Raw genomic sequence first — 252857 nt, forward strand, 5'->3', positions numbered from 1 at the left:
TACAGATAATGGGGACTCCCCTCTACCACCACCAATGTGCTGCCCCACCTGCAATGACAGCCACAGTGCACCAGTATTCTCACCACATCACCAACAGAGTGATGAAGCCAATTATTAGGAGCTCATGATTGGTAAAGGCCAGGAGGAAAATTGGCCAGGATGCCAAGTTAACACCCCTACTCTTTTCGAGAAACGCCCTGGGATTTTTAATGACCACAGAGAGTCAGGAATTACTCATATGATATAGCCAGCAGCCATATCACCCTGCAACTCACAACTGGTAACCCACTGAAGTTAAGCAGGTGTGAGCCTGGTCAATACCTGGATGGGTGACCTTCTGGGGAAAAACTAAGGTTGCTGATAGCTGATGTGTGGTGAGCGTTCTGGCACACTATGGCTACCGTCGAATCATCCAGGTGGATACGGCACATTGGTGGAGGGGATCCCCATTACCTGTAAAGTGCTTTGAGTGGAATGTCCAGAAAAGTGCTATATAAGTGTAAGCAATTATTATTACTCAGTATTACTTCTCATCCAAAAGACAGCATCTTTTTACAGTATAGTGTCCCCATCACTATAATGGGGCACTAGGACTCACACAGATCACAGGATGATTGTCCCCTTCTGGTCACTCCTACACTTAAGTCTCTAAATTGGTTGCTTATAAAGTCACTTATTCAGTGCAAGTTTCTATTACTGACTTTTAAGGTTTAAATAATCTGGCTCCTTCATACATCTTTGACCTCCTCCGTGTTTACATTTCCTCCCATAGGCTACATTCAGCTGAGACCGCTCCTTTGCGCACTGTACCCAGGGTTATATCTCATTCCTTTCCTGTTGCTGCTCCAGTGTTATGGAAAGTCCCTCCTCAGACTCATACCTTTTTACTAGAGACTGTGCCTGATAGCCTACTTACCAACAAGTTTGTTCTTGTTTATTTTTTTCTTCTACTCTTTATTTAATCATGATGTACATTGTCACTGAGTTTGTAATGGCTTTATAAATAAAGGTTGATATTATTATTATTGTTGTTGTTGTTGTTAATCCTGATATCTCACTTGCAGTCTGTTCCTGAAAGCTCATCCTGACATGACAACATTTCAGCAGGACAGCCCACATCCTCATGCTGCTCAAGTAACACCGAGACAGTTGTGCAGTGGATACCCTACTTGCCCGATTTGGGCCTCATTGAACGCTTGTGGGGTGAGAGGATGTGGATGTAGCACCTAGGGCACAAACTGGTGAACAGGCACATATTTGTCCAGGCTCTACAAGGGTAACTGGAGCAGAAGTTCACAAGCAACCTGGTGTAAATCGTGCCTCACAAATGTACAGCTTGGACTGTTTCCAACAGTGCCTAAACAGGCTTCTGACCATGACCTTTGACAGTTGACAGCCTGTTGGTAACAGAAGTTAATCAGTATAATCTGTGCAAGTGTCACATCTGTATAACAAAAATGGCCGTGATCCCGATATAAAGAAATCTTGTAAGTTTCCTGATAATAACCTTGTGAATCACTTATCAGCTACAATTTTTTTTTTTAAAAAAGCTAAGTATATTGTTTACTAACGCTTCTGTCGTGCTAAAAAATCTCCATTGTTCAGATTTACTGCGGGGTGCAGTATTGGTGTTGTAGATGTTTATATGCGCTTATTATGCAATCGTCGTGCGTCACTCCCAGTTTACAAATTCTATGGAACTTCTGCACAACAACACTCCACCCAAGGCTCGTCAGTCGTCAGGCAACAACCACAGCACTTCGTCATTCGGTTCCCTGCCTGGTTTGAACGCGTTGGAGCAAGAAAAGTGGACAATTCCCATTTGTGTTGGAACGGGGGGTAGAAAGTAAAAAGAATTGCAACGATGTCAGATAAAAATGCATTTAAATGGGAAATATAAGTTGAATATAATATAAATACTAAGCAACCCATGTTGTGCGTTTCTATGCAGTCCCAAACACGATCTTTAGGTGAGGCTTCAAATTATTCAGATTGGTAACCCCCCTTGACGTTATGTAATGGATTCGACGTAATAAAGACGACGCTGGGGGCAATGAAAGTATTACAAAAGTAGGGGGGATCCCTAGGTCATAAATTATTTAGTTTATAATAACGTTGCATATTTTCTCTGGGGAGATATGTACAATACAGCATATTTAAAACACACAATTTTAACATTGAAACAATCAATTATTTGGAGGTGTATTGAATTTAGTTCTGTAAGCTTTCATTTCCCACAGAAGAGAACAACCCCGCCATAGTGCGTCAGTCCGAGTGTTATTAGGCTGGCGCCGCCGCACACAGGTCTAATTTATTCTGGGTGATTTTTTTTGTTGGGGTTGAGCTTTTGAATCGTGTCGCAGTCTTTTCAGGTTCTCTAACTGTTTTTGATCTGCATTAATTTCGGTAAGTTAAATCAACCCAACTTTGGGTGACAGGGCGTACTATTAAAGATAGGGTGTAGAAGCGGGTGTTCTCTTTTATCTACTCAAGACGCGTATTTTTATCCCGTGTTTGTGTAGGGATATGTGATGATTTCACGGCCTAATTTATTTATGGCAGCGGAATTCATATTGAACGTGTAACCTGACTCCTGGGCGAACGGACCTTTTCGATAATGTTATGTTGATCGCTTCGTTTTCGTACTCGCCCGGAATACTTGTTGACGTTTTACATCGGTATTTTTAAATAAACTCTTTTGTTGGGGGGGGTGGGAGATCCCTAGGCCTAGTGTCAAATTCTACCTCGTTTATCGTAAAATGTAATCACGTTATTGCCTTTACCGGGGAAATACATCAACATAAAAAAACGGATCGGCATTTCTTTTCGTGTTTTTTTCCCCCGCAACGGTCACATATTAAATCCCTTGATGCCGAAAAGAGGAAAGGATCCAGCGTGGACGTGTTTCTTTTGTTGTGCGTGGGCTAATTCTCCGTGATCGACGAAAAAGAGCTGGTGGAGGATTTGATCCACGAGAAAGCCGGTTGCTTCTGCGATGGGGGCGACTCGGCATCACATCTGGGGGGGACTGTCTTCTCGCCGAAGAAAATAGCTCCGGTGCGGGCGGATCAGGACAATGTATCGAAAACAATGCCGATCGCCGGCCTTCAGCTAGAGCCTGCTCAGCCGGGATGATGGGGAAAATGTCTGGGCGGCCGGTTTTAGGATAAAGGATGTGTTGGGGAGGGTTTTTTTGGCTCGTTAGTCCACGAGTTTGGTAAACCCGAGATGGGGATTGAGGAGTCAAGTTGTATTGTTAGGCGTACTGGGCATTAGGGAGACCGGGAGAGTCTGGCACTTAAACCGGGATTTTTTTTTTCCTCCAGAATGGGGGAAGCATGACCGGAAGTGAAAAGTTTGATGGGAAACGTAGTTCGCTTTAAACTTTTTGGATAAAATATAGGTTTAAGCTCAACACCTCGTGTCTTTATTTGTGGTGACGTTTTAAAACCCAGGATGATGTGAACTATAAACCCCTCTTTGTGTTTTTTTTTTCCTTCCCAGGGTGTCTTTTATGAATAATCAAAAGCAGCAAAAGCCAACGCTAACAGGCCAGCGTTTTAAAACTAGGAAAAGAGGTGAGTTGTGGTGTTTCCTACTGTTTGTACAAACATCTCTTCAGTAATTTCCATTATTAATCTGCCCCCCCATTTTTTTTGTCTTCGTAGATGAAAAGGAGAGGTTTGACCCTACTCAGTTTCAGGAAAGTATTGTTCAAGGTCTGAATCAAACTGGCACCGATTTGGAAGCAGTAGCTAAATTCCTTGATGCTTCTGGTGCAAAACTTGACTATCGTCGCTATGCAGAGACACTCTTTGACATCCTGGTGGCTGGTGGAATGCTGGGTAAGGTTTTTACATTTGAACCTTTGTGTTGAGCTGTTAGACTAAGGCCATAACAATTCTCATCTTATGAACCTGGATTGCTCTCCGTCTGTATGAATAGGCATAGCAATGAATGTGCTCTTAGGGCTGTTTCTGATTGCCAGCTGGTCTGCTCTTTTACGAGAGAACTGTAAAACTGGTTTGTTTTAAATGTCGGGCTTTATTAGAATCTTTCAAGCTGTAACTTATAAACCCGAATGAAGCACCTGCATTTCTTAAAGTTGGATTGTATTCTTCGTAGAAAGGGCACTGAATTTCTCTCATTGGGTTGCAGCCCCAGGTGGTACTCTGTCCGATGACCTGACCCGCACGGAGTTCTGTGTCTTCACGGCACAGGAAGACCTTGAGACCATGCAGGCCTACGCTCAGGTGAGCCAGTGTTTGGGTCTGGTTGGAGGACAAAGCACATGGACCCCTTTTAATGTGAAAGAGGCACAATGTTTCAGCTGTGGAGCCTTCTTCAGGCACCTTCACAGCTGAAAAGGACTCCACAGACAAACCGTTCCTTTTTTTTAGCATGGAATAAATCTTCACTTGTTGTTTTGTGTGCTGATACAGCCACCTACTTGTGTTAATGTGGGCTCTTAATTGCTAGCTTGGTGTAGAAGATGATCCAGCTTTACCTTAAAAAAAAAAAAAAATCCAGCTTGTGAGTTTAGAGTGAAAGTCTTGGGCTTAGTAGCCAGCCCATATGAAAAGCCATCAAAGGTGGCTTAACTGCAGTATTTGGTTTGAATACAAGATCCTTACTGAGGTGATTTTAAAATAACCAAGTTCAACTTTTCTCTTCTAGGTTTTTAACAAACTAATCCGGCGTTACAAGTACCTGGAGAAAGGGTTTGAAGAGGAAATCAAGAAGGTAATTCCTTACTTTGACTTGATTCTTTCCATCCCTAAGGTACTCTACATGGAGTAGAGGACACTTTATTTACAGGTAGAGACAATGGTCTAGTTCAAGTAAAAGGTTTGTAAGATAAGGACTGATCTTTCAGAGTTGCACTTGGTCTGCTTTTGTTCTGATTTTTTTTTTAAAGTAACGTTCCTGTTGTGTGAGCAGATCAGTTGAGACTGCAGCAAAAGAAAAGGGTCGCTAATGCCTTTTATTGCACACAAACTGCGCAGCTAGTCTTTGAAATGGTCCAGGAGGCTGGATTCTTGAGTTTATGAACATATTGAAATTGAAGTTGTCATTGGCACTCTGTAAAAAAATTTGCCCTTGAAAGTCTTTTCCCTGAAGGTGCCAGATCATAATGTTAATACAAAGGATCATTTCTTTAACTTTGCAGAAAGGTAACACTACCTAAAGTGGTTATTTTGCCTTAATCAGTTCTACGAAGAGCTGTGCATGGTAAAACTGACACTGTTTTGCTTAGTTGAGCTCTGAATTTGTACAATCCTAAGAATGTGGACTTCTACATGGGTTTGGCTTGAGCCCCTGCTTGCACTTCCTGCATCTGACTCCCATCTGCTGATCGTGCGTAACTGGTGTCGGCAGATCAGGTTACCTGTTCTTTGAACGCCATTCTGTAAAAGTTCTCCGTGTTCTTTTTCTCTGCAGCTGCTGCTGTTTTTAAAGGGTTTCACCGAGTCGGAGCGCAACAAGCTGGCTATGATAACGGGTATCCTCCTGGGCAACGGAAACTTGTCCGCCTCCATTCTGAGCAGTCTTTTCAACGAGAACCTTGTCAAAGAAGGTGAGGTCCCTTCTGCCAAAATAGCGTGTTCTTCTGCACTTTTAATTGGACTTAAAAGCCCTGGCAGGGTTTATTACTGCCATGCAAGCAAACGTGTGAACTAATTGAAATCTTATTGTAAAGGCTAAATTACTTCTTGTTACACATTTTCCTAACAAACCCAGGAAAACCCACTTCTGAGATTGAATTGAACCCCGTTTCCCCACACTGGATATTCAGACAGAAGCAGGACTTGCTTCTTCAACTTTCAAGCTTTAATTCCTAAAGGTGTAAGATTCCCTCAACTCCATCCTCGAGTCGGATGGTGATGGTATTATTGTTGAGAAGCGTGGGGAATCGTCATGCAGCTCAGCGTTGAATTAGGTATACCAGCCCTGTTATCTTTTCTGCCTTTTAAAAGCAGAAGACATGGAGTTCCAGATGACAATGGAGAAAAAAGGGCACAAACCGCCCAACTTCCTTGGAGTTGTATTAAAACCTGGAAGTTTAATTTAGATTAAAAGATAAGATTTTTCCCTTTCCAACCACTCGCCTACTTGTGGAAAAGCATTGTTAGGCAGGTCAGAAGCTACCCTTTACCAACATGTGTACAGTTATGTGGTCTCTTATATTCTGCTTAATAAAATTAAGTAAATCTAATATAGTGTGATTTTAAATATACCGTACACAAATCTGTGCCTTCTAATGAATTCATTTATTAACCAAAACTTTTCTGTAAACAAAAGCCTAAGTGCTCTACTATGAACTTTATCTTGCAGTACAGGTTACTCCTATTTCCTGTGAAAAGCACGAGGGGTGATCACAGGTGCTTGAAAGCCTAGTTAATCCCGAGATTAAGTGGATTCAGGTGGAGACTACATTACGCTTACTTCGCATTCTTCACCCACAGGAGCAACATGCTATACTAATTGCTCTTTACCTGCCCAATGTAAACCGTTCTGGAATTGAAATTTCTTTATGGGCGTCTATGGCTTTTACATGCACAAGGTCTTGTGTAATGTGGGAAGAGGTATTTTCGATTTTCCACTTTCGATGTGGAATTTGTATTTTTAGGGCCTGCGTTCTTCGTGTTGCATCTGTTTTACTGAGATTCCTGAATAAAGCACTTGCACTTTAAGTTGATATCATCCTATTGCTTGTGCTTCTGGCCGGAGTTGCACTACTGCTTTAAATGACCATTTTAGCAGGTCAGTAGATATACCCCTACTTAGTACTTCCTTGGAGTAGACCTGCCTTAGATTTTTAGATCAGTCCTGTGTCAGCTGTTTAAACTACAAGCTAATTTAGTTGGTTAATAAGTTCATAGCTTCAGTGTGCATCTCCATGTTCCCTTGGATCCACCCTTTTGATTTTACAGAGGCTTTAAGTTTAAATTACACTCTGATTATAGTGTTGTATGTGCAGGTAAATACGTGATCTTGGAAGCAGACCTGTTGAAAAGATGATGGTAAATTGCAGTGGTGGTATTTTAATTAAAAACATGAAGTGGGCCAAAAGATTCACTTATTGTGATGGGAAGTTTTGTTTGTTATAAGAAATTTTAGTAAATAAGTATTTTGGTGATGGTTAAAGCTTAATATATAATGGCTAGCTCTGACTTTAGTCCCAGAATTACTGGAGTACATGGCAGTTTCTCACAAATGTTTTGCTTTTTTCAGGCGTGTCTGCAGCATTTGCTGTCAAACTGTTCAAATCGTGGATCAACGAGAAGGACATTAATTCAGTTGCAGGCAGTCTGCGCAAAGTTGGTATGGACAACAGACTCATGGTAAGTCCTCAGTCTAGCTTCGGGATGGTAAGAATATAGTCGGTAGTGATTTCATAATCTTCAGAACTGTGGTAAAAGCTTTCTATACCATGCTGACATGATCTACAAATACAAGTAAAGGCATTTGAGGATGTCTCCACAAATTATGAGTATGACCATGGTAACAATTATCAGGTGTCAAGATGGACATGATTACACTTGTATTTCTAGCAGTAGTCAGCATTTTAATTTTCTGACTGGCTTAGAGCTTTCTGTGAACTGTCTCCTTGAGATGACCACCTCAGCACTTTGCCATTCAGGGTAAGACCATTTTGTACAGACAAGTATGGAAGGGTGCTGGCATAGCTTTTTATAGAATCAGTGTCAACCATTTTCAAGGTGTGCTTTCTAGTTATTGCACGGTGCTCCATTATTGTACCTGCATGACCATTAAAGACCCAATTTGCTCAGAACTGTTCCATAAGCACACATTCAGTCTCGTTAACAAAAGCTTTCCTGTGGGATTGTGAGTGTAACATCTTGAAACGTGTTTACCTTGAGACTACAAGAAGTTTTTTTTTTAGGGGGATCCCACAAAGGCTACATTCGTGTCGAGTAACTGTCTTCAATTCGAATTTCTTCGTTGTGTAATGCAGTCCAAGATCAGTTTAATTCGCATGTACCTTAATTTTCTTAGTTTCAGAGTTGGGGATCTTTTAGTAACAAAAACTGCTTTATTTTGTACAAGTGACATAGTTATTCAGCAGACTATGGTAATAATGGGCTGTGAACTTTATGGGACACTTTATGATAGGAGTTGAGCTGTTGGAATCCTAGACATTTATAAACTTTTTGTTACAGGAGTTGTTTCCTGCCAACAAGAGGAGCTGCGAGCACTTCTCAAAGTACTTCACCGACGCAGGGTTGAAGGAACTGTCGGACTTTGCACGCAACCAGCAGTCCATCGGGGCACGAAAGGAGCTTCAGAAGGAGCTCCAGGAGCAGATGTCGCGTGGTGATCCATTTAAAGATGTAGGTGGCAGCTTTTCACAATCTAGTGCATGATAATGTAACTTCAGCCCCACCCCTCAGTTTTTGTCCCAGAATACTTGCGCACTATTTTGCAGGCTGTTATCGCAAAGAGTTGGCTTAGTTATGCCATTATCCTTCTGTTCTGTTTCAGAACAGATGAGGAATTTACAGATGGTATTTTTGGGTCGTGGTGTGTAAACTTTTTGTATTATTATTTTTAGATTATTGTTTATGTCAGGGAGGAGATGAAGAAAACCAACATCTCGGAGCAGACCATGATCGGTATTGTGTGGACAAGTGTGATGAGCTCTGTGGAGTGGAACAAAAAGGAAGAGCTGGTAACTGAACAAGCCATCAAACACTTGAAGGTAATGGTCTTCGGGACGCTGGGGAGACCTACTTTTTAAGTTGCCGCATTATTGCTGATCCTAGACAAAATGACCCCATTAGCCACAAGTTGCGGATATAGCTTTATTACAATTGCCGATACATGGCTGCTTTTGCGGGGAAGGAATTATGGGTCGCAAACTTTTAATGCTCTTCTTTGGCATCGGAATTTAATTCCAGTTCATTTGTGCATGCCAATTTGCTGCTGGTATCCCTACACCCTCTGGAAGGTATGCAAGATTAACTTCCTGGCCTGGAGAGTCATTAACTTTAATAGGGGAAGACTGATGGGATACAGTATCTGCAGAATGAAAATGTAGGTTTGAGGGCTGATGTCTTGTGGCAGTGGAATCTGAATGTGGGGGTCCTGCTATATCAATTTTTTCTTCCCCCCTCCCCCCCCCTCTCGTTTCAGCAATACAGCCCTCTCCTCAAAGCCTTCACCTCCCAAGGCCTCTCTGAGCTCACACTGCTGCTGAAGATTCAGGAGTACTGTTATGACAACATTCACTTCATGAAGGCCTTTCAGAAAATTGTGGTGCTTCTTTATAAAGGTATTGAATGTTTAATGAAAAACTGTAGCGGCTTAGATTTTCAGTTCTGAGGGGCTGTTACTGCTGCCTTTCTATACTTGGACCTCCCATTGGCTCATTTTATTCTTGGCGATGTTTCTCTGCTAGGATGAAACCTGGGTGACTTAGTGCCAGAATGGCTTAAAGAAGTCTCTGTAGCCTCTGCATAACTTGCCTTGCTAGGACCAGCTAAGGTAAAGATGAGCGGTTTCATCTTTTTTTCCTTTTGCAGCTGATGTGTTGAGCGAAGAAGCCATTCTGAAATGGTACACGGATGCCCATGTTGCTAAAGGAAAAAGTGTTTTCCTGGAGCAGATGAAGAAGTTCGTTGAATGGCTCAAGAACGCTGAGGAAGGTATGCATTTTTGTTATTGCTGCTTACCATGAAGATCAGCTGGAGTTCAGATGAATATACCAGTGTTGGGTAGGACTGACCAGGCAGATGAAGGGTTTTCAACTAAAACTTTGAAAACAAATGCAGATTCAACCCCCATCCTCCCCCAGATCTTAGAAAACGCCTTAAGGTCATCAGGAACAAAGTGAAAGTTTGATTTACTACACCAAAATGTCACATGGATATGGACTTTGAATTGATTTTGCATTTCATAAGTTGCAGAGAACATCTGAAATGCCACTAAATGTTACAGTCTAACATTTATTAGCCAAGGCTAATGAATTTCCTTGCAAAACCTCTAAAATCTGGCAGTGGTCTGCTTTCAGGGGGGTTTGGTGACTAGTTCCTTAGCACAGCTGAACATTAGTGTCTCGAGGGCATTGATCACAATGTTTTTTCTTTTTTTTTTTTTTCCAGAATCTGAGTCGGAGACGGAAGAAGGTGACTAAAACCTCAAGCCAAGACTCATGTTTTAAATAAAGTAGCAACAGGAGCTGTAGAATGTTTTGTTACAGAAGTGCTTGTCTTTCTAGTTCTTATTTTATTTTTTTCTATTCTACCTCCTGTAATTTTCAGCTGTAACGTTTAGATGTAATTGAAGGGCTTTAACAACCAGTTCATTTTAACTCCTTTTTTTTCTATATCCAAAATAAAGTTTACACTTCATTTAGCATCTTGGTGAATCCGTTTCCCTAATCGCTGTAAAATTGACTGACAGAAGTGTAAGTTGCTGCAATTGAGAATCGGGGAAAAATTGACCCTGATCCAGATTTATTTAATGTATTCTGACATTCCATTGAGCTTGAGCTTAAATGGGTCCCCCCTAGCATGTGCAGCTTTAAAACTAAGTTGGGACAAATTTGGGTATCAAAAGGCATTTCTAGGGTGCACATGAGCGCAACCTCCACAAATGGATGCGTAGTCTTTTACATATGAAGATGCTTCTTTATCTTTAATCAGATTTTGCCCTGTTTGATGTCTTTATTTTTGCCAAAGGAAGAAGCCCTGAATGTTTCATACGATTTTTAAGAATCTTGGTTATATTCAACTTTTCATTCAATCTTTTCACTTTCAATAAATTGTACAAAAAAAAGAATTAAGCAGCGGTACCTGGCAAGTACCACAGTTGAATTGATATGGATCTCCTGTAAAATACAGTGCCAGCTTTGGTTTAATATTGGTTACTTTTTTCTTTACCCTGATATAAATTGACTTTTTTTAAAAAATAAAGATGAATTAAAGGTCTGCGTGTGTTTTATCTTTAATCGTAGGGCTAGACCCTACTCTTAATTGCCAACCCAGCATTTGATATTTGTCATTGGGTAAGAGGCAGGTACACTACTTTAAGGATGGAAGTTGAGTTAGTGGATTGTTTTTTACTTGTGCACTGTGTGCAAAATGGATATTGGTAGGCTAGTTTATTGGGGGTTTGAGGTAGTTAATTTGCATGTCTTGTTAGGCTACAGCTCTGGAAGAGTGGTTCTACGGGTTTGATAGCCAGAGTGGTCTGTGAGCCGAGTTCTTTTAAGCAACTGATTGATTTGTGTTGCGGTTCCAGAAAGCCCCACCAAAAGGTAGTGGGTAATTCAGTATCCTGAGAATTGTGGAAAACATTAATTGGTAAATATATAGAGTATGAAAAAATCCATTCACTTATGATTAGAAGTATTATTGAGCTGGGTCTTAGTTTTGAAACAAAACTAATGCACATCAATGGTGTTTCTCTCCAGAGTCCTACATTGCCTAAAGTAGGACTCTGGAGAGATGGATAGAATGAAAAGTATGCTCCCAACCTGGTTTAATGAAATTTTATAGGGAGTGAACCTCAAAGCACCTCTTAAAGATTTATAGAAAATACATTTTTTTTTTCCTGAGGAATTGGAATTATGACTAAAACTGCACGAAGATGTGATTTAGTAAGTTTTGCTTTAACCCCTAACTCATCATTTACAACTGTTTATGTGAGATACCAATGTGTAAGTTATTTTAAAAAGCCTAAACTGCACACAAGTCTTTTAAGATAACCTGGATGAAGTGTAAATGTGTGCAATAGAAAAAGCAGTTAATAAAAATAAACTGGTTACTGATAGACAGTCTTAATAGGTGCCAGTAGATGTCCTGTATTGCGTTAGACATGTTAATCTTGAAGGCATAATGCATCCATGCATTTTCAAACCACTTCTTGTAATTCAGGGTTGGGGGAAGAGCCGAAACCTACCCCAGCAGTACAACCTGGATGGGATGCCAGGCTGTTGCAGGGCAGATGGATAAGCAGAATAATGCCCCACACTCAAACCAGGGCCACTTAAATTTCCAGTCTGGTTTTGGACTGAGGGAGAAAATAGGCACCAGAAGGAAATTCACACAAACTCCACACAGCACCCCAGGTCTGGGAGTGAACCCAGGACCCCAGTAATGCTACCTACTATGCCAATTGGGAACAATGTAGCACTTAAAATTGTTACAAAATTGTAGCAAAATCAGGAAGGGACTGTAAATGGTGGGTCAGTTTAAAACCACTGTACTTTGCACCTTCATTTAAATTGTGAACCATGTCAGTGGCAGTTGATGAAACACAGACGGTCCTTTGTGACTTCACTGAGAATTTTATAACTTCAGAAGTGTTCTGTAGAAGCTCTGCACAGCAGGAAGAGAGCTAGAAAGAACACGTGAGATTCCAAGACACAGAACAAGCGGTTTATTGATGTGGGAAAACAGCACTAAAAATGTTCTTTATGAGTACCCTTTTTGGGTATTGTCGCTTAAATGTAAAGATGAGGTATCCATACTGCATGGATGCAAAGGCTGCTTTAATTTGTTTTTCAGCTGTACAGTATGCATTATTTCAGGCATTCTATTAAATTACCATTAATAGGTAAATAGCAAATAAAACCCTGCACTAGGAGCACTGATCTGGGCAGGTCACTACTGACCGCACGCCCAGACATAATTTTTTTTTTTACTGTCCTCAGAGTCCATTTCACAAAACCCCTGCAGAATGTGTGGGTCCTAATGTGCCAGTAAAGTGATGGGGACAAGATACTGTAAATGGGTGCTTTCCTGTCGTAAAGAGTAGGTGTGTTACCCTGCCATCCTGGCCAAATTTCCCAATGGCCCTCACCAATCATTGCCTCCTAATAATCCCCATCTCTGAACTGGCTTCATCACTCTGTTCTCCTCTCCACTGATAGCTGGTGTGTGGTGAGTGTACTGGTGCATTATGGCTGCCGACATATCATCCAGGTGGGGCAGTACATTGGTGGTGGAGGAGGGGAGTCCCCATTACCTGTAAAGGGCTTTGAGTGGTGTGTCCAGAAAAGCTCTCTATAAGTACAAGGAATTAGATTCTAATTTAAGTTTCACTTAAGATGTCTGACATCCTATTTCAATGTCATCACATTTAAATGAGATGTACACTCCCAATCATGTCGGTAAAATACACGAGCCTTCCAGAATGTTTCCATGAGCAGTTGAATTAAACATAAAAGTATCAGTATAAATACATCAAACCCTGGTTTTAGAAGCCTGCCATTTTTTATTTTAACTTCAGAATGCATTAATCAAAAGTATTTTTGGTTAGAAAGGAAAACTTAACACTTCTGCTCAAAATAAAATGTTAAATCGGAAAAAATAAATGAAGCCCCTGAATTCTAGGTAATCCAAAATAGAAGAGCATTTCACATAACATGTTCCCTTTGTTTTTAAACGGATCAATAAGCTGAACTTCTTTACATTGCCTAAAGTATTCTTATAAAATTCGTTCATGTATCTCAAGACAGGTTAGGATGAGCCCTAGAATTATTTTGTTCTGCCTCAAGTTACTATATTGCATATATAGTGTGCGTGCACAATAAACATAACACATGTATATACGACGTAAAGCCACCATTACCTCTCAATACAAATGGTTTACAAACATGTACTTAAAAAATGCCTTCTGATGCAGAAGAATCACTTTCTTTGACCACTGTGGACTGCCTGTTTTCCATTTTGGCCAACATTGACTTAAAGCCACCTTTCTGCAACCAGGAGAAGTGACGCGAAGGGTCAGGGAAGTCAAAAATGCTACTGTTTCCACTGACCTTACATGACTTATTTCCCAGTGTTTCACTGAAACAGTCCTGCCTCTTAGTCCAGCTATGTTCAGTCTTCACACTGGCTCCTGGGCTAACAGTCTTTTCGAGTAAGGTATCAAAATTAGGGTCTTGGTCTTGGTCTTGGTCTTGGTCTTCATTGCTATTCTGCAGGACAAAGGGCCTATCTTTCCGAGTACTCTCGTTATAAATAATTCTGCTCCCTTCCAGAACATTTTTCGTCATTTTCTTTTTGCCTGTGCCTGTTTTGATCATCTTTCCATTTTTCTTTTGTGGTTTGAAGGTTGAATCTTCAGCTCTCCTCTTTTTGCCATGTCTGTTCTGGACAGGAGCCTCTTTACTTTTGCACTTTAATAAGTTCCTGAAATAAAGAAAAGGGTCTAAATGAGGAGAAAAGGATTTGGGCTCCAGATTGAACTGAATGCGGAGTGCGCAGGCTGGGTCTTGCAATTCTGAAATCCTTTGTTTGAACCTGAATTTCACACAAATGTAACCCTTCTAAATGTTTCACTTTGACTCACTGCAGCAGCGGTTAATGGTGCATCAACCAGACTCTTAAAAAGTGTTATCCATCTAGAAGTGTCTACTTGACACCTCTTTTCCCAGACAGCAGTGTAAAAAAAAATCAGCACACTCAATCTCTGTGCAGTAGCACAATGTACTAAGTAAGCACTTCTAATTGGACAACTGTAGTTTCTGACAAACATCTTATTTTTTCATTTGCCTATAGCTACAACAGTATTTAGACCTCTGAGTAGTTGACCAGCACTCTGTACTATCACTAACATGCTGCTTGAAGGACTGAGGTGAAAAAGCTATACAGATTCATAATGTAGGATTCTACAACCTTTGGGTGTATAAAACAAAATTAGTGGTACCAAATAAAAATATTGTTAAATAGGCAGCAATGTGGTTCGGTGGGTAACACTGCAAGGTCCTGGGTTTGAAAATGGCTTATATATGGAACTCACAGCTGTGGCTTTCTTGATTTTCTCCCACCATCCCAAGTCATGCAGTCACAAATAATTAGCATCTCTAAATTGCCCCCATAAACATGTCTTCTACCTGCAAAGGACAAACGTCCCATTTAGAGTAGTCCTTTCTTAAACTCTGTGCCCCTTGGGTTAGGCTTCCCTGTTTTTCTGTGACCCTCTAAAGTAGGTACTGAAAATGGAGGACATTAAGCTCATGTCATGTAGGCTTACATGCTAATGCATTAACTGTGCAAAAGGCTTGTTAATCATTCATGCTCAATAACAAGGATCCCATATTTAATACCTTAGTTGAAGGACACTGCATATTTGTTCGATGGGATCTTGTGACTGATGTGAGGAGTGAATTTCATGCATGCCATATGCAACTAATGAAGATAGACAACATTTACTCTAACATAGAAAGGCAAATCCTATCCATTTTTTCCAAATAAGTTACGATTACTGTAACAACTGGAAATGGAACCTAGGAGTCACCCTTTAGGCATCTCTAAGTCTTCTCACTCAGTTTTTTAAACTACTCAAAGGCAATACATATGTAATTAAGGTTTTGCATTTGAAATGTTTTATGTTTTTACCTACCTTTGTAAAAATACATGAAGCCTGGAACATGCACTGGGAGTTTTTCTTGGTTCACATGCGCAGTTCTTAGCATTCATTGTAATAGTTTTAATGGCAATCCACAGTTTTCTGAAAGTAATAAGAAAAGGCTAGATTACAATGCCAATAAAAGTGACAAAAATATATTTGCAGTACTTTCATCTAATTACATAGTGAGACAATTCTAAAAATGTTGCCACTGAGATGACGTAAGAATCACCCACTGTCAGTCAGGACCCACTTCATTTATAACTAAAACAAGATACAAATGTATAGTACATACAGCAATGTAAAGTGCTTTACAGGTAATGGGGACTCCCCTTCACCAGCACCAATGTTCAGCCCCACCTGGATGATGTGACGGCAGCCATAGTGCACCAGTACTCTCACCATACACCGGCTATCATTGGGGAGGAGAACAGAGTGATGAAGCCAATTCAGAGATGGGGATTATTAGGAGGCCATGAGTGCTAAAGGCCGGGGGGGAATTTGAGAAACACCCTGGGATTTATCATGACCACTGAGAGTCAGGATGTCAGTTTTACATCTCATCAAAAGACAGCGCCTTTCTAATGCCCCAGTATAGCGTCCCCGTCACTATACTGGGGTATTAGGACCCACAAAGACCGCGGGTTGAGCGCCCCCCTACTGGCCCCAATAAAACCTCTTCCAGCAGCAATCTTAGCTTTCCCAGGAGGTCTCCCATACAGGTACTAGCCAGGCTCACACCTGCTGAGCTTCAGCAAGCTGTGAGTTTTGAGTTGCAGGGTGATATAGCTTTTTGACCACTTAAGGCATTATTTAACAGTCAAACACATGGGAGAGCGCCTGATTAGCCCTATGAAACACCTTGTCTGTACATGCTGTAAGTATAGTAACCTGTGTGTTGTGTGCAGTGTGGTGTTTGTATTGTGACTGTTAATATTTGTTTAACCAAGTGTGCCTAAATTATTACTCTTTTCACCAAGACTGTACCAGAGAAAGATTTTACATGTCTTTAAATTATACCAACTGCTCAGCTAAATCACTTGGGGGTTATGAATATTTACCCATTGACTAAACCACTTGGTCACGTTCCGATATTCATCATTTTTGCAACAATATTCTGTAAGTATATTACTACTTTGAAACTGCGAAAAACAAACCCATGGAAGAATGAGACCAAAAGTGCCAAGTCAAGACAAAAAATGGTTCCTGTCGCCAGGGTATGACAAGTCAAAAATGACACACAAGAAAATGAACAGTTACAATTGTGCTAAATAACATCTGCTTGATTTCTGACAACATACCTTTCAGAATGTACAGTGAAACCTTAACCAAAGGACAAGTGGAAACTACACAGGCGTGCAGTACCTCCTGTTCTTGGTTATTTACCCAAAGAATTGTGGGAGTATGAAACAAGCTGCCTAATTATGTCCCTAGCTTTTATAAAGAAATGGATGATTGAGATCCTTGGAAAAGTTAACTACTAGCTACCAAACAGGCTACGAGGCCTCACTTCATTTGTAATCTTTACAATCTTTTTTAAAAACACTATAGTTATTTGAAAAGAAGGATATTTTGTCTTCCTTTCCCAAGTGTTATCTCATTACAATGAAACTGTAAAGTGCGAGTCACACAATAGAGTATAAGGAAGTGCCCGACAGCCCAATCTGAATGAGGTGTGAAAGTTAGCTGTCAATACTGGTCATGGGCTGGCAATCTGGCTGGTTTGTATTTACCCTCAGCATAACGTTTATACTGAGTGCGCAATGTTATTTTAGACTAACGCGTCTGAGTGAGTAGAGTTTCCACATATCAATAGAAATGGCTAACATTTCAATCTGAATTTTTTGTCCTTCTTGGCAGTCAAAGGCGGTAATTATAGAAAACAGACTTAAGTACTATGCAGGAAAAGGCTCTTACTCAAAAGTACCACACTGGAAAAAAAAAAGTAAAAATACCATAAACACTATAATATAGCTTCTGAAGAAGGGTGGGGGGCATTAAAGTAGCACAGTGGTTAGCATTGCTGCGTGGCAGCACTGGGGCACCGATTTCAATTCCTGGGGTGCTGTCTGTATGCAGTCTGCGTGTCTACATGGATTTTCTCTGGCTGCTCCAGTTTTCTCCCACAGTCCAGAGACATACTGGGAAACTGACCTGGGTGCAATTTCCCCAGAACGTTTGTGTCCTGCAATGGACTAGCGACCCATCCAGGGTGTATCCTATCTTGAACCTGTCCTTTGCCGGGCGGGATAGGCCCAAGTTCCCTTGCAACCCTTGTATTCAATAATTCAATTAGAAATGGATGGATGCAAGGAGGGTGGAGTCAACAGGCTAGAAGAGAGCCACAGCATATCCCACCTTCACAGTACTGATGGTATTTCATATCAGCACATGCCAGCTACAAAACCCCCATCTTCCGTTTCATTTGGTGCCTAACATCCCCCAGAATCCCTAAAGGGAAACTTTCTAAAATTTCAGCACTCAGGTGAAAGCAACTTCAAAAACACAGAAGAGAAAGCACGAGAGAAACTGCAAAGAACTTTACGAGGGCAGCTATCCTTGAATTAGCTAAGAGTACCTCAACCAAAAAAATATACTCAAATCATTTTACACTATCGCCACAGTTCTGTTTTTCATAGACCCGGTTTTTAATCGCCAGGAATTTAACAGCTTATTTCATCACTTGTACCCCAATACCAAGCATAACCAAGAACTAGAACCTATTCAAACACTCCCACTGGACCCGAATTCGACACTTGGGTGCTTATAGAAGAGTCAGCAGGAGTAGCAGTTTCTTTCATTGAAACACTGTAGGCTCTCAGGTGTCAGGAACCTGCACTCCCCCCCACTTTGCTTCATTGGTGGTACAGAGTAAATCAGGGAGAGACTAGCCAATTCACACCCGTTCAGACATGCCTGTATGTGGCCAAGCATGCGCCATTTCATTTGGAAAATCCCACTGACAGTCATTTAATGATAGAGCAGAAAAGAATTTGCATAGTAGTTCAGGTGGGTAGCTGCGTCAGCATGCGTAGGCTGCAAAGGAACAGGTAATAGGTTTATTCCATGCTGAAAAAAAGAAGAGAGCACAACGTTTCGGCCATGGAGCCTTCTTCAAGTGTCATTTGCATAGTCTGGATTATAACACCAGAACTGTGAGCTAGTACTTTTATTTGTGTAGTCACTGATGTGCATCTTTTCATCGTTTTTGTCTGAGACAGCAAAAACAATGTCATCCCTAAATTCTACTCCTATTCAAATAATGCTGTTGATTAGGGGACGAATATCAAGTCCATATTTGCAGTAAGAACACTTACCCTCTGCTGATTTGTTTGGTTCTACAAACCCTTCTTTTCTTCAGGATCCACTGGTCACATGACAAAGACATGGGATCTGCAGGTTGTTTTTTAAAAAAAAAGAAATGTTGCATCAAAAGAGAGACATGCAGAAGCGCAACAGTGAATATTCAGATAGTATTTTAAAGATAATTTGGGATTGCCTTGCATCCCATGTCATTAATATGCTGTTAATCTCTCATGTCAAAGGTCCACACAGGAAATCTGATCATAACCTTGTTGCATCAGTTTTTGTCCTGTACCAGCTTGTCCAGACATGAATATAGGATTATGGTTTCACTTTGAAAGCTAGTGGCAGTGAATTGTACTGAAGATAATCCCTTGATCTAACAATCCAGCAACTTTCTCAGGCGAATATTACAGTAGATTTGGTTTTGACAGTTCATTTATCCTCCCCTACCCCCATCTAGCATAAAAGTCTCAGAAGTGGCTGTCTTCATGTTTACTCTGATCAAAACATGTGGGGCCATAAAAGTTGCAAAATGACGACAAAAAAAATAAATATATAAAAGCCTTATCAAAGACTTCCTGACCTTAAATATAGCTTATCCAGTGATGCCTCCTTCAGGATGATCAAATAAAACCCAACAGATTTTACAGACAGCGGGGCCACTTCACAACAAGAGTGCCTCACTGTCACCCCACTGCAAGGAAACTTCCAACAGAACCAGAGCCCTGCCAACTCTCAAAATAAAAAGTAAAATATCCAAATATGATGAGTGAACCATCTGCGCCAATGCCCTGCATGATGACAAAACCAGGTGACCAGTTACAGAATAATTGCAGTCTGCTCCGATGTTCTCCATGATGCTACTGCAAAGTTATCAAGCCTATTTAATCCAAGACATTCCTTCCCCTGACGCGGGGGAAGTGTACTTGACAGGAAGTTATTTTTGTACCGTAAAAAGTACGAATTATCTTGGATGTAGTGGTAAAACAAATTCCAGAGAACGTGGGTGGAACATACTATAACGCATACGGCCACCATTGCAGGTTGTGAGAGCCGGCTTACCAGCACGGTGACATCACCGCCCTTCCCTGTGAATAGCAGGGACCGCAGTCTTCGGGCTGATGGGAGATTTCCCTTTAGCTCAACTGGCTGGGTCCCTGTTGAGTGACGCCGGAGGCCCGGGTTCGAGTCCCTGACAGTGGGGGGCCGACTTGAGGCGGCAGAGGCGAGGGCGCAAACCCATGTGAACCCGAGAGCGCTACAATGTGAACCTCGCTTCACTGCAATCATAACTGCTTTGCAAAGCAGAGCACTCTCGTCACCATGCCTCTTCCCCTGCAGCAAAATGTAACTTACTATAGTCAATCTTCTTCTTCTTCTTCATCTTCGTCTTCTTGGCGGAGTGCATTTTCTGGAAGAGCGCCACGCAGGCGTCACAGAGTCTCGCGGCATCATACTCCTCTCCGGACGCCCACGACAAGCCGTCCTCGGCGGCGGCGGCGGTGTCGTGGCCCTCGCTTTCCCCCCCCGCTTCCGGGAGGCGCACCACGTCGGCCCGGAACCCGAAGTCGTCGTCCTCCAGGATGCTCACTTCGTCGTGCGAAGGCTCGCCCTCGGCCTCCGACGGGCTGCGGGCAGCCTCCCCGTCTCTCGTCGGACGGAACGGGCCATCTGGCAAGCGAAGGGCGTCTGCGTCGGTTGCGCAGTCCGGCGGACGGGGGGTCAGGCGCTTATTGGCCAGCGTTTCGTTGACGTTCGGCACCTCTACCTCCTTGTTGCTGGAACACAAGGAGGCACCACCCTGCCACTGTGGCCTCTGCAAACACACAGGCGACCGGTCACTACACAGGAGCGTGCGAGTGGCTTTGAGTGACTGCCCAGAGGGATAACCCTTCTCCAAGATCTGCTTCTTGCCTGCGTTTAAAGGACTGAATTGCTTTGTCAGGAGATGCGTGGGGATGTGGTCTTCAGTCTGACTTTGACAGATGGATTGATACCTGCTGGAACAAAATCAAACTCACAATACCTTACGAAACAGAAGATCCCAGTAGCTCTAAATGTGCCAAGACAGCTATGCAAAATGACACCCACCTAACTATGGACTACGTTTGCCTTAGAGCAGCCCCATGTCAATAAATCACAAAACGGTGGACATCTAGGAAATCCACACAAACATTTACTACTTTCACCCATATCATATACCTGGTGGTTACTAATTGTGTCCTTCAAAACTCAGAATGATCAACTGCTTATAATTTATAATTCACACAGCATTATACACACTTCATTCCTGATGTAGATTGTATGCAGTTTTTGCAAGTGTCTCGAGTTTATGATTTTATCTTTCATTATCAGAGCAAAGGGCACACGAACCCTAAAAGATAAAGACAATGCCAACATTGTACAGTAAACGTCATATCCTCACAAAACTACCATTTTTCAAATTCTTTCCCCATATTAGACACAAATGTCTATTTTGTTTTTCAAACAAAATAGATCAAAAGCACGACTATTCCGTCACGCCGTAGCCTGGGAATAGCGTGCAGAACTGAGCTCTCAACCCTGACCAGACCTGAAGACACCCGTTTCGGACACGGATTCAGTGCCGTCATGGATCACAGGGTTTACCGATTTGCTATAGAAAAAAAAAGCTACAAAGCTAGCCTATTGTAAATTGTCACTGGCTGGATAAGAGACTCCTACAAAATACAGCAAATCGTATGACGTTCATAGGACAAACTCCTAACTTGGAATTGTTGCAAAGATGCACAAGGCGAATAGACTCTGCGTCGAAATCGCATTGTTTTAGCGCAGTCGTACCATATCTGGAATTTCAATTTTAAACCGTTTTTTTATGCGTAGCGCCTTACTTTACTGGCTACTGTGGGTTTCATAAAAAAACGCTTGTTTAATAAAAAAAACTACAAAGGAATCAAAAGTACATACAGTTGTTCAAATTCGTCATCGTCTATACTCGAACGTTTCCGCCTGTGAGATGTCATGCTGAGGACACCGTCGCCCGTTTCACATGATTTAAGTACTTTTCATTCTTCAAAGATGTTGTTTTCGTTTCTGAAAAGCCCGGCTTTTATCAAAGCTCTTCGATCTCGTGAGAGCGGAGATTTGGGCGAGACTTGAGCCACAGCCTTTGTTTCAGCCGTCAATCAAGAGGCAACTAATTCTCCGATTGGTCCACTGGTCCATCTAACTCCGTGCCTTTTTCTTCAGCATTTCCGCTCAAGGAGGGGTGGGACTTTCAGATGCAGAAAGGCGAGCGCTGGCTCTCTCCTAAGTAGTAGCGGCATGTAAATACTGTACGTGGGCTTATGTGAATTTCATTTCGTGAAGGCACGATGATAGACATAGAAATTATTGCTTTAATTTTAATGTATTTCAGTAAAACCTTAAATATTCCGATAAATATTGATGTCCAAAACGCTTTTGTGTTTTGTTTGCTTTAAAGCTTGCTCACAATTTGAAGTAGCAATCAATAACTGTTATATACACAACCTGCTCCACCAAATTCAAGGCAACAAATAAAAAGAAAACCGATAACACGAAAAAATGTAAAAAGTCACGATTGCCTAAGTATCCAGTCCCCTTGCTGTGGCACACATAAATGATCTTTTGTGTACAAAATCACTTTGACAACCCTCGTAATTATTTCAGTGGTATCTCTGACAGTAATGGTGGTTATGGTAATTTCAGAATACAACGCCTGTCCTTGTGGGATTGATTTTCATGTAAGAACACTCATGAGCTTTCAAAGCAAGGAAGGAAACCTTTTAGATCAGGAGAAGGGTGGAGGAAAAACTGAACCAACATTAAACAGGAGTGGCATCATACCACACAGATAAGGAAGAAACTAGGGAGAGATGTTCACAAGTGTAACATTACAGCTATTCTGTATGCACCCGTTAATACCATTCCCAGTGTCAAGCGTGGTGGTGACAAAGTCATGTTATGGTGATGCTTTTCGTCAGCGAGGACAGGGAAGCTTGTCAAGATTTGAGGGGGGAATAGATGGGACGATGTACAGGCAAATCTTAGAAGAAAGTCTACTTCAGTCTGCTAAAGACTTAAATTGGGGCAGGGCAACTATCAAAACCACATGCCCAGAGCCACACTGCAGTGACTTAAGAAGACGAAAAAATGTTCTTCAGTGGTCCAGTCAAAGTCCCGACTTGAATCCTGTTCAGAATCTACAAAAAGTTGAAAACTGCTGTCCATAAGCCGTCCTCAAACAAATTGATAGAGCATGAACAAATCTACCAAAAAGAAAGAGCAAAAAAAAAATTACATCAAGCCAGTGTCCAAAGTTGGTAGAGACTTACTCTTGGAAGCCTTTAACTTGAGCATTCAACTTTAGAACAGAATATTACATTTAAAATAACATGTATATATTATTTTGTATTTTAAACAAAATTGGATACCAATGGAATGGTATGAATACTTTTGCAAGGCACTGTATATACTATAGAAGCCAATCAGGAATTGATAGAAAATAGTGTTGTACTCAGCAAAAAGAAAATTGTGAAATTGTGAAAGATGGGCATTCGTTGCAAAATATAGTAATGCAAATGATAAAAGTACACTTGTAAATAACTAGAAATATTTTTCCACTTTCATTTTTAGCCCCATTCTGTTCCTATGGAGCAATCATTATAATAAAGTTTGTTATTGCTAATTGTAGACTAAAGGTGAAGATCATGTTAATACACAGAACAATAGTAGTAAAGATCAATAGATAAATGTTTTATATAATTTATTTGTCATGGTAAAGGAGCTTAATATAATATGTCTATTTTTTGCAATAGAGTATAGAGTACAGAATCGGAATGATGTTACACTAGGTAAGTATGTGAATCTTACTTGTCTTAATTTCTTATATTCTGGGAATATACATTTGTTCGGTAAAGAATTCTGTGATTTTCTTTTTCTCCCTGATTCTGGACATCCATTTTGTTACATAATATCCTGTGAATCTGCAGGGAAAAACCCTACCCTCACCAGTATCAGGACAAACATTTCCTTTCCCTATCTCTTTCTACCCTTCTGAAGAAGGCTTAATGGCCAAAACCTTTTTTTTCCATTTCTTTCTGTTTTTTAGCATGGAATTAGCCTTCACTTATTCCTATATCGCCGATTCATCTCATTTCAAAAGGGAAAGACTTCTGAACCACCACGTACAGAAGATGTTTGCCATTCCTCTTAATGTTTACCTTGGCATGTTTGAGTTACTGCTGGATATTGAATATGATATGGCACTGGCCATCACAGAATTCATTGACTTGGGGCTTGTGGGAATTGTTATGGATGGAGCCCTTGTTATGTGTGGAAAAAATCCACTCTATTTTCACAGTTGTAAAGGAAAGACATTCCAGCCTGCAACTGCTATAATGTATTTTCCACTCGCTGTTATTGGGCATGCCCCACTACAACTTTTCCTCTCAGGCCTTGTCATTGCTACATTCCACATTCCTCCTCTAGAGGACACTCCTACCCATTTCTGTTATTGGTTCAGTTCCATTATTTCCCAGTGTGTCTTGTGAGTGTTTTGGCTTTATAAGCCTAGCGTCTCTACTGTTCCGGGCTCAGCATTGGATGAAGGACGTCCGAAGGCCCGCCTATCACCAGGCCTGGAGTAGCCTGAGGGCATAGGCCTTCACCCCGGCGCCCTGACCTACTGAGTTCGGGGCTTGGAGAGCCTGGTCCCGTTTAGGTTTTAGTTTTCTGTGTTCCTGGTCTTGGTTCTGCTTCCCGGGGATTTTAACTGTCTTTGTCCCAGATGGATCTCCCGGTTTATGGAATATGGACTCTGCCGTGACATCCCCTTTTGGACCTCCCTGAACTTGGTTGCTTCCGATTTTCCTCCCGTGCACCGGATCACTGCACTCACTGCCCCCTGTCTGTCAACTCGTCCTAACCCTTCTGTATCTTCCCCTGATGTCCATCTCCAGACTCTTCCGGATTATACCGTCACGCATAGGGTCTTTAACAACACGCTTCACGGGAGTCAGAACCAGCTCCCATGTCAGTCATCTGGTTATAATAGACTTTGTTGAGCACACTCTTCACCAAATCATCCATCCATTTTCAAATGGCACACTTCATCCATGTCAAGGTCATGGGGGAGCCAGAGTCTATCCCAGCAAACAACTGGTACAAGGCAGGGTACACTCTGGACAGGACACCAGTCCACCACATGGCACACACAGACAAGGACATGCATACACTCTCACAAGGGCCAGTTTTCCCAGAAGGAAGTTAACCTGCCAGTATGTCCCTGTGGGAGGAATCCAGAGCACTGAGAGCGAACCCACTCAAATATGGGGATAACATACAAACTCCACACAGACAGTACCCTAGGCATGGAATCCAGGATTCCAGTGCTGTGATACAGTAATGCTAACCACTTGACCGCTGTGCTATCCTTCACAAATTGAATTAATTAAATTTGCACTTCCGCCCGGCCATGTAGATTCTGCTAGATTGGTGAATGAATTGCTTAATCTCTTTCAGTACTACCACTAAAATACTTTCCACAAGTGCAAATGCATTGAAATTTCAGTAAACTCATCTACTAGCAGTGAATACAATGTTCTGATGTCATAAAGCAGCAACTGTCTAAATACCATTCTATGAGTGAGTGCCAGCGTATTTAGTTGTTTGAATTCTAAAGACACCAAATTACAGAATTTCTCTCGATTTGTCAAAGTAATAGACAAATTGCTGACATAATTAAAACATTAAATTTATTGAAAAAACATAGGACACTGTCTTCTGCATAAATGTCAAGAAATAGCCCTGGATATAAGGTGTATATAAGGTGTAACCCCGGCGTCCTGGCCAAATTTCCCATTGGCCTTTACCAGTCATGGCCTCCTCCTAATCCCCATCTATGAACTGGCTTCATCACTCTGTTCTCCTCCACACTGATAGCTGGTGTGTGGTGAGTGTACTGGTGCACTATGGCTTCCATCGCATCATCCAGGTGGGGCTGCACATTGGTGGTGGTAGTGGAAGAGAGTCCCCATTACCTGTAAAGCGCTTTGAGTGGAGTGTCCAGAAAAGCGCTATATAAATGTAAGGAAGTATTATTATTATTATTTTAACCTTTTAAGAGAGAGCATGCTTTTCTGTTTTTTAGGGAACTTGGGTTTCCTGGGTAAAAGATACCTCAGTTAGAAATATCTTTCCTGATTAGGGTGCATTTTATGGATAGGGATATAGGCTCCCATTTATTTTGTGCCATCCAGGGTGCAGAGAGAGAAATTTAACTGCAGGTTGCTTTGTATTTGTGTGGCCTCTGTAGGCATTAAGACTTTAGTGCTTATTAGGAGTCTGGGGTTTTCTGGGTGACCAGAATGTTAGGCCTCTGAAACGCTGTGTCTGTAAATACTGTATCTAATGTAACTTTGTGTGTTGTATGTTTTCTGTAGTTTACTGTTATAAATATTTGCTTTAGCCACGTGTGCCTGGATTATTACTCCTCTCAACAAAGCTGTGCCAGAGAATAAAGAATTCACGTGCCTCTAGTTCTACCAGACACTCGGATATATTGTTAGAAATCATGTACATGTTAGGGGTTATGAATAATTATTTCACTGATTGACTAAACCGCTCAGTCAAATCCTGATTTTCACCAGTTTCGTAACACCCCATTTGTAACAATATCTATAGTGGTAGAATATAGAATATCTATAGTGGTAGAATATATATCTATAGTGGTAGAATGCTGTTTCCATACAAACTTTAACATATCATACAGTACCATTTTGATAGATCAAAACAGGTTTATATTTAATGAAATATACAGTATTATATTTCATTGGTTTATATTGGTCTTAACTTGCTTGATGTACAAATGTCAGTTTTTAAGCAGTAGATTGTCCCAGTCTGTTCCTGCCTAAACGTCTTCAAAGGTTAAATTGAACGTCTGAGGTTAAATTGCTCCCCCTAGTGGAAAGAGTTGAATAACAGCTGTAATTTGATTTTTGTTTGAAACTGAGGTTGCTGATCTTTTTTCTTGGTCCATGAAGAATGGCAAAAATGTTTCAGATATGAATCTCGTAATGTCCTTATGCCTTCAGAGGCCATGTTCAGTTTTAGCATTAGTTGCCATTACAATCGTTTTTCATCATAACCTAAGAATTGTTGTGGAAAAAAGGAGGCCCTCCAAACCATCTGCCACGGTAGGTTTCTAGGATGTCACCAAAAGAGCTCATTCAATTTTTTTGAAAGAAGTCAGGTATCACCTTCAACAATGTGGTTGGACAGATCATTACAGACTCCAACTACCCTACTACTTTACTCTGCTCTCCTCTACACTGATAGCTGATGTGTGGTGAGCATTCTGGCACACTATGGCTGCTGTCGCATCATCCAGGTGGGGGCTGCACATTGGTGGTGGTGGAGGGGAGTCCCCATTACCTGTAAAGCGCTTTGAGTGGAGTGTCCAGAAAAGCACTATATAAGTGTAAGCAATTATTATTAATCTTATTATTATTATTATTATTATTACCCTCTGTGTACAGAGGTGTCACCTCTTTAAATTGTTTTAAAAGCACTTTCCACTTAAGTCCGTATTTCTTAAAATAAGTAAATATATCTGGTTGCTCTTTTCTGGACTGAACCAAAGTGTTTTTATTATATTAGGACTAACATTGTAAACATTCGAAATGATCTCTATTACTGTACTATGTTCTTCTAATAGAATCCATGCATCCAGTTTCTAACCACTTTATCTAATTCAGGGTCACAGGGAGCTGGAGCTTATCCTAGAGAGCAATGGGCTCAAGGCAGGAAACACCCTGGATAGGACTCAAGTTAATTAGAGGGCATACACAGACATGAACATATACTGTACTCTCACCTGGGGCAATTTTCCTAGAAGCCAGTTAACCTAACTGCATGTTTTTGGACTGTGGGACAAAATTAGAGCACCTAATTTAACAGAATTCTTTAAATAATTTTACAGAATTCTTTAATACAAATTACACTTAACTATATAAGTGAACTACATTCTCTTTGCTTTTTATTGCTTCCTGTTGTATAGAAGATGTAAATGAGCTGACTCTGTGACAGACCCCATAATGCATATAAAAACTCACAATAATGGTCACTGGGGGAGGCTTTATAGCAGCAATTTTTATAACTCATCCCTTCAGCAGCCTCTCTTGCTGTAAGTTATCAAACACCCAACCAGCAACTACCATCCTTAAAGTCCTTTATAGCCAAAATATATCATGTCATGTACCAAACTACTTTATAAAATACAGAGTTGCGGGAGGCCGGAGCCTACCCGGCAAGCTATGAGCGCAAGTTAAGGTACACCTTGGACAAGGGCAAGTGCAAGCTAATCATACATGGGGACAATCTGGAGGCCACGGTAAAGGCTGAGGGGGGAAATTTGGCCTGGACACCGGGATAACTCCCTACTCTTATCGAGAAATGTCCTGGGATCTTTAATGACCACTGAGAGTTAGGACCTTGGTTTAACATCTCAGCCCACTACAGTATAGTGTCCCCGCCACTATACCAGGGCATTAGGACCCATACAGACCGCAGGGTGAGCGCCCCCCGCTGGTCTCACTTACACCACTTCCAGCAGTAACCATAGCTTCCCAGGAGGTCTCCCATCCAAGTACTGACCAGGCTCACACCTGGTGAGCTTTAGCAGATAGCCAGTTGAGAGCTGCAGGGTGATATGGCTGCTGGCATTAGCCACAACATTCCTATTAATTACATCCCTGTGAGAATGTGGACTTAACCACCATCAATAATCTCATTAATTAATTATCACCCAGTCTATCTAATTACAGATGACAGTTCCTTTCATAGCACCTAGTGGCAGTTGGGCTGTTATTACAGTAGCTTCTTCAAACCTTATGTTTCCCACTATAATCTGTAGTTTGTTTTTGATGTCTCCATGTAAGGCTCTGCACTTCTCTGCTTTAAATTAATCCCAGTCTCCAATTTCCTTCACAATATACTTATTATGTAATACTAAATATAATAATAATGGTCTAGTACACTCAGCCAGATGAAATGAGTCTTAAAACCATGTTTTTTTTTTATTTATTCTCCAACAAAACAGTATTCTGTGTAGGGAAGCCGTGAGTATGACTTGTCCAATGCTACTTTCCAATTTGCTTCATCCAGGGATGGAGCAGGATGTCCTCCATCGTAGGCCGGTTGCTAGGGCAGGAAGTCAAGCAGCGGCGAATCAGGTTACGGCATTCTGTCAGGTTGAAAATGAAGGGGACACTCAGGTCTACAGAGAAGTGTGGACTATGCTATGTTACTGAATGAACCAGGTGACAGAACATTCAATAAGAACTGTGTGGAATTTCAGGGAGGAATGTCTTCTTGTTTGTTTTTTATTATAATATGTTTTTCTCTCTTACATTTGAAGGAGATATAGTAAATATGTAATAAACGCAATTTAAACGTGCAGAGTTGGACGGAAAATCCATCGATGTTTACAATGTATCTCATCTCACCTCTGGAGATATCTCTGGGAAAGTGAAGTGTCCCTTTTACAATTTCATTGTCATCGGAGAAAGGCACATCGCCCCATACCATGTGAAAGAGCAGAATTCCCACTGACCAGACTGTGGCAGGAATTGCCTGATACTCTCCACGTAGGATTGTTTCAGGTGGAAAGTAATGCAGAGTACCTAGAGAGGAAAAGGCCAAGAAAAACTGAATTGCCTTGAACTGAATGCAGTTTTCATTCAGTGAAAAAGACACTTTGATTCCAAAAAAGGTCATAAAGAGTGACCAATTTTTTCGTAAGTTTGAAGTTGAACTTGATCTTTATTGCCATATGTGACCGGTACATGTACTGGTACAATGGAATTCTTACTTACAGAAAGTCTCTCGATTGTTAAAACAAGTGTAAAAACACGAAGTGCAAACAGTGTATCAAGACAATATACAAACAAACAGGTGACAATGTACAAGTACACAGGTAAACAGTTTGAATGAAAACAATACAGACGTGTAAACAATAACTGGAGATGTGCAATAAATAAGAAATCATAATGAGGTAGATGGTATAGGTGTGGTCCGAGGGGCATGGCTAAATGTTTTCGCATAAGCAATATTTGGTTGTGCTCCTCAGCTACTAGTGATTTTTATTACTGAAAATTCATACTGATGAAAAAAAACGCCTCAGTACTAAAGGATCACAGTGCTGGAATTTTGAAAGCAGAATAATGAAGCTTGGTTTGTTATACTGTATTATTGGTGTTGCAACATGTTACGCTAATGGCAATCCTAAAGCAATCAACTCAATCAACTAATGGCAATCAACTCAATCAACTGAGTGAAACAGTGTTTTCAAATCTGGATAGTATGTGAGTATAATCATGTGCTTTGGAAGAGTAAAGTAGAGTGGAGTTTATTGTTATATGCACAAGTGCAATTAAATGCTTATTTGCCTGTATGCTCCGATACAAAGACATCAAGGAAACACCAAAAACAAAAACACAGAACAGCGACAGCAGCAACAAGTTATATAACATACATCTTAGAGATGTCTGTCTAGAAATGACTGTCACAGAAACAGCGCGCGTGTGTCCGATAGTCCTGCCATACAAAACTCCCCAATAGAGCTGGCAGGATGCTCTTGTGTTCCCTGCCCCCTCCCTCACCAGCCAGGTCAGAATACAGCCCGTCCTGCAGTGGGCTTGCCGAGCCGAAGTCGATGAGCTTCAGGCGCTGGGTTCTGGCCTCCACCAGGAGGTTTTCGGGCTTGAGGTCCCGATGGACCACCCCCCGGGAAAGGCAGTGCAGCAGGGCCTCCACGGCCTGTCGCAGGAAGTCCCGGGCCAGCGGCTCCTCCAGGAAACCGCCCACGTCCTGCAGGAAGTTGAAGAGGTCCTGGCAGGGCTCGGGCCGCTCCAGGACCAGCAGGAAGCGGTCGGGCATCCTGAACCAGTCGAGCAGCATCACCACGCTGGCGCAGGCAGGGGGGGCACACACCTGCTGATGGAGCACAATCTCCAGGGGGACGGTGCCCTGCTGCTGAGGTGGAGAACAAGACAGCAGGCCCCGTCAGGCCAGGAGCCATCACACAAGTAATCCATAACATACGCCACCCTTCATTGCCAGCAAAGAAACGCTAATTAAAAAGGGCCATTCACATAAAAAAAACACTAAACAAACACGCACATAAAAATCATTAAGCCTGTTGATTTAAACAGGAACTCTAACCGAAGTGAGCAATGCAAAGGAAAAAAGTGAATGCAGATATAGCAATGTTTTGCTTAGTAATGGACCAATGACGGTCAGCGCCATGCTTTGTACTGGACCAATCGTTATTAACTTTCTATAGCGACAAAAATATTGACCTGAAGCTGGTCTGATGACCTCTCTGTAGTTATACAAAGACCTGGTAAATGAAGTAAAGCCCTAAACCAATCTATTGTCACCTCTTATGTATATAGCACTTTTCTGGACACTCCACTCAAAGGGCTTTACACGTAATGGGGACTCTCCTCCACCACCACCAATGTGAAGCCCCCACCTGGATGATGCGACAGCAGCCACAGTGCACCAGTACACTCACTACACACCAGCTATCAGTGGGGAGGAGAACAGATTGATGAAGCCAGTTCATAGATGGGGATTATTAGGAGGCCATGATTGGTAAGGGCCAATGAGAAATTTGGCCAGGCCCTAGTCATTTTGAGAAATGCCCTGGGATTTTTAATGACCACAGAGAGTCAGGACCTGGGTTTTACCTCACATCCCATGGAGGGCGCCTTTATACAGTATAGTGTCCCCGTCACTATACTGGGGCATTAGGACCCACACAACCTGCAGGGTGAGCGCCCCCTGTTGACCCCACTAACACATCTTCCAGCAGCAACCTTAGTCTTTTCCAGGAGCTTCAGTAGGTTGCCAATTGTGAGCTGCAGGGTAATATGGCTACGTAGGAGAATGATCTACAAACTGGGCACTTCGAAACAACCATCTGGAGACCTCTTATAGTGTATCTTGGGCTGAACTAGCCAATTGTATTCTTCAAAGTGTTGTCATTTTCTTAGCGTATGCTTTACTCGTGCTCTCATTTTCTGTGATTTATTTAATCATAAAGAATTAAAAATAGAAGGCACTTTCTTTTCGTATAAACTATTGGAAAACATAGATATTTTATTATTTTTTAAACTAAGTTCTGTTCTTATAGTTTGTTTCATTACTATGCGACTACAGTAGGATTTGCTAAACAGTGTGCATTTTCGATTCTGGATCTGGAAATAATTGTAAACGTAAGGTTATTAAAGCTATATTTAATTGTGTGCTGTTCTTTCTTGTCTCATGCATACTGTAGATGTTCTATGGATTAATTAAGCTATCATTTGTGAAACTAGAATGGAACGGAAATGTGAAAGTCCAGCAGTATCTTTTCATTATGCATTACATTTATACAATACATTTTCATTAAGCGCTCATTTCATTGGCTTCATACCATCTCCACATATTATAAGAACACCACAAAACATACTCACCAAATTTGCCCACTTCTTTATTGTTTTCCGATAGACACATTTAACTGCTACCTGGACAAAGGCATAATGGCATTATGAAAGAAAAAAACAACATTAAGCTAGCTTTCTTCATAAAACACTTTAATAACAGGTATATAATAACAGTAAGTTTAGTTTTTTGTTTCCTGATTCTTCATGATGACAATTTTAAATCAGAACATTCATTATCCTAGTCAGCTTATAGTAATATGGGATTACTTAAATAAAAGGAAAATAACCCAAAAGACATTATAGCTACTGTGAGATTATATATACTATACCAATAAAAGAGTATGGTATTTTGGCAACATCTGCAATTTGCAGTTACTGTATTTTATAGGAAAAACAAATGGAAAAGCAGGCAGCCAATAGGATGGTAGCTGGATGCACCAATAGAAAGGTAGCAAAGAGAAGCAGTGAGTCCAGAAGGATGATGATAATAATAATAATTGTTTACACTTATATAGCGCTTTTTCTAGACACTCCACTCAAAGCACTTTACAGGTAATGGGGACTCCCCTCCACCACCACCAATGTGCAGCATCCACCTGGATGATGCAACAGCAGCCATAGTGCACCAGAACCTCAGTGGGGAGGAGAGCATAGTGATGAAGCCAATTCATAGATGGGGATTATTAGGAGGCCACGATTTGCCAATGTATATTGGTGTATATTTTAACAGTCATAGTAACATATCAGAGACAGAAAGGGTGGCGGGGACTCTAGGCAGACACAGGAAAGAGGAGGCAGGAGGGAGCAGCATAAGGAAGAGAACTATAGAAGTCAGGGAGCTGTAGGTTTCTTGAGTTCAAGCCAAGCAGGGGTGCAGCAAGAACAAGATTTTGCCACATTTTGTCACATTTATGGATTAAATCGACAGTAAAATCTTGAATACAAACTTTTTAAACAGAACCGTGAGAAGAATGAGGATCCTTACCGGTATCCCATCAGTTTTCCGGTTTCCAGCATAGACACAACCATATCCCCCGTATCCTATCAAGTCCCCTTTCTCGTAAAGCTCTTGAAACACCTCTAAAACAGAAATGTTTGCTCAGAGTATAAACGAAAATGTCTCATGTCCCATGAACATTCTTAAGAAAAATGTACAGTAGTTACTGAACAAAATGTTAAATGGTTTGAAGGTTTTAGCTTCTCCTAACAAATGTAAATCTAAATTTCCAAAATATCCTCTTTGTGAAATATAAGGCTAAGGGAATAGAACTGACATAAAACTATAAATAACTATGTCTTTCTGTCTAATGTGAGACCTGTTTCTGTTTGAAAAATAGGACCTTAGTTAAACAAATAGTGGTAGTCCCTCACTCTGTCTGCTCACTTTGATTAAATCTCACTTTCATACGACATTGTCCACCATGTTTCATTGTCCTTTGGAAACAACAGGTTGCACGTAATTATTTTGGTAAGCCAGTAAAATCGTGCTTCTTTAGACACATCACTTTTTTATATTTTACAATGTTTTTTTTTTCCTGTGCACTAAAATCTTCTAATATGCTTCTGAAATATGAAGAGCAATTGAATCATAAGGAAGCAAACTTGTGAGAGTTTTTGCCTGAAATAAGATGGTATATAACTTAAAACTCTCCCAGCCTGGATCAGGCATTTCTGAGAACAAGTAACATTATGTGTTGCACTCAGTCTATAACAATTACATCATCAAGGCCCAATATTTCTGATTGATTAATTGATTGGTTGGTTGGTTGGTTGGTTGGTTGATTGATTGATTCCTGGAACTTAATCTTGGATTTATTTTCTTCCTGCCTAGCTAGCTGATCGCTAGCCTTTGTTTCTCTAACCACCTTGTTAAAAAAAAAACAGAAAATACAGAAAATCTCAGACCCTTAGAGTGTGACTTTAGCTCGGTAGTCTGCTCCCCCTCTATCTCTGGTTCCTCACACCAACCAGAGGTCTCCAGTGGGTCAGTGTCCAGTGAGTCAGTGTCCAGTGGGTGTTTTGAGGTCAATCTTGACCGACGGGCTGCTGCTCCTCTCGTTTTCCTTTTCCTTTTAACGGGAGGAGATGATGGGTCCTGCCCTCCACTTGCCGGAGCTTCCTCAGTTTCCAGAAAGGTCTCCGATTCGGAGTGAGAAATTGGGTCAAATCTCCTCCGTTTGTTTCTCCTGGCTTTTGGTTTCCCTGCCGCCCTCTCTCTACTCCTCCTGACTCCGCTGCTCTCACTCACGGACCTCTTCTCTGGCTTGCCTCTCCCTCCCAATCTCGCTTTCCTTCTTTGGCTTCTTTCCTCCGCCTCTTCCCCCTGGCTTCCATCCTCCCTAGCCGACTCCTCCTTGGTTGGGTCGATTTTCCCTGTTTTGCCTCGCCTTCTCACATTGTTGCCCCTGGTGCACCTTCTCTTCCTCTTCCTCTTCCCTCCTTTGTCCTCGTTTCTTATTCCCTCATGGACCATCCCATCACTCCCCAACACTGTGGAGGTGCCGGCCGAGGTTCCTTCTGAAAACCATAATAATTAATAATTTATAATCCCTTACACTTATATAGTGCTTTTCTGGACACTCCACTCAAAGCACTTTACAGGTAATGGGGACTCCCCTCCACCACCACCATGTGCAGCCCCACCTGGATGATGCAACGGCAGCCATAGTGCGCCAGAACGCTCACCCCACATCAGCTATTAGTGGGGAGGACAGCAGAGTGATGAAGCCAATTCATAGATGGAGATTATTAGGAGGCCATGATTGGTAAGGGCCAATGGGAAATTTGGCTAGGATGCCGGGGTTACACCAGTACTCTTTTCGAGAAACGCCCTGTGATTTTTAATGACCACAGAGAGTCAGGACCTTTGTCGTACATCCCCGTCACTATACTGGGGCATTAGAACCCACATGGACTGCAGGGTGAGCGCCCCCTGCTGGTCCCACTAACACCTCTTCCAGCAGCAACCTTAGCTTTTCCCAGGAGGTCTCCCATTCAGGTACTGACCGGGCTCATAACTGCTTAGGGTCAGTGGGTTGCCGGTTGTGAGTTGCAGGGTGATGTGGCTGCTGGCTGTATAAACGCAGATGTAGACACAGTTTATGATTCATAGTTTGTTGTTTTTTTCATTAACCTCTCTTTTTAACCACTTTATCCAATACAGGGGAGCCAGAGCTTATCTCCTGCAAGCAAAGAACGCAAGACAGGATACACCCTGGATAGGACACCAGTCCGTCACAGGGCAGATACAGACACAGACACTCACACACCAGGGCCAGTTTTCCAAGAAGCCAATTAACCTACAAATATGTCTTTTAACGAAGAAACTCCACACCAACAAACGGGAGAACATACAAACCCGAAGAGTATTGCAACTCACTGGGCCACAATATCACCCTCTTAGTTTTTTTTATCAAAATCTTATTTCCCAATTCTATGTTATTCATTTATTCATACTGTACAGTGCTTGCAAAAGCAATCAGCCTGTTCCTATGGTGCACCATTTTGTGAATTACCAAATGAGCTATTCACATTTATTTTTAACTTCAGATTTTATTCAAATCCGGAATAAACTGCACACTTGTAAGGGATAAGACCATTTACAGTAAATGTCAACAAAAATGAAAGAGAAAAATCAGAAAATGGCGATTGCTTAAGTCTCCGGATGTATGAACACAACAGTCTTTGGCAGAAATTACAAAGCCATTTTGTGTAGGTTTCTACGAATTTAGCACACCAGCTTGCTGCAATGTTTGCCCATTCTTCTTTGCATATTTGCTCGAGATCTATCAAGTTGCCATGGGATCACTTTTTTATATTCTCAATGGGATCTGGACTGCGCCACACAAGAACATTCAGTTTCTTATTCTTAAGCCACTCCAGTGTAGCTTTGGATCATTGTCCATCTATGTTCTCATCAGCACTGACAAGCTTCCCAGTCCTTACTGACGAGAAGCGGACCTATAAAATAATGCTGCCACCGCCATGCTTGACTGAGTGATTCACTGTGTTGAGTTTGCGTCAGATGTAGAGTTTTGCATTTGGACCGCAAAGTTTAGATTTGTTTTAACTAACCAGGAAACACTTTTGCTCAATACTGTAATAGCAGTTTCACTTTGTTGCAAACTATATGCAGAAGCAAAGGTGAGTTTTCCAATCTAACATTGTCACGGATGTCGGAAGGGAATGACACGGAGAGCATTAGAGACCCAATGCGTAGCAGCAAAGGGGCAACACAGCGGTTAATAATAATTACTAATAATTGCTTACACTTATATAGTGCTTTTCTGGACCCTCCACTCAAAGCACTTTACAGGTAATGGGGATCCCCTCCACCACCACAAATGTGCAGCATCCACCTGGATGATGTGACGGCAGCCATAGTGCACCAGAACGCTCACTACACATCAGCTATCAGTGGGGAGGAGAGCAGAGTATGCCAATTCATAGATGGGGATTATTAGGAAGCCATGATTGGTAAGGGCTAATGGGAAATTTGGCCAGGACATCAGGGTTACACCCCTACTCTTTTCGAGAAACGCCCTGGGATTTTTAATGACCACAGAGAGTCAGGACCTCAGTTTTATGTCTCATCCAAAGGACAGCGCCTGTTTACAGTATAGTGTCCCCGTCACTATACTGGGGCATTAGGACCCACATGGACTGCAAGGTGAGCACCCCCTGCTGGCCCCACTAACACCTCTTCCAGCAGCAACCTTAGTTTTTCACAGGAGGCCTCCCATCCAGGTACTGACCAGGCTCACACCTGCTGAGCTTCAGTGGATTGCCAGTTGTGAGTTGCAGGGTGATATGGCTGCTGGGTTAACCCAGGCTCAGGGGATCGGATGATGTAGAAACCTATGCCCTCAGGCCACGGATGAGGTACTGGTACTAGGTGGGTCTCAAGACATCCAAACCCTCAATGCTGAGCCAGGAGCAAAGGGTGACCCGGAAATATATAGCCCCACACAAAGGCACACCGGAAGGGCAAGAAAAGCACAGGAAAACTAGGAACAGTAGGGAGCGCCCTCTAGATGTAGAAGGCGTGACAACCATAGAGGCCATCTGGAATATTGTTGACTCATTTCATTTCAAAATCATTGGCCACATAGTTGCATGTCTAACCAGTTTTCCCCCTGCCTGGCTGCTCGGTTTTAAGAGACAGACAAATCTACACAGTGTCTGCGTGCCTTTTGCTCCTTGATGATCAACTTCACCACACTCAAAGAGAAATTAAAAGGCTTTGAAATGTTTTTGTACCCTTCTAAGGATCTGTGCCTTTCTACAACTTTATCCCTGACTTGTTTTGAAAGCTCCGTGGTCCTGAGTCTTTGTATGAATATTCACTTCCTTACAGAGAGGTGTATTTATTCTGAAATTATCTGAACCACTATTATTGCACACAGACAACGGTTACTCAACTAGCTGTTTTTGTGCACCTACGTTAATTCAGATGTGCCAGAGCACACCCACATCAAGAGTCTGAATGCTTGTGCAATGACTTTTCCACTTTTCTATCCTTCCTTTTGCTTTTACTTATTTGTTTCTTTGTCAACCTAATAAGTTACTACTATCAAGACCGCAAGCCCTAGAGCACAAAAACTGTGTGACTGAATATATTATATATATTATGTAGAATATATATTATGTTTTCTCTTTCTTTTAATATGATCTACAGTATGTAATCCAGCAGAACTTGTTGGTCCATAGTGCACTGATTGAAGTGATAAACTTCATGTGCTTTGGAGAACTGAGTTCAGTTTACTGGTGTACTGACTACTTTCGAATAGAACGATTAGTGAATGTGTATTGAGTATTTAAGTATAATTTCAGTTTTGGCTTAATCGTCTTGCCTGAAGGGCAGCCCCCTGGCTGTAGGATGAGGAGACTTGAACTCCATTCATAGAGGAGTTAACCTCATTGATCTAGAGCACAAAGAATCATAATATTCGAACTCTAGTTTAGGAATAACAAAGAAATTCTCACCTTCAGAGGAATTTGATGCTAATAAGAGGTCCTTGCAGTTATTCATAGTCACCAAAAATAACAGTGTCCATAAAGTAAAGAAAAGGGTGAAGTTTTTTTCATCTTTTGAGGCTCTGACATCATGGCCGCCACACTGATGATGTCACAAACCCAACAATCTGATGTAATGGCTCACTTCTGTGGGGCTATTAACCTACCAGTATGTCTGACTGTGGGACTGTAGTTGCCATAACTTATATAAGATTTAGATTGTAAGAAATACATTTTGCTCACTAAAACAAATGAGATAATAGTAAATAATACAAATACTGAAAACTATTCTTTCAAATACATTTGCTTTTACAGTATACAGCAGACAAACAGTTAAGTAAAGTATTCTTGCTCTATTACCCTGAAGTCTGGCACTTTCTGAGATATTTTTTTGTTTCCTTTTGATCAAAGGGAAATATCTTATAAATTTTAAGGAATCACTTTAGCATTTTCAGATTTTTTTTTCTTTTTGAAACCTTGTAGTTCTGCCTGTTAATTTTGTAGTTAGCTTCTCTGGTGAAATTGACTTTTTAGTGTTGTGAACTCCACATTTGCTAATAAATGGTATAATTATTAATACTTCAAATTTATTCTTTGAGACTAACACCACATACTCATGCATTCATGTTTGGTATAGTTAAATCTCTTATCAGTAGTATTCTGATGTTAATGTACCCAAAATGAGACTGGGTAACAGAAGAATCTTGGAACACAGGAAATAACAGATTATAGCATTTACAAATAACACCTCTTTTTTTCTGTTTTTGTGTAATGTTTTCTTAAACTGTAATTCCATGTCAGAAGGCAACAGATTTACCAAGATTTCCTCAAAAGAATACCCTGTTACATACAGAAGGATTCTACCAACAGAAATATCCTGAGCCTTTCAAACCCATAAAAATTCATTCTCCAGATGAGTTTCACTGTAGTCTGACAGATTCATTTCACGTTCATCATGAAAATGTTTGGCTGCTGTGCTGAGCACAGCTCCAGAGGTAAGCACTCACCTGATTGGGCAGAGCGGTGGCTCTGTGGCTAAGCATCTGCGCCTGTGGCTGGATGGTTGCTGGTTTGTATCCCATGGCCAGCAGAGGAATCCTACTCCATTGGGCCCCTCAGCAAGGTCCTTAACCCCAACTGCTCCAGGGTCACTGTATAAATGGCTTGCGCTCTGACCCCAAGCTTCTCTCTCCCTGTGTGTGTGCCTGTGAGTCTCATGGAGAGCAAGCTGGGGTATGCGAAAAGACAAGATCCTAAAGCAAGAAATGGTATATGGCCAATAAAGTGATCTTATCTTAGACTGTTCACTATAGGTATTAATGTTCCGAGGGCCTTGTATTGGCATTTAAGATCAGTGCCCCAAAACAATTTTATTTTTCCTTACATGATGTGCAGACGTTTTATCCAGGGCTAAAATTCCAGGGAAAAAGACTTTATCAAGGCACGGAGCTGAAGATCCCTGCCTGGAGTGGTGTGGCCTGGAAAGGTTAGTAGATATAGTTTATGTGGTTTCCATTTGGTTCTCCTGGCTTTTATTTGAGAGATTGCACAAATGAAAATAATCCAAACACATACACCAAGCTCCCACTGCTCTTTTGCCAGGACAAATACAAATATTTAAATCCAGGGGTGTTGATTGTTTAGAATCCATAAGTAAAGCTTCATTTACGATGTTGTGTGCAATTCTGGTTATAGAAAATAAATCGCCGCTCTGGAAACTGTCTAATGAAGGGAAACCAGACAGAGTGAGAAGTGTTTAGACAGTGAAGTGAAATATGTCATATTTGCTGTATACTAATGAATTTTCTATTTCAGATCAAAAGATAAATGAAACGTTTTAATGTAAATTTGTTCTGCCATGCAAGGAAAAAATATATATTCCCATTAAAAAAGTGATTAAAAATGTTTTCTTTTGGTCAAAACAAGGAATATTATGAAGATACAGATCTAGCTGGGCAGAGTGTCCTTCTCATTTCTGCGGACTTTTAAAAATCCTTTAGATAACTAGTACTAATGATTGAATGTATAAATATTGATGAATCTCAAAATACAATCTTAGATATTCGTTAAGAATAATAATTCCTATCTCCATCCAGACATCTAGGGTTGTCATCATTGGGTAATTTGTATGTTTTATATAAAGGTCTTTACCTCATGGAAACTAGACACCTCATCAAACAGAACCTCTACTTTGCTTATGTATTTATACACTTACATTTCTTTCTGCTCCTCCATTTCTTTACAGTTTGATTCACCTCTCTTATGTAGTCCAGGAAATGCTGATATTCACACTACACACCTGGTTACTTGTTTGACTCAATAGTGACCATTTTAGTTGAGATCATGGCCTGGTTTTGAGCCAAGAGGCTTTCTCCTATGGAGAACTCCCAGAGACATTCAGCACAAACTTTGCATTCAGGAATGTAGATTCCATCACAACAAAAAAAAGGAATTCGCAACACCCTGGCAGTACATCAACGAAATGTCTAACATCAAACAGAATTGTACAAATATTTGTATTTACTCTGTAGATTTTATTTTAACCCATTTCATCCCATTTTTGGTCATTTACTCTTGTTCCATATTGTAATGAATACTAAAATTGCAATAGAAGATCCTTTTTATTTAATCACACCATACAGATTTTTTTTTTTACTTTTATGCAGTTGAAATTAATGTACTATCCACACCCTGATGAAATACTTTATGGCAATAATTTATAATATGGATTTTCTTGTTTCTTTTTCAAAATGCATGTTTCCTATATACATCATATTCAGTAATTACAGTTGGTGGGATATAAATGTAAGTTAGCACAAAAAAAATAAGAACAGACAATTAAATTCATGAGACCAATACAGCTGTTGAGGCCAACATACAGCAGGAAAATACACTTGTTGTAAAAAAAGGTGTTCTCCATTAAAGAGTGGGGGACCCCTTTAGAAAAATATGCCCCCTGAAACTTCAACATAAAATTAAATTGAAAGTAATGCTGCTACTGATTATAAATACTAGATCTACAGGGCAGGGCAACACCACCAATTATGGATAGCACTATACCAGACTGAATACAATATATTAGTATCACTACTATCACTGGACTAAAAGCTTTTCTTTTGTTTCTTGAGACCTTTGGGTTAGACTACCCCAGGTAGTCCCAGAAGCACGTGTTGTGACCCGGTAGTTTAAGAGATTAATTTAGGGTTCTTCGATATGTAAACACTTTTAAGCAGAAAGATGATGTAATGTCTGAGAATTCCTGATGAAGGATCTAAATGAAAGTGAATAAAAATAAATAAGAATGGGAAATGGTCCAAAATGAAACATTTGTGGCCTACAGCCCACTGTCACCTTTAAATTATTCAGGAAGAGCACTGAATGTTTGAATATCCAAGATTGCAGGGACATCTTGTTAGAGCTCAGTGTTGAGTAACAGTCTCACCCTCTTCATGTTGTCATATACTGTAAAAAAAAAGATTGAAAATTAGTGTACATCCACTTTATCGAAAATCCACTTTATCCTTGCTGGTAAATGTCATGGCAATTAAACGTCCACTGAAAAATTGAGAGATGTCAGTGTAAAACCAACAAACAACTGTAAATATTCTGTTTTGTGATGTTCCACTCAAGCAAATGTTACATAGGTTTCCAGTTTTAGAGACATGGAAACTAAGTAAACTTTCTATAGAAAATTATACACTACAGATGAATACTTGACCTGACTGTCTATTTGAGCAAAGGGAAGGGGTTCCGGGCCTGAGCATGTGTGAAACACCTGAAATAAAAGGCATCCCTCTCGGGAATTTTTGCATTTTTGGCTCCAGTCAATTCTTCTTGTGGAAGGCTCTTTTCAGACGGAAGTTCTCGTTTGCTGAAGATTGACATGGCTACACTTTGTGCAAGCTATTAGGTCATCTTGTTGATGTGCTCGGGTACCTGTTTGTGTGCTGATTGCAGGTCTATATGAAGAAGCAGGTTCACCATGATTAGACCACATTGTCAAAGGGCGTCTTGCCTCCCGTAATGTGCCTCTTCTTCTCCATATTGTACAAGCAGATTGTACCACTTTGCATAATGGCCCATTTTTCCATTTTTTTCGTTTTTTTTCAGTTCTCGCTAACCTCACACTGGTGCCTACGCCCCCTCAGACGAGGTGTCCACTTTTACCACTTCTCACCCAGCCCCGCATTGTTACACCATTAATCGTCTTCAACACTGTTTATCACTTTGTGCTGATGATGTATTTGCGCATGTGGAGGTTTTTCATGATCCTTGGTAAAGATTTTCAGATATTTATATAGATATTTCAGGCTAATGTTATCGGTCCTTGTCTGTATTTCTGCCATTAAATGAGTTCAGAAAGGAGGCCTCCAACTAGTATGGGTCAAAGACTCAAGATACCTTATAGCTTTTCACATACCTTAACATGCCATCGCAGTAAGCAATTCTAGTACCATTTCTAGATAGTGTGGGCTTTGTATTGAACAGATTCACAACAGATTGAACAATTTTCCCAATTCTCTTCAAGTTCATCATAAAAAATTAAGAACTTCTTCAATTAAATGTTCTCTATTCTACAATTCCCTGTTATGCTACGTTATGATACATAAGCCATTATGATCTTGTTTTAACTTTTCAAAACTATAGCGTGAAGGGTTTGCTGGAGGATTGTCTTAAAATCAAAAGCACAATCAAAACCAAATTCAACATTTTCTACTTTGTTCATATACTTTTTGCTTTGTGCAGGCGTTCTGTTTGGTTAAGACCTGACGTTCCTGTATGTTGGCATCCACTTGAGTCCTGTTTGGTTTTCAGCTGCCTAATCACACAATTCTTTGGGACATGATTCAAAAGACATACCAAGTCTATTAATTTCATTGTCATAAATTTGTAACTCTCATTTTTCTTTTTCACACTCCATGTGTTCCCATAGCATTTCCTCCCTGGAGGTCAAAGCCATCAGTACGCTCCGTTTGAAAACACTAGCTCTTTCCCAACTTTCTCTGAGTCTGTATGCAGTCTAAAGCTCTGACTTTTGAGCTACTCTCTTACACTGACCCCGCAGAATGAGGGTAATTTGAATTGCCACGCAAATTCTCTTTTTATGTTTTCTCAGGTGGAGATTCCTGGAGAATAATCACAACCTCTAAAGGTGGAAATGGTACTTACAGGTTTGAATATCCTCAGGTGAGTAGGCATACTTGTACTTCTTACTTTTTCCAGTGATTTCTGTTCGAACTGTCAAAGATGGATCTAAAAAATTGGAGAGATGCACATTAATTAAACAGCGTTGTCACATCCTGTTGTAAGAGTCTGGTAGTGTCTTGTGTTCATACAGCATGCTAATTACATATAGACAGTGCTGCATCGATCTTTTTGTTGTGTTTCATACTAATATAAAAACATGTGTGCCTTATTTGCCAATCAGTCAATCAAAGTTTATTTATTAAATGCACAACAATGCAGTGAGCAGCAGAATAATCACGTGTTCTTTCAGATCTGATCCTCTATTCACTTATGCATAATAGCTGCGCAGTATAGGATGTGGTGAAAACTATGCACCAGAAGAGGCCAAACAACATTACCGATAAAGATAATTCGTGGCACGTAGTAGCCGTCAGGAGCAAGATTGGGGTCTTCTGTCTCATGCTGGTGATGTGAATGGAGGAAGACAAGAAAATGTCATTTTTTAGAGCAACAGAACGTCAAAAATGTAAGCTTGACAGCAGGTTGCTGCTCATAGTGTGAGTCAAGCACACAGGGAAGCGTTTAAGCTTTTTGTTTTGACATACGATATGACTGGATCCAACCCCTCTCAATTTGATCAAATGAAAGCATAAAAAGTACATTGCCTTCTTTTATAAAGGTACATTTACTTTATTTCCATCTTTCAAATGTGTTCATCAAATGTGGGCAAAAAAAGCTAGGAGAATTAACAAAAAATAGCTACAAAATCTGCCTATTTGCATTTACTGTATATAGCTCTTTACTACTCCCAAAAGACTGAATGTAGAAGGGAACCCACTTCATCTGCTACTTAAGTGCAGCTCCTGTTCTGCTCCTGCTCATACTGGAGTATTTATTTGTACATTAAGGTTCATGGAGATCACTTGCTACACTACTACACCACCAAGTGCAACATGGTTTTCCATGGAGGTCCCAGTACTGAAGAGGCACAATCTTGCTTAGATTCTCAAATCAAACAAGATCAGGCACCAGGGTGTTATTGCTGCTGCTGCCTCTGTCTTAGATCAGAGGAACTGAAAGCCTTTGCCTAGTAATTCAGACTTTAAAGGCTTTCAGAGAAGAGAGTTAAGAATATCCCAGAACCTTGTCAGTTTCTAAGCACAAGAATAAGCTCATCAAAAATCAGTAAGACAGCATCTTTATCCCAGCAAAGCCATTGGACTAAGAGGTGAGGTTTTAAAAATTGTGAAAATGGTCGTTTTTCTTTTTCAGCTACCACCTTAGGAAAACTGTCTGGTAACATTTTAAAATGGCAGACACCTGCAAGCAATATATTAGTTTTGTATGTCAGCTCTTAAAGTACTTCCTGAGCTGCTGGCTGGGTATTTATTAGCACTCCAAAAATGTTGGGGAATACCTGTTTTATGTACCTCCTACCTTAGGTGTCACAATCGTAATCTATCCTCTTAAGGGCGCTCCGGATCTTTCACATTTTAGTTGATTATGTGCACCTGCCTCCTATCCCGCCCCTCCTATTTTAAGCCAGACACTCTCACTCTTCTGGGCTCAGCATTGGAAGATGGACGCCAGGACGCCCGCCTACCAGCGGGTCCAGGAGTGACCCCACGGCATAGGCTTCACCACTGCATCCTGACCATCTGGGTCCAGGGCTTGGAGCGCCAGGCCTCGTTCACCCGTTTTTATTCCCCGTTCCTGCACTAGATCCAGTTCCGGTTTTTAAACCTTAGTCTAGTTTTTGTCTTGGATGGATCACCCGGTTCTGGACTTTTGGACTTCACCCTGGATTACCCCCTGGACTCCTCTGGACTTGTTTGCCATGGCCACACCCCCCCCCCACCCCAAGCACCAGTGCACAGTCGTCATGCCCCCCTGTTCGTCATCCTGCCCAGCTCCTCATTGTCTCCTCCCTGTGTCCATTTCCACTTACTTCTGGATTATACCGTCTGCATAGGGTCCTGTACAACACATCGTTACATTAGTTACCTTAGGTACCTCCTATTCTCAAGTGTTTTGTCCTCAAATGTTTTATCTACGTTTTGTATAAATGACTACATGACAGAAATTGGAATTAAAGCAAAAATATCAGACTTACCAACAGATTGAACATGACAAAGTTTTCCTTTGCCATTCTCTGGATTTCTTTATTGGCAGAAAACACTGTTTTTAAAGCTGGGTAAGTAAAAAAAAATGTATGAACATGTATTACACAGTTAGGCACTATTGGGGTTTAAAATGAACAGTTTGGACACAACCAAAAATAACATTTTACCAATGGTTAAAAAAAGTGTTTTTCTGTTTGCATCAATGCACAGATGTTTCTGTTCTAAAACCTGTAATTTTCTGATGATATGGATGTGCACTTCAGAAAGAGTTAAGCAAGAGTTTCAAATGCTCTTTCTATAAACATGTCTACTGTATGTTGAAAACATGTTTGGCATTATATTATTGAGACACTTTAAATACTTTATCATATTTATCTTCTTCTTTCAAGAGGCTAAGCATTTTACTAAAATTAATTTTGAAAAAAAGAGACTTTCTCTTGAAATCAGCTCTTTTATGGGTGGGATGCAATACTGGTTCTCATAAAATGTACCTACCTTTGCTCACAGGGCAATCTTCTAAATGATGAATCACCATAAGAGGTTTTTGACTGTTTAAAGTGAAGAAAAGGATACGTTGTTCATTTCTAAACAGAGCTGCCCTTGATTGAGGTTTCAAAGACGGGTATTTTTAGTGTTGATTTCTGTGCAGTACTACTGTAAGCTGTTTTACAAATTTGTAATTACTGATGAGTTACCACTCTACAAAGTAAAACTACATATAATTTATATTGCACTGGGCTTTAATGTGGAATTATCCATTCTATCCATTTTCTAACCACCTCCTCCAATTCAGAGTTAGAGAGAAGCCAGAGCCTATCCAGGCAAGCAACAGGCGCAAGACAGGGTACGCCCTGGACGTGTGGAAAGAGAAACTTCAGTATTCAGTCATTACTCAGTTGATCTATTTCTTAACTCTTCCCAACAACATTACTCTCCTGTAAGGATTCAAATAATGGAACAATATACTTTTGTGTACAGTACATAACAGATGCACACATACAGTATTGCACACTAATCAAAGTTCAGATTTTGATCATGAAAGTAAACTACATCGACAATAAAAGTTGTCCATAGTTGTTTTTATACTACTCTTTTCATCCAGAAGGATCCAAACAGCCACAGTAAATCTTTTGGAGTGGATCCAATTTATCCCCCATTGGAGTGTAGCATCCACCTTCACAACACTTACTGGATGATATATCTGAAAAAGCACTGGACTCCTGTTAGAATTACACTTACAACAGTTACAAATTTATAGTTACATTAAGCTCCATGAAATTACAAAACCAAACCCAGAAATATTTCTAGGTTGGTCCACACAAGACATAATACAGTAATTGTTAATAACTGTAGACAAGACAGTGCTTGTCAATTGCTGCCAACCTGACAGACAAGCCAAGATACAGGTTGTCCAGGGAAAAACAGAATTCAAATACTTCACCAGACTCCCTGGTGTATTGAGTTTATAAGAAAAAAGAGTTTTATTAAGTCCAGCCTAATCAAGTGGATGGTGCACGCTCACAAACTGAGAAATGAAATTATGGTTTATTTTGCTGCCTTATTTTAAAAACTAATTTTTAATTTCTATTTAGGGCATGAGTACAGAAAAAAGTTTCCTTTTTGTTTATCGTATGACCATTTCTGACCACTGATTTCTGCTAATTTTGTTTATTTTCACAACTGGGTGTTGAAACAGTGTTGAAAGATTTGTGAGAATGTCTTCATTCTCCATAGCTTGTCAGTTCAAGGCCAAAGATGCTGACTTAATTCATTACCTGGATCTGGACTTTAACAGTGCACCTTCATAGGTTTCAGACCAGTCAATTTCATCACCCCATCCTGAAAGCAAGAAAACAAAGTAATTTTTAACATGCACATTTATCGAATACAATTACTAGTTGGTATAATTGTCATGTGTATCTTCAGAATTTGCACATAAAATGTGATAAAAATCTATGAAAACTTAACTGGATTATATGAATACATATTGAATCTCATCTGCATACATATTACTGTTTCTATTTCAACAATGTACAACTAACAGCTGTGGTATTTTCATGTTTCTCAGGACCTAGGCCTATTGAGAATATCTCCTAAAAGTCAGTGAATGCAAAGTTCATGATAATTGTGTTTATATTATCATTATCATATTATCATGACAAAAGATGAGTCTGGTGGATTCTGCACATTGGTGGTGGTGGAGGGGAGTCCCCATTACCTGTAAAGCGCTTTGAGTGGAGTGTCCAGAAAAGTGCTATATAAGTGTAAGCAATTATTAATTATTATTATATATTTTTTAACAGAAGTCTCAAAGCCTGTAATCAAAATTTTAAATATAAGTATTTTATATATTTAATCGTATAAACCTCATGTTACATCTGCTTGTATTATTAACAGTGCCCTTTGAATGACAGCCATTCCTGCTTGGTGAGTTGGGTATTACACAATAATACCGTGTAGGGTGTTGTCAGGAATTCAGGAACTTTAAGTCATCAGGTTTCATCAAACATGCTCTGAACCAGATCTTTTAAGTCTTCGATATTTTCCCGTTAATAACTACTCCCATTTAGACCTCTACCGCTTCACATCTGATCGAAAGCCTTCAAAGAACAATGATAGCTAATGACTTTTGGGATAATTATTTGACAGCCTTACCTCGGGCAAGAGGGTGTGGTTGAGGTGTTTCAGTTACTGGTTGGACATGCTCATTTGGAAGTGGAGACGTTTTAGCTGCTGGCTGGAGGATGTCTTGTACTGCTTCATCTGCGCCCTTTGGAATCTCAGGCACTTTTCCTGGCTTCTCAGGAATATCTGCCTGTGCTTGAGGGATATTGTTTGGTGACCGAGAGCCTCGTTTTGAGGTCTTGTCCAGTGAAAGTGTTTCTTTTGGTGCCAGAAACACAACGGTTATATAGTAGGTCCCAACACAAACCAGACAAAAGATGAGGGCCTTTGCAATGGCTTTCATTTTAACAACTGGAGCCGCCTGAGAGACACAAAAAGGAACATTTCAGAATTGCTGAAGTTAAAGGTATTCTCCATGCTTGAGGTGAAATCATTTATAGGTTTTCATAGCCTTGATTATTCTTTAAAACCAAACCTATCAAACAACAGTGAAGAAGTGATTTGTCACTACTTGAACTGAAAAAGAGAACAAAGCTATCAGTCACAGTCTAACCAGAGATGCCAAACCCAAACAGGTTTGTATCTGAAAGGTAATGCAGGTGAGGGAGGCTAATATACAGCCATACTGTGTCTTAAAGCTGAATGCTGCATTTTAAATTGATTCACACCTTTCTTATGGATTCTTAAATATGAAAAAGTGTGCATTAAATTTCTATTTAACATTACAACGTTTTGTATTTGTTTCAATAAAAACTGCTGTTCCTTCTGTGTTTACACATAAATAAAGCATTATTTGAAACATAAATGTTCATGAATGCTGCAGGTCCAATGACACAGTGCTGTATGGAACTGTATACATCAATTCCCACAGACAATTTACTTCTTATTCAACTTTATTCCAGGAGACCAGGATAACTTGTTTGTAGCAGACAAATCACAATCAGTTTCAACTAGTTATGCTACTTCCAGGTGTCTTGGAATCACAATATATCATTATGTTATTTAAAAATGTATCTACAAATGGATAAGCATGCTAATATATTGTTATTAGAAGAGACACCAGCAATCATGGTTAAAGAAATAACCAAGATTAAGCACTGTGTAGAATCAAATCAGAGGAACTGAAAGCATTTATCACAGGATTTTACCATCCTTCGCTGTGTGAAAAAAATTATGAGTAGAACTAGCGTTGTTTTGTAAGAAACTGTCTTAGCAGAGAGCAGAATAGTAGTCGCACTCACCTTTCCTTGAATGAGTAGAAGACTGAAAAGGATTGCTGGCACAATCTGAACAAAAAAATTATTCACTGGGTGGAACTCAGAAGAACCTGTTTATCTGCTCTAGCTTGTCTGACAGAACCCTGTATCATCTTTGTTCTTAATAATACACAGCTTATAACTGAATTGTGTTCCAGGATCTTATGCTTGATAATATATACAATATACAGATTGTATTTAGGTTATATACAGTGCTGTACAAAGGCTTTCACCCCATACCAATGTCAAATTTGGATAAATTATAAACAATGTATGCAGTTGGACTTCAAATATCCTTTTTTAAAGTTGGAATTCAAGTGATCAAACTGGACATGTGGAGGAGGCTGAATGTCAGCCTAGCCCGAATAGAAAATATACAAAAGAGAAATTTGCGAATGTGTGTATGTATTCAGCCCCCTGAATCCAAACTGTTGACTTTTTGATTCCTGACTGACTCAAGCAGGTATTCCTCTGGGATTCACCTGTCCTTCACACATTAATTTTCCCCTCAGTCCGGACGGCGTCCCACTTGCCGCTGATGAGAAGATTCCCCATAACAGGCTGTCACTCCCATGCTGGGATGGTGGTGGCTTTGTTATATGCTGTGTTCAGCTTGTGCCAGACATAAGATCATTGAATTCAAATTATTTTTTGATTGGTCTGATCTCAAAACCTCCTGCCACATGTCTGCAGCCTCATTTACATGCTTTATCACAAACTTTTTTGCATTTATGTTTTTTTTTGCCAATATGCAAAAATAAAAAAGCTTTTGTGTAGGGGCTGGCATATTGTTGATTTATGAGCAGTGTCTCCCATTTCAGATGTGACAGAGTCACTGACGGCTTCACAGTGGCATCTTTAACCAGTTTCCGGCTTGGTTGCTTGCTGAATTTGAAAAGCCTGTCTCATCTGGATAGTATCTGGGTGGTATCACCACACTGCACTATGTAATGATGATCTTTACTTTTCCACCACTTTATCCCTGACTTAGTCCTTAAGGTTCGTTTGTCGTATCACTTTGTGAGTTGTGACTTCAAATTCAATATCTGTCTGTGGGAACCTGCAGAGAGAAGTGCTTGGCTCTAAAGTCAAATTAAACCTCTATAATTACACATTAGGACAGAGGCCATTACAATCATTTTATTTCTGATCTGATTTACACTTGCTATACCAGAAGATGATGGACTGCTCATGCAAGTGAGAATCTTTTAGGTTTCTCACTTATTTACATACTATTAGCATGTTGTAGTTAATCAGTTTTGAATAGATGATGCTGGCTCTAGATATAAAGTCCTATTTAAAAGAAGAACATAAAAATTGCAAAGTGAATTGCAATCGAAGAATTTAGAAGAGTTATCTTCTTTAAATAGTTTCAGAGACACAGGCCATACACTCACAGCCCACTCAGTATTGATGGAACGGAAGTGGAAACAGTCACCAGCTTTAGGTTTTTGGGAATTCACATCTCTAAAGATCTAACCTGGACTGTGAACACTGACTCTATCATGAAGAAGGCTCAGCAGCGGCCTTTATTTCTTGAGGTGGCTCCATCGAGAGCATCCTCACCAACGGGATCACCGTGTGGTATGGCAACACCTCTTCGCGAGAAAGAAAGGCACTGCAGAGAATGGTCAATATGGCCCAGAAGATCATCGGCTGCGGTCTCACCGAGATTAAACAGCTATATGAGGACCGATGCCGTGGTAGAATTCTGGCCATCACAGAGGACAGACACCACCCCGGGCATGAGCTCTTCACCCTACTGCCCTCAGGCAAGAGATATAAGAGCATACGGACACTTACCAGTAGGTTCTTCAATAGCTTCTATCCACAAGCAGTGAGACTGGCGAACACATTTAGCCATCCCCCTCGGACCACACCAACACCATCACCATCTACCTCTTTATGATTTCTTATCTATTGCACATCTCCAGTCATTGTTTACATGTCTGTATTGTTTACATTCAAACTGTCTGCATGTTTACTTGCAAAATTGTCTATTGTTTTACATTGTCTTGATGCACTGTTTGCACTTTGTTTTGTTTTTTACACTTGTTTTACAATCGAGAGACTTTCTGTAAGTAAGAATTCCATTGTACCAGTACCGGTTACATATGGCAATAAAGTTCAAGTTCAAGTTCAAGTTATTTTTAGACAGTACATTTTCATGTACATAACAGATTTCTGGATCGGGTCACTCTGTCTCTGTGTTTAAGTTCCCTTTAACTTAAAATTCTAAATGCTTAAATGCCTGGAAACTGTGATATTCTTGACATACTGTACACGCATCTCTAAGTAGCCCAGCTCACTCAATTCATGATTAATTGCAACAAACTTGTTGAATTTGGACAGAGCTGTGTGCTAAGCTCAGTAAGTACTAGCTAGCACTAGCTAGCTCTTGGTATTATCCCTAATTAGTACTCTGCATTTCTTTTGTTGCACTTGACCCTCAGAGATCAGGAAATATAAAGATAACAATAAGGACCCAGTATTGAATGTTACAGCACATGCTACCGTACTTCGAGGTCCCTCGTTCTCAAATCATATTACTTGTTACATCCTTCCATTAGCTGTTTTTTTTAATGGATCAACACAGAAAGCAACAGAGGAAAATAACATTTGCTTCCATCATTTTCATTTCCTTTTTAATTTGGTTTAACTTATTTATTAGTGGTACCCAGGTATTTTAAAGAGCCTGCCACTAGGTGGCTGTCTGAGCCTTCTTGAGCTCCTTTGGACGGTGAGAACAAAGCAAGATGCAAGAATTGGACTTCTGGGGGAAAAAAAGTAATCAACCAATTTCCAGAAAATTCTATGATGTAATGTAAGCATACTTAAATACATAAAAATATGACATTTTCCATTCTCTAATGATTACATTTAGGGTATCTCTGAAAGGCAAGTTACAATAACATACCCCTCTAATACACATACCCAAAAAATATTGTAACGCATACGGCCACCATTGGTTGTGAGAGCTGGCTTACAAGCACGGTGACATCACCCCCCTTCCCTGTGAATAGCAGGGACCGCAGCCACCGGGCTGAAGGGAGATTTCCTGTTGAGTGGTGCCAGAGGCCTGAGTTTGAGTCCCCAATGGTGGGGGGCCGACCTGAGGTGGCAGAGGTGAGGGTGCATACCCATGTGAACCCTGGAGTGCTACAATATTTTTTCTTCAATATTTCCTTTAGTTTTGTTCTTATTGATAGAAATTTCTCTGAAATTTTCATTAAGGGTATTGTTACCTCATATTGTGGTAATAATGTTGCATTAACTATTAGATTGATTACGGCACTATTATATTAACTAGAATGACTTAAAACCAACTAGAATGATTTTAAGATAGTCTTAACCTTCACCCCTAAATTAAACTGTAAAAAATTATCGAAATTCTTGTAGTGTAGACTTTGAATAAATAATTGATGAATACTGATGAATATACATGAATACTATATCATAGCTCCCGAATCTATATAAGATTTCTAAGACTTACACCATATTGCACAAACATAGGATTACAAACATATAAAAATATGTATTAAAATTGTTTGAGAAGCATATGGGGTTTCATCTACATGGGTGTTTGAGAGCAAATTTAAGGTGGTGCATGGAAGACATACTTGTTCACTTCCATGCAAATACTAACAGCAAATACGGTATTTTCTACTTAAGATACAAGTGGTTTCAATCAGAATAGTGAACTTTATACCTTTTCAAAGTAAATCCTTATCTGTTTTTCTGTTTGAGAATCTGTTAATACTGTACAAACTTCTAACTTTAGCTGAGCTGGCTTTGATGAGTCTGTTGTGCTCAGCTCAGGGTGATTTGTGCCTCTGTAGTAGCTGAAAAGAAAACTATGCAGCCTGCAGCTTCCAGTATTTGACCAAGCAGGAGATTAATAATCCAATGAGGAAGTAGCTCCTCCCTTCACCTTGTGCTGTTATTTCTTTCTGGAAATGAGAAAGATGGCTGTTACACAGACCCAGGGAAAGAGTCCTTTAATTCTGTTCCTAGCCCTTCTTGGTTTTTGCACTTTTGGTTCAGCCAGGTCTGGAAAACTTCTGGTAGTACCAGTAGATGGTAGTCGTTGGAACGGAATCAAGGCTGTTGCTGAGGAACTGAGCCAGAAAGGCCACATGGTGACCGTGGTGATTCCAGAGGTAAGCATGCAGATGGGGCCAAGCAATTTCTACACCACCAAGACGTATCCAGTACCCTACACAAAAGAGTATTTGAAGAGCCTCCAGGATGCTCAGGGTAAAAATATTTTTAGCCAGAAGCCCTTTCTGGAAAAAATTACCTCAGGACTGGAGAGGATCCAGAATATGTCACATTTTTTCAGGCTGACCTGCGAAAGCCTACTGTACAACAAAGAACTGATGAACTTCCTGAGAGAGCAAGAGTTTGATGCTATTTTGACAGATCCTGTATTACCCATTGGAGTCATCGTGGCTGAATATCTCTCTCTTCCATCAGTCTACCTGCTGCGGGGGATTCCCTGTGGCTTGGACTTCAAGGCCACCATGTGTCCCAGCCCACCTTCTTATGTTCCCCGTTTTTTCACCAAAAATACGGACCAGATGACTTTTCCCCAGCGAGTGCTGAACGTTTTCGTCAGTGTCGTGGAACCTGTGTTCTGTAAACTTTTGTATTTTTTGTATGACGACATCGCATCGGCGTTTCTTCAGAGGGGTGTCACAGTAGCAGAAATGATGAGCCGTGCCTCTGTGTGGCTCATGAGGTTCGACTTCACTTTGGAACATCCTAGGCCACTGATGCCCAATATGGTTCTAATAGGAGGAATCAACTGTGCTGTGAAGAAATTGCTTCCACTGGTATGCCCTGTTCAGTTTTTTATTTCATTACAATAAACAGATATAGAACAAGTTTAATTACTTTCTTAAATCTTAAAGGGGAACTGCAGTCCCAATTTTTCAGACCGGTTCTTAAATCTCGGTAGCAAAATAAGTTAATTGACTAGAGGGGAAAAAAATGGCAGATTTTGAATTAAGCTCAAAATCATGAACTTTGTGAAAGTACTGTCACCATGTTGTTGCAAACTACATGAATTGTGATGTGATGCTGCCCTTCCTGCTCATTAGTCACTGTAATGACTAATGTAATGTGATGTATGAGCAAATAAGTACAGGTTGTGCAGAAGACATTTCACAGCAGAAATGTTCCAGTGTGATCTGCATGCAGAGTTAACACGCAAGGTGTATTTGTTGGCAAAACCGTCTGGAAATTGAAAGCATTTCTATTGTATTAAAAGACATGTATTCACAAGTCTGCTTCTTTACTATGTCATAGGGGCACATATAGGGTCACCGGAAGTTTGTTGCCTTGTTCTGAATCGCAGACCGTGGTGTGGCATATACAGTACCTGGAATTTTAATCTTTTAACCTTGGAGGTTTTCCAAGTTACTATGTCCATTTCACTCCTAATGTGGTTTGAAATGCCTTCATCAGTGCTGATTCCTTCTAAGGAATAAATATATAATAGAAAAATATGAAAATAGCATCGCAGTTCCCCTTTAAGCTTTCATTGGCTGTTGATTCAATGGAAACAGTAATATTTCACATGTCTGTGAAAAAACATAAAAACAAATTGAGAGGAGGTTATTTGACCCGTCTAACCCATGTGGTAGCTCAAAAGGAATAACAGCATCCAAAATCAGATGCTTTGTGAGTGTTTATTGAGTATTTACTGTATACAGTACGTGCCTTGTTAAGGGGCAGCTTCATGGCCATAGTACAAGGAGGGTCAGAGCCCCATTCAGAGAGAGAAAGTAAGGAAGGGGTAGCTGCAAAGATGGAGATGGGGGTGGAGGTGGGACGAATGCAATGAAACTGAGAAGAGACGATATAAATAAAGCAAAAGCCAGCAATGACTGTGATTTAAAACATTTCGTCTGTCGTTAAGCCTCCTGATCATTAGTTAAAAAATTCTATTTAATGCTTGATTGAAGATTTGTTTTCTATCCGTTTCTTAAAAGAAGCCGGGGTTTCAACTTCAACACGGCTAGTTCCAAAGTCTTGCAACCTTTTGTGCAAAAAAGTGTCTCTTGCTCTCAAATTTAATTTCACTTCCACATAGTTTGTCTTAATTATAAACTTCATCTGCAAAGTATCGTATATTCATCGCTGATATTTGCTCCCACAGAGCAAAACCAAAAAATCAGGAAACGTGTAAATCTGAATTTCCAGCCTCTCTGTTTTATACACAGTTTTATGTGGACATTTTCCATTCCAAATCATCAATTACTTAATTTCTGAGAAATAACAGGCTGAATTTGTAATGAAGACTGTTAAGGAACAAATACATGTAAATTCCACACTGAAGAGTAAAAAGAAGAAACATAATGTTTGGGCTGTTGAAACCTTCTTCAGGACTGAGGAAGCTAGTAAGGATATAAAGCATAAGAGAAAGAGGGAAAAGGATAGAGCTCATGAGAATGAGCACAGAGCAGATGAGAAAAACAACATTTTATCACACAAAAGTATCAGGCAGTAAAAACTAAGAAAATCCTAAAAAGAAGGGGATTTTCTAGAAATTTCAAAGATTTATAATACAAACAATGCTGTGTAAAATACTGAGAAATAACTCCCAAAATTACATTTCACGTTCAATGTCGAGCTCATCAAAATATATGTGAATATTTGGGCATCCTTTTTCATTTTGAGAGCAGGGTGGTGTTTTTTTTTGCAGATTATTTTGTACATTCTTAGCCAAATAAACAGTGGCTTTTAAAAGCATTCAGACCCTTCCTGTTACCCTGCAGGCAGTGCTGTGTGATAGGCTGACAGGCCAGAATGTCCGGGAGATTCCAGAGAGCCGAGGAGGCAGCCAGGCCCAGGTGACTTAGTGTTGAGAGATGAGCAGGCAGGCAGGATATCAGGGTTTGATATTTGGCCATCGGTGGTGGAGAGAAGTCCCCATTAACTGTAAAGCACTCAGAAAAGCACTATATAATGCAAGTGTAATGAATTCAGATTATTAAGTTAATAATAATAATGTTATTATTATTAAGATGCAGATTGATGGGATGAATGGCTGCCTGATTGAAACGCAAGGCTGGCTGCAGACCTCTTGTGGCACGAGGAAGCCTAAAAGAAACAATTCCTAAATGTCCCATTTAGTGAAATTACAAAACGATGCATAGACTGTACATCTTTTTAAACTCAAGCATTTCTTTAAAACCCGGATGCTCAAAATGGCAAAAAACTAAAGAGAAAGAATTGAAATGTGTTGTTTGCATACATTTTCAACCCTCTGAACTCAATGTTCGGTGGAAGCACATTTAGAGGCAAGTCTTTTTGGGTAAATCTCTACCAACTTGCCACACTGGCTTCACACAATCTTTGCCTAATCTTCTTGGTAGATTTACTCAAGCTTCCTTAAGCTACTTATGCACAGCAGTTTTCAAGTCTTTCCATGAATTCTTAAAAGGATCTTTGACTCTCTTTCTTTCTCTTAAGTCCCTCTTATTCTTATTCTTAAGTAGTTCTGGCCTTGTGCTTTGGATCATTGTAAAGGTAAATTTCTGTCACTTTTGTCACATGTTGGCAGTATCACTTTAGTGCTTTCTTGCAAACCCTATGTGGGATGTGAGTGTAAATCTTTCAGTGCCAGTTCATGCCTCCTTTGCATATTGCCTGGAAATATTGCTGACCTCTGGACATGTTTCCCTATATCAACCACTGAAAATCTTTTCAAACTCACCGTTAGCCTCATGGTGGCTACCCTAACCAGTTTCCACTTCACTGCTTTAATTTACAGCTGCACAGTATGAATGGACAACCAGACCTTGTCAGTGTCTGGATGCCTTCCAATTCCTAATGACCATGACAGCACCATGACGGTACCATGCTGAAAGAGATTTTTCAAATGCTTTCATACACTTCTTCTGATCTGTGCTTTTAAAAATCTTATCCCTGAGTTGCATTGAAAGCTCTTTGTTCTTGGGTGAATCTTTGCTTGTAACTCACAATTTATAGAGACAGGAGTATCTATTCTGAAATCATGGGAGCCACTATTATTGCAACAGGACTTAAAGCTCTCTGCCAGTCCTTTCTTCTAAACCCAAACTGTCAACACAATTTTTAATTATGCTTTCTAAAAACAGTTTTACATTTCAAGAAAGGATTAGGAGGCAGTAAAGAAATGAAAACTGTAAGGGCTTTACTAAACTTTACATTTACTTTAATGATTCAGTAAATGTCTCTGGTGAGACTGAAAGAGTTTCTGTAGCTGCTGATTTATTGAAATGGCGTACAAAGGGAACTGTAAGAAAGGTTCCTTCTTACCAAAGTCTTTTGATAAAGCTGTATGTGAAACATGTGATCCTTCACCTAGTCCCAGCAATGACACATATCCCCTTTACTCTGTTAAGATGGAGTGTTTGGGGCTTGTAAACTGAAGGGATTAAGAATTAACTACCTTATCTATGAATTCAATGGGGAAGAGGTAATGTAGTGGGTTACCCAATTGTATGCACTTCACCTACTATACTGTAGCTTCTCTCTCACTCAAGACACCATAGAGTGTAAATGTAGTGTTGCTTTGGCCTATGGCATGGGACATACATACAGTAAAACCGAAAAATAATGAATAGATGAAGCATTTCTTTAATGGCCATATTCAGAGCAATACTGCTGGAGGAATTTCTCCAAGAAAAATATATTAATCTGTTCTCCCCGTGAAGAGTCTTTGAAAACGTCAAAACAGATATGAATTGACACATTTGCAGTAAATAGCAGAATGCTAGGACATATTTTTACATTAATTACCATGCCTGTGAAATAAACATAGACCCATTGATTCCCCCTTTAGGTAATGCAATTCAAAGTATTTTTATTTCACACAGTTTACCTTTAAGTGAAGTGGCAAAGACCAGAAATCTACAAGGAAAAAATGAAGACTGAGCTGTGCAAATAGTGAAATGTGTGTAGGGGTATTAAAACCTTACTATGATTCTCAAATACAAAGAATGTTCGCATCCATCTGCTGCTTCTCCTATGCCAGCCTTTCACAAGTACTTAGCTAAGTTAGTACTCAACAGGGCTGCCGTATTTTGAAAGGGAATGACTGAAGTAGGACAGCATGGTGACACAGTGGCTAGCATCGCCGCCTTGCAGAGCTGGGGTCCGGAGTTCAATTCTGACCCTCGGGGGCTATCTGTTTGCAGTGTGTGTGTTCTCCCCGTGTTTGTGTGGGTTTCCTGCAGGTCTCCAGATCAGTCCAAAGACATGCTGGTAGGCTAATTGGCTGTTGGAAGAATTGGCTCTGGTGTGAGTGTGAGTCTGTGTCTATGTGTGCCAAGCAATGGACTGGTGTCCTATTTATGGTGTACCCTGACTTGTGCCCATTGCTTGCAGAGATATGCTCTGGCTCCCAAATGACACTGTATTGGGTGAAGTGGTTATAAAATGGATAACTGAAGTATGAACTGAACATAAAAGACACTTTCAATCTCAAAAAACGCAAGTAGACAAACTGCCCCAGTAATTCCACATCCATTTTCCCATCTGGGCTTTTCCCCTCAAAGCCAAAATGGGGTGTTTTTCCTACCAGCAATGCTGCCAAACTACTGTATCAGGGATGTCCAGCGTTGTTCGCAATCGTCTGGATTGTGTATTAATGCTTTATTCTGTACACTGTCACCTCATTATGACCTCACCTGGTTTGAATCAAGCTGATCCTTCACCAAGCAATGAGAAAGATAATAATTGCTTACACTTATATAGCGCTTTTCTGGACACTCCACTCAAAGCACTTTACAGGGAAATGGGGACTCCCCTCCACCACCACCAATGTGCAGCATCAACCTGGATGATGCAAGGGCAGCTATTGTGCGCCAGTAAGCTCACCACACATCAGCTATCAGTGGGGACGAGAGCAGAGTAATAAAGCTTTCTATAGATGGGGGTTATTAGGAGGCCATGATAGGTAAGGGCCAATGGGAAGTTTGGCCAGGACGTCAGGGTTACACCCCTACTCTCTTTGAGAAATGGGTTGCCAGTGGGTTGCCAGTTGTGAGTTGCAGAGTGATATGGCTGCTGGCCATATACCCTTATATAAAGATAACTTTTCCCCTGCTTAGGAAACCAATGCAAACCTGCACGAAGGTTTATGAATTAACTGCTTTATCTCTGAGCTGAGTAGGGGAAGAGGTGATGCAGTTGGTTGTGTGGTTGTGTTGTTCACCCAGAGTTGCATTCAGTAAGTGGAACACCCAGGCATGGCAAATTTTAATGACTAATTGCTTTCAAAACAGTGATAAATGATCATGCTAAAGTTTTTATCTGATGCCAGTAGCAGCAAACACTATACATACAATAGCCTATAGCCTAATAGCCTAACATAGGTTGTATTGTTTGCAAAAATGGAATTGGATAAAGCAGACTTTCCTATCTCTTCTTCCAGATATGTCCAGTGAGGTATTGCTCAGGCTATTGGCTGTTGTTAGGAAGTGCTGAAGCATGTATCAGCAATCTAGAGAAGTGCCTGTAAATAAATAAAATAATATTTTATTGTTAGTGTTACAGTTTTTCTCTCCCTGCAGTTTTTTTTCCAAAGGCAAAACAGACCGGACTCAACTCACATGCATTTAAAATAAGCTTTTTATCCAATTCGAATTAGAATCAAAATCAAATAGTGAGCCGTTGGGACATTTTACAGCACCCTCTTTTTCTATGACGCCTGCACAATAAAAGTTGAAAATCAAAGTATTTGATTTCCCGTTTTAAATCGATACATAAATCCCATTTTAAATCAATAGGAAAATTAAAGCAAGGTCTGCATGCCTAACCTGGGTTTACAAATTAACTACCTTATCTGTAAACTCAGTGAAAGACAGATAACAAGGTAGCACACACTCCTTGTTCTGTGTCACAGGTACAGATTTAGTAGATGTTTATTTTTCTAAGAACAGCTCTCGCACAGGGACTGGTTTCTGAGCATTGGACTTTTAGCCTGCCTGTGCTTCCACACTGCTGATTCAGTGGAAGATGAGAAGCTTCTGGTAGTCCCAGCCGGTGGTAGTCAATCGCTGGACATGAGACTTGTGATGGAGGAATCAGGGCAAAGAAGACACACAGTGGTGGTTATTCCAGAGGTCAGTCTAACAACGGGGCCTTCTAGTCACTGTACAACCAAAGCTTTCAATGGGCGCCGTACATCCATGAATATGTGAAAGAAATACAGAAGAAACACACGAATTACATATTCCTTGGATACACTCAATTTACTCTAAAAGGTTAGCGACATTTTAACAGCTTTAAATGCAATCCAAAACATTACAAAATGACTCGTGAAAGTCTGCTGTATAGTCAGGAACTAATGCAGGATCTGAAAGAGGAGGATTTTGATGCCATTTTGACAGGCCCGTTATCCCCCCTTGGAGTCCTGGTGGCAGTTTTCCTTCCCTTCCATCTACATGTTGCGTGGAATGAGATCTGGCTTAGATTTTGAAGCTACCCAGTGTCCATGTCCTCCATCTTATGTCTCCTGGCAGGGAAGATGTTAACTATAACAAACTGTTTTAATAGTTTTAATACATGTTATACAGATTTAAGAAGATCCTGACAGATGTTGCTGAAAACCTATTTGTCATCTCCTAGTTTTGATAACTATGCTTTAAAGTTTGACATCCTGTCGCTATCCAAAGTGGTTTAAATGAACCGATGTTGGCAGAGAAAATGCTGGAAATGGAATCTGAAAAATCTGGTAGGGATATATTTTAGGTTTTATTCATATTTCTTGAGTGAGTTTGCTGAGGGCTGAGTGTCACTCACTAGCACTGCAGTAAGGTCTTTGCACTATCACACAGTAAGCCCCATCAGTTTCACCTTTATGCCACTCCTACAATTAAGTTCACCAATAATGACTTGACTTTAAATGAAGGATGGCCTTTGTATTTTCCTCTTTTGGAGAATCAGGCTCAGACAGTTTTCTGCCTCAGACAGCATGGCTCTCACACAAGCATTAAGGCAGCATTTTGCAATTGGGCTGCTGGCTGGCCTCTGTGTGTTCCTCCTGGATTCAGTACAGGGCGGAAAGCTCCTTGCAGTGCCAGTGGATGGGAGCCATTGGATCAGTATGAAACCAGTGCTAATTGAACTGGGGAAGAGAGGACACACAGTAGTGGTAGCTATTCCAGAAGTCAGTATGCAGATGGGGCCCTCCAGTCACTACACAACCAAGACCTTCCCTGTGCCCTACACCAAAGAGAAGATAAGAGAGATGAATCAGCTGCAAAGGAAGGTTTTTGAAGATGTTTCAACTCTGGGACAAATTAGGTTTATTGTGGGCTTTGTACATTTTTTTCAGAACTTCAGCAGATCAACATGTGAAAGTTTTTTTTATAACCAAGAATTAATGCAGGATCTGAAGGAGCAGGAGTTTGATGCCGTTTTGACAGACCCTGTACTTCCCTGCGGAGTAATTGTGGCTGAATATCTCTCTGTTCCCTCCATCTACATGTTAAGAGGGATTCCTTGTTCACTGGATTTCAGGGCCACTCAGTGCCCTCGACCTCCATCATTTGTTCCCACGTTTTTCACAAAGTTCAGTGACCAGATGACTTTTACGCAGCGGATCGTGAATTTCCTAATCAATCTCCTAGAACCGTTATTATGCAAATTTTTATTCTCTGCGTATGATGACATGGCTTCTTCTTTGCTCCAAAGAGACGTCACAGTGGAAGAAATCATGAGCCGTGCCTCAGTGTGGTTGATGAGGTTTGAATTTACTTTTGAATATCCAAGGCCACTGATGCCCAACATGGTCCTTATAGGAGGAATCAATTGTGCTCAGCGGAAAGCTCTGTCATTGGTAAGCTTAGCATTTTATTCGAAATGGTGACGGTGTGATGTTTGCTAGTCATTTCTTGATCACAGAAATTCTTCAGGATGCTTTTTGAAAGAATAGTCTTTATGTCCCATCAAAATTTGTTCATGCTTTCAAATTTCATTTGAGTGTTTTAATTTAGTTTTTTTTATGATGATGTTCTTCTCATAGGTAGGTGGCGCTGTTCATCTAAATTTACTTTCGCTCTTTATGTATGTAGTGTATGCTGAAAGCCTGATGTGTGCGTCTGTTAGCAAATTATTTTTCAATTGAAAATCCCTTAAAGAATATTTTTTTTACGTTTTCAATTAATGTAATCCCTTTTGTATTTAGTTCATTCTGAAGGATTGACAAATTAAAGTTAAAAAACGGATTTGGAGTGTTGTTCCTATTGTATTAGACTAAAATCTGTCCTTTTCATCTCTCATCCAGCACCTTCTGACATACAGTTTTATTTATCGCAAACATAGTCAAAGGCAAATATATTAAGGAATCACTAAAACATTTTAGCACAATTTTATTTCGTTTTGTAGGCTGTGCAACTTTTTTTTTGCAGCGCGTAGCATAACTGACATTTTCGCAACGGGAACTCCCCATTAAATAATGAATGTCGTGACTATTCCTTTTTTAGGTTTTAAAAAATCAAATGTTAATACGTTAGTTACAATAAAAACTCTTATCTGTAGCATTATGCAGTTATTGTAAAAAAAAATAACAGTTAAAACGCTTCTTGAGACCATAGTAATCGTACCTGGGTCACTGATACGATTATCTGTGGATATAAATCCAGACTGTAGAATATATTATCTAAGAATGATTAATAAAACCCGTAATAAACTCCCATTGAAAACTAGCCTTTCATGTGGTGTTGTATGATTAACTTGGCCGTAACCTGCTTGCTTGTTTAAGCAGTGGGAGGGCGCCCACATTCAGAGTACTGCCCCTTCTTTGCTGTCTACGTCTTCAGCGTTCCTCAAGGTTTTAATCTTTGAATAGCGCAGTTAAACTTCCTAGACAGGAGCCATGGCCAGAGAACACTGCATTGGTGTAGCGGGGGTTTTTGTCTTCCTCTCTCTTTCTGCCCTGGGGCCCGTTGAAGGAGGCAAACTGTTGGTCATGCCCGTGGATGGGAGTCACTGGCTCAGCATGCAGCTGCTGGTCAAGGAGCTGGCACACAGGGGACATGAGGTGGTAGTGCTGGTGCCAGAAGCTAGCATCTTCATCAAGGGTTCAGACGACTACAGATCTGAGCACTTTCCTGTGCCGCACAGCAAGGAGCAGCTCCAAGTGAACGGTGTGTTTGTCCACGAGTCTAATCTTGCGGGGATCCTCCTCGGCATCGAGAAGCTGCTGAACTTCACCAACATGCAGGTGAAAGGGTGCGAGAGCCTACTGTATAACCAGCCATTAATGCAGCGTCTTCGAGAGGGGGGATACGACCTCATGCTCACTGACCCCTTCCTGCCCTGCGGCGCCATCATCGCGGAGACACTGTCTCTGCCCACTGTGTTCTTCTTAAGTGGCATCCCATGTGGACTGGAAATGGCTGCTGCGCAGTGTCCGTCCCCTCCTTCCTTCGTGCCCCAGTTGTTCACAGAAAACACGGACCGCATGACCTTCCCGCAGCGAGTGAAGAACTTCATGATGCTACTCGTGCAGTCCTTCCTGTGCAAAAAACTGTATGCCAGTTTCGACGAGGTGGCTAGCAGGTTCTTAAAAACGGACGTCACTTACAAAGAGCTAATAGGACGTGGCTCTATCTGGCTGCTGAAATATGACTTCACTTTGGAGTTTCCTCGACCCCTCATGCCCAATATGGCCCTCATTGGGGGTATCAACTGTGCTAAACAAAGTGCGCTACCAGCGGTGAGTCTTGTTAGTCATACAGCAATAAGTTTAATTCCTCAGTGTCAGCAAATCAGTTCAGAATGCAGGCTAAAGGTATCTTAAAGTTCCCTATACAAATTTAGCATTTGAATTTAAAGTCAATAAAATAAGTCATTTCTAATTTATACCATTACGTCTTTCCACACATACTGTACTGTATATGTTTATCATTATCAGTTCATCATTAGGGATTGTAAGCACTTAGAAAGTAACATTCAATGAAATTATAGGTAGTGTCTTATCAATAAACAGATTTTAATGTTTTAGAAACATGACTCAAAAACAGCAAACTCAGTGATGTGGCCCAGGTTTCGAGAATGATTTGAGAATAATTTGAGAGAATGAATGGCTCATGAAAGTGATTTGCCACGATGATGGTACAGTAATTTTGCAGGCTTTAAGCATGACCTATCTGCATGGAAATGTAAAATCTACATGCAAAGGAGTTAAGTTACTGTAAAAAGGACCTAAAGAATAGGATATAAATACTATAAAAATCAACATTTTCTTAAATAAATTGCAAATTACTCATGAACACCCTGTGTCCTAACAAAACTTACACTGTATGCATAGAATTGCAGAACAAAAACAGTAAAGTTACAGTAGTTAGTTTTGGGGGAGTTGTGTTGGATTCACTTTTTCTAATCACATAAAAACTTAAACAAGTTTTCACAAATTATTTTTATGTAAAAAATTGCCCATTTCTTTTATTCAGAACTTCCATTGCCTATTGGTTGACTTTCACCTTTAAATATTTGCCGTTACTTCCAGGACATATTGAGCAGTATTTGTTCTCAATACATACAGCTTTTTAGGTGAACTTTTTTCGATTGAAAACATGATATTGCTTTCCTCAGTTGGAGTGCCGTGTATTACAACATTGTTGTTTAAAGGGTTGACGTTTTTTGTCTTCTTATTTCTAATACATTCTTTCTGGATTTCATTTTCAGTTAAAAGGGGCAATATTTTCAGGGAAACAGAGCTCCAAACCAACATCCAGCATGTAGTGATTTTTTTTTTACCTTAACTCTTGTGTACAGAGAAATGTGAGGAAACAGAACAACAAGGAGTTTGGCCTTATAACATTAAGGACATTTAATATAATTTTCATACCTTGTCAGAATGAGTGGCAAAACCTCTTAAATTAAAACAAAAGCGTTATGAGCTTTTGAACAGTTTAGAAGGTCTACGCTGCATGCAAGCTTTTCAGTTATTTCAATCCTGTGGGAGGATCTTATCAGAACATAATACTGTGATTAGTGTGGGTAAGCAGCCTGCCAACTGCATGTTTTAACCTGTCTGGAAGCATTTATTTATTATTTTTGTACACATTTTTATAGAAAGAAAGAATTCTGCTGATTATTGATGTAATAGTCCTTAAGGCAAATGCAGAAATGTGAGCCTAAGAAAGCTGTCTACTTTGCACTTTAAACTATGGAGGGATTGTATTAGACTTAATAACTTTTTAAGAGTGCTTATTACAAAAGACATGATGGTAATTGCACTTGATTTGCAGATATAATATCTTAAAAGTATTTTTTTGTCTCTGGTCACTTGGAGATATTTAAGACAATACTTATAACTGGTGTCAACATACATAATCTATGTTTCATGTTTAGGTGTTTTTATTACAGTCCTAGTTCATACAAGCCTTTTACATCACCCTATAAAGTAATGTATCAAAAATGGTTGCACACTATGACATCCTGTTCCAAAAAACAGATTCATCACGAGCAACAGATCTGTGGCATCTGTATGTTCTATGCTGGAGGCGGCGCTAAGTCAGTACACTGTTGATGCCCTGCTTGACAGACTTAAACTCCATTGAACATCAACTGAATTTGATATGTTAATACTTCTAATATAATATATATAATTCCTGTTCAATATAATGTTGGTGCACCAACTATAAAAGTCATTTTTTGATACTTTTGCAAATGTCTTGCATTTACAAGTTTCAATTATTGCTGAGCACAGAATCCCAAAAGATTTATGTGAATCTTTTACCACCTCATGACGTTTTTTCTCTTTGGGGAAAGAAAAATTGATTTTCCAGCATATTGATATGTTTTAATACGGACTGCTGATTTTCATTATCCATCTGCAAGACGTCCATCCGTCCATTTTCAAACTGTTTCATCCAATTTAGGGTCAGAGGGAGCCGGAGCCTATCCCAGCAAGCAACGGGTGCAAGGCAGGGTACACCCTGGATGGGACACCAGTCCATCATAGGGCACACACACTCACACCTAGAGCAAATTTTCCAGACGCCAATTAACCTGCTTGTATGTCTTTGGACTGTGGCAAGAAACAGCACCTGGAGGAAACCCACGTGAATACAAGGAGAACATACAAACTCCACTCAGATAGAACATCAGGTCCAGAATTGAACCCAGGGCCCCCATGCTATTTGGCAATAATGTCAACCATGATGTAACTCCCATCAGCATGCTGCCCTTGTTCTCCGAACCATCACTGTAAGTTAGTAACACTTGTCAATGGGGTCATCAGTTTTTTAAAGTTTTATTATTCCTCTAAAATACATTTGAAATTCAAAGCAAAATGGAGTAGTATAGCAGATGCAAGCACATCTGAAAGGCCAATGCTTATTACAGTGACAAAGACATATGGTGGTGAAACTGGACAATCCAATATTTAGGGAAGAAGCCACTTTTCATTTGGAAGGTCTTAGTAGTAAAATGATTAATTGCGCAATCGCAACTTTTGCAGTTGTCCACCTTCGTTTATTCTGCCTTGTCTTATTTTTTTGCAGGAGCTGGAGACATTCGTGAACAGCTCTGGGGAGCATGGCTTTGTGGTATTCACGCTAGGGTCCATGGTGTCCGAGATGCCGATGGAGAAAGTGAACGTGTTTGTCGAAGCTTTCCGGAGAATTCCTCAAAAGGTAACATGTTTTGCTGTAGTGCATGGGAAAACATTTCTGGGAATAAAATATGCGCTGCTGAAGTAACATTGTTAGTAACGCAATAATAATGTACCCCAGATGTTGTATTCAATGGTATTCAACTTTTCTTAAATCCTTTCTATCTTGTGTAGTAATGGAAGAATTGTACTATCCAAAAAGATGATTCTCAGGTTGTGTTTGCACTAGATTGTCTGCTTTCACAAACTGAGCTCTGCTTTGCACCTGAAGGCTTCTTTGATGATTGGTGACATCCCAAGATACACTCGAATTCTCAATTTACCAAATTAACATTATGATTCGTGAACAGTGTGATCTGGTATGCCTGTCTGTACAAGTCCCTTACATACAAGGCATACAAGTCCTATATATATGATTACTTAGAACAAATAACTACATTAAGATAAGAGTGTGGAGCATTGTCTGATTGTTTGAAAGATGAGTGAAGGGGACTTTTGTTGAGGGCAGACGCAGGGAGTTATCAGAGTGAGCTGAAAGTGCAAACAGTAAACAAATTCAAATTCAAAGAGCTTTATGAGCATGACTGATGAATTACAAAAAGCAAAAATAATCTGTAAGCATTATTTGGATTATCAAGGATTTTCTCTCAAAAAACAATGAAGGAAAAAGACAATGCACTTCACAATCATGACAAACAGGCCCTCCTTGTTTACAGACAAATAATATTATTTTATGAAGTTTACTCTCTGTTCATTGGGCTATAACAAGAGAACACATACTGGGCTGTGAGCTCTGGTGTATTTCTTGTCCCCTCCCCCAGCAAGATTAATAACTGGCAGATGTTGCAATTCTGAGCTTTGGTTTGTTATTTTTGGGATGAATGTTCCTATAACCATTGAATATTTCTTAAAACCAAGTTTCTTGCAGACAAGAGAAGTTGAGATAAACTCTGTATTTCAATAATGTTATCGTCACGGGAGCTATGGGAAAAACACAGTTAGGAAAGGAAGGGATGGCGAACAGGGGAGAGTGCAGACAGTAGTCAGGTCCAAGGGGGGAGCGCAGGTAAGCATGTCCAGGGAAGTCCAAAACGGGAAATCCGGGCGCAGTCCAAAATCCAAAAACCCGGGTGATCCATCCAAGATGAGACAGGGTTAAAATACGGAGCGGGATCCGAAACAGGAACAGGAGGTTAAAAACAGAACGACGAGGCCAGGCGCTTCGAGTTCCGGTCCCAGTTAGGTCAGGGCGCCATTCAGAAGCCTAGGCCCTCAAACCGCGGACATAGGGCAACTTGATCCTAGGCGTTTTCCACTGCAGAGCCCCGAGCTTTCGATGCACTGGGTTTAAATAAAGGACGGCGAACCCAGGGACAGGTGTACGTGATAATGTACAAGATGGTCGGAGCGCACTCTAGAGGAGGGATGACAAAGTGACAGCTTTGGAGGGAACAGGTATAGGAAGTACAGTAAAAGGGTGTTTAGGTAGGAAAGACACATGAAAGAAGACAATGGGGGTGTAAAATGGGGACTAAAAGCTGGATATCTGGATGACTGATTCCAGGGGAACTGTAGAAGTCAGCAATCTGTACATAAATGGGGAGAGGTAGTTATTAATTCTTCAAGCCTTGCTGTGCGAGTGTGCAAACTGGGTATCGGGATACTTTTAGAGGTCTTCCTGGAGAGATCAGATGCAAGGTGAGGTTAAACCTGGGGATCTCACCTGGCAGAGATCTTTGCTTTTCACTGCATTGACCCATTCAGTCACTGTGCTGTTTCACAAATGTGCTCGGCACATTGTTGGCACAACGTTATACAAATGGGGATGTACAAAACAGAACACCAACAAGGTGTGACTTTCAATGTTGTGACTGCCAGATAATACTGAAGGAGAAGATACATAGATTATTTAAGTTTGACAACAAAATCTTTTTAATTAAGAAAACAGGCTCAGCATTCCCCTACACTCTGTTGTCTGGAAAAAGAAGACAAAAGAAAAATCAGAACATATGTTGTCAACTGTGGGCTTTTGTTTTGTTTTTTTATGTTTTTTTTATTCTATGGATAAGGGGTGGAGAATTATTCTTTCTTTTCATTTAGCTTGCTTTCCTTTATGGATAATTGATACCAGTCTTTCTTGGTTGCTGAGTGCTTGTGGAGTACTGAGTTGACCCATGATTAAAGCTTACATTTTAAACATTTGCCTTTAAAGTTTTTTTTCTGACAGACCATTTATGCCGTAGAATCAGGAAAGCCTGTTTTTAGACTGAATGTTAGAAGCCAACGCAAAAGACTTTAACAAAAACAACTTTGAAATGATAAGATCACTTTATTAGCCCTATACAATTTATTGCATTAGGAATTTGTCTTTTCGCATACCCCAGCTTGCTCTCCAGGAGACACACAGACCGGTCTGAGAAATTAGAACTTTCACTTTAAAGTTGTTGTAGGTGCTTGAAGTCTGCCTAAAAGTGTTCATAAATGTATTTATTATTATCATTTAACATCTGAACTTAGTTAAACAATGACTTGAAATACAAAGATGAATTATTGTGAATCTCTTTAAGTTACAGTATATGTTCTCAAGAGCCCAAAACAAAGTAAGAACTTGTGTCTAGTGAAAACTGAGATGGCTCTGTGGTAACTCAAAAAATGCCAGGCCATATCACCCTGCAACTAACAACTGGCAACCCACTGAAGCTCAGCAGGTGTGAGCCTGGTCAGTACCTGGATGGGAGACCTCCTGGGAAAAAACCAAGGTTGCTGCTGGAAGAGGTGTTAGTGGTGCCAGCAGGGGGTGCTCACTCTGCAGTCCGTGTGGGTCCTAATGCCCCAGTATAGTGACGGGGACACTATACTGTAAACAGGTGCCGTCCTTCGGATGAGACGTAAAACCGAGGTCCTGGCTCTCTGTGGTCATTAAAAATCCCAGGGCATTTCTCGAAAAGAGTAGGAGTGTAACCCTGGCGTCCTGGCCACATTTCCCAATGACCCTTACCAATCATGGCCTCCTAATAATCCCCCTCTATGAATTGGCTTCATTACTCTGCTCTCCTCCCCACTGATCACTGATGTGTGGTGAGCGTTCTGGCGCAATATGGCTGCCTACAATCATCCAGGTGGATGCTGCACATTGGTGGTGGTGGAGGGGAGTCCCCATTACCTGTAAAGCGCTTTGAGTGGAGTGTCCAGAAAAGCGCTATATAAGTGTAAGCAATTATTGTTATACTTAAATAGAAAGCAGAAGCAGGAAAAGATTTGTTTTTAAACATTAAAAAACTAAAATAGTATATCTATTATAATAGTCATTGCAACACAGTTCAAGAATTAAGTGATGGGTAAAAAATTTGTTACACAAAAATAAAGGCAGAAATGTAGTGCATAAATCATAGTGGACAAAAAAATAATTTATTTCATAGCCTCTAGTGTCATAAGATTGCTAATTATAAAGCCACTTCGCCATTCTTGTTGAATGACCATGGATTAGTCATTATAAATGTGTATGGTTTCTTGTCGTTCCAGGTTTTATGGAGGTACACAGGACCCATCCCAGACAACCTTCCGGATAATATCAAGATCATGAAATGGCTGCCACAGAATGATCTATTGGGTTTGTTTGTGTTTTCTACACAGCTACACACTATATTCAATAGTTTGCTCAAATTCTATTTGAATTAAACAGGCTGTGGAATCTAAAGGAATAGGGTACAGTACTTAATACATAGAAGTTAGCTTGTGTAGCTGAGGAAATGACAGCAGCGGCCATAAGGCAGATTTGTCACAACCCCCTCACTTATGGGGAATGAACCAGGGAGGCAGCTGCTATGGTGAAGTTGCTGTGGAGGGAGGGGAGCTAGATAGGATGTGTACAGAAGTCATTGGGAGTCAGGGAGTATTTATACACAATAAAAGTGCAAGTTAGAATTTGACCCCCTTCCAAACTTCTGTTAAACAACTCCATTTGTTACACAGGTGACAGCAACAAGCTGGTAAGATCAGATCAGATCAGATCAGAGCACTTTATTGGCCAGATACAATTTCTTGTATTAGGAATTTGTCTTATGCATACCCCCAACTTGCTCTACGTGAGACACACAGACAGGGAGAGAAGCTGAAAAGGTACTGAAAATAAAACATGAGACTGATCACCAAAAAAACAAATGCACAGCATTTTGATTTAGATTTAGATTTTCAATTTCTTTCATAGTCATCATCGACAGCCATTAAATAAGTCGGAAATATAATGCAGTAGAAGCCAGCCACTGGCCAAGACAGGCTGACAACTATAGAACAAGGAACAATATATAGAACATAGAACCCTCCAGACTTGACTTTAAAGCCCTAGAGGGGAAACAAAGCCCCACATCAGGTGTACCTTCCTACAATGGTATTTTACTTACAGTATAATAAAAAAATGCATTGTATCACAAATGTTGTAATATTTCACAATGTTTCATCAGTAGAACCGGAGAATTACCTTGATAGAAACAAAGGCATGCCATTGTTTGTGCATTACAACAATGATGCTATACGTCTTTTTGACAGAAATAGCATAATTGCTGTAATTCACAAAACATTCAGATTGTTTTCTGCTATAACCTGATTTTTATTCTTTAAACACACCATATTTGCAATCAGAAACAATCTGGACAAAATCAGCGATTACAGTAAGTACCCCTGCTGTTTTTTGGCATTATTGATTGTTTGAGACATAGAAAGGGTTATTTTTAAAATGTTTAGAGTGGAAATTACTGATTAATTATTATTATAATTACTTACAATCTTATGATATGCAAAACAACACTGTTGATAAATTAATGCTTTAGGCATTTCTTACATAGTGCCCCAGTTACCAAACGATTTCCTTTCTTCCTGTCCTTGACAGGACACCCTAAAGCCAGGGCCTTCATCACCCATGGAGGGACTCATGGAATCTACGAAGGCATCTGCAATGGAGTTCCCATGGTGATGCTGCCTCTGTTTGGGGACCAGTCCGATAACGCTCATCGCATGGAGGCACGGGGTGTTGGTGTTGTCCTCAGCATCAATCAGATCACCACTGAGGTTCTGCTGGAGGCCGTCAACAAAGTCATTAATAACAAAAGGTGCGAAAATGTGTTTGAAAATAACCTCCATCTAAGCAGTTTCTTCTAGGCTTTGGAAATCTGCATCTGGGCAATGACTAGCATTACATGGAGCTAGGAATCCATTATCTGAAATCTGCTTAATTCAGTAAGTGCTGGAAAACCTGGAGTGTATCCTTGAGGCACAGAGCACTAGATGGGACCACATTTGAAATGTGTCCATCTCGAGGTACACAGAGAAAAACACAAGCACGCAGGCACAATTTAAAGACAGAAATTTGTGTGAAAACCCCTGCACAAAGAGAAATCCCTCCTGAACACAGGAATAAACATAGAGACTCCACACAGAACACGCCCCAGGACCCAAGACATGTGAGATACTGTAGAAATAGTAACCATAATGCTACAGTGCCACCTGAGGTAGTCACCAAAGAAAAAAAAAGTAAATTGAATGGAGTTAAACTTTATAATCTGAGATGATCAAAAATCAAGAGTGTTTCTCCAAAGACTTGCACCCTCAAAGCTAGGGAAGAAATTCTTTTGAGATTGATTTTAATTTTGATCCTGTTCCAATCATGAATTGATTAATCTAACCACCCAGTGCTTTTTTACAAGATCAGATTGTACCCATCACCTCTCCCAAAAGTATTTTAACCTTCGCCCTTACCTTGCTTTGCTGAATCCACATGTATATTTCTGGAATTACTTTATCTTTGACGACTATTACATGTAAATTTTGATTTACGATTAGGATTTATATGGTACAGGCAAGACATTAAGAACAACAGTTTAGCTCTACATTGCAACTATGAGCCTGGGCTGCTACAAGCTGTGACTAAGATTCCTGGGTGCCTGTGAACTTGCAAAATTCAGTAAGAGCAGCATCAGTGTTATTTCACTGTTAACTCTGATTTTTGTGCTGTGGAGCCTGAAATCTATAAGCTGTTGAGAGGCCTGACAGTCCTTGTTTGACAGGTAGGCATTGTCATTATACGTCCTCTGCTGGTATTAGGGTGGTAGGGATAAGGTGAATTAAATGAAAAATAGAGACTCCAAACTTGATATATCTCCACCACACAATGGTTCTGAACATTCACAGCTGTAAATGCTTTGAATTCACATTGGTTGTTGTATAAGGAAATTATTGAGTTTAAATAGCAAACCTCCCACTCATCAGGAATACCTAGCTAAGACATGTAGTTCTTTAAGTGAACAATCTAGTGGCTAAAAAGACAAGCAATAGTTTAAACAAACAAATGCAGTGTTAGACAAAATAATCAACACAATGTTGCTGTTTACAAACTACTGCATACAGTTGGAGATCATGATCTCAAACAACTCCTCAAATATTGAGACATTGAGCTAAGAGATTTATACACTCGAGAGTCAACACAAATATCTGCAAAAAGCTTCTTTTAATTAAATTCAGAATCTGATGAATAAGAACCAGTTAGAACAGATATCAACTGTTCATAAGGGTTTCAAGGGTTAAAGATCCCTGTTGGCTATAATGCTGAAATTCTTTCACTTATTTTCATGCATCTTCTTGGTTGCTTTTTTTCTCTGCATTCTTTGTAAATACTGTATTTCTCACTTCTGACTGGTCTGAGTACCTCATTATCAGAGTCCTTATTGGGCCAGATTAACACGATTGTTTTTTTGATCCAAACCACTAAGCTACTAAGATAAAAAAACCTCTTGTTTATCTTCAAAGGACATTTGAATACCTAGCCTGTCACAGTATTAAAAATAATATGAGTTTTTATATTTAAAAAAGGTCAAAATGAGATTGATGAAATAACATTGTAGCTAAAGATCATACTGTGAATCAGCTTATGTCTATTCAACAAGCCCAGCACCTTTAAAGACAGAGTTTATGTTGTAATCTCTGACATGAAGCTGACAGAAAACAAACGCCTGCTACCAGAATGGAACACTGGTCCATCTTAGGGCTACCCCACAGTAAAAGTGGAACCCATTCTTGCAGTTGGGTGGACTGCAGAAATTCAGAGAAAAAGACCTTGCTCAAGGACACAGACACCAGTGTCTGCTGAGAGGACTTGAACTCACAGCCTTCTGATCCAGGGAGTCTAGAATCTTAACTCGCACCCTGTGTTGTCCCTCATAATGAGTAATTAAAAGTGCAACAACAGAAACAGACCTTTCTCAGATAGTTTGTGCAACTTGTACAGTAGGTTTCTCTTTTGAATTCTGCAAGGTTCTGTAACAGGTTCATAACTGTTACATCAAACACAGCATTTTGGAATAACTCAGTACTTCTCGTGTTTTTCCTGTAGCTATAAAGAGAAGATGACAAAGCTTTCGGCTTTGCACAGAGACCGACCCGTTGAGCCAATGGACTTGGCAGTATTTTGGACAGAGTTTGTCATGAGACACAAAGGAGCACAACACTTAAGACCAGCGGCCCATGAACTGAACTGGATCCAGTATCACTCCCTGGATGTCATTGGGCTGCTGATAACCATTGTGGTGGTTCTTGTCATCGTGACAGTAAGAAGCTGTGCATTTTGCTTCAGGAAATGTTGCTGTAAGAAGCCATCTTTGAAGAACAAGTCAGACTGATTGTAGTCCAAAAGACCCGACTTAATGGAGAGCAGAAATGAAACACCCAGGGAAAGGGCATCTAAACCGAAAACAAAGATATTATTTTTAATCTATACTAAGATTTTTGCCAACTGTTCTATCTGTGCTGTGTGCAACAATAAAACTGTATCATAAAGATTTACAGATTTTATAACCCAGTGTAGCAGTACCAGGCTAAGTGATTTAAGTGTCACTGATTGTGGTGCACTGTGCTCTGTCTGCTTGGCAATGTGACACTGATTTCAGTTTGTAAACCTATTTTTGTCGAACGTAAGGCAACATCAGCCCACCTTCTTTTTATATTGTACTATTATCATGAAAAAGGAATCATAAACACGGATGAATATTACAGATTATTTAGCTTAAGCAAATGTGTTTTAGATTCAAGAACAGAAAAGGTGGCTCAATCATACAGGATACAAACGACAAATAGTAACACAATAGTAACACAAGATCTCTGTGACAAGATTTTAGTCACTCTAATAGTTGTATATATAAACTTTATGAAGTATCAAAACTATAATGCACCAGTCTAAGATGATGTAAGTAAAATATTAATATGCAAAGGAATGGTTATCTTGCTACATTATATGACATCACTTACAGTACAACACACATTTGTGCCCATACTGAATCACATTTTTATAGATTTAAAACCACTGAGAGTTTATTTTTTTCCATTATATTGTATTCTACAAATGCTTTCTTCACACGACCAGGAAAATGAAAGAACTGTACTGCCATGAATCTAGATGCTTAAAGGTGGGTTTTTTTTTAGCGAAAGAATAAAAAAAGTCATCCTTAAAAATGAAAACACAAGATGCGGTGTTAGAAAACAGAGCTTGTTTAACTAGTGATTTAATTTTCAAAATGTCAGATGTTTTTATTCCTGCTGTTAGTTGGTTGACATTCTGTATGCATCGCATGAAACCTAAGTGACATTGACCAGATTTAGCCACAACATTACACAATAAAAGCACCAGATTACCAGATAACCCCACTCAATAGATGTACATTTCATAAGGCTTTGTTTCTAAAAACCAATGTCAAACAATTTTCTGGAATATGGAAAGGCGTCAGTTGTATTAACTGCAGCTGTTGTAGAGGCAGCATAACTGACTTTTACCTCCAAAACTCTCTTTATCTGATCACTGATCAGTAGCCAGAAAACTACCTCCAATTCTGTTATAACGTGTTGGAGCTATCCGAATGTGATAGCTGCAGAGTACATTTTTTGCAGCTTTTATAGTGTAGTTTACTTGTCACATAGTTTTGGTCACAAAAGATATTATTGGTTCAGGTCCTTCAGAAAAACACTCAGTATACCATATGCCCATCTTGTTCATATCTTCCTCTTGGACCCATGAATACGCCCTGATTTAAGGTCTTAGTTTTTTTTTTACCTAACTTCCTAAATCTCCTAACATCAGTTGCACACATCAAATTGTATGTACCCTTGTGTGGGCCATCCTTATGTGCTACTTCAATTTTTCTTGCTGATTTTATTGCACAAAACTGTCTTTTTCACTTGTCAAATGCCAAAAGATTCATAAGTTTGTATTTTCAGATGTCTCTGTTCTAAAGCAATATTCACATTCATTATATTTTGAAAACAATGCTGTTAAAATAAAACAATATTTAAATCATTAAATAGCGGAAACCCATTTATTTGATCCATACTGCACAATTTGATTTTAAGTGTGGTATTGTTTTATTAAAGGTAAGTTGCTTTTAGGTTTCCAATCAGTAGAAAACTTTTTGTTTCCTTGTTATCCCACTTTTGTCATTTCGTCTTACTCGAAAAGGCAAAGCAAATAATGAATTATTCTCTTTGTACACAGAGAAATATAACGTTGTACGGTCTTCACCTCCCGTGATAAGTAGCTGTACTGGTTGTGGACCGGGGGATTGTGGGTTCAAATGCCCCCGTGAGGTGCTTCACTAAAAATTTACCGGCAAAACTTGTCCTATGTTATAACTGAGAACTTGTCTGTAAATTGGACGTTTTTGGTTGACGTAGCAGGTAAAATTAAAAACGTTTTAGAGTAAGAGAGTACTCGAGGTACAAACCTTTTCTTCACATCAGGAAATGAACTACATTTCCCATGCATACAGTATAAGACACACGGAAGTGTTGACGATTACGAAACATGAACAGTTTTGTTCGCTTTTTCAAAACTAATTAGTTCAATCAAATGGTGTATTTTAAGTTATTAAGTAACACATTATTTTCTTAGGGTTTTAAAATTAATTTAGTGTTGGTTTTTCTGCGTTTCCACAAAAAAGATTTTCTTTATTTGATCATAGCATTCGCGTACTTGCAAAAGTGTTTCTCTTACATGATTGTTTAAAAGAACAGTTAAAATATAACGTGGAATAAAAGTTTAGTTTTGACGAAGTAAATATTTCATACTTAAAGGAAAAAGTTCCAAAGGTGTTGTAAGATACAATTCACTTTACCCAAGTAATAACAACGAAGAAAGTACAGAACAACAGAGGTAAGTTCGAGAAATCTCAGTACGACTGTTTTAAAATTTTCTATTACAGTATTTATTAAGTTTGAATGTAATCCTGAATCGGAATACCAGGATAATCTTTTTGAGATATTTTACCTAGAAGCCCGTCAATTAAAGGGAAACAGTTTATTCGTGTAGTTGCATAAAAATGTGCTGTTATTGGAAAAGGAGGGCAATTCAAATTGCATGTGTTTAAATGTGGGTGTGAATATATAACACGATATTAAATATATATTTTTCATATTAATATAATTTTTACAGACGCATACAGGTCTTAAAAACCTTAATTTAGTTAAACTGCAATGCCTAATTTATATATTTGGGTGTCTTATTTCTCAGAAAATTGCTCATATTGTTCTACTTTAAAATGCATCTAGTTCAGTTTTTGTCTTGCAACTTTCTATATCAAGGATGTTCAGTTAAAAGTGATTGGGCTGAAAACAGTTTACATCGGCAGCTGTGTGTAACTTTTTTAATGCTCATTTGCATTACTGTTGAAATTTGCACGAAAGATAAGTTAGTAGCAAGGTTTACCAGATTGCGGTGATTGCTAGGGGTACTGATTGTGTACAGAGTTTTAGACGACATTTGAAATTTTATTTAATGCTACCGTCAAGAAAAGTGCTGCGGTATGTAGGTAAAGCTTTTTACTTCTCTCGATGAGAACTGCACATCAAATTCTGAGTGATAATGGAGGAAGTGGATGAAGACCTCAAGAAATGTCAGCCAGTTGAGGACTTCGTAGGCGTTGCTGATTTCTGTGCCACTGAAGACAATCAGGTTTGTAATGGTTGTGTTTCTAATGAGCAGTCTCGTGCCATACCTTTATAAATACATTGGCTTGCTATTGGAAAACAGTTTGTTATGGTGAGGTTCATCTCAAACCAGAGCTGATCCCCAAAGCATAGGGCACAAGGCAAGGCTAAGAGAACATCACTGTGTTTTGCCCTCGTTGGGTGACCAGTGTACCTCAAGCCTGATTCAGTGTAAGGACAATGGAGCTAGGTGACAGCTGTGTTAGCGGCCATGCCGCCCCCTATACTTTTTAATATATTTTAATAACATGGCTTTTTATGTGGAACAGATATTACTGTTGGTACAGACATTGAAAAAGATTGTTTTAATATTAATATTTAATGAGCATTGGCATTGAAAGGATGCATAAGCTAGTGACATCCATCCTAAATTGCACCTCAAAATTACCTTTTATTTAGGTGCATTTACACGTTAATGTGGCAACAAACACAGCAGGAGCTCAAAGCCTTTACTGGATAATGCCGTGTACAGTACACAGTACAATATTGAAGGGTTAACAGATAAAAAATGAAGTAAGAATTAACATGAAAAGATGAGCTTTGGAAATATTTTAAAAAATGAAACGGCACTTTCCTGTATTTAGCATTGCTTTCAACAAACACATTATATAATCATCACAGTGTGGCTGTAGGAACAGACAGTATTGAATTGTGGTGAACACTAGCCATTATTGCAGGGCTTGTTCCAGGAGCAGAATGGGACAACCTTGCACTATCTCTTTAAAATTAAGAGGAACAATACCATTCTGTACAATTCATATATAAAGGAACATCATTAAGTCCATTGGTTTGTTTTCAGACAGTTGACAGGTAACAAGACAATAGACACCCAAGAGTAAACCAACAAAGTTAATTACAGCAGTCAGCTATAGATGGTTCAAGAGCTGAAAGGTCATACTTTTAAAATAATAATTATAAAAATTGCTTACACTTATATAGTGCTTTTCTGGACACTCCACTCAAAATGCTTTACAGGTAATGGGGACTCCCATCCTTCACCACTAATGTGCAGCATCCAGCTGGATGAGGCGACGGCAGCCATAGTGCGCCAGAACGCTCACCACACATCGGCTATCAGTGGGGAGGAGAGCAGAGTAATGTAGCCAATTCATAGAGGGGGATTATTAGGAGACCATCATTGGTGAGGGCCATTTTGGACAGGATGCCGGGGTTACACCCCTACTCTTTTCGAAAGACGCCCTGCAATTTTTAATGACCACAGAGAGTCAGGACCTCAGTTTTACGTCTCATCCAAAGGACGGCGCCTGTTCACAGTATAGTGTCCCCATCACCATACTGGGGCATTAGGATCCACATGGACCGCAGGGTGAGCACCCCCTGCTGGCCACACTAACACCTCTTCCAGCAGCAACCTTAGTTTGTTAGTTAGTGACCAGGCTCACACCTGCTGAGCTTCAGTGGGCTGCCAGTGGTGAGTTGCAGAGTGATATGGCTGCTGGCTTGTCTTGTCTTTATTCTTCAGCTTAGCTTCACCACGGGAGACCGCCTGCGGGTTCATGATAGAACCTCACCAGAATGGTGGTGGGCAGAGCTGTATGGACTCTTTGGTTACATCCCCTCCAGTTACCTCCGGCCATGTATTGATGAAGAGGATGTGGATGATGCCTGGCAGGATGAAGAATACTTTGGCAGCTATGGAAGTTTGGTGAGATATTCAGATCATCATTACCACAATAGGGGCATGCTGATACCAGGATATTGTAATCTGTAATCAAAACCCTACCAACATTCTTAAGCTTACCCCTATGTAGCTAGACTTTGTAGTGTGGGATAAAGTGTTTAGAGATAAGATCACTTTATTAACCATATACAATTTATTGCATTAGGAATTTGTCTTATTATTTACCCCAGCTTGCTCTCCATGAGACTCACAGGCACACAGACGGGAAGAGAGACGCTTGGGGTCAGAGCGCAGGGTCAGCCATTTATATGGCACCCCTGGAGCAGCTGGGGTTAAGGGCCTTGCTGAGGGGCCCAACGGAGTAGGATTCCTCTGCCGGCTGTGGGATACGAACCGGCAACCTTCCAGCCACAGGCGCAGATCCTGAGCCACAGAGCCACTGCTCTGCCCTTTTTTTTTAAATAAGAATTTTGTTTTTGTTCCACAGTTCATTATATGATGAAAGACTGAAGGACACAGTTCTTTCTCAGACCAGGCTGTGGTTATATTTTTTCAGATGAAATAGACTATATTACAAGTACATAGTTGCTTTGCTTGCAATGTGTAGAATGAAGCCTTGGTCATCTTCATGTTAACTTAAAGCTTTTTGGCAAATGCACTGTAGATCTGGTACCATTATCAGTACAGTGCTGCCTCTAAATTCAATCCCTCCCATTATATCTCATATAACTGCCAATTTAATATAGTCAATAGATTTTACAGGCTAGGATCCCACAGTGGCACAGTAGTTAACATTGCTGCCTCGCAGTACTGGGGCCCTGGGTTCAATTCCTGGTGCGTTATTTCTGTGGAATTGAGGAGAACATACAGTGTTTGCTTGCATTCCCTGGTTTGCTCTGGATTCCTCCCACAGTCCAAAGCCATACTGGTAAGTTAATTGGATTATGGGAAAACTGGTCCTGGTGTGAGTTTGTAGTGTGTGTGCTCTGTGATGGACTGGCGTCCCAACCAGGGTGTATCCTGCCTTGCGCCTGTTGCTCCAGCTCTCCCGTAACCCTGTATTGGATAAAGCAGATGGAAGATGGATGGATATTATTAGACTACAAGCTCCTGGTGAGGATGCCTGTCAGAAGTGCCAGGTAGAGAAGGCATCTGTGGGTCAAGAATCAATGGATCTTTTCTCAGGCCTGCAAAGTGGTAGAACCATTGCTTCCTGAAGGAGCAGAATGACAGGGTGTGCTCCTCTCCGCAGAAACTGCACCTGGAGATGCTGTCAGACAAACCACGCACAGAGACGTACAGAGAAGTCGTCCTCAGCAACAGGCACTGCCTCGAGGGCCGTGTTGTGATGGACCTCGGCTGTGGAACGGGGATCATCAGCCTCTTCTGCGCTCGACTCGCCGAGCCTGCGGCGGTAACGTGCCAGCATCCTGCTAAAGCAGTCGATCCTTTCAGGATTGGCCTCTGACCTCCAGTCTTTTTTTCGAAGAACCTTTCAAGCAAGGCAGAGCGAATTGTACTTTTGTATTCAGACAATGAATTACAGATGTTTGAAAGAACGGGCTTCTCACTGGGATTTGTACACCTACAGCATGAGAGTTCGCACTGTAAGAGATCATCAGAAAATGTGAATATTAGAGTCAGCAATGTGGAGGACCGGTTAAGGTTCTGGAGCTGTAACCGGAAGGGATTGGGCTCAGATCCCAGTTAGGATACTGCTGTGGTACCATTCAGCCACACATTCAGCAGCACAGAGAGGGCTTTTGTAAAATTATTAAGCGCAGCATAATTAGGAATAATACTGCAAAACGTTGAAGCCGACCGAGGCATCTCTTCAGAATTTTTATTTCTTTCAATTCAATTTAAATGAAGTTTAAATTAAAATTAAAATGTTATGCTTTCAATTAAAATGGCCAAGATAGTGGCTGGTCATAGGATAATCCAAAATTTAACTGTTACTCCATGGATGTTATTTTGGTGCTGTTTTTAATTTGATCTTTTTTTTTTTATAAGATCCATTGGCACTGGCATAAATTCTCAGTTATGAAAGCCTTTTCTAGGACCAGGACATCCAAATGAGGTGCAGTATGGTGGGATTTCTCACCACTTATACTGGAGGACCCCAGTTTTATCCCAACTTTTATTCACAGAGGAAAAAAATGCGTGATCCCTTTATTTGAACCTCTTGCTTGCTGTTGCTGCACTTATGCTGCGGTTTAAAAAGAACTCCCTTGAGTATGTTGATAGAAGGAAATTCTATCAAATCCAAAGTTCAAGCGTTTTATTCCTCATCTATTCAAGTATTAAAAGGTATTTATCTAGTCAATCCTATCAATTTTTACACTACGAGGAAGTGCATTTAAAACTGAGCACAGCAGGCAGTTCTTTACAGACTGGGTTGTGGGAGTATGGAACAAGTTGTCTTGTCATGCTTTTGTAGATGATAAGATGGCACAGCTGGGTGAGATCACACTGCTCTTACATTTTTAAATTGGTTCAGGGATGGTAGTGATTAATAACATCATCCAAGATCTTACGAACCAGAAAAAGTCTTATCAACAGCAACAGTTTTTTTTAGAACAACGGCTGTAGGGGGAATAGTGGAGAAATCACCACTTTTTAGATAGCAGACATGATAGACATGAGATTAGCCTTTATTTCACTTTTTAATACTTCATTAGCATAGTGTGCTGCTGAAGGGAAGTTTCCAAAAGTCTGGCTTTTGCCCAAAAGCTCCGTCAACAGAAATTCATCATATTTAATTTAATTAAAAAATTTAATCCCAGCTCAAGTATTCCTCTTTCAATTTAACAGCCTCCAAGTAGAGGCAATTTGAAAGAAAATGTAATGTGAGCGATTTTTTATAAAATTACATATGCCTTAACAATATTAATACTGGTTGCATCAATATAAAAGAATAAACTAAACATTCCAAAAAAAATACAAGACAGTGGTACAAATATATAAAACAAAAAAATTTAGATTAAATTAATGCATGCGAAAATCCACTGCCTGACCTATTTTTTAAATAAAGTTTTCATTAATTAAAATATGATTTACAAATGCGATTGACAAATTCTTTGGATTTGTGTGTTGGGTTCCTCCTAGTGGCTGTTTGGAGTTATAGCAGACCCCCTTCTAGTTCTTTATCTGTGGTGCATTTATCAGTGTGCAACTGTAATCACAAATTAGCATTGTACACTAACAGATTCAGAAACCTTTTTGCAGAATAAATACAAACATGGACACAAAAATGCATGTTTTGTGCCACTAAACATTTACATTGTTGGGAATAATGAATTAATTTCTTTGCAGATACTTACAGTACAGTCTTTGTATTTTGTTTTGCTAGATGAGTACTATGGACACATATATCTGTATTAAGGAGACAATGACAATGGCTTGATATCCACTGTCATGTAGTGTCTTTAGTTCACTTAGGTTAAGTATTTCATTGCTGTTTGTTTCATTTCAGTGTTGGAACCCTTGAAAATAAGTTCACATAAGACACAGCCAGACAGCAATACACACACTTTTGTTCATACCGAACTTTACCTGCATTACTTTAATAGGCCAAATTAGCACTTAAGATCAGACTTCTTTGCAGCAGGAAAATGCAGTTAGAATAATTACTTTTAACCTACATTTATTCTTGAAATAATTACTTTTGATCAAATTCCCATGATTCTGTCTAGCTCTCATCTTCTTGCTCCGACAAGAAACTTAGTACTGGCTTGGTTTTTTCTCTCTCCTCTTTGTACATGTGCTCCTGAGGCTTTTTTTCTTAAGCAACACCTCCTAGTTCAGCCCATGGCCCTTTCTGGCTTGGATAACTGCAACACTGCTTAAGCAAAGTTATATCTTTATCTCACCCAAAACATTGCTTGTGATCTCTCCATTTTGTTTCTCCAGTACAGCTTCTCTACTTGACAGTCTTTTATTTGCTTCTTACCTGCAACTCTTCCCATCACTGCTAGCAGCTATATCACCCTGCAACTCACAACTGACACCCCACTGAAGCTCAGCAGGTGTGAGCCTGGTCAGTACCTGGATGGGAGACCTCCTGGGAAAGCTAAGGTTGCTCCTGGAAGAGGTCTTAGTGGGGCCAGCTGGGGGTGCTCACCCTGTGGACTTAGGACTTAGGACCTAATTCCCCTGTATAGTGACGGGGACACTATACTGTAAAAAGGAACCTTTGGCTGGTGTTACCCCGGTGTTACCCTGGCGTCCTGGCCAGGATTTCCCATTGGCCTTCACCAATCATGGCCTCCTAATAATCCCTATATCTTTACTGTCTTAATCACTCTGTTCTCCTCCCCGCTAATAGCTGATGTGTGGTGAGCATTCTGGTGCACTATGGCTGCCGTTGCATCATCCAGGTGGGGGCTGCACGTTGGTGGTGGTGGAGGGGAAGTACCTGTAAAGCGCTTTGAAATCACTTTATCCCTCCACCCACTACTGTCTGCCATTAACTCCACCTTTCCTCTGCGGCCGCTCATGTCCGCACTTCCCGATCCCTTACATGTCTGCGTTAGCACCTGTGGTGTCTGTCAGAGGACCCCCTCCATCCCTTATCCCCCTTTCTTCATCGTTTTTGCTTGGTATTCCTGTTGTGCTACTGGAATAGTCAGCTAATGGTTGTTCGCCCACAGTAGTAACAGGTCGATATCTCCTGGCAGGGAATCAGCCGAAAAAGGGATCTCTGCCTTTTTTATGGGGGTTTAAAAGGGCGGGAAGAGGGGAAAAAAGATAAGGCGCTTGCCTTTTCCGTTTCTTGTGAGAATCAGTTTACGCCTGTGTCCGAGGGTCGGAGGTGAGGTTCTGTACCGAACGCAGAAGGATTCGCATGAGCATGTTTTATAGGCATCGCTATCAAGAGGTGTAGCTGCTGATCATCTTGTTAAGATGGAGTTCCTGCGTGGTCCAAGTGCGGCCATTGGCCACTGTGCCCTCTAGTGGCAACTAGCAGATCTCCAGGTGGAAAAGGTGTCTGCTGGGACTGACTCTGGCGCGAGCACCAGGCTGCTTGGTTCCCGGGCAGGTGATGCGGAGCTCCTGTGTCCCCCCAGGTGTACGCGGTGGAGGCCAGCCCCATGGCCGACCAGACCCGAGAGCTGGTGACGCGCAACGGCTGCCAGAGCGTCGTGTCCGTGTTCAAGGGCCGCGTGGAAGAGCTGGCGCTGCCGGGGAAGGTGGACGTGCTCGTGTCCGAGTGGATGGGCAACTGCCTGCTCGTATGTACTGTTTTTGTAACGTCCTCCATTATTATTTTGCCTGAAGGTTGTACAGCTGTTGTGTCCCGAGCTGGGATCTGAGCCCATGACCCCCAAAGTCGGGAAACCAGAGCCCTATCCCCTACTCCACACTGCACCTTCAACGTTCGCTTTGCCTAGCTCAGTGCATAGCTTGGGATTATTTTTATTTAGTTTTGTTAACTTGTATATATATGTCTTTGATGATGTGTCATAATATGTAGTTAATATAAGAATTGATAACCACCCTGAAGAAGGGCAATCAGCTACGCAGGGCAGGTAATACTAAGATATTGTATTGTATAGATCTCTGTGACACTAAAAAGGTAACAGCCGTTGGGGCAAAATGGGGCAATTTTGTACTGAAATGGGACAGATCACTTTGTGTGAAATAGAAAATGACACAAGCAGTTGGTCCTATGAATCATACCGGTTCTAAAATATACAATAGTTGCTCTTACAAAATGGCAAATGTTTGTACCATGGGAACAGATGTGTTGTGGCGAAAATGGGCATTGCTGCATGTTTGCAGTTGGTGCTAATTGCAAAATGGGAGTACTCTACATGTGACTCTTGCTGCTGGGTGGTTCATGGAATCAAATTTAAGACAGGCATAAGGAAGTATTTACTCCATTGTTGACACCTTATAGCCATGTAGGAGTCAAATTTAAGGCATAAGGAAGTATTTCCACCATAATTAACAGCTTGTAGCCTGATCTGCTGTGCAAGAGAGTTGCCAAACCAGTGTCTTAATTTGGTGATCGGGAACACAGTGCTGTTGGCAGTGTCATCCTTCTGAAGAGACATCAGACCAAGGTCCTGACTACTTGGTCACTAAAGATCCCCTCGCACTTTTTGAAAGAGTAGGTTTGATGACATTGGTGTCCTGGCTTCATTCCATTCTTGGCTTTGACACTGACCTCCCTAATATTCCCCCTATTATTCAGTTTTTTTGTCCATCCCATCTGCTGTGTAATGAGGCTCCTGATGCTCCTGATGCGTAATGGGTCCATTCTTCACCCAGGTAATTGGGTCCCGTCCTATATATATATATGTTTTGGGATCCTTGGGATGAATAGTGCTACATGAATGCAATTTATTATTACTTGATTTTCAGGAGTTTGAGGTTTTCTTATTGTATGCCCTGTATTTTCCCTCATTCTCCTTAGAATTATATTTAATAGAAAAATACATACTAAAATGGAAAATGTGTGATATTAACATTTGCTTCACAATATTGTCTAAAGTGCTTTGGAATTCTGAAGTGATTTCAGCACTGTGGGTCTCATGTAACTGGTCTGAAAACAAAGAAACCTTCAGTGTTTCTATCTGGGTCCCTCAGAAGCAGAAAGGGGCCCTTTGGCTGAAACTCGTGTGCCTCAAACTCCTGGTCTGGACCAAGTGCTTGGAAAACAGGCAGAAGGTGTCAGTGCCCTCACCCCCCTGCCCCGTGATGATTTACTGTCGTGTTTGTGGGTTCCAGTTTGAGTTCATGGTGGAGTCGGTGCTGCTGGCTCGAGACCGCTGGCTGAAGGAGGGCGGGATGATGTGGCCGTCCTCTGCCGCGCTGAGCCTTGTTCCCTGCCAGGCCGAGGAGGAATACCGCCGCAAGATTGTCTTCTGGGAGAAGCCCTACGGTCTGGATTTCAGTTGTCTGAAGTAAGACCTGAAACGGTTTCTTATAAGCACAGTTCTCCAAATCGTGATTGTCCTGCTCCTCAGTTTATCAGACGACCTCTTCCTACAAACCAAAGAGAATCCCTCACAACTCCGGCCATGCTCGGTAACTTGGACAATCCTGATTACGGTTGAATTAAAATTTAGTTCTTAATGATGTTTTTTATTGTTGTTAACATACAGTATTTGGTTGCTTCTATCCATAGTGACTTACAGAGATTACACTAATATTCTTCTGTGCAAATTGTGAATATCATGGTTTGCTAGAGCAATCCGGGCAAAGTATTTTGTAAAGTGGCACAGTTACGGTGGCTCCAACCTGGGATTTGAACCCAAAAATCGCTGATCAGGATTCCAGTGCCACAATGTGGGGCTTCAGGAGGAGCTGTGAGTCGCCAGTTCAAATCAATATCTCTTTGGGGGAGATAGGCCAGTGTGAGGTCACCATGGTAGGTAGGTCCCTTTTCAGGCCATAAAGGCCCATGGGGGAATGGGTCACTATTTTTCTCAACCTTCAGACACTGGAGGTGGAGGTGATGTGGTCAGCATCACACTCCGGCGGGCCTATTACCCCCAGAAGGATTAACCCCCAGTACTCATTTGAAAAGCAGGCTGAGTGGACCTGGGAGCCATCTGGAAGGAATTAGAGCAAGCTACTGTAAATCACTTGCCCCTACCTGGGATTGAACCCAGGACCTTCTAGTCAGGAGATAGACGCCCTTACTGTCTGAGCTACCTTGGCTCCTGAGGTCACTTTGAAAGAATTTAATTCCCTTTCTGGGTGAGTTTAGCTGAGCTCGAGGGGAGGCTGTAATCCAACATCTCAGTACCATGCCAGCCATGTTCTTAAATCTCTTTCTGCAAGACGGGAGAAACATTCATGTGTCTAGGCTGGAGAGATGTGGACAAAGGTCTGTGATGAACCAGGAGACAGATGCATGGGTATCTTTTATCGCTGACCCTCTGAGTGGGAGCATTTGTTGGCAATGATCTTGTAATTGCATTCCCGTGCAGTTGTCAGGAAACTAGGGGTTCTTTCTAACGGAACTTCGTCTCTCTGTGTCACAACAGTCATACAGTACTTTGACAGGTTTCTAACAGAAATTATATGTTTCATTCTAGTTGTAACATTAAATATATAAAAAGTAAGCTTTAAAAGTAAATTCTGCAAGTAATGTTTTTTGGAAGAAGGTGTTGGGATATTTGATATACCGTAGGTATAAGAGCCTTTCTAAATGGCTGAAGTATAAATGGTAGTTCCTGCTGAGCCCTCACAGCTGCAGGAAGTACATATACACATTTCTAAACGAAGAGGTGGTATTGCCACACCTGTACATTTCAGTTCAGTACAATATTTAGATCATATTGATGTAGTGCATGTTCGACTGAAGACATGGACTAAAATAGTGGCAAAAAGAAAAAAAATGCTTACGTTCATATTATGTCAGTTTACATAAAGCAAGGCCTTTTTTTAGATGTAGTGCTGTAGTAATGTATTTTTCCCATGAGCATAGGCACTGTGGATTTAACCATAATGGCTGTAATTGTAATTGGGTTTCATTCATTGGTCCAGGTCCCTTGCTCAGAAAGAGTTCTTCTCCAAGCCCAAGTTCAGCCACGAGATGAAGCCTGAAGATTGTCTGTCTGCGCCCTGTGATGTCCTGACCCTGGATATGCACTCTCTGCAGATCCCCGATCTTGAGGTGAGGTTGGGGACCAAACTGGAATGGGTAGAATTCATGCCATGGAAGTAGGGTAGAATTAATTTAAGATACACAGTGAATTGTAATTGGTTTTTAATTATAACCTTAAACTGGGTTATGATGTATGATACCATCAAAACTAATACATCGAAAAAAAATGAATTTTTTTAGTAGTCTGCTGAGATATATTCTTGTGAAAGATACCTTTATATTGGCAAAGGAGAAGTTATTATATTCTATGCTAAATATTTTACATAATCCGGTCTTTGTAATAGACACTAATTCTAGAAAAACATAGATAGTTTTCAAATGTTGCTAGTGTACTATTTTCTGACTACATTCAAGTTTTTCCCTGTGAAATTTAGAGTGGATGTTTCTCTACATTTCAACTTTACACCTGCTCAGATGAAAGCCTCTGATTGGCCTTGCTTTAGGCTATATTAATATAGGATTTCTTCAAGAGTGCAATGCAACTCTAAATCTGACATTAACATATTCAGACTTTTCCCTAATAAAGACCAGGCTCCAAGCAATGGGTGGTGGATGGGTCTTCTGTCTTGCAAAACCACATCTGTGGAGCCTTGTGCTATTGTACAGCTCCTTGAGTGAATCTGTTGTAGAACTAAATGCATTTCTTTACATAGAGTCTTTGGTGTCCACATTTTCAAACTGGCATCCTCTAAGAAGATGCTAGACAAGATTGTGGGATGGGTTGTCTTTAAGGAGCCAAACAAGAAAGATAAGACGAATGGCCACCTCTTAGGTTTGTAGGTGTGTCTGACCATGATCAGAAAGTCACTTCATCTGGAAAGGGTCTTGTCAAACCAAAGTCTATCATGGAAGAACAGGCACCGTGTTGGGACCCTTGACCAAAAGCCAGTCACTCATTGGGCATAGCACATACACACAGTGGGGCAAATCAGCTATACACCTAAACTAGCCAGTATGTCTTTGGATGGGAACCAGAACTCCAGGAGAAGACTTAACACAGACACAGGGAAAAGAGGCAAGCACCTCACCAAAGACACCTCAGGGTAAACTCAAGGAGCATTGCTACATTGCTAATTGCCAAACTTCCGAGCCAACAATGTTCTTACATCTCTTTCTAAATCAGAATTGCACTAAAAATGAAAGTTTCCCGGGTGCACAAACAGGATTTTTCTAACAAGCATTGTATTTGTATTGCATTTTATACCAACACAGATATGAGCTGATTTTTTTAAACCGGTTTTATTGTCTTTGTTTCTTTTAGAAGCTGAAGGGGGAGTTTTGCTTCAGAGTGGAAAAATCAGGAACTTTTCATGGCTTTGCTGCTTGGTTTAGTGTTCAGTTCCATAGCCTAGACGAAGAGGGTCCTACGCTGGAGTTAAACACCGGACCACATCACCCGTAAGTCAGCTCTTCAAACACTAACAGCTGGAGGTCAGAGTCATTTTATCTTGTTTTAGCACTGTTCCTCAGGAACAGAACAGTGCATCTTCTTTTGTGTTGTTAGTTTTTCTTCTTCTGTCGTATCTCAATCACAGATTTAATTAACATTTTATTCACTTATTTAATTTGCCCTAACCCTTTTATCAGAAAGATATCTAAATATACCTTTAAAATATATATTATAATATATTTTGGTTTGCATGTATTTCAGTGCCTTTTCCCAGACTAATCAGTAAGTTAATCTCTTAATGTTTAAATATTGAATTTCTAATGCCCCTTTTAAGGATTCGTTCAGTTCTGACTGAACTATTATTATTTACTATCGTCCTTGAGGTACACAGCATTTAACAAAGCTTTATAGATTCAATTTCTGTGGAATTGTTTTCCATTTCAGACAGAGACTCCACCAGTAAAAGTGTTTGTAAGACAGCAGGTGGCACCTGTTGTTTTAACAGCAGCGGTTTGAATAAAGACTATTTCGTTAGCCGGATCTGGATAGATGGTGTGTCCTGCCAGCTCTGGGCGAGCCTGAAACAGCCTGAGCCTCCCTAGTGTGAAGACCACTGCAGCAGAGCTGAGATAAGCAAGTTTAGAGTGTATAGAAAAGAGCGGGGGAAGTCAAAAGATCCTGCTGGAAATCTGGTCCCTGTGTGTACTGTTATGAATAATATTGTTAGGAATAATTACCTTTGAAAATATTTTTGATTTACTAGAATATTCATCATTTCTAAGTAATATGTAATTACTTACATATTGCTTTATGTAAGTAATTAGTGTTATCTTGAATTTTCTTGAACAGAATTTACTAGAATGATTATGTAAATCGTTAAAAAAAAAGGTCTAGAGCTTTGGGGGGGAGTTTGAATTCACCAGAGAGAGTAACGGGCAGAGTTTGAGCAGAGAGGGATTCATTTTATACTTACGAACAGCATGTATATGATATATATTTGGATTTATTTTGGTTTATCGAGGGATGTTGGACTTTGCCTCTTGTTTATCTGTTTTGGTGGTCACACACAAATTGAAAGGGAAACAACAATTTCAGACCAGTGATGGCAGCACATTGACAGATAGGGACTCTTAGATAAGTGAACTTTTGTGTTTTTTCTTTGCCCATTATAAGTTATTGTAATTCTAATGCTTGTTTTGTTATTGTAAATACATTTGTAAATATAATATAAAAAAAATCGCTGACTGCTTTTATTTTTCTATATCGTAACACAATGTCTGTCCGGACTCTCTCTTCCCTGTGTTTTAGTCTGACCCATTGGAAGCAGACGCTGCTCATGCTGGACTCTCCCGTCTTCCTGCATCAAGGGGATTCTCTCTCTGGGATGATTCTGCTCCACCGGAACCCTGTCTGGCGGCGCCACATGACTCTTTCTCTGCACTGGACCATCAGGAGCACGCAGGACTCAGAAGCCTGCAAGGTGAAGATGTCTCTACACCATTAAAAGGATATGTCAATGTCAATGGGACTGTGTGCTTGGGAAGGCTTTCTGGGCGACTGCAATCCCTGTACAGCATGATGTTAAAGAGAAAAGAAGATACAGGCTAAATCTGACAAGGGAAAGATCAGATCAAGAGCGCCAGAAATTAAGTTTCTAAATGTAGAAATATTAGGATTAAAATCTTGGCTAACGGAGACAGAGGAGACAACTATCGTTTTAGTGGGTGTATATTAGAGGATTGAGCAAACACCGACAAGGCAGAAGTCATAGTTGGGTAGCTAATGTATATCAAAGTAGCTTATGAGAACAGGAGCTTGAGAAGCTCAAGAAGTCCCTCCTGTTATCAGTTCCAAATGCACTTTCCTCGTAGTTTTGTGTTCTGCATCCTCTGGTTCGTGTTTAACTTTATTCTGAAAAAGTGCAATGAGGTGACTTGGTCAGTGCCTTTTAAATTGGACCAACTTATGACCTTCTCTGTTCAACCCTGTATTGGATAAAGCAGTAAGAAAAATAGATGGATGGTTGAGCTTAAGCAGAAAGAAAACAGGGTGCGTGTCTGTTCATTTTAAATAGATCCTGCTTGAAGCACAGAAAAAAATAACCCAAGGGTGTGTAAATGAACATATAAAAAATGGTATTCTAAATAGTTCCACAAGTCAATGTAGAAAAATATAGGGGAAAAGTATGCACGTCATGAAATTATTTTTAAAAAACCCAAAAGGAATGGTTTAAAGACAATTAGTACAATACATTTCAAGTATAGGTATAAATAAATATTAGAAAGGCCAAGAGAGGAATTGAAAGTACTTGATATTGCTGTGGAGGCCTTTATAGCACTACTGCACCTACAGAACCGTCAAGGATGAAAAACAATACATCTGGGATAAGAATGGAGAACTCCTGGACAATGAATGATATACTAAATGCGTATTTCATTCAGGTGGTCACAAAGGAAGCAGTCAGCCACATGTCCCATGCACCAGAATGTCAAGACAATTTAAGAATTAATCCTTCATGGGGAGCTTTACCGAAAGCCTTCTGAGATTGTCATACCCAGCTTGTATCAATTCATGGTTTTACTTGTTAAAGAATACAAACAAGATGGTTAAGCAAACTCTTCCTACTGTAAATCGATGTTGTCTAGCCTCCAGAATAATTTCCATACAGAGGAACCTCTAGATAAGTTTCAATTATGGTTTCTATAGCCCTGCTTGTATTAAATGTAAGATTTATTTTCTGTCGTTCCTTGGTGCTGTTATGTCAATCCTTTTGATGGAGGGGCCTAAATGAACTCTGTTTTTTTTTCCTCCTTTTATAGACTGGACAGAAGAGTTTTCCGATGTGGAGGTAGCCCAGTGAAGCTGGGTTTTACAGGAAGCAGAAAATACTATAAATGCCAGAAGATAACTCCTCAAGGTGACACTTTTCCCGTCAAGAGTGTTCTGTGAACACGTCCCGGGAGAATTGCAGGTCTGCTGTTTCTTGGTTTGATTAGTTGTTTTTTGTTTTCTTTTGATATTTAGGTTGTTTTCACGCTGGAAGGTTTTCTTATTTGAGATTTGTCAAGTAGGATTTCCACACCAGCGTGTCTAAATTTGGAATCTGTACAGTACGCCTTTGTGAAAATTAAGCACCGAACATGGACAGATAAAATACAATCGCGATAACTTGAACTTTTGCAGACGTTACTATCAGTAGCAGTGTTAATAAAGAAATACTGTTCTACGCTTTTTTAAATGAACATTTGGAATTAATGTTATTGTTTTTTAGAATCAAACTTAAGATGTTGCTGGCTATAACATTTTATAGAATAAGATTATTTCCTTCTCTGTCGTATTTCAATCCTCAGAATCAAAACATTGGCACTGCAAATCCAAAATAAATCTGGTGCTTTTATATAAAATAATATTCCAGTCAGTCCCTTGCCATTACTGGTTCTTTTCTAGATGTGCCTCAAGACACTATCATTCAAAACAGATTCGAGAAATGGTCAAAAAACAAATAGTTTATGATACCTAAGTATTACCTAAGTGTAGTTAGGTTAAAATTTGTTTAATGTACGGAATAATGAAAAGGCTTCTCTTTTTATTTTGAAATTCTCTTCTGCTACCTCAATTAAACTGCATATAAAAGGTATTAGTAAATTTGTTTTGGTTTTAATTGTTTATTCATATGATTTAATAATGCAGGTCATTCTAAATGCAGGCAAAGTCCTTAAATTTAAAGTTTAATAAAATCAATTCAATGCTATAATTAAAATTAAAATAAGATAAGATCACTTTATTGGCCATATGCAATTACTACTGCTTTTTCTGATTTATATTGATGATCCATAGTCTGTTGTTATGATCAAGCTTACTGGTTATACTAAACTGGAAAGATTAGCAAACGCTATAGCACCAACAAAGTATATTCAAGCAGGCTTGACAAAGACCCAGACTGAGCAAACACCTGGCAGATTACATTTAGTTTACATTAGTCATGTGTGAGGATGAGATTTAATTATCTACTTGGAAATTGGCTAGATGGGCCAAATGCCCGCCTCTGTTTTGTAACATGTCTTATGTTGATCACTTTTGTCATGAACTGACATTCTGGAATCACAAACAACTAACAACTGAGACAAGCAAATAATGGGAGCCATCACTGGTATTTGTTAAAAGACAGTCTTCTTTAATTGTTAAGTATGCAGCAATCCATACAAAACAGGTACTGTAAGTGCAAAGCAGGTATTTATGTTTTATATAACACTTTTCTATACTTGGTTGACATTCGTCTGCAGCCAGTTTACTAAGTGCACGTTCAAATAAGCAAACTGTACAAATAATCTACAGTATATATTCTTTCATATTGTTCAATTGCACATCGTCATTGTTAGATTCTAATTCCTATTGACAATGCTGCATCCGTGACACTGTCCTTGTTACTGAACATACTGTAAACCAGTTCAATAAAAGAAGGAGTAACAATATATGATAGTCTTCTGCAACTCCTAAGAGTACCTAGGCAAGACACCCCAGAACTATAGTTCGTGTGTGCCACTCTTGCTTAACACATCACATACCCATTCAAGTACCAGTGACGCAAATCTATGAAAACCAGGAGGGCTACTCCCCACACTCTGTGTATGACACAATGTGCAGGTAAATAAGGACATGCTGTCAACCGACTCAGTAAGGAACGAGCTTATTACTGGTGCTGGCTATTAACACTTTAAACAGAAGGAAACATATCGGGGCACATCAGGAAAGGGATGAACTGCACAGAGAAACCTGTACTACAGTGGGCATTAAAGTAGACTACAGAAACGCCAACAAAGGAAACGTTTAGTTGGTGATTCCGATTAGTTGACTGTGATGGATCTATCTCTGGCACAGTGTAATAATTTCCATGCCCCTTCTCTCCTAAAGGACTGCGTGGTGTGATTTGACTAGTTTGAAACAAGATCCTGGCTGACAGTGTGACAGTTTTCAGTTGTAAACATACCTGGTCCCAACTTTTGATATAGAAGACCTAATCTTCTAAGACTTTTTATATCGTATAAGACTTATTAATGGATATCTTACATAGATAATAGATATCTGCCTCCCCACAGCAGTAACTCTGGAGATCATGCAGATACAAAGCGACCAAAGGTTTTGATTGTCTGCCAATCATCAGCATCGTCAAATTTAATTAACAGTCACCTCACCTGATATGCGACTTGAAGTTAACTTTACTTTTATTGATGCCTTACTCAATAATTCTTAAAAAAACAGAAATCAATGAAAAAGGAAATAAACAGGCATTTCTTGTAGCTCGATTCATGCAAACCGTTTGAGACGTTATGGAATGGATTTGTCTGGGTATTGTTGTTATACTTGGCAAAACCATTGTGTCTTAATAAATAATGATACCTTTAGGTTTAAACCTTCATATAAACAGAGCTCCTGTATATGGGTTTCCAAAACTAATCAGTAAATATATAAACACAGCTTGTCCCTTTTCCTATTTTAACACTGTAATCATATAAGCACATTATTTAAGCTGAATTTGGTAATTGAACATATTACTCCTCCATCTGGCAAAAAAAAGTTTACAGGGATTTAAAAGGAAAAACACCGACCCCCCATTTAGAAAGAAATATATTCTTAAATGACTACTTCTCATAAAAGAATGGGGGGAAAAACTGGCACAGGTGAAACTTCTTTATTGCATCAGTGAGAGATGAGAAGTCACTGATCCTTAAAACCACTGATTTCATTGAGTGTTTTGACTCCACATGAAAAGGTTGTTGAGAACATTAGCTTCAGTCTTCTTCGTACATAAAAAACAATAATGGCTTAAATTTAAGCCTACAGGTGGTGTGGCAGGTAGTACCACCCCCTCACAGCTCTAGGGTACTAGGTTCGAGCCCAGCTTGGAGCGCCTGGTGTGGCCCTTGCATCTACTTCCCATGTCCGTCTTGGTTTTCCCCAGGTGCTCCAGTTCAAAGACATGCTGGCTAGTTTAAACATTGTCTCCAGAGTGTCTCTTCTTGCTTGTGTGCCTGTCTGGTAATGGACTAGTGTCTCTTCCAGAGCGTAGTCCAGTCTGCATTCTCTGCCACAACCCTTACCAGGAATACTGGCTTTCTGATGATGGAATGATCTGCATCTACATGTTCAAAACAGACATAAGAGCTTTGGAAACTCCAAAAATGTATGTGGAAGTAGGTAGTTGCATCAGCATGCGCAGGCTGCAAACAAGGCTCTACAGCCGAAATATTTTGTCTCTTTTCTTTTCCTTTCAGCATGGAATAAACCTTTATCTCTTCCTATAAACATATATTGAAAGTGTGGTAGTTCAGTCTTGAAAGTTTGAAGACAGCAGCTTGCTGTCTGAAGATTGCTGCTTCCTTGTACATCACTTATAATTAGTGTTCACTGTCAGGCATCTGCGCATGTATACTAGATATCTGACTTTTAAGATGTGTTACCGTATTCATGTAGCTTATGCATAATAAGGTACTGAAGAGTGGTACGGTCTCAAATTAAAGGAATATCCAAAATAATATAATAATCCTGTCTCATTTGATATAGTCTATAATTGACAGTTCCTTCCTCAGTGTCTAAAATTAATTATTGACTTACTAGAAGTCTTCATATGCAGCTACCTAGTTTTCACTAGACAAGAATGCAGCACCAAATATTGAGCCCACAATTAGATCTAAGAGCTGACATTTTTACATCATTTCAGGTCCAGAAATCAAAGCATGATGAGAACAGAAGACTCTCATCTTTCATTCATCCTGAGCGCCTGATTGATGAGTTAGTCCACATCGGGTCATTTAATTGCTGACTCTTATGCTGCTGTTTGACAATTTGAAATGAAAGGCTTTGCTAAGTGCTGGTTTTGTTATTTGTGAAGGCTGGAAATGGATTTATAAATTGAACTTGTGAAGATGTTTCAGCAACAAAGCACTGCCAGTCCCTTGTTGTGTTCTAAATCTCCTTTTAAACTAGAATGGTGTCTGGACCTTTACTGACCCACGACCACTGAAAGTGGCCACCTGAAAACACTAGTCTTTTGTGTGACTAAAAAAAAACATTTTCAAATAAAAGGATGAATGTTATTGCACTAAAATAGATAACACGAGGATAGAATACTCTACCACCCAGACCAAGATGCTCGCTTCTTAGCAAAAGCACATTTCTTACGACATTTTGAATGCTTATGAGGTCTTTAGACCCCCTCAGGAATTGCAGCTATATTTATCCCGATATACATACGGTTTTTAGTACAATACAGTGCCAAATGGAAATCCGAATACAGTCAGAACCCTCAAGATGCTCTGGTACTCCCCAGATACCAGATCACAGAACAACTTTCAAAATTTCGCCTTGTAGAAGAACCATTTTTGTTTCTTGACTTGTTGAAAATAGGCACCGGTAATGTAAGAAATCGTGATTCACTACGCTACACGTCCTGGGTTTTAAACAGTCTGTTCCTGTTAATTTAGCTATAAGCTGTGTGTTTGTCTAAGAAGACGGAAGTAACCAAGTGGCCAGATGTGTTTATTACTTTCCCTTCTTGCCTTTTGCTTTGGCCCTCGTTTTGGCCCTGGTGTTGACCTCAGACGGCGGGGCAGGGGAGGGCTGCGGCTTGCGCTTAACCTCCACGTCCTCGTCCTCGTCATCGCCCACCGCCTCGTCCCCGTTCTCCTGCTGGTGCTGCCGGCAGTGGCGCTCGAAGGTGGCCATCTTGGCGTAGGTCTTGTTGCAGACCATGCAGTGGTAGGGCCGCTCGCCGCTGTGGGTGCGCATGTGCAGCTGCAGGTAGGAGGAGCGGGCGAAGGAGCGGTGGCACACGCCACATCGGTATGGCTCCCGGCTCTCGTGCGTCTTCTCGTGCTGCTTGAGGGAGGAGGCCGACTTGAAGGCCTTGTCACACTGGGCGCACCGGAAGTTGCGTTCCCCGGACTCCAGGGCTTGATGGGACATCAGGTGGGCCGAGGAACGGAAGGCCTTGCCGCATCTGTCGCACTTGAACGGTCGCTCGCCCGTGTGGAGCCTCTGGTGCATGATCAGCCCGGCCTTCTGGGTGAAGGCCTTGTCGCACTCGGAGCACTTGAAGGGCTTCTCGCCCGTGTGCAGGCGGCGGTGCGTCTTCAGGTGGGAAGCCCGGCCAAAGTTCTTCCCACATTCGGGGCATTTGAAGGGCTTCTCCCCCGTGTGGATGGCCTTGTGGCGCACGAGGTGGGAAGACTGCAGGAAGAGCTTCCCGCAGATACTGCACTTGTACTTGCGCTCGCCGGTGTGCGAGCGCAGGTGCAGGGCCAGGTGGGAGGAGGAGATGAAGGTCTTGGCGCACAGCGGGCAGCTGTGCGGCCGCTCGCCCGTGTGGATGCGCTTGTGCAGCACCAGGCCCGAGGAGAGGGCGAAGCACTTGTCGCACGCCGGGCACTTGTACGGCTTCTCCCCGGTGTGCACCCGCTGGTGCTTGGTGAGCGCGGAGGTCTGGGCGAACGTCTTGCCGCACAGATCGCAGGTGTACGGCCGCTCGGCGGCGTGGGACATCTCGTGGAGCTCCAGCTCCGTCAGCTGGGCGAAGGAGCGCCCACACTCAGAGCACTTGTAAGGCCGGCTCACGAGCACAGCCTGACCCTCTTCTCCGCCGGAAACCGGGGTGCTGCTGCCAATGGACATGGTGTCCAGCACTGAGCTGTTGGGAACCATGGTGGGCAGGGAGTAGCTGCTGTTGTTCATCGTTGTCATCGTTTCCGTTTTCTTTGCTCGCGTGCGTGCGTTTTGTTTAACGTAACGCTTTCATGGTTTTCACAACGATTTAATTCCGCCTCCGGACTCAGTCGGGGTTTCAGGGTAAGGGTCGAGGTTTAAACCGTTAAAAATGACTTGCATTCTTAACGGGATCCAAACATCAACTCTCCTTCCAATTCTGCAAGACATAAAACAAAGGGACTGTAAAGCTGCCAACCACAGCAAATGATTCATGATGAGCACTTTGCTCGTTGCTAGCATAGGTCTTAACCCATTAATACATTTTGGGTTAGGGTTTACATAAAAGATGCGAGAAATGGATTCTGGCCTTTTAAATCCACAATTATTGCTGTATGGTTTATGGAGTTAGCCGTTGTGTCATTACTGGAAAGGATCTGCCTCTTCTTCAAGAACACATTCTCATCACATTTTATCAACCATAGCTTCCAGTTTCTTATTAGATTTTAGCAATGAAACAACCAAGTTGTTCTGCCTCTTTAGTCCCAAATCAGTTAATGACAATTCCTTTGAGATTAGATCACTTTTTTTGGGCCATTACAATTGTCTTGTATTAGGAATTTGTCCTTTCACATACCCCAGCTTGCTCTCCACGAGACACAGAGACAGAAAGAGAAGTTTGGGGTCAGAGGGCAGGGTCAGCCATTTCTACGGCACCTCTGGAGCAGTTGGGGTTAAGGGCCTTGCTCAGGGGCCCAACGGAGTAGGATTCCTCTGCTGGCTGCAGGATTCAAACCAGTAAACTTCCAGCCACAGGCGTAGGTCCTTAGCTACAGAGCCACCACTCCTCCCCTTTAGTTGATGTATTGTCGTATCACCTTAGTTGAAATATAAACTGATGTCTTATATGCCTACTTTTCAGCACAGCGTTACAGATTATTTAAGCTCGGTTTTTAGTTATTTAAATTTTAACTATTACACAATTCTGCAAGAAGTGAGAAAGCTTGTATGATTTTGTTCCTGGAATAGCTAGATCATTTCTGTATTACAGTGAAATAAAGTTTCAAATCTTTAAGATTTTAATAATACACACATTTTATGATGATGAAATTCCCATAGGTAGATACCTGGATAGACGCACAGTTTTAATACTTTGAATACAGTTTGAATCCTGGATTCCTGAATGTCCCTGATGCTAAGCACTATACTATGGTGGATTAGGTCTCCTGCAGGAGAGCACCTGATTTAAGGAATTCTTTGATAAAAAAAAAAACATCAGATTTTTAAAATGAGTCTGTACTTTTTTATTTTACATCATCTGTGTTTGATTTTACAGGGGTTTAATCTCAGTTGTTCTTTGCCTCATAAAAATATGCTTTGCAGTGATTTCAACATGAAAGGAAAGTTGCTAAATACAGTAAATGATATTAAAAGCTTTTCAGAATTATTTTTCACTTCCTCACTACCAATTGTCTAGACAGGCTAAGTGTTTTAGTTCTGAACTTGTATAATTAGATTAACTGAAGTCTTTCTTGGACTATGTGCTAAACAGCTTTTGGGGAGAATCTAAGCAACACTTTCCATACAACAACAAATGAATTACCTGAAAGTTTCAAATCAATTTAAATGCATGCTTATTCATATGCATTTTCTCTTCATCTGCTATTGAACCTCTAGGAAACTATTTTACATTAACAAGGACACTGGAACCCAAAAAGGTACTTAATTTAGAATATGAAACAAACTGTTATGTAATTTGTATTTAATTCATAAATAATTATTGTTAATACTACTGAAGATTGAATTAATGAGTTGAGGAACATAAAATAACTAGTGCAATCAAAAAATGACAATTAAAATAAACAGTTTCAAATTAAAGCTCAAGAGACTATTTGCACTTCTTAAAGTGCACTTCTAAATTATTTTTAATAGCATGTTATTTTCTATACTATTGAGTTTTTAGTGTGCATTCTCTCTGAAACACAGTTGAGTGCTTTAGTCTTACTAAAACTGAGGAAGACGTTTTAATTTATTGCTACTTAAAACATTTTCACGTATGTGAAACACAAAAGTGTTCTGGTTACTAAGCCAACTATTTTATTAATTTGAATAGGCGAGTTTAAGGCCCTTGTTAAAACAGGACCAACATTTGCAAACATACTGTATAGGCTATTAATAATTCTGCAAGTGTTTAGTGGTAAGGATTGCAGGTAAGTAGCAAGGTAAATTTGGAATTATGAATCCGTTCTACAGGCAGATAATAATCAGATGTAAATGGTGAATTTAAGGCCATCTGAACAGCATGTGGTTTAAAAATAAAAAAAATTAAAATTTAAATCCCAATTTAAATTCTTTCCACATCTTTGGTAATCTCTTTTCTTTCTTTTTTTGCTCGTTTATTATCTTTAATTGAATTCTAGTTTTCTATCCTTTATTTTAACGTGCAAAGTTTTTTTTCCCCCGTTATATGTTTCGTTTTGGTAAGTATTTTTGTGTGGCGTGTTTTCAGTGAAAAGCTGAGACGACAGAGCGCTAAAGGTTCCAAGGCTGTTTAATATGGTTCAGCTAAAGTCTTCAACATGAATAAAAAAAAAAACATTGAGTAAGTTTTAGGAATCTGGTTACCACAACCGCAAAACTGCATCATACTATAGACCATAACAGCTTTGCTACATATGCTGCTTTGTTGCACAGCTTTTTTGTATTAAATGGGCTCATAAAGGCATACGGTATTATTGTTATGTATTCACCGTACAGTAATGGTAAAGATACTAATTATATAATATATTTAAATAATACTACAATTATATATTTGCACGTCTAATTTAGTTTTAATAGCTATTTTCCATGCTGTTCTATATAGTTGCGCGTTTTAGGCTCACTAAAACTGAGGAGGAAGTTTTAACTTTGATATGGTACTTGACAATAGTTCCTCCCCACACACACACGTTTGCAATATCAGGTTATCAATATCTTGGTAATATTCTGGTTACCAATAAAACTATTTTATGATTGCCTTTGCTCAACTACCAAATCTGTGGTACATGTCATGTTCGGGATTATTTTGCATGGAGAAAAGACGATGTGACAGCAATTACGGCTTCATCCTTTCACAATTTAATAACACCTCTTTAAGGTGCTGTGAAGGATGACCGCATTATACTCGGATTCCCCGCCGAGTACAAAGGCATTTCGCTGCAGAACTGGCCTGTTGTTCGCCTAAATATATTTCGGAAGCTCGTTTTCAGTGCGCCGGAATGCAGGAATACAGTATGTAACCCCACGAAGGGAATATGGCAGCCATCATGGCCGGAGCAGTCCTTTTCTGCTGAAGCACAAAACAGCTGTGCTTGTACACTTTTAACAGAAACACTGCTTTATGGCGTAACACACTTAAAAGTTTATGAAATGGCCCTGTCACTAAACCAAAGTAACGACCAGGCCCGTAGTCTTATCAGTCGCAATGCACTAGCGCTACTGGGCAGTGATGAAATGGCTGCTGTATTCCCTTTTATTACAACTCCCGTCTAGTTCGTGCACACAGACCTCCCTCACATCAGCGCGAAAAAGAAAATTAAAAACAGCTATTCAAACACAGACGAGTTACTTACTTCGTTATTTTTTTTTCTCTGTAACGAAAGCCAAAGGCAACTTTGACGTTTGAACACAGCGGGTCGGTAGTGGGGCTAGAAGGATAATAATTCAGACAAGGTGTTCTTTGGAAAAGGGAGATTGCAATAAAGAAGCAGTTATTCCTACATGACACTTGGAGCGTAGGTAGTTTTCCATACACTGTAGTTTATTTTCGACAACAAAAAGGCCTTTGTCATACATCGCTTAAGTCGTCCATGTCGGGAATCCAGTAATTGATGTAGTTTAATTTTGTTTAATTTGGCGTTGACTACGACACAGATGCGTCTTCCTCCGCCTACATGTAAATAATCTCTGCCCGGTCAGCGCAAACATCAATGCATGGCATTTCAGCCATCTTGAATAGAGGAAAAACTTTGCTACTGTCAGGTGATTAAATGATAAGCGTATTTTTTTATGCTATCTATGATTTCATTGTCTTAAGCCCACGTAGCCTTCTGTTCCGCACTATGTATAATAAAATACAGAACACTTCGTTGTCAGGGGAAAAAATTACCTTGCGATGGTTTGCGAGATTTAAGTTGGGTAGTTTTTGTTTGTTAAATGCGTTGTCAAAAACACGTTGTGGAATTGTTATTGATTTAATTTTTGAAAAACAGTGTCCGCTACACCTCTAAATTTAGAGATATAAACTTATTTTTACGCCAACACAATAAATGTCTCTACAAACAGATATACAAATACAGCAACCTTTACATTTAATCATACAGTACTCTAACATTTAATAAAGACTTTCCAAGCTGATTCACTCACTGCCTTAAACATTTATAACAATAGTATAAGGCAATATGGTAAGCATAAAATGTTGGGGGTTTTTTTATAACCTGCTCAGATTGGGACATTACTAGTTTAAAATAAATGACTTTTATTTTCAATTCCATCAAAGTTAGGTCAGCAGCAATTCACTTAAAGGACAATACAGGTGTGGGCCATGCATTTTGCAGTATCTACCCACTATTGGTTCAGCACAAATCATGGAAGTGGCAATTTGAATGCATTACCCTAGTGCTATGCTATCCTCTATTAAACCAATACTTAGCACATTACCCTGAAACCAACCCCATTTGGGTTCTATATCATGAATGAGTCTTTCTCATGCTACTCTGCTGTAGTAGGTGTTTGATGTCAGCCCAATACAGTAACCAGTATAGTGAACACCACAGGTGGACAAACAGAACATACTGTACAGTACTATTCTAACTTAAATAATTTATTTCCCAACAATCAAAAGTAGGTTAACATTTAACTGAGAAAATTCTGCATGTGCACTTTGGATGATAAAATTCATAACTCAAAAGAAATTATGCATTTAAAATTGAGCATTTTAAATAAATCAGACAAAACAATCCACTGAAGCCTGAGTTGATAATTTTGTAATTTATCAATAAAATAATGCTCCAGCTCTCAATTGCTTAGCTGAATCTTGATATGTGATTGATATAATAGTTTATGTAAATATATTAGGGATTTAGACATACTACTACTACTATTTTGAACTAATCAACTAATCAATTGTTTTTGATTTTTCTGACCTTTTCGTTCAAAGAACAGCTTTTCACCAGTTCTTCCAATTAAAATAAATTAATTAATTAAGGAGCTGGGTAATGGGACACACTGGATTGCCTGTACCTTGAGTAGCACTGCTTCAGAGTATGGAACCAATCTAGACCAGACATGCTGAACCAGCTGAGCTCTTAATAATAATAATAATAATAATAATAATAATAATGATAATAATAATAATGTAGCGTTTACAGGTTCTTTTCAGAACAAAGGACCAGTGGAGACGCAATTAACAAACCAAGCGCTAGCTTTATTCATTAACAACCACACAAAACCAAACACAGGATAGACACTCACATGAGGAGACTGACGGAACACGTACACATCTTTAGGGTGGTAATTACTTAACAACATGCTATACTTTTATAAGACTACACAGGGCACTAGAACTACTAGGACATTATTTACACAGGTAGGGTCAGCCGCTGGTCATCGTGCTGACCCTCAGGCTCTCCCCGGCTACCACTCCCAGCATGCCCAGCGGTACTATGAGCGCCTAGGGGCGCTTCCTCCTCACCACCAGGCAAGGGCGTTACACTGCCCCCACCTGAAGCGTCTCGCGTCTTGCCGACGTCGAACACCCCCCTCAGGCTGTACTCGTACTTGGCTAACTGCTGTGGAACCCTGTGTGAGCGGCCGCTGCGTCGCAGTGACGGCTGGTGACCCACGGACGCCCCACTATCGGCCGGCTCCAGCCCCGGCTGCTCCTCTAGAGCCTCCCCACACAGCTCCTCCTCCCGGGCCCAGTAGGGGGCCAGGCGGTCTCGGTGCAGGACCACCACTCTCCCCCATGTTCGCAACCAGACACAGTAGCAGACCTCGCCCACCACCCCGAGTACCTCAGCGGGCCCCTCCCACGACGGCGCCAGCTTAGGGTGCGGGTTGTACACCAAACCGAGTCCAGGGGCTGGAAGGCAGGCCCCCTGCAACGCAGGTCGTAGTGCCGCTTCTGCCTGACCCCCACCTGAGTCAGGTGGGTCCGTGCAAAGCTGTGCACCCGCCGCATCCGCTGCTGCAGGTCCCACTCGTAGTCCGGTCCAGCCGGCGGTGCCGACCCGTCTCCGGGCGACGGGCCGAAGACCAGGTCCACCGGGGTTCGCATTTCCCGGCCCAGCATGAGCGAGGCCGGGGTGCACCCAGTGGATTCCTGGACCGCGGTCCTATACGCCCAGAGCGCAAGGGGGAGGTGGCGGTCCCAGTCCCGTTGGTGCCGGGACACCAGGGTGGCCAGCTGGGTGGCGAGCGTCCGATTAAACCACTCCACCAACCCGTCGCTCTGGGGATGCAGCGGTGTGGTCCGCGTCTTAGTGATCCCCAGGCGCTGCACACTCTGGCGAAGACCTGGGACTCGAAGTTACGCCCCTGGTCACTGTGTAACTCCTCCGGCACCCCCAGCCTGGCAAACATCCCCTCCAGCAGTGCATCGGCCACCGTGGGGGCACTCTGGTCTGGGAGGGCGTAGGCCTCCGGCCACTTCATAAAATAGTCCATGGCCACCAAGACGTAGCGGTTTCCGGCCTCGGTGCACGGAAACGAGCCTAAAACGTCCACCCCCACCCGCTCCATAGGAGCCCCCACCTGGTGTTGTTGGAGGGGGGCCCAAAAGCGCTCGGGGGGACCCTTCTGCGCCACACACACCGCACACGTTCCTTTACCTCCAAGGCCTCCCACAGGGCGCAGAGGGCCTTGACGGACTTTGGGTGCGGGGCGAGCTCCTCTCGCGTAGGCCGCACTCCTGCTGCCCTCCAGCGGAGCACCGGCCCCACGTCAGGATCAGCTGCCTGACGCTGCGCCAGGTCTGACAGGCCCACCCCCAGCGGCCCCTCCCGGGCCGTGGCCGCGGTGCTCGCCTCCGCCATGGTGCGGACAGCCTCCTCACGCTGCTCCCGCCGGGCGCAGTGGTGGCAGTCCAAGGATGCGGATGGGCTGAGCGTCGCCAGTGTTGATTTCGTGTTGGACCAGGGCAGTGTGGGTGCAGTCCTCATCTCTCGCCGCAAAGAGATCCTCGTTCTGGGCAAGTAGCTCCTGGAGCCGCTGCCGCTGGTCCTGATCGAGGCCCTCGCAGCTCCGCTGGTAGAGATCCTCAACGGCGCGCCTCGCTTCCACGCAACACTCGGCCCCCGCCGCCGCCGCCTTGTCTGGTCCCCCAGCTGACTCGGGGGCAGGATCCGGCACGCTCGCTCCCAGGCTCGCAGGCCTGGTCTGCCCCGGCGACTGCTGCCGCCGCCGCCCCCGCCACTGCCTCTTTTTCCCCCGGCTCCGGCAAGCCCACGTCCCTCGGCCTTCGCCGTGCCTGCCCTCCACCAGGTGAAGTCGCTCCCCCTGCCACACCAACTCCTGCCGGTCCAAGTCCAAACTGGCCCCCACTCGCTGCAGTAGGTCCAGCCCCAGAATGCAGTCCTCTTGGATGGGTGCGAGGTAGCAGGGGTGCGAACCATCGCTGCACCTAGACGGAAGGCAAGCACCTGTTTACCCCGGACTGCAGCGAGCTGTCCCGTCACGGTCCTTAGCCACAGGCTGGAGGCCTCCCATCCTGGGGGGTTGGTGCCCTCGGTATCGGGGAGGACGCCCAGCCGGAGTAGGGTTACCGATGAACCGGTGTCGAGTAGGGCCAGGCAGGGTTGGTCCTCGATTTGGCAGTGGAGGTACAGGCCCCTGCTACAGCCGACTTGCCCACGGTGGCGTGAGGGGCGCCGGTCTTTACAGTGCTCTCTGGAGCGGGGGTTGAGCTGTTCAAGGGCGGCCTTCCCCGCGTTGAGCCAACCCGTTCCCGTTTCCCGACGCCGATCGAGGAGTGCGAGGTTCGGGTGCCCGGCAGAACCGGGCTCGGTGTCCTCTCTTCCCGCAGTGGTTGCAAATCAGCGTGCGGGGCTGTTCCGCAGGGGTCGCTGCATGGGCTGGCTCCTCTTCCCCCTCGCTGGATTTCTCCATCGCCGCCTCGGTCAGCCGGCAGGGTGCACTGCGTCTGCTGGCGCTTCCAGCCACCCCGAACACGGCCTCAGCCCGTGTAACAAGGGCCAAGGCCTGCTCCAGCGATGTTGGCGCGGCCAGCTGCACATGGCACCGCAGCTCCTCGGGTGAGAGGGCCTTGAGAAAGGCCTGGAGAGCCATCTCCCCCTGCGCCTCCCGGGGGAAAGTTGGGTATCCTCGGCGGGCGAGGAACATGACATCCGCGGCAACCGGGCCCAGTCGCTCTCCTGGTCGGCGCCGCCGCAGGGCCAGCCTCTCCCGCATCAAGTCCGGCACCTCCTCCACACCGAAGCGCAGCTGGAGAGCTGCTGCCAGCGCCGTGTATTCGCATCTGTCCTCCTCCGGGACGTCCAGGAGCACCTGACAGGCCGCTCCTTCCAGCGCTGCCGCCAGGTGGCCGGCCATCTCCGCCCGACTCCAGCCATTCGTCCGGGCCGCGAGCTGGAACTGCGCCTCGTAGGTTTCCCAAGGCGCTTCCCCATCGTAGCGACCTAGTCGCACCCGCGCCGATGGGTGTGGGAATCGCTGATCGGCTCCGGCAGGGAGGGTATCCTCTCTCTGGGGCAGCCGCTGACCAGGAGTAGCGGCCAGTCGCCCCAATTCTACCGGCGGGACCACTACTGGGCAGCCCTGGTAAGGGCTGTGGCCACCTGTCACACCCAGGAGTTGCTCAGGCTCCCTATGTGCGCTGCCGATGGGTTCTGTTTCTTTCAGCGTCAGCCGGCGCTTAACAGAATCGGGCAGTGTCTGACACAATTTGCTCATCCTGCCCGCTTCTGACACCAATGTAGCGTTTACAGGTTCTTTTCAGAACAAAGGACCAGTGGAGATGCAATTAACAAACCAAGCGCTAGCTTTATTCATTAACAACCACACAAAACCAAACACAGGATATACACGCACATGAGGAGACTGATGGAACACGTACACATCTTTAGTGTGGTAATTACTTAACAACATGCTATACTTTTATAAGACTACACAGGGCACTAGAACTACTAGGACATTATTTACACAGGTAGGGTCAGCCGCTGGTCATCGTGCTGACCCTCATCGTGCTGACCCGGCTACCACTTCCAGCATGCCCAGCGGTACTATGAGCGCCTAGGGGCGCTTCCTCCTCACCACCAGGCTAGTGCGTTACAATAATAATTGCTTACACTTATATAGCACTTTTCTGGACTCAAAGCGCTTTACAGGTAATGGGGACTCTCCTCCACCACCACCAATGTGCAGCATCCACCTGGATGATGTGACGGCAGCCATAGTGTGCCAGAACGCTCACCACACATCAGATATCAGTGGGGAGGAGAGCAGAGTGATGAAGCCAATTCATAGATGGGGATTATTAGGAGGCCATGATTGGTAAGGGCCAATGGGAAATTTGGCCAGGACGCCGGGGTTACACCCTTACTCTTTTCGAGAAACGCCCTGGGATTTTTTATGACCACAGAGAGTCAGGACCTCAGTTTTACGTCTCATCCGAAGGACGGCGCCTGTTTACAGTGTAGTGTCCCCGTCACTATACTGGGGCATTAGGACCCACACAGACCACAGGGTGAGCGCCCCCTGCTGGCCCCAATGGCCCCTGCTGGCCCTCTTGATCCTCTTGGTGAACTAATGATTAAATTGAATTATTTTCAGTTCCTGAATATTTTGGGAGTTGCATTTTAATTGTGTTCCATACTCTAAGTAACTGAAGATCTTCAGCTTTTGAACAAAAATATCTTCCCATCAAAGAGCTCGATATAATTGAGGACTCAGTAATGTAAAGAGCTCGGCTAGAATGAAAAGCAGCAACTATTTAGGCCACCAATAGTTCCTAGTCCTGGTAGCTGACTACCATGTCTGCTGGTTTTCCTTCCAGTGCTAATTGATGTGTGATTGATCCAGTTCAAATGTATTATTTCAGCACCTTCAACATATAGCACCTTAGGTTCAACCTGGGTACTCTTTTTTTCTGACTGAAAAGTTCTTAATACAGTATGTCATGAGTTTCTGATGATAGGACAGGTGCTGTATCAGACATTCTGAATGTTTTTCTTTTCCTTGTGAAGCAGTCATGGTTACATTACAGGCCACCAACCTGAATGAAAGGAGTTCTGTAACTGAATTTTATACAGGGTTAATACCAACCCCAAATCCCATTCACCATTCTAGTTGCTGAAAAATATTTTTTTATTTAAAAATAATTAGAATTGACATCGACTAGCCTCTGATGCAGTGGTCCATTAGGGCCAGAGACAGGAACAGCTGAATAAGGCTCACAAAACGTCTTTTTCGTTACTTTATTTTTAAAAAGGGTTACTTAGTTTTGCAAAAAAGGTGAATTGTGTGCGTTTGTTTTACAGCCTGTACACTTGACAGCTCAGATGATGGTTTGATGAATCAGTGGCTCATTTTGTGTTCACAATGAGTCTATGTAAACGACATAGGCACCGGCACCTGAAATTAATGAATGGCATCACGTGCCGTCACGTAAGTGTTCCTTGACAGCTCTTTAAAGACTGTCTTTAATGTAATTTCTGTTTCTGAATTCATGAATCAATGTTTCTGGTCATCAATTGCAGATGGTGCCATGGAATCTGTAAACCCAACCAGCATTACACTGGCTGCCTTCATGGCCCTGGCTGTGGTCATGAAGGTAGGAATGGCTGCAGGAAGAGGAAGGAAATGTGGGGCCTGTGCTCTGGTGGAAGATGGTGGGACCGAGGCAAAGGGGGTTAAACCTGGCTCGCTCTCGAGGACAATGAGATGTTTGACTTTTGGACTTGTTAAGAGACTGTCCCATTACTGGAGGGCACTAGGAACAAGGGCCTGCTGCTCTGGTGAACTTGTGGATGCCAGGTATGCTGCAAGCCATTAATAATTATAATCAATAATAATTCCTTACACTTATATAGTTCTTTTCTGGACACTCCATTCAAACCACTGTACAGATAATGGGGACTCTCCTCCACCACCACTAATGTGTAGCCCCCACCTGGATGATGCGATGGCAGTCATAGTGCGCCAGTACGCTCACCACACATCAGCTATTAGTGGAGAGGAGAACAGAGTGATGAAGCCAGTTCTGTGATGAGGATTTTTAGGAGGCCATGATTGTTAAAGGCTATTGGGAAATTTGGCCAGGATACTGGGGTAACACCCCTACTCTTTTTGAGAAACGCCCTAGGATTTTTGATGACAATGAATCAGGACCTTGGTTTTACATCACACCCGAAGGATGGAGCTTTTTTGCAGTATATTATCACTATAAAGGGGCATTAGGACCCACACAGACTGCAGGACGTTGAAGATGATGAGGAACAGCTGCAGAATAGCTCCTGGGGCAGCTATCCATGGACTCCCATAATGCAATAATATCCACTCTTGGAGACCACCACAGCACCTCACTGCTTTAGACTGTAGTATGGTGTGCTTGTGTATCTCCAGCAGGGATATCTGTGCTGTACCCAGGCCTCAGGTAACTGGCAGACTGTGTGACCAGTGTGTCTCATCCAGGTGTTCCATGTCTTTGAGCAGTTAGGTGCTCTTGTTTTCTCATTTAACCTTAAGGCGATTAGAGCTCGTCAGAGAAAAGCCTCTATTGCTATTTAAATCCTTTGGATCTCTGCCACACGCATTAAAAAAGTCTCCATATATTCAAATAATTCTTCCACTGCATATTTGTTTACAAATGCAGATGCTTGTTTATGATGATAAAATAGAAGGAAGCTTTGTATATTTTTTTTTATTTTTTTTTATGCCTGTGCTGCAGAAGTACGGGTACATTAGTTAGGGCTATGGATTCCTACAGTACCATTTAAGGGTTCAAACCGGGTAAGGCACTGCTCTTAAACAAGATGGTACGCTCAAATGTCTTTAGTACGTTGCCCAGCCGTGATATAGAGGCAAAGACTGGGTTGAGAAAGGTGAGAAAGTTAGTAAATCACATCGGCAAACGAATAGGACAGAAAGCGTGAAAAGGTTGCCGCATGTGGAAACAGACATCCTGAATATTGTCAAAATTTTTACGTCTTAACCCTGAAGCATAATCTGGGTGGATCTCAGTAGCTTGTCTGGCATTCTCCACAAAACAAATACGGCACAAAACACAATATTTACATTTCAAGGTTTCGATTCCGCGTAATCTAAGGTGAAAAACGAAACTGATGCCGTTTTAAAAGAGGAAGGCAAGGCTGCCGAGTCAATAAAACCCGGTGCGTCCAGGGTTGTAACTATTGTGTTGGTAAATTTGATGTGGAGCCCACTCCATGTTGAAAAAGAAAGGTATTTATTTTAATATCCACGTCTTAAAATCGAAGTCTTTAATTTATTTTCCATGTTAATGTTATTGTAGTTGATAAAGGCAATTCTTAAAGTATATGTTTTTACAGGTCATTTTCAGAACTCAAATTGTAGATTTGTACTTTGTATTTGGAAACGTTTAATGATTTGGATGGTTGCATAAAAATACTAAAAATAATTAACTTCTTCATTACTTTGAATAGTTGATATTTTCGCTTTACGTTTTACACTTATTAGATTAATAACGTTATAGTATGTTTATTTTTGGGACCATATGAAGAAAAATGAGTGATACTGCAAGCCGAAGGAAGAAAAGGCAGTAAGTAAAATAAATCTTTTTTACTTTTTTTAACTGGTTACGAACCCGCTCCCAACAAATGATGTAATAACGTCATAAACTATTTTATAAATTAATAAAGACGGACTGTAGTAAGTAGCCTGTTTGAAACGTCCACATGGTGGACTTTGTCCGCTTTGTTATAGGAATGTTATTATACTGTATTTATATCATACTGGATGTTTGGAAATTCCATGGCAAACGTTAAAAGCAAATGGGGGATAAACATACGTTTTGGTACAGTTCTTAAGTTTGCTTGTAGTACTTATTTCGGTTAATTACGTTCAATTAAAAAAAAGTCATAGTAAGATCTTGTTTTTTCTGGCTTGTCTTTGTAGGAAGAGGTTTGGGGGCACTTCGCCACCATTCCTTGACTACCTCAAAGATATTCTACGCAGGTATCCAGACGGCGGGCAGATACTGAAGGTGAGATCGACACATTAGCAACCCTTTCTTTTCAGTAAAGAATTTCTGCTTGTTTTTCGTGTAGCAATACTGCGTTAATGCGGCCTGCCATTAGTTCCTTTTGTCGTTATCGCACATATTTAGTGTTACTAATTCTCTAGGGTTTCTGTGTTGTCTTTTGCAGGAGACCGAGGAAAGGCATAACAGTATAAAAACGGTGATAGTGTAATCTAAGGTGTTCTTAAAGATGCCTATAGAGCTCCAGACCTACAAATTAAACAAACAAACAAACAAACAAATAATGACTATAAACTAAAAATATAAATATATAAATATAAATATAAAGTTACTGGAAAAATTCTTCTTGAAGGTAGGTGCTTTTGAAATTAAGGATTGAACGCAAAAGCAGGTAAACCGGCTTCAGGGTTTTAGACTTCAACTGGAATGAAAACGAGCACAGTGATCCTCATGGATCAAGTGCCAATTTTCATATCTCCTTTGTGTACTTTTACTATACTACTGTTTGAATAGACCAACTAACGTCATCATCAGCCAATACAAATATACTGAAGGCTTGCTTTATAAATCTTTAAAACGTTAATGGAAAAGCCATAAATCTAGCCACCACAAATCCTACTTGTTCAAACATGCTGGGGCACCCATGCCCGGTAGCTAACATTTAATAAAGGATAGTACAGATATATTTAAAGTGTTGCTAATAGGCAGAGTGCACTCATTGTAATAGAACCACCCACTTAATGTACTGAATGTCAGAAAACCCGTGGACAATGTGCTGGGTTTATTGACAAAGCAAATGGATGTGCCCACACGGTTACATGAAAAGTGGAGGTACTGTACTATACATAGTAGCTTCCAGGTGAAGGGAGCTCTCATATTTCAGAATGGTAAGAATGGGGCTTACCTGAGTAAAGTGAAAAGCAGTGTATCCTGGTTGTGCTGTAATTAAATTTCGAACTCTTTCATGTATGCTGACCGTCTTGGACTTGAACAGTGGTACCAGATAAGACCTTTCTGGCAGTGATAGTGAAGGTGGGGGAAAAGAGACCCAGGCTACCAGAACAGAGAATCTACCGTATGCATGCAGAGCACAAATTAACCAGGCAGAGACCAATATACAACACTTATCAGCTTTTACTTTCCTGAAATGCTGAGGGACCTCCCTGTCTCAGTCCCATCGGATAAAGGGTCCTTTCAGCAAGCCAAAAGAATAGAGAATGTTTTAACTCACGGATGAGTGCCTAAACACTGCTTCCCTGACAGAGAGAGAGGCTAAATCATTATTCAGGAAGGCAACAATTTCAGACTAGCCAAGCTACTAATGACTACTGTCATTGATTGTTGCAACTTGTTGTCTCGACTCTGTGAGACAACATGTGGAGCTGGGTCTACCTCTCTGGTCTTCTCTTCAATGGTCGGTTCTCTGTTGGCCAAAAAGAAGATAAACTTCTTCCTCCCTGGCCCGCTCCTAGCAACCTGCACAGAGAAGACGACAGATGGGCATCCCCCTTCACCTTAAGCAGGGCTGCACAATGTAGATAACAGAGACATTAGTGAGAACTGTTTTGTTAAAAGCCTTAACAAAATTTAACACCGTCAGTTGTCTGGCATATGCTAATAGCTCATTGTGCAAAAAGTTCAAAAAGAATGTGTATGCATCATTTTGTAATTTCACAAAATGGGACACCATTACAAAGGGTCTGAATACTTTTATATGGCACTGCATTGTATGGCATCTAAAGTCTAATTTGAAATCAGTGTGTAGTACACTCGAGTGATAGCAAAATGTGTAAGCTTTGCAGGCAGTTGCACACCATGTGTGAAAATAAAATTCATAATGCAGTTATCTGTTGATATAGTATGGTGCGATTGGCTGTCATGGGTAACATCCATCCATTCGTTTTCTAACCATTTCATCTAATTCAGGGTCGCAGGAGAGCCAAGTACATGCAGACATGCACACACTCACACTAGGGTTAATTTTCCCAGAAGCCAGTTAATCTGCCGGCAGGTCTTTGGACTGTGGTTGCAAACATACACAAACCCGGTGAGAACATACAAATGTCACACAGAAAGCACCCCAGGTCTGGAAGTGAACCCACAGCCCCAGCTTTGTGAGGCAGCAACTCTAAGCACTATGTCGCTGTGGCGACCATGGGTAACATTAACACTACATTTACAGCTAGGTAATTAAGACAGTCTCTTGTGGATCTCACACACTACCCACCAGTTCTGGTATCAAAAAGGGGGAGGCCTCTGAGACCATGTACTGCATTTGGAAGTTACTAATCCTAGGACCTCATCCACTTGAAGAAGCCAAGGTATCGGCTTCTACAATGTGACGTCTGGACAATTTGGGCCTAAACGTCTTCTCCCACCTACAGTATCAGATTTTCTAATGGAGTTTGCTTCATTATTTTAAACACAGCGGAAAGGAACTCAGCACAATTTTGTTCTGTTGAAGGTGAGAATCCTGGCCACAAGAATCTTCACATATCTCTTTTTATTGTGTCTGAAACAGGAGTTGATACAGAACGCAGATGATGCCTGTGCCACAGAGGTGCTGTTTATCTTTGATGAGAGAACATATGGGAATGAAGCCCTGTGGAGTGAGGACCTCAGAAAATACCAAGGTACAGTGGGAAATATAAATGAAAGGTGTGGCAAATAATGTGAGGCTGCTGTAACACTGGTACACTTTTTCTTGCCACGGTGTTCTTGTTGTATGGAGCGTTTCTAGTTTTTCATTGTCTTGAACCAGAATCTGAACAAATTTACTTGCTAAATTTGAATATTTAAAGCAACTTCAGAGATGCTAATCTGTTAGAAGTTTGACAATATACTGTACAGTATGAAACCTTTTTGACAATAGCCTTTTGTGTTCCTAATTATTATTCTCTTCTCTCAAGTTATTTTTGGACACCTGTTTTCATACGTAGTTGCAAATTCTGTGTTATGCCTGACAAAATATGTTCATGTGAAAGATTTGTAGATAACAATTCTCATGATTTGCTTATCATCAATACCACTCTAAAGATCTCTTCTGCTGTGGTTTAAATTATCTGCCTTGGGAGTCTCATTCATTTAGGAAATGCAAAGCAATAGACTATGAGAGTTTGATTTTTATTCAGAAGCAATATTAGGAATGTCAGCAGACATAGAAAACAAATGGTAGTTCTTAACAGTCTATCATCAGTGTTGCCATTAAACCTACTACCCAAACGTGTCCACACAGCTCATGGCTCATGATTTAAGTCTTAGTACTATCAATGTTCGAATACCTTCAATTTCAGTCTCTCTAAGTATCGTTTTTTCTTCTCATAGGTGCTGCTCTCTATACTTACAACAATGCTGTCTTCTCTGATGAGGACTGGCTAGGTATTCAATCAACTGGCAGGAGTATCAAACGTAATGATCCAAATAAAGTTGGCCGGTTTGGAATTGGATTCAACTCTGTCTATCATATTACAGGTAACAACCATTTAAATTAGGCTTACAGTGAATTACAGTGAATTTATAATGCCTCGTAATATACAGCAGAAGAACCTACCAAAGTACCCTTTTAAAGCAGATTGTCAAAAATGCTTAATCTGTAGGCTTTAATTATTTTTGTACAGAAATTATTTATTAATCTTTCAAAACTGAATGGGGACTCCATATCTCATAGAAGTATACCGTAAATATCCTGGTGAGGACTTCAGCAAACTGGAACATAACTAGGCACCATAGGGAACAAGGCAGGGGTGAAAACACTTGACTAGCCAACTAAGCTCTGTTAAAATAGTCAGTCTAACCCAGCCAGTCTTTAGGTGGTGGGAGGACTTTGGAACTTAAGCAACACCACCACACCTTCCCTGCAGTATCTGCTTTATTAAATACTAAACTGAGCATCAAAAGAAAGTTATCACTCTGTTTATACATGCATTTTGAATAGGATACTGATTTCAGATATTGAACCTCATTAGGGAAAAAGCTGATTGACAGGTTATTTAAGTTGTTAAATGTAAAGTCTACTTAAAATTAGGAGGAAGGAACTCCAATTGTAGAGATTCCTGTGACCTCACTCCCTACTCTTCCTATGTGCTCAACCTGATGTAACAGCATTCCAAACAGGGCACCTTACATCTTTATACAACAGCTTTCTTCCTAGATGAGAACATGACAGTTAATTTATAGTTGGTGTACCTGACTTACCACTGAACTTTTGTGGAATGAGTTGGGGCTATGTGTGGTAAATTGGGCTCAGACAGCAGAGAACAGACATGTGCCTGAGTAATCTCTACAAGAGAAATGGAATAAATTGCTGCTACAACCTGTCGTAAAGCACACATTGCAACTGTACATCTTGCAACAGTGGCTACACTGCAGGCTTTTATTAGCCTGTGATTTTTACAGTAGCTTTTACTATCAACCCAATAGCTGTCAGACATTACTCAGCATAACAATTATTAATATGTCAGTTCAGTAAAAAGTTAGTGTACATTTAGACCACACGTTGATCAACACTCTCCATAGCAAATGTTAATCAACAATAAACTTACTACAGTAATGTTTCTTCATTCTGTGTTCTCCTTGCGTTCGCATGAGCTTCTTCTGGGTGCTCCAGTTTCCTCCCATAGTCCAAAAACATACTGGTAGGTTAACTGGCTTCTAGGATAACTGGTGTGAGTGTGATTATAGCTGTGTGTCAGCCTTGCGACCCTGCACCATCCCTTCAGGGTGTACCTGCACACTGTCTTGCCCTTTGCTTGCTAGGATAGACTCCAGTTCCCCCGCGACCCTGAATTGGAGCAATTAGAAAACATCCGTCTAAGCGTCTGCAGCCTGTCCTTCCCCATGCTGAGGACACAGAACTGGGAGTGTTCGTTACAGTATAAAAACAAGAGCAAGTTGAGATGCAGATGCTGGGTAGTAGGTTCTTGGGCAGGTGGCAGGGAGAGGCTCACTCATTACATAGATTTGTCTGTTGTGCCACTAATTAAGAGTTAACAACCACCAACTCGGTTTCATCCTGTTCTGCTCTTCCTCCATACAAATTCCCATCGGCCTAACCAAATTGCAAATAAGTGAGTCCACGAATGTTAAATTCACAGATGTCAAGTCCCTGCTGTGTACAGAATTCTATAATATGCACAACTGAATCTGTATCAATCAAAAATGCTCTAACCCTTCTTGTTCCAGACTTGCCAACTATATTCAGTGCCGGACATCTTGGCATGCTGGACCCTCAGGAGACCATTTTTGGTGAAAGAGAAGGAGGGAACATATGGTCTCTTGATGACAGTGAGGACAGAGAAGAATTGCTGAGTTTGCACGATCAGTTCCAGCCACTCAAAGATGTGTTAGAACAAGTCTGCGGCCAGAGGTGGGAAGATGTCATCAGTAAAGACCAACACTTTTCTGGCACGCTGTTTCGATTTCCCTTGCGTGACAAGCCATCGGAGATCTCACCAAATTTGTACACCTCGGAAAAAATTACTCAGCTCTTTGATAGCTTCAGTGCCGATGCGGACATGAGTCTCCTTTTTTTGAGAAATGTCACTGCAGTCTCATTAATACACGTAAACAGCCAGGGCAGTGTCAACGTCCATCTCAAGGTAACTGCATCAAAGCCCCATATCAGTGAAATTTTGGAACCAAGAAATGATGTACAGGCAGAGGCTTCAACATGGTTGAAACATATTTCGTACCATTCTTCAAATGACAGAGAAACCCAAAAACAATGGCTTGTGACATCTTGTTGCATGAAGAAAGGACATGTGCAACAACTTGACTCACTTACAGAGAAGTTATGTTTTTCTCCTCAAGTAAGCCTAGCATTCCCCCTTGACAAAGAGGAAGGGTCGTTCAATGGACGACTGAGCTGTTTCCTGCCTCTGCCTAACAATGAACCCAACAAGACTGGATTTCCTCTTCATGTCAATGCCTGTTTTGGTCTCACGGACAATAGGAGGCACATTAAGTGGCAGGAAGAAGACCAGAAGTATGATGAATCAGCTCAGTGGAATGAGTTGTTAGTACAGATGGTTCTTCCTCTCGCCTACCTTCAGATCATCCTGGATGCCATTAACTTATCAACACACTCCCTTCTACCAGCCTCCACTGTGTATGAGCTGTGGCCAGACATCAGTCAAATGAAAGACAAAGAAAGGTGGACGGGAGTCACAATCGAAATCTTCCAACACCTCCTTCAGCTGAATGTTTTGTTTCTAGCAGGAGATGAAAAGCAGTGTGTAAAAGCAGCAGAGGCTGTGTTTTTGCCTCCAGATGACAAAGACACTTCTATGATGAAAGCCATTGCTGATCTTCTAATCAAGGAGGGACAACTCCTAGTCAAAATTCCATCCCACATATTAGGAGCAATCCAGTCTGTGTTTAAGAACCCGCAGTCACTGACATTCGTCACTCCTGATTTGATTCGAAGAGTCCTCCACAAAAGCAACCTGAGCGGACTGTCTAACGAAGACATACTGTTTCTTCTGGAGTATGTTCTGAGTGATGGGTGCTACCATGATCTCAGAGGGCTTCAGCTCATTCCTCTTAGTGACGGATCCTTCAGAACCTTTGGAGAAGAATTAGTAACTTTGATCGAAAATGAGGAGTTCCCAAGGTATGTAACTAACATTAACACAATCTGTTGATTATTTCTACTTGTAGTAAATAACACTAACAATTTGTCATACTAGATATTTGGCAAAGAAATGATTGATAACAAGCACTTTTAATGTCAAAAAGATATACTCAGTTTCTGTTATGTGACATTAGGACTCTAGGACTTTTCTTGGTAAGATGTATTTTTTAATGATAAACAAGGTTTATCATTGTTATCATCTTTTTCTTTTAGCATACCATGCTAAATACCATGAATACTATTTTTAATAAATCTGCTCCATTTCCTTATTTTGCAAAACCTATTCTTTTAGCTAATTGAAAATGGTTTTGTTCTGTTTACAGAGTTCTACTTCCTCAACTTGAACATTTATTTTTACCCAAGGATATTAGATCTGGCATTCTGCACCACTTGAAGAAAATTGCGGAAAACAGTAAGACTTTATTTGTGTTTATTTAGTAAAAATGGTAGAAATCAGATATATATAAGTATGATATATATTTTAGATGATTCTGTGATCTAAATAACCCTTCAAGATCATGAATATTAGAAGATGGGACCCAGAAACTAAATCTTGGGCTTTGTTTTCAGTTAATTATGATAATGAAATAAGGAACCCTAAAATATTAGCATCAAATTTGATAGTGGAAAACACTCCAATTAATGCATGTAATTACCCACTACATAAACACATACTTCATATGTACACTGCAAATACGGATATCCATCAAGCTGGAATGCAAAAAATTCCATTCTTGCTGAAGGGCATATCTGAGCCCCTGAAACGTAATTCGAGTTACTGATACCTGGAAACTGTCTCTTTAGAGCATCCCACAAAATATCTTGGGATTCAGTGATTCATTGGTCTATAGGGAACATACATTCATTTTCTACATACTGATCCACCTAACTGAGCCCTACATGGGTAAATATAATCATTTGCTGATCAGATTTCAGCCTGGAGACTTGAGACTGATTCTAGAAGATAATAATAATAAGTACCTTACAATTATGTAGTGCTTTTCTGGACATTCCACTCCAAGCACTTTACAGGTAATGGCGATTCTCCTCCACCATCTGGATGATATGACAGCAGCCAAAGTGTGCCAGTACTCTCGCCACACACCAGCTATCAGTGGGGAGGAAAACATAGTAATGAAGCCAGTACATAGATGGGGATTATTAGGAGGCCATGATTGGTAAAAGGGGAAATTTGGCCAGGAGGCCAGGGTTACACACTCTTTGTAAAAAGCACCATGTTATTTTTGATGGCCACATAAGAGTCTGGACCTCAGTTTTCTGTCTCAGACAAGGGCAGATCCCTTTTTATAGGCTAGTGTCCCTATCACTATACTGGATCATTAGGACCCACACAGACTGCAAGGTGAGCGCCCTCTACTGGCCCCATTATCAGCTCTTTGAGCAGCAACCTTAACTTTCCCAGGAGGTCTCCCATCCAGGTACTGACCACACTCATGCCTGCTTAGCTTCAGTGGGTTGCCAGTTGTGAGTTGCAGGGAGATATACTGTAGCTGTTGGCTATAGATATGGCGGAAGCAGTGAACTCATTTTCATCATGAACCATTACAGAGGTTGATGTGTCTTGAACAGGGCAGGTATCATCAACAGGCACTCAGAATGGCACATCTTCTACAGAAGAGAAAGCCTCCGACACCATGTCATTCCTTTCATGCATACTACTTCCCTTAATAAGATGCAGTATGCTTTATTCTGTTTGGTGCTGATTAATACTTAGAAAGTAAGACATAACCTTTAAACACATTTCTATGAAGCTCGACAGAGACAGTTTTCCAACCATGAGTGATATTAATTTATTCTGAACGAACAGTGCACATTTTGTACCTGTTTCAATTCATCATTCATGCTTTTTCAGTCTACTTGCCCTGTGCCATTGTCATGGTTGTGCTATGTAAATCTTTTTCATTTCAGATACTTTCAAGATATTCAATCTAAATACCCAGGTTGTGGCGAATCTTGCAAAGCAGTGTTTACCCAAAGACTGGAAAGAGTGTTCTGGTCATGTGATTTGGGAAATTGGAAATGAGCTGCATCCTCCCACTCAATGGTTGCAGGAGTTCTGGAAATTTCTCATCCGTCATTTTGAAGCCCTGGAGTACTTTGTTGGAATGCCCCTAATACCTCTCAATACTCTTCAAAATGATACACGTGCCATAACGTTAGCTAGGTTGATGCAGAACACAACTCTGGTCTTTCAGAACAGCAAACAGGCCAGCTTATCAGGAGAACTTGCTGCGGTTGTTAGTAAGGCAGGGGGGACTGTTATTTCTGAAAGGGACAAATGTCTGAAACACCAGGATCTTGACACATACATTCTGACACCATCTCCAAGAAACATTTTGCAGCTTTTTCTAAATTTAGGAGCTGATAGAGTGATACATGGCATCAGCTCATCATCATTCGAGGAACGAGAAAAACTATTAATTTATTTTTCAAGCTTGGAATCTTTTTCCAATGATGAAAAGCAACTTCTACTAAAATTGCCCTTGTTCCAACAAATGCCTTCAATCACAAGTACGTCTGGGGGCTTCATTGCTGCTGGATCAAAGACTGCTGTGATTCCGAATTCCACCCCTCCACTCCCTTTTGATCTTCTCATGCCAGACATCAGGATAAAGTGTGCAACTCAAGCAGAGGAGAGGATTCTATCATTAATGAAAATCACCCTCCTAAACACAGCTGAGACAGCCACTGTACTAGTAAATGGAATTGAAAAGGGCTTGTATGATAGACAAGAAACAGAGAAAATCATGGTTTGGATTTTAGAGTGTGGCATCTTTCTTTTCCCCCAGAAGCAAGATTTACACAGAAAATGCAGGAATCTGTGCTTCATTGTGACGAATGGAAGGGCCCCAGTGAAAGCATCCAGCCTGTTTGACCCTTGCAATGAGACATTTAAAGCTTTGTTTGAGCCAGAATTTTTTCCACCTGCCATGTTTTCTGGGAAACAAGAGATGCTGGATAGTCTACGTCTACTTGGGTTAAAGTCAAAAGAAGGGGACATTAGTCCTGGTGATGTTTTACATGTTGCCACTCAAATCAGTCAGCTGCATGCAGTTTGTGCGGAAAAAGCTCTCACAAAAGCCAGAGCACTGATAAAAGTTTTAAACTCCACAGCTGTACTTTCAAACTTTTCAGAACCACAAATTCAGCAGCTTTTGAATACACAGTGGTATCCTTGCAACAGTCCTGGAACTGGCACTGAAAACCACAGTTCACTACTGAAAAGTTTCTATAAGCCAAAGGATATGAGAGATTCAAAGTACACAAATGTTGTGGGCTTTGTCATGCCTCTTACTCATGAACTGACTGAGAAAGTAAGTTTGAAACTTGGTCTTCTTCGGACACCCCCAAGAGAAAAAGTATTTGAAAACTTGTCTGCTTTAATAACAATGGTAAATGAAATTAAAGATCCAAGAATGAATGAGAATTTGAATGTTATGCTACATGCCATGTACACATTTATGCAGAGCAAAATGGAACAGTTTAAGAACTTGATGCTGGACACAGACATGCCATGGATATTGATTAATGGTCAGTTTGTTTCCCCACAGGATGTAGTTTTATCCTATCCCCCTGATTTAGATCTTGGCTATTACATTCAAAGGGTGCCAGAAGAATTTTTGAGGTATAGAACTTTGCTAACAACATTTGGAGTGAAAGATGCATTGTCAAAGAAAGAAGTTGTTGACATACTTTATCACATAAAACATGCAATTGACCAAAGGCATCCAAAATTTGGTTCCTCCCCTGAACTGAAAGTGGCCATTTCAATTCTCAACTGGATGAGAAAGGATAATGCAGCATTTACAGAAGATCTTCCAGTACCCGTAAGGACTGGGAATGAAGGAAAATTCAATCTGCAGCCCCTGTCTTCCACTGTCTTTTGCGATATTACCAAGGATGGTTTGGAAGACCTTGCTAAAGATGAGGAGGTATTTCATGTCATTCATGAGGAAATACCTGGAGTGACAGCAAAGTGGCTGGGAGTTCCCCTCCTTAGTACTCGGATACTAAATCCAGAATTCATTGGAATAGAGCAGAGTGGCCAAACAGAACCAATAACATTAAGAATCAAAAACATTCTTAAGGAGTATGATGAAGAAGATGACATCTTCAAAGAACTCTTACAAAATGCTGAAGATGCTGGTGCTAAAGTCTGTGGCTTTATGGTGGACAACAGGCAAAATAGAGAATCTTCAAACAGCCTTATAGACCCAGGTATGTCCTCCTGTCATGGCCCATGTCTTTGGGCCTTCAATAATGCACTGTTCACAGAAGAAGACTGGGTAAACATCACAAGAGTTGGGTCTCCCTCCAAAGACAAACAAGTAGAGAAAATTGGAAAGTTTGGATTGGGATTTAATGCAGTCTATCACGTGACTGACATTCCTTCAATCCTGAGTGGCAAAAACATACTTATTTTTGACCCAAATATCACTCATTTGGAAAAGCACATTCTAAACAAAGGTAACCCTGGCATCAAACTTAACTTGTTCAATGAAAGGCTGTTTCATAGGTTCCCTGGGCAGTTCAGATGTTACCAAGGAGTTTATGGCTGTAATCTTGAAGTAGACAGCAACCAGCGGTTCTATCAGGGAACTCTCATTAAATTACCTTTTCGGACACAGGATGAGGCAGAGACCTCAGAAATCAGTAAAAAAGTCTATGGTGGAAACCAAGTCCATAACTTAGTGACACAGTTAATGGAAAGTTCCCAGAATTTTCTACTCTTTCTAAAGAATCTGGACAAAGTGTCGCTTGAGTTTCTCCCAAATACTGCTTCGGTTCCTCCTCAACATAAAGAGATAGACACTCGCATGACAGTTACAAAGCAGGTTGTGACCACCATGAATGCACCTGATGATTTTCCTCTGATTAAGATGCAGCTCAATTGTCTGCAGTGTTTAGCAAGTCTGAATACAAAATACAAAGAGGTTATCAACTGCTTTGAGATAAATATTGTCGAAGTAGCCAGGAAAACTGAAGAAAATGAGCTTGTGAAATACTGGCTTCTATATTCATGCTTTGGCATGGGCAGATCCTTGAAGATGGCATTAACTAAAAGAAGTGACCTTAGCTTTTCTCTACCAGTTGGAAGTGTTGCTGTACCTCTGAAGAAAGATCCAGCTGGAGTACATTGGGAACCTGACACAAGTCATTTTCAAGGCCAGATGTTTTGTTTCCTCCCACTCTCAATTTTTTCTGGCCTTCCAGTGCATGTCAATGGATCTTTTTCTGTAACATCAAATCGCAAGAACCTTTGGAAATCTGGAATAAAACATGTGTGGAATCAGGCTCTACTGGAAGACAGTGTGAGCAGTGCTTACATTACCGTGCTGGTAGTGTTGAAGAAAATGACACAGGAGGGGAAACTCAGAAATTACACTTGCTACACATTTTGGCCTGACTTTAAAAAAGTAAGGACATCTTTTCAAGCACTGGTCGTTGCTTTCTACTCTGCAGTTGCTCAGAACTTTATTGGCACCCCCGTTGAACTCTTTAGCAATGGGCAAAACTGGTGCTCAATAGAAAATGCCAGATTTTTGCACCCTGAAATAGAGAAACAAAAGGAAATTGGGGACATTGCATTAAAGGAGTTTTCAGACAAAGTGAAGAAACCTTGCTTAGCTGTTCCTCTTCCAGAGTGGGTGAGAAGCAGCTTTGAGTCAACTGGATTTGGCAAGGCAATTCAAGAGAACACATTTGACTGGTTTCAGTTTTACAGCAAAGTTGTGTTCAATAACCTACATGCCATGGATCCCAGAAACAGAAATGCTCTTGTCTTGCATGCGATTGACATGAATGATGAAGCAATCAATAATCTACTGAAAAGTCACCCTTGCATTCCAACACAAGGTGGCAGGCAGCTCCAGTACATTGGGAAACTTGTGAATCCTGCAGGGAAAGTTGCTCGCCTGTTCGAAAAGGAGGAAGGCCGTGTCCTTGAAGGAACCTCAAAAGACTTCTGTTCTCCTCAACGGATTTTTAGATTGCTGGAACTCGGAATGCTGAGTGACAGTCTATCCTTGACTGATTTAGTGGAAAGGGCAGAGACCATTGCCAGTGTATGGGAACGAGATAAAGAGAAAGCATACAAGCATGTTTCCTGCATTCTGGATCTAGCAAGTAAATTATTGAATGATACCTCCTCACCTGCCTGGAGAGCCCTGAGAAATATACCATTCATTCCAGCTTGCCTTCCTTTAATTGTCAGTAAGGGAAAAGAGGCTGTCACACTTAGGAAGCCCACAGAAGTTTACATTTCTAGTTTTTGGAATCTGGTGAACATGACACAGTTCACTGTACATCAAGAAATCCAGTATGCATACCCAGTGAATTCCCATGATGCTGTCCTAGTAGAACTGGGAGCTCTGAGTAAACCACCACTGAATACAGTGCTTCTTCAGCTGGAGATGGCAGGTGCTCTATATGAAGAACTGGATGAATCTCTGCTATCTGAAGTGGCCATTCAATGCTATAAGTATTTGGAAAATGTGTTGAAGGGAAATAACCAATCCCACATTTTTGTTAATAAAAAGGCACAACAATATCCCTTCATACTTATTGAAAAAAAGCTTGTAAGTGTGAATACTGTGGCAAAGAAAGTGTCCTTTGATGCAAGACCATACCTTTACGAGCTTCCAAACTCTTTTTCCAAATTCAAAAACCTCTGGGAATGTGTTGGCCTTAAACATGCGTTTACTTCACAAGACTACATGGCTGTGCTCCAAAGCTTGGCTGCAAAGTACAAGGCAGCCGCCCTACCCCCTTGCGACCTTGAGATCTGTCTCAGAATTGTTATAAATGGCTTGCACGAGGCCCATGACAGCAGATATACAGAGTATCTCTTGCCTGATAGCCGTGGTGTGTTACGTCTTTCCAGTCAGCTCTATTACAATGACAGTCCATGGCTGCCTGTTCCCGAAAGTCTCATTTTGTGCCATGAGCGCATTTCCCGTGCTACTGCCCTTCACTTGAAGGTACAAACAACTCGGCATCACATGCTACAGAATCATAAAGTCTCTGGATTTTCACCCTTTGCTACCAAGTTTGGACAGCATGAAAAACTGACTGTGCGGCTGAGGAACATCATTGCATCTTATCCTTCCAAGAAGGACATCCTGAAAGAGCTCATACAGAATTCCGACGATGCGCAGGCAACTGAAATTCACTTTGTTTGGGATGCCAGGATGCATAGCACAAGAAAAACGTTTGGAGAGAAATGGAATCAACTACAAGGACCAGCACTGTGTGTGTACAACAACAAGGTGTTCTCTGAGGTGGACATGCAGGGTATTCAGCAACTAGGTGAAGGAGGAAAGAACAGAGCACCAGGGAAAATTGGAAAATATGGAATTGGGTTTAATTCCGTTTACCATCTTACAGATTGCCCAGCAATCTTAACAGGAGACAAATGGCTTTGCATTTCTGATCCACATCTCAGCTATCTGGAGCCAGCAACAAAGGAACATCCAGGCTGCAAGTTCTCACTAGAAACAGAATTCAAAAATGCATTTGTGGATGTGTATGATACGTTCCTACCATCAGTCTTTAATCTTACCGAAGGTACCATGTTTAGGCTTCCAATAAGGACAGATGAGATGGCTGTGACGTCAGAAATATCTAACCATGCAGTCAACTCCAGTGACATTAAAGAACTTCTGGAAGCTCTTTCTGAAGACCCCGAAGGCTTGATTCTCTTTCTGCAGCACATCAGAAAAATTGAGTTCCATCAATTCAATAAAAGTACAAATCAGCTGCAGACACTGTTCACTGCTGAACTGAAGCTATCAGAAGACAGCCGCATAAAAAAGGAACCTTTTCAAAAGCATATGCAGAAGACTTTAGCTTCAGACTTTTCAGAAGGATCCATAAGTCCATACCAGATTATGTACACCATGGAAGTGTTATCTGATAAAAAAAACAGTCAATGGATCGTGGCAGAGCAGTTTGGGGTGCCTAGTCAACACCACTGCACAAAGAACACTGACTGTAAGAGATACGGAAGAATTCCATACGGGACTGTTGCTGCCTGTTTGAATGCTGAAATTGAAGGAAAAGCTTTTTGTTTCCTACCATTGCCGGGCCATACAGGCCTCCCAGTGCATGTTAATGGAAATTTTGAGGTGGACACATCCAGAAGGGTCCTGTGGAAGGAAGATGGCAAGAGTGAGAAGACTGACTGGAATGAGCTACTCAAACTGTGTGTCATTGCACCTTTGTACGCTGACCTGTTGGACTACATTCGAGCAAACAACATTAAAGGTCTAATGTCGCCTTTGGAACTTCTTTGTTATAGCCTGGAGCACTTCTACTTGAGATTTTTCCCCCATGTTTCAGATCATGTAGCACAAGAGTGGCAAGGAATGATCCATGAGCTTTACAAGTCAATCTGTAAAAAACAGCTGCCTGTAGTGCCTGTTTTATGTAAGTCAACTTGCCAAACTGTAAGAGAAACTTCAAAGCAATACACAGTCACCTGGTCTGCCTTTTCCAAGCCAGACCTAGCTGAAGCACCATATTTCACAAACAAAGAGAGTGAGAGCTTTCTTCAGCTTCTAATGGATGTTAGAATGAACCTGGTACCCAGTTCAAGGAGTATGGATGAACTATTGAAAAGTGTTAGGAAAGTAGGAGCTGAAGTCTTGGTACTCAACCCAGAGGCATTAAGAAACTATCTGAAGAAAAAGCTGCTGAATGTTTTGCCACTACCAGTCAGCCAGACGTTAATCAAGAACAAGTTAAGATGTAAAACCCTGTTGGATTACTGTCTGAAAGACATTAACGGGAATAATTCCAGTACTTTGGATGGATTGCCCCTTCTACTTACTCATGATGGAATGCTGAGGCCTTTTCAAAGCACGGCTGCAAAATTCCTCACAAGGTTTGTTAAGTTGTTTCAAGGGCTAGAACACGGGTTTGCAGACTACGGCATTAACCACAGCCATTTTGATGTTCTTCAAAATGCCAATCTTCTGAAAGAATTGACAATTCCTCTCTCAGCAGCCTTTCTAACAAATCAACTCCGCACCCTTGTTCAACAGTCTGAAGTTGATTCATGCTCTTCGCTGCACATTCTAAATGAGAGGCTGTCAAACTGGCTAAAACTTTTGTGGCAATACATTGAGGATCAAGTCCATTCTGCAGCTCAGAAGAATAGAAAAAACACCTTCAACAAAGCAAAAGAGCTGCTTTCTGATTCTTCTATTATCCCTGTCATTTGCCCCAAACAAAATAACAAGCAATTACTAACAACCATGAATTCATTACCAAGTGTTGTTTTTGACTCACCGGAGGTATTAATTGCTATTCTCTTTAAGCTGGGGTTTGTCAAAGTAGATCGCTCCTTCTTCTCCACTGAATTTCTACAGTGCTACATCGTGCCTGAGCTGCTAAATGTGGCTGATAGGAGTGCTGTTTTGGAGCAACTGTACTCACAACAAAATCTAGAATTTGATAAGCTTAGTGGCTGTGACTTGGACAGCCTCCTCTTGTATCTGCAGGCTGGGTTAAGTGCTTCCAGTAATTCAAACACTTACCTAAGTAAGCTGAAGTCATTGCCTCTGTTTGAAACAGTGCAAGGGAGGCGTCAAAGGATTGACAGGCACAGAAATGTGTTCATCTTAAACACTGAGCTCATACACACATTTTCTGACTTGTACCTAATCGATAACAACTCTATATTCCTCAAATATACTTCAACCAACCTCCACTTGTCCAGTTCCATGAAAATCGACATTCTCAATGATGTGGAGTTCTATGTACAGTTCATTTTGCCTTTCTTAAGCAGGCTGACTGAGTCTCAGATGCTAAGTGCTGTTCGAATGCTGCTAGAGATACAGAACAACTATGAAGACTACAGACAACACAAAGACTGCATCCTGTCCCATTTGAGAAATGCAAGGTTCATAAAAGATATCCATGGCAATCTTCAGGCAGCCTCCTATTTCTATGATGATGAGGTTGAACTTTATCAGCTCATGCTCCCAGATGTACGGTTCATCCCCACAGAGTTTTGGTACAACATGGGATGTAACCATAAAAGGGTAAAAAATCTGCTCAAGGATCTTGGGTTTAAGCATGCTGTATCAGAGGAAGAATTAATTGAATTCGCACAACAAATTGAAAAGGATGCCAAAAGGAACGTTTCTCTTGCACTGTTAAAGAGAAGGTCTACTAAAGTTCTGGAGACCCTTTTGAATACATCCCAAGGGGAACCACATGCTTACGTTTTGAGCAGGATATCAACAATTAAATTTGTTTTCCCCCAGGAAATGCAAGAAGAACTACGCAGATACCATGAACCTTTTGCAAGAGACGAGGAAGCCGTGTCAATCAGCGGGTCACTCATTAAAATGGACTCAAAGTCTGAACTTTTAATTTGGACCTCTATGCCAATACTACCATTAGTCAATACTACTATAAGGCATGTAAATATACTGAAAGAAGCTGGAGCTGTCTGTAAGCCACCTACTGAATGTGTAATTCAGAATCTGAAAACCATCTGTCAAGTACTGTGCCAGACTCCTGCTATGATCCAAACTAGAGCCAACGTTCTCCGTCATTCGTATGCATTTCTGCAGACAGTAGATTTTGACGCTCAGTCTTTGATTGACCTTCCACTTATTCTGGTTGAAGAAGATGCTGCACTGGTTAAACCAAGCTGTGTGGTTCTGAGTCTGAAGGATGATAAGGATTTCAGGCCATACTTATATAAAGTTCCTTTCAAGCTAGCAATATACATTGACTTCTTTCAGAGTGTGGGTGTTGCAGAAACCCCTTCTGCAAAGCACTACAGCAGCCTCCTTAGAGATGTTTATGAAGATTCATCTGACAAGCAAACACTAAATGCAAATCAGATAAAAACTGTTAAAAGAGCAGTGGAACATCTTTTTCATCTGTTGAAAGAAGAGCCTATGGAGCGCCAATTGGAGCATCTCAAACCCTTATACCTGCCAGCAACAAATGGCAAATTGTACAAGTCAGAATCACTGTATTTTAATGATACAGCTTTCCAGGTTAAAAGATGTGAAGAAGTCTTGGAGACGAAATTGAAATTTCTTGAAAAACTTAGCAAGTGTAACCTCAGTAGTGATTCCTATGAACAACAGAAGCTGCTTCAGATGCTGCCTAAGGAGATCTGTCCCAAAATGCTGTCCAAGGTCACAAAGGAAGACCTCATGGACGCCACTTTGAAAGTGTGTGAATATGGAGAACACTGTGAATTTTGGGGCTATTTTGATAACCATTTGTCTTCATCCTACTTTCAGCATGGACTTGTGTGTCTTATAAGAGGACAATTCAATGGTAGTGTGTCTGAAAGTGATGCTGTTAAAATGTGTGAACATATGTTTTCCAAAATTCAGATCATCTGCTGTGAGACACTCGAAACAGTACTTTTACTTAATAATGAACCCCTCAGCAATACTGAAGTTGAAAAGCAAGTATATGTGAAAAGGAATCAAAATGGCTGCACTTTTTACCTGCTACACAAGAATGACATGATCCTGAAGGTAATATCTAAAATAAATGGCTGCCTAGTAATGGAGATCAATGCCTTTTTAAGCAATGTGTTGAATCAGGAATCACTCTTGATTCTTGGGCAGCTGCTGGTGTGTGAAAACTTTGAAGACGTAAAGAACGTTTTAGAAGAGAGTGGTATACAGGACAGTAGAATGAAAGAGGATGGGCAAAGTGACCTGCCAGAGCCTGGCAGTATTATTCCCGATGAATGGATTGACTCCCTTGACATGGATTTCCTCAATAACTTTGAAAAAGGAGAGTATGTTGGCTACAAGAAGCCATCATCCGAGGACGAAATTTATTGCTATGCAGTTGTTGTGGAAGTTGTGAATACAACAGAAAACCAAGGAGGAGCAGCTTTTCACAGATATAAGATCAATATAGGGGAAGATGAGGTCGTTGAAGTAAGCTCCCTTGACCTTTATCAGTTTAAGAGGCCAAAGAGATCACCGTGTTCCACTAGAAACACCTGCAGAGCACTTGTTCTCTCTGAACGTCCATCAGAGGCTCCACCTTCACCTGATAGAACCCCAGGAAAATCGCTGGAGGAGATTAAAAGAGAAATTGACGAGTGCTTGAAAGACATCTGGTCTCTGCTGGAGGAAGAAAGACAAAAAGCAATCAGACGTCTCTACCTGAAGTGGCATCCAGACAAGAACCCAGAGTGTGTCGATCTTGCCACAAAGGTCTGTCAATACATACAACAGCGAATCAAAGAGATGGAAGAGGGCCAATCTGCAAATGGTGCCAGAGCCAACAACTCCCCTTTTAGGACCCAAAGAAATCAGAGCTATGGAGGTTTCTACCAGCGGTGGGACAGGGAAGCATCTCGACATAAAAAAGGGAGGACTAGGTTCCACCAACGCTATTCCTCATGGGAATATAACTTCTGGACTTTCCACGGACAGCAACAGGAGAGGTCTAACATTCCAGAAGCTCAGCGCTGGTTCAGGCAAGCACAGTGTGACCTTGCTGCTGCTTCAAATGACAGTGGAGACAAAGCTTCAGAATGGCTCTTCTTCAAGGTCCACCAAGCTGTTGAAAAGGCCCTGATAGCTGCACAGTACAGGAAAAATGGGAACCAACCAACACATAGCACAATTACTCATCTTGCCCAGCAGGTGTCTCAGTATAGCTCTAAACTCAGCATTTTACCTGGCTCAGTACACATGTTAAAAGGATTTGGTGTTGATGCCAAAAAGACTCAGTATCCCAGTAGTTATCCTTTACCACTTATTCCAAATGATAAGTACAGTTCTCAGAATGAAAAGCAGGTGCTAGAACTGGCAAATGAGGTTTTGACAAAGATACACGAATTTGTTTCTGAATGAAAACTCACTTAAAAAGGAAAGCTTTGTTTTTTAAAATAATGTTGCTGTTGTCCTTTTCCCTATAATATCACTTTCTAAAGGCATGGTCTAAGGCCTTTCTAAAGGCTCAAGAGTATGTATTATAAGCACATGGAAATTGTTTGCTTTATATCTTTAATTGAAAAAAAACATTCTGGTGCTAAACATTTATACTTATTTTTTTACCAGCAATCCTAGATGTCTAGCATTAGAACTGAATTTGAGTTACAGCAAAAAATGTTTTAAAAGCTGATAGATCATTTCTGTCATAAGGTTTTCATGCTGATGTAATTTATGAGCGCACTAAAATGAAAGTATGGTTTGAACTTTTGGGAAGGGTGTTCTAGTGAAAGTCTCTCTTATTTAAATGTGTGGCTTTGAAGAGTGAACTGGAGGGTGAAGGTCCATTACTTCACTTAAAAAGAAAACGTGTACCCCTTTGGCAAAAATTCACCCTAAAGATTTAGGATCAGTCACTTAAGTGTTAGCTTAAGTAAGCATTGTTATTTTTGTATTCTTTCTATATTAGTATAATTGCACTGTTGTCATATTTTATAAGAAAATTATAATACAGTATAAAATCCAATTATTTTTACCCTCTGCAAGCTTTGAAATTTTTCTACTAATACTTTGCTTTACAGAAACAAATGTATACTCTGTATATGATGGGATCCTGTTATTATTGTGTAATATTATAGTGATGTACCTCTTTTATGGCAGTGAAAAGGTTTCAAAGATGTAACTCCGATATCCTAAAATTACCCTAAACTTAATTACATTTATTTAGATGTGTGCTTACATTGTTTCAGTACATAAAAAGTACTGAAATCCATTGTACAGTAAATTGCCCATTCTTATATGTTTAGGTCAGGTCTCATTTGTACATGAGCTTGGTATCTTAATTCATGTTATACCTACACAAACCCAAAATGAATAGAGATATAACCTAATAAATTGTTTTTATCTATTTGTCAAAGCAGTGTGATTTTTTTGTGATTTCCTCCTTATCCTATTGCCAAGAGGCTGAGCCTCAGCCAAGCAGGTTAAGACCAATTTACTATGACTAAAACATTCAATAAACATTTTCCATACCCTTCATTCTAGGGTGTAGTTATTTAAAGTAAAACTATACATTATCAGAAAGGCACTTATCCTGGTCAGTGTCACAGCAGCCTGGAGTCTATCCCAGAAGATTAGGGTGCAAGGCTGGACTGACAGCACATGAATGACTGCTCTGTCTGGACTGGGTTACACACAGAGAAAGGAATACTTTAGAAACACATTGTTGCAGTGATTAGCATAGCTGCGTTTCAGGGTTTAATAATTGGGTAGCTATCTGTGTGGAGCTTGTAAGATCTCCTTGTGTGCAAGTGGGTTTCCTCCAGGTATTCTATTTTCTTACCACAGACCAAAGACATACTGGTAGGTTAACTGGCTTCTGGGAAAATTGCCTCTGGTTCGAGTGTCTGCTTTGTGAGGTACAATGTTTCTCAAATATGGTTGTTAACAAACTGATGTGTACATACACCAAAGGGATGTGGTTCTCTAAAAATGGGAATCCATTCTTGAGGCAAACCCTAACATTAATTTTAGTAGCTTTACTCACCTCTTTATCTTATTGACAGAATCCCATCAAACATAAAACAGATACAACCCCCCACTCTCAGAGCGCTGATATAGTGTTCTGTGTGTGGGGCATAGCCATACTGAAGAACCAGCAAAACCTGTAAGATCTCGTGTTGGTTCAGGAGAATAGAGATACACCATTCTAGTTTGGGAGTTGACCGCAAACAGGATCCAGCCGTTCTGGAACCAGTCTAGTGAAAGGGACCACATACATTTGCAGGCTTAAAGGAATACCCTACACTGAATCCATTTTCATATCCTACAATATGAAATTCTACAGTCCTGCATTTTAGTTGCGAACAAGCTACCTCTCCGTGATTCCAACACTGATGAAACCTTCTAAAAAACCTGAGACGTGGAAAACATTTTTATCAATTTCTGTAGCATTATAGCAATAGCCTTTTGCTCTTTTGTTTTTAATTCTTATTTTGCTTTCTTTTTCACCATGCCACAAGTCCTACTGTCCAGTTTTTCCAGTATAGAAAATATTACAAAACATTTTCTGTATATCTTTTCAGAGATATAAAACAAAACTAGGATATTTAAATTTAGCCTTTGTCACACTTCAGGGCTCGACGTGAATTCTAGTTGGAGAGCGTGTCAAATTTAACGACAGCAGTGGCTGAATCTCGCTGCCCTTTCTGTCCTAGAGGGTGTTGAATTATACGACTAGGAATCACAGGGGGTGACTAATCACACGATTCACGACTTTTTCGTCACGGTTCCGAATCTCGTGTTGCGCCGCGAAAGTACCGCAAGCCAATCAACGTGGAGCACACCGGAATAAGAAGAGGGGCACCGCGCGAAAGTAAAACAACAAACACGAAACATCGAACAGACGTCTGTGCTAGCTTCAAAGTTCGACGAGCCTTTCCTCCATTTGCACAGTCCAAAACACTCGCTTTCCTTCTTTCCTCGCAGCCACCGTTGTTCTTCACTGTTTGTGGGCAGTGTGTGCATTGTACTAACGGATAAGCATTCTGTCAAAGAAAAGTCTTCACTAAGGTTCGGTGTGGTCAAGCAGAGTCCTTTATTCATGTGCATGGGGAGATTATAATAATGCAGATCTGAGAGCAGCCTCTCATACAGATCTGTGAGTAACCACTCCCCCGAGATGGTAAATGAAATGAGTTTTCTACAGCAAATTCACACAGGAAAGCTCACTCTAAGTTTCCATATTAGGGGTTGTTTTTCTCTCTACAAACATTTCTTTGTAACTGACCACGTTCTTCTTATGAAGCGGTTTTACCTTGTATACAGACAAAAGGAAGTATATAAATAAAAGGCGGGAAATGAACTAGACATTCTGCGGTTGTAGCATTAATATCAAAAAGTAAAATAATATGCTTGCAATTGTTCTTTCATACTGTTGCTGGGTAAAAGGCATTTTTCAAAGCCAACTAGTCACTATCTTATACACTTTTAAAAAGGTAAATGTTAAAATTCTTCCTCAACTCATTGGCTGTTGACTGTTGCAGACCCAAGAGCCCACCTCTACGATTTGAGTTTGATATTATCGTAGTGAGCCGCAGAGAGTCGTAGGGGCTATTAAGAGCACTATAACCGAGTGTCTCACTACACAACTGACGGTTATGGAAATGAAGGCTAAGACTGAAAATCCTAGGAAACACCGTGTAATGTGTCCTACACAGTAGAAACTGTCCCATTTCCAACAGTATCTGCGAAACTAAGAGTTTTAAGGCCTCGTTTCAGATTTAAAAAATAACTGAAACAGAAAACGGAAAGAGCTAAAAAATATTAAAATCTGTGAATCATCATTCACAGTCAGCTTCAGGAAACTGATCGCTGGCTCGCTTGCAATTTACAGTACAATGCGCATGACACCTCTGAAGGAGCTGGCAATTTAACACATTTAAAAAAGCAGGGTGTAGAATAGCAGATTCTGTATAGTGTATGCCCCAGTGAATGCTTTGAACTCTGCATCCGTAAATATATTCTTCAGCCAATGGCATATCTCAATGGTGTCAGTAACAGGACCTTGTAATTACAATGCTTCTTTTACAAGATCACAATGTCTTCACCAAGGGAAGACAAACATTAAACTTGTCATTACCCAACACCTGAACAGATTTCCTTAAGTTTCATTCACGGCAAAAGTGACTGACACTGGTCATAGTTCACTTAGGTTTAATACAATATACATGTATATGATTATATGTAATAATACATGGCTGTATATGAATATAAACACATTTTACACATGCCCAGCATCTAAAAAACTAGAAACTTGATGCATTCAAACAACTCATATGATTTACTCTGATCTTAATCACACAGCACCAAAATGTGATAATTCGATGGAAATTCTTACTCCAACAAATTTTGTTTTCATGTCTAAAAGCACGATACATTAACCTAAGCAAAGAGAAAGCATTGTGTGTAGAGAGAGGGAAATAAAACTCTTACTGTCAAAGAAAATCTCGCACCATGAAGCAAAAACTCAAAGCTCAGCTGTGAGAAACGAGGTTCCTCAGAGAAACTTGGCCACTTCCACGGTGGAGAGCCGGGCGAAGAGGAGGGGAGGCTGAAACAACAGAGTATATTCAGTCCAACGGCAGGGCTGGATTCCCAGTGCAAATATTGCATCATGGCAACAATACTGACATTCATGGAAAAAAATAGCATTGCCTTCCTAAATAGTAGTATTCCCAGCTCCTAAAAAAAACGCAGTGTGCAAGATTAAAAAAAATAACTTGGTGTACAAATGCTACATCTACTGATAAAATACAAGAACTATGCATCCAGTAGGGAGGCTACCTCTTGTAGCATGGTCTTCTAGGTTCACTCTCCTCTTCTGTGAGTACGTCAGCACTTCCCTGACAAGTGGAAGGCCACACAGGTATCTTGCTGGCCGGCTAGAAAGCCGTCCCTAAGGTGTGCTGCCTCTACCCCCCCCCGGGAATTAACTGGGATGACGCCAGGGTCCACAAACACCACCAATTTGTCATATGCACAAGTGCAATGAAATGCTTATTTGCATGTATGATCTGAAACAAAGACACCAAAACATAAACACAGAATAGCAGCAACAAGTTCAATAGCATAGAACTTAATACAAAAAGAGAATAAGAAACCTCAGTGTGAGCCAGTGGTAGGGGTAGAGTTCACCAATCTCACAGCTTGTGGGAAGAAACTGGTTCTGAATCTGGAGGTTCGTGCCTTTATGCTCCTGTAACGGATACCAGTGGGAAGGGGGGAGAAAAGTGAGAAACCGGGATGACGGGTGTCCTTATTGATATTTCCAGCCTTCCTGAGATAGCGATTTGTAAAAATGTCCACAACAGAGGGGAGCAGTACTCCAATGATGGACTGGGATGACCTGATCACCCCCTGTAACGCCTTTCGGTCAGACAACGAGCTAATGCCAAACCGCACTGTAATACTACACATGGTTAATAATAAAGGCAATATAATTATTGGCTCCCTTGATAAAGATGAACGAAAAGCCGTATTACATAATACACAGCCCAGATAATGAGCTATAACAGGGGTTCCCAAATTTTTGGGTCCGTGCCTCCCTTCACCTGTCAAATTTTCCACAGGCCTCCCCTGTCTCAAAAATAAGTTCTATGGCAGTGCGATATTTTACAAAAGATTATAAATTTGAGAAGGAAACGATAGGTCACAATAAAAACAAAGTGATCCAATTTTTATTATTTTTAATCATTTTCAAAACCAAAATACTCGTAAAAGCTCAAAATAAAAATAGTAAAAATGCTTGACAAAACATTTTATTGAAATTATGTGAATGTGAAAAAAATAAAAAAAAGTCAACATCTTGGTAAAATGCAAATAAAATGACTTTTAGAAAAAGTACACATTTAACATTAATGTTTTAAAAGGGGGAGGAAATACAATGTCTTTTTGTTGGTGCCTCTTAATGGGTTGGGTGGGCTTGTTTTTCTTACATAATTCATCGAAGCTGGGTAGTGTTTCTGAAACGGCAACGCACATCTCCTTCTCAACCTTGATTCTTGATCTGATCTGTGCTTGGAATTGATGACCACAAGTGCTGAAAACCCAGCCTCACCAAGGTAGGAGGTTGCGACAGGAAGCAGAATTCACAGGGCTCTGTTGCTTATTTTTGGTACTCCTGCTTCACTAGGCTCCTGGGTTCTCCTAGGCTAGGAACATTGTCCACAATCGTGCACGTGAAACCGAAAAGCAAGTAACTGTCGTCATACTTCCTGTATTTGCATTTCCATTTCTCTGTAGAACTAGGCTCCGTGTCCTTCACTTCATGTTTTTTACTCATATTTAAAAACCTCTCCATTGCGCTCGTGTAACAAAAAACTCACAAAATGACCACCCATAGAAACACGTGAAACACCGAAGCTGCACGGGGAGCTGCGGTCAACTGGTATGCTGCTTACCAACTGCCAACTCTCGTGCCCCGTGTCATGTGACACATCCTTATTCCTACAAATCTGTAAGACAGGTCTTATTTTACTGAACATCATGCACAATGCTGAACAGGAGATTTCAGGAAACATCTAAAAAACATACCTGGCTGTTAAGGCTGAAAACAAAATTACCTTATTAATGCTGAAAGGTGAAAGTAATGAAAAACAGTATTTGATGGAACAGATCTATTGATTTAACTTTTGGAATGCACATAGTTATGACTAAAACAATAGCAGTAAAAATACAAAAATATGTATTCACAGTGTGATAGTGCAGTTAAGGCTTGGTTGAAGCCAATAAATCCAGGCCAATAAATGGGACACCTAATTAACCGATGTGCCTCCCTTGAAATGTAATTTCACACGCAGTTCATCCGATCGGGGCTGTGTGGAATTTGACATTCCTCGGGAGCTGAAGAAGTCGGGATATTAACAGTCATGAGCGACCAAGTGTCCAAGCTCTTCATCCACAAGACAGAAAGAGAGAGGTATGGAAGTTAGAAAGGGATAATGAATATAGTGGATACAGCATTTCTTCTTTTTTAAGTCACGTTCTTGGATTAATATGAATTCTCCAGGGTCTGTAGAGAGAAGTATTTTCTTCCCAATGCAGTGAAGACCGCATGGGTGCGTCCAGTTTAGTGCGCCCAGTGTACCAGATGGATAAGGACAAGTCATTTTGGTGAGAAAAGAAGTTTAAGGAGAACATGCCCATTCCTGCCCTCCTTTCATTTTTCTTTGAAAACCGAAGAGTAGTTTTGCAGGCTATGAAGAGGAAATGATTGGACACCTCCGTAAGAAGAAGTGGGGGGTTTTGGGACTAGTGAAGTTTTCTCTGAAAGGAGGCCAACAGTATTATACAGCATAGGAGCCCGGAAAGGTTCCGTAAGCCTGTAACAGTGACGGAACACCTACTGTAAATGCCCACAGGTAATCTGGTGATACGCTGTATCTGGGTTATATGCTGTGGTTCACCCCCTCAAATACCAGAAGGCTTTGTGAATGCAATTCCGTGTAGCTCCTCCGTATTCCATACATGTCTGCACACAGGACAGGTTTCACCCCATGCATGCATGCACACCTAGTGTTTTGAGACATTTTAACATGAAACATTAGTCTTCATTATCACATATTAACACTGCTGACAGAGCCAAACATACAGTACAAAGAAATACATTGAGACAAATACCAAACAAAAAGATGGCCTACTGAAGTTTACAAAAATACATGAAATTCCAGAAGTAAACATCTATTTATCCTTTAAAATGTCAGGCTGAATACACTCTTACTGGAGATGGAATCGAGTAGTAACATATCTTTCAACAATCCAATATTTTATAAGTAAGAAACACAGAGGAACACAGTATCTGGGCGCATGGAGAAATGTTAAATAATTTAGCAGAATTTGCAACTATGCAGCTATATTGTTTATTGAAGTCCAGTGTAGAATTGTAGATTAAAAAGACTAGTCAGAGCAAGACTTTTAAAACATCTGAAGTGTTCTTCTGCTTTTCATTTACAGGGTTATCATAACTGTCCAACAGGGTGACAGAAGATTTTACTGAAAATGAATTATGTGACCTAGTGGTGATGGCTGAATCCACTAGATGGTGCTGTCTCTTAGATAGCGGTGTCTCTTAGTTCCTGCCAGTTAATTAATGTGCATGTGCAGTAGGGACTACCATAGTAGCAGTGTGTGACAGGTGGAAAAAAAAACACAATTGCTGAAGAGAGTTGTGATGTTCTCAGTGAGCTGAGAGGTGACCTGCGAGCGGCCTATTTCTACACGCGTTGCGTGGAAGAGCCACTACCATATTTTGTGTAGCTACATATATCATTCTAGGTCATTTCTTTTGTTTATTCTTTCCAAACTAACAAAACAGATCAGACACCATACTTACCTGAAAATAAAGAACCCCACAAATATATTTGTGTCCTGTGCTGGTTATTCTTTGCCAGGCTACAATTATATTGCAGCAATGGTAAAAGGAAACGGAGCCTGTGAATTTCAGTCTCCGAACACAGGCCTTTCTTGCACATTTCCTTGCCAGAGTAGGAGCTGAAGATGGCTGACTGCTAGCAGCTGCAGAGACAACAAACTCCAAAAATGAGAGTACAAGGATGCGTGGATGGCTGGAATACACACTGGAGATGACACTGTTATCAAGCTTTGTGGACACGATTTCATCACACACCCAAGCTGTAACTCGAAGATCTGAAAGTGGACAAGCGTTTATGATTTATGGAATAATACCACAGAAGCACAACAATGTTTTTCAGGTGTCAAAAATGTAACAAAAATCCTTTGCCCCAAACAACTAACACAGAACAAATTAAGGCAATCAAGTGGAAGAAAATAAGTGATCAGGCTGAAATGTTTCAATTATTTAACCAATGCAGTGTCAGTTAAGTCATTTGTGTACTTTAAATGTTTAACAGAAGACTAAGAGAAGTGTAACAGATCAGGGAGGTGAAACCCTACGCTGCTGTTTTAGAAGATAAATGATGATATTTTATTAGACATCCTTCCCACTGCAGCTCTACATTATAGCAAACAAAAGTGAAGGTACAATATATCAATTACAAAATCAAGCAAAAAGACTTTTTAATCACATACAGTACTTGTGTATACAGTACAGTCTTAATTATCCGACCTTCGATAATCTGAAATTCCGTTTTATCCGACATAGCAATCAAATGCTATATACTGAACTGTATGCGTGTCTGTGCATAATATTTTGCCCAGTCCCATGCTGCTTTATCTCAGTGCATTACTGCCATTGACGTAGTTCACTTGCTCGTTAGAGCTTGTACAGATGCAGCCATTCAAAATGCACGGAGTAAGCTGCAGTAAAATGCAGTAGGCGTGGTGCGACACAACGGGTCATAACACGTCATACCACAGTTATGATAATAGTATCTGGAATCACCTTGTAAAACTACCAGGTGGAGCTAATAAAGCTTAACCTGTCATGTACAGCATTTGAGCTGTCGCCAGAAAACTCCTAGTTTCGAATCTCGGTCACTGCTGAGGGACAATCTTTATTCAATTAAGATTTTAAGTAGTATACTCTTTAGACTTTTAATTTAAAACTGTGTATTACAGCATGTTAATCATCATTCATTAAAAAGTTGGTATATTTTATAAAAGCAAGATTATTCAGTTGAACAAAAGTACACAACCTTCCACCTTCATCATATTTTAATTATGCAGAAGTATTTTATGCATCAAAGTCTCTACGGAAGATATTACTAATAGTATTAATAATGAATGACCTTGGACAGGCTATAAGCTCACAGTATGACTGTGATCCACTTTCTTTGTAACCATCTGCATCAGTTTAACTTGCAACACGAAAATACTTTATTTTTTCATTGACAAAAAGTAACACCACAGCATTTCGTTGATCCGATCACGTACTTGTTTCCAATCATACAAAGTAAGTCTTGAGAATCTCCGATTCACCATGCCTTTCACATGCTCATAAACGATATTGATTTAGGAACATAACATATTATGTAAACTGTATATGGCTGGTATTGGTAGTTTAAATAAAAAATACACACCAGTATTCCACTTTTGTCCTAAACAGTTTAAGCATCAAACTCTTTCATTCGGTTACATACTGTGGTTATTTTGGAAATGTTTTTACGTGCTCCTTCTGACTAAATCAAGTTTATATACTTTGTAAAAAGTTCTAATGTTTTAACCTTTTCTGCAAATACTAACACTAGTTATCGACGTAAAAAAAAACATTTTTATAATTCGATTAATAGGGAATATAATATGGAATCATGTATCTAAAGAAATTGATAATGATATAATTATGTTCATATACTGTAGTTCAAATCCTGCTAAACTAAAAATTAGACACAAGAAGAGTATTATTGGATAATGTTGTGATGATCTGGAGGAATGTCTCTGTGAACTGATGAATACACTTATAAAAAAGAACTTTCCAATGTTAATGCGCCACAGAAGATATTATTAATATTGTAGCATTTTCAGGCTCACGTGGGTATACGCCCTACACTGGTGGGGGATCAAACAAGGGCCTCCGGCATCACCCAACAGGGAACCAGCCAGTCGAGCTACAGTGAGATCTGCTATTCACAGGAAAGGCAATGACATCACCACGCTGGCAAGCCGGCTTGCACAAAACCTTTAATGTCGGCCATATTTATCACTGTGTATTTATTTTTGGCCTTTACATTTACTTTTATAATACAGAGTCCCCCATTTTGATTAAAATCGCAAACGCGTGTTTAATTAAATGCCTTTATTGATTCACAATCTGACAATGACACGTACAGGTACAGTAAATCAATATCTTTGTCTTCTAAGTCCCTTAATTAACTTTAAGCATTGCTTTCTCACCCTTTAGATTTATTTTTTATCCCATCGTTAAACAAACCAGGAGCAAATTGTACTTCCTCATGGGATCACATGTGGAAAGCTTAGATTGTAATTGTTTTTATTTTTTTTTATAAATTAAAAAAAAGTGCCATCTATAAAAAAAAGTTTTATTTATTTAATACCACTTGATAGTTATATTAATAGAGATAAGAATTTAAGTTGTATACTGCTTGGACTTAATCGTTTTAAACTGTATTACAGCATGTTAAACATTAAACATTAAAAAGTCTGTAAGTTTTATAAAAGTAAGATTGCTCAGTTAGACAAAAGTACACAGCCTTCCACCTTCATCATAAATATTTTAACTATGCATAAATACTGAGATGGATAGTTTTAGTAAATATGTTGACAAATATCTGAATTGTTATTGTATCCAGCTGTGAATCAGCTACGTGACCTTGCCCTTCGTGAAACTGTGGAAAAGAGGTTTAGTGGGCAGCATTACTCACAGTGTAGTGACCACAGAGTGTTTTAATACTCTACAGTATAACAGTATGAAGCAGATATGTTTTTTTAATGTTTGTAATCGATACTGTACATTTTGTTTTCAGTTTACTTCTGTGTTTTAGCTGGTGGGCAAACGTTCGAGGTGAAAATTAATCCAAGAGGAGTGTACCTTCAAAGCAGAGAAGACCGCACCAAACTTTTTCAGCTCTATATTTTGCTCAAGCCATTTCTCTTTGACACTTTCTTTAGTCAAAGAGGTGGGAAGATGCCTCCCCCTTCCCTCTGCCTGCCTCACCTGTTCCCATGTTTAACCATTCTGTGTCCACAGCAATCTACAGCAAAGGAGCCTCCTGTTCTATCTGCCCACACTACCCTGCCTGGCCACCAGCACTCACTCCCACCTTCACTGCTCACAAAGTGCTCTATTTTCTTGCCTTCAAAGTCTTCTGCTCTAACAGGAACCAATTCTAAATAACTGTCCATGTAATCTTTCCACAAATTAAACCACCACATTTTCCTAAATCCATCATATCTTATTTTAAAAATATAGTCCTGCCTACCTTGTTTCACTTTAAACACTGAGCCCTTGTACCACACCTTCCTGCCTCTCTCATCAAAAGGCTAACTCTCTCTCCTATCAAATATTCTGGTTTTGTTAACATTGAAATTCTTAACAGTTCCAAAGCAAAGTAGTCCAGCCTTAACATGCTGCTGTGTAATAGCCTCCTTTTAAAACTATGGCTTTTCTTCAACAATACGTTCTGACGGTGCCACATAATCTCTGTCTTCTCCTGATGTACTGTACCTGGTATTTTCTGTGGCCTGATGACAACACTTAAACTATAGCTGTCCTCATCTAAGTTTCTCAGCTGCACCTTTATTTCCTCCTCAGAAACTTCCCTATGCTCTTTAACAGACGCTCTAGCTAGAGAGAAACCGTCTGCCGTCGTTTGAGAATCTACTTTTGCAAGCCACTGCCAAGACCTGTTCACCTTGAACATGATCATACCCTCACTGCTCTTGTTGTGGTTCTGGTCTTAACAGGAAGTTGTCAAAGTTCCAAAGCCCCTCTCACAGCTTACACTTGACGGTGATGCAGATATCAGTTTTCTATACAGCTCCTCTGGCACTTCATCATACCCGCCATATTCCAAATGATCTGCTGCCATCCTACAACACACCTTTGCAAAACTAGCAAGGATCAGCTCCACAGCCTGCCTAGTCATGTCCTCAAACTCTGGGCTCCTCAGTTCTGGGAGCTTCTGCAGAACAGGTCCAGAATCTACCTCTATGTCTGTAAACAAGCGTACCTCACCTCTAACTTACAGCTGTCAGCCAACCATTCTGTCAGCTAACACACGAGCTCCCTCTACCTTGCATTCATTTATAAAACATGCTTTCTTCCCCAGAGCTTTCCAAAAAGGCACTGTCACTTAGATAATTCCCTGTGCTCTGCATCCCACAATAAACTGACATACACTCAAATTCCTAAACACTGCTTCTATTAGTTTGTTTTCATTACGAATATAAAGCACAAAATCCAGCAATTCGGCACGCAAAAATAAACTCTGCCTGCATTGTGGAATATTGCATTGATCCGGTTTCCATTAAAGGGAACCAGGGAGACCATCAGATTTTCTCTGGCTCAACAACACAGATCTAAGCCGTACAAATTAAACACTCCTCACCCACCCTCTTTCGTGGATGGCTAACTGGTCTAATCAATCTCACTGTACCACTCTCTCAAACTGTTCTGCGCATGTAATCTAGACTAACACTGTTCCCTTTTCTCCAACGAAAATCATTCATGTCTGAAACAGTAACAATGACCGGATGTGCCAGTCTATCAGTAAAATGCAACCCACAGGACATTGATAACTCTGATCCTAGCCTTGTCTACCTCACTGAGGGCATCAATCCCATCTACAATTTCAGACAAGAAATCAGTTCTGGAAAGAGATTCTTGCAGTTTCACATTTATGACCGTATTTAGTGGTCTCATCAATGGCAAGGGTAAATTATCCATTAGATGCTGCAAAGAAATGTGTCTCGCTTCTAACACAATATGCTGTACGTACCAAAACGCTGCCCTGGAAATCTGTCTAGCTGGATACCTACCAATCTACCCAAACTGTCGTGACTACTTGAGAAGCCATCCGTGCACTAACGCCCATGTAAAGTACTAAATCCATATAAGACTGTGCTATATTTTGCTTTTTCAACCTGTATGTGTTATTATTCTGACCCACTATTCTATTTCCAAAACTTCATATTCTACCACCCAGAACTGCACCTGCTTATTCAGCTCCCTCATCCAACACACTAAACCTGCATCCAAATCGTACTTCCTTTCATAATTCGCACCTGTCTGCACTTACTTTTTTTGGTATAGGTAAGCTTTTGCAACTATAAATGTAATTCATCTATACTGTTCTCTAGTTGTGCCTTTTTCTTTCCTGACTCACGTTTTTGCTGTTCAATCAAAACCACTGCCTGCTCGCATTTCTCAATTTTGCTCAAGAGTCTGAATTTTACCCTCTCTGTCAAATTCCTGTCCAATTTTATGTCCTACCTTTTCATTTAACCCCTTTAATTTTTTTGAGAGAGACTGAATTTCAGCTTCATTCAGACATAAGTTGCCTTGAACAGTCAGATGAAGGCCAGACGAGTAGACAGATGGTCCACCTGCCCTGAAAGGATCACACCCTGCCCCCAGGCACGCCCCTCCACCCACACAGACAGTGAACAAACAAAAAGACACTCAGACAGTGACAGTGCACCATGGAAACTCAAGACGAGCTGGACGCAGCTCTCGTGCAGCACTTGCAATAAATTTACAATAAGCAACAAGAGCTGAGATTCCCTTATTTCTACAACTAAAACCCTTAATGCATTTTGATTCAGAAATGTAGAAGATACCACCACAGGTTAGGAATGATTCCTGGGAACCTGACTCATTCACTTTCACATATCAAGCTTGTCCTTAAAAAAGATGTGTCTGCAGAGACTATACTTCAAAAATGAAGAGATCTCTACAGCCTGGTGTGACACATGGATTTTTGTATCTGTAAATATATAAAGGCAGACTTTAGTCAATTCTTCAATTCAACACGATACAGTATCTACCTCATGGACTTTCACTATTCCAGGACCAACATGCTTCTCTAATATTATTTAAAATTTAAATAATCTAATAATACTAAGCAAATTATAAGAAAAACATTGACAATACTTTCCTACGTATAACCATACGTTATGCTTTCACCAATACCCATCAACAGCTTTTTGGACTCTAATTTACAGTGTATCAGTAATATTACAGCCCTACAATAAGTGAAATGATACAATGAGAACAATAACTCAACCTGATGAACGTCACAGCCATACTTTTTCAATGTGATAGAAATTTCATAGATGTGCTCTAGAGAATGTTCCTTCCTTAAAACATATTACTAATCAACCTGAATTTAAAACAGAAAATGCGCAAGATTTACTAAAGGTGTAAAACTCTCAACATTTTCCCTCATTCGATGTTCATGAAATGGATAGAAAATAAAGAGAGTTCATCCTTTACAATCCCTTGGACCCTACATGCTGACAACAGTTGAGTCTGCAAGGAAACAAACTTGCAAACAAACTAAAACAACTCAATGCAATAATTCGAATGGACTCAGACATCATACATCACAATTAAGCCGCTGGCTTACCTGTCCAAGAACAAACACTGCCTGAAGACTGATGCTCTCGTGCTGGGTGAAAAACAGAAGAGTTTGCGCCCCCTGTAGGGAGAAAAATAAATCAGACTCTACTGAGAAAAAGGTTCAACAGATTCCTGGAAACTGAATGCTTTTTGAAATAAAAATTGACTCTGGATGTGTGTGGCACACCAACATAAGACGAGCTCTCTCAGCTGTATCCTTCTGCATTGATTGTAAAGTATCCTTGTACTCATACTCTTCATTTTAACATTTTTACCAAACATTTGAGCATTTTCAAATTATACTCCCCATTTAAGTCTAAAAACTGATAAGCCAAAAAATTCATCTTTGATAACATCTTGTTTCCAAAGAAACATGCTAATGGGTCTCATGCAACGGCAGACAGATGAAAAACAGTCCACAAACCTGCCTACAACATAATCCAACATTCACAGCTCTAATGACCAAGAGGTTGACTGATATTCATCCAGAACAATAGAAAAAGACAAAAGTTAAGACTAAACTCTTTGAGGGCGACCATGAGCTACTCTTTAGGGCCCTGACGAGACAAATATCTAGTATGTGTTGACAGAGATAGATTCTATGCAAAATATACTTCAGACTTTACTATATACAGTACTATATAGTACTATATCCAGGGACTGCAATGAAAGAATAAACTTGCAAACAAACTCAAACAACTCAATGTAATAATTTGAATGGACTCAGACATCATACATCACGATGAAGCCGCTGGCTTACCTGTCCAAGAACAAACACTGCCTGAAGACTGATGCTCTCGGGCTGGGTGAAAAGCAGAAGAGTTTGCGCCCCCTGTAGGGAGAAAAATAAATCAGCTGCTTTACTGAGAAAAAGGTTCAACAGATTCCTGGAAACAGAACACTTTTTGAAATATAAATGCATTCTGGAAGTGTGTGGCACACTGACATTAGAGAAGAGCAGAGAGAAAACAGTAGGGAGCCCAGGACAGAGGCCTAAGGGACTCCAGTGGAGAAAGAGTAAGGAGACGTCTTTCCAGGAGACATGGTGTCTGTATGAAGTGAGGGAAGAGGAGAACTGGGCAAGAGCAGTACCACAACTACCAAGATCTAAAGTACTGTATATAAATTACAAAAAGTCAGCAAAGGCATACTTATGTAAATATATGCAATTTACTAAAAACTTTCAGATCAAAGGCTTCCTACTGTATATACAGTCAGAATTGCAGCACTGTCAGATTTATTGCCAAATAATATCTCCAACTCCACAATACCAAACTACTGGACAGAATATAATACCACCACTACAGAAACATACACGTTCTAAAATATACAGAAATGTGTTTACATGAAAGAAAAGGTGGAAAAACACAAATAAGGCATAAGGGAAAGTTTGAAAAACTCATTACAATCTCTCCATTAAATGTTGGATCAAGATTTCTAAGCATGTGACATCACAGAAGACCGTGTTACCATGGCGCCGATGATGTCACTCAAAGAGTCTTGAAGACGACAGTTGTATTCATCTGCTTCTCAGTCTGAACATGGAGCTGCAATGGGAAACACACTGACCTGTTTGCAGTGTTGCCCTTGTCAATGTACAACATGGGACTGTCAGAGAAAAACAAACAAGGAGGCTGACCTCCTACATGACATCAGACAGAGGAGCAAGCCTGAGAGGAGGAGGAGAGAAAGAGAAGAAAGGAGAGGAAGGGCGAAAGCCACCAAAAGCCTGAGACAGAACAGAAACAGGAGGGCAGGAGGAGCCTGGGTCAAGAGGACTCCTGAAACAACACAGGGGGACAAAAGAGACTCTGCTGCCAACAGCCCAGCTTGGCTGAGTCACTGCCGAGCCTCAGAAATTAAGCCCACCTGTGGTGGAACGGATAACACAGATAAGATCCAGCAACAGGAGAAAGACAAAAACAATGACCAAGAACTTTCACCAACAAAGGAACAGGAACAAGAGATGCCGAACCTCACTGTGCCTCCAGAATCTCTGACAGAACTAAAGGACAGGCCTGGGCCGCTACAGGAACCTGGGCTAGAGGAAAACTCCCCCCCCTCTCAACTCTCACTGCACAGACTGCTCGGAGAACGACAGCCCAGGAATCAAACTGAGGACACAAAAGACAATCAGCAGGAAAATGAGCAACAGCTCATGGCTGACAATGACAGTAAATTAAAAGAAGAATGCACGATGAAGACTGAGGATAGGGATGAGGAAGAAACTCCTAAAGAAAATCTGGACAAGGGAAACAAAGCACTAAAGAAGGCAAAAGAGAAAGAGCTGGAAACTACGCATGACAATGAAACACAAAAAGAACAAGATAGGCTACAAACTGAAAATGCTACCAGGGACGAGGATGATATCACAAAGGACATAGTAACACCTTGTCCAGCCAAGGACAATTCAAAGTCTGAAGTTGAAAACAAGTTCAGCCTAACTCCTGTGCTAGACTACAATCTTGAAAGCAGAAGACAAATGAATGACTGGACACTTGAGTGCTTTTACCTATCGCCCACACAAACACATGGTACAAGGACAACAGTGGACAACATGAGAGGGGACTGTGAAAAGACAACACAAGCACTGCCAGAGCAAAACACAGAACACCCTAGAGACAGCTCTGAGGATGACATGAAGAGACATAAGACAGGACTGGAGAAGGAGGTGGAGAGAAGTGAGGCAGAACTCACTGTCATCAACCAAGAAAAAAAAGTCATAGACTCGGGAAAAAGAATTGCAATGCCAAACACAGAAGAGGACATAATTCAGGACGAACAACAAGAAACGTGTGCAGAATACACAAATAAAGCTTTGTGTGGAACAGACACTGAAAGAACAACATCAAGTCCATCTAAAGCCCACCAAGCAGATGAAAAACTGTGGATGGAAGAAGCACAAAGTCCACTAGACACTCAACATGAAGACATTAAAGAGGGCAAAGACTCAGAAAAACTAAACGAAGAACACGTCAAGTTTAAGATACAAGAGAAATCATTAGCGACACAACAGAACAATCTACACGTTGTTACACAATCAAAGTCTCCAGCAGAAGGCAAATTCAGCCAACTTGCTGTCTCAGACTACAGTCTTGGAAGGAGAAGCCTCATCTGTTGCAGAAGGCAAAGGATTGACTGGGGAGCTGAGGGCTTTTTCCTATTGCCTACAGAGACAGAAGGCAGAGGACTGACAGTGGAGCACACCACACAGGACTCTGAAATAAAGGACAGCGCTGAGGATGACATGAAGAAACACAAGACAGGAATGGAGAAGGAGGTGGGGAGAAGTGGGTCAGAACGAACTGGCATCAGCCAAAAGAAGACAGTGATAATTGTAATTCTAATGCAAAACACAGTGAAGGACATAGTAAAGGATGGGGTTCAAGAAGAAAATTCTGAAGTAAACACAAATTCAACTGAGTGTGAAACAGACACTCAAAGAAAGACACCAAGTCCATCTGAAGCCCCAGCTGTGCAGCAGCAATTCCTGACCACTGCAGAACCTCACAGCTCTGCACCTGACACAGAGGACCAAGCTCACCTGAGAGGACAGGAGGGCCACACAAATGGAGCCCCCTGTACACCTCCCACAGCCCTGAGAGACGAAGGGCTAAGAAATACAGAAACACAAAACAGACACGAGCCTGAAAAGGAAGAGCAGAAAAAGAAGACAGAGGAAGAAGAAGTGGAAGACATACACAACACTGAAACAGAAAAGGAAGAAAATAAGCAACATGATAAAAATGGTACCAGCGGAGTGGAGGAGACAGAAAAAACAAAGAGCCAGTCAACAGGAAAATATGACGGCTGTGACAAAAATGACAAAGGTGAGGAGAGTGTGTTAGCAGAATGTAAGGAAGTGACTCTCAACAGAACTGAGCCCATGATGTTGCCTGGAACACAGACACAGGGAACAGCCTGCACTCCTGGAACTTCACAGAGCCCCGTTCCTGCCAACCTGCACCTTCACCCACAAGAAATACAGAGCGGGGAGAAAACTGAGGACGACAGGATGGTCCAAACCCACCAAGTAGACAAACTGTGGACTGAAGATGCACAAAGTCCACCAGATACGCAACATGAAGACTTTAAAGAGGACAAAGACATAGAAAACAACAATGAAGAACATTTCAATTTAAAGATAAAAAAGAAATCATTAGTTATCCAAGACAACAATCTGAAGGAGAAATCGCAGCACGGAGAGAAGAGAGACTTCGTGGCAGAAATGCCACCTAATCTCCCCCCTGTCAAAACACCTCATGATGCAGCACAGGAGTCCGGCTTAAACACAGTTGTGATGAACTTTCCTCCTTCCCCTGAGCCCATTAAGCATCGCAGGAGGAGAAGAATCAGGGGCAGAAAGAAAAAGAAAAATATGGAGGCAGTAGGGAATGAAACTCCCCCAGCAGAGACAACGCAAAATAACTCCAAGGAGATGCAGTTCGATTACCGTGCCAAGACAGAGGGAGAAAGGAAAAGACAGACAACACAGACTGTCAAAGAGGAGAAAGTGTCACCTGAGCCACTCAGACAGACAACAGGCGTCCACACTGGGGCCCAACAGGTTCAGCCTCAGATCTTACAGTCAGGTCCACAGCCTGGCATGAGGAACAGGTGCAACACAGAGCACATGTCTTCCTCCTCAGAAAGCCACTCCAATGGATCAGCTCACAGGGGAATATCAATGAACAGGAACACAGTCACATTCAGAAACAAGAGAGAGCTCACATCCAGTGCCAGGCAGGGGTGTGGACCTCCACAACAATTCTCAACTCGGGGGCGGCTGCAAAGCTCAGACACAAAGTTGAGCCCCCCTGGCTTCTATCGGACTTTAGTTTTCTGGAACAGCCAGATGAAGGACAGACGAGTGGAGAGATGGTCCACCTGCCCTGAAAGGATCACGCCCTGCCCCCAGGCACGCCCCTCCACCCACAAGACAGCAATGGAGAAGGAGGTGGAGAGAAGTGAGGCAGAACTAGCAGTCATCAACAACATGAAAGACGTAATAGACTCTGGAAATACAATTACTATGCAAAAGACAGAAGAGCACATAGTAAAGGATAGGTTTCAGAAAGAAAATTCTGAAGACAACACAAATTCAGCTTTGTGTGGAACAGACACTCAAAGAAGAACACCAAGTCCATCTGAAGCCCCACCTGTGCAGCAGCAATTCCTGACCACTGCAGAACCTCACAGCTCTGCACCTGACACAGAGGACCAAGCTCACCTGAGAGGACAGGAGGGCCACACAAATGGAGCCCCCTGTACACCTCCCACAGCCCTGAGAGACGAAGGGCTAAGAAATACAGAAACACAAAACAGACATGAGCCTGAAAAGGAAGAGGAGAAAAAGAAGACAGAGGAGGAAGAAGTGGAAGACATACACAACACTGAAACAGAAAAGGAAGAAAATAAGCAACATGATAAAAATGGTACCAGCGGAGTGGAGGAGACAGAAAAAACAAAGAGCCAGTCAACAGGAAAATATGACGGCCGTGACAAAAATGACAAAGGTGAGGAGAGTGTGTTAGCAGAATGTAAGGAGGTGACTCTCAACAGAACTGAGCCCATGATGTTGCCTGGAACACAGATACAGGGAACAGCCTGCACTCCTGGAACTTCACAGAGCCCCGTTCCTGCCAACCTGCACCTTCACCCACAAGAAATACAGAGCGGGGAGAAAACTGAGGATGACAGGATGGTCCAAACCCACCAAGTAGACAAAAAACTGTGGACTGAAGATGCACAAAATCCACCAGATACGCAACATGAAGACTTTAAAGGGGACAAAGACATAGAAAACAACAATGAAGAACATTTCAATTTAAAGATAAAAAAGAAATCATTAGTTATACAAGACAACAATCTGAAGGAGAAACAGGGGTGTGGACCTCCACAACAATTCTCAACTCGGGGGCGGCTGCAAAGCTCAGACACAAAGTTGACCCCCCCTGGCTTCTATCGGACTTTAGTTTTCTGGAACAGTCAGATGAAGGACAGACGAGTGGAGAGATGGTCCACCTGCCCTGAAAGGATCACGCCCTGCCCCCAGGCACGCCCTTCCACCCACACAGACAGTGACCAAACAAAAAGACAGACAGACAGTGACAATGCACCACAGAAAGTCAGACAAGCTGAACGAAGCTCTAGTGCAGTATTTGCATGTACACAAGGAGGAAAATATAGAGCTCAAAACATACAGAACCAGACAAGCGGACCTAACACCTGTCAAGTCTTTAAACACAAGAGGACCGGAGCCCACCTGACCTACTCTGAGGTAGTGAGAAGACAGTCTGGGCCTGTTGGGAGAGCACTCCCGAATCAAACCCCCCCCACAGATCACAACGGGGGGAATCACTGAGGACCTGGACAACAGCCTGTGACCAAGAACACTGACTAAGCACCTAAAAAACTCACAACTTCATTTCTTCAAAAATAAATTTACAATATGCAATAATAGCTGTGTTTCTCTTCTTTCTACACTAAAAACCTAAGTCCATTTTGCTTCAGAATCTAGAAGATACCAGCACATATAAAGAATGATGGAGAGGCGTGTCCAGTCTGGTGCGACACATGAATTCTGTGTCTGTAAATAAATAAAGACAGACTTTATCTATTCAATCCTTCAACAAGCTTTTTAAAAAACTTATTTGTAATATATTAAGAAAACTATAAAGAAAATTACTGATATTACATTCCTACGTATAACCATACGTTATGGTTTGGTTTCACCAATACCCATCAACAGCTTTTTGGACTCTAATTTACAGTGTATTAGTAATATTACAGCCCTACAACACGTGAAATGATACAATAAGAACAATTGATGAACGTCACAGCCATACTTTTTCAATGTGATAGAAATTTCATAGATGTGCTCTAGAGAATGTTCCTTCCTTAAAACATATTACTAATCAACCTGAATTTAAAACAGAAAACGCGCAAGATTTATTAAAGGTGTAAAACTCTCAACATTTTCCCTCATTCGATGTTCATGCAATGGATAGAAAATAAAGAGAGTTCATCCTTTACAATCCCTTGGACCCTACATGCTGACAACAGTTGAGTCTGCAAGGAAACAAACTTGCAAACAAACTAAAACAACTCAATGCAATAATTCGAATGGACTCAGACATCATACATCACAATGAAGCCGCTGGCTTACCTGTCCAAGAACAAACACTGCCTGAAGACTGACGCTCTCGTGCTGGGTGAAAAACAGAAGAGTTTGCGCCCCCTGTAGGGAGAAAAATAAATCAGACTCTACTGAGAAAAAGGTTCAACAGATTCCTGGAAACTGAATGCTTTTTGAAATAAAAATTGACTTTGGATGTGTGTGGCACACCAACATAAGATGAGCTCTCTCAGCTGTAATCTTCTGCATTCATTGTAAAGTATCCTTGTACTCATACTCTTCATTTTAACATTTTTACCAAACATTTGAACATTTTCAAATTATACTCCCCATTTAAGTCTAAAAACTGATAAGCCAAAAAAATCATCTTTGATAACATCTTGTTTCCAAAGAAACATGCTAATGGGTCTCATGCAACGGCACACAGATGAAAAACAGTCCACAAACCTGCCTACAACATAATCCAACATTCACAGCTCTAATGACCAAGAGGTTGACTGATATTCATCCAGAACAATAGAAAAAGACAAAAGTTAAGACTAAACTCTTTGAGGGCGACCATGAGCTACTCTTTAGGGCCCTGATGAGACAAATATCTAGTATGTGTTGACAGAAATAGATTCTATGCAAAATATACTTCAGACTTTACTATATACAGTACTAGATAGTACTATATACAGGGTCTGCAATGAAAGAATAAACTTGCAAACAAACTCAAACAACTCAATGTAATAATTTGAATGGACTCAGACATCATACATCACGATGAAGCCGCTGGCTTACCCGTCCAAGAACAAACACTGCCTGAAGACTGATGCTCTCAGGCTGGGTGAAAAGCAGAAGAGTTTGCGCCCCCTGTAGGGAGAAAAATAAATCAGCTGCTTTACTGAGAAAAAGGTTCAACAGATTCCTGGAAACAGAACACTTTTTGAAATATAAATGCATTCTGGAAGTGTGTGGCACACTGACATTAGAGAAGAGCAGAGAGAAAACAGTAGGGAGCCCAGGACAGAGGCCTAAGGGACTCCAGTGGAGAGAGAGTAAGGAGACGTCTTTCCAGGAGACCTGGTGTCTGTATGAAGTGAGGGAAGAGGAGAACTGGGCAAGAGCAGTACCACAACTACCAAGATCTAAAGTACTGTATATAAATTATAAAAAGTCAGCAAAGGCATACTTATGTAAATATATGCAATTTACTAAAAACTTTCAGATCAAAGGCTTCCTACTGTATATACAGTCAGAATTGCAGCACTGTCAGATTTATTGCCAAATAATATCTCCAACTCCACAATACCAAACTACTGGACAGAATATAATACCACCACTACAGAAACATACACGTTCTAAAATATACAGAAATGTGTTTACATGAAAGAAAAGGTGGAAAAACACAAATAAGGCATAAGGGAAAGTTTGAAAAACTCATTACAATCTCTCCATTAAATGTTGGATCAAGATTTCTAAGCATGTGACATCACAGAAGACCGTGTTACCATGGCGCCGATGATGTCACTCAAAGAGTCTTGAAGACGACAGTTGTATTCATCTGCTTCTCAGTCTGAACATGGAGCTGCAATGGGAAACACACTGACCTGTTTGCAGTGTTGCCCTTGTCAATGTACAACATGGGACTGTCAGAGAAAAACAAACAAGGAGGCTGACCTCCTACATGACATCAGACAGAGGAGCAAGCCTGAGAGGAGGAGGAGAGAAAGAGAAGAAAGGAGAGGAAGGGCGAAAGCCACCAAAAGCCTGAGACAGAACAGAAACAGGAGGGCAGGAGGAGCCTGGGTCAAGAGGACTCCTGAAACAACACAGGGGGACAAAAGAGACTCTGCTGCCAACAGCCCAGCTTGGCTGAGTCACTGCCGAGCCTCAGAAATTAAGCCCACCTGTGGTGGAACGGATAACACAGATAAGATCCAGCAACAGGAGAAAGACAAAAACAATGACCAAGAACTTTCACCAACTAAGGAACAGGAACAAGAGATGCCGAACCTCACTGTGCCTCCAGAATCTCTGACAGAACTAAAGGACAGGCCTGGGCCGCTACAGGAACCTGGGCTAGAGGAAAACTCCCCCCCCTTTCAACTCTCACTGCACAGACTGCTCGGAGAACGACAGCCCAGGAATCAAACTGAGGACACAAAAGACAATCAGCAGGAAAATGAGCAACAGCTCATGGCTGACAATGACAGTAAATTAAAAGAAGAATGCACGATGAAGACTGAGGATAGGGATGAGGAAGAAACTCCTAAAGAAAATCTGGACAAGGGAAACAAAGCACTAAAGAAGGCAAAAGAGAAAGAGCTGGAAACTACGCATGACAATGAAACACAAAAAGAACAAGATAGGCTACAAACTGAAAATGCTACCAGGGACGAGGATGATATCACAAAGGACATAGTAACACCTTGTCCAGCCAAGGACAATTCAAAGTCTGAAGTTGAAAACAAGTTCAGCCTAACTCCTGTGCTAGACTACAATCTTGAAAGCAGAAGACAAATGAATGACTGGACACTTGAGTGCTTTTACCTATCGCCCACACAAACACATGGTACAAGGACAACAGTGGACAACATGAGAGGGGACTGTGAAAAGACAACACAAGCACTGCCAGAGCAAAACACAGAACACCCTAGAGACAGCTCTGAGGATGACATGAAGAGACATAAGACAGGACTGGAGAAGGAGGTGGAGAGAAGTGAGGCAGAACTCACTGTCATCAACCAAGAAAAAAAAGTCATAGACTCGGGAAAAAGAATTGCAATGCCAAACACAGAAGAGGACATAATTCAGGACGAACAACAAGAAACGTGTGCAGAATACACAAATAAAGCTTTGTGTGGAACAGACACTGAAAGAACAACATCAAGTCCATCTAAAGCCCACCAAGCAGATGAAAAACTGTGGATGGAAGAAGCACAAAGTCCACTAGACACTCAACATGAAGACATTAAAGAGGGCAAAGACTCAGAAAAACTAAACGAAGAACACGTCAAGTTTAAGATACAAGAGAAATCATTAGCGACACAACAGAACAATCTACACGTTGTTACACAATCAAAGTCTCCAGCAGAAGGCAAATTCAGCCAACTTGCTGTCTCAGACTACAGTCTTGGAAGGAGAAGCCTCATCTGTTGCAGAAGGCAAAGGATTGACTGGGGAGCTGAGGGCTTTTTCCTATTGCCTACAGAGACAGAAGGCAGAGGACTGACAGTGGAGCACACCACACAGGACTCTCAAATAAAGGACAGCGCTGAGGATGACATGAAGAAACACAAGACAGGAATGGAGAAGGAGGTGGGGAGAAGTGGGTCAGAACGAACTGGCATCAGCCAAAAGAAGACAGTGATAATTCTAATTCTAATGCAAAACACAGTGAAGGACATAGTAAAGGATGGGTTTCAAGAAGAAAATTCTGAAGTAAACACAAATTCAACTGAGTGTGAAACAGACACTCAAAGAAAGACACCAAGTCCATCTGAAGCCCCAGCTGTGCAGCAGCAATTCCTGACCACTGCAGAACCTCACAGCTCTGCACCTGACACAGAGGACCAAGCTCACCTGAGAGGACAGGAGGGCCACACAAATGGAGCCCCCTGTACACCTCCCACAGCCCTGAGAGACGAAGGGCTAAGAAATACAGAAACACAAAACAGACACGAGCCTGAAAAGGAAGAGCAGAAAAAGAAGACAGAGGAAGAAGAAGTGGAAGACATACACAACACTGAAACAGAAAAGGAAGAAAATAAGCAACATGATAAAAATGGTACCAGCGGAGTGGAGGAGACAGAAAAAACAAAGAGCCAGTCAACAGGAAAATATGACGGCTGTGACAAAAATGACAAAGGTGAGGAGAGTGTGTTAGCAGAATGTAAGGAAGTGACTCTCAACAGAACTGAGCCCATGATGTTGCCTGGAACACAGACACAGGGAACAGCCTGCACTCCTGGAACTTCACAGAGCCCCGTTCCTGCCAACCTGCACCTTCACCCACAAGAAATACAGAGCGGGGAGAAAACTGAGGACGACAGGATGGTCCAAACCCACCAAGTAGACAAACTGTGGACTGAAGATGCACAAAGTCCACCAGATACGCAACATGAAGACTTTAAAGAGGACAAAGACATAGAAAACAACAATGAAGAACATTTCAATTTAAAGATAAAAAAGAAATCATTAGTTATCCAAGACAACAATCTGAAGGAGAAATCGCAGCACGGAGAGAAGAGAGACTTCGTGGCAGAAATGCCACCTAATCTCCCCCCTGTCAAAACACCTCATGATGCAGCACAGGAGTCCGGCTTAAACACAGTTGTGATGAACTTTCCTCCTTCCCCTGAGCCCATTAAGCATCGCAGGAGGAGAAGAATCAGGGGCAGAAAGAAAAAGAAAAATATGGAGGCAGTAGGGAATGAAACTCCCCCAGCAGAGACAACGCAAAATAACTCCAAGGAGATGCAGTTCGATTACCGTGCCAAGACAGAGGGAGAAAGGAAAAGACAGACAACACAGACTGTCAAAGAGGAGAAAGTGTCACCTGAGCCACTCAGACAGACAACAGGCGTCCACACTGGGGCCCAACAGGTTCAGCCTCAGATCTTACAGTCAGGTCCACAGCCTGGCATGAGGAACAGGTGCAACACAGAGCACATGTCTTCCTCCTCAGAAAGCCACTCCAATGGATCAGCTCACAGGGGAATATCAATGAACAGGAACACAGTCACATTCAGAAACAAGAGAGAGCTCACATCCAGTGCCAGGCAGGGGTGTGGACCTCCACAACAATTCTCAACTCGGGGGCGGCTGCAAAGCTCAGACACAAAGTTGAGCCCCCCTGGCTTCTATCGGACTTTAGTTTTCTGGAACAGCCAGATGAAGGACAGACGAGTGGAGAGATGGTCCACCTGCCCTGAAAGGATCACGCCCTGCCCCCAGGCACGCCCCTCCACCCACAAGACAGCAATGGAGAAGGAGGTGGAGAGAAGTGAGGCAGAACTAGCAGTCATCAACAACATGAAAGACGTAATAGACTCTGGAAATACAATTACTATGCAAAAGACAGAAGAGCACATAGTAAAGGATAGGTTTCAGAAAGAAAATTCTGAAGACAACACAAATTCAGCTTTGTGTGGAACAGACACTCAAAGAAGAACACCAAGTCCATCTGAAGCCCCACCTGTGCAGCAGCAATTCCTGACCACTGCAGAACCTCACAGCTCTGCACCTGACACAGAGGACCAAGCTCACCTGAGAGGACAGGAGGGCCACACAAATGGAGCCCCCTGTACACCTCCCACAGCCCTGAGAGACGAAGGGCTAAGAAATACAGAAACACAAAACAGACATGAGCCTGAAAAGGAAGAGGAGAAAAAGAAGACAGAGGAGGAAGAAGTGGAAGACATACACAACACTGAAACAGAAAAGGAAGAAAATAAGCAACATGATAAAAATGGTACCAGCGGAGTGGAGGAGACAGAAAAAACAAAGAGCCAGTCAACAGGAAAATATGACGGCCGTGACAAAAATGACAAAGGTGAGGAGAGTGTGTTAGCAGAATGTAAGGAGGTGACTCTCAACAGAACTGAGCCCATGATGTTGCCTGGAACACAGATACAGGGAACAGCCTGCACTCCTGGAACTTCACAGAGCCCCGTTCCTGCCAACCTGCACCTTCACCCACAAGAAATACAGAGCGGGGAGAAAACTGAGGATGACAGGATGGTCCAAACCCACCAAGTAGACAAAAAACTGTGGACTGAAGATGCACAAAATCCACCAGATACGCAACATGAAGACTTTAAAGGGGACAAAGACATAGAAAACAACAATGAAGAACATTTCAATTTAAAGATAAAAAAGAAATCATTAGTTATACAAGACAACAATCTGAAGGAGAAACAGGGGTGTGGACCTCCACAACAATTCTCAACTCGGGGGCGGCTGCAAAGCTCAGACACAAAGTTGACCCCCCCTGGCTTCTATCGGACTTTAGTTTTCTGGAACAGTCAGATGAAGGACAGACGAGTGGAGAGATGGTCCACCTGCCCTGAAAGGATCACGCCCTGCCCCCAGGCACGCCCTTCCACCCACACAGACAGTGACCAAACAAAAAGACAGACAGACAGTGACAATGCACCACAGAAAGTCAGACAAGCTGAACGAAGCTCTAGTGCAGTATTTGCATGTACACAAGGAGGAAAATATAGAGCTCAAAACATACAGAACCAGACAAGCGGACCTAACACCTGTCAAGTCTTTAAACACAAGAGGACCGGAGCCCACCTGACCTACTCTGAGGTAGTGAGAAGACAGTCTGGGCCTGTTGGGAGAGCACTCCCGAATCAAACCCCCCCCACAGATCACAACGGGGGGAATCACTGAGGACCTGGACAACAGCCTGTGACCAAGAACACTGACTAAGCACCTAAAAAACTCACAACTTCATTTCTTCAAAAATAAATTTACAATATGCAATAATAGCTGTGTTTCTCTTCTTTCTACACTAAAAACCTGAGTCCATTTTGCTTCAGAATCTAGAAGATACCAGCACATATAAAGAATGATGGAGAGGCGTGTCCAGTCTGGTGCGACACATGAATTCTGTGTCTGTAAATAAATAAAGACAGACTTTATCTATTCAATCCTTCAACAAGCTTTTTAAAAAACTTATTTGTAATATATTAAGAAAACTATAAAGAAAATTACTGATATTACATTCCTACGTATAACCATACGTTATGGTTTGGTTTCACCAATACCCATCAACAGCTTTTTGGACTCTAATTTACAGTGTATTAGTAATATTACAGCCCTACAACACGTGAAATGATACAATAAGAACAATTGATGAACGTCACAGCCATACTTTTTCAATGTGATAGAAATTTCATAGATGTGCTCTAGAGAATGTTCCTTCCTTAAAACATATTACTAATCAACCTGAATTTAAAACAGAAAACGCGCAAGATTTATTAAAGGTGTAAAACTCTCAACATTTTCCCTCATTCGATGTTCATGCAATGGATAGAAAATAAAGAGAGTTCATCCTTTACAATCCCTTGGACCCTACATGCTGACAACAGTTGAGTCTGCAAGGAAACAAACTTGCAAACAAACTAAAACAACTCAATGCAATAATTCGAATGGACTCAGACATCATACATCACAATGAAGCCGCTGGCTTACCTGTCCAAGAACAAACACTGCCTGAAGACTGACGCTCTCGTGCTGGGTGAAAAACAGAAGAGTTTGCGCCCCCTGTAGGGAGAAAAATAAATCAGACTCTACTGAGAAAAAGGTTCAACAGATTCCTGGAAACTGAATGCTTTTTGAAATCAAAATTGACTTTGGATGTGTGTGGCACACCAACATAAGATGAGCTCTCTCAGCTGTAATCTTCTGCATTCATTGTAAAGTATCCTTGTACTCATACTCTTCATTTTAACATTTTTACCAAACATTTGAACATTTTCAAATTATACTCCCCATTTAAGTCTAAAAACTGATAAGCCAAAAAAATCATCTTTGATAACATCTTGTTTCCAAAGAAACATGCTAATGGGTCTCATGCAACGGCACACAGATGAAAAACAGTCCACAAACCTGCCTACAACATAATCCAACATTCACAGCTCTAATGACCAAGAGGTTGACTGATATTCATCCAGAACAATAGAAAAAGACAAAAGTTAAGACTAAACTCTTTGAGGGCGACCATGAGCTACTCTTTAGGGCCCTGACGAGACAAATATCTAGTATGTGTTGACAGAAATAGATTCTATGCAAAATATACTTCAGACTTTACTATATACAGTACTAGATAGTACTATATACAGGGTCTGCAATGAAAGAATAAACTTGCAAACAAACTCAAACAACTCAATGTAATAATTTGAATGGACTCAGACATCATACATCACGATGAAGCCGCTGGCTTACCCGTCCAAGAACAAACACTGCCTGAAGACTGATGCTCTCAGGCTGGGTGAAAAGCAGAAGAGTTTGCGCCCCCTGTAGGGAGAAAAATAAATCAGCTGCTTTACTGAGAAAAAGGTTCAACAGATTCCTGGAAACAGAACACTTTTTGAAATATAAATGCATTCTGGAAGTGTGTGGCACACTGACATTAGAGAAGAGCAGAGAGAAAACAGTAGGGAGCCCAGGACAGAGGCCTAAGGGACTCCAGTGGAGAGAGAGTAAGGAGACGTCTTTCCAGGAGACCTGGTGTCTGTATGAAGTGAGGGAAGAGGAGAACTGGGCAAGAGCAGTACCACAACTACCAAGATCTAAAGTACTGTATATAAATTACAAAAAGTCAGCAAAGGCATACTTATGTAAATATATGCAATTTACTAAAAACTTTCAGATCAAAGGCTTCCTACTGTATATACAGTCAGAATTGCAGCACTGTCAGATTTATTGCCAAATAATATCTCCAACTCCACAATACCAAACTACTGGACAGAATATAATACCACCACTACAGAAACATACACATGTTCTAAAATATACAGAAATGTGTTTACATGAAAGAAAAGGTGGAAAAACACAAATAAGGCATAAGGGAAAGTTTGAAAAACTCATTACAATCTCTCCATTAAATGTTGGATCAAGATTTCTAAGCATGTGACATCACAGAAGACCGTGTTACCATGGCGCCGATGATGTCACTCAAAGAGTCTTGAAGACGACAGTTGTATTCATCTGCTTCTCAGTCTGAACATGGAGCTGCAATGGGAAACACACTGACCTGTTTGCAGTGTTGCCCTTGTCAATGTACAACATGGGACTGTCAGAGAAAAACAAACAAGGAGGCTGACCTCCTACATGACATCAGACAGAGGAGCAAGCCTGAGAGGAGGAGGAGAGAAAGAGAAGAAAGGAGAGGAAGGGCGAAAGCCACCAAAAGCCTGAGACAGAACAGAAACAGGAGGGCAGGAGGAGCCTGGGTCAAGAGGACTCCTGAAACAACACAGGGGGACAAAAGAGACTCTGCTGCCAACAGCCCAGCTTGGCTGAGTCACTGCCGAGCCTCAGAAATTAAGCCCACCTGTGGTGGAACGGATAACACAGATAAGATCCAGCAACAGGAGAAAGACAAAAACAATGACCAAGAACTTTCACCAACTAAGGAACAGGAACAAGAGATGCCGAACCTCACTGTGCCTCCAGAATCTCTGACAGAACTAAAGGACAGGCCTGGGCCGCTACAGGAACCTGGGCTAGAGGAAAACTCCCCCCCCTCTCAACTCTCACTGCACAGACTGCTCGGAGAACGACAGCCCAGGAATCAAACTGAGGACACAAAAGACAATCAGCAGGAAAATGAGCAACAGCTCATGGCTGACAATGACAGTAAATTAAAAGAAGAATGCACGATGAAGACTGAGGATAGGGATGAGGAAGAAACTCCTAAAGAAAATCTGGACAAGGGAAACAAAGCACTAAAGAAGGCAAAAGAGAAAGAGCTGGAAACTACGCATGACAATGAAACACAAAAAGAACAAGATAGGCTACAAACTGAAAATGCTACCAGGGACGAGGATGATATCACAAAGGACATAGTAACACCTTGTCCAGCCAAGGACAATTCAAAGTCTGAAGTTGAAAACAAGTTCAGCCTAACTCCTGTGCTAGACTACAATCTTGAAAGCAGAAGACAAATGAATGACTGGACACTTGAGTGCTTTTACCTATCGCCCACACAAACACATGGTACAAGGACAACAGTGGACAACATGAGAGGGGACTGTGAAAAGACAACACAAGCACTGCCAGAGCAAAACACAGAACACCCTAGAGACAGCTCTGAGGATGACATGAAGAGACATAAGACAGGACTGGAGAAGGAGGTGGAGAGAAGTGAGGCAGAACTCACTGTCATCAACCAAGAAAAAAAAGTCATAGACTCGGGAAAAAGAATTGCAATGCCAAACACAGAAGAGGACATAATTCAGGACGAACAACAAGAAACGTGTGCAGAATACACAAATAAAGCTTTGTGTGGAACAGACACTGAAAGAACAACATCAAGTCCATCTAAAGCCCACCAAGCAGATGAAAAACTGTGGATGGAAGAAGCACAAAGTCCACTAGACACTCAACATGAAGACATTAAAGAGGGCAAAGACTCAGAAAAACTAAACGAAGAACACGTCAAGTTTAAGATACAAGAGAAATCATTAGCGACACAACAGAACAATCTACACGTTGTTACACAATCAAAGTCTCCAGCAGAAGGCAAATTCAGCCAACTTGCTGTCTCAGACTACAGTCTTGGAAGGAGAAGCCTCATCTGTTGCAGAAGGCAAAGGATTGACTGGGGAGCTGAGGGCTTTTTCCTATTGCCTACAGAGACAGAAGGCAGAGGACTGACAGTGGAGCACACCACACAGGACTCTCAAATAAAGGACAGCGCTGAGGATGACATGAAGAAACACAAGACAGGAATGGAGAAGGAGGTGGGGAGAAGTGGGTCAGAACGAACTGGCATCAGCCAAAAGAAGACAGTGATAATTCTAATTCTAATGCAAAACACAGTGAAGGACATAGTAAAGGATGGGTTTCAAGAAGAAAATTCTGAAGTAAACACAAATTCAACTGAGTGTGAAACAGACACTCAAAGAAAGACACCAAGTCCATCTGAAGCCCCAGCTGTGCAGCAGCAATTCCTGACCACTGCAGAACCTCACAGCTCTGCACCTGACACAGAGGACCAAGCTCACCTGAGAGGACAGGAGGGCCACACAAATGGAGCCCCCTGTACACCTCCCACAGCCCTGAGAGACGAAGGGCTAAGAAATACAGAAACACAAAACAGACACGAGCCTGAAAAGGAAGAGCAGAAAAAGAAGACAGAGGAAGAAGAAGTGGAAGACATACACAACACTGAAACAGAAAAGGAAGAAAATAAGCAACATGATAAAAATGGTACCAGCGGAGTGGAGGAGACAGAAAAAACAAAGAGCCAGTCAACAGGAAAATATGACGGCTGTGACAAAAATGACAAAGGTGAGGAGAGTGTGTTAGCAGAATGTAAGGAAGTGACTCTCAACAGAACTGAGCCCATGATGTTGCCTGGAACACAGACACAGGGAACAGCCTGCACTCCTGGAACTTCACAGAGCCCCGTTCCTGCCAACCTGCACCTTCACCCACAAGAAATACAGAGCGGGGAGAAAACTGAGGACGACAGGATGGTCCAAACCCACCAAGTAGACAAACTGTGGACTGAAGATGCACAAAGTCCACCAGATACGCAACATGAAGACTTTAAAGAGGACAAAGACATAGAAAACAACAATGAAGAACATTTCAATTTAAAGATAAAAAAGAAATCATTAGTTATCCAAGACAACAATCTGAAGGAGAAATCGCAGCACGGAGAGAAGAGAGACTTCGTGGCAGAAATGCCACCTAATCTCCCCCCTGTCAAAACACCTCATGATGCAGCACAGGAGTCCGGCTTAAACACAGTTGTGATGAACTTTCCTCCTTCCCCTGAGCCCATTAAGCATCGCAGGAGGAGAAGAATCAGGGGCAGAAAGAAAAAGAAAAATATGGAGGCAGTAGGGAATGAAACTCCCCCAGCAGAGACAACGCAAAATAACTCCAAGGAGATGCAGTTCGATTACCGTGCCAAGACAGAGGGAGAAAGGAAAAGACAGACAACACAGACTGTCAAAGAGGAGAAAGTGTCACCTGAGCCACTCAGACAGACAACAGGCGTCCACACTGGGGCCCAACAGGTTCAGCCTCAGATCTTACAGTCAGGTCCACAGCCTGGCATGAGGAACAGGTGCAACACAGAGCACATGTCTTCCTCCTCAGAAAGCCACTCCAATGGATCAGCTCACAGGGGAATATCAATGAACAGGAACACAGTCACATTCAGAAACAAGAGAGAGCTCACATCCAGTGCCAGGCAGGGGTGTGGACCTCCACAACAATTCTCAACTCGGGGGCGGCTGCAAAGCTCAGACACAAAGTTGAGCCCCCCTGGCTTCTATCGGACTTTAGTTTTCTGGAACAGCCAGATGAAGGACAGACGAGTGGAGAGATGGTCCACCTGCCCTGAAAGGATCACGCCCTGCCCCCAGGCACGCCCCTCCACCCACAAGACAGCAATGGAGAAGGAGGTGGAGAGAAGTGAGGCAGAACTAGCAGTCATCAACAACATGAAAGACGTAATAGACTCTGGAAATACAATTACTATGCAAAAGACAGAAGAGCACATAGTAAAGGATAGGTTTCAGAAAGAAAATTCTGAAGACAACACAAATTCAGCTTTGTGTGGAACAGACACTCAAAGAAGAACACCAAGTCCATCTGAAGCCCCACCTGTGCAGCAGCAATTCCTGACCACTGCAGAACCTCACAGCTCTGCACCTGACACAGAGGACCAAGCTCACCTGAGAGGACAGGAGGGCCACACAAATGGAGCCCCCTGTACACCTCCCACAGCCCTGAGAGACGAAGGGCTAAGAAATACAGAAACACAAAACAGACATGAGCCTGAAAAGGAAGAGGAGAAAAAGAAGACAGAGGAGGAAGAAGTGGAAGACATACACAACACTGAAACAGAAAAGGAAGAAAATAAGCAACATGATAAAAATGGTACCAGCGGAGTGGAGGAGACAGAAAAAACAAAGAGCCAGTCAACAGGAAAATATGACGGCCGTGACAAAAATGACAAAGGTGAGGAGAGTGTGTTAGCAGAATGTAAGGAGGTGACTCTCAACAGAACTGAGCCCATGATGTTGCCTGGAACACAGATACAGGGAACAGCCTGCACTCCTGGAACTTCACAGAGCCCCGTTCCTGCCAACCTGCACCTTCACCCACAAGAAATACAGAGCGGGGAGAAAACTGAGGATGACAGGATGGTCCAAACCCACCAAGTAGACAAAAAACTGTGGACTGAAGATGCACAAAATCCACCAGATACGCAACATGAAGACTTTAAAGGGGACAAAGACATAGAAAACAACAATGAAGAACATTTCAATTTAAAGATAAAAAAGAAATCATTAGTTATACAAGACAACAATCTGAAGGAGAAACAGGGGTGTGGACCTCCACAACAATTCTCAACTCGGGGGCGGCTGCAAAGCTCAGACACAAAGTTGACCCCCCCTGGCTTCTATCGGACTTTAGTTTTCTGGAACAGTCAGATGAAGGACAGACGAGTGGAGAGATGGTCCACCTGCCCTGAAAGGATCACGCCCTGCCCCCAGGCACGCCCTTCCACCCACACAGACAGTGACCAAACAAAAAGACAGACAGACAGTGACAATGCACCACAGAAAGTCAGACAAGCTGAACGAAGCTCTAGTGCAGTATTTGCATGTACACAAGGAGGAAAATATAGAGCTCAAAACATACAGAACCAGACAAGCGGACCTAACACCTGTCAAGTCTTTAAACACAAGAGGACCGGAGCCCACCTGACCTACTCTGAGGTAGTGAGAAGACAGTCTGGGCCTGTTGGGAGAGCACTCCCGAATCAAACCCCCCCCACAGATCACAACGGGGGGAATCACTGAGGACCTGGACAACAGCCTGTGACCAAGAACACTGACTAAGCACCTAAAAAACTCACAACTTCATTTCTTCAAAAATAAATTTACAATATGCAATAATAGCTGTGTTTCTCTTCTTTCTACACTAAAAACCTGAGTCCATTTTGCTTCAGAATCTAGAAGATACCAGCACATATAAAGAATGATGGAGAGGCGTGTCCAGTCTGGTGCGACACATGAATTCTGTGTCTGTAAATAAATAAAGACAGACTTTATCTATTCAATCCTTCAACAAGCTTTTTAAAAAACTTATTTGTAATATATTAAGAAAACTATAAAGAAAATTACTGATATTACATTCCTACGTATAACCATACGTTATGGTTTGGTTTCACCAATACCCATCAACAGCTTTTTGGACTCTAATTTACAGTGTATTAGTAATATTACAGCCCTACAACACGTGAAATGATACAATAAGAACAATTGATGAACGTCACAGCCATACTTTTTCAATGTGATAGAAATTTCATAGATGTGCTCTAGAGAATGTTCCTTCCTTAAAACATATTACTAATCAACCTGAATTTAAAACAGAAAACGCACAAGATTTATTAAAGGTGTAAAACTCTCAACATTTTCCCTCATTCGATGTTCATGCAATGGATAGAAAATAAAGAGAGTTCATCCTTTACAATCCCTTGGACCCTACATGGTGACAACAGTTGAGTCTGCAAGGAAACAAACTTGCAAACAAACTAAAACAACTCAATGCAATAATTCGAATGGACTCAGACATCATACATCACAATGAAGCCGCTGGCTTACCTGTCCAAGAACAAACACTGCCTGAAGACTGACGCTCTCGTGCTGGGTGAAAAACAGAAGAGTTTGCGCCCCCTGTAGGGAGAAAAATAAATCAGACTCTACTGAGAAAAAGGTTCAACAGATTCCTGGAAACTGAATGCTTTTTGAAATCAAAATTGACTTTGGATGTGTGTGGCACACCAACATAAGATGAGCTCTCTCAGCTGTAATCTTCTGCATTCATTGTAAAGTATCCTTGTACTCATACTCTTCATTTTAACATTTTTACCAAACATTTGAACATTTTCAAATTATACTCCCCATTTAAGTCTAAAAACTGATAAGCCAAAAAAATCATCTTTGATAACATCTTGTTTCCAAAGAAACATGCTAATGGGTCTCATGCAACGGCACACAGATGAAAAACAGTCCACAAACCTGCCTACAACATAATCCAACATTCACAGCTCTAATGACCAAGAGGTTGACTGATATTCATCCAGAACAATAGAAAAAGACAAAAGTTAAGACTAAACTCTTTGAGGGCGACCATGAGCTACTCTTTAGGGCCCTGACGAGACAAATATCTAGTATGTGTTGACAGAAATAGATTCTATGCAAAATATACTTCAGACTTTACTATATACAGTACTAGATAGTACTATATACAGGGTCTGCAATGAAAGAATAAACTTGCAAACAAACTCAAACAACTCAATGTAATAATTTGAATGGACTCAGACATCATACATCACGATGAAGCCGCTGGCTTACCCGTCCAAGAACAAACACTGCCTGAAGACTGATGCTCTCAGGCTGGGTGAAAAGCAGAAGAGTTTGCGCCCCCTGTAGGGAGAAAAATAAATCAGCTGCTTTACTGAGAAAAAGGTTCAACAGATTCCTGGAAACAGAACACTTTTTGAAATATAAATGCATTCTGGAAGTGTGTGGCACACTGACATTAGAGAAGAGCAGAGAGAAAACAGTAGGGAGCCCAGGACAGAGGCCTAAGGGACTCCAGTGGAGAGAGAGTAAGGAGACGTCTTTCCAGGAGACCTGGTGTCTGTATGAAGTGAGGGAAGAGGAGAACTGGGCAAGAGCAGTACCACAACTACCAAGATCTAAAGTACTGTATATAAATTACAAAAAGTCAGCAAAGGCATACTTATGTAAATATATGCAATTTACTAAAAACTTTCAGATCAAAGGCTTCCTACTGTATATACAGTCAGAATTGCAGCACTGTCAGATTTATTGCCAAATAATATCTCCAACTCCACAATACCAAACTACTGGACAGAATATAATACCACCACTACAGAAACATACACATGTTCTAAAATATACAGAAATGTGTTTACATGAAAGAAAAGGTGGAAAAACACAAATAAGGCATAAGTGAAAGTTTGAAAAACTCATTACAATCTCTCCATTAAATGTTGGATCAAGATTTCTAAGCATGTGACATCACAGAAGACCGTGTTACCATGGCGCCGATGATGTCACTCAAAGAGTCTTGAAGACGACAGTTGTATTCATCTGCTTCTCAGTCTGAACATGGAGCTGCAATGGGAAACACACTGACCTGTTTGCAGTGTTGCCCTTGTCAATGTACAACATGGGACTGTCAGAGAAAAACAAACAAGGAGGCTGACCTCCTACATGACATCAGACAGAGGAGCAAGCCTGAGAGGAGGAGGAGAGAAAGAGAAGAAAGGAGAGGAAGGGCGAAAGCCACCAAAAGCCTGAGACAGAACAGAAACAGGAGGGCAGGAGGAGCCTGGGTCAAGAGGACTCCTGAAACAACACAGGGGGACAAAAGAGACTCTGCTGCCAACAGCCCAGCTTGGCTGAGTCACTGCCGAGCCTCAGAAATTAAGCCCACCTGTGGTGGAACGGATAACACAGATAAGATCCAGCAACAGGAGAAAGACAAAAACAATGACCAAGAACTTTCACCAACTAAGGAACAGGAACAAGAGATGCCGAACCTCACTGTGCCTCCAGAATCTCTGACAGAACTAAAGGACAGGCCTGGGCCGCTACAGGAACCTGGGCTAGAGGAAAACTCCCCCCCCTCTCAACTCTCACTGCACAGACTGCTCGGAGAACGACAGCCCAGGAATCAAACTGAGGACACAAAAGACAATCAGCAGGAAAATGAGCAACAGCTCATGGCTGACAATGACAGTAAATTAAAAGAAGAATGCACGATGAAGACTGAGGATAGGGATGAGGAAGAAACTCCTAAAGAAAATCTGGACAAGGGAAACAAAGCACTAAAGAAGGCAAAAGAGAAAGAGCTGGAAACTACGCATGACAATGAAACACAAAAAGAACAAGATAGGCTACAAACTGAAAATGCTACCAGGGACGAGGATGATATCACAAAGGACATAGTAACACCTTGTCCAGCCAAGGACAATTCAAAGTCTGAAGTTGAAAACAAGTTCAGCCTAACTCCTGTGCTAGACTACAATCTTGAAAGCAGAAGACAAATGAATGACTGGACACTTGAGTGCTTTTACCTATCGCCCACACAAACACATGGTACAAGGACAACAGTGGACAACATGAGAGGGGACTGTGAAAAGACAACACAAGCACTGCCAGAGCAAAACACAGAACACCCTAGAGACAGCTCTGAGGATGACATGAAGAGACATAAGACAGGACTGGAGAAGGAGGTGGAGAGAAGTGAGGCAGAACTCACTGTCATCAACCAAGAAAAAAAAGTCATAGACTCGGGAAAAAGAATTGCAATGCCAAACACAGAAGAGGACATAATTCAGGACGAACAACAAGAAACGTGTGCAGAATACACAAATAAAGCTTTGTGTGGAACAGACACTGAAAGAACAACATCAAGTCCATCTAAAGCCCACCAAGCAGATGAAAAACTGTGGATGGAAGAAGCACAAAGTCCACTAGACACTCAACATGAAGACATTAAAGAGGGCAAAGACTCAGAAAAACTAAACGAAGAACACGTCAAGTTTAAGATACAAGAGAAATCATTAGCGACACAACAGAACAATCTACACGTTGTTACACAATCAAAGTCTCCAGCAGAAGGCAAATTCAGCCAACTTGCTGTCTCAGACTACAGTCTTGGAAGGAGAAGCCTCATCTGTTGCAGAAGGCAAAGGATTGACTGGGGAGCTGAGGGCTTTTTCCTATTGCCTACAGAGACAGAAGGCAGAGGACTGACAGTGGAGCACACCACACAGGACTCTGAAATAAAGGACAGCGCTGAGGATGACATGAAGAAACACAAGACAGGAATGGAGAAGGAGGTGGGGAGAAGTGGGTCAGAACGAACTGGCATCAGCCAAAAGAAGACAGTGATAATTCTAATTCTAATGCAAAACACAGTGAAGGACATAGTAAAGGATGGGTTTCAAGAAGAAAATTCTGAAGTAAACACAAATTCAACTGAGTGTGAAACAGACACTCAAAGAAAGACACCAAGTCCATCTGAAGCCCCAGCTGTGCAGCAGCAATTCCTGACCACTGCAGAACCTCACAGCTCTGCACCTGACACAGAGGACCAAGCTCACCTGAGAGGACAGGAGGGCCACACAAATGGAGCCCCCTGTACACCTCCCACAGCCCTGAGAGACGAAGGGCTAAGAAATACAGAAACACAAAACAGACACGAGCCTGAAAAGGAAGAGCAGAAAAAGAAGACAGAGGAAGAAGAAGTGGAAGACATACACAACACTGAAACAGAAAAGGAAGAAAATAAGCAACATGATAAAAATGGTACCAGCGGAGTGGAGGAGACAGAAAAAACAAAGAGCCAGTCAACAGGAAAATATGACGGCTGTGACAAAAATGACAAAGGTGAGGAGAGTGTGTTAGCAGAATGTAAGGAAGTGACTCTCAACAGAACTGAGCCCATGATGTTGCCTGGAACACAGACACAGGGAACAGTCTGCACTCCTGGAACTTCACAGAGCCCCGTTCCTGCCAACCTGCACCTTCACCCACAAGAAATACAGAGCGGGGAGAAAACTGAGGACGACAGGATGGTCCAAACCCACCAAGTAGACAAACTGTGGACTGAAGATGCACAAAGTCCACCAGATACGCAACATGAAGACTTTAAAGAGGACAAAGACATAGAAAACAACAATGAAGAACATTTCAATTTAAAGATAAAAAAGAAATCATTAGTTATCCAAGACAACAATCTGAAGGAGAAATCGCAGCACGGAGAGAAGAGAGACTTCGTGGCAGAAATGCCACCTAATCTCCCCCCTGTCAAAACACCTCATGATGCAGCACAGGAGTCCGGCTTAAACACAGTTGTGATGAACTTTCCTCCTTCCCCTGAGCCCATTAAGCATCGCAGGAGGAGAAGAATCAGGGGCAGAAAGAAAAAGAAAAATATGGAGGCAGTAGGGAATGAAACTCCCCCAGCAGAGACAACGCAAAATAACTCCAAGGAGATGCAGTTCGATTACCGTGCCAAGACAGAGGGAGAAAGGAAAAGACAGACAACACAGACTGTCAAAGAGGAGAAAGTGTCACCTGAGCCACTCAGACAGACAACAGGCGTCCACACTGGGGCCCAACAGGTTCAGCCTCAGATCTTACAGTCAGGTCCACAGCCTGGCATGAGGAACAGGTGCAACACAGAGCACATGTCTTCCTCCTCAGAAAGCCACTCCAATGGATCAGCTCACAGGGGAATATCAATGAACAGGAACACAGTCACATTCAGAAACAAGAGAGAGCTCACATCCAGTGCCAGGCAGGGGTGTGGACCTCCACAACAATTCTCAACTCGGGGGCGGCTGCAAAGCTCAGACACAAAGTTGAGCCCCCCTGGCTTCTATCGGACTTTAGTTTTCTGGAACAGCCAGATGAAGGACAGACGAGTGGAGAGATGGTCCACCTGCCCTGAAAGGATCACGCCCTGCCCCCAGGCACGCCCCTCCACCCACAAGACAGCAATGGAGAAGGAGGTGGAGAGAAGTGAGGCAGAACTAGCAGTCATCAACAACATGAAAGACGTAATAGACTCTGGAAATACAATTACTATGCAAAAGACAGAAGAGCACATAGTAAAGGATAGGTTTCAGAAAGAAAATTCTGAAGACAACACAAATTCAGCTTTGTGTGGAACAGACACTCAAAGAAGAACACCAAGTCCATCTGAAGCCCCACCTGTGCAGCAGCAATTCCTGACCACTGCAGAACCTCACAGCTCTGCACCTGACACAGAGGACCAAGCTCACCTGAGAGGACAGGAGGGCCACACAAATGGAGCCCCCTGTACACCTCCCACAGCCCTGAGAGACGAAGGGCTAAGAAATACAGAAACACAAAACAGACATGAGCCTGAAAAGGAAGAGGAGAAAAAGAAGACAGAGGAGGAAGAAGTGGAAGACATACACAACACTGAAACAGAAAAGGAAGAAAATAAGCAACATGATAAAAATGGTACCAGTGGAGTGGAGGAGACAGAAAAAACAAAGAGCCAGTCAACAGGAAAATATGACGGCCGTGACAAAAATGACAAAGGTGAGGAGAGTGTGTTAGCAGAATGTAAGGAGGTGACTCTCAACAGAACTGAGCCCATGATGTTGCCTGGAACACAGATACAGGGAACAGCCTGCACTCCTGGAACTTCACAGAGCCCCGTTCCTGCCAACCTGCACCTTCACCCACAAGAAATACAGAGCGGGGAGAAAACTGAGGATGACAGGATGGTCCAAACCCACCAAGTAGACAAAAAACTGTGGACTGAAGATGCACAAAATCCACCAGATACGCAACATGAAGACTTTAAAGGGGACAAAGACATAGAAAACAACAATGAAGAACATTTCAATTTAAAGATAAAAAAGAAATCATTAGTTATACAAGACAACAATCTGAAGGAGAAACAGGGGTGTGGACCTCCACAACAATTCTCAACTCGGGGGCGGCTGCAAAGCTCAGACACAAAGTTGACCCCCCCTGGCTTCTATCGGACTTTAGTTTTCTGGAACAGTCAGATGAAGGACAGACGAGTGGAGAGATGGTCCACCTGCCCTGAAAGGATCACGCCCTGCCCCCAGGCACGCCCTTCCACCCACACAGACAGTGACCAAACAAAAAGACAGACAGACAGTGACAATGCACCACAGAAAGTCAGACAAGCTGAACGAAGCTCTAGTGCAGTATTTGCATGTACACAAGGAGGAAAATATAGAGCTCAAAACATACAGAACCAGACAAGCGGACCTAACACCTGTCAAGTCTTTAAACACAAGAGGACCGGAGCCCACCTGACCTACTCTGAGGTAGTGAGAAGACAGTCTGGGCCTGTTGGGAGAGCACTCCCGAATCAAACCCCCCCCACAGATCACAACGGGGGGAATCACTGAGGACCTGGACAACAGCCTGTGACCAAGAACACTGACTAAGCACCTAAAAAACTCACAACTTCATTTCTTCAAAAATAAATTTACAATATGCAATAATAGCTGTGTTTCTCTTCTTTCTACACTAAAAACCTGAGTCCATTTTGCTTCAGAATCTAGAAGATACCAGCACATATAAAGAATGATGGAGAGGCGTGTCCAGTCTGGTGCGACACATGAATTCTGTGTCTGTAAATAAATAAAGACAGACTTTATCTATTCAATCCTTCAACAAGCTTTTTAAAAAACTTATTTGTAATATATTAAGAAAACTATAAAGAAAATTACTGATATTACATTCCTACGTATAACCATACGTTATGGTTTGGTTTCACCAATACCCATCAACAGCTTTTTGGACTCTAATTTACAGTGTATTAGTAATATTACAGCCCTACAACACGTGAAATGATACAATAAGAACAATTGATGAACGTCACAGCCATACTTTTTCAATGTGATAGAAATTTCATAGATGTGCTCTAGAGAATGTTCCTTCCTTAAAACATATTACTAATCAACCTGAATTTAAAACAGAAAACGCACAAGATTTATTAAAGGTGTAAAACTCTCAACATTTTCCCTCATTCGATGTTCATGCAATGGATAGAAAATAAAGAGAGTTCATCCTTTACAATCCCTTGGACCCTACATGGTGACAACAGTTGAGTCTGCAAGGAAACAAACTTGCAAACAAACTAAAACAACTCAATGCAATAATTCGAATGGACTCAGACATCATACATCACAATGAAGCCGCTGGCTTACCTGTCCAAGAACAAACACTGCCTGAAGACTGACGCTCTCGTGCTGGGTGAAAAACAGAAGAGTTTGCGCCCCCTGTAGGGAGAAAAATAAATCAGACTCTACTGAGAAAAAGGTTCAACAGATTCCTGGAAACTGAATGCTTTTTGAAATCAAAATTGACTTTGGATGTGTGTGGCACACCAACATAAGATGAGCTCTCTCAGCTGTAATCTTCTGCATTCATTGTAAAGTATCCTTGTACTCATACTCTTCATTTTAACATTTTTACCAAACATTTGAACATTTTCAAATTATACTCCCCATTTAAGTCTAAAAACTGATAAGCCAAAAAAATCATCTTTGATAACATCTTGTTTCCAAAGAAACATGCTAATGGGTCTCATGCAACGGCACACAGATGAAAAACAGTCCACAAACCTGCCTACAACATAATCCAACATTCACAGCTCTAATGACCAAGAGGTTGACTGATATTCATCCAGAACAATAGAAAAAGACAAAAGTTAAGACTAAACTCTTTGAGGGCGACCATGAGCTACTCTTTAGGGCCCTGACGAGACAAATATCTAGTATGTGTTGACAGAAATAGATTCTATGCAAAATATACTTCAGACTTTACTATATACAGTACTAGATAGTACTATATACAGGGTCTGCAATGAAAGAATAAACTTGCAAACAAACTCAAACAACTCAATGTAATAATTTGAATGGACTCAGACATCATACATCACGATGAAGCCGCTGGCTTACCCGTCCAAGAACAAACACTGCCTGAAGACTGATGCTCTCAGGCTGGGTGAAAAGCAGAAGAGTTTGCGCCCCCTGTAGGGAGAAAAATAAATCAGCTGCTTTACTGAGAAAAAGGTTCAACAGATTCCTGGAAACAGAACACTTTTTGAAATATAAATGCATTCTGGAAGTGTGTGGCACACTGACATTAGAGAAGAGCAGAGAGAAAACAGTAGGGAGCCCAGGACAGAGGCCTAAGGGACTCCAGTGGAGAGAGAGTAAGGAGACGTCTTTCCAGGAGACCTGGTGTCTGTATGAAGTGAGGGAAGAGGAGAACTGGGCAAGAGCAGTACCACAACTACCAAGATCTAAAGTACTGTATATAAATTACAAAAAGTCAGCAAAGGCATACTTATGTAAATATATGCAATTTACTAAAAACTTTCAGATCAAAGGCTTCCTACTGTATATACAGTCAGAATTGCAGCACTGTCAGATTTATTGCCAAATAATATCTCCAACTCCACAATACCAAACTACTGGACAGAATATAATACCACCACTACAGAAACATACACATGTTCTAAAATATACAGAAATGTGTTTACATGAAAGAAAAGGTGGAAAAACACAAATAAGGCATAAGGGAAAGTTTGAAAAACTCATTACAATCTCTCCATTAAATGTTGGATCAAGATTTCTAAGCATGTGACATCACAGAAGACCGTGTTACCATGGCGCCGATGATGTCACTCAAAGAGTCTTGAAGACGACAGTTGTATTCATCTGCTTCTCAGTCTGAACATGGAGCTGCAATGGGAAACACACTGACCTGTTTGCAGTGTTGCCCTTGTCAATGTACAACATGGGACTGTCAGAGAAAAACAAACAAGGAGGCTGACCTCCTACATGACATCAGACAGAGGAGCAAGCCTGAGAGGAGGAGGAGAGAAAGAGAAGAAAGGAGAGGAAGGGCGAAAGCCACCAAAAGCCTGAGACAGAACAGAAACAGGAGGGCAGGAGGAGCCTGGGTCAAGAGGACTCCTGAAACAACACAGGGGGACAAAAGAGACTCTGCTGCCAACAGCCCAGCTTGGCTGAGTCACTGCCGAGCCTCAGAAATTAAGCCCACCTGTGGTGGAACGGATAACACAGATAAGATCCAGCAACAGGAGAAAGACAAAAACAATGACCAAGAACTTTCACCAACTAAGGAACAGGAACAAGAGATGCCGAACCTCACTGTGCCTCCAGAATCTCTGACAGAACTAAAGGACAGGCCTGGGCCGCTACAGGAACCTGGGCTAGAGGAAAACTCCCCCCCCTCTCAACTCTCACTGCACAGACTGCTCGGAGAACGACAGCCCAGGAATCAAACTGAGGACACAAAAGACAATCAGCAGGAAAATGAGCAACAGCTCATGGCTGACAATGACAGTAAATTAAAAGAAGAATGCACGATGAAGACTGAGGATAGGGATGAGGAAGAAACTCCTAAAGAAAATCTGGACAAGGGAAACAAAGCACTAAAGAAGGCAAAAGAGAAAGAGCTGGAAACTACGCATGACAATGAAACACAAAAAGAACAAGATAGGCTACAAACTGAAAATGCTACCAGGGACGAGGATGATATCACAAAGGACATAGTAACACCTTGTCCAGCCAAGGACAATTCAAAGTCTGAAGTTGAAAACAAGTTCAGCCTAACTCCTGTGCTAGACTACAATCTTGAAAGCAGAAGACAAATGAATGACTGGACACTTGAGTGCTTTTACCTATCGCCCACACAAACACATGGTACAAGGACAACAGTGGACAACATGAGAGGGGACTGTGAAAAGACAACACAAGCACTGCCAGAGCAAAACACAGAACACCCTAGAGACAGCTCTGAGGATGACATGAAGAGACATAAGACAGGACTGGAGAAGGAGGTGGAGAGAAGTGAGGCAGAACTCACTGTCATCAACCAAGAAAAAAAAGTCATAGACTCGGGAAAAAGAATTGCAATGCCAAACACAGAAGAGGACATAATTCAGGACGAACAACAAGAAACGTGTGCAGAATACACAAATAAAGCTTTGTGTGGAACAGACACTGAAAGAACAACATCAAGTCCATCTAAAGCCCACCAAGCAGATGAAAAACTGTGGATGGAAGAAGCACAAAGTCCACTAGACACTCAACATGAAGACATTAAAGAGGGCAAAGACTCAGAAAAACTAAACGAAGAACACGTCAAGTTTAAGATACAAGAGAAATCATTAGCGACACAACAGAACAATCTACACGTTGTTACACAATCAAAGTCTCCAGCAGAAGGCAAATTCAGCCAACTTGCTGTCTCAGACTACAGTCTTGGAAGGAGAAGCCTCATCTGTTGCAGAAGGCAAAGGATTGACTGGGGAGCTGAGGGCTTTTTCCTATTGCCTACAGAGACAGAAGGCAGAGGACTGACAGTGGAGCACACCACACAGGACTCTGAAATAAAGGACAGCGCTGAGGATGACATGAAGAAACACAAGACAGGAATGGAGAAGGAGGTGGGGAGAAGTGGGTCAGAACGAACTGGCATCAGCCAAAAGAAGACAGTGATAATTCTAATTCTAATGCAAAACACAGTGAAGGACATAGTAAAGGATGGGTTTCAAGAAGAAAATTCTGAAGTAAACACAAATTCAACTGAGTGTGAAACAGACACTCAAAGAAAGACACCAAGTCCATCTGAAGCCCCAGCTGTGCAGCAGCAATTCCTGACCACTGCAGAACCTCACAGCTCTGCACCTGACACAGAGGACCAAGCTCACCTGAGAGGACAGGAGGGCCACACAAATGGAGCCCCCTGTACACCTCCCACAGCCCTGAGAGACGAAGGGCTAAGAAATACAGAAACACAAAACAGACACGAGCCTGAAAAGGAAGAGCAGAAAAAGAAGACAGAGGAAGAAGAAGTGGAAGACATACACAACACTGAAACAGAAAAGGAAGAAAATAAGCAACATGATAAAAATGGTACCAGCGGAGTGGAGGAGACAGAAAAAACAAAGAGCCAGTCAACAGGAAAATATGACGGCTGTGACAAAAATGACAAAGGTGAGGAGAGTGTGTTAGCAGAATGTAAGGAAGTGACTCTCAACAGAACTGAGCCCATGATGTTGCCTGGAACACAGACACAGGGAACAGCCTGCACTCCTGGAACTTCACAGAGCCCCGTTCCTGCCAACCTGCACCTTCACCCACAAGAAATACAGAGCGGGGAGAAAACTGAGGACGACAGGATGGTCCAAACCCACCAAGTAGACAAACTGTGGACTGAAGATGCACAAAGTCCACCAGATACGCAACATGAAGACTTTAAAGAGGACAAAGACATAGAAAACAACAATGAAGAACATTTCAATTTAAAGATAAAAAAGAAATCATTAGTTATCCAAGACAACAATCTGAAGGAGAAATCGCAGCACGGAGAGAAGAGAGACTTCGTGGCAGAAATGCCACCTAATCTCCCCCCTGTCAAAACACCTCATGATGCAGCACAGGAGTCCGGCTTAAACACAGTTGTGATGAACTTTCCTCCTTCCCCTGAGCCCATTAAGCATCGCAGGAGGAGAAGAATCAGGGGCAGAAAGAAAAAGAAAAATATGGAGGCAGTAGGGAATGAAACTCCCCCAGCAGAGACAACGCAAAATAACTCCAAGGAGATGCAGTTCGATTACCGTGCCAAGACAGAGGGAGAAAGGAAAAGACAGACAACACAGACTGTCAAAGAGGAGAAAGTGTCACCTGAGCCACTCAGACAGACAACAGGCGTCCACACTGGGGCCCAACAGGTTCAGCCTCAGATCTTACAGTCAGGTCCACAGCCTGGCATGAGGAACAGGTGCAACACAGAGCACATGTCTTCCTCCTCAGAAAGCCACTCCAATGGATCAGCTCACAGGGGAATATCAATGAACAGGAACACAGTCACATTCAGAAACAAGAGAGAGCTCACATCCAGTGCCAAGCAGGGGTGTGGACCTCCACAACAATTCTCAACTCGGGGGCGGCTGCAAAGCTCAGACACAAAGTTGAGCCCCCCTGGCTTCTATCGGACTTTAGTTTTCTGGAACAGCCAGATGAAGGACAGACGAGTGGAGAGATGGTCCACCTGCCCTGAAAGGATCACGCCCTGCCCCCAGGCACGCCCCTCCACCCACAAGACAGCAATGGAGAAGGAGGTGGAGAGAAGTGAGGCAGAACTAGCAGTCATCAACAACATGAAAGACGTAATAGACTCTGGAAATACAATTACTATGCAAAAGACAGAAGAGCACATAGTAAAGGATAGGTTTCAGAAAGAAAATTCTGAAGACAACACAAATTCAGCTTTGTGTGGAACAGACACTCAAAGAAGAACACCAAGTCCATCTGAAGCCCCACCTGTGCAGCAGCAATTCCTGACCACTGCAGAACCTCACAGCTCTGCACCTGACACAGAGGACCAAGCTCACCTGAGAGGACAGGAGGGCCACACAAATGGAGCCCCCTGTACACCTCCCACAGCCCTGAGAGACGAAGGGCTAAGAAATACAGAAACACAAAACAGACATGAGCCTGAAAAGGAAGAGGAGAAAAAGAAGACAGAGGAGGAAGAAGTGGAAGACATACACAACACTGAAACAGAAAAGGAAGAAAATAAGCAACATGATAAAAATGGTACCAGCGGAGTGGAGGAGACAGAAAAAACAAAGAGCCAGTCAACAGGAAAATATGACGGCCGTGACAAAAATGACAAAGGTGAGGAGAGTGTGTTAGCAGAATGTAAGGAGGTGACTCTCAACAGAACTGAGCCCATGATGTTGCCTGGAACACAGATACAGGGAACAGCCTGCACTCCTGGAACTTCACAGAGCCCCGTTCCTGCCAACCTGCACCTTCACCCACAAGAAATACAGAGCGGGGAGAAAACTGAGGATGACAGGATGGTCCAAACCCACCAAGTAGACAAAAAACTGTGGACTGAAGATGCACAAAATCCACCAGATACGCAACATGAAGACTTTAAAGGGGACAAAGACATAGAAAACAACAATGAAGAACATTTCAATTTAAAGATAAAAAAGAAATCATTAGTTATACAAGACAACAATCTGAAGGAGAAACAGGGGTGTGGACCTCCACAACAATTCTCAACTCGGGGGCGGCTGCAAAGCTCAGACACAAAGTTGACCCCCCCTGGCTTCTATCGGACTTTAGTTTTCTGGAACAGTCAGATGAAGGACAGACGAGTGGAGAGATGGTCCACCTGCCCTGAAAGGATCACGCCCTGCCCCCAGGCACGCCCTTCCACCCACACAGACAGTGACCAAACAAAAAGACAGACAGACAGTGACAATGCACCACAGAAAGTCAGACAAGCTGAACGAAGCTCTAGTGCAGTATTTGCATGTACACAAGGAGGAAAATATAGAGCTCAAAACATACAGAACCAGACAAGCGGACCTAACACCTGTCAAGTCTTTAAACACAAGAGGACCGGAGCCCACCTGACCTACTCTGAGGTAGTGAGAAGACAGTCTGGGCCTGTTGGGAGAGCACTCCCGAATCAAACCCCCCCCACAGATCACAACGGGGGGAATCACTGAGGACCTGGACAACAGCCTGTGACCAAGAACACTGACTAAGCACCTAAAAAACTCACAACTTCATTTCTTCAAAAATAAATTTACAATATGCAATAATAGCTGTGTTTCTCTTCTTTCTACACTAAAAACCTGAGTCCATTTTGCTTCAGAATCTAGAAGATACCAGCACATATAAAGAATGATGGAGAGGCGTGTCCAGTCTGGTGCGACACATGAATTCTGTGTCTGTAAATAAAGAAAGACAGACTTTATCTATTCAATCCTTCAACAAGCTTTTTAAAAAACTTATTTGTAATATATTAAGAAAACTATAAAGAAAATTACTGATATTACATTCCTACGTATAACCATACGTTATGGTTTGGTTTCACCAATACCCATCAACAGCTTTTTGGACTCTAATTTACAGTGTATTAGTAATATTACAGCCCTACAACACGTGAAATGATACAATAAGAACAATTGATGAACGTCACAGCCATACTTTTTCAATGTGATAGAAATTTCATAGATGTGCTCTAGAGAATGTTCCTTCCTTAAAACATATTACTAATCAACCTGAATTTAAAACAGAAAACGCACAAGATTTATTAAAGGTGTAAAACTCTCAACATTTTCCCTCATTCGATGTTCATGCAATGGATAGAAAATAAAGAGAGTTCATCCTTTACAATCCCTTGGACCCTACATGGTGACAACAGTTGAGTCTGCAAGGAAACAAACTTGCAAACAAACTAAAACAACTCAATGCAATAATTCGAATGGACTCAGACATCATACATCACAATGAAGCCGCTGGCTTACCTGTCCAAGAACAAACACTGCCTGAAGACTGACGCTCTCGTGCTGGGTGAAAAACAGAAGAGTTTGCGCCCCCTGTAGGGAGAAAAATAAATCAGACTCTACTGAGAAAAAGGTTCAACAGATTCCTGGAAACTGAATGCTTTTTGAAATCAAAATTGACTTTGGATGTGTGTGGCACACCAACATAAGATGAGCTCTCTCAGCTGTAATCTTCTGCATTCATTGTAAAGTATCCTTGTACTCATACTCTTCATTTTAACATTTTTACCAAACATTTGAACATTTTCAAATTATACTCCCCATTTAAGTCTAAAAACTGATAAGCCAAAAAAATCATCTTTGATAACATCTTGTTTCCAAAGAAACATGCTAATGGGTCTCATGCAACGGCACACAGATGAAAAACAGTCCACAAACCTGCCTACAACATAATCCAACATTCACAGCTCTAATGACCAAGAGGTTGACTGATATTCATCCAGAACAATAGAAAAAGACAAAAGTTAAGACTAAACTCTTTGAGGGCGACCATGAGCTACTCTTTAGGGCCCTGACGAGACAAATATCTAGTATGTGTTGACAGAAATAGATTCTATGCAAAATATACTTCAGACTTTACTATATACAGTACTAGATAGTACTATATACAGGGTCTGCAATGAAAGAATAAACTTGCAAACAAACTCAAACAACTCAATGTAATAATTTGAATGGACTCAGACATCATACATCACGATGAAGCCGCTGGCTTACCCGTCCAAGAACAAACACTGCCTGAAGACTGATGCTCTCAGGCTGGGTGAAAAGCAGAAGAGTTTGCGCCCCCTGTAGGGAGAAAAATAAATCAGCTGCTTTACTGAGAAAAAGGTTCAACAGATTCCTGGAAACAGAACACTTTTTGAAATATAAATGCATTCTGGAAGTGTGTGGCACACTGACATTAGAGAAGAGCAGAGAGAAAACAGTAGGGAGCCCAGGACAGAGGCCTAAGGGACTCCAGTGGAGAGAGAGTAAGGAGACGTCTTTCCAGGAGACCTGGTGTCTGTATGAAGTGAGGGAAGAGGAGAACTGGGCAAGAGCAGTACCACAACTACCAAGATCTAAAGTACTGTATATAAATTACAAAAAGTCAGCAAAGGCATACTTATGTAAATATATGCAATTTACTAAAAACTTTCAGATCAAAGGCTTCCTACTGTATATACAGTCAGAATTGCAGCACTGTCAGATTTATTGCCAAATAATATCTCCAACTCCACAATACCAAACTACTGGACAGAATATAATACCACCACTACAGAAACATACACGTTCTAAAATATACAGAAATGTGTTTACATGAAAGAAAAGGTGGAAAAACACAAATAAGGCATAAGGGAAAGTTTGAAAAACTCATTACAATCTCTCCATTAAATGTTGGATCAAGATTTCTAAGCATGTGACATCACAGAAGACCGTGTTACCATGGCGCCGATGATGTCACTCAAAGAGTCTTGAAGACGACAGTTGTATTCATCTGCTTCTCAGTCTGAACATGGAGCTGCAATGGGAAACACACTGACCTGTTTGCAGTGTTGCCCTTGTCAATGTACAACATGGGACTGTCAGAGAAAAACAAACAAGGAGGCTGACCTCCTACATGACATCAGACAGAGGAGCAAGCCTGAGAGGAGGAGGAGAGAAAGAGAAGAAAGGAGAGGAAGGGCGAAAGCCACCAAAAGCCTGAGACAGAACAGAAACAGGAGGGCAGGAGGAGCCTGGGTCAAGAGGACTCCTGAAACAACACAGGGGGACAAAAGAGACTCTGCTGCCAACAGCCCAGCTTGGCTGAGTCACTGCCGAGCCTCAGAAATTAAGCCCACCTGTGGTGGAACGGATAACACAGATAAGATCCAGCAACAGGAGAAAGACAAAAACAATGACCAAGAACTTTCACCAACTAAGGAACAGGAACAAGAGATGCCGAACCTCACTGTGCCTCCAGAATCTCTGACAGAACTAAAGGACAGGCCTGGGCCGCTACAGGAACCTGGGCTAGAGGAAAACTCCCCCCCCTCTCAACTCTCACTGCACAGACTGCTCGGAGAACGACAGCCCAGGAATCAAACTGAGGACACAAAAGACAATCAGCAGGAAAATGAGCAACAGCTCATGGCTGACAATGACAGTAAATTAAAAGAAGAATGCACGATGAAGACTGAGGATAGGGATGAGGAAGAAACTCCTAAAGAAAATCTGGACAAGGGAAACAAAGCACTAAAGAAGGCAAAAGAGAAAGAGCTGGAAACTACGCATGACAATGAAACACAAAAAGAACAAGATAGGCTACAAACTGAAAATGCTACCAGGGACGAGGATGATATCACAAAGGACATAGTAACACCTTGTCCAGCCAAGGACAATTCAAAGTCTGAAGTTGAAAACAAGTTCAGCCTAACTCCTGTGCTAGACTACAATCTTGAAAGCAGAAGACAAATGAATGACTGGACACTTGAGTGCTTTTACCTATCGCCCACACAAACACATGGTACAAGGACAACAGTGGACAACATGAGAGGGGACTGTGAAAAGACAACACAAGCACTGCCAGAGCAAAACACAGAACACCCTAGAGACAGCTCTGAGGATGACATGAAGAGACATAAGACAGGACTGGAGAAGGAGGTGGAGAGAAGTGAGGCAGAACTCACTGTCATCAACCAAGAAAAAAAAGTCATAGACTCGGGAAAAAGAATTGCAATGCCAAACACAGAAGAGGACATAATTCAGGACGAACAACAAGAAACGTGTGCAGAATACACAAATAAAGCTTTGTGTGGAACAGACACTGAAAGAACAACATCAAGTCCATCTAAAGCCCACCAAGCAGATGAAAAACTGTGGATGGAAGAAGCACAAAGTCCACTAGACACTCAACATGAAGACATTAAAGAGGGCAAAGACTCAGAAAAACTAAACGAAGAACACGTCAAGTTTAAGATACAAGAGAAATCATTAGCGACACAACAGAACAATCTACACGTTGTTACACAATCAAAGTCTCCAGCAGAAGGCAAATTCAGCCAACTTGCTGTCTCAGACTACAGTCTTGGAAGGAGAAGCCTCATCTGTTGCAGAAGGCAAAGGATTGACTGGGGAGCTGAGGGCTTTTTCCTATTGCCTACAGAGACAGAAGGCAGAGGACTGACAGTGGAGCACACCACACAGGACTCTGAAATAAAGGACAGCGCTGAGGATGACATGAAGAAACACAAGACAGGAATGGAGAAGGAGGTGGGGAGAAGTGGGTCAGAACGAACTGGCATCAGCCAAAAGAAGACAGTGATAATTCTAATTCTAATGCAAAACACAGTGAAGGACATAGTAAAGGATGGGTTTCAAGAAGAAAATTCTGAAGTAAACACAAATTCAACTGAGTGTGAAACAGACACTCAAAGAAAGACACCAAGTCCATCTGAAGCCCCAGCTGTGCAGCAGCAATTCCTGACCACTGCAGAACCTCACAGCTCTGCACCTGACACAGAGGACCAAGCTCACCTGAGAGGACAGGAGGGCCACACAAATGGAGCCCCCGGTACACCTCCCACAGCCCTGGGAGACGAAGGGCTAAGAAATACAGAAACACAAAACAGACACGAGCCTGAAAAGGAAGAGCAGAAAAAGAAGACAGAGGAAGAAGAAGTGGAAGACATACACAACACTGAAACAGAAAAGGAAGAAAATAAGCAACATGATAAAAATGGTACCAGCGGAGTGGAGGAGACAGAAAAAACAAAGAGCCAGTCAACAGGAAAATATGACGGCTGTGACAAAAATGACAAAGGTGAGGAGAGTGTGTTAGCAGAATGTAAGGAAGTGACTCTCAACAGAACTGAGCCCATGATGTTGCCTGGAACACAGACACAGGGAACAGCCTGCACTCCTGGAACTTCACAGAGCCCCGTTCCTGCCAACCTGCACCTTCACCCACAAGAAATACAGAGCGGGGAGAAAACTGAGGACGACAGGATGGTCCAAACCCACCAAGTAGACAAACTGTGGACTGAAGATGCACAAAGTCCACCAGATACGCAACATGAAGACTTTAAAGAGGACAAAGACATAGAAAACAACAATGAAGAACATTTCAATTTAAAGATAAAAAAGAAATCATTAGTTATCCAAGACAACAATCTGAAGGAGAAATCGCAGCACGGAGAGAAGAGAGACTTCGTGGCAGAAATGCCACCTAATCTCCCCCCTGTCAAAACACCTCATGATGCAGCACAGGAGTCCGGCTTAAACACAGTTGTGATGAACTTTCCTCCTTCCCCTGAGCCCATTAAGCATCGCAGGAGGAGAAGAATCAGGGGCAGAAAGAAAAAGAAAAATATGGAGGCAGTAGGGAATGAAACTCCCCCAGCAGAGACAACGCAAAATAACTCCAAGGAGATGCAGTTCGATTACCGTGCCAAGACAGAGGGAGAAAGGAAAAGACAGACAACACAGACTGTCAAAGAGGAGAAAGTGTCACCTGAGCCACTCAGACAGACAACAGGCGTCCACACTGGGGCCCAACAGGTTCAGCCTCAGATCTTACAGTCAGGTCCACAGCCTGGCATGAGGAACAGGTGCAACACAGAGCACATGTCTTCCTCCTCAGAAAGCCACTCCAATGGATCAGCTCACAGGGGAATATCAATGAACAGGAACACAGTCACATTCAGAAACAAGAGAGAGCTCACATCCAGTGCCAGGCAGGGGTGTGGACCTCCACAACAATTCTCAACTCGGGGGCGGCTGCAAAGCTCAGACACAAAGTTGAGCCCCCCTGGCTTCTATCGGACTTTAGTTTTCTGGAACAGCCAGATGAAGGACAGACGAGTGGAGAGATGGTCCACCTGCCCTGAAAGGATCACGCCCTGCCCCCAGGCACGCCCCTCCACCCACAAGACAGCAATGGAGAAGGAGGTGGAGAGAAGTGAGGCAGAACTAGCAGTCATCAACAACATGAAAGACGTAATAGACTCTGGAAATACAATTACTATGCAAAAGACAGAAGAGCACATAGTAAAGGATAGGTTTCAGAAAGAAAATTCTGAAGACAACACAAATTCAGCTTTGTGTGGAACAGACACTCAAAGAAGAACACCAAGTCCATCTGAAGCCCCACCTGTGCAGCAGCAATTCCTGACCACTGCAGAACCTCACAGCTCTGCACCTGACACAGAGGACCAAGCTCACCTGAGAGGACAGGAGGGCCACACAAATGGAGCCCCCTGTACACCTCCCACAGCCCTGAGAGACGAAGGGCTAAGAAATACAGAAACACAAAACAGACATGAGCCTGAAAAGGAAGAGGAGAAAAAGAAGACAGAGGAGGAAGAAGTGGAAGACATACACAACACTGAAACAGAAAAGGAAGAAAATAAGCAACATGATAAAAATGGTACCAGCGGAGTGGAGGAGACAGAAAAAACAAAGAGCCAGTCAACAGGAAAATATGACGGCCGTGACAAAAATGACAAAGGTGAGGAGAGTGTGTTAGCAGAATGTAAGGAGGTGACTCTCAACAGAACTGAGCCCATGATGTTGCCTGGAACACAGATACAGGGAACAGCCTGCACTCCTGGAACTTCACAGAGCCCCGTTCCTGCCAACCTGCACCTTCACCCACAAGAAATACAGAGCGGGGAGAAAACTGAGGATGACAGGATGGTCCAAACCCACCAAGTAGACAAAAAACTGTGGACTGAAGATGCACAAAATCCACCAGATACGCAACATGAAGACTTTAAAGGGGACAAAGACATAGAAAACAACAATGAAGAACATTTCAATTTAAAGATAAAAAAGAAATCATTAGTTATACAAGACAACAATCTGAAGGAGAAACAGGGGTGTGGACCTCCACAACAATTCTCAACTCGGGGGCGGCTGCAAAGCTCAGACACAAAGTTGACCCCCCCTGGCTTCTATCGGACTTTAGTTTTCTGGAACAGTCAGATGAAGGACAGACGAGTGGAGAGATGGTCCACCTGCCCTGAAAGGATCACGCCCTGCCCCCAGGCACGCCCTTCCACCCACACAGACAGTGACCAAACAAAAAGACAGACAGACAGTGACAATGCACCACAGAAAGTCAGACAAGCTGAACGAAGCTCTAGTGCAGTATTTGCATGTACACAAGGAGGAAAATATAGAGCTCAAAACATACAGAACCAGACAAGCGGACCTAACACCTGTCAAGTCTTTAAACACAAGAGGACCGGAGCCCACCTGACCTACTCTGAGGTAGTGAGAAGACAGTCTGGGCCTGTTGGGAGAGCACTCCCGAATCAAACCCCCCCCACAGATCACAACGGGGGGAATCACTGAGGACCTGGACAACAGCCTGTGACCAAGAACACTGACTAAGCACCTAAAAAACTCACAACTTCATTTCTTCAAAAATAAATTTACAATATGCAATAATAGCTGTGTTTCTCTTCTTTCTACACTAAAAACCTGAGTCCATTTTGCTTCAGAATCTAGAAGATACCAGCACATATAAAGAATGATGGAGAGGCGTGTCCAGTCTGGTGCGACACATGAATTCTGTGTCTGTAAATAAATAAAGACAGACTTTATCTATTCAATCCTTCAACAAGCTTTTTAAAAAACTTATTTGTAATATATTAAGAAAACTATAAAGAAAATTACTGATATTACATTCCTACGTATAACCATACGTTATGGTTTGGTTTCACCAATACCCATCAACAGCTTTTTGGACTCTAATTTACAGTGTATTAGTAATATTACAGCCCTACAACACGTGAAATGATACAATAAGAACAACTGATGAACGTCACAGCCATACTTTTTCAATGTGATAGAAATTTCATAGATGTGCTCTAGAGAATGTTCCTTCCTTAAAACATATTACTAATCAACCTGAATTTAAAACAGAAAACGCGCAAGATTTATTAAAGGTGTAAAACTCTCAACATTTTCCCTCATTCGATGTTCATGCAATGGATAGAAAATAAAGAGAGTTCATCCTTTACAATCCCTTGGACCCTACATGCTGACAACAGTTGAGTCTGCAAGGAAACAAACTTGCAAACAAACTAAAACAACTCAATGCAATAATTCGAATGGACTCAGACATCATACATCACAATGAAGCCGCTGGCTTACCTGTCCAAGAACAAACACTGCCTGAAGACTGACGCTCTCGTGCTGGGTGAAAAACAGAAGAGTTTGCGCCCCCTGTAGGGAGAAAAATAAATCAGACTCTACTGAGAAAAAGGTTCAACAGATTCCTGGAAACTGAATGCTTTTTGAAATAAAAATTGACTTTGGATGTGTGTGGCACACCAACATAAGATGAGCTCTCTCAGCTGTAATCTTCTGCATTCATTGTAAAGTATCCTTGTACTCATACTCTTCATTTTAACATTTTTACCAAACATTTGAACATTTTCAAATTATACTCCCCATTTAAGTCTAAAAACTGATAAGCCAAAAAAATCATCTTTGATAACATCTTGTTTCCAAAGAAACATGCTAATGGGTCTCATGCAACGGCACACAGATGAAAAACAGTCCACAAACCTGCCTACAACATAATCCAACATTCACAGCTCTAATGACCAAGAGGTTGACTGATATTCATCCAGAACAATAGAAAAAGACAAAAGTTAAGACTAAACTCTTTGAGGGCGACCATGAGCTACTCTTTAGGGCCCTGACGAGACAAATATCTAGTATGTGTTGACAGAAATAGATTCTATGCAAAATATACTTCAGACTTTACTATATACAGTACTAGATAGTACTATATACAGGGTCTGCAATGAAAGAATAAACTTGCAAACAAACTCAAACAACTCAATGTAATAATTTGAATGGACTCAGACATCATACATCACGATGAAGCCGCTGGCTTACCCGTCCAAGAACAAACACTGCCTGAAGACTGATGCTCTCAGGCTGGGTGAAAAGCAGAAGAGTTTGCGCCCCCTGTAGGGAGAAAAATAAATCAGCTGCTTTACTGAGAAAAAGGTTCAACAGATTCCTGGAAACAGAACACTTTTTGAAATATAAATGCATTCTGGAAGTGTGTGGCACACTGACATTAGAGAAGAGCAGAGAGAAAACAGTAAGGAGCCCAGGACAGAGGCCTAAGGGACTCCAGTGGAGAGAGAGTAAGGAGACGTCTTTCCAGGAGACCTGGTGTCTGTATGAAGTGAGGGAAGAGGAGAACTGGGCAAGAGCAGTACCACAACTACCAAGATCTAAAGTACTGTATATAAATTACAAAAAGTCAGCAAAGGCATACTTATGTAAATATATGCAATTTACTAAAAACTTTCAGATCAAAGGCTTCCTACTGTATATACAGTCAGAATTGCAGCACTGTCAGATTTATTGCCAAATAATATCTCCAACTCCACAATACCAAACTACTGGACAGAATATAATACCACCACTACAGAAACATACACATGTTCTAAAATATACAGAAATGTGTTTACATGAAAGAAAAGGTGGAAAAACACAAATAAGGCATAAGGGAAAGTTTGAAAAACTCATTACAATCTCTCCATTAAATGTTGGATCAAGATTTCTAAGCATGTGACATCACAGAAGACCGTGTTACCATGGCGCCGATGATGTCACTCAAAGAGTCTTGAAGACGACAGTTGTATTCATCTGCTTCTCAGTCTGAACATGGAGCTGCAATGGGAAACACACTGACCTGTTTGCAGTGTTGCCCTTGTCAATGTACAACATGGGACTGTCAGAGAAAAACAAACAAGGAGGCTGACCTCCTACATGACATCAGACAGAGGAGCAAGCCTGAGAGGAGGAGGAGAGAAAGAGAAGAAAGGAGAGGAAGGGCGAAAGCCACCAAAAGCCTGAGACAGAACAGAAACAGGAGGGCAGGAGGAGCCTGGGTCAAGAGGACTCCTGAAACAACACAGGGGGACAAAAGAGACTCTGCTGCCAACAGCCCAGCTTGGCTGAGTCACTGCCGAGCCTCAGAAATTAAGCCCACCTGTGGTGGAACGGATAACACAGATAAGATCCAGCAACAGGAGAAAGACAAAAACAATGACCAAGAACTTTCACCAACTAAGGAACAGGAACAAGAGATGCCGAACCTCACTGTGCCTCCAGAATCTCTGACAGAACTAAAGGACAGGCCTGGGCCGCTACAGGAACCTGGGCTAGAGGAAAACTCCCCCCCCTCTCAACTCTCACTGCACAGACTGCTCGGAGAACGACAGCCCAGGAATCAAACTGAGGACACAAAAGACAATCAGCAGGAAAATGAGCAACAGCTCATGGCTGACAATGACAGTAAATTAAAAGAAGAATGCACGATGAAGACTGAGGATAGGGATGAGGAAGAAACTCCTAAAGAAAATCTGGACAAGGGAAACAAAGCACTAAAGAAGGCAAAAGAGAAAGAGCTGGAAACTACGCATGACAATGAAACACAAAAAGAACAAGATAGGCTACAAACTGAAAATGCTACCAGGGACGAGGATGATATCACAAAGGACATAGTAACACCTTGTCCAGCCAAGGACAATTCAAAGTCTGAAGTTGAAAACAAGTTCAGCCTAACTCCTGTGCTAGACTACAATCTTGAAAGCAGAAGACAAATGAATGACTGGACACTTGAGTGCTTTTACCTATCGCCCACACAAACACATGGTACAAGGACAACAGTGGACAACATGAGAGGGGACTGTGAAAAGACAACACAAGCACTGCCAGAGCAAAACACAGAACACCCTAGAGACAGCTCTGAGGATGACATGAAGAGACATAAGACAGGACTGGAGAAGGAGGTGGAGAGAAGTGAGGCAGAACTCACTGTCATCAACCAAGAAAAAAAAGTCATAGACTCGGGAAAAAGAATTGCAATGCCAAACACAGAAGAGGACATAATTCAGGACGAACAACAAGAAACGTGTGCAGAATACACAAATAAAGCTTTGTGTGGAACAGACACTGAAAGAACAACATCAAGTCCATCTAAAGCCCACCAAGCAGATGAAAAACTGTGGATGGAAGAAGCACAAAGTCCACTAGACACTCAACATGAAGACATTAAAGAGGGCAAAGACTCAGAAAAACTAAACGAAGAACACGTCAAGTTTAAGATACAAGAGAAATCATTAGCGACACAACAGAACAATCTACACGTTGTTACACAATCAAAGTCTCCAGCAGAAGGCAAATTCAGCCAACTTGCTGTCTCAGACTACAGTCTTGGAAGGAGAAGCCTCATCTGTTGCAGAAGGCAAAGGATTGACTGGGGAGCTGAGGGCTTTTTCCTATTGCCTACAGAGACAGAAGGCAGAGGACTGACAGTGGAGCACACCACACAGGACTCTGAAATAAAGGACAGCGCTGAGGATGACATGAAGAAACACAAGACAGGAATGGAGAAGGAGGTGGGGAGAAGTGGGTCAGAACGAACTGGCATCAGCCAAAAGAAGACAGTGATAATTCTAATTCTAATGCAAAACACAGTGAAGGACATAGTAAAGGATGGGTTTCAAGAAGAAAATTCTGAAGTAAACACAAATTCAACTGAGTGTGAAACAGACACTCAAAGAAAGACACCAAGTCCATCTGAAGCCCCAGCTGTGCAGCAGCAATTCCTGACCACTGCAGAACCTCACAGCTCTGCACCTGACACAGAGGACCAAGCTCACCTGAGAGGACAGGAGGGCCACACAAATGGAGCCCCCTGTACACCTCCCACAGCCCTGAGAGACGAAGGGCTAAGAAATACAGAAACACAAAACAGACACGAGCCTGAAAAGGAAGAGCAGAAAAAGAAGACAGAGGAAGAAGAAGTGGAAGACATACACAACACTGAAACAGAAAAGGAAGAAAATAAGCAACATGATAAAAATGGTACCAGCGGAGTGGAGGAGACAGAAAAAACAAAGAGCCAGTCAACAGGAAAATATGACGGCTGTGACAAAAATGACAAAGGTGAGGAGAGTGTGTTAGCAGAATGTAAGGAAGTGACTCTCAACAGAACTGAGCCCATGATGTTGCCTGGAACACAGACACAGGGAACAGTCTGCACTCCTGGAACTTCACAGAGCCCCGTTCCTGCCAACCTGCACCTTCACCCACAAGAAATACAGAGCGGGGAGAAAACTGAGGACGACAGGATGGTCCAAACCCACCAAGTAGACAAACTGTGGACTGAAGATGCACAAAGTCCACCAGATACGCAACATGAAGACTTTAAAGAGGACAAAGACATAGAAAACAACAATGAAGAACATTTCAATTTAAAGATAAAAAAGAAATCATTAGTTATCCAAGACAACAATCTGAAGGAGAAATCGCAGCACGGAGAGAAGAGAGACTTCGTGGCAGAAATGCCACCTAATCTCCCCCCTGTCAAAACACCTCATGATGCAGCACAGGAGTCCGGCTTAAACACAGTTGTGATGAACTTTCCTCCTTCCCCTGAGCCCATTAAGCATCGCAGGAGGAGAAGAATCAGGGGCAGAAAGAAAAAGAAAAATATGGAGGCAGTAGGGAATGAAACTCCCCCAGCAGAGACAACGCAAAATAACTCCAAGGAGATGCAGTTCGATTACCGTGCCAAGACAGAGGGAGAAAGGAAAAGACAGACAACACAGACTGTCAAAGAGGAGAAAGTGTCACCTGAGCCACTCAGACAGACAACAGGCGTCCACACTGGGGCCCAACAGGTTCAGCCTCAGATCTTACAGTCAGGTCCACAGCCTGGCATGAGGAACAGGTGCAACACAGAGCACATGTCTTCCTCCTCAGAAAGCCACTCCAATGGATCAGCTCACAGGGGAATATCAATGAACAGGAACACAGTCACATTCAGAAACAAGAGAGAGCTCACATCCAGTGCCAGGCAGGGGTGTGGACCTCCACAACAATTCTCAACTCGGGGGCGGCTGCAAAGCTCAGACACAAAGTTGAGCCCCCCTGGCTTCTATCGGACTTTAGTTTTCTGGAACAGCCAGATGAAGGACAGACGAGTGGAGAGATGGTCCACCTGCCCTGAAAGGATCACGCCCTGCCCCCAGGCACGCCCCTCCACCCACAAGACAGCAATGGAGAAGGAGGTGGAGAGAAGTGAGGCAGAACTAGCAGTCATCAACAACATGAAAGACGTAATAGACTCTGGAAATACAATTACTATGCAAAAGACAGAAGAGCACATAGTAAAGGATAGGTTTCAGAAAGAAAATTCTGAAGACAACACAAATTCAGCTTTGTGTGGAACAGACACTCAAAGAAGAACACCAAGTCCATCTGAAGCCCCACCTGTGCAGCAGCAATTCCTGACCACTGCAGAACCTCACAGCTCTGCACCTGACACAGAGGACCAAGCTCACCTGAGAGGACAGGAGGGCCACACAAATGGAGCCCCCTGTACACCTCCCACAGCCCTGAGAGACGAAGGGCTAAGAAATACAGAAACACAAAACAGACATGAGCCTGAAAAGGAAGAGGAGAAAAAGAAGACAGAGGAGGAAGAAGTGGAAGACATACACAACACTGAAACAGAAAAGGAAGAAAATAAGCAACATGATAAAAATGGTACCAGCGGAGTGGAGGAGACAGAAAAAACAAAGAGCCAGTCAACAGGAAAATATGACGGCCGTGACAAAAATGACAAAGGTGAGGAGAGTGTGTTAGCAGAATGTAAGGAGGTGACTCTCAACAGAACTGAGCCCATGATGTTGCCTGGAACACAGATACAGGGAACAGCCTGCACTCCTGGAACTTCACAGAGCCCCGTTCCTGCCAACCTGCACCTTCACCCACAAGAAATACAGAGCGGGGAGAAAACTGAGGATGACAGGATGGTCCAAACCCACCAAGTAGACAAAAAACTGTGGACTGAAGATGCACAAAATCCACCAGATACGCAACATGAAGACTTTAAAGGGGACAAAGACATAGAAAACAACAATGAAGAACATTTCAATTTAAAGATAAAAAAGAAATCATTAGTTATACAAGACAACAATCTGAAGGAGAAACAGGGGTGTGGACCTCCACAACAATTCTCAACTCGGGGGCGGCTGCAAAGCTCAGACACAAAGTTGACCCCCCCTGGCTTCTATCGGACTTTAGTTTTCTGGAACAGTCAGATGAAGGACAGACGAGTGGAGAGATGGTCCACCTGCCCTGAAAGGATCACGCCCTGCCCCCAGGCACGCCCTTCCACCCACACAGACAGTGACCAAACAAAAAGACAGACAGACAGTGACAATGCACCACAGAAAGTCAGACAAGCTGAACGAAGCTCTAGTGCAGTATTTGCATGTACACAAGGAGGAAAATATAGAGCTCAAAACATACAGAACCAGACAAGCGGACCTAACACCTGTCAAGTCTTTAAACACAAGAGGACCGGAGCCCACCTGACCTACTCTGAGGTAGTGAGAAGACAGTCTGGGCCTGTTGGGAGAGCACTCCCGAATCAAACCCCCCCCACAGATCACAACGGGGGGAATCACTGAGGACCTGGACAACAGCCTGTGACCAAGAACACTGACTAAGCACCTAAAAAACTCACAACTTCATTTCTTCAAAAATAAATTTACAATATGCAATAATAGCTGTGTTTCTCTTCTTTCTACACTAAAAACCTGAGTCCATTTTGCTTCAGAATCTAGAAGATACCAGCACATATAAAGAATGATGGAGAGGCGTGTCCAGTCTGGTGCGACACATGAATTCTGTGTCTGTAAATAAATAAAGACAGACTTTATCTATTCAATCCTTCAACAAGCTTTTTAAAAAACTTATTTGTAATATATTAAGAAAACTATAAAGAAAATTACTGATATTACATTCCTACGTATAACCATACGTTATGGTTTGGTTTCACCAATACCCATCAACAGCTTTTTGGACTCTAATTTACAGTGTATTAGTAATATTACAGCCCTACAACACGTGAAATGATACAATAAGAACAACTGATGAACGTCACAGCCATACTTTTTCAATGTGATAGAAATTTCATAGATGTGCTCTAGAGAATGTTCCTTCCTTAAAACATATTACTAATCAACCTGAATTTAAAACAGAAAACGCGCAAGATTTATTAAAGGTGTAAAACTCTCAACATTTTCCCTCATTCGATGTTCATGCAATGGATAGAAAATAAAGAGAGTTCATCCTTTACAATCCCTTGGACCCTACATGCTGACAACAGTTGAGTCTGCAAGGAAACAAACTTGCAAACAAACTAAAACAACTCAATGCAATAATTCGAATGGACTCAGACATCATACATCACAATGAAGCCGCTGGCTTACCTGTCCAAGAACAAACACTGCCTGAAGACTGACGCTCTCGTGCTGGGTGAAAAACAGAAGAGTTTGCGCCCCCTGTAGGGAGAAAAATAAATCAGACTCTACTGAGAAAAAGGTTCAACAGATTCCTGGAAACTGAATGCTTTTTGAAATAAAAATTGACTTTGGATGTGTGTGGCACACCAACATAAGATGAGCTCTCTCAGCTGTAATCTTCTGCATTCATTGTAAAGTATCCTTGTACTCATACTCTTCATTTTAACATTTTTACCAAACATTTGAACATTTTCAAATTATACTCCCCATTTAAGTCTAAAAACTGATAAGCCAAAAAAATCATCTTTGATAACATCTTGTTTCCAAAGAAACATGCTAATGGGTCTCATGCAACGGCACACAGATGAAAAACAGTCCACAAACCTGCCTACAACATAATCCAACATTCACAGCTCTAATGACCAAGAGGTTGACTGATATTCATCCAGAACAATAGAAAAAGACAAAAGTTAAGACTAAACTCTTTGAGGGCGACCATGAGCTACTCTTTAGGGCCCTGACGAGACAAATATCTAGTATGTGTTGACAGAAATAGATTCTATGCAAAATATACTTCAGACTTTACTATATACAGTACTAGATAGTACTATATACAGGGTCTGCAATGAAAGAATAAACTTGCAAACAAACTCAAACAACTCAATGTAATAATTTGAATGGACTCAGACATCATACATCACGATGAAGCCGCTGGCTTACCCGTCCAAGAACAAACACTGCCTGAAGACTGATGCTCTCAGGCTGGGTGAAAAGCAGAAGAGTTTGCGCCCCCTGTAGGGAGAAAAATAAATCAGCTGCTTTACTGAGAAAAAGGTTCAACAGATTCCTGGAAACAGAACACTTTTTGAAATATAAATGCATTCTGGAAGTGTGTGGCACACTGACATTAGAGAAGAGCAGAGAGAAAACAGTAGGGAGCCCAGGACAGAGGCCTAAGGGACTCCAGTGGAGAGAGAGTAAGGAGACGTCTTTCCAGGAGACCTGGTGTCTGTATGAAGTGAGGGAAGAGGAGAACTGGGCAAGAGCAGTACCACAACTACCAAGATCTAAAGTACTGTATATAAATTACAAAAAGTCAGCAAAGGCATACTTATGTAAATATATGCAATTTACTAAAAACTTTCAGATCAAAGGCTTCCTACTGTATATACAGTCAGAATTGCAGCACTGTCAGATTTATTGCCAAATAATATCTCCAACTCCACAATACCAAACTACTGGACAGAATATAATACCACCACTACAGAAACATACACATGTTCTAAAATATACAGAAATGTGTTTACATGAAAGAAAAGGTGGAAAAACACAAATAAGGCATAAGGGAAAGTTTGAAAAACTCATTACAATCTCTCCATTAAATGTTGGATCAAGATTTCTAAGCATGTGACATCACAGAAGACCGTGTTACCATGGCGCCGATGATGTCACTCAAAGAGTCTTGAAGACGACAGTTGTATTCATCTGCTTCTCAGTCTGAACATGGAGCTGCAATGGGAAACACACTGACCTGTTTGCAGTGTTGCCCTTGTCAATGTACAACATGGGACTGTCAGAGAAAAACAAACAAGGAGGCTGACCTCCTACATGACATCAGACAGAGGAGCAAGCCTGAGAGGAGGAGGAGAGAAAGAGAAGAAAGGAGAGGAAGGGCGAAAGCCACCAAAAGCCTGAGACAGAACAGAAACAGGAGGGCAGGAGGAGCCTGGGTCAAGAGGACTCCTGAAACAACACAGGGGGACAAAAGAGACTCTGCTGCCAACAGCCCAGCTTGGCTGAGTCACTGCCGAGCCTCAGAAATTAAGCCCACCTGTGGTGGAACGGATAACACAGATAAGATCCAGCAACAGGAGAAAGACAAAAACAATGACCAAGAACTTTCACCAACTAAGGAACAGGAACAAGAGATGCCGAACCTCACTGTGCCTCCAGAATCTCTGACAGAACTAAAGGACAGGCCTGGGCCGCTACAGGAACCTGGGCTAGAGGAAAACTCCCCCCCCTCTCAACTCTCACTGCACAGACTGCTCGGAGAACGACAGCCCAGAAATCAAACTGAGGACACAAAAGACAATCAGCAGGAAAATGAGCAACAGCTCATGGCTGACAATGACAGTAAATTAAAAGAAGAATGCACGATGAAGACTGAGGATAGGGATGAGGAAGAAACTCCTAAAGAAAATCTGGACAAGGGAAACAAAGCACTAAAGAAGGCAAAAGAGAAAGAGCTGGAAACTACGCATGACAATGAAACACAAAAAGAACAAGATAGGCTACAAACTGAAAATGCTACCAGGGACGAGGATGATATCACAAAGGACATAGTAACACCTTGTCCAGCCAAGGACAATTCAAAGTCTGAACTTGAAAACAAGTTCAGCCTAACTCCTGTGCTAGACTACAATCTTGAAAGCAGAAGACAAATGAATGACTGGACACTTGAGTGCTTTTACCTATCGCCCACACAAACACATGGTACAAGGACAACAGTGGACAACATGAGAGGGGACTGTGAAAAGACAACACAAGCACTGCCAGAGCAAAACACAGAACACCCTAGAGACAGCTCTGAGGATGACATGAAGAGACATAAGACAGGACTGGAGAAGGAGGTGGAGAGAAGTGAGGCAGAACTCACTGTCATCAACCAAGAAAAAAAAGTCATAGACTCGGGAAAAAGAATTGCAATGCCAAACACAGAAGAGGACATAATTCAGGACGAACAACAAGAAACGTGTGCAGAATACACAAATAAAGCTTTGTGTGGAACAGACACTGAAAGAACAACATCAAGTCCATCTAAAGCCCACCAAGCAGATGAAAAACTGTGGATGGAAGAAGCACAAAGTCCACTAGACACTCAACATGAAGACATTAAAGAGGGCAAAGACTCAGAAAAACTAAACGAAGAACACGTCAAGTTTAAGATACAAGAGAAATCATTAGCGACACAACAGAACAATCTACACGTTGTTACACAATCAAAGTCTCCAGCAGAAGGCAAATTCAGCCAACTTGCTGTCTCAGACTACAGTCTTGGAAGGAGAAGCCTCATCTGTTGCAGAAGGCAAAGGATTGACTGGGGAGCTGAGGGCTTTTTCCTATTGCCTACAGAGACAGAAGGCAGAGGACTGACAGTGGAGCACACCACACAGGACTCTGAAATAAAGGACAGCGCTGAGGATGACATGAAGAAACACAAGACAGGAATGGAGAAGGAGGTGGGGAGAAGTGGGTCAGAACGAACTGGCATCAGCCAAAAGAAGACAGTGATAATTCTAATTCTAATGCAAAACACAGTGAAGGACATAGTAAAGGATGGGTTTCAAGAAGAAAATTCTGAAGTAAACACAAATTCAACTGAGTGTGAAACAGACACTCAAAGAAAGACACCAAGTCCATCTGAAGCCCCAGCTGTGCAGCAGCAATTCCTGACCACTGCAGAACCTCACAGCTCTGCACCTGACACAGAGGACCAAGCTCACCTGAGAGGACAGGAGGGCCACACAAATGGAGCCCCCTGTACACCTCCCACAGCCCTGAGAGACGAAGGGCTAAGAAATACAGAAACACAAAACAGACACGAGCCTGAAAAGGAAGAGCAGAAAAAGAAGACAGAGGAAGAAGAAGTGGAAGACATACACAACACTGAAACAGAAAAGGAAGAAAATAAGCAACATGATGGAAATGGTACCAGCGGAGTGGAGGAGACAGAAAAAACAAAGAGCCAGTCAACAGGAAAATATGACGGCTGTGACAAAAATGACAAAGGTGAGGAGAGTGTGTTAGCAGAATGTAAGGAAGTGACTCTCAACAGAACTGAGCCCATGATGTTGCCTGGAACACAGACACAGGGAACAGTCTGCACTCCTGGAACTTCACAGAGCCCCGTTCCTGCCAACCTGCACCTTCACCCACAAGAAATACAGAGCGGGGAGAAAACTGAGGACGACAGGATGGTCCAAACCCACCAAGTAGACAAACTGTGGACTGAAGATGCACAAAGTCCACCAGATACGCAACATGAAGACTTTAAAGAGGACAAAGACATAGAAAACAACAATGAAGAACATTTCAATTTAAAGATAAAAAAGAAATCATTAGTTATCCAAGACAACAATCTGAAGGAGAAATCGCAGCACGGAGAGAAGAGAGACTTCGTGGCAGAAATGCCACCTAATCTCCCCCCTGTCAAAACACCTCATGATGCAGCACAGGAGTCCGGCTTAAACACAGTTGTGATGAACTTTCCTCCTTCCCCTGAGCCCATTAAGCATCGCAGGAGGAGAAGAATCAGGGGCAGAAAGAAAAAGAAAAATATGGAGGCAGTAGGGAATGAAACTCCCCCAGCAGAGACAACGCAAAATAACTCCAAGGAGATGCAGTTCGATTACCGTGCCAAGACAGAGGGAGAAAGGAAAAGACAGACAACACAGACTGTCAAAGAGGAGAAAGTGTCACCTGAGCCACTCAGACAGACAACAGGCGTCCACACTGGGGCCCAACAGGTTCAGCCTCAGATCTTACAGTCAGGTCCACAGCCTGGCATGAGGAACAGGTGCAACACAGAGCACATGTCTTCCTCCTCAGAAAGCCACTCCAATGGATCAGCTCACAGGGGAATATCAATGAACAGGAACACAGTCACATTCAGAAACAAGAGAGAGCTCACATCCAGTGCCAGGCAGGGGTGTGGACCTCCACAACAATTCTCAACTCGGGGGCGGCTGCAAAGCTCAGACACAAAGTTGAGCCCCCCTGGCTTCTATCGGACTTTAGTTTTCTGGAACAGCCAGATGAAGGACAGACGAGTGGAGAGATGGTCCACCTGCCCTGAAAGGATCACGCCCTGCCCCCAGGCACGCCCCTCCACCCACAAGACAGCAATGGAGAAGGAGGTGGAGAGAAGTGAGGCAGAACTAGCAGTCATCAACAACATGAAAGACGTAATAGACTCTGGAAATACAATTACTATGCAAAAGACAGAAGAGCACATAGTAAAGGATAGGTTTCAGAAAGAAAATTCTGAAGACAACACAAATTCAGCTTTGTGTGGAACAGACACTCAAAGAAGAACACCAAGTCCATCTGAAGCCCCAGCTGTGCAGCAGCAATTCCTGACCACTGCAGAACCTCACAGCTCTGCACCTGACACAGAGGACCAAGCTCACCTGAGAGGACAGGAGGGCCACACAAATGGAGCCCCCTGTACACCTCCCACAGCCCTGAGAGACGAAGGGCTAAGAAATACAGAAACACAAAACAGACATGAGCCTGAAAAGGAAGAGGAGAAAAAGAAGACAGAGGAGGAAGAAGTGGAAGACATACACAACACTGAAACAGAAAAGGAAGAAAATAAGCAACATGATAAAAATGGTACCAGCGGAGTGGAGGAGACAGAAAAAACAAAGAGCCAGTCAACAGGAAAATATGACGGCCGTGACAAAAATGACAAAGGTGAGGAGAGTGTGTTAGCAGAATGTAAGGAGGTGACTCTCAACAGAACTGAGCCCATGATGTTGCCTGGAACACAGATACAGGGAACAGCCTGCACTCCTGGAACTTCACAGAGCCCCGTTCCTGCCAACCTGCACCTTCACCCACAAGAAATACAGAGCGGGGAGAAAACTGAGGATGACAGGATGGTCCAAACCCACCAAGTAGACAAAAAACTGTGGACTGAAGATGCACAAAATCCACCAGATACGCAACATGAAGACTTTAAAGGGGACAAAGACATAGAAAACAACAATGAAGAACATTTCAATTTAAAGATAAAAAAGAAATCATTAGTTATACAAGACAACAATCTGAAGGAGAAACAGGGGTGTGGACCTCCACAACAATTCTCAACTCGGGGGCGGCTGCAAAGCTCAGACACAAAGTTGACCCCCCCTGGCTTCTATCGGACTTTAGTTTTCTGGAACAGTCAGATGAAGGACAGACGAGTGGAGAGATGGTCCACCTGCCCTGAAAGGATCACGCCCTGCCCCCAGGCACGCCCTTCCACCCACACAGACAGTGACCAAACAAAAAGACAGACAGACAGTGACAATGCACCACAGAAAGTCAGACAAGCTGAACGAAGCTCTAGTGCAGTATTTGCATGTACACAAGGAGGAAAATATAGAGCTCAAAACATACAGAACCAGACAAGCGGACCTAACACCTGTCAAGTCTTTAAACACAAGAGGACCGGAGCCCACCTGACCTACTCTGAGGTAGTGAGAAGACAGTCTGGGCCTGTTGGGAGAGCACTCCCGAATCAAACCCCCCCCACAGATCACAACGGGGGGAATCACTGAGGACCTGGACAACAGCCTGTGACCAAGAACACTGACTAAGCACCTAAAAAACTCACAACTTCATTTCTTCAAAAATAAATTTACAATATGCAATAATAGCTGTGTTTCTCTTCTTTCTACACTAAAAACCTGAGTCCATTTTGCTTCAGAATCTAGAAGATACCAGCACATATAAAGAATGATGGAGAGGCGTGTCCAGTCTGGTGCGACACATGAATTCTGTGTCTGTAAATAAATAAAGACAGACTTTATCTATTCAATCCTTCAACAAGCTTTTTAAAAAACTTATTTGTAATATATTAAGAAAACTATAAAGAAAATTACTGATATTACATTCCTACGTATAACCATACGTTATGGTTTGGTTTCACCAATACCCATCAACAGCTTTTTGGACTCTAATTTACAGTGTATTAGTAATATTACAGCCCTACAACACGTGAAATGATACAATAAGAACAACTGATGAACGTCACAGCCATACTTTTTCAATGTGATAGAAATTTCATAGATGTGCTCTAGAGAATGTTCCTTCCTTAAAACATATTACTAATCAACCTGAATTTAAAACAGAAAACGCGCAAGATTTATTAAAGGTGTAAAACTCTCAACATTTTCCCTCATTCGATGTTCATGCAATGGATAGAAAATAAAGAGAGTTCATCCTTTACAATCCCTTGGACCCTACATGCTGACAACAGTTGAGTCTGCAAGGAAACAAACTTGCAAACAAACTAAAACAACTCAATGCAATAATTCGAATGGACTCAGACATCATACATCACAATGAAGCCGCTGGCTTACCTGTCCAAGAACAAACACTGCCTGAAGACTGACGCTCTCGTGCTGGGTGAAAAACAGAAGAGTTTGCGCCCCCTGTAGGGAGAAAAATAAATCAGTCTCTACTGAGAAAAAGGTTCAACAGATTCCTGGAAACTGAATGCTTTTTGAAATAAAAATTGACTTTGGATGTGTGTGGCACACCAACATAAGATGAGCTCTCTCAGCTGTAATCTTCTGCATTCATTGTAAAGTATCCTTGTACTCATACTCTTCATTTTAACATTTTTACCAAACATTTGAACATTTTCAAATTATACTCCCCATTTAAGTCTAAAAACTGATAAGCCAAAAAAATCATCTTTGATAACATCTTGTTTCCAAAGAAACATGCTAATGGGTCTCATGCAACGGCACACAGATGAAAAACAGTCCACAAACCTGCCTACAACATAATCCAACATTCACAGCTCTAATGACCAAGAGGTTGACTGATATTCATCCAGAACAATAGAAAAAGACAAAAGTTAAGACTAAACTCTTTGAGGGCGACCATGAGCTACTCTTTAGGGCCCTGACGAGACAAATATCTAGTATGTGTTGACAGAAATAGATTCTATGCAAAATATACTTCAGACTTTACTATATACAGTACTAGATAGTACTATATACAGGGTCTGCAATGAAAGAATAAACTTGCAAACAAACTCAAACAACTCAATGTAATAATTTGAATGGACTCAGACATCATACATCACGATGAAGCCGCTGGCTTACCCGTCCAAGAACAAACACTGCCTGAAGACTGATGCTCTCAGGCTGGGTGAAAAGCAGAAGAGTTTGCGCCCCCTGTAGGGAGAAAAATAAATCAGCTGCTTTACTGAGAAAAAGGTTCAACAGATTCCTGGAAACAGAACACTTTTTGAAATATAAATGCATTCTGGAAGTGTGTGGCACACTGACATTAGAGAAGAGCAGAGAGAAAACAGTAGGGAGCCCAGGACAGAGGCCTAAGGGACTCCAGTGGAGAGAGAGTAAGGAGACGTCTTTCCAGGAGACCTGGTGTCTGTATGAAGTGAGGGAAGAGGAGAACTGGGCAAGAGCAGTACCACAACTACCAAGATCTAAAGTACTGTATATAAATTACAAAAAGTCAGCAAAGGCATACTTATGTAAATATATGCAATTTACTAAAAACTTTCAGATCAAAGGCTTCCTACTGTATATACAGTCAGAATTGCAGCACTGTCAGATTTATTGCCAAATAATATCTCCAACTCCACAATACCAAACTACTGGACAGAATATAATACCACCACTACAGAAACATACACATGTTCTAAAATATACAGAAATGTGTTTACATGAAAGAAAAGGTGGAAAAACACAAATAAGGCATAAGGGAAAGTTTGAAAAACTCATTACAATCTCTCCATTAAATGTTGGATCAAGATTTCTAAGCATGTGACATCACAGAAGACCGTGTTACCATGGCGCCGATGATGTCACTCAAAGAGTCTTGAAGACGACAGTTGTATTCATCTGCTTCTCAGTCTGAACATGGAGCTGCAATGGGAAACACACTGACCTGTTTGCAGTGTTGCCCTTGTCAATGTACAACATGGGACTGTCAGAGAAAAACAAACAAGGAGGCTGACCTCCTACATGACATCAGACAGAGGAGCAAGCCTGAGAGGAGGAGGAGAGAAAGAGAAGAAAGGAGAGGAAGGGCGAAAGCCACCAAAAGCCTGAGACAGAACAGAAACAGGAGGGCAGGAGGAGCCTGGGTCAAGAGGACTCCTGAAACAACACAGGGGGACAAAAGAGACTCTGCTGCCAACAGCCCAGCTTGGCTGAGTCACTGCCGAGCCTCAGAAATTAAGCCCACCTGTGGTGGAACGGATAACACAGATAAGATCCAGCAACAGGAGAAAGACAAAAACAATGACCAAGAACTTTCACCAACTAAGGAACAGGAACAAGAGATGCCGAACCTCACTGTGCCTCCAGAATCTCTGACAGAACTAAAGGACAGGCCTGGGCCGCTACAGGAACCTGGGCTAGAGGAAAACTCCCCCCCCTCTCAACTCTCACTGCACAGACTGCTCGGAGAACGACAGCCCAGGAATCAAACTGAGGACACAAAAGACAATCAGCAGGAAAATGAGCAACAGCTCATGGCTGACAATGACAGTAAATTAAAAGAAGAATGCACGATGAAGACTGAGGATAGGGATGAGGAAGAAACTCCTAAAGAAAATCTGGACAAGGGAAACAAAGCACTAAAGAAGGCAAAAGAGAAAGAGCTGGAAACTACGCATGACAATGAAACACAAAAAGAACAAGATAGGCTACAAACTGAAAATGCTACCAGGGACGAGGATGATATCACAAAGGACATAGTAACACCTTGTCCAGCCAAGGACAATTCAAAGTCTGAAGTTGAAAACAAGTTCAGCCTAACTCCTGTGCTAGACTACAATCTTGAAAGCAGAAGACAAATGAATGACTGGACACTTGAGTGCTTTTACCTATCGCCCACACAAACACATGGTACAAGGACAACAGTGGACAACATGAGAGGGGACTGTGAAAAGACAACACAAGCACTGCCAGAGCAAAACACAGAACACCCTAGAGACAGCTCTGAGGATGACATGAAGAGACATAAGACAGGACTGGAGAAGGAGGTGGAGAGAAGTGAGGCAGAACTCACTGTCATCAACCAAGAAAAAAAAGTCATAGACTCGGGAAAAAGAATTGCAATGCCAAACACAGAAGAGGACATAATTCAGGACGAACAACAAGAAACGTGTGCAGAATACACAAATAAAGCTTTGTGTGGAACAGACACTGAAAGAACAACATCAAGTCCATCTAAAGCCCACCAAGCAGATGAAAAACTGTGGATGAAAGAAGCACAAAGTCCACTAGACACTCAACATGAAGACATTAAAGAGGGCAAAGACTCAGAAAAACTAAACGAAGAACACGTCAAGTTTAAGATACAAGAGAAATCATTAGCGACACAACAGAACAATCTACACGTTGTTACACAATCAAAGTCTCCAGCAGAAGGCAAATTCAGCCAACTTGCTGTCTCAGACTACAGTCTTGGAAGGAGAAGCCTCATCTGTTGCAGAAGGCAAAGGATTGACTGGGGAGCTGAGGGCTTTTTCCTATTGCCTACAGAGACAGAAGGCAGAGGACTGACAGTGGAGCACACCACACAGGACTCTGAAATAAAGGACAGCGCTGAGGATGACATGAAGAAACACAAGACAGGAATGGAGAAGGAGGTGGGGAGAAGTGGGTCAGAACGAACTGGCATCAGCCAAAAGAAGACAGTGATAATTCTAATTCTAATGCAAAACACAGTGAAGGACATAGTAAAGGATGGGTTTCAAGAAGAAAATTCTGAAGTAAACACAAATTCAACTGAGTGTGAAACAGACACTCAAAGAAAGACACCAAGTCCATCTGAAGCCCCAGCTGTGCAGCAGCAATTCCTGACCACTGCAGAACCTCACAGCTCTGCACCTGACACAGAGGACCAAGCTCACCTGAGAGGACAGGAGGGCCACACAAATGGAGCCCCCTGTACACCTCCCACAGCCCTGAGAGACGAAGGGCTAAGAAATACAGAAACACAAAACAGACACGAGCCTGAAAAGGAAGAGCAGAAAAAGAAGACAGAGGAAGAAGAAGTGGAAGACATACACAACACTGAAACAGAAAAGGAAGAAAATAAGCAACATGATAAAAATGGTACCAGCGGAGTGGAGGAGACAGAAAAAACAAAGAGCCAGTCAACAGGAAAATATGACGGCTGTGACAAAAATGACAAAGGTGAGGAGAGTGTGTTACCAGAATGTAAGGAAGTGACTCTCAACAGAACTGAGCCCATGATGTTGCCTGGAACACAGACACAGGGAACAGTCTGCACTCCTGGAACTTCACAGAGCCCCGTTCCTGCCAACCTGCACCTTCACCCACAAGAAATACAGAGCGGGGAGAAAACTGAGGACGACAGGATGGTCCAAACCCACCAAGTAGACAAACTGTGGACTGAAGATGCACAAAGTCCACCAGATACGCAACATGAAGACTTTAAAGAGGACAAAGACATAGAAAACAACAATGAAGAACATTTCAATTTAAAGATAAAAAAGAAATCATTAGTTATCCAAGACAACAATCTGAAGGAGAAATCGCAGCACGGAGAGAAGAGAGACTTCGTGGCAGAAATGCCACCTAATCTCCCCCCTGTCAAAACACCTCATGATGCAGCACAGGAGTCCGGCTTAAACACAGTTGTGATGAACTTTCCTCCTTCCCCTGAGCCCATTAAGCATCGCAGGAGGAGAAGAATCAGGGGCAGAAAGAAAAAGAAAAATATGGAGGCAGTAGGGAATGAAACTCCCCCAGCAGAGACAACGCAAAATAACTCCAAGGAGATGCAGTTCAATTACCGTGCCAAGACAGAGGGAGAAAGGAAAAGACAGACAACACAGACTGTCAAAGAGGAGAAAGTGTCACCTGAGCCACTCAGACAGACAACAGGCGTCCACACTGGGGCCCAACAGGTTCAGCCTCAGATCTTACAGTCAGGTCCACAGCCTGGCATGAGGAACAGGTGCAACACAGAGCACATGTCTTCCTCCTCAGAAAGCCACTCCAATGGATCAGCTCACAGGGGAATATCAATGAACAGGAACACAGTCACATTCAGAAACAAGAGAGAGCTCACATCCAGTGCCAGGCAGGGGTGTGGACCTCCACAACAATTCTCAACTCGGGGGCGGCTGCAAAGCTCAGACACAAAGTTGAGCCCCCCTGGCTTCTATCGGACTTTAGTTTTCTGGAACAGCCAGATGAAGGACAGACGAGTGGAGAGATGGTCCACCTGCCCTGAAAGGATCACGCCCTGCCCCCAGGCACGCCCCTCCACCCACAAGACAGCAATGGAGAAGGAGGTGGAGAGAAGTGAGGCAGAACTAGCAGTCATCAACAACATGAAAGACGTAATAGACTCTGGAAATACAATTACTATGCAAAAGACAGAAGAGCACATAGTAAAGGATAGGTTTCAGAAAGAAAATTCTGAAGACAACACAAATTCAGCTTTGTGTGGAACAGACACTCAAAGAAGAACACCAAGTCCATCTGAAGCCCCAGCTGTGCAGCAGCAATTCCTGACCACTGCAGAACCTCACAGCTCTGCACCTGACACAGAGGACCAAGCTCACCTGAGAGGACAGGAGGGCCACACAAATGGAGCCCCCTGTACACCTCCCACAGCCCTGAGAGACGAAGGGCTAAGAAATACAGAAACACAAAACAGACATGAGCCTGAAAAGGAAGAGGAGAAAAAGAAGACAGAGGAGGAAGAAGTGGAAGACATACACAACACTGAAACAGAAAAGGAAGAAAATAAGCAACATGATAAAAATGGTACCAGCGGAGTGGAGGAGACAGAAAAAACAAAGAGCCAGTCAACAGGAAAATATGACGGCCGTGACAAAAATGACAAAGGTGAGGAGAGTGTGTTAGCAGAATGTAAGGAGGTGACTCTCAACAGAACTGAGCCCATGATGTTGCCTGGAACACAGATACAGGGAACAGCCTGCACTCCTGGAACTTCACAGAGCCCCGTTCCTGCCAACCTGCACCTTCACCCACAAGAAATACAGAGCGGGGAGAAAACTGAGGATGACAGGATGGTCCAAACCCACCAAGTAGACAAAAAACTGTGGACTGAAGATGCACAAAATCCACCAGATACGCAACATGAAGACTTTAAAGGGGACAAAGACATAGAAAACAACAATGAAGAACATTTCAATTTAAAGATAAAAAAGAAATCATTAGTTATACAAGACAACAATCTGAAGGAGAAACAGGGGTGTGGACCTCCACAACAATTCTCAACTCGGGGGCGGCTGCAAAGCTCAGACACAAAGTTGACCCCCCCTGGCTTCTATCGGACTTTAGTTTTCTGGAACAGTCAGATGAAGGACAGACGAGTGGAGAGATGGTCCACCTGCCCTGAAAGGATCACGCCCTGCCCCCAGGCACGCCCTTCCACCCACACAGACAGTGACCAAACAAAAAGACAGACAGACAGTGACAATGCACCACAGAAAGTCAGACAAGCTGAACGAAGCTCTAGTGCAGTATTTGCATGTACACAAGGAGGAAAATATAGAGCTCAAAACATACAGAACCAGACAAGCGGACCTAACACCTGTCAAGTCTTTAAACACAAGAGGACCGGAGCCCACCTGACCTACTCTGAGGTAGTGAGAAGACAGTCTGGGCCTGTTGGGAGAGCACTCCCGAATCAAACCCCCCCCACAGATCACAACGGGGGGAATCACTGAGGACCTGGACAACAGCCTGTGACCAAGAACACTGACTAAGCACCTAAAAAACTCACAACTTCATTTCTTCAAAAATAAATTTACAATATGCAATAATAGCTGTGTTTCTCTTCTTTCTACACTAAAAACCTGAGTCCATTTTGCTTCAGAATCTAGAAGATACCAGCACATATAAAGAATGATGGAGAGGCGTGTCCAGTCTGGTGCGACACATGAATTCTGTGTCTGTAAATAAATAAAGACAGACTTTATCTATTCAATCCTTCAACAAGCTTTTTAAAAAACTTATTTGTAATATATTAAGAAAACTATAAAGAAAATTACTGATATTACATTCCTACGTATAACCATACGTTATGGTTTGGTTTCACCAATACCCATCAACAGCTTTTTGGACTCTAATTTACAGTGTATTAGTAATATTACAGCCCTACAACACGTGAAATGATACAATAAGAACAACTGATGAACGTCACAGCCATACTTTTTCAATGTGATAGAAATTTCATAGATGTGCTCTAGAGAATGTTCCTTCCTTAAAACATATTACTAATCAACCTGAATTTAAAACAGAAAACGCGCAAGATTTATTAAAGGTGTAAAACTCTCAACATTTTCCCTCATTCGATGTTCATGCAATGGATAGAAAATAAAGAGAGTTCATCCTTTACAATCCCTTGGACCCTACATGCTGACAACAGTTGAGTCTGCAAGGAAACAAACTTGCAAACAAACTAAAACAACTCAATGCAATAATTCGAATGGACTCAGACATCATACATCACAATGAAGCCGCTGGCTTACCTGTCCAAGAACAAACACTGCCTGAAGACTGACGCTCTCGTGCTGGGTGAAAAACAGAAGAGTTTGCGCCCCCTGTAGGGAGAAAAATAAATCAGACTCTACTGAGAAAAAGGTTCAACAGATTCCTGGAAACTGAATGCTTTTTGAAATAAAAATTGACTTTGGATGTGTGTGGCACACCAACATAAGATGAGCTCTCTCAGCTGTAATCTTCTGCATTCATTGTAAAGTATCCTTGTACTCATACTCTTCATTTTAACATTTTTACCAAACATTTGAACATTTTCAAATTATACTCCCCATTTAAGTCTAAAAACTGATAAGCCAAAAAAATCATCTTTGATAACATCTTGTTTCCAAAGAAACATGCTAATGGGTCTCATGCAACGGCACACAGATGAAAAACAGTCCACAAACCTGCCTACAACATAATCCAACATTCACAGCTCTAATGACCAAGAGGTTGACTGATATTCATCCAGAACAATAGAAAAAGACAAAAGTTAAGACTAAACTCTTTGAGGGCGACCATGAGCTACTCTTTAGGGCCCTGACGAGACAAATATCTAGTATGTGTTGACAGAAATAGATTCTATGCAAAATATACTTCAGACTTTACTATATACAGTACTAGATAGTACTATATACAGGGTCTGCAATGAAAGAATAAACTTGCAAACAAACTCAAACAACTCAATGTAATAATTTGAATGGACTCAGACATCATACATCACGATGAAGCCGCTGGCTTACCCGTCCAAGAACAAACACTGCCTGAAGACTGATGCTCTCAGGCTGGGTGAAAAGCAGAAGAGTTTGCGCCCCCTGTAGGGAGAAAAATAAATCAGCTGCTTTACTGAGAAAAAGGTTCAACAGATTCCTGGAAACAGAACACTTTTTGAAATATAAATGCATTCTGGAAGTGTGTGGCACACTGACATTAGAGAAGAGCAGAGAGAAAACAGTAGGGAGCCCAGGACAGAGGCCTAAGGGACTCCAGTGGAGAGAGAGTAAGGAGACGTCTTTCCAGGAGACCTGGTGTCTGTATGAAGTGAGGGAAGAGGAGAACTGGGCAAGAGCAGTACCACAACTACCAAGATCTAAAGTACTGTATATAAATTACAAAAAGTCAGCAAAGGCATACTTATGTAAATATATGCAATTTACTAAAAACTTTCAGATCAAAGGCTTCCTACTGTATATACAGTCAGAATTGCAGCACTGTCAGATTTATTGCCAAATAATATCTCCAACTCCACAATACCAAACTACTGGACAGAATATAATACCACCACTACAGAAACATACACATGTTCTAAAATATACAGAAATGTGTTTACATGAAAGAAAAGGTGGAAAAACACAAATAAGGCATAAGGGAAAGTTTGAAAAACTCATTACAATCTCTCCATTAAATGTTGGATCAAGATTTCTAAGCATGTGACATCACAGAAGACCGTGTTACCATGGCGCCGATGATGTCACTCAAAGAGTCTTGAAGACGACAGTTGTATTCATCTGCTTCTCAGTCTGAACATGGAGCTGCAATGGGAAACACACTGACCTGTTTGCAGTGTTGCCCTTGTCAATGTACAACATGGGACTGTCAGAGAAAAACAAACAAGGAGGCTGACCTCCTACATGACATCAGACAGAGGAGCAAGCCTGAGAGGAGGAGGAGAGAAAGAGAAGAAAGGAGAGGAAGGGCGAAAGCCACCAAAAGCCTGAGACAGAACAGAAACAGGAGGGCAGGAGGAGCCTGGGTCAAGAGGACTCCTGAAACAACACAGGGGGACAAAAGAGACTCTGCTGCCAACAGCCCAGCTTGGCTGAGTCACTGCCGAGCCTCAGAAATTAAGCCCACCTGTGGTGGAACGGATAACACAGATAAGATCCAGCAACAGGAGAAAGACAAAAACAATGACCAAGAACTTTCACCAACTAAGGAACAGGAACAAGAGATGCCGAACCTCACTGTGCCTCCAGAATCTCTGACAGAACTAAAGGACAGGCCTGGGCCGCTACAGGAACCTGGGCTAGAGGAAAACTCCCCCCCCTCTCAACTCTCACTGCACAGACTGCTCGGAGAACGACAGCCCAGGAATCAAACTGAGGACACAAAAGACAATCAGCAGGAAAATGAGCAACAGCTCATGGCTGACAATGACAGTAAATTAAAAGAAGAATGCACGATGAAGACTGAGGATAGGGATGAGGAAGAAACTCCTAAAGAAAATCTGGACAAGGGAAACAAAGCACTAAAGAAGGCAAAAGAGAAAGAGCTGGAAACTACGCATGACAATGAAACACAAAAAGAACAAGATAGGCTACAAACTGAAAATGCTACCAGGGACGAGGATGATATCACAAAGGACATAGTAACACCTTGTCCAGCCAAGGACAATTCAAAGTCTGAAGTTGAAAACAAGTTCAGCCTAACTCCTGTGCTAGACTACAATCTTGAAAGCAGAAGACAAATGAATGACTGGACACTTGAGTGCTTTTACCTATCGCCCACACAAACACATGGTACAAGGACAACAGTGGACAACATGAGAGGGGACTGTGAAAAGACAACACAAGCACTGCCAGAGCAAAACACAGAACACCCTAGAGACAGCTCTGAGGATGACATGAAGAGACATAAGACAGGACTGGAGAAGGAGGTGGAGAGAAGTGAGGCAGAACTCACTGTCATCAACCAAGAAAAAAAAGTCATAGACTCGGGAAAAAGAATTGCAATGCCAAACACAGAAGAGGACATAATTCAGGACGAACAACAAGAAACGTGTGCAGAATACACAAATAAAGCTTTGTGTGGAACAGACACTGAAAGAACAACATCAAGTCCATCTAAAGCCCACCAAGCAGATGAAAAACTGTGGATGAAAGAAGCACAAAGTCCACTAGACACTCAACATGAAGACATTAAAGAGGGCAAAGACTCAGAAAAACTAAACGAAGAACACGTCAAGTTTAAGATACAAGAGAAATCATTAGCGACACAACAGAACAATCTACACGTTGTTACACAATCAAAGTCTCCAGCAGAAGGCAAATTCAGCCAACTTGCTGTCTCAGACTACAGTCTTGGAAGGAGAAGCCTCATCTGTTGCAGAAGGCAAAGGATTGACTGGGGAGCTGAGGGCTTTTTCCTATTGCCTACAGAGACAGAAGGCAGAGGACTGACAGTGGAGCACACCACACAGGACTCTGAAATAAAGGACAGCGCTGAGGATGACATGAAGAAACACAAGACAGGAATGGAGAAGGAGGTGGGGAGAAGTGGGTCAGAATGAACTGGCATCAGCCAAAAGAAGACAGTGATAATTCTAATTCTAATGCAAAACACAGTGAAGGACATAGTAAAGGATGGGTTTCAAGAAGAAAATTCTGAAGTAAACACAAATTCAACTGAGTGTGAAAAAGACACTCAAAGAAAGACACCAAGTCCATCTGAAGCCCCAGCTGTGCAGCAGCAATTCCTGACCACTGCAGAACCTCACAGCTCTGCACCTGACACAGAGGACCAAGCTCACCTGAGAGGACAGGAGGGCCACACAAATGGAGCCCCCTGTACACCTCCCACAGCCCTGAGAGACGAAGGGCTAAGAAATACAGAAACACAAAACAGACACGAGCCTGAAAAGGAAGAGCAGAAAAAGAAGACAGAGGAAGAAGAAGTGGAAGACATACACAACACTGAAACAGAAAAGGAAGAAAATAAGCAACATGATAAAAATGGTACCAGCGGAGTGGAGGAGACAGAAAAAACAAAGAGCCAGTCAACAGGAAAATATGACGGCTGTGACAAAAATGACAAAGGTGAGGAGAGTGTGTTAGCAGAATGTAAGGAAGTGACTCTCAACAGAACTGAGCCCATGATGTTGCCTGGAACACAGACACAGGGAACAGTCTGCACTCCTGGAACTTCACAGAGCCCCGTTCCTGCCAACCTGCACCTTCACCCACAAGAAATACAGAGCGGGGAGAAAACTGAGGACGACAGGATGGTCCAAACCCACCAAGTAGACAAACTGTGGACTGAAGATGCACAAAGTCCACCAGATACGCAACATGAAGACTTTAAAGAGGACAAAGACATAGAAAACAACAATGAAGAACATTTCAATTTAAAGATAAAAAAGAAATCATTAGTTATACAAGACAACCATCTGAAGGAGAAATCGCAGCACGGAGAGAAGAGAGACTTCGTGGCAGAAATGCCACCTAATCTCCCCCCTGTCAAAACACCTCATGATGCAGCACAGGAGTCCGGCTTAAACACAGTTGTGATGAACTTTCCTCCTTCCCCTGAGCCCATTAAGCATCGCAGGAGGAGAAGAATCAGGGGCAGAAAGAAAAAGAAAAATATGGAGGCAGTAGGGAATGAAACTCCCCCAGCAGAGACAACGCAAAATAACTCCAAGGAGATGCAGTTCGATTACCGTGCCAAGACAGAGGGAGAAAGGAAAAGACAGACAACACAGACTGTCAAAGAGGAGAAAGTGTCACCTGAGCCACTCAGACAGACAACAGGCGTCCACACTGGGGCCCAACAGGTTCAGCCTCAGATCTTACAGTCAGGTCCACAGCCTGGCATGAGGAACAGGTGCAACACAGAGCACATGTCTTCCTCCTCAGAAAGCCACTCCAATGGATCAGCTCACAGGGGAATATCAATGAACAGGAACACAGTCACATTCAGAAACAAGAGAGAGCTCACATCCAGTGCCAGGCAGGGGTGTGGACCTCCACAACAATTCTCAACTCGGGGGCGGCTGCAAAGCTCAGACACAAAGTTGAGCCCCCCTGGCTTCTATCGGACTTTAGTTTTCTGGAACAGCCAGATGAAGGACAGACGAGTGGAGAGATGGTCCACCTGCCCTGAAAGGATCACGCCCTGCCCCCAGGCACGCCCCTCCACCCACAAGACAGCAATGGAGAAGGAGGTGGAGAGAAGTGAGGCAGAACTAGCAGTCATCAACAACATGAAAGACGTAATAGACTCTGGAAATACAATTACTATGCAAAAGACAGAAGAGCACATAGTAAAGGATAGGTTTCAGAAAGAAAATTCTGAAGACAACACAAATTCAGCTTTGTGTGGAACAGACACTCAAAGAAGAACACCAAGTCCATCTGAAGCCCCAGCTGTGCAGCAGCAATTCCTGACCACTGCAGAACCTCACAGCTCTGCACCTGACACAGAGGACCAAGCTCACCTGAGAGGACAGGAGGGCCACACAAATGGAGCCCCCTGTACACCTCCCACAGCCCTGAGAGACGAAGGGCTAAGAAATACAGAAACACAAAACAGACATGAGCCTGAAAAGGAAGAGGAGAAAAAGAAGACAGAGGAGGAAGAAGTGGAAGACATACACAACACTGAAACAGAAAAGGAAGAAAATAAGCAACATGATAAAAATGGTACCAGCGGAGTGGAGGAGACAGAAAAAACAAAGAGCCAGTCAACAGGAAAATATGACGGCCGTGACAAAAATGACAAAGGTGAGGAGAGTGTGTTAGCAGAATGTAAGGAGGTGACTCTCAACAGAACTGAGCCCATGATGTTGCCTGGAACACAGATACAGGGAACAGCCTGCACTCCTGGAACTTCACAGAGCCCCGTTCCTGCCAACCTGCACCTTCACCCACAAGAAATACAGAGCGGGGAGAAAACTGAGGATGACAGGATGGTCCAAACCCACCAAGTAGACAAAAAACTGTGGACTGAAGATGCACAAAATCCACCAGATACGCAACATGAAGACTTTAAAGGGGACAAAGACATAGAAAACAACAATGAAGAACATTTCAATTTAAAGATAAAAAAGAAATCATTAGTTATACAAGACAACAATCTGAAGGAGAAACAGGGGTGTGGACCTCCACAACAATTCTCAACTCGGGGGCGGCTGCAAAGCTCAGACACAAAGTTGACCCCCCCTGGCTTCTATCGGACTTTAGTTTTCTGGAACAGTCAGATGAAGGACAGACGAGTGGAGAGATGGTCCACCTGCCCTGAAAGGATCACGCCCTGCCCCCAGGCACGCCCTTCCACCCACACAGACAGTGACCAAACAAAAAGACAGACAGACAGTGACAATGCACCACAGAAAGTCAGACAAGCTGAACGAAGCTCTAGTGCAGTATTTGCATGTACACAAGGAGGAAAATATAGAGCTCAAAACATACAGAACCAGACAAGCGGACCTAACACCTGTCAAGTCTTTAAACACAAGAGGACCGGAGCCCACCTGACCTACTCTGAGGTAGTGAGAAGACAGTCTGGGCCTGTTGGGAGAGCACTCCCGAATCAAACCCCCCCCACAGATCACAACGGGGGGAATCACTGAGGACCTGGACAACAGCCTGTGACCAAGAACACTGACTAAGCACCTAAAAAACTCACAACTTCATTTCTTCAAAAATAAATTTACAATATGCAATAATAGCTGTGTTTCTCTTCTTTCTACACTAAAAACCTGAGTCCATTTTGCTTCAGAATCTAGAAGATACCAGCACATATAAAGAATGATGGAGAGGCGTGTCCAGTCTGGTGCGACACATGAATTCTGTGTCTGTAAATAAATAAAGACAGACTTTATCTATTCAATCCTTCAACAAGCTTTTTAAAAAACTTATTTGTAATATATTAAGAAAACTATAAAGAAAATTACTGATATTACATTCCTACGTATAACCATACGTTATGGTTTGGTTTCACCAATACCCATCAACAGCTTTTTGGACTCTAATTTACAGTGTATTAGTAATATTACAGCCCTACAACATGTGAAATGATACAATAAGAACAACTGATGAACGTCACAGCCATACTTTTTCAATGTGATAGAAATTTCATAGATGTGCTCTAGAGAATGTTCCTTCCTTAAAACATATTACTAATCAACCTGAATTTAAAACAGAAAACGCGCAAGATTTATTAAAGGTGTAAAACTCTCAACATTTTCCCTCATTCGATGTTCATGCAATGGATAGAAAATAAAGAGAGTTCATCCTTTACAATCCCTTGGACCCTACATGCTGACAACAGTTGAGTCTGCAAGGAAACAAACTTGCAAACAAACTAAAACAACTCAATGCAATAATTCGAATGGACTCAGACATCATACATCACAATGAAGCCGCTGGCTTACCTGTCCAAGAACAAACACTGCCTGAAGACTGACGCTCTCGTGCTGGGTGAAAAACAGAAGAGTTTGCGCCCCCTGTAGGGAGAAAAATAAATCAGACTCTACTGAGAAAAAGGTTCAACAGATTCCTGGAAACTGAATGCTTTTTGAAATAAAAATTGACTTTGGATGTGTGTGGCACACCAACATAAGATGAGCTCTCTCAGCTGTAATCTTCTGCATTCATTGTAAAGTATCCTTGTACTCATACTCTTCATTTTAACATTTTTACCAAACATTTGAACATTTTCAAATTATACTCCCCATTTAAGTCTAAAAACTGATAAGCCAAAAAAATCATCTTTGATAACATCTTGTTTCCAAAGAAACATGCTAATGGGTCTCATGCAACGGCACACAGATGAAAAACAGTCCACAAACCTGCCTACAACATAATCCAACATTCACAGCTCTAATGACCAAGAGGTTGACTGATATTCATCCAGAACAATAGAAAAAGACAAAAGTTAAGACTAAACTCTTTGAGGGCGACCATGAGCTACTCTTTAGGGCCCTGACGAGACAAATATCTAGTATGTGTTGACAGAAATAGATTCTATGCAAAATATACTTCAGACTTTACTATATACAGTACTAGATAGTACTATATACAGGGTCTGCAATGAAAGAATAAACTTGCAAACAAACTCAAACAACTCAATGTAATAATTTGAATGGACTCAGACATCATACATCACGATGAAGCCGCTGGCTTACCCGTCCAAGAACAAACACTGCCTGAAGACTGATGCTCTCAGGCTGGGTGAAAAGCAGAAGAGTTTGCGCCCCCTGTAGGGAGAAAAATAAATCAGCTGCTTTACTGAGAAAAAGGTTCAACAGATTCCTGGAAACAGAACACTTTTTGAAATATAAATGCATTCTGGAAGTGTGTGGCACACTGACATTAGAGAAGAGCAGAGAGAAAACAGTAGGGAGCCCAGGACAGAGGCCTAAGGGACTCCAGTGGAGAGAGAGTAAGGAGACGTCTTTCCAGGAGACCTGGTGTCTGTATGAAGTGAGGGAAGAGGAGAACTGGGCAAGAGCAGTACCACAACTACCAAGATCTAAAGTACTGTATATAAATTACAAAAAGTCAGCAAAGGCATACTTATGTAAATATATGCAATTTACTAAAAACTTTCAGATCAAAGGCTTCCTACTGTATATACAGTCAGAATTGCAGCACTGTCAGATTTATTGCCAAATAATATCTCCAACTCCACAATACCAAACTACTGGACAGAATATAATACCACCACTACAGAAACATACACATGTTCTAAAATATACAGAAATGTGTTTACATGAAAGAAAAGGTGGAAAAACACAAATAAGGCATAAGGGAAAGTTTGAAAAACTCATTACAATCTCTCCATTAAATGTTGGATCAAGATTTCTAAGCATGTGACATCACAGAAGACCGTGTTACCATGGCGCCGATGATGTCACTCAAAGAGTCTTGAAGACGACAGTTGTATTCATCTGCTTCTCAGTCTGAACATGGAGCTGCAATGGGAAACACACTGACCTGTTTGCAGTGTTGCCCTTGTCAATGTACAACATGGGACTGTCAGAGAAAAACAAACAAGGAGGCTGACCTCCTACATGACATCAGACAGAGGAGCAAGCCTGAGAGGAGGAGGAGAGAAAGAGAAGAAAGGAGAGGAAGGGCGAAAGCCACCAAAAGCCTGAGACAGAACAGAAACAGGAGGGCAGGAGGAGCCTGGGTCAAGAGGACTCCTGAAACAACACAGGGGGACAAAAGAGACTCTGCTGCCAACAGCCCAGCTTGGCTGAGTCACTGCCGAGCCTCAGAAATTAAGCCCACCTGTGGTGGAACGGATAACACAGATAAGATCCAGCAACAGGAGAAAGACAAAAACAATGACCAAGAACTTTCACCAACTAAGGAACAGGAACAAGAGATGCCGAACCTCACTGTGCCTCCAGAATCTCTGACAGAACTAAAGGACAGGCCTGGGCCGCTACAGGAACCTGGGCTAGAGGAAAACTCCCCCCCCTCTCAACTCTCACTGCACAGACTGCTCGGAGAACGACAGCCCAGGAATCAAACTGAGGACACAAAAGACAATCAGCAGGAAAATGAGCAACAGCTCATGGCTGACAATGACAGTAAATTAAAAGAAGAATGCACGATGAAGACTGAGGATAGGGATGAGGAAGAAACTCCTAAAGAAAATCTGGACAAGGGAAACAAAGCACTAAAGAAGGCAAAAGAGAAAGAGCTGGAAACTACGCATGACAATGAAACACAAAAAGAACAAGATAGGCTACAAACTGAAAATGCTACCAGGGACGAGGATGATATCACAAAGGACATAGTAACACCTTGTCCAGCCAAGGACAATTCAAAGTCTGAAGTTGAAAACAAGTTCAGCCTAACTCCTGTGCTAGACTACAATCTTGAAAGCAGAAGACAAATGAATGACTGGACACTTGAGTGCTTTTACCTATCGCCCACACAAACACATGGTACAAGGACAACAGTGGACAACATGAGAGGGGACTGTGAAAAGACAACACAAGCACTGCCAGAGCAAAACACAGAACACCCTAGAGACAGCTCTGAGGATGACATGAAGAGACATAAGACAGGACTGGAGAAGGAGGTGGAGAGAAGTGAGGCAGAACTCACTGTCATCAACCAAGAAAAAAAAGTCATAGACTCGGGAAAAAGAATTGCAATGCCAAACACAGAAGAGGACATAATTCAGGACGAACAACAAGAAACGTGTGCAGAATACACAAATAAAGCTTTGTGTGGAACAGACACTGAAAGAACAACATCAAGTCCATCTAAAGCCCACCAAGCAGATGAAAAACTGTGGATGAAAGAAGCACAAAGTCCACTAGACACTCAACATGAAGACATTAAAGAGGGCAAAGACTCAGAAAAACTAAACGAAGAACACGTCAAGTTTAAGATACAAGAGAAATCATTAGCGACACAACAGAACAATCTACACGTTGTTACACAATCAAAGTCTCCAGCAGAAGGCAAATTCAGCCAACTTGCTGTCTCAGACTACAGTCTTGGAAGGAGAAGCCTCATCTGTTGCAGAAGGCAAAGGATTGACTGGGGAGCTGAGGGCTTTTTCCTATTGCCTACAGAGACAGAAGGCAGAGGACTGACAGTGGAGCACACCACACAGGACTCTGAAATAAAGGACAGCGCTGAGGATGACATGAAGAAACACAAGACAGGAATGGAGAAGGAGGTGGGGAGAAGTGGGTCAGAACGAACTGGCATCAGCCAAAAGAAGACAGTGATAATTCTAATTCTAATGCAAAACACAGTGAAGGACATAGTAAAGGATGGGTTTCAAGAAGAAAATTCTGAAGTAAACACAAATTCAACTGAGTGTGAAACAGACACTCAAAGAAAGACACCAAGTCCATCTGAAGCCCCAGCTGTGCAGCAGCAATTCCTGACCACTGCAGAACCTCACAGCTCTGCACCTGACACAGAGGACCAAGCTCACCTGAGAGGACAGGAGGGCCACACAAATGGAGCCCCCTGTACACCTCCCACAGCCCTGAGAGACGAAGGGCTAAGAAATACAGAAACACAAAACAGACACGAGCCTGAAAAGGAAGAGCAGAAAAAGAAGACAGAGGAAGAAGAAGTGGAAGACATACACAACACTGAAACAGAAAAGGAAGAAAATAAGCAACATGATAAAAATGGTACCAGCGGAGTGGAGGAGACAGAAAAAACAAAGAGCCAGTCAACAGGAAAATATGACGGCTGTGACAAAAATGACAAAGGTGAGGAGAGTGTGTTAGCAGAATGTAAGGAAGTGACTCTCAACAGAACTGAGCCCATGATGTTGCCTGGAACACAGACACAGGGAACAGTCTGCACTCCTGGAACTTCACAGAGCCCCGTTCCTGCCAACCTGCACCTTCACCCACAAGAAATACAGAGCGGGGAGAAAACTGAGGACGACAGGATGGTCCAAACCCACCAAGTAGACAAACTGTGGACTGAAGATGCACAAAGTCCACCAGATACACAACATGAAGACTTTAAAGAGGACAAAGACATAGAAAACAACAATGAAGAACATTTCAATTTAAAGATAAAAAAGAAATCATTAGTTATCCAAGACAACAATCTGAAGGAGAAATCGCAGCACGGAGAGAAGAGAGACTTCGTGGCAGAAATGCCACCTAATCTCCCCCCTGTCAAAACACCTCATGATGCAGCACAGGAGTCCGGCTTAAACACAGTTGTGATGAACTTTCCTCCTTCCCCTGAGCCCATTAAGCATCGCAGGAGGAGAAGAATCAGGGGCAGAAAGAAAAAGAAAAATATGGAGGCAGTAGGGAATGAAACTCCCCCAGCAGAGACAACGCAAAATAACTCCAAGGAGATGCAGTTCGATTACCGTGCCAAGACAGAGGGAGAAAGGAAAAGACAGACAACACAGACTGTCAAAGAGGAGAAAGTGTCACCTGAGCCACTCAGACAGACAACAGGCGTCCACACTGGGGCCCAACAGGTTCAGCCTCAGATCTTACAGTCAGGTCCACAGCCTGGCATGAGGAACAGGTGCAACACAGAGCACATGTCTTCCTCCTCAGAAAGCCACTCCAATGGATCAGCTCACAGGGGAATATCAATGAACAGGAACACAGTCACATTCAGAAACAAGAGAGAGCTCACATCCAGTGCCAGGCAGGGGTGTGGACCTCCACAACAATTCTCAACTCGGGGGCGGCTGCAAAGCTCAGACACAAAGTTGAGCCCCCCTGGCTTCTATCGGACTTTAGTTTTCTGGAACAGCCAGATGAAGGACAGACGAGTGGAGAGATGGTCCACCTGCCCTGAAAGGATCACGCCCTGCCCCCAGGCACGCCCCTCCACCCACAAGACAGCAATGGAGAAGGAGGTGGAGAGAAGTGAGGCAGAACTAGCAGTCATCAACAACATGAAAGACGTAATAGACTCTGGAAATACAATTACTATGCAAAAGACAGAAGAGCACATAGTAAAGGATAGGTTTCAGAAAGAAAATTCTGAAGACAACACAAATTCAGCTTTGTGTGGAACAGACACTCAAAGAAGAACACCAAGTCCATCTGAAGCCCCAGCTGTGCAGCAGCAATTCCTGACCACTGCAGAACCTCACAGCTCTGCACCTGACACAGAGGACCAAGCTCACCTGAGAGGACAGGAGGGCCACACAAATGGAGCCCCCTGTACACCTCCCACAGCCCTGAGAGACGAAGGGCTAAGAAATACAGAAACACAAAACAGACATGAGCCTGAAAAGGAAGAGGAGAAAAAGAAGACAGAGGAGGAAGAAGTGGAAGACATACACAACACTGAAACAGAAAAGGAAGAAAATAAGCAACATGATAAAAATGGTACCAGCGGAGTGGAGGAGACAGAAAAAACAAAGAGCCAGTCAACAGGAAAATATGACGGCCGTGACAAAAATGACAAAGGTGAGGAGAGTGTGTTAGCAGAATGTAAGGAGGTGACTCTCAACAGAACTGAGCCCATGATGTTGCCTGGAACACAGATACAGGGAACAGCCTGCACTCCTGGAACTTCACAGAGCCCCGTTCCTGCCAACCTGCACCTTCACCCACAAGAAATACAGAGCGGGGAGAAAACTGAGGATGACAGGATGGTCCAAACCCACCAAGTAGACAAAAAACTGTGGACTGAAGATGCACAAAATCCACCAGATACGCAACATGAAGACTTTAAAGGGGACAAAGACATAGAAAACAACAATGAAGAACATTTCAATTTAAAGATAAAAAAGAAATCATTAGTTATACAAGACAACAATCTGAAGGAGAAACAGGGGTGTGGACCTCCACAACAATTCTCAACTCGGGGGCGGCTGCAAAGCTCAGACACAAAGTTGACCCCCCCTGGCTTCTATCGGACTTTAGTTTTCTGGAACAGTCAGATGAAGGACAGACGAGTGGAGAGATGGTCCACCTGCCCTGAAAGGATCACGCCCTGCCCCCAGGCACGCCCTTCCACCCACACAGACAGTGACCAAACAAAAAGACAGACAGACAGTGACAATGCACCACAGAAAGTCAGACAAGCTGAACGAAGCTCTAGTGCAGTATTTGCATGTACACAAGGAGGAAAATATAGAGCTCAAAACATACAGAACCAGACAAGCGGACCTAACACCTGTCAAGTCTTTAAACACAAGAGGACCGGAGCCCACCTGACCTACTCTGAGGTAGTGAGAAGACAGTCTGGGCCTGTTGGGAGAGCACTCCCGAATCAAACCCCCCCCACAGATCACAACGGGGGGAATCACTGAGGACCTGGACAACAGCCTGTGACCAAGAACACTGACTAAGCACCTAAAAAACTCACAACTTCATTTCTTCAAAAATAAATTTACAATATGCAATAATAGCTGTGTTTCTCTTCTTTCTACACTAAAAACCTGAGTCCATTTTGCTTCAGAATCTAGAAGATACCAGCACATATAAAGAATGATGGAGAGGCGTGTCCAGTCTGGTGCGACACATGAATTCTGTGTCTGTAAATAAATAAAGACAGACTTTATCTATTCAATCCTTCAACAAGCTTTTTAAAAAACTTATTTGTAATATATTAAGAAAACTATAAAGAAAATTACTGATATTACATTCCTACGTATAACCATACGTTATGGTTTGGTTTCACCAATACCCATCAACAGCTTTTTGGACTCTAATTTACAGTGTATTAGTAATATTACAGCCCTACAACACGTGAAATGATACAATAAGAACAACTGATGAACGTCACAGCCATACTTTTTCAATGTGATAGAAATTTCATAGATGTGCTCTAGAGAATGTTCCTTCCTTAAAACATATTACTAATCAACCTGAATTTAAAACAGAAAACGCGCAAGATTTATTAAAGGTGTAAAACTCTCAACATTTTCCCTCATTCGATGTTCATGCAATGGATAGAAAATAAAGAGAGTTCATCCTTTACAATCCCTTGGACCCTACATGCTGACAACAGTTGAGTCTGCAAGGAAACAAACTTGCAAACAAACTAAAACAACTCAATGCAATAATTCGAATGGACTCAGACATCATACATCACAATGAAGCCGCTGGCTTACCTGTCCAAGAACAAACACTGCCTGAAGACTGACGCTCTCGTGCTGGGTGAAAAACAGAAGAGTTTGCGCCCCCTGTAGGGAGAAAAATAAATCAGACTCTACTGAGAAAAAGGTTCAACAGATTCCTGGAAACTGAATGCTTTTTGAAATAAAAATTGACTTTGGATGTGTGTGGCACACCAACATAAGATGAGCTCTCTCAGCTGTAATCTTCTGCATTCATTGTAAAGTATCCTTGTACTCATACTCTTCATTTTAACATTTTTACCAAACATTTGAACATTTTCAAATTATACTCCCCATTTAAGTCTAAAAACTGATAAGCCAAAAAAATCATCTTTGATAACATCTTGTTTCCAAAGAAACATGCTAATGGGTCTCATGCAACGGCACACAGATGAAAAACAGTCCACAAACCTGCCTACAACATAATCCAACATTCACAGCTCTAATGACCAAGAGGTTGACTGATATTCATCCAGAACAATAGAAAAAGACAAAAGTTAAGACTAAACTCTTTGAGGGCGACCATGAGCTACTCTTTAGGGCCCTGACGAGACAAATATCTAGTATGTGTTGACAGAAATAGATTCTATGCAAAATATACTTCAGACTTTACTATATACAGTACTAGATAGTACTATATACAGGGTCTGCAATGAAAGAATAAACTTGCAAACAAACTCAAACAACTCAATGTAATAATTTGAATGGACTCAGACATCATACATCACGATGAAGCCGCTGGCTTACCCGTCCAAGAACAAACACTGCCTGAAGACTGATGCTCTCAGGCTGGGTGAAAAGCAGAAGAGTTTGCGCCCCCTGTAGGGAGAAAAATAAATCAGCTGCTTTACTGAGAAAAAGGTTCAACAGATTCCTGGAAACAGAACACTTTTTGAAATATAAATGCATTCTGGAAGTGTGTGGCACACTGACATTAGAGAAGAGCAGAGAGAAAACAGTAGGGAGCCCAGGACAGAGGCCTAAGGGACTCCAGTGGAGAGAGAGTAAGGAGACGTCTTTCCAGGAGACCTGGTGTCTGTATGAAGTGAGGGAAGAGGAGAACTGGGCAAGAGCAGTACCACAACTACCAAGATCTAAAGTACTGTATATAAATTACAAAAAGTCAGCAAAGGCATACTTATGTAAATATATGCAATTTACTAAAAACTTTCAGATCAAAGGCTTCCTACTGTATATACAGTCAGAATTGCAGCACTGTCAGATTTATTGCCAAATAATATCTCCAACTCCACAATACCAAACTACTGGACAGAATATAATACCACCACTACAGAAACATACACATGTTCTAAAATATACAGAAATGTGTTTACATGAAAGAAAAGGTGGAAAAACACAAATAAGGCATAAGGGAAAGTTTGAAAAACTCATTACAATCTCTCCATTAAATGTTGGATCAAGATTTCTAAGCATGTGACATCACAGAAGACCGTGTTACCATGGCGCCGATGATGTCACTCAAAGAGTCTTGAAGACGACAGTTGTATTCATCTGCTTCTCAGTCTGAACATGGAGCTGCAATGGGAAACACACTGACCTGTTTGCAGTGTTGCCCTTGTCAATGTACAACATGGGACTGTCAGAGAAAAACAAACAAGGAGGCTGACCTCCTACATGACATCAGACAGAGGAGCAAGCCTGAGAGGAGGAGGAGAGAAAGAGAAGAAAGGAGAGGAATGGCGAAAGCCACCAAAAGCCTGAGACAGAACAGAAACAGGAGGGCAGGAGGAGCCTGGGTCAAGAGGACTCCTGAAACAACACAGGGGGACAAAAGAGACTCTGCTGCCAACAGCCCAGCTTGGCTGAGTCACTGCCGAGCCTCAGAAATTAAGCCCACCTGTGGTGGAACGGATAACACAGATAAGATCCAGCAACAGGAGAAAGACAAAAACAATGACCAAGAACTTTCACCAACTAAGGAACAGGAACAAGAGATGCCGAACCTCACTGTGCCTCCAGAATCTCTGACAGAACTAAAGGACAGGCCTGGGCCGCTACAGGAACCTGGGCTAGAGGAAAACTCCCCCCCCTCTCAACTCTCACTGCACAGACTGCTCGGAGAACGACAGCCCAGGAATCAAACTGAGGACACAAAAGACAATCAGCAGGAAAATGAGCAACAGCTCATGGCTGACAATGACAGTAAATTAAAAGAAGAATGCACGATGAAGACTGAGGATAGGGATGAGGAAGAAACTCCTAAAGAAAATCTGGACAAGGGAAACAAAGCACTAAAGAAGGCAAAAGAGAAAGAGCTGGAAACTACGCATGACAATGAAACACAAAAAGAACAAGATAGGCTACAAACTGAAAATGCTACCAGGGACGAGGATGATATCACAAAGGACATAGTAACACCTTGTCCAGCCAAGGACAATTCAAAGTCTGAAGTTGAAAACAAGTTCAGCCTAACTCCTGTGCTAGACTACAATCTTGAAAGCAGAAGACAAATGAATGACTGGACACTTGAGTGCTTTTACCTATCGCCCACACAAACACATGGTACAAGGACAACAGTGGACAACATGAGAGGGGACTGTGAAAAGACAACACAAGCACTGCCAGAGCAAAACACAGAACACCCTAGAGACAGCTCTGAGGATGACATGAAGAGACATAAGACAGGACTGGAGAAGGAGGTGGAGAGAAGTGAGGCAGAACTCACTGTCATCAACCAAGAAAAAAAAGTCATAGACTCGGGAAAAAGAATTGCAATGCCAAACACAGAAGAGGACATAATTCAGGACGAACAACAAGAAACGTGTGCAGAATACACAAATAAAGCTTTGTGTGGAACAGACACTGAAAGAACAACATCAAGTCCATCTAAAGCCCACCAAGCAGATGAAAAACTGTGGATGGAAGAAGCACAAAGTCCACTAGACACTCAACATGAAGACATTAAAGAGGGCAAAGACTCAGAAAAACTAAACGAAGAACACGTCAAGTTTAAGATACAAGAGAAATCATTAGCGACACAACAGAACAATCTACACGTTGTTACACAATCAAAGTCTCCAGCAGAAGGCAAATTCAGCCAACTTGCTGTCTCAGACTACAGTCTTGGAAGGAGAAGCCTCATCTGTTGCAGAAGGCAAAGGATTGACTGGGGAGCTGAGGGCTTTTTCCTATTGCCTACAGAGACAGAAGGCAGAGGACTGACAGTGGAGCACACCACACAGGACTCTGAAATAAAGGACAGCGCTGAGGATGACATGAAGAAACACAAGACAGGAATGGAGAAGGAGGTGGGGAGAAGTGGGTCAGAACGAACTGGCATCAGCCAAAAGAAGACAGTGATAATTCTAATTCTAATGCAAAACACAGTGAAGGACATAGTAAAGGATGGGTTTCAAGAAGAAAATTCTGAAGTAAACACAAATTCAACTGAGTGTGAAACAGACACTCAAAGAAAGACACCAAGTCCATCTGAAGCCCCAGCTGTGCAGCAGCAATTCCTGACCACTGCAGAACCTCACAGCTCTGCACCTGACACAGAGGACCAAGCTCACCTGAGAGGACAGGAGGGCCACACAAATGGAGCCCCCTGTACACCTCCCACAGCCCTGAGAGACGAAGGGCTAAGAAATACAGAAACACAAAACAGACACGAGCCTGAAAAGGAAGAGCAGAAAAAGAAGACAGAGGAAGAAGAAGTGGAAGACATACACAACACTGAAACAGAAAAGGAAGAAAATAAGCAACATGATAAAAATGGTACCAGCGGAGTGGAGGAGACAGAAAAAACAAAGAGCCAGTCAACAGGAAAATATGACGGCTGTGACAAAAATGACAAAGGTGAGGAGAGTGTGTTAGCAGAATGTAAGGAAGTGACTCTCAACAGAACTGAGCCCATGATGTTGCCTGGAACACAGACACAGGGAACAGTCTGCACTCCTGGAACTTCACAGAGCCCCGTTCCTGCCAACCTGCACCTTCACCCACAAGAAATACAGAGCGGGGAGAAAACTGAGGACGACAGGATGGTCCAAACCCACCAAGTAGACAAACTGTGGACTGAAGATGCACAAAGTCCACCAGATACGCAACATGAAGACTTTAAAGAGGACAAAGACATAGAAAACAACAATGAAGAACATTTCAATTTAAAGATAAAAAAGAAATCATTAGTTATCCAAGACAACAATCTGAAGGAGAAATCGCAGCACGGAGAGAAGAGAGACTTCGTGGCAGAAATGCCACCTAATCTCCCCCCTGTCAAAACACCTCATGATGCAGCACAGGAGTCCGGCTTAAACACAGTTGTGATGAACTTTCCTCCTTCCCCTGAGCCCATTAAGCATCGCAGGAGGAGAAGAATCAGGGGCAGAAAGAAAAAGAAAAATATGGAGGCAGTAGGGAATGAAACTCCCCCAGCAGAGACAACGCAAAATAACTCCAAGGAGATGCAGTTCGATTACCGTGCCAAGACAGAGGGAGAAAGGAAAAGACAGACAACACAGACTGTCAAAGAGGAGAAAGTGTCACCTGAGCCACTCAGACAGACAACAGGCGTCCACACTGGGGCCCAACAGGTTCAGCCTCAGATCTTACAGTCAGGTCCACAGCCTGGCATGAGGAACAGGTGCAACACAGAGCACATGTCTTCCTCCTCAGAAAGCCACTCCAATGGATCAGCTCACAGGGGAATATCAATGAACAGGAACACAGTCACATTCAGAAACAAGAGAGAGCTCACATCCAGTGCCAGGCAGGGGTGTGGACCTCCACAACAATTCTCAACTCGGGGGCGGCTGCAAAGCTCAGACACAAAGTTGAGCCCCCCTGGCTTCTATCGGACTTTAGTTTTCTGGAACAGCCAGATGAAGGACAGACGAGTGGAGAGATGGTCCACCTGCCCTGAAAGGATCACGCCCTGCCCCCAGGCACGCCCCTCCACCCACAAGACAGCAATGGAGAAGGAGGTGGAGAGAAGTGAGGCAGAACTAGCAGTCATCAACAACATGAAAGACGTAATAGACTCTGGAAATACAATTACTATGCAAAAGACAGAAGAGCACATAGTAAAGGATAGGTTTCAGAAAGAAAATTCTGAAGACAACACAAATTCAGCTTTGTGTGGAACAGACACTCAAAGAAGAACACCAAGTCCATCTGAAGCCCCAGCTGTGCAGCAGCAATTCCTGACCACTGCAGAACCTCACAGCTCTGCACCTGACACAGAGGACCAAGCTCACCTGAGAGGACAGGAGGGCCACACAAATGGAGCCCCCTGTACACCTCCCACAGCCCTGAGAGACGAAGGGCTAAGAAATACAGAAACACAAAACAGACATGAGCCTGAAAAGGAAGAGGAGAAAAAGAAGACAGAGGAGGAAGAAGTGGAAGACATACACAACACTGAAACAGAAAAGGAAGAAAATAAGCAACATGATAAAAATGGTACCAGCGGAGTGGAGGAGACAGAAAAAACAAAGAGCCAGTCAACAGGAAAATATGACGGCCGTGACAAAAATGACAAAGGTGAGGAGAGTGTGTTAGCAGAATGTAAGGAGGTGACTCTCAACAGAACTGAGCCCATGATGTTGCCTGGAACACAGATACAGGGAACAGCCTGCACTCCTGGAACTTCACAGAGCCCCGTTCCTGCCAACCTGCACCTTCACCCACAAGAAATACAGAGCGGGGAGAAAACTGAGGATGACAGGATGGTCCAAACCCACCAAGTAGACAAAAAACTGTGGACTGAAGATGCACAAAATCCACCAGATACGCAACATGAAGACTTTAAAGGGGACAAAGACATAGAAAACAACAATGAAGAACATTTCAATTTAAAGATAAAAAAGAAATCATTAGTTATACAAGACAACAATCTGAAGGAGAAACAGGGGTGTGGACCTCCACAACAATTCTCAACTCGGGGGCGGCTGCAAAGCTCAGACACAAAGTTGACCCCCCCTGGCTTCTATCGGACTTTAGTTTTCTGGAACAGTCAGATGAAGGACAGACGAGTGGAGAGATGGTCCACCTGCCCTGAAAGGATCACGCCCTGCCCCCAGGCACGCCCTTCCACCCACACAGACAGTGACCAAACAAAAAGACAGACAGACAGTGACAATGCACCACAGAAAGTCAGACAAGCTGAACGAAGCTCTAGTGCAGTATTTGCATGTACACAAGGAGGAAAATATAGAGCTCAAAACATACAGAACCAGACAAGCGGACCTAACACCTGTCAAGTCTTTAAACACAAGAGGACCGGAGCCCACCTGACCTACTCTGAGGTAGTGAGAAGACAGTCTGGGCCTGTTGGGAGAGCACTCCCGAATCAAACCCCCCCCACAGATCACAACGGGGGGAATCACTGAGGACCTGGACAACAGCCTGTGACCAAGAACACTGACTAAGCACCTAAAAAACTCACAACTTCATTTCTTCAAAAATAAATTTACAATATGCAATAATAGCTGTGTTTCTCTTCTTTCTACACTAAAAACCTGAGTCCATTTTGCTTCAGAATCTAGAAGATACCAGCACATATAAAGAATGATGGAGAGGCGTGTCCAGTCTGGTGCGACACATGAATTCTGTGTCTGTAAATAAATAAAGACAGACTTTATCTATTCAATCCTTCAACAAGCTTTTTAAAAAACTTATTTGTAATATATTAAGAAAACTATAAAGAAAATTACTGATATTACATTCCTACGTATAACCATACGTTATGGTTTGGTTTCACCAATACCCATCAACAGCTTTTTGGACTCTAATTTACAGTGTATTAGTAATATTACAGCCCTACAACACGTGAAATGATACAATAAGAACAACTGATGAACGTCACAGCCATACTTTTTCAATGTGATAGAAATTTCATAGATGTGCTCTAGAGAATGTTCCTTCCTTAAAACATATTACTAATCAACCTGAATTTAAAACAGAAAACGCGCAAGATTTATTAAAGGTGTAAAACTCTCAACATTTTCCCTCATTCGATGTTCATGCAATGGATAGAAAATAAAGAGAGTTCATCCTTTACAATCCCTTGGACCCTACATGCTGACAACAGTTGAGTCTGCAAGGAAACAAACTTGCAAACAAACTAAAACAACTCAATGCAATAATTCGAATGGACTCAGACATCATACATCACAATGAAGCCGCTGGCTTACCTGTCCAAGAACAAACACTGCCTGAAGACTGACGCTCTCGTGCTGGGTGAAAAACAGAAGAGTTTGCGCCCCCTGTAGGGAGAAAAATAAATCAGACTCTACTGAGAAAAAGGTTCAACAGATTCCTGGAAACTGAATGCTTTTTGAAATAAAAATTGACTTTGGATGTGTGTGGCACACCAACATAAGATGAGCTCTCTCAGCTGTAATCTTCTGCATTCATTGTAAAGTATCCTTGTACTCATACTCTTCATTTTAACATTTTTACCAAACATTTGAACATTTTCAAATTATACTCCCCATTTAAGTCTAAAAACTGATAAGCCAAAAAAATCATCTTTGATAACATCTTGTTTCCAAAGAAACATGCTAATGGGTCTCATGCAACGGCACACAGATGAAAAACAGTCCACAAACCTGCCTACAACATAATCCAACATTCACAGCTCTAATGACCAAGAGGTTGACTGATATTCATCCAGAACAATAGAAAAAGACAAAAGTTAAGACTAAACTCTTTGAGGGCGACCATGAGCTACTCTTTAGGGCCCTGACGAGACAAATATCTAGTATGTGTTGACAGAAATAGATTCTATGCAAAATATACTTCAGACTTTACTATATACAGTACTAGATAGTACTATATACAGGGTCTGCAATGAAAGAATAAACTTGCAAACAAACTCAAACAACTCAATGTAATAATTTGAATGGACTCAGACATCATACATCACGATGAAGCCGCTGGCTTACCCGTCCAAGAACAAACACTGCCTGAAGACTGATGCTCTCAGGCTGGGTGAAAAGCAGAAGAGTTTGCGCCCCCTGTAGGGAGAAAAATAAATCAGCTGCTTTACTGAGAAAAAGGTTCAACAGATTCCTGGAAACAGAACACTTTTTGAAATATAAATGCATTCTGGAAGTGTGTGGCACACTGACATTAGAGAAGAGCAGAGAGAAAACAGTAGGGAGCCCAGGACAGAGGCCTAAGGGACTCCAGTGGAGAGAGAGTAAGGAGACGTCTTTCCAGGAGACCTGGTGTCTGTATGAAGTGAGGGAAGAGGAGAACTGGGCAAGAGCAGTACCACAACTACCAAGATCTAAAGTACTGTATATAAATTACAAAAAGTCAGCAAAGGCATACTTATGTAAATATATGCAATTTACTAAAAACTTTCAGATCAAAGGCTTCCTACTGTATATACAGTCAGAATTGCAGCACTGTCAGATTTATTGCCAAATAATATCTCCAACTCCACAATACCAAACTACTGGACAGAATATAATACCACCACTACAGAAACATACACATGTTCTAAAATATACAGAAATGTGTTTACATGAAAGAAAAGGTGGAAAAACACAAATAAGGCATAAGGGAAAGTTTGAAAAACTCATTACAATCTCTCCATTAAATGTTGGATCAAGATTTCTAAGCATGTGACATCACAGAAGACCGTGTTACCATGGCGCCGATGATGTCACTCAAAGAGTCTTGAAGACGACAGTTGTATTCATCTGCTTCTCAGTCTGAACATGGAGCTGCAATGGGAAACACACTGACCTGTTTGCAGTGTTGCCCTTGTCAATGTACAACATGGGACTGTCAGAGAAAAACAAACAAGGAGGCTGACCTCCTACATGACATCAGACAGAGGAGCAAGCCTGAGAGGAGGAGGAGAGAAAGAGAAGAAAGGAGAGGAAGGGCGAAAGCCACCAAAAGCCTGAGACAGAACAGAAACAGGAGGGCAGGAGGAGCCTGGGTCAAGAGGACTCCTGAAACAACACAGGGGGACAAAAGAGACTCTGCTGCCAACAGCCCAGCTTGGCTGAGTCACTGCCGAGCCTCAGAAATTAAGCCCACCTGTGGTGGAACGGATAACACAGATAAGATCCAGCAACAGGAGAAAGACAAAAACAATGACCAAGAACTTTCACCAACTAAGGAACAGGAACAAGAGATGCCGAACCTCACTGTGCCTCCAGAATCTCTGACAGAACTAAAGGACAGGCCTGGGCCGCTACAGGAACCTGGGCTAGAGGAAAACTCCCCCCCCTCTCAACTCTCACTGCACAGACTGCTCGGAGAACGACAGCCCAGGAATCAAACTGAGGACACAAAAGACAATCAGCAGGAAAATGAGCAACAGCTCATGGCTGACAATGACAGTAAATTAAAAGAAGAATGCACGATGAAGACTGAGGATAGGGATGAGGAAGAAACTCCTAAAGAAAATCTGGACAAGGGAAACAAAGCACTAAAGAAGGCAAAAGAGAAAGAGCTGGAAACTACGCATGACAATGAAACACAAAAAGAACAAGATAGGCTACAAACTGAAAATGCTACCAGGGACGAGGATGATATCACAAAGGACATAGTAACACCTTGTCCAGCCAAGGACAATTCAAAGTCTGAAGTTGAAAACAAGTTCAGCCTAACTCCTGTGCTAGACTACAATCTTGAAAGCAGAAGACAAATGAATGACTGGACACTTGAGTGCTTTTACCTATCGCCCACACAAACACATGGTACAAGGACAACAGTGGACAACATGAGAGGGGACTGTGAAAAGACAACACAAGCACTGCCAGAGCAAAACACAGAACACCCTAGAGACAGCTCTGAGGATGACATGAAGAGACATAAGACAGGACTGGAGAAGGAGGTGGAGAGAAGTGAGGCAGAACTCACTGTCATCAACCAAGAAAAAAAAGTCATAGACTCGGGAAAAAGAATTGCAATGCCAAACACAGAAGAGGACATAATTCAGGACGAACAACAAGAAACGTGTGCAGAATACACAAATAAAGCTTTGTGTGGAACAGACACTGAAAGAACAACATCAAGTCCATCTAAAGCCCACCAAGCAGATGAAAAACTGTGGATGGAAGAAGCACAAAGTCCACTAGACACTCAACATGAAGACATTAAAGAGGGCAAAGACTCAGAAAAACTAAACGAAGAACACGTCAAGTTTAAGATACAAGAGAAATCATTAGCGACACAACAGAACAATCTACACGTTGTTACACAATCAAAGTCTCCAGCAGAAGGCAAATTCAGCCAACTTGCTGTCTCAGACTACAGTCTTGGAAGGAGAAGCCTCATCTGTTGCAGAAGGCAAAGGATTGACTGGGGAGCTGAGGGCTTTTTCCTATTGCCTACAGAGACAGAAGGCAGAGGACTGACAGTGGAGCACACCACACAGGACTCTGAAATAAAGGACAGCGCTGAGGATGACATGAAGAAACACAAGACAGGAATGGAGAAGGAGGTGGGGAGAAGTGGGTCAGAACGAACTGGCATCAGCCAAAAGAAGACAGTGATAATTCTAATTCTAATGCAAAACACAGTGAAGGACATAGTAAAGGATGGGTTTCAAGAAGAAAATTCTGAAGTAAACACAAATTCAACTGAGTGTGAAACAGACACTCAAAGAAAGACACCAAGTCCATCTGAAGCCCCAGCTGTGCAGCAGCAATTCCTGACCACTGCAGAACCTCACAGCTCTGCACCTGACACAGAGGACCAAGCTCACCTGAGAGGACAGGAGGGCCACACAAATGGAGCCCCCTGTACACCTCCCACAGCCCTGAGAGACGAAGGGCTAAGAAATACAGAAACACAAAACAGACACGAGCCTGAAAAGGAAGAGCAGAAAAAGAAGACAGAGGAAGAAGAAGTGGAAGACATACACAACACTGAAACAGAAAAGGAAGAAAATAAGCAACATGATAAAAATGGTACCAGCGGCGTGGAGGAGACAGAAAAAACAAAGAGCCAGTCAACAGGAAAATATGACGGCTGTGACAAAAATGACAAAGGTGAGGAGAGTGTGTTAGCAGAATGTAAGGAAGTGACTCTCAACAGAACTGAGCCCATGATGTTGCCTGGAACACAGACACAGGGAACAGTCTGCACTCCTGGAACTTCACAGAGCCCCGTTCCTGCCAACCTGCACCTTCACCCACAAGAAATACAGAGCGGGGAGAAAACTGAGGACGACAGGATGGTCCAAACCCACCAAGTAGACAAACTGTGGACTGAAGATGCACAAAGTCCACCAGATACGCAACATGAAGACTTTAAAGAGGACAAAGACATAGAAAACAACAATGAAGAACATTTCAATTTAAAGATAAAAAAGAAATCATTAGTTATCCAAGACAACAATCTGAAGGAGAAATCGCAGCACGGAGAGAAGAGAGACTTCGTGGCAGAAATGCCACCTAATCTCCCCCCTGTCAAAACACCTCATGATGCAGCACAGGAGTCCGGCTTAAACACAGTTGTGATGAACTTTCCTCCTTCCCCTGAGCCCATTAAGCATCGCAGGAGGAGAAGAATCAGGGGCAGAAAGAAAAAGAAAAATATGGAGGCAGTAGGGAATGAAACTCCCCCAGCAGAGACAACGCAAAATAACTCCAAGGAGATGCAGTTCGATTACCGTGCCAAGACAGAGGGAGAAAGGAAAAGACAGACAACACAGACTGTCAAAGAGGAGAAAGTGTCACCTGAGCCACTCAGACAGACAACAGGCGTCCACACTGGGGCCCAACAGGTTCAGCCTCAGATCTTACAGTCAGGTCCACAGCCTGGCATGAGGAACAGGTGCAACACAGAGCACATGTCTTCCTCCTCAGAAAGCCACTCCAATGGATCAGCTCACAGGGGAATATCAATGAACAGGAACACAGTCACATTCAGAAACAAGAGAGAGCTCACATCCAGTGCCAGGCAGGGGTGTGGACCTCCACAACAATTCTCAACTCGGGGGCGGCTGCAAAGCTCAGACACAAAGTTGAGCCCCCCTGGCTTCTATCGGACTTTAGTTTTCTGGAACAGCCAGATGAAGGACAGACGAGTGGAGAGATGGTCCACCTGCCCTGAAAGGATCACGCCCTGCCCCCAGGCACGCCCCTCCACCCACAAGACAGCAATGGAGAAGGAGGTGGAGAGAAGTGAGGCAGAACTAGCAGTCATCAACAACATGAAAGACGTAATAGACTCTGGAAATACAATTACTATGCAAAAGACAGAAGAGCACATAGTAAAGGATAGGTTTCAGAAAGAAAATTCTGAAGACAACACAAATTCAGCTTTGTGTGGAACAGACACTCAAAGAAGAACACCAAGTCCATCTGAAGCCCCAGCTGTGCAGCAGCAATTCCTGACCACTGCAGAACCTCACAGCTCTGCACCTGACACAGAGGACCAAGCTCACCTGAGAGGACAGGAGGGCCACACAAATGGAGCCCCCTGTACACCTCCCACAGCCCTGAGAGACGAAGGGCTAAGAAATACAGAAACACAAAACAGACATGAGCCTGAAAAGGAAGAGGAGAAAAAGAAGACAGAGGAGGAAGAAGTGGAAGACATACACAACACTGAAACAGAAAAGGAAGAAAATAAGCAACATGATAAAAATGGTACCAGCGGAGTGGAGGAGACAGAAAAAACAAAGAGCCAGTCAACAGGAAAATATGACGGCCGTGACAAAAATGACAAAGGTGAGGAGAGTGTGTTAGCAGAATGTAAGGAGGTGACTCTCAACAGAACTGAGCCCATGATGTTGCCTGGAACACAGATACAGGGAACAGCCTGCACTCCTGGAACTTCACAGAGCCCCGTTCCTGCCAACCTGCACCTTCACCCACAAGAAATACAGAGCGGGGAGAAAACTGAGGATGACAGGATGGTCCAAACCCACCAAGTAGACAAAAAACTGTGGACTGAAGATGCACAAAATCCACCAGATACGCAACATGAAGACTTTAAAGGGGACAAAGACATAGAAAACAACAATGAAGAACATTTCAATTTAAAGATAAAAAAGAAATCATTAGTTATACAAGACAACAATCTGAAGGAGAAACAGGGGTGTGGACCTCCACAACAATTCTCAACTCGGGGGCGGCTGCAAAGCTCAGACACAAAGTTGACCCCCCCTGGCTTCTATCGGACTTTAGTTTTCTGGAACAGTCAGATGAAGGACAGACGAGTGGAGAGATGGTCCACCTGCCCTGAAAGGATCACGCCCTGCCCCCAGGCACGCCCTTCCACCCACACAGACAGTGACCAAACAAAAAGACAGACAGACAGTGACAATGCACCACAGAAAGTCAGACAAGCTGAACGAAGCTCTAGTGCAGTATTTGCATGTACACAAGGAGGAAAATATAGAGCTCAAAACATACAGAACCAGACAAGCGGACCTAACACCTGTCAAGTCTTTAAACACAAGAGGACCGGAGCCCACCTGACCTACTCTGAGGTAGTGAGAAGACAGTCTGGGCCTGTTGGGAGAGCACTCCCGAATCAAACCCCCCCCACAGATCACAACGGGGGGAATCACTGAGGACCTGGACAACAGCCTGTGACCAAGAACACTGACTAAGCACCTAAAAAACTCACAACTTCATTTCTTCAAAAATAAATTTACAATATGCAATAATAGCTGTGTTTCTCTTCTTTCTACACTAAAAACCTGAGTCCATTTTGCTTCAGAATCTAGAAGATACCAGCACATATAAAGAATGATGGAGAGGCGTGTCCAGTCTGGTGCGACACATGAATTCTGTGTCTGTAAATAAATAAAGACAGACTTTATCTATTCAATCCTTCAACAAGCTTTTTAAAAAACTTATTTGTAATATATTAAGAAAACTATAAAGAAAATTACTGATATTACATTCCTACGTATAACCATACGTTATGGTTTGGTTTCACCAATACCCATCAACAGCTTTTTGGACTCTAATTTACAGTGTATTAGTAATATTACAGCCCTACAACACGTGAAATGATACAATAAGAACAACTGATGAACGTCACAGCCATACTTTTTCAATGTGATAGAAATTTCATAGATGTGCTCTAGAGAATGTTCCTTCCTTAAAACATATTACTAATCAACCTGAATTTAAAACAGAAAACGCGCAAGATTTATTAAAGGTGTAAAACTCTCAACATTTTCCCTCATTCGATGTTCATGCAATGGATAGAAAATAAAGAGAGTTCATCCTTTACAATCCCTTGGACCCTACATGCTGACAACAGTTGAGTCTGCAAGGAAACAAACTTGCAAACAAACTAAAACAACTCAATGCAATAATTCGAATGGACTCAGACATCATACATCACAATGAAGCCGCTGGCTTACCTGTCCAAGAACAAACACTGCCTGAAGACTGACGCTCTCGTGCTGGGTGAAAAACAGAAGAGTTTGCGCCCCCTGTAGGGAGAAAAATAAATCAGACTCTACTGAGAAAAAGGTTCAACAGATTCCTGGAAACTGAATGCTTTTTGAAATAAAAATTGACTTTGGATGTGTGTGGCACACCAACATAAGATGAGCTCTCTCAGCTGTAATCTTCTGCATTCATTGTAAAGTATCCTTGTACTCATACTCTTCATTTTAACATTTTTACCAAACATTTGAACATTTTCAAATTATACTCCCCATTTAAGTCTAAAAACTGATAAGCCAAAAAAATCATCTTTGATAACATCTTGTTTCCAAAGAAACATGCTAATGGGTCTCATGCAACGGCACACAGATGAAAAACAGTCCACAAACCTGCCTACAACATAATCCAACATTCACAGCTCTAATGACCAAGAGGTTGACTGATATTCATCCAGAACAATAGAAAAAGACAAAAGTTAAGACTAAACTCTTTGAGGGCGACCATGAGCTACTCTTTAGGGCCCTGACGAGACAAATATCTAGTATGTGTTGACAGAAATAGATTCTATGCAAAATATACTTCAGACTTTACTATATACAGTACTAGATAGTACTATATACAGGGTCTGCAATGAAAGAATAAACTTGCAAACAAACTCAAACAACTCAATGTAATAATTTGAATGGACTCAGACATCATACATCACGATGAAGCCGCTGGCTTACCCGTCCAAGAACAAACACTGCCTGAAGACTGATGCTCTCAGGCTGGGTGAAAAGCAGAAGAGTTTGCGCCCCCTGTAGGGAGAAAAATAAATCAGCTGCTTTACTGAGAAAAAGGTTCAACAGATTCCTGGAAACAGAACACTTTTTGAAATATAAATGCATTCTGGAAGTGTGTGGCACACTGACATTAGAGAAGAGCAGAGAGAAAACAGTAGGGAGCCCAGGACAGAGGCCTAAGGGACTCCAGTGGAGAGAGAGTAAGGAGACGTCTTTCCAGGAGACCTGGTGTCTGTATGAAGTGAGGGAAGAGGAGAACTGGGCAAGAGCAGTACCACAACTACCAAGATCTAAAGTACTGTATATAAATTACAAAAAGTCAGCAAAGGCATACTTATGTAAATATATGCAATTTACTAAAAACTTTCAGATCAAAGGCTTCCTACTGTATATACAGTCAGAATTGCAGCACTGTCAGATTTATTGCCAAATAATATCTCCAACTCCACAATACCAAACTACTGGACAGAATATAATACCACCACTACAGAAACATACACATGTTCTAAAATATACAGAAATGTGTTTACATGAAAGAAAAGGTGGAAAAACACAAATAAGGCATAAGGGAAAGTTTGAAAAACTCATTACAATCTCTCCATTAAATGTTGGATCAAGATTTCTAAGCATGTGACATCACAGAAGACCGTGTTACCATGGCGCCGATGATGTCACTCAAAGAGTCTTGAAGACGACAGTTGTATTCATCTGCTTCTCAGTCTGAACATGGAGCTGCAATGGGAAACACACTGACCTGTTTGCAGTGTTGCCCTTGTCAATGTACAACATGGGACTGTCAGAGAAAAACAAACAAGGAGGCTGACCTCCTACATGACATCAGACAGAGGAGCAAGCCTGAGAGGAGGAGGAGAGAAAGAGAAGAAAGGAGAGGAAGGGCGAAAGCCACCAAAAGCCTGAGACAGAACAGAAACAGGAGGGCAGGAGGAGCCTGGGTCAAGAGGACTCCTGAAACAACACAGGGGGACAAAAGAGACTCTGCTGCCAACAGCCCAGCTTGGCTGAGTCACTGCCGAGCCTCAGAAATTAAGCCCACCTGTGGTGGAACGGATAACACAGATAAGATCCAGCAACAGGAGAAAGACAAAAACAATGACCAAGAACTTTCACCAACTAAGGAACAGGAACAAGAGATGCCGAACCTCACTGTGCCTCCAGAATCTCTGACAGAACTAAAGGACAGGCCTGGGCCGCTACAGGAACCTGGGCTAGAGGAAAACTCCCCCCCCTCTCAACTCTCACTGCACAGACTGCTCGGAGAACGACAGCCCAGGAATCAAACTGAGGACACAAAAGACAATCAGCAGGAAAATGAGCAACAGCTCATGGCTGACAATGACAGTAAATTAAAAGAAGAATGCACGATGAAGACTGAGGATAGGGATGAGGAAGAAACTCCTAAAGAAAATCTGGACAAGGGAAACAAAGCACTAAAGAAGGCAAAAGAGAAAGAGCTGGAAACTACGCATGACAATGAAACACAAAAAGAACAAGATAGGCTACAAACTGAAAATGCTACCAGGGACGAGGATGATATCACAAAGGACATAGTAACACCTTGTCCAGCCAAGGACAATTCAAAGTCTGAAGTTGAAAACAAGTTCAGCCTAACTCCTGTGCTAGACTACAATCTTGAAAGCAGAAGACAAATGAATGACTGGACACTTGAGTGCTTTTACCTATCGCCCACACAAACACATGGTACAAGGACAACAGTGGACAACATGAGAGGGGACTGTGAAAAGACAACACAAGCACTGCCAGAGCAAAACACAGAACACCCTAGAGACAGCTCTGAGGATGACATGAAGAGACATAAGACAGGACTGGAGAAGGAGGTGGAGAGAAGTGAGGCAGAACTCACTGTCATCAACCAAGAAAAAAAAGTCATAGACTCGGGAAAAAGAATTGCAATGCCAAACACAGAAGAGGACATAATTCAGGACGAACAACAAGAAACGTGTGCAGAATACACAAATAAAGCTTTGTGTGGAACAGACACTGAAAGAACAACATCAAGTCCATCTAAAGCCCACCAAGCAGATGAAAAACTGTGGATGGAAGAAGCACAAAGTCCACTAGACACTCAACATGAAGACATTAAAGAGGGCAAAGACTCAGAAAAACTAAACGAAGAACACGTCAAGTTTAAGATACAAGAGAAATCATTAGCGACACAACAGAACAATCTACACGTTGTTACACAATCAAAGTCTCCAGCAGAAGGCAAATTCAGCCAACTTGCTGTCTCAGACTACAGTCTTGGAAGGAGAAGCCTCATCTGTTGCAGAAGGCAAAGGATTGACTGGGGAGCTGAGGGCTTTTTCCTATTGCCTACAGAGACAGAAGGCAGAGGACTGACAGTGGAGCACACCACACAGGACTCTGAAATAAAGGACAGCGCTGAGGATGACATGAAGAAACACAAGACAGGAATGGAGAAGGAGGTGGGGAGAAGTGGGTCAGAACGAACTGGCATCAGCCAAAAGAAGACAGTGATAATTCTAATTCTAATGCAAAACACAGTGAAGGACATAGTAAAGGATGGGTTTCAAGAAGAAAATTCTGAAGTAAACACAAATTCAACTGAGTGTGAAACAGACACTCAAAGAAAGACACCAAGTCCATCTGAAGCCCCAGCTGTGCAGCAGCAATTCCTGACCACTGCAGAACCTCACAGCTCTGCACCTGACACAGAGGACCAAGCTCACCTGAGAGGACAGGAGGGCCACACAAATGGAGCCCCCTGTACACCTCCCACAGCCCTGAGAGACGAAGGGCTAAGAAATACAGAAACACAAAACAGACACGAGCCTGAAAAGGAAGAGCAGAAAAAGAAGACAGAGGAAGAAGAAGTGGAAGACATACACAACACTGAAACAGAAAAGGAAGAAAATAAGCAACATGATAAAAATGGTACCAGCGGAGTGGAGGAGACAGAAAAAACAAAGAGCCAGTCAACAGGAAAATATGACGGCTGTGACAAAAATGACAAAGGTGAGGAGAGTGTGTTAGCAGAATGTAAGGAAGTGACTCTCAACAGAACTGAGCCCATGATGTTGCCTGGAACACAGACACAGGGAACAGTCTGCACTCCTGGAACTTCACAGAGCCCCGTTCCTGCCAACCTGCACCTTCACCCACAAGAAATACAGAGCGGGGAGAAAACTGAGGACGACAGGATGGTCCAAACCCACCAAGTAGACAAACTGTGGACTGAAGATGCACAAAGTCCACCAGATACGCAACATGAAGACTTTAAAGAGGACAAAGACATAGAAAACAACAATGAAGAACATTTCAATTTAAAGATAAAAAAGAAATCATTAGTTATCCAAGACAACAATCTGAAGGAGAAATCGCAGCACGGAGAGAAGAGAGACTTCGTGGCAGAAATGCCACCTAATCTCCCCCCTGTCAAAACACCTCATGATGCAGCACAGGAGTCCGGCTTAAACACAGTTGTGATGAACTTTCCTCCTTCCCCTGAGCCCATTAAGCATCGCAGGAGGAGAAGAATCAGGGGCAGAAAGAAAAAGAAAAATATGGAGGCAGTAGGGAATGAAACTCCCCCAGCAGAGACAACGCAAAATAACTCCAAGGAGATGCAGTTCGATTACCGTGCCAAGACAGAGGGAGAAAGGAAAAGACAGACAACACAGACTGTCAAAGAGGAGAAAGTGTCACCTGAGCCACTCAGACAGACAACAGGCGTCCACACTGGGGCCCAACAGGTTCAGCCTCAGATCTTACAGTCAGGTCCACAGCCTGGCATGAGGAACAGGTGCAACACAGAGCACATGTCTTCCTCCTCAGAAAGCCACTCCAATGGATCAGCTCACAGGGGAATATCAATGAACAGGAACACAGTCACATTCAGAAACAAGAGAGAGCTCACATCCAGTGCCAGGCAGGGGTGTGGACCTCCACAACAATTCTCAACTCGGGGGCGGCTGCAAAGCTCAGACACAAAGTTGAGCCCCCCTGGCTTCTATCGGACTTTAGTTTTCTGGAACAGCCAGATGAAGGACAGACGAGTGGAGAGATGGTCCACCTGCCCTGAAAGGATCACGCCCTGCCCCCAGGCACGCCCCTCCACCCACAAGACAGCAATGGAGAAGGAGGTGGAGAGAAGTGAGGCAGAACTAGCAGTCATCAACAACATGAAAGACGTAATAGACTCTGGAAATACAATTACTATGCAAAAGACAGAAGAGCACATAGTAAAGGATAGGTTTCAGAAAGAAAATTCTGAAGACAACACAAATTCAGCTTTGTGTGGAACAGACACTCAAAGAAGAACACCAAGTCCATCTGAAGCCCCAGCTGTGCAGCAGCAATTCCTGACCACTGCAGAACCTCACAGCTCTGCACCTGACACAGAGGACCAAGCTCACCTGAGAGGACAGGAGGGCCACACAAATGGAGCCCCCTGTACACCTCCCACAGCCCTGAGAGACGAAGGGCTAAGAAATACAGAAACACAAAACAGACATGAGCCTGAAAAGGAAGAGGAGAAAAAGAAGACAGAGGAGGAAGAAGTGGAAGACATACACAACACTGAAACAGAAAAGGAAGAAAATAAGCAACATGATAAAAATGGTACCAGCGGAGTGGAGGAGACAGAAAAAACAAAGAGCCAGTCAACAGGAAAATATGACGGCCGTGACAAAAATGACAAAGGTGAGGAGAGTGTGTTAGCAGAATGTAAGGAGGTGACTCTCAACAGAACTGAGCCCATGATGTTGCCTGGAACACAGATACAGGGAACAGCCTGCACTCCTGGAACTTCACAGAGCCCCGTTCCTGCCAACCTGCACCTTCACCCACAAGAAATACAGAGCGGGGAGAAAACTGAGGATGACAGGATGGTCCAAACCCACCAAGTAGACAAAAAACTGTGGACTGAAGATGCACAAAATCCACCAGATACGCAACATGAAGACTTTAAAGGGGACAAAGACATAGAAAACAACAATGAAGAACATTTCAATTTAAAGATAAAAAAGAAATCATTAGTTATACAAGACAACAATCTGAAGGAGAAACAGGGGTGTGGACCTCCACAACAATTCTCAACTCGGGGGCGGCTGCAAAGCTCAGACACAAAGTTGACCCCCCCTGGCTTCTATCGGACTTTAGTTTTCTGGAACAGTCAGATGAAGGACAGACGAGTGGAGAGATGGTCCACCTGCCCTGAAAGGATCACGCCCTGCCCCCAGGCACGCCCTTCCACCCACACAGACAGTGACCAAACAAAAAGACAGACAGACAGTGACAATGCACCACAGAAAGTCAGACAAGCTGAACGAAGCTCTAGTGCAGTATTTGCATGTACACAAGGAGGAAAATATAGAGCTCAAAACATACAGAACCAGACAAGCGGACCTAACACCTGTCAAGTCTTTAAACACAAGAGGACCGGAGCCCACCTGACCTACTCTGAGGTAGTGAGAAGACAGTCTGGGCCTGTTGGGAGAGCACTCCCGAATCAAACCCCCCCCACAGATCACAACGGGGGGAATCACTGAGGACCTGGACAACAGCCTGTGACCAAGAACACTGACTAAGCACCTAAAAAACTCACAACTTCATTTCTTCAAAAATAAATTTACAATATGCAATAATAGCTGTGTTTCTCTTCTTTCTACACTAAAAACCTGAGTCCATTTTGCTTCAGAATCTAGAAGATACCAGCACATATAAAGAATGATGGAGAGGCGTGTCCAGTCTGGTGCGACACATGAATTCTGTGTCTGTAAATAAATAAAGACAGACTTTATCTATTCAATCCTTCAACAAGCTTTTTAAAAAACTTATTTGTAATATATTAAGAAAACTATAAAGAAAATTACTGATATTACATTCCTACGTATAACCATACGTTATGGTTTGGTTTCACCAATACCCATCAACAGCTTTTTGGACTCTAATTTACAGTGTATTAGTAATATTACAGCCCTACAACACGTGAAATGATACAATAAGAACAACTGATGAACGTCACAGCCATACTTTTTCAATGTGATAGAAATTTCATAGATGTGCTCTAGAGAATGTTCCTTCCTTAAAACATATTACTAATCAACCTGAATTTAAAACAGAAAACGCGCAAGATTTATTAAAGGTGTAAAACTCTCAACATTTTCCCTCATTCGATGTTCATGCAATGGATAGAAAATAAAGAGAGTTCATCCTTTACAATCCCTTGGACCCTACATGCTGACAACAGTTGAGTCTGCAAGGAAACAAACTTGCAAACAAACTAAAACAACTCAATGCAATAATTCGAATGGACTCAGACATCATACATCACAATGAAGCCGCTGGCTTACCTGTCCAAGAACAAACACTGCCTGAAGACTGACGCTCTCGTGCTGGGTGAAAAACAGAAGAGTTTGCGCCCCCTGTAGGGAGAAAAATAAATCAGACTCTACTGAGAAAAAGGTTCAACAGATTCCTGGAAACTGAATGCTTTTTGAAATAAAAATTGACTTTGGATGTGTGTGGCACACCAACATAAGATGAGCTCTCTCAGCTGTAATCTTCTGCATTCATTGTAAAGTATCCTTGTACTCATACTCTTCATTTTAACATTTTTACCAAACATTTGAACATTTTCAAATTATACTCCCCATTTAAGTCTAAAAACTGATAAACCAAAAAAATCATCTTTGATAACATCTTGTTTCCAAAGAAACATGCTAATGGGTCTCATGCAACGGCACACAGATGAAAAACAGTCCACAAACCTGCCTACAACATAATCCAACATTCACAGCTCTAATGACCAAGAGGTTGACTGATATTCATCCAGAACAATAGAAAAAGACAAAAGTTAAGACTAAACTCTTTGAGGGCGACCATGAGCTACTCTTTAGGGCCCTGACGAGACAAATATCTAGTATGTGTTGACAGAAATAGATTCTATGCAAAATATACTTCAGACTTTACTATATACAGTACTAGATAGTACTATATACAGGGTCTGCAATGAAAGAATAAACTTGCAAACAAACTCAAACAACTCAATGTAATAATTTGAATGGACTCAGACATCATACATCACGATGAAGCCGCTGGCTTACCCGTCCAAGAACAAACACTGCCTGAAGACTGATGCTCTCAGGCTGGGTGAAAAGCAGAAGAGTTTGCGCCCCCTGTAGGGAGAAAAATAAATCAGCTGCTTTACTGAGAAAAAGGTTCAACAGATTCCTGGAAACAGAACACTTTTTGAAATATAAATGCATTCTGGAAGTGTGTGGCACACTGACATTAGAGAAGAGCAGAGAGAAAACAGTAGGGAGCCCAGGACAGAGGCCTAAGGGACTCCAGTGGAGAGAGAGTAAGGAGACGTCTTTCCAGGAGACCTGGTGTCTGTATGAAGTGAGGGAAGAGGAGAACTGGGCAAGAGCAGTACCACAACTACCAAGATCTAAAGTACTGTATATAAATTACAAAAAGTCAGCAAAGGCATACTTATGTAAATATATGCAATTTACTAAAAACTTTCAGATCAAAGGCTTCCTACTGTATATACAGTCAGAATTGCAGCACTGTCAGATTTATTGCCAAATAATATCTCCAACTCCACAATACCAAACTACTGGACAGAATATAATACCACCACTACAGAAACATACACATGTTCTAAAATATACAGAAATGTGTTTACATGAAAGAAAAGGTGGAAAAACACAAATAAGGCATAAGGGAAAGTTTGAAAAACTCATTACAATCTCTCCATTAAATGTTGGATCAAGATTTCTAAGCATGTGACATCACAGAAGACCGTGTTACCATGGCGCCGATGATGTCACTCAAAGAGTCTTGAAGACGACAGTTGTATTCATCTGCTTCTCAGTCTGAACATGGAGCTGCAATGGGAAACACACTGACCTGTTTGCAGTGTTGCCCTTGTCAATGTACAACATGGGACTGTCAGAGAAAAACAAACAAGGAGGCTGACCTCCTACATGACATCAGACAGAGGAGCAAGCCTGAGAGGAGGAGGAGAGAAAGAGAAGAAAGGAGAGGAAGGGCGAAAGCCACCAAAAGCCTGAGACAGAACAGAAACAGGAGGGCAGGAGGAGCCTGGGTCAAGAGGACTCCTGAAACAACACAGGGGGACAAAAGAGACTCTGCTGCCAACAGCCCAGCTTGGCTGAGTCACTGCCGAGCCTCAGAAATTAAGCCCACCTGTGGTGGAACGGATAACACAGATAAGATCCAGCAACAGGAGAAAGACAAAAACAATGACCAAGAACTTTCACCAACTAAGGAACAGGAACAAGAGATGCCGAACCTCACTGTGCCTCCAGAATCTCTGACAGAACTAAAGGACAGGCCTGGGCCGCTACAGGAACCTGGGCTAGAGGAAAACTCCCCCCCCTCTCAACTCTCACTGCACAGACTGCTCGGAGAACGACAGCCCAGGAATCAAACTGAGGACACAAAAGACAATCAGCAGGAAAATGAGCAACAGCTCATGGCTGACAATGACAGTAAATTAAAAGAAGAATGCACGATGAAGACTGAGGATAGGGATGAGGAAGAAACTCCTAAAGAAAATCTGGACAAGGGAAACAAAGCACTAAAGAAGGCAAAAGAGAAAGAGCTGGAAACTACGCATGACAATGAAACACAAAAAGAACAAGATAGGCTACAAACTGAAAATGCTACCAGGGACGAGGATGATATCACAAAGGACATAGTAACACCTTGTCCAGCCAAGGACAATTCAAAGTCTGAAGTTGAAAACAAGTTCAGCCTAACTCCTGTGCTAGACTACAATCTTGAAAGCAGAAGACAAATGAATGACTGGACACTTGAGTGCTTTTACCTATCGCCCACACAAACACATGGTACAAGGACAACAGTGGACAACATGAGAGGGGACTGTGAAAAGACAACACAAGCACTGCCAGAGCAAAACACAGAACACCCTAGAGACAGCTCTGAGGATGACATGAAGAGACATAAGACAGGACTGGAGAAGGAGGTGGAGAGAAGTGAGGCAGAACTCACTGTCATCAACCAAGAAAAAAAAGTCATAGACTCGGGAAAAAGAATTGCAATGCCAAACACAGAAGAGGACATAATTCAGGACGAACAACAAGAAACGTGTGCAGAATACACAAATAAAGCTTTGTGTGGAACAGACACTGAAAGAACAACATCAAGTCCATCTAAAGCCCACCAAGCAGATGAAAAACTGTGGATGGAAGAAGCACAAAGTCCACTAGACACTCAACATGAAGACATTAAAGAGGGCAAAGACTCAGAAAAACTAAACGAAGAACACGTCAAGTTTAAGATACAAGAGAAATCATTAGCGACACAACAGAACAATCTACACGTTGTTACACAATCAAAGTCTCCAGCAGAAGGCAAATTCAGCCAACTTGCTGTCTCAGACTACAGTCTTGGAAGGAGAAGCCTCATCTGTTGCAGAAGGCAAAGGATTGACTGGGGAGCTGAGGGCTTTTTCCTATTGCCTACAGAGACAGAAGGCAGAGGACTGACAGTGGAGCACACCACACAGGACTCTGAAATAAAGGACAGCGCTGAGGATGACATGAAGAAACACAAGACAGGAATGGAGAAGGAGGTGGGGAGAAGTGGGTCAGAACGAACTGGCATCAGCCAAAAGAAGACAGTGATAATTCTAATTCTAATGCAAAACACAGTGAAGGACATAGTAAAGGATGGGTTTCAAGAAGAAAATTCTGAAGTAAACACAAATTCAACTGAGTGTGAAACAGACACTCAAAGAAAGACACCAAGTCCATCTGAAGCCCCAGCTGTGCAGCAGCAATTCCTGACCACTGCAGAACCTCACAGCTCTGCACCTGACACAGAGGACCAAGCTCACCTGAGAGGACAGGAGGGCCACACAAATGGAGCCCCCTGTACACCTCCCACAGCCCTGAGAGACGAAGGGCTAAGAAATACAGAAACACAAAACAGACACGAGCCTGAAAAGGAAGAGCAGAAAAAGAAGACAGAGGAAGAAGAAGTGGAAGACATACACAACACTGAAACAGAAAAGGAAGAAAATAAGCAACATGATAAAAATGGTACCAGCGGAGTGGAGGAGACAGAAAAAACAAAGAGCCAGTCAACAGGAAAATATGACGGCTGTGACAAAAATGACAAAGGTGAGGAGAGTGTGTTAGCAGAATGTAAGGAAGTGACTCTCAACAGAACTGAGCCCATGATGTTGCCTGGAACACAGACACAGGGAACAGTCTGCACTCCTGGAACTTCACAGAGCCCCGTTCCTGCCAACCTGCACCTTCACCCACAAGAAATACAGAGCGGGGAGAAAACTGAGGACGACAGGATGGTCCAAACCCACCAAGTAGACAAACTGTGGACTGAAGATGCACAAAGTCCACCAGATACGCAACATGAAGACTTTAAAGAGGACAAAGACATAGAAAACAACAATGAAGAACATTTCAATTTAAAGATAAAAAAGAAATCATTAGTTATCCAAGACAACAATCTGAAGGAGAAATCGCAGCACGGAGAGAAGAGAGACTTCGTGGCAGAAATGCCACCTAATCTCCCCCCTGTCAAAACACCTCATGATGCAGCACAGGAGTCCGGCTTAAACACAGTTGTGATGAACTTTCCTCCTTCCCCTGAGCCCATTAAGCATCGCAGGAGGAGAAGAATCAGGGGCAGAAAGAAAAAGAAAAATATGGAGGCAGTAGGGAATGAAACTCCCCCAGCAGAGACAACGCAAAATAACTCCAAGGAGATGCAGTTCGATTACCGTGCCAAGACAGAGGGAGAAAGGAAAAGACAGACAACACAGACTGTCAAAGAGGAGAAAGTGTCACCTGAGCCACTCAGACAGACAACAGGCGTCCACACTGGGGCCCAACAGGTTCAGCCTCAGATCTTACAGTCAGGTCCACAGCCTGGCATGAGGAACAGGTGCAACACAGAGCACATGTCTTCCTCCTCAGAAAGCCACTCCAATGGATCAGCTCACAGGGGAATATCAATGAACAGGAACACAGTCACATTCAGAAACAAGAGAGAGCTCACATCCAGTGCCAGGCAGGGGTGTGGACCTCCACAACAATTCTCAACTCGGGGGCGGCTGCAAAGCTCAGACACAAAGTTGAGCCCCCCTGGCTTCTATCGGACTTTAGTTTTCTGGAACAGCCAGATGAAGGACAGACGAGTGGAGAGATGGTCCACCTGCCCTGAAAGGATCACGCCCTGCCCCCAGGCACGCCCCTCCACCCACAAGACAGCAATGGAGAAGGAGGTGGAGAGAAGTGAGGCAGAACTAGCAGTCATCAACAACATGAAAGACGTAATAGACTCTGGAAATACAATTACTATGCAAAAGACAGAAGAGCACATAGTAAAGGATAGGTTTCAGAAAGAAAATTCTGAAGACAACACAAATTCAGCTTTGTGTGGAACAGACACTCAAAGAAGAACACCAAGTCCATCTGAAGCCCCAGCTGTGCAGCAGCAATTCCTGACCACTGCAGAACCTCACAGCTCTGCACCTGACACAGAGGACCAAGCTCACCTGAGAGGACAGGAGGGCCACACAAATGGAGCCCCCTGTACACCTCCCACAGCCCTGAGAGACGAAGGGCTAAGAAATACAGAAACACAAAACAGACATGAGCCTGAAAAGGAAGAGGAGAAAAAGAAGACAGAGGAGGAAGAAGTGGAAGACATACACAACACTGAAACAGAAAAGGAAGAAAATAAGCAACATGATAAAAATGGTACCAGCGGAGTGGAGGAGACAGAAAAAACAAAGAGCCAGTCAACAGGAAAATATGACGGCCGTGACAAAAATGACAAAGGTGAGGAGAGTGTGTTAGCAGAATGTAAGGAGGTGACTCTCAACAGAACTGAGCCCATGATGTTGCCTGGAACACAGATACAGGGAACAGCCTGCACTCCTGGAACTTCACAGAGCCCCGTTCCTGCCAACCTGCACCTTCACCCACAAGAAATACAGAGCGGGGAGAAAACTGAGGATGACAGGATGGTCCAAACCCACCAAGTAGACAAAAAACTGTGGACTGAAGATGCACAAAATCCACCAGATACGCAACATGAAGACTTTAAAGGGGACAAAGACATAGAAAACAACAATGAAGAACATTTCAATTTAAAGATAAAAAAGAAAATCATTAGTTATACAAGACAACAATCTGAAGGAGAAACAGGGGTGTGGACCTCCACAACAATTCTCAACTCGGGGGCGGCTGCAAAGCTCAGACACAAAGTTGACCCCCCCTGGCTTCTATCGGACTTTAGTTTTCTGGAACAGTCAGATGAAGGACAGACGAGTGGAGAGATGGTCCACCTGCCCTGAAAGGATCACGCCCTGCCCCAGGCACGCCCTTCCACCCACACAGACAGTGACCAAACAAAAAGACAGACAGACAGTGACAATGCACCACAGAAAGTCAGACAAGCTGAACGAAGCTCTAGTGCAGTATTTGCATGTACACAAGGAGGAAAATATAGAGCTCAAAACATACAGAACCAGACAAGCGGACCTAACACCTGTCAAGTCTTTAAACACAAGAGGACCGGAGCCCACCTGACCTACTCTGAGGTAGTGAGAAGACAGTCTGGGCCTGTTGGGAGAGCACTCCGAATCAAACCCCCCCACAGATCACAACGGGGGGAATCACTGAGGACCTGGACAACAGCCTGTGACCAAGAACACTGACTAAGCACCTAAAAAACTCACAACTTCATTTCTTCAAAAATAAATTTACAATATGCAATAATAGCTGTGTTTCTCTTCTTTCTACACTAAAAACCTGAGTCCATTTTGCTTCAGAATCTAGAAGATACCAGCACATATAAAGAATGATGGAGAGGCGTGTCCAGTCTGGTGCGACACATGAATTCTGTGTCTGTAAATAAATAAAGACAGACTTTATCTATTCAATCCTTCAACAAGCTTTTTAAAAAAACTTATTTGTAATATATTAAGAAAACTATAAAGAAAATTACTGATATTACATTCCTACGTATAACCATACGTTATGGTTTGGTTTCACCAATACCCATCAACAGCTTTTTGGACTCTAATTTACAGTGTATTAGTAATATTACAGGCCCTACAAACACGTGAAATGATACAATAAGAACAACTG

General features: G+C 42.1%; 8 protein-coding genes and 1 long non-coding RNA gene across 31 annotated transcripts; 4 read left to right on the forward strand and 5 right to left on the reverse strand.

Moving 5' to 3' along the window:
- The first annotated feature begins 2297 nt into the window (after positions 1-2297).
- Positions 2298-10955, forward strand: bzw1a (basic leucine zipper and W2 domains 1a). Its single transcript, XM_006636779.3, has 12 exons — positions 2298-2406; positions 3505-3578; positions 3669-3845; positions 4159-4253; positions 4678-4743; positions 5443-5578; positions 7237-7346; positions 8187-8357; positions 8579-8725; positions 9160-9298; positions 9549-9671; positions 10128-10955. The coding sequence occupies exons 2-12, from the start codon at positions 3515-3517 to the stop codon at positions 10157-10159; spliced, it is 1260 nt and encodes a 419-aa protein (XP_006636842.1). The 5' UTR covers positions 2298-2406; positions 3505-3514; the 3' UTR covers positions 10160-10955.
- Positions 10956-13163: 2208 nt separating this feature from the next.
- LOC107078829 (uncharacterized) lies at positions 13164-21832 on the reverse strand. 2 transcript variants are annotated; one of them, XM_015359395.2, is made up of 5 exons: positions 21637-21832; positions 20047-20690; positions 18702-18777; positions 15379-15486; positions 13164-14165 (listed from the first exon to the last, which is right to left on the reverse strand). In XM_015359395.2, exons 1-5 carry the CDS (start codon positions 21690-21692, stop codon positions 13634-13636), a joined length of 1416 nt encoding a protein of 471 aa, XP_015214881.2. In that variant the 5' UTR covers positions 21693-21832; the 3' UTR covers positions 13164-13633. The 2 variants fall into 2 exon arrangements, with proteins under 2 accessions (XP_015214881.2, XP_015214882.2); XM_015359396.2 differs by having other exon boundaries at positions 20047-20687; positions 21637-21830.
- A 6915-nt stretch (positions 21833-28747) lies between these two features.
- LOC102693163 (serine/threonine-protein kinase pim-3-like) lies at positions 28748-38227 on the reverse strand. Of its 6 annotated transcripts, none has more exons than XM_015359399.2 (7): positions 38166-38227; positions 34086-34697; positions 33166-33260; positions 32211-32261; positions 30351-30720; positions 29196-29372; positions 28748-28933 (listed from the first exon to the last, which is right to left on the reverse strand). In XM_015359399.2, the coding sequence occupies exons 1-7, from the start codon at positions 38209-38211 to the stop codon at positions 28830-28832; spliced, it is 1455 nt and encodes a 484-aa protein (XP_015214885.2). In that variant the 5' UTR covers positions 38212-38227; the 3' UTR covers positions 28748-28829. The 6 variants fall into 6 exon arrangements, with proteins under 6 accessions (XP_015214885.2, XP_015214884.2, XP_069052804.1 ...); XM_015359398.2 differs by having other exon boundaries at positions 30351-30723; XM_069196703.1 differs by having other exon boundaries at positions 30351-30723; positions 34086-34694; positions 38166-38217.
- Positions 38228-40797: 2570 nt separating this feature from the next.
- On the reverse strand, positions 40798-49420 carry LOC107078832 (anterior gradient protein 3-like). The gene is made up of 8 exons (XM_069196743.1): positions 49372-49420; positions 48161-48491; positions 47281-47344; positions 46001-46053; positions 45496-45572; positions 43781-43844; positions 43365-43448; positions 40798-41657 (listed from the first exon to the last, which is right to left on the reverse strand). The coding sequence occupies exons 2-8, from the start codon at positions 48471-48473 to the stop codon at positions 41608-41610; spliced, it is 705 nt and encodes a 234-aa protein (XP_069052844.1). The 5' UTR covers positions 48474-48491; positions 49372-49420; the 3' UTR covers positions 40798-41607.
- A 3822-nt stretch (positions 49421-53242) lies between these two features.
- Positions 53243-76345, forward strand: LOC102693566 (UDP-glucuronosyltransferase-like). 3 transcript variants are annotated; one of them, XM_069196360.1, is made up of 5 exons: positions 53243-54221; positions 66897-67028; positions 70529-70616; positions 71892-72111; positions 74388-76345. In XM_069196360.1, exons 1-5 carry the CDS (start codon positions 53343-53345, stop codon positions 74671-74673), a joined length of 1605 nt encoding a protein of 534 aa, XP_069052461.1. In that variant the 5' UTR covers positions 53243-53342; the 3' UTR covers positions 74674-76345. The 3 variants fall into 3 exon arrangements, with proteins under 3 accessions (XP_069052461.1, XP_069052460.1, XP_069052462.1); XM_069196359.1 differs by lacking the exon at positions 53243-54221 and adding an exon at positions 61023-62221; XM_069196361.1 differs by lacking the exon at positions 53243-54221 and adding an exon at positions 62975-64102.
- A 282-nt stretch (positions 76346-76627) lies between these two features.
- On the forward strand, positions 76628-93847 carry prmt2 (protein arginine methyltransferase 2). Of its 2 annotated transcripts, XM_006636784.3 has the most exons (10): positions 76631-77192; positions 77875-77990; positions 79509-79691; positions 80920-81081; positions 84737-84901; positions 86403-86578; positions 88170-88299; positions 89552-89688; positions 90989-91160; positions 92500-93847. In XM_006636784.3, the coding sequence occupies exons 2-10, from the start codon at positions 77901-77903 to the stop codon at positions 92530-92532; spliced, it is 1248 nt and encodes a 415-aa protein (XP_006636847.3). In that variant the 5' UTR covers positions 76631-77192; positions 77875-77900; the 3' UTR covers positions 92533-93847. The 2 variants fall into 2 exon arrangements, with proteins under 2 accessions (XP_015214908.2, XP_006636847.3); XM_015359422.2 differs by lacking the exons at positions 90989-91160; positions 92500-93847 and adding an exon at positions 90125-90972 and having other exon boundaries at positions 76628-77192.
- Positions 93834-127644, reverse strand: LOC107078830 (zinc finger protein 329). Of its 11 annotated transcripts, none has more exons than XM_069196370.1 (6): positions 127555-127644; positions 126340-126410; positions 119224-119350; positions 116337-116391; positions 113004-113087; positions 93834-98597 (listed from the first exon to the last, which is right to left on the reverse strand). In XM_069196370.1, exon 6 carries the CDS (start codon positions 98414-98416, stop codon positions 97220-97222), a length of 1197 nt encoding a protein of 398 aa, XP_069052471.1. In that variant the 5' UTR covers positions 98417-98597; positions 113004-113087; positions 116337-116391; positions 119224-119350; positions 126340-126410; positions 127555-127644; the 3' UTR covers positions 93834-97219. The 11 variants fall into 11 exon arrangements, with proteins under 11 accessions (XP_069052471.1, XP_069052467.1, XP_069052475.1 ...); XM_069196366.1 differs by having other exon boundaries at positions 116153-116391; XM_069196374.1 differs by lacking the exon at positions 126340-126410 and having other exon boundaries at positions 116153-116391.
- Positions 110745-132228, forward strand: sacs2 (sacsin molecular chaperone 2). Of its 3 annotated transcripts, none has more exons than XM_069196364.1 (8): positions 110745-110833; positions 111105-111170; positions 111527-111614; positions 114133-114244; positions 114936-115082; positions 116793-118221; positions 118566-118654; positions 120172-132228. In XM_069196364.1, exons 2-8 carry the CDS (start codon positions 111136-111138, stop codon positions 131115-131117), a joined length of 12846 nt encoding a protein of 4281 aa, XP_069052465.1. In that variant the 5' UTR covers positions 110745-110833; positions 111105-111135; the 3' UTR covers positions 131118-132228. The 3 variants fall into 3 exon arrangements, with proteins under 3 accessions (XP_069052465.1, XP_069052464.1, XP_069052463.1); XM_069196363.1 differs by having other exon boundaries at positions 110745-110832; positions 111118-111170; XM_069196362.1 differs by having other exon boundaries at positions 110750-110833; positions 111132-111170.
- Positions 132229-135087: 2859 nt separating this feature from the next.
- LOC138241986 (uncharacterized) lies at positions 135088-139661 on the reverse strand. 2 transcript variants are annotated; one of them, XR_011191257.1, is made up of 5 exons: positions 139087-139661; positions 136691-138266; positions 135857-135951; positions 135540-135769; positions 135088-135306 (listed from the first exon to the last, which is right to left on the reverse strand). It is a non-coding gene; the product is annotated as an uncharacterized lncRNA (long non-coding RNA). The 2 variants fall into 2 exon arrangements; XR_011191256.1 differs by having other exon boundaries at positions 136691-139661.
- Positions 139662-252857: the final 113196 nt, after the last annotated feature.

This window comes from Lepisosteus oculatus, chromosome 12 (genome assembly GCF_040954835.1).
Source record: "Lepisosteus oculatus isolate fLepOcu1 chromosome 12, fLepOcu1.hap2, whole genome shotgun sequence".
NCBI lineage: Eukaryota > Metazoa > Chordata > Actinopteri > Semionotiformes > Lepisosteidae > Lepisosteus > Lepisosteus oculatus.

Excerpts from the sequence above, each read along its gene's own strand:
- bzw1a (XM_006636779.3), top strand. The coding sequence starts at position 3,515 with ATGAATAATCAAAAGCAGCAAAAGCCAACGCTAACAGGCCAGCGTTTT. Across the intron at positions 7,347-8,186 it reads GTATGGACAACAGACTCATG|GAGTTGTTTCCTGCCAACAA; the intron begins GTAAGTCCTCAG and ends TTTTTGTTACAG. Across the intron at positions 8,358-8,578 it reads GTGGTGATCCATTTAAAGAT|ATTATTGTTTATGTCAGGGA; the intron begins GTAGGTGGCAGC and ends TATTATTTTTAG.
- LOC107078829 (XM_015359395.2), bottom strand. The coding sequence starts at position 21,692 with ATGACATCTCACAGGCGGAAACGTTCGAGTATAGACGATGACGAATTT. Across the intron at positions 20,691-21,636 it reads GATGACGAATTTGAACAACT|CAGGTATCAATCCATCTGTC; the intron begins GTATGTACTTTT and ends ATTTTGTTCCAG. Across the intron at positions 15,487-18,701 it reads ACCAAACAAATCAGCAGAGG|AAAACTGTGGATTGCCATTA; the intron begins GTAAGTGTTCTT and ends TATTACTTTCAG.
- LOC102693163 (XM_015359398.2), bottom strand. The coding sequence starts at position 38,211 with ATGAATAACTGCAAGGACCTCTTATTAGCATCAAATTCCTCTGAAG. Across the intron at positions 29,373-30,350 it reads GCTGTATTCTGACCTGGCTG|GTACTCTGCATTACTTTCCA; the intron begins GTGAGGGAGGGG and ends TTTCCTCTCTAG. Across the intron at positions 28,934-29,195 it reads TCCCAGAGATATCTCCAGAG|AATGCCGTAACCTGATTCGC; the intron begins GTGAGATGAGAT and ends TCAACCTGACAG.
- LOC107078832 (XM_069196743.1), bottom strand. The coding sequence starts at position 48,473 with ATGAAAGCCATTGCAAAGGCCCTCATCTTTTGTCTGGTTTGTGTTGGG. Across the intron at positions 46,054-47,280 it reads CTGTTAAAGTCCAGATCCAG|TCAAAAACCTCTTATGGTGA; the intron begins GTAATGAATTAA and ends CACTTTAAACAG. Across the intron at positions 43,845-45,495 it reads TTGTCATGTTCAATCTGTTG|CATGAGACAGAAGACCCCAA; the intron begins GTAAGTCTGATA and ends TCACATCACCAG.
- LOC102693566 (XM_069196359.1), top strand. The coding sequence starts at position 61,286 with ATGAAGGATGGCCTTTGTATTTTCCTCTTTTGGAGAATCAGGCTCAGA. Across the intron at positions 70,617-71,891 it reads GCCACAGAATGATCTATTGG|GACACCCTAAAGCCAGGGCC; the intron begins GTTTGTTTGTGT and ends TGTCCTTGACAG. Across the intron at positions 72,112-74,387 it reads AAAGTCATTAATAACAAAAG|CTATAAAGAGAAGATGACAA; the intron begins GTGCGAAAATGT and ends TTTTTCCTGTAG.
- prmt2 (XM_006636784.3), top strand. The coding sequence starts at position 77,901 with ATGGAGGAAGTGGATGAAGACCTCAAGAAATGTCAGCCAGTTGAGGAC. Across the intron at positions 79,692-80,919 it reads TTGGCAGCTATGGAAGTTTG|AAACTGCACCTGGAGATGCT; the intron begins GTGAGATATTCA and ends TCCTCTCCGCAG. Across the intron at positions 91,161-92,499 it reads AGGACTCAGAAGCCTGCAAG|ACTGGACAGAAGAGTTTTCC; the intron begins GTGAAGATGTCT and ends CTCCTTTTATAG.
- LOC107078830 (XM_069196374.1), bottom strand. The coding sequence starts at position 98,416 with ATGACAACGATGAACAACAGCAGCTACTCCCTGCCCACCATGGTTCCC.
- sacs2 (XM_069196362.1), top strand. The coding sequence starts at position 110,802 with ATGTGGAGCCCACTCCATGTTGAAAAAGAAAG. Across the intron at positions 110,834-111,131 it reads CTCCATGTTGAAAAAGAAAG|AAAAATGAGTGATACTGCAA; the intron begins GTATTTATTTTA and ends GACCATATGAAG. Across the intron at positions 111,171-111,526 it reads AGCCGAAGGAAGAAAAGGCA|GAAGAGGTTTGGGGGCACTT; the intron begins GTAAGTAAAATA and ends TTGTCTTTGTAG.